Source organism: Leopardus geoffroyi, chromosome A1, assembly GCF_018350155.1.
Source record: "Leopardus geoffroyi isolate Oge1 chromosome A1, O.geoffroyi_Oge1_pat1.0, whole genome shotgun sequence".
Classification (NCBI taxonomy): Eukaryota; Metazoa; Chordata; class Mammalia; order Carnivora; family Felidae; genus Leopardus; species Leopardus geoffroyi.
Window position 1 is genome coordinate 144,248,595 of NC_059326.1, and position 243,793 is coordinate 144,492,387.

Below are 243,793 nucleotides of genomic sequence, written 5' to 3' on the forward strand. Positions count from 1 at the left end.
CTTTGATATGCTGGAAAGATGGTAAGTGAGGTTTAACATCTCCATTTAAGAGTCCATGCTTAAAATCTGTCAGCCTTAGACTTGGATGTGCCCAGTCTCCCAAAACTCTTAGCTGTTCACAGAGGTCCCATGCATCAGGCCTTCCTAATAGGAGGAAAGTTGCCGTTAAAGAATCGCTTCATAATGGCCTTTAAAAGTTACCAATAAAGGGGTGCCTGGGTGGCTCAGTCGGTTAAGCGTCCGACTTCAGCTCAGGTCACGATCTCGCGGTCCGTGAGTTTGAGCCCCGCATCAGGCTCTGGGCTGATGGCTCAGAGCCTGGAGCCTGCTTCCGATTCTGTGTCTCCCTCTCTCTCTGCCCCTCCCCCATTCATGCTCTGTCTCTCTCTGTCTCAAAAATAAATAAACATTAAAAAAAAATTTTTAAGTTACCAATAAAATAATTAGCAATAAAATCTGTTTTATGTTCAACCCTTGGTCCTTAGGCTACAATCCTTAGGTCAGGCCATCTTTTCCCTTGGGGGTAGGAGGTAGGCCTCTGTATCTGCTCTATATCCTAGCAGATGAATATTTAAGTGGTTCTCTTGGATTGGAGAGTGAACCCTTCAGAGTTGAAAGGCCCAATTTTTTGGTCCCTCTGCACACTGACTTCTGTGATATTACAAAAAGGCTGGTATTTTCTAAAATTTAGGAGATGCCTAGGATTCTTTTCTTGGACTTTGTAAATGGCTTAACAAATACAACAGCAGGGGCAGCAGTGATACTGGGTTATCCAGTTTTAGGACCGCTTCCTCAGAACCTAAGTGGGTAGATCCAAATCCTTTTGTGGAATTCAAAATTTCAAGACCATGAGGAACTGCTGTGTATTATAAGAAAGATGGACTTTGTTGAGGGTAGAGTTGGCATGGGGGCCTGAACATGGAGAAAATAAGTACTGCACTCTGAGAAGACACAGAACAGGCCTAATGGAGAGGCCAGTTGGGGTACCCTGACTTATAGACTTTGGGGCAGTCAGGACCAGGATCTAGATTTAAGTATCAGTGAAGATGGGTTGGGCCCAGTTCAAATGTTTTTACTAAATGGGTCTCTCTCTGTAAATGTATGTGTACATATATACATGCATACACACACAAACACACATGTACACACACACACACACACATGTAGTATCTCGCTCTTTCTCCCCCTCTCTCTCTATTCACATAACAAAGAAATCTGTGTTCACCTCATGGTCACAAAAGGGCTGCTTAACTTCCAGGCATCATGTCCACATTCCAAAGCTGAAGAAGGGTAAGGGTTAAAGGGCAAAAGATGTACACTATCTGTATCTCTCTTGTTTTTTGTTTTTTGTTCTTTTTTTTTTTTGTTCTTTTTTTTTTTTTTTTTTTCAGTAAAACAATAGTTTTCCTTGGTACCTGACTCAATGATTTCCCCTTAAATTCACTGACCTGAACTGGGTCATATGGCTACCTCTGCTTGCCAGGGAAGCATGATTTTTTAGTGAATTCATTGAAATTACAATAAAATCAAGGTTATGTTGGTAAAAAAAAGACAGACTAACATAAGTTTTCTCCCTGTGACCCTGGACAATTACTTAACCTCTTGGTTTCCAGGTTTCCTCCTCTGGAAACTGGAAAACTGGTCCATAACTGTGCCTATCTCAGAGGATTATTATGAAGATTAAATGAGTTAATTTTTATAAATCACACAAAATATAACACTATAAAAGTGTCTGTTAAATGCATTGATAAAGGGAAGAGTGTTCACTGGATGGGGATGAGTAGGGCCTCCCATTAAGCATGGCTTTTCTGCATAGTAATTCTCTTCTGCAGTAACAGTCTCTTGAATGTTACAAGCTAAAGGTAGCTCTACTTCAGGGATTATGGGGAGGGCTGCTGCCCTCACTTGGCGCAGGCAGTTGGCAGCAGCCTGGAAAAGCATTGCAAGGTGATCTGTTGAGAGTGGGCCGGGGGCTAAACTCCTTAACGTCACAAGGCACAAGAGTAGTAGCACAGCTGGAGCGGGGATACCGCTACCTTCCCCAGCATCCCTTACAGCTACTGTGACCATGTGACTCGGCTTTTGCCAATAGAGTGAGTGGAAGTGAAATGTGTGGAAAGGAAAACCCCTGGCCTTTGCCTTCTGCTCCTCTCCCATCCAATGACAGTGATGGCCATGCTGGAGCTCCTCTGTGAAGCTGCCAGGAAGCCTGTATCCCCGAATGACTGAGTGATACAGGCCCACCGGTTGACCCAGAACACCTACACTGAACTATTATATGAGAAAGAAAGAAATTTCTATTTTTGTTTGAGCCACTGCATTTGGGACTTATTCATTCCCGCCTTTTACCTCAACTAATATATTACTATCATAATTTAAACTATTTAGGAAGTAACAAAGACTACCTATGCAGAGGGGAATTGAGAGGTTGGGGTATAGTGGTGGGAGGGAGTTTCGTTTTATTTTTACTCCATCTCTACAGTTGCTGAAATTTGAACCATATAAATGTAATACTCAAAATCTTAAAAAATTTCGGGGGTGCCTGGGTGGCTCAGCAGGTTAAGCATCTGACTTCGGCTGGGGTCACGATCTTGTGTGTTCATGGGTTTGGGCCGGGTGTGGACTCTGTGCTGACAGCTCAGAGCCTGGAGCCTGCTTTGGATTCTGTGTCTCCCTCTCTCTCTGCCCCTCCCCTGCTCACACTGTGTCTCTCACTCTCAAAAATCAATAAACATTAAAAAAAACTATTTAATAAAAAAGTAAAAAATTTCAACCCAACTTCAATTGAAACAGCTTAAAAAAATATTTAGTTAACTAGAGATGTCGATCCTTCACCACAGTGGTTTGTCGTTGATTGGCACTCAACCAGCACTTGATTCCCCTATCCATGAATCCTATGAGCAGGGAGAGGAGAAAGGTGGGGGGGTAAAGCTGGCAGAAAGGAGCAGCCAGGTGAATTCGTGAGTGGGAGGCAGACTTGCCTGTCTCCACCCAAGACCTCTCAGCTGGGTGCCGACGATTGGACTCCTCATCCCCCAATTGGACTGGGCATCAGCATGAAGGAGGTGATCCCTGCACGCAGATTAATGCCACTTCCATTTCCTGAGCATCCTATGTGCCAAGATGGTATCTTTTAATAGGAGGCACTCTGAGAGGCTTGTCCTGAATTTTTGCTTGGATGAGCAAGGTGACATTTTGTACCATTTGAAGGAGCATTCAGTTTTCATCTCTGTGACCTGAGTTGACTTTTCCTGCCTCCTATGTTTTATGTTGGCCTGAAAGAATGGCTTATTATTTTTCCAATTGATGATTTTCAACAAAACTCCCATTTAAGAGACAAAAGGAAAGGGGCAGTATAATATTGAGTGACTTTCTCCTTTGGGACAAAACAGAAGTTTCTTATTTAATGTGGAGCCAGGGAGGGCATTGTGTGATTGATAGTTCAGAATTTTCTCAAAATCTAATGAATATTTGAAATGATCATTTTATTCTTGCTTTTTGTTTTCTTTTACCATACAATGGCTCCTTTTATAAGCACTGCCCCTGGGAAAACACTGATGGCATTTTCCCCTCCTAGGTGCCCTTGAACTCAGTGTATTTTTCCCAGGAGAGTTTCTCAGTTGAAATATTTGGTAAATTAGTAACAGAAAAAGGAATCAAATACTTTCAGAAATCACTTTTTAATAGTTTGAAAGTTAAAACATTAAAAAACTAATATACTGTTGGTACCAATTTAATGATCTCAGTTTAATCCTCCCCTTTGGTTCTCAGTTGCCCACCAGACTAAGCTTCATGCTGGTCCCTGAGGGTCCCTCATACATCGGCCACAGGCCTTCCTAGCCTTACTACCCGGGATTCCCTGTGGGATTCATCCAGAGCCACAGCCAGACTGGGTGCTGCTGGTTCCTGGGTGCACGTGGCCCACGACTCTCCCCTCAGATGCCATCTTGTCATGAAGTAACTTTCCCCTTCAACCAGAGGCTGCAACCACACTTTGTGGATTTGGGTCCATGTCGCATGGAGTTAGTGGCACAGGGCTGATCTTAACCATCTTTGCAGTTCTGCAGCCTCTGACCTGGCCCTGGCACATAGTAGATGCTTATGAGTGTGAACTTCACTGAGGGGCTAAAGAAACAAACCAAGGCCAGACACATCTCTGTCAAAAAATGTGCGCTCTGACAGGGCTGACAAACCACAACCCATGGGCCAAGTCTAGCTGCTGCTTTTTTTTTTTTTTTTTTTACAAGGCTCATGAAATAAGAATGCTTTCATATTTTTACATGGTTGAAAACAATCAAAAGAAGTAGGATATTTCATGACATTTGAGAATGACACAAAATTGAAATTTTAGTACTCATAAATCAAGTTTTATTGGAACCCAGCCACACCATTAGTTTACATCTTGGTTGTTTCTGTCTTTCCACTTTCACAGCAGAGTTGAGCCGTTGCAACAGTGATCATATGGCCAACAAAACTTGAAATATTCACTGTCACTTTACAGAAAGTTTGCCAGCCCCTGCTTTATAGGCAGAGGTCTTTGAAATGGAAATGTTTGTTTTTGGTCTCTTCCAAATCTATGGTTGTGCTAGAAGCATAAATGGCTATTATTTCTCTGTTTTTAAAATACTATTTACCATTTCAAAATTTTCTGAGTAACTGCCCTGTGTATAATAAACCAGAAGTGTTCATTTCCTGTCACCCTCAAGAACATTCAATAGAGGTACATTCAGTACAGGTGGGAGGTGGCTCTCTGGAGATATGGTGACAAGCAAGATAAACAGATTCTCTCCCCTTGTGCTGTTGACTCTAATGTGTGGAAAATTCAACAATCCATAATATAAAGTATGATCATTGTTTTGATAGAGAAGTTAGAAGGCACTCAGAAAACAGAAGGCAAGAATACCTTAGCTTGTTTAGGTAGCATCAGGGGAGACTTCTCAGAGGAGGTGACATTTTCAGTGAGACCCGAAGGATAAGTAGGTATCATATCAGTGAAGAGTCTTTTACACGGAGGGAGACAAGCTTCAATCTTATTTAAGCTACTGTTATTTGAGGGTCTCTGTTATATGCATGCAAACCTGTATCATAGTGAATACATCTTTTTTTAAAAAGATTTTATTTTTAGGTAATCTCTACACCCAATGTGGGGCTCGAGCTCACCCCAAGAATGAGAGTTGCATGCTCTACTGACAGAGCCGGGCAGGCGCCCCCATTCTTCATACAAGAACAGACACTTCCTTCAGCAGTTGGCAGGACCTGCTTCTCCTGTGGGAAAGGGAGTCAGAGCCCCTGGGTCGCCCAGTGCAGGGAGGAACTTTGAGTTCCAGGATATGGGACTCTGGGATGCTGGCTGCTTATTTCTTTTTAGGTAGGTTTTCTTTATTTGGCCTCTGAATATCTTAAAAACGTAACGAAAGCAGAAGGCCTCTTATGTGCTGATACCACTGCATTTTGTCAGACAAGTTTCTCTCTGAGTTCACTGTTCATTCTGGAAGACTGTCTCAATCCTTGAGCTCCTTGGCAAAACTGTCTTCCCATCTCTTTTCTACACCGCCCTTCCACATTGGCCGTGGAAGGGGTCCCACCTAATGGCAGAAATCTCGTGGAAGCCTGCTTGCCACTTTGTTTTCAGGGTGGAAGAATTGTTTCTGAGGCTTAATGGATTTACTTTGGAAGGAGGCTGAGAGGACTTAGCTCTAGTGTCTCTGCTGACATTTGTCACCGAAATTTCAGGTCACTCAGCCATCCCAGCTGATCTATAAAGGCAGGACAATGCAACATCTTAGGGAAATTAACACCATCTCTGTGAAGAACTTTAGACCAGGACTAAATGCCAGATATTATTTTTTACTTTAAAAATCAATGACAGTGTGTGCTCAGAATGAAGATGTGCTTGCTTTTTCCTTCCAGTGATTCATTGTTCATTCCAAGTACTCACTTTGTCATCCAGAGGAGCCATGTAAATAGGAAAAGGCAGCTCAATAAATTAGTCAGTATCCTGATGAATATGGTTTCATTAACTGGACCAATCACTGATTCACATAAATCAATGAAGTGATCAAATAATGATGGAATAATCTATCAGCTGTAAACCTCTCCAGAACATAATCAACCTCTTACAAATGCCTCCAAGATGTGTTAAATTTATAATCACAAGTGAGAAAAGTGTGTAGTTAACATTTGTCATTTTGGTTGTCCAGCATCCCAAAACTCCTCCTATTTGGGTGAGTGCAAGATAAATGGAGCCCAGGATCAGGTGTACCACTCTGGAAGGTGAAGAGGAGCAGATAATCCTGCTTTCGACTCCTTGGACCTGTGTATAGACATTTGACCAAGGCTCAGCCAATCAGAGACTCTTCCCAAGACTTTGGCCCTTCAGGGAGTGATAACAAAGCCAGTGATAGTCAAAGATCATTCAGAGTGACTGGGTGGAATTAAGACTTCAGTGAATGGTGACACGTATCCAGGGCTGATGGTGCCAGTGCCAGCACCCTATACTGACTGAACGTCTGGTGGGGTATTGACTGAGCCACATCGCCCTGAATTCCTGTTTCCAAGATGAACTGTCCAATCTTCCAGTATCTTTCCAATAAATTTCTTTTTTGCATCAGTTAGCCAACATTGGTTTTGTTATTTGCAAAAACACTGGCTGTTTCATATGCTATGTGAGAATAATAAACATGCTATTATTCTGTACCTGGTCCAGTTCTAGACCAGGAAGAATTAATTTTAAAACAACAGTTACTTTAAGGGTCCAACTGACAGGAAAGCATGTATTTTACAAAGAATGTTGAGTTGTAACATGTTTGTTCAGTGCACTTAATTGCTGCTCACTCTTTGAAAGGACAAAGGACCAATCAGAAACAGGCCACAGTCTCCAAGAGCCTGACAGAAAGGCAGTGGTATTTTAGAATTCAAAGGGACCTTTGAAACCATCTCAGCCAGACCCCTCATTTTACAAATAAGAAAATTGAGATTCAGGCTGGCCAAATGATTTACCCCAAATTGCATAGCCAATTATGGAAGAGCAGGGATTGTAATCAGTCACCCACTCCTGGAGAATTGTTTTATTTGGCAGGAAAGACAGGCAGGGTGAAGAAGGGAGTGGCAAAGAGAGGTATCTAGTTTGCAGAACTGGGATCACGAAGTGTGTTTGGTCGCAAGGCCAGGGCAGTCACAGGACCGGATCGTGAGGTCAGAGGGTTCCCACATAGAAAAGCTGGCTGCGTGTTGAGATGCTGCTGGAATGCAGGGTTGGCTAACAGCATAGTCTCAGAGCTAGAGCCAAACATGAATCTCTCCTCTCATCCCTGAAATGTGTAGACAAGGAATCTAAGTGTTTAAACACTTAAAAAAGAAAAGAAAAGAAAACCCTATTGGAACTTGTCACTTTTTCTGAAACTCTGATGAATATAGCTGTCACTCCTGAAACTTTGATTCCCTCTTTTTTTGGTCTTTATTCTGACATGCCTAGTAGAATCTCATTGCAGTTGGACCTATCACCAGTCAGTGACACTATCTAGTTCTTAGGTAGATTTATCACTTCAGTTTGAGGTGTTTGCTTTACTTGTTGTGGGGCAGATATTAGTTATATGGACACTCCCACTCCCCAAAAGAACTAATAAACCATTTGGGAGGACGGAATTTGACTCATTTAGGCTTGAAAATCAACATGTAAAATAAATGTGCTTTTTCAAGCATCACTGCATGATACAGCATGCTTTCATGTTACGTTATTGACAGATGGGATGTTGATAAAAAAGGTACATCAAAGCACTGATGTACCTCAGGATAACTCATCTCTTCTGTATGCTATAGCCATTTAGAATTGCTTTTTGTTTATCATTTGATATATGCCCAATATAGATCTTCTTACTCTGTTTTAAACTTACATTGCTGCATGAGCAAAGGATCTGCAATGAAAAACAAAAAAACTGTTTCCAAACCAAGCAGGCGATCCTGCAGGGAATGGGGGTGTTCCAGAACAGAGAAAACTAGAGAATGCATGCAAAACTGGGACAAGCCTTAGTGGGAAAAGTCCAGCCCATGTTATGCCAGGACCAAGGAGAGTTGAAACAAGAACCATTTCTGCAAGGCTGAGGTTGTAGCTCCTAGTTAACAAATATGAAAGGAAGAAAGAAAACTAAGAAGTGATCACCTGGTTAATATATAATATTAAAAAAACTTTTTTTAAACTTTGAAAATATTTGGTGAGCATTTTTACAATGTAAAATAGTAGTGTGGTGAAAATAACTAATTGTTACATTCTGCATTAAAGTAATGTTTAGGTGATAATAACTAATCACGGCACAATAGGATTATTTGATGGTTTGTGGATTTAAGTTAAGGATGTTCTATTTCTTTTTGTTTTTAAATTAAATTTACATTGGGTTGAAGGTAGGAAATATGAGGCTCTTTTTTTAAAGTTTATTCATTTTGAGAAAGAGAGAGAGTGTGCATGAACATACGGCAGAGAGAGAGAGAGAGAGAGAGAGAGAGAGAGAGAGAATCCCAAGCAGGCTCCGTGCTATCAGTGCAGAGCCTGATGTGGGGCTCAATCTCACGAACCGTGAAATCATGACCCGAGCCAAAACCAAGAGTTGGAGGCTTAACTGACTGAGCTCAGTGCTCCAAGGATGTTCTATTTCTTAAAGAATGGGGAGATTAAGAACTAGAAAATTACTAAGAATTAATATCCCTTTCAGTTTTGCTTCCAACTCAAAGGAAATCATTTTAAGGCAGGAAATGTTAAAATGAACTATGAGGCATTCATACCAATGTCATAGAATCCATATCTTCAAATTCTGTGGAAAAATACCTGTGTGTCAAGGCTCCTTGAAAAAGAATACCTTGTTGTTGTTGTTGTTGTTGTTGTTGTTGTTGTTAGAACCCTTTCTAGTGGCTGAGTTTTAAGTGTTCCTTGACCCCAGTTAAGATTGATTATGTTTGTGACTAGGTAAGAGAGTTCACCCAGAATATTACCAAAGCCATACTTGGTGCAGTTTTCAAGATCTTATGCAAAGTAAGACAGGAATTGAATTCTAATTTGCAAAGAATAGGAAGATGTTTCCAAGATCCTAATAGATTCTGGTTTGCCATCTTGACTAGCATTCTGTAAGGAGTTCCTTAGTGTGGATGCAGTTGCCCCTGGGCAGGTCATTTCTTGGAAACGGACTGGACGCATTCCTTCTTCTAATCCCTTGCTTGCCTATTTTGTCCTTGCCTGCCCCCTCTTCTCCACTCCACATTTCTAAATCTTACAGCTCCTTGGAAACCCAGGGGACCTCCTCCACGGAACCTGTGCTGACCATCTTAACCACTATGGCATACTCCTTTTGTGAGCTCCTATAATATTTGTAAGTAGTAGTCATTTGATCCTTGGTTTGCATGTGGACTACTCTTTATGTGCCTTCTTAGTAAAATGCCAGGCTCTTTAATGTTCAGGGTCATATCTCTCACCTCTCAATTGCCAACAGTGCCACCTCAGTGTAGGCAATGAGCACTGGATGACTGATTGACAGCCCTACTCATCATGGTGGCTTATTTTAAATTCTGCAGAGAGAAAAAAAACCCAGCGTGCAGAGAAAGAGGGCTGCCTTCAGATTTCCAAATCCAAACTCAGCCTGAGGCTCATGTTGGGATTCCCTGTTAGCTTACGTTGACATGAGAAGGCATCTATTACTTGTCTTACAAAGACACGTGGACCTGACAGAACTACATAAGGTTCTGGAATGTGGTTGTAAAAGGCAATGTATAACTTCTCAGGTGATCACTGATTTGAACAGGAAGCCTTGGGAGCACTGCAATTGACTAAATGACTCAGAAAGCTTTTACTGAGAGTCTTAAATGTAGGGCAAGGTATGGGAATATAGCAGATGCTTTCAGTACTGATGTCACATCCCCTTAAGCCACCTCTAATTTCACTGAGGCCCCATAACCTAATAGTGACGTTGAGAATGTATCCTTTAAAGAATTTTCATCCTTTCCTGCTTTATTCTCTCATTTCTGCTTCTTAGGATCACATCCCAAATAAATTACTTGTTTCTAGACCTTGTTTAGGCTTTGTGTTAGGGGGAACTTGAGCTAAGAGAGAGAGATATATAGGATATGGTACTTGCCCTTAGGGATCTTATAAGTTTAGATGGAGTATTTGGACACATATTCTTGGATACAATAGCATGAAAATAAAAGGCAGATTTCAATTTAATGACACACAAGTAGCACAGAGTCTAGTCCATTATGACTTGATACAGATTTTATGAAATTTAGTAATAATTCTTCCAGCTCTGATAGTTCTAACTAGGAAGACTTGGTTCTTCCAGAATGATTATCTTTTGATATTTTATTAATCTCATATCTTACTAAAGCATTCTGTTCTTAGCTGAATATGAAGACGTGGGATTTGGTACATTTTGTACTATATCCTTGGTGATCTGTAATTATATCCTGTCATTCAAATGCTAGTCTATTCAACTTTACAGAGCTTAAACATCCCTTAACATTTTACTTCTCCTAATACTAAATGGAACACTTAGGTGTTCACAAAATTATCCTGGAACATGTCATGAGAATAAACAAAATGAATTGAAGTTATCATTTTGTACTTGGGGCCAATTATTTTAAAGGAAAAAGACAGGGAACTTAATTTTTTCACTGCAAGACTAATATAGCACTATTTTTGAAAATTGGAGGTGAATAAATACATCATTGATAGAAATATATATAGAATATATCAAAGCTTGTTATTGTAGTTTTGTAAATTTTTATGATTGACCATATTATAGATACATTTTTAACACAATTGTAGCACTCGTAAATTTTGTATTAAATTCTATATGGAGCCAATTTTGGAGCTTTAAGAAGTCATTTTGAGAAATTTTCTGGTCACATATACTACTCTGGGATTATAGGCTGTCACTATCTACCAGACAGAGTTCGGTCCCCTTTCTTGAGTCACCTATGTCTTCTAGCCTCTTTTAGATAAGGGAATCTTGGTTGCCATGTTTATACAGGAAGTCATAAAATTTCTTAAGATAATCAAGCTTTTAAAATATTGCAATGATTTTTTTAAAGCTTTGTTGAAGAGAAATATGTGTCCTGAAAGCAGGGCATTGCTTGGATTTGCATTTCAGAGTCCAGGCAAGACCTTTCTTTCCTGCTAGATTTTAATTTTTTTCCAAGCCTTATGATAATAAGAATTTGTCTTCAGAGATGATGGTAGGCCTTAGTTTTGGTCTTTTACATTTATTTTTCCTATGCTTTCAGTGAATTTTTACGATGAATACTCTTGTCCTTCAATTCTAGGGACTTTCACGATTTCTTTGATACTTTATTTGTTTCCATTTTCTCTATTCTACTTTTTGGATCTTGTATTTTTGGCATATTAATCCTCTTGGATTAATCATGTGTATAATTTCTCTCCTATTATGCAACTTTTTGTCTTTTCTGCTTTTGGCAGGATTTTCTCAGATTTATCTTTGAACTTTATAAGAGATTTCTTTCATTACTAACATTATATTTAAATTTTTTATTTATTAGTTAATTTTTAATAACTGAGACTTACTGAAAATATCAAAAGAAAGCACTTCATACACACAGTTGCCAACAGAAATAGGCAGCTCAGTAGAATAATAAAAAGTGGCTTATCAGTCTGTTTGTTGAATGGAGTATGCCACTAAGGACGCTTAAGCGTAGCCATGATACCTTTTTTGTCGTTGTTGAGAACTAACATCATATTTTTTAACTTCCGAGAACTCTTTTTTGGCATCTGAATATTCTTTTTCTATAGCATCACTCTTTTATTTCACAGATACGTTATCTAGTTTAACCTAAGGCTATTATTAATAAGATCATTTTGAAATTCTCTTCTTTTCATTTTCTCTGAGTTCATATTTTCCACCTCACACTCTCACAACTTTAAATCTAGTGGAAGAGAGTCTTCAAAAATATAAGCAAAATTCCCAGAGTTTGATTTTATGGCCTCTGATTGGCACAACTTGGGTTACTTGCTCATTATTGAACCAGTTATTGTGTAGGGCAATGCAGCTTTTTTTAAGTTTATTTATTTATTTTCAGAGAGAGAGAGAGAGAGAGAGAGCGGGCTCCCTGCTGCCAGCACTGAGCCCGATGCAGGGCTCAAACCCAGGAACTGTGAGATCATGACTTGAGCCGAAATCAGGAGTCAGTAGCTTAACAGACTGTGCCACTCAGGCAACATCTGGAGATGTCATTTTCATGGTTGGTTGGGAGCGGATCATTGTTCTTCCCCTAGAACTAGACAGAGATCAGCTGTGTTAGAACTGAAAGTGAGAGATGAGTAATTTTCAAAGAAAACGAGGAGGTTGTTTCTAGGAAGAGAGTCCATGGATATCAGGTGGCCGAAAAATAAGACACATTCAGTAAAGCTCCTGGCATAGGGGTTTCCTCACAACAACCTGGCCCAGAGCTCAAAAAGCCAGTGTCTGAATTCCTGCAGTGACCAGTTACTCACAATTTCAAGGAATCCCGTTAATATCCAGACGATACTACTTTTTAAGGAAGTCTTACCTTATGCCAAACCCTAGCTTCCTTCAGCTGTCATCTGTGATGGCTGCACCTTGGAGTTATGTGAAAGCAGCACTTATGTTCTCAGGTCTTTCTTTTCAGACTCAGCATCTCATGTTGCTATAGCTCTTCCTCACCTGACAGCATTTTGAATCCTTTTTCTATCTTAGATCTTCTCTTTTTTCCTCTAGTTTTGTGCATTTTGCTGTAGCATGAGCAGTCTAGAGTACAGAGTACCATCAGGCAGTACAATTGATTCAAATTGGTTTCTGAATGTAATCTAAGATCAAGTAAAGAATTTCATTTATTCACTTAATATGTATTGAGCTATCACTATAATGATTCTTAAACCTCTGATGCACACTAGAGCCACTAAAGAAACTTGAAAATCCTTGCAGTGGAGCTCACAGGTCGACACCCTGCCCTTGCTGCGGTCCCCATCCAGGGCCCTCACTGTCAGAGTAATTTATTGTGGCGCTTGAGGCTACAAGTGTAAGTATCTTAAGCTCAAGAAGAAGTTAGAAGATGATGTCCCCAAATGCCTGGACATCTGCGGCGAGGGGACTCCCCAGGCCACATGCTTCTTTGAAGTGATGGTACCAAGGAAGTTGGTTCACTCCAAGAAGACAGGTGATGGCTACATGGACAAGGAGAGCAAATTTCTGAAGCTGGTGGCCGCCATGAAAGCCAGCTTGGCTCAGGGCTGATGTGCCCTGAAGGCAGAGTCCAGTGCCCTTGGGCCAGCCCCTTGCGGTAGACGCTTCAAGATGGGAAGGACTGAAATGTCTTGTGGGTGCATGGTCTCTTTCCCTGATGTCCCTGTGGCTGCTGGGTGGGGGCAGAGGCAAACCCTGGTTTGTGTGTGTGTGTGTGTGTGTGTGTGTCCGTGTCCCTGAGAGTGTAGCTCTGCACCCTCCCTTCCTTGCTTCTTCCTCTCCCTGCTGTTCCCCCTTCTCCTGGCATCTCCCAGGCCCTGGCTACTCTCTGGCATTCGGGGTGGTCCTGCTTGGGGCTTCCGTCTCAGGGGGTGGCCAAGAGAGGGATCTGGATGAGTGACTTGCAGATTTCAGCAGTGTTGGCAACAGTTTACTATTCAATAAGCATTGGATGAGTTAAAAAAAGAAAAAAAAAAAAAAAAAAAGGAGGAGGAGGAGGGGGGGGAGGAGGAAGGGAAGAAGGAAGGAAGGGAGGAGCTTAAAATTCCTGATGCCCAGGCCACACACCAGACCAAAATTGGGCTCTCTGGGATGAGGGGATGAGAACTCAAGTATCACTACTTTTTTAAGCTCCCCAGGGGATTGTGATGTGCAGCTAGAGTGGAGAATCACTTCTCTACTATGTGGCAGACCTCCTTAAAAATATAATCTCCATTCTTACGGGTTCCTTTAATGTATGTTTTTCAGAAAATGAATTAAAACAATTTTTTTAATGTTTATTTTTGAGACAGAGAGACAGAGCTCGAGTGGGGGAGGGGCAGAGAGAGAGGGGGAGACACAGAATTCGAAACAGGCTCCAGGCTCTGAGTTGTCAGCAGAGAGCCCGATGTAATGCTGGAACCCCTCGAACCACGAGATCATGACCTGAGCCAAAGTCGCATGTTTAACTGACTGAGCCACCCAGGAGCCCCATTTCAGAAAATGAATTTGAGGCTTATTTGCATCATTTGCCTCTGACTAAGCTTATTCACTTTCTGCATAGGACTGTTCATCAAGTCACATCAGGGAAAGCAACCTGGGGCAAGATAAGCCATTCGGCCAATGTGTAATTATTGAGGTTTCTGAAAAAAGTGATTATGTTAATACTAGGTACAATCTTACTTTTACATAATTTTCTCAGTTTGGCTGATAATTCCTAGGGGATAGTGTCTGAGTTTATTTAATTGACCTCACACTGCATCAAGAGTAACGTTATGTTCTGGTGAAAACTTAAGAGCTTTTGGAATTATTTTCAACCAAAAAAAAAAAAATGTAGTGAATTAGAAACCATCTGTGAAGCTGCTGAATTTTATAGAAAAGGCTTCATTTAGACTGACATTTATCTTGTAATGTGGCAGTAGAAAAAAATTCTGAAACATTTGCAGAACAAAGGTTAAGGCCAAACTTACTCAGTGTGATGTTTATAAAGCATAAATCTGCACAGAAGAGGGTAGATGTATTATTTATGTTTAAGTACGTGTCTATTGTGTGTTTTAAAATCTCATATTAAATAAAGTAGATTCACTGAGGAAAAAGGGAAAGGAGGGAGGTTGAGAATAGGGAATGAAGCAGGTCTCCTTTCATTTCCTGACTTTAGTTTTATTTATTTATTTTAAAAGTTCATTTATTTATTATGAGAGAGAGAGACAGCATGAGCAGACAAGCAGCAGAGAGAGAGAATCTCAAGCAGACACTGCATGAAGCCCAATGGCAGGGCTTGAATTCATCATGAACTGTGAGATAACGACCTGATCTGAAATCAAGAGTCGGACACTTAACTGACTGAGCCACCCAGGTGCCCCACACATTTCCTGACTTTAGAACACTTCTGCCCATTTTTATTTTGAATATTTTCAAACATGTAGAAAAGCTGAAAAGAATATTGTAGTAACATCTGTGTATCCTTATGTATTCCAAAGGCTCGAGAACCAGGAGAGCTGATGGTGTAGCCCTTGTTCAAAGGCCAGCAGGCTTGAGATCCAGGAAGAACCAAAATTTTAGTTCAAGTTTGAAGGCAGGAAGTAAAGCTGATATCTTACTTCGAAGGCAGTCAGGCAGGAAGAATTTTCTGTTAATAATGTGTGGCAAGATCAAACTTTTGTTCTATCAGGCCTTCAACTGATTGGATGAGACGCAGTCATGTAAGGGAAGACAGACTGTCTACCTATTTAAATGTGAATCTCATCCAAAACACCCTCCCAGAAACTTTCAGAATAATGTTTAACCAAATACATCTGGACACTCTGTGGGCCAGTTAAGTCGACACATAAAATTATTAATTGTATTGGTTTTCTATTGGTGCAAACTTACATCACAAATTTAGCAGCATAAAACAACACCAATTTGTTATCTCACAGTTTCTGTGAGTCAGGATCCTGGGCATGGCTTAGTGGGGTCCTGTTCTTAGGGTCTCACAAGGCTGCACAAGGTGTTCCACAGGGCTGTGTTCTCATCTGAGACTTGACTGGGAAAGGATTTGCTTCTAAGTTCACCCAGGTTGTTGGCAGACTTCAGTTCTTTGAGGGCTCTGATATCTTGCTGGCTGTCAGCTGGGGGCCATCCTCAGCTCCCAGAGGCCACGACAGTTCCTTGCCATGTGGGATCCCCGACATGGCCAGTTACTTCCTCGAAGATAGCAAGCAAGGGAGAGGGGGACTCCACTCAGAAGCCACAGTCTTGCATAATTTAATTACATAATCATGTGGTTAAACATGTACATCCTGTCACCTTTGCCTTTTTTTTATTTTGTAGAAGCAAGTCACAGGTCCTGGTCACACTCAAGGATAAGAAGTCACATAAGAGGATGAACACCAGGAGGTGGGGATCGTGGGAGCCACTCTAACTTTGCGTACCCAAGTCTCTATTTAGATATAAGAATTGCTAACATTTTGGGGCTCCTGGGTGGCTCAGTTGGTTAAGCATCCAACTCTTGATTTCAGCTCAGGTCATAATCTTATGGTTCATGAGTTCAAGCCCCTTCTTGGGCTTTGCACTGACAGCCTGCTTGGGATTCTCTCTCTCCATCTCCCCCTCTGTCCCTTTTCCACTTGTGCTCCCTCTCTCTCAAAATAAATAAACTTAGAAAAAAAGAATTAACATTTTGCCACATCTGCCTTCTTTCTCTCTCTCTCCACACACACACAGACACACAGATACCACATATACACACACTCCCACATTTTTGTTGAACTACTTATAAGTGTCATGATTAACGTTACCCTCTAAATACTCATTCATCTCCTAAGGGTAGTGCATTTCTACATAACTATGATGGTGTTATCAAGCTATTTTCACCCTTTATTTATTTATTTATTTATTTATTTATTTATTTATTTTTGCCCTCTTTAGCCATTAAATCTCAGCTGAGGTGTCACTGCCTCTGAGAAGCCTTCTTTGACTTCCTCAGCCAAAGTGAAGTTTCCTTTCCCACATCTCCTACTTTACCTGCTATTTTGTGCTTTTGCACATCACTGTTTGCTTACATGTTTGTTTCTCAAATGAACCATGGGTTCCTTGAGATCAGAAACCATGTGTTATTGTCTTTGGATTCCATGTGCTGATGTGACTTACGTAGATGCTTAAGAATTTTTTGATGAAGGAAGGAATCTTAAAATTGAGTCTGCAGTGGGGCTGCAGGTGGGACAGTGGGGGCTGTGTTTTCACAGATAGGATCTTGTTTGATCCTAGACCATCAATTCCATGGGGGCAGATCTGCATCAGTTTTGTTCCCTCCTGTATCCCCATTGCTGAGCACGGTGCCTGGAAAGTGCGCAATAGAAGTGCTTTATATAAAAGCTCAATAAATGATTTTTAAAGTTTATTTATTTTGAGAGAGAGACAGGACGAGCAGGGGAGGGGAGAGAGAGGGAAAGAGAGAATCCCAAGAGGCTCCACACCTCTAGCATGGAGCCCAATGTGGGGCCCAAACCCACTAACCGAGAGATCATGACCTGAGCTGAAACCAAGAGTTGGAGGCTCAACCGCTTGAGCCACCCAGGTGCCCCTCAATAAATCATTTTTGTGTGCATGAGTGATAACTCTGTGGGCTGAGACAGGTGCTGCCATCATAATTTAGTGGAAGAACCAGCATCTTGGGGAGGTCAAATAACCTGCCCACGTGTTTTGGACAAGCCAAGCCTCAGCGTGCCTGGCCTGCCACACCCCTTTTAGAGAGGGAGGGAAGAAGGCTGCTCAACACACTTGGTTGACCAGGGAGGGAACTTTGTCCCACAAGCAGCCAGTCCTTATTGGGCTGACTTTAAAAGGTAAGTTCAGGTGTACCTGTGTAGCTCAGTCGGTTGAGTGTCCGACTTTGGCTTAGGTCATGATGTCACGGTTTGTGAGTTCGAGCCCCACATCAAGCTCTGTGCTGACAGCTCGGAGCCTGGGGCCTGCTTTGGATTCTGTGTCTCCTTCTCTCTCTGCCCCTCCCCAACTTGTCCTATGTCTCTCAAAAAATAAATAAGTGTAAAAAAAATTTTTTTAAAGGTAAGTTCAAACAATCATATTACTGCTTGAGAATCTGAATTAAGTAACAGAAGAGGGGTACCTGGCTGGCTCAGTCAGAGGAGCAGGTGACTCTTGATCTCAGAGTATTCAGTTCGAGCCCCACATTGGGTGCAGAGATACCTAAAAATAAAATATATTAAAAAAGGAAACAGAGAAGATGAGGACTCAGTAGTGGGAGGTGATAGGCTGGAGTTATGAGGGGCACACAATGCAAATCAGACACAGCAGGAAAGAGACCACACCTGGCAACCAGCAGAGCCACCCCCTCCCACCCCCTTTCCGAGTAGCCTTCACATTCCCATTTCAATGTGTGTATGTCTTTATAGTCAACACTCTGTCCCACCCAATCACCCAAGGTAATTCCAGGAGGGTTACTTATGCCTTGCAACTAAGGTTTTTAATAAATGTTCCTACATGGACCCAGAATTGAAACCCAGGCTTGAGTCCAGTGCTCTTTCTACTTTTCCAGGGCTTAGGGACATTATCTTTGTGCAAATTTTAGCAGAGGGCAATGCAAAAATGGTGTATATTAAATGTATTTTAATGACAATGAAAAAAACTATCTTCGTGACTATGAGTGGGAGGAAACAGCCATTGAGGCAAACCAAATCCCCTCTCAATTTAAGCTCGACCAGTTCGAGGGTCCCAAGAAACTGAAAACAGGCCTTTAACGGGGTACTTATTTGTTCAAGGCGTCTGCCTTCTCTGCTCTTTCAACACAGATCCCCAGGAGTTCTGGTCGACCCCTCCCACCACCTGCCACCAGGCTTGCTGGGCAGGTGGGGCCAAAAGAGGAAGACAGGTGGCCACTTGAGCACGTGGCTTCTGCCCTTCAAGTTTCAAGCCTGCCTGCAAAGAATGCCAAGATTTTGGTTTCTATCTATGTGTGGCTTTTGACACGCGAGCTAACGAATATATTCCAGGTGCAAATCGTTCTTTCCCACGAGCTGTTTCTGCGGGTCTCCAGTGAGACAATTACCCGGTTCTACTTAACAGAATGACTCAAGGACGGATCTAAGGACTGGCTCTTGACGAAGCCTGGATGTTTTCCTGCCCTCTTCTCTGGCTTTAGAAATTGCATTGAAAAGTTAACGTACACAATGTTGCAGCTCCCCTCGTTGTCCCCCACGCAGCTGCTTGTGAGGGCAGCCGGCTCTCCAGTGCTCCCGGCAGGCACTGCTTTTCAAGCGCTGAATGGGTAGGTTCACAACTCCCTGCAATGACAACGGTGGACCCAGAGGGGCTGGCTCACTCCCTCATTTCTCTGCAGAGATGCCTCTACTTAACGATTACCTACCTGGGCTTCACCTTTTGAAACTGACTGAAAAGAGCTTATCTTATAATCAACATTTCCCAGAAATCACTCGCAAGCCACAGGCTATGAAAATAAACAGATTTTGAGAAATTGCACTTAATGTACGTTGTCAAAAGTCTGCAGAGCTGAAGGCCAGCACTTTGAATATTTTCAGATTTGATTTTCCAAAGAAAGGCTGTTTGAAGCTGCAGATATCTGGAGGCGCTGATAAAAAACAAGAGGGAGATGTCCTATTGGAGCTGTATTTTCAGGAGCATGAGGAAGACCATTTTAAAGGTTAGACTTCACCCTTCAGTGGTTTTTTTTAATTATTATTAAAATTTATTGTCAAATTGGCTTACATACAACACCTAGTGCTCATCCCAACATTCACCTTTCAGTTTTAATCTAAGCTTGAAAAATCATTAACTATGGAGAAGGAGACAATTAGGATTCAATTATAAATAAAAAAAACTACCACTGGGGTTGACATTCGGCTTAGACTGAACTACAGATTCTTTAAAAAAAGCATCCTGATAGATCCCCAAATGTGACATTTAGTGCTTAAGAGACCGTTGCCTTTTTTCAAAAAACTTTCTGATGTGAAAAGGAAACAACTCCTAGGAGGCATATAGCACAATATCTTTTTCGGTCACTTTCATTACTGTGAGGGTTTGTTTTCTGTGTTAACTTGGCCAGGCTATAGTACATGGTGATTTAATCAAACACAGATCTAGGTGTTGCTGTGAAGGTATTTTATAGATATAGTCAACACCTACAATCAGTTGACCTTAAGTAAAGGTTATCACCCTTGACAACTGGCCTAATCTAATCAAAAGCAAGTCTTTTCCAGAAAAGAAATGGTCTCAAGATTTCAATATCAACTTCTGGCTGAATTTCCAGCCTGCTGGCCTGCCCTCACAACTGCATGAGTCAATTCTCTAAAATTAATCTCTTAGTATGTATTTCTTACTGTTTCTCTAGGGAAAATCTGGACCAATACTCAATGACATGTATGCACTTGATGTAATAGCTGAAGTTTTTAAGCTGGAAATTCAGTACCAATCAATATGGATGAGCCTGCTTTCTGCCCCCCTGAGTCTATACTAAGTGAATTGATAACATTCTTGATTTCAACCCAAATGTCACAAAGTGCTGTAGAGGTAGGAAGTGAGAAAGATGGGTGGTCAGGCTCCCTGGGGATGTACAGCAGCGAACTGTGGGTGGCATGAGGGCCAGCAAGAAGCAGTCACCAGCTGAAGGCCTGTGGGCATCAGACCCCCTTCCCACTCACAGTTAGGAACAAAGACCTTCCAGGAGTACATTTTGAGGAGAGAATGTAGACAAGTCTGTGCCACTTAGGGCCTATTGGGGAAGGACAGGCTTCCTATTCTAGATGGAAAAGCCAAATAAGAACATACCTCTTAACAGAAGAACACTTTTTACTAAATATAATGACATAGGCAATGAGAATATAGGTAATATAAAAACTAAAATCCAAGCCCAATGTGTAATGTTAAAAAAAGCCTGTAAATAATAAAATTATATACCTGTGCAAAGGGTGGTCTTATTTATTCCATTCTTTACAAAAGACATTTAGTCTCTGCCCATGAATGAGTCACTTTCCTAAAATAAGGAGTTCTTTTCTAAGACCTGAACCCTGCTTATATTTCTCACAACCATTAAAGAACAATTAGCCTTAACGCCTTTTAGTCTTCTGGGTTCAGACACTTCAGGGAGCCTCACTAGAAGCAAGATGCATTTCCAAACCATCCACCCAAATCTCTTAACCTCAGAACAAAGATTCAAAAAATAGAAAACTCAGAAAGATATATGTACCTCATGTGTATTACATTATTTATAATAGCCAAGATATGGAAGCAACCCAAGCGTCCAACTGTAGACGAATGGATAAAGAAGAGTGGTGCACGCGCGCGCGCACACACACACACACACACACACACACAGAGCAAGAGAGAGGGAGAGGGAGAGAGAGAGAGAGAGAGAGAGAGAAATATTACTCAGCCATAAAAAATGAGATCTTGTCATTTGAGACAACATGGATGGACCTAGAAGCTTTTATGCTAAGTGAAATAAGTCAAAAAAGACAAATACTATATGACGTCACTTATATATGGAATCTAAACAAAACAAAACAAATGAATAAATAACAAGCAAAAACAGACCTGTAAATACAGAAAACAAACTGATGGTTGCCAGAGGGGAAGGATGTAGGGGAATGGGCAAAATGGGTGAAGAAGACTGGGAGATCAGGCTTCCAGTTATGGAATGAGTAAGTCACAGGGATAAAAGGTGCAGCATGGGGAACATAGTCACCGGTATCGTAGTAGCGCTTTATAGTGACAGATGGTAACTACACTTGTGGTGAGCAAAGCATAATATATAAACTTGTGGAATCACTATGTGGTACACCTGGAACTAATGTAACATTGGATGTCAACTATACTTCAATTAAAAAAAAAGGAATTAACTAGATCCTTTACAAGGGAAAAAAGGAAAGAAACAGAAGAAATAGAAAAAAAGATCAGGAGAAGCAGCAGTCAAGTTGTGAGTCTGGTATCTGTCTCTTTCCCTTTACGGATGTGGCAGAGTCTGGTGCTAGGTTCACCGAACCTGTTTCCTCTTCCCTCTGGTCCACAGCTAGCCTACATTTTGCAGCCTCCTGGCATTAGTGTGTGATTATGTGACAAAGTTTTGGCCAGAGGACTGTGGGGGAAAGTGGTACGTGTCCCTTCAAAGCTTGCCCTGCCAGACCTCCCACATGTGATCTTCTGTGCTCTTTCCTTTTTAGCAACAACCTTGGAAATCCCTAGTTGAAGATAGAATCTCCAAGGTGGAGGGAGTCTGAATCCCTGAATCTCCACCTGGAGAGCTGCCTACTGGTCAGAAACACCTGTGTTGCACTTTATTTGAGCAAGAAATAAGCTTCCATGGTGTTAAGTCATTGAGATTTGGGGTTTATCTGCTAAGGTAGTAAATCCTTAACCAACACAGTAAGTGGCTAGCATTGCTTTTCACTTTTCATGTACTGTAGGGAAAGCTCACATCAAGTTTGTTTTTGTCTATTGACTGGGAATGTAATTTATAGCCATGTGGCTAATACAATGAAATGTCAAATCAGCCCCAAATGCAGATGCCACATAGAATTTATTATAATGAGATTGACTATATGATAGAAATTAAATGTGACATTTCAATTCCAGATTGCAAGATACTATCTATCAACATTTTGAAGATGCTAGACATCTTGAGGGGAGACAAAGGTGAGTAAGATAGTTTCTGCCTGGAAACAGCTGGCAGTCTGGCATAGCTGAATGAGCAAACACTGTTAATTGTATTCTCATATTCATCCTCCTTTCTTCCTTGCCAGGAGAACTTTGATTTTGTTGGGGTGGTGGGGAACAAAATGATAGGTGACAGGTCAAGATTCGTTTTAAGGCAGAGATCCTGAATTCTGATGTGCATTAGTAGAATTAGACTCAAGTGCTAGGAGGATTTGGGACAGGTTTTGCTTTCCTGATGAAAGGGAAATATGTGCCTGACATTTCTCACTTCCTCTCTTCCTCCTGCTGTGAACATGGCTTGATTTCTGAAGCAGTAGTAGTCATTTTGAAATCTTGAGGGAAAACCCCAGAGAATCACAGAGCCAGTAAATTCAAATTTGTTTACCCCACTGTTAACTGGACTTGCTGGTACTTGAAGCTGAAGACACTCCTAATTGATAAAAGAGAGATGAGAATAACAAACAGCTGTTAGGCAAGGTGCGGGTAAGTGCTTTAACAGAGATAGGTAGCACTGGGTGATTCAGAGGAGGGTGAGAAGGAAGGCTTCATGAAAGAGGGAGCCCTCTGAATTTGGACAGGACTCTGAGGAGCACATATGATTTACACTCGATGATACAGGGATGGAGCCATTATACGGAGAGAGAACTGCATAAGGAAGGGGATGTGTGTGGCAAAGCTTGGCTCTATGTGGGGACTTGTGAGGAGCTGTGGGTGGCTTGTGTGTGACATGGAGGGAGTAGAAATTTTAGACAGTAAGTCTGGGAAGATTGATCATTGCCATCTGGAGAAGACCAGAAAGGCCAAGGTGGAGTTTGGTCTTAGTTGGGTCAGCATGAAGGGGAGACGGTGGCATAATAAGAGGTGCAGTTCAGAGACTATTCGTTGGCCATGTTTATCATAGTTTATTTGGATTGAAAACCACCAATTTAGATTACCCCAACAGTCCAAGTGAGAGCAAATAAAGACCTGAACTAGATATGGTTATGAAAGAGAACAGATTGGCGAAGTGAGGTGAAGTAGGTGAAGTAGGTGCTTGCCGCTGGATGGACCTGGGGCCTGATGACACCTGCCCTTCCTTAGTAAGGCCTCGTGCTGGGTTTTGGAATCTGGAGATGAAGTTTCTTCATGGTTTTTCCTCTGCCGGGAGCATATATCTGCCTTCCTCCTGACCGTCAGTCACCATCTCTCTAGATCCTTCAATACCAAGCTCAAATCCCACTTCAGAAGAGTCCACATGTCTATCAATAGGAAAAAGGATAAACAAATGGTGGTGTGGCCATACAGTGGACACTACAAAGTTATAAAAAGGAACAAACCAGTGACACATGTAACAGCATGGGTGACTCTCACATAAATGATGCTGAGTGAAATAAGTCAGACATCCTGTACGATTCCATTCATACGAAGTTCAGAAACAGGCAAAAATAATCTAAAATGAGGGAAAAAAGCCCCAGAATAGCGCTTGCTATTGAAAGGGGTATGAAGGAGTTTTCCGGGGTGATGGACAGAGGTTTGGGTCATGAAGACACATGGATTTACTAAAACCTGTAAAATGCTACACTTAAGATCTGCATTTCTCCATGTAGATCTTACCCTTCCCCCCAAAAGTAAACAAATTTTGAACTGTAGTTAATGACATACAAGCTTAAGAATCTAAGGATGAAACATCCTGAGATCTAAACTTACTTGGAAATGTATCAAAATATAAGAATGACGGATGGATGGATGGCTAAATATGTGGTAAAGCAGAGATAGCAGTGTTAACAATGACAGAATCTAGGTGATGGATAAGAATGGGTGCTTAATGTATAATTCAGCTTCTCTGTGTGCTTGAAATAGTTCATAATAAAATACTACGGGAAAACCCTCGAGCTTAAGATTTGATAATTCACCTATCAAAGAGGACTGGCAATAAAAAAACCTGCGGGCAAACACTGGCCCTTTGCAGGTGCTATGACCAGGGGCTCTAAAAAAGGCGTCATTTAGGATGCCTTCCCAAATAATTTTGTCTAGTAGGTGCAGCAGAAATTCTCTTCTCTATTTTCTACACTTTTTCCTGAGCTCCGGCATCATTAAGTCTTACCCCCTTACAGACTAACCCTCTATTCCTTCAGGGTTTGTGTGTCCGATGGTCCTGGGGCAAAGAAGTACAGACCACCTAAAACATGTCCTCCAGTACTAAGTTTCACATCTAGTTTAATTACTGACTGCAAAGTTATTTGAAAATACCACACAACAGGGGTGCCTGGGTGGCTCAGGTGGTTGAGCATCGGCTCAGGTCATGATCTCAGGGCTCTTGAGATCAAGTCCCACGTCAAGGTTTGCGCTGTCAGCGTGGAGTCTACTTGGGATTCCCTCTCTCTCGAAATTATACAAACTTAAAACACACACACACACACACACACACACACACACACACACACACACACCAGTGTGGTTTGTTCCTTTGTTCCAAGAGTAAAGAGATTTAGAGAATAAAGAAATGTCAATATACAGACAGAAAAACTTCCCGGTCCCCTTGAGGTCTCCTGGGGAACAGAAAGGGCAGGACCAAATAATTAGAAATGGTCGGCAATGCAATTTCATTTTTGCCCCAGGAAAAGCCCAACTGCACATAGATTGTAGGGCTTCTTTCCTCTGTGTTTAGCCAGAAGCTCTATCCCTTTTATGACCAATACCTTTTCGTTAAGAGTCTCTAATTCTACTCCTGATACTCATTTAATGATGTATTTCTTTTTTGTCCTAACTGGAACATCCTTGTTCACAAGTTTCAATCTTTCAGAAATCACTATTTTTCGGAACACTTTCGGCAGCTGGCCAGCCGACTTTTCCCTCACAAAGTCATGTTGCCTATAGGTCATTTGCTGCACAGTTTTTAGTTTACCAAATATATATAAAGCATCTTGTTAAAGGGACATCTGTTCCTGTGTTTACTTACTATGTATCTCTTTGAGCTACTGGTATTACTTTCATATGTATTTTTATTACATATTTAATGAAAATCTAGTTCTTAATATAGATCAGCAACACATCGTTCTAACCTTTACAATTTTACTTTCTCCAATCTCATACATGTTGATTTACAATTTGCTCATTTTTCTATTTTGCTTTATTCAGATGTCCTAGAGATAGGAAATAAAGTTTCAGGGTTTTTTTTGTTTTGTTTTGTTTTGTTTTCCCCTTGGAGGGCCAGAAGCACTCTAACTCAGTGATTTACATCCTTGGATATGCTTTAGAATCATCTGGGGGTGTTGTTTACTCTGCAGATTCTGGGACCCATCCCTCATACAGGTGTACTAGGGAGGACATTTTGAGAAACATTTATTAGGATGTGGGTATGCTACATAATTTCAACCTTACAGAAACATAAAATGGGCTAACCTGAATATTTAGAACACATGTTCATGTTTTATTATTTACATTTTAGCCTCCAATTATCAACACTTGACAGTGCTGTTTTATAAATCAATGTGGAAAAAGGAAGACTTGCATTTGTCTTGAAAAAGAACCAACCAGGCACCACGAGAGAAAGCCTGATGGTTTTCTAGCAATCGATCTTTGGAATTTTGTGTGACCCCTGGCTAATTATGTTTTCTTCTTTACATTTTTAAGCGGACTCTGGGGATAAATTGCCATTAAGAGTCTGAAATTTTATGTGAGGTGTTCAAGGAGTATCAGGAGGTCAGCACTTACAAACTAGCAACTTATTAAGGAAGAATTTTTACTAAATACATGAAAATGGTTAAATAAAATCAAGATCCCAAAAGTCTTGCAGTGAAAACAGTAGTCTCCTGCTCTCTCCCCCCAACCTCCAATGTCCTTTTCATTGGCAAGCATTTTCATCCTCTTAGCTTTTCCTTCTGGTAGTTATGTTCATGTTGGTTTCTTTCCTCCAGTTAACTATTTTGGTCATTTTTCAAATGAATGCATGTATTAATGTATATTATTTTTAGCCTCTTAAAGTTTATAAAAAACCTAAGCAGTCTCCTGCCCCACACCCTCCCAACTCTCCAGATTAATGGCTTTTAACAGTTTCTTCTGTTTTTTCTCAAATAATTGATCACATCTTGATTTGTTACTTTACATATTAGTGATTTCCTGATATGTCAATGAGGATTTAGCAGTCAGACAGCTATCCCCACTTTTCCTCTCATATTGTCCCCAAATAGTTACCAGACTTAAGTCCTTTAGTCCGTTTGGGCTGCTGCTACATTCTTTTGCAAATTTCTAGATAGCAACATGGAAGGATTTCTCTTGGTATTTATCCATGAGTACAACTGTTAGGTCGAAGGGTATGTGCTTCTTCATCCTGAATAAATATTGCCAACAAACATGGTAAGAGGCTGACAATGTCAAGTGTTGGTGAGAATGCCACATCTGAGTATGTGGGATGGTACCTTACTGCAGTTTTAATTTGCATTTCCTCAGTTACCAGTGGGAATATTTATCTTTGCATGTATTTATTGGCTATTTGGGTTTCCTCTTCTCTAGATGGCTTGCTTCTTTCTAAGTATCTGAGTCCTAAAAATTCTAGATACCTGTACTAATAGTTTGCTGATTATGTTCCTTGCAGAAAGCTCCACTGTTTTCTTAAGGATTGTAAGTCTCATGCAGTATTGATTCCTTTTCTTGTCTGTGATCTGTTTTTTTTTTTCCCCCCTCTTTGGAAGATTTTAGTAAATTCCTTTATACTCTTGATTTCTATATTCTAATTTTACTGCTGAACATAAGGGGCTCAATTATTATGTTAATTGTTCATGAAATCCACCACATAATACTTAAAAAAATCTAATTACAATAGGCATACCTAATTCATAAAATAACATGCTCAACTCTGATACTGTCGACAGTTTCAGCATACATTTTCCTACACATACTATATACCATCAGTAAATTTTTTAGGTATGATACACAATTCGCTTCTTTTATTTAACAGTCTTTGGCATTTTTCTGTCAGTACCTCATTCTTTTTAACTGTTACAGACAATATTAAATTCTACAGACATATTGGTTGGTTATTTCTTTATTGATTGTCATTTGGGCTGTTTCCAAGTTTTATTTTTTAAGTTTTTTTTTAAGTTTACTTATTTTGAGAGAGAGAGTGCACGTGTGTGAGTTGGCAAGGGGAGCAGTGCAGAGGAGAGAGAGAATCTTAAGCAGGCTCTGTGCTGTCGGTGCAGAATCCGATGTGGCTTGATCTCATGAACTGTGAGATCATGACGTGAGTTGAGATCAAGAGTATGACGCTTACCCGAATGAGCCACCCAGGTAGCCCTGTTTCCAAGTTGGAAAAAATTCTCAGTGCAACAAATTCTCTTGGGTCTATCTCTTTGTTGTTCAGGATTAATATTTAGAAGGAGAAACTCAGCTCTGGGTCCAAACCCAGAATATTTTTAATTTTAAGTGATATTGTTAACTTAAACTCTAAAAAAGTTGTATTAATTTACAAGGCAAAAAATGCCCTTTCTTTGGATACCTAACAAATCCAAATCTTTGCTAACATGGTAGGAAAACATGTTTTAATTTTCACTTTTTAATTCAGTGAAGTTTAATTTTGTTTCCAACTTCATAATTTTGGTTTCTTGCATTATCTAGTTTCATTTCACTACCTTTTTAATTTCTAATTTTAGCCATATGCTTGTTTTAAATCACTCTTTTTTGTAAAGAACAACTTTATTCTTCTATCATTGTAACATCCATGGAATCCCACAGAAGATCAGAGGCAGAGTTTTTAGAGGTCTCAGACCTTTTCTTTTAACCTTCAAAAAGACAGTGTCCTACCTGCCTCTTTACTATCCCAATGGAATATACCAGAGTTTCCTCAACTTACTGATTGCCTGAGTGAACAGAACCTTTTTTGAGAAAAGTGAATGAAATGCATAGAGAATTCAAAGTCTCTATTTTGATTTAATTTTCTTTTAATATCTGAGTTCTATCTCTTCTGTGTATAATCCATGTCTGACCTTTGGACAAATCTGTCTAGTTCTATCTCTATAGGTCCTGGTTTCAACTCATGCTCTCGGGGAATTTTTTCAACTTTGGTTTTTGAAAGATATGCTACCGTAGGCAGGTGCTGGTCCTTGATGGGCATCATACAGCTATAGCAAAAAAGGTTTCATAAATGGTTATCTGATATGGAATAGTTAAGACTAATCTTAACTATAGTCTACTTAAGATTAATTTATAAAATCTCATTGCTTACAAATAATTAGCCATTGACCTAAAGTCACAAAAGTCTCAGCATCCGACTTCAGCCAGGTCACGATCTCGCGGTCCGTGAGTTCGAGCCCCGCGTCGGGCTCTGGGCTGATGGCTCAGAGCCTGGAGGCTGTTTCTGATTCTGTGTCTCCCTCTCTCTCTGACCCTCCCCCGTTCATGTTCTGTCTCTCTCTGTCCCAAAAATAAATAAATGTTGAAAAAAAAAAAAATTAAAAAAAAAAAAAAATAAAGTCACAAAAGTCTTTTTTTCTAATATTAAAAAATATGTAATTGGAGGGGAGGGGGAACAACTAACTTGAAATAAACCAGAAAACACCTTCACATTAATTGTTCTTCTCATATACTTCAAATTTGTACTTAATGCTTTTCTCCTCCTGGATATCAGAAAGAACACCTGGGTATCTGTAAAAGAAAAATATGTGGAATAATTTGTCAATTAAAAAAAAAGATATATACTGTGTCAATTAAAGAGAGATAGCTCAGCCAAAAGGCATCAGTAAAGTAAATAAAAGTTTCGTCTTCATTTTTTTTTTTCACAATGGTAAGTCACGGTGAAACTGGGTATCATACAAATACACTATGGAACAGTGTAGGAAACAGAAAGAAAAACTTGCAAACTGTACAGAAAGTTAGGAAACAAAAAGTGCAATTTATCCTTTCCTTCTGACTCCTAATTCTTCTGTCTCAAACTAGCCACTGTCAGCAGTTTCTTTTACCTTTCCACTATCACCCAGCTAGTATAAAATGTAGTAACATTTTGTAAATCTTACACTTGATATCAAATTTCTTGCCTGAGCAAATGAAAAACAAGATACAACCTTTAGCTGCTTAGAGCAGAACTGAAGTTATGTGTCCTGTATGGTGAAAGATTCTGCTGTTTAATCAGTGGACACCACACTCCTCTAATTTCCCAGAGTGTTCCTCACGGCAGTTCTTTTATGGACATCACTGTTTATCTGAAATTTTCTCTCACTTAGATCTGTGTTCCCGCCACCTTCCAATTCAAAACCCAAGCCCTCCTTTGCATATGTACCAAGAAGCAGAGTTGCTAGATCATGTGGTAGTTCTATTTTTAATTTTTTTGAGGAGCCTCCATACTGTTTCCACAGTGGCTGCTACCAGTTTGCATTCCCACCAACAGTACACAAGAGTTCTCTACATCCTCACCAACGCCAACACTTGTTATCTCGTTTTTTGTTTTTGATAACAAATCAGGACCTCAAAGAAATATATATCCTCCCATGTTCACTGCAGCCTAGTTTACAGTAGCTAAGCAACCTAAATGCCCATCAACAGATGAATGATTAAACAAAAATGCTGTATTTACATACAATGGAATATTGTTCAACTTCAAAAAAGAAGGAAATCCTGCCATATGCAGCAACATGGATGAACCTGGAGGTCATTATGCTAAGTGAAATAAGCCAGTCACAGAAGGACAAATACTGCATTATCTAAAATGGTCAGACTCATAAGAACAGAGAGTAGAAGGGTGGTTGACAGGTGTTGGGGGAAAGGGGAAACAGTTGTTCAAAGGGAATAAAGTTTGTTGTGTAAGATGATTAAGTTCCAGAGATGTGCTGTGCAATGCTGTGCCTACAGTTAACAACACTGAATTGGAAAACTAAAATTTTGTTGAGAGGAGGTCTCATGTTGTATTCTTACCATAAAATTTTTTTCCCACTGAAAAACCCTCCACCAACAAAAAATCCCCTCAGGTCCTCCACTGAGGACTGTACTGACCACTCTCGTCTCCAACCCAAATCTTATACTTCCTCAGTATTGTGCGAGCTGCACCTCCATGTGCTCCAGGTGGGGATGAGGAACACCTGCTTTGATCAGACTTGTGTTTGACTCTGGTTCTGTTGTCTTCACCCTTATGAATAATCTGGCCCTGAGTTCATTACATTAAGTGCTCTATAAATGTTATTCTCTAGTATTATGAGTTTCTTTCACCCCGTATTTTCTAAACTCATTGTAGCAGGGATAAGATAGGGAAAGATTTAAATCTCTTATGATACCCAGTACAATGCTGAGTAATAACAGGTATTAACCTTTTGTTGACTAATCAGAGGTTATGTCATTTGATAAAAAACATAAACATATAAAGTAACAATAGTATAATAACATATAAAGAAAATAAAATCTATGTTTCTATTTACTAACCATTTCCTGAGCTGTTTCTGTTCAACTGTTTTAGTAGCAATATAGCATTTTTCTTTTTTTAAAGCAGTGATTTTTCGAGGCCAATTTTTAACCATAATTTTAGTTTCTTTGGAATGAGTCACCAAAAAGTAACATTTACATTTTTGTGTGTTTGTAAAATTCTCAAGAGTATCAAGATTCTCAGTTAAAAGATAAAAACAAAATATCAAAATTATTTCTAAAACCACAAATAACACTTAGAAATACTATGTTATTGGCTGGGTAGTCAGCAGCCACGGTATTAATGTTAATCTGCTCTGTGAAACTGAAATTCAACTCTGCTTCGGATTAATTTTACTTTTCACAATATTCATATATTCAGTCTATTATTCTTTCAAGAGAGAGAGCATGCCTACACACAGAGAGGGAGGGAGAGAATCCCAAGCAGACTCCACACCCAGTGCAGAGCCTGACACAGGGCTCAATCTCACCACTGTGAGATCCTGACCTGAGCCGAAATCAAGACTCAGACACTTAACTGATTAAGCGACCCAGGCGCCCCCATATTCAGTCTGTTTAATAATGACAAAACTACCCCAACCATCATAATTCCAAACTTTTCCGAAGAGCAAACTGCTTAGGAGCCACATATGAACTCTGAGTTTAAGCCTAACAGGATGTGGAAATGCCTCCTATTTGTTATGAACCACCCAGATAGAGATCCTCCTCTAGAACCTTCAGGCAGTAAGGAATCCAGTAGATATGAAGAAACATAAGATTCGAACTGACAAAGCATGAGAATACAGAGATGATGTAAAGTCTAAGAAAGAGGTAAATAGTTATCTATAAGAAACAACTCACAACTAAATTTAAATGAAGACTATAGCAAGCACAGGCTCAGGAGGAGACATACAAATAGTATGAATAAGGATCCTGTTGGCTAGTCAGGAACTAATGGGAACAGAAGAGGAACTGTTAGCCCATCAAAAACTTTCTTTTTTTTTTTTAATTTTTTTTTTCAACGTTTTTTTTATTTATTTTTGGGACAGAGAGAGACAGAGCATGAACAGGGGAGGGGCAGAGAGAGAGGGAGACACAGAATCGGAAACAGGCTCCAGGCTCTGAGCCATCAGCCCAGAGCCCGACGCGGGGCTCGAACTCACGGACCGCGAGATCGTGACCTGGCTGAAGTCGGACGCTTAACCGACTGCGCCACCCAGGCGCCCCTCAAAAACTTTCTTAAATCTGTCCATTGATAAGGGGCATCTGTCCCAGCTCTGGAGCCAACTACGGCCTCAAAGGCCTCTTCTGGCCTTTATCCTCTTTGCATAGTTACATGGAACGCTGTTAACTACAAGGAAAAACCTGTTTGGGGCTCATTAAACAGAAAACTGCTGGTATAAAACATTTAGGCCTGCTGGTTTGGCTGGAGCCTAGTGTGAAATAGTTTGAGATGGGAAAGATTTCTTACAGGTAAGATGAATGAGGGCACAGCCTTAGAGGACAGGCTGGAATAATGCTGTCAAAAAAAAAAAAAGAAGAAGAAGAAAAAAAAGAATTATGCAGACAATGACCCATGCGGGAAAAAGGCAGACGCAAAGTAAAACCTAACTTTGTTAAGATTTTTTTTCTGCTTTTAGGTTTCTACCACTTGTGGCTGCACCCACATTCTAATTTTATTCCCTTTACACTTCACAATAGTCCTCTCATCTTTATTTCATTTTACTAGTGCTTTTATTACCAGGAAGTATGGTGTTAATAAAAGATAACTGTTTGAACTGAAACTTATGTCACTACAAGAGGGCCACTAATAGGGAGAATGGGGGGGTGGTCTAAACTCTGTGTAGCTGTGGGAAAAGAAAAAGGGGAAGTAGAGAACAATCAGAGCTCATTTCTGGACAGTACGGAGCAATTCTAAGTTCCCCAGTGTACAGACATTTGGAGAGAATGCAGCTCAAGAACTGAGCAACATTACAGATTTTCTGGGACAAAGTATATTTTCTTTGTCTTTCCAGGTTTCTCTTTTTTCTACCTCAGGAAAGACTGACCTACTCCAGATCTCCCCTTAGGGGATTCCCTCCACTCTGCGTTCAGGAGGTTGTTACTATGTTGGTACAGGCTTCAAAGTAAGACAACCATCAAATGATGTAACAGGAAAAAAAAAAAAAAAAGACTCCATTTTCTTTCATAGCCTTGTCTAGAATGTCCATTTTTGAGTAATTTCCTTGGAATTTGGTTTTGGATAGAAATTTCCTATCTGAAGCTTCCCACTATTAAAATTTTCTAAGACATTTAAAGAACTGGGGAGCCTGGGTGGCTCAGTCACTTAAGTATCCGACTCTCAGTTTCAGCTCAGGTCATGATCTCACAGTTCATGGGTTTGAGCACTGCATCGGGCTCTGTGCTCTCAGTGAAGAGCCTGCTTGGGATTCTCTCTCAATCCCTTTTCTGTGCCCTTCCCTCATTCTCTCTCTCTCTTAAATAAATAAACTTAAAAAAATAAAAAAAAAATAAGTAAGAACTAATACCAATCCTTCACAAACTCTTCCAAAAAAATAGAAGAGGAAAGAGACCATTTCCTGACACATTCTGTGAGGCTGGTACTCTCCTGACACCGAAACAAGGTGAACACATTATTAAAAAATGAAACTACAGACCAATATCCATTATGAATATAAATGCAAAAATCCTCAACAAAATATAAGCAAATTAAATCCAGGAACATATAAAAAGGACTACACATTACTACCAAGTGGATTTATTCCAGAAATGCTAGAATAGTTTAACACGAAAATCATTGAATATAATACACCGTATTTATTAATATTTATTAATATTAGAAGGATGTGTTAAAACCTAGTCTGAAAGCATTGATACGATTAATCTTCTACTTTTACTCTTCATAGCCAATAGCTGAGAAGTACTTAAAAAAACTTTTTTTTAAAGTTGAAGTATGAAAAGTGCTTTTAAACTAAAATGCTGTGAGTTTTCAAAATCAGGCAGTTTCATGCTGAAATCTTAACTCCTTCTTTTCTTCCATCACCACCACTGCTATCCAAGTCCCTTGTTCTTTCACCTCAACTCCTGCAGCTAACTGGTCTCCCAGCTTCACTCTTGTCCCTTCTGTTCTCCACAAACAGCTGGAACAATGTCACCCTCTCTTCAAACCCTCTAAACTTGTGTCTGGTCTGACCCCTCTGGCCTCCCCCTTGCTTATAATGCTCAGAGTAGTCAGTCCCTGCTCAGGGTCAGGGAGCACAACCAAGCTCGTTCCTGCCCTCTGGTCTCTACACGAGCTATTTCTCTGGTTTCTGGAATGCTCTTCTCTTTGCATGGTTGGCTTCTTGACATTTAGATCTCAGCGTAGACACCACCTCTTCAGAGAGGACTTCTCAGACAATACGGTATTTACCACATCACAATATTTCAGTTCTCCATATAGCAACTCTCTTAATGTTTACCTTTCATTTACGACTCTCCTTTTCTACTACAAATACTCTAATCTTAGAGAGCAGTGACATCTTCTTGGTAAGCACTGCTTCCCCAGTGCCTAAGACAGTGTCTGATGCTAAGCAGAGACCTCATAGAATGAGCTAATGACTACTCTCTAGATTTCAAATTATTAAAACTTAAACATCCCAAGTTTGTTAAAGCAGATTTCCCAAAATTCCTAGTTTTTTTTTTTTTTTAATTTTTTAATGTTTATTTACTTTTGAGACAGAGAGAGACAGAGCATGAACGGGGGAGGGGCAGAGAGAGAAGGAGACACAGAATCGGAAGCAGGCTCCATCCAGGCTCTGAGCCATCAGCCCAGAGCCCAATGCGGGGCTCAAACTCACAGACCGCGAGATCGTGACCTGAGCTGAAGTCGGACGCTTAACTGACTGAGCCACCCAGGTGCCCCTCAAAATTCCTAGTTTTTGTCTGCAGAACACATTACTACTTCAAACTCAATATGAAGAGATAAACTGTTTCTCTGATTCTTAAGCAGGAAATCCAAAAGTACTTCAGACAAATTAATAACATTTTACTTACTCTGGGAGAAGTTTATATTTCTCCAAATCAATTTCTGGAAAAAATGTGTCACTTTCAAACTCCTTCATAATCCTTGTCACAAATAGTCTAACGTGGCCTGGCCTGTTCATGGCTTCCTTTGAAAAAACACAAGAGGCATCAATTTCTTTATTTATCTGTCAAAAGAAACAGAAACTCTTAAGATTTGTTTGTTTTAATTACATAGTCAAGTTTGTATCTGGTATTAAGAGACATGCTCCATAACTTGTCACCTCCAAAGCATGCTATTTAAATATCCTATTATTAAGTTTGGGGTCCTGCAAAGTATGTCTTAGTTATTTTGAAAATGGCACTAATAATTATCACTAATTATGAGAGTGAGTTTAAATATATTCTGGCCTCTAGTTTGCTTACATGAATTCTTTTTTCATTTAAGCATTCAGTATTATCTTCTTTCTTTGGTGGTTGTTTAAGAATTAAGAACCCTAAATTATCTAGTTGCTCTCCACAGAAAAATTTGCATATGTATATATATGGATAAGATAGTATATAATTTTATGAGATTTTGGTTACTAAAAATCCCAAGGGCATACTTAATTAGTACATTTACACAGAATTTAATAACACTTCCATTTCTTAGGAGATAGCTACAATGCTAGCAGGTAATTTACTTTCTTAGCCTCTGTTGCTAATGATTGTATTGGCCTTATATTGTTAATGACTTTTCTAACTATAGCCTATGCTACTGTTGATAGTTTCTATAGAAAAAACTGCACTGGAATGAATATCTTAAAACTCTAATAAAAAGTCACGAGTCCTAATTGCATCTCCAAGAAAGTAATAACCCTTGATTTTCAAATAACTTATGGAAGAAAAAAATATAAAATTTCAAGTGTGTGTTATCCTTCAAATTCCAAATAAGGGCATAGAACAAATGTTACTTTTTATTTTTGGCTTTTTACTACAGCAAATATAAAATCATTTATTCTCTTGCCCCAATCAAATAAATATCCTACCAATTCTTAATGTTCTCAAAAATTAGAAAAACTGAATAGGACGAACCACAGCAACATCTGAAAGTCTGTATCCAAGGAAATACTATATGGCACAACCTTTTCTGTAAAGGGTCATATGTAAATACTTTAGGCTTTGTGGACCATGTGGTTTCCTTCTTTCCTTTGTGGGCAACAGCAGCTGTAGACAATACTAAACCAATGGGCATGGCTGTGTTCCAATGAAACTGTGTTTACAAAAACAGGCTGGCCCCAGGGAAGATGAGCCTAAAAGTTCTACAAGTTATGGTGATGAGAGGCAGGTGCATAATACAAAATTACCAGTTGGAGATTCTACTTCCTTATAATTTATGTACATATAAATACATCAAATTATATATTTAAATATTTATAAAAAATAGGGGCGCCTGGGTGGCTCAGTCAGTTGAGCGTTCCGGCTTCAGCTCAGGTCATGATCTCGTGGTCTGTAAGTTCGGGCCCCGCGTCAGGCTCTGTGCTGACAGCTCAGGGCCTGGAGCCTGCTTTGGATTCTGTGTCTCCTTCTCTCTCTGCTCTTCCCCTGCTCACACTTTGTCTCAGTGTTTTTCAAAAATAAATAAATGGAAAAAAAAATTAAATATTTATAAAAAGTAGATTTTCAAGTGAATGTGGTACTAAATCATTCAAAATGCATTTTGAACAAAATAAAGAAATGACTTGTTTTCCTAAAAATTCATGCTTGGCTGAAAGATCAAAGGAAAATGTCCATTTCCTCCTAAAACAAATAAAGCAAACCAAAGGTTGTAGAAACAGGTCTGGGATCCTGGTATATCTTTTCTTTTAAAACCAATTCAGTGTATATATGTTATAACAAGACACCAAAGTGTAGGGGCTGGCTTTTTTCCTTCCCATAAACTTCAATTTTTTATTAGTGTTTTAAGAGTCCAAAAATTCTATTTATTATCCTCAAAAATTTTGAAAGCTGAAAGTCATTTGGTATTCAAAAGAAGAAATATTTTGGAGCACCTGGCTGTCTCAGTCTGTGGAATGTGACACTCCTGATGTGAGGGTTGTGGGTTTAAGCCCCATGTTGGGTATAGCGATTACTTAAAAAAATAAAATCTTATGCGGTGCCTGCGTGGCTCAGCCGGTTGAGCATCAGACTTCGGCTCAGGTCATGATCTTGCAATTTTTGAGTTTGAGCCCCGTGTCAGGCTCTGTGCTGACAGCTTGGAGCCTGGAGCCTGCTTCAGATTCTGTCTCTCTCTCTCTCTCTCTCTCTCTCAAAAGTAAATAAACATTAAAAAATAAAATAAAATAAAATAAAATAAAATAAATGAAGTTTTCAGCCGGAGCCTCCATCTTCCAGTAATTCACCAAGGGAAAGAGGAGAGGCACCTGCTGAATGTGCTCTAGGTGTTCTAGGAAACATGGAGTTGTTCCGTTGGCCACATACCTATGAATCTACAAGAAAGGTTTATTTTGGACATCAAGGGAATGGGCACTGTTCAACAAGAAATGTTTCACAAATGTTACCACTGCAAAACTGGAAGAGTCTACAATGTTACCCAGCATGCTACTTGCATTGCTGTAAACAAACAAGGGCAGATTTTTGCCAGGAGAGTTAATGTATGTATTGAGCAAATGCACTCAAAAGAGCCGAGATAGCTTCCTGAAATGTGTAAAAGAAAATGATCTGAAAAAGAAGGAAGCCAAAGAGAAAGGTACATGGGTTCAACTGAAAAGCCAGCCTGCTCCACCCAGAGAAGTACATTTTGGGAGAACCAATGGAGCCTGAACTGTTGGAACCCTTTCCCTATGAATTCCTGGCATAAGTGTAAAAAAAACAAAAACAGACCTCAAGGCTGGGGGAAAAAAAATAAGAACTCTTTTCCCTTTTACTCGTTTTTTTCTATTATTATGAAACATGTAATAGTTTTCCTATGCTTTCATATTATACAAAATTGTTAAGTTTTCTTTTAACAAATTCGTATACATTTAGTCAGTGTATAGTAACTGAGAGCCCCATCCCTTTCTCAGTAAGGACCTATATATTCTTGGAAAAAGGGGAGAATTCAGTATATCAGGGCACATCTAGGGAGTAGAAAACAGTGCAATGCGAGTACAATTCTAAGGGAAGGATTTAGAACGTTTTTTATCATTTTTTTTAGTGTTTATTTATTTTGAGAGAGGGAGAGACAGGGTGGGGAAGGGGCAAAGAGAGAGGGAGACACAGAATCTGAAGCAGGCTCCAGCTGTAGGCAGAGAGCCTGACACAGGGCTTGAACCCATGAACCGTGAGATCATGACCCAATCCGAAGTTGGTTGCTTAGCCAACTGAGCTACCCAGGAGCCCCTAGAATATTTTTAAATTAGAAACATCAACTATTTGGAATTGAAAATAAACTGGAACAGGCTTAAAAACTCGCTTTTGTATTTTTATTTACTTTTCATGATAGTATCTAAAATGAAAAAATCAAATTGACAATGTGTCTAGTTTACAGTAGGGATAATGTACTTCCTTTGCTCATGGCCTAATTTTTTAAAAGTTCAGATGGCAGGGAATCTGAAGGAAAGTGGGGTAGAACATTTCTTTAGGATTTTACTTACCTTATAAACAGAACTGCCTCCCACTACCCAAACCATGTCCACTTTATGTGCTAATTCTGGTTGCTCAGTTAGTTCTAAGGCATCATCCAGACTTTTGGCAAGAAAATGAGCTCCTTGTGGAGGTTCCCTGAATTAAAAAAAATTACAAATAATGTCTGTAAAACCCATTCATACCACTCAAGTAATCTGAATTGGAATAAGTAATTATAAAACCAAAATCACCATAAATATGAATTCTTTCAATAATAAACACTTAACATCAATATGGCCTATGACCAATAATTGAAACCATATTTGTGTATGTACGGTCCACAATGAATCAAAAAAGAGAAACACTTCTGGTATCTTGTGATATTTATGGTTGAAAAAAATCAGAAGAGTAGTGGTCTCTGGAGGGATGGGGTAAAGATTCACTGGGAAGAGGCATAAGGGAACTTAGGAGGGGTCATGGTAAAATTCTCCATCTTTGATATGGGGTCACATACGTGCATACATTTGTCAAAATTTAGCAAAAGTACATTTAAGACTTGTACATTTCATTGTATGTATTATTTATCTCAAAAGATGGGGCACCCGGGAGGCTCAGTTAGTTAAGCATCTGACTCTTGATTTCAGCTTATGTCATGATCTCAGGATTCCTGAAATGAAGCCCTGCATTGGGCTCTGCGCTGTCAGCTTGGGATTCTTGCTCTCACTCTCTCTGCCCCTCCCGAACTTGTGTGTGGGTGTGCTTGCGTGTTTGCTCTCTTTCAAAATAAATAAACTTAAAAAAAAAAAATTGTAAAGAAATATTGAACTCTAGTTAATGATATATATGCTGAAGTATTTAAGGGAAAACATACTGATGTTTCCATGTTACTCTGAAATGCTTAAAAAAAAAGACCAATGGATGCATGGATGGATGGTAAAACAAGCATAATAAATTGTTAATGGTGGAATCTATGTGTTAGGTATACAGGTGTTTAAGGTTCTTTATGTTTGAAAGATTCATAAAAAATGTTGGAGAGAGTAGTATGTTTGAATGACTGTAGTTTGGAATGATATTCAAACTGTTAATATGTGATGAATGGGGAGTAAAAGACTTTTCATGTTTGAAATATAGAAGTGGATGAAGTATTAATAAGCATGTATATTTTTTAAATTAAAATCCAAAGGAGAAAGAATTTCACTGTTACATCTTCAGTTTAATTTCTCCCTATCTCCACAACTGTTTATTTTTTCCTGGGAGGGGGAGGGGGCGGGTGGAGAGCGATAATTCCCTTTATAATTGAAGAAACACAGAATTTGACTTTCATTGTAATTAGAGAACAGAAATTATAATTCAAAGTCAAGTTCTTAGAGTGATGCTTTAAAAAATTATGTAACTGCCTTTGAACTAGTGCTTATAACAATGATTAATCAACAGCTAATGGAGATTACTAATTCTCTTCACTGCCTCCTCCCTCACCTCCTTCATAGATATTTTACTTATTTCACCCTTTGTCATCTCTAAAGGAGTAAGATAGCACAAAGAATGTATTTTGACTAAAAGCTGAAAAAAGACTCGCACACCAGGGTGAGGTTAAATGAGCCAAGGAAGTCTCTAAGGTGTCAGGGAGGCTGCAGCGAGTAGGCTGGACAAGGCTGTGTAGGGGGAGAACTGAGTCTAGATTTGAGCTTGGGGAGAAGGTAGTCTAGCTAAAGTCTAGAATGACAAACAGAGTCCAGCACTGAGGATGCTGAAGTCAGAAATGATGACAGGTGTCAGGGAAGAATGAAAAATGGTGGTTTAGGATCTGACATAGTGACTTAGGATCTGACATGAGAGGAGAATTTGAAGAGGTGTCCTAGAAATTGGTGGGTTGTAGCAAAATAATTTAGAAGGTGGTATAAATGTTTGGCGTGGATTCAAAGAAAGGGGGCAATCATTCTGTGTAGATTGTGGAACAATGGCTTGAAATGCTTCCAGGGCTTAAGGTGAAGACTACTTTTTTACCCTTTTGTAACGAGTCTGTTAAAGGAAAACAAAGACTAGATTAAGGATTTGTTTCAGATTTTAATTATCATAAAGACATGGAGGAAATGCTTCTGCAAAATGTTATTCCTTAGCAGTTTAGGAATGTTTGAAACACTTGACCCAAGATGGGTATAAAAATATAAGCAAAATTTGAGCTAATGTTTGAGCTAATTAGGCCACTGTGTTCACTGTGTAAAAGCACAAATCCTAGGAACACAGTGAATAGTATATAGCAAACACTCAATACTGTGACTTATTTCATTGCCCACTTTCCTTCCTCTATTTATCTCAGACTAAGAGAGATTGCATTCCCTGACAAGAGAGTTGGTATGTGGTTCCATATGTAGTCAAGCATGTGGACATCTTTGGTATCTTGTTTCAAACTTAGAATCTTAGCTCCTGAAGAGCGCTGGCATGAGGACTAAGAGATAATGCAAAACAGTAGGCACACCAGTGATACTTCCATCCTTCTCCCTTCTCCAGAGAGGCTGCTTTTTACCTGGATAGTTACATTAGAAAGAAAATATCTAACATTTGAGGACCCATTTGCTCTCCCAAGTAGTGGGAACAGGTAGTACTTTATATGCATCAGACTAGCAGTCCTATGTAAGTACTTTTATTCCTTTTTATAGATGATATTGAGGCTGAAGGATTCAGTGGCCAGTGGTTATAGATCTAGGAAATGGTGGGCCTGAGATTTGAACTCCAGCAGCCTGACATTGGGAGTCTGTGTGTTACAACTCCCTACATAGACAAGGGATTCAACTGGTGGCCATAGGCTACAAAGGTGTCAAATTCTCGTCCCCTCAGACCTCAGGATGGTGTGGCCTAGTTTAGCAGAGCCTTAAGATCAGTGTCCTCTGGCCTTGAGCAGCCTCATTTGATTACCTCAGGGTACCATATAAACATCATCCTTTCTCACTGTGCCTGATGTGAAAGATGATGTGGCAGATGGAATTCTGGCTCAATTTCCTAGACTGTTGGGAAAGCATTTAAAAAACAAAAAACCCTAGGCTAGAATCATATCTTAACCAGAATTCAAAAATATGTTCAATTTAAGACCTTTCAAACTCAGTCTCTGAAACAGAATTTCCAACTAAAATTAAAATTGGTTCAAGCATGCTCCATCCTCATAATCGAATACTATGTAGCCACTAAAAATATTCATGGAAATTAATCTTTCCATATATCAAATGGGGAAAAAAAGACAGGTTACAAAGTGATATTTTGTGGGATCATCCTATTTTTATAAATCACCTAAAGACCATCCATTCTGTAAAAATTTCTGAACCCCTGCTTTGCTAGGGGATCTACTAAGTGCTGGGATATACTAAGTGCCACCGTATCAGTGGCAGGCAGAGCTGTATCTCAGCAGTGGCCATAATATGAAAAGGATATGCGATGGGGATGTGTGGAGTATGCCAGGTAGGCAGAGGTGGTACATCATCTGGGTGGGGTGATGAAGGAGAATACTCCTTGGAGAATGATCCCTTAGCTGACAGTCTCAAAGGAGATAAAAACATGTGCAAGACACGGAAGTGATGGATGACCATAGAGGACACTGAGGTTTATACTGAAGTTACAGAAGTTATTTATTTAACACAAGAAAGCGCCAAGAAAGTTGAAGGTAGAAGTAGTATGTAGTGAGGTTTAAAACAGTAAAGGGTAGCACAACAGAGCAAGGTCTTGAGACCAGGAGAAAACAGGAGTCTAGGATAAAGTGGTGGGGGCAGACGGAGGATTCTGGTTGACAGGAGGGGATTTTTGACTCAAGACTGTGGGAAGGAAGAACAAAGTGATAGATTAGGGCAAAAAATGAGATCACAAACCTGCTCATTGTGCTCCCGTTAATATTTTCTATTAGAGACCAAAGGTAATTCTGCCAAAATAGAAAAGCTGGGACAGTAGGATCTGATGTTGATAGGGTACTTTCTGTGTGCCATAAATTTAACATAAAAAATTTCAATTAATCCTCAAAATCACCCTAAGAAGTTCTCATTATTAATCCCATTTAGTAGATAAGGAAACTGTCATTCAGCAAGACATCAAGTTAATAGGTACCAGACCAGGTATTAGAAGCCAGGTTGGTAACTCTTTGCTGTACCAAGTGTGTGAATAGTGAGGACAGAAGAGAGAAAGCTTTAATCACTGTGGAGAATATGACAGACCATAAAAAATTATTATACTATGAGATGTCAAATAGCTTTCATGAGTTGAAGACAATTTACAACATCTTACATCATGAAGGAAATTTTGGATTTACTAAAGATGCTGTCAAAGCTATAGCACTGTGGTAAAATTTATTTAATTTTTGGTTCCAAAGCCTTAAAAAATTACTTTATTGAGCTATAAGTTATATACCATTCAATTTATCCTTGAGGATTCAACTTCTTACATTGGAGGGTGGTGGTGAAAAACTGAGTATTTCTAAAAGCTTGCCTGAGCAATAGCGATTACATGGGTAAATCTCTCCCCTTTAATTCAGAATCTAGCACTGTATGGCATACAGCAGGTGCCCAGGTTATGTGTGTAACTGACCCCCAAGTAGGGAAGCAGAAGGAAGCACAAAAAATAAACTCTAAAATGTTTTCCTAACTGGTATGTTTATTTCCTCAGAATAACTGATAATAAAAACTCTGAAATTTTGTCTTAAAAAAACCAAGTGAAATATAGCAACAAATGTTATATAAGAAACAACCAAACCCAATTACATGCACAACAGTGGGGGGGGGGGTCATAAAGAAGAAATTAGACCCATCATTTGTGGAGATTTGCTGGCTCAATTGAACATCCCCCCCACTGAGATTTGTTTATATCTGTTGTAGCTCAAGCTAGCCATAAATAAACTTGAGTAGTATTCAAGAAGATGTTATTAAAGAGTCTCTGGGAATGGCTATACAGTCTGTGAATTTGGATTCTACCAAGTAAAAAAGATAATCAGAATATCCTAGCAACCAGAATAAAGAGAACAGTATAAAGACTGAGGCAGATGGCAAGATGCACATCAACTTATTCCTCATCATCCAAGGCGATCAATGCAAATATTCTGGTATACTTTCTTTCATGTTTTTACCTGTGCCATTCTAGAAGGGATTTGGGAAAAAATCTATATAAGCCTGAACCCCCTTGGCCTACAGTTGTATAATGTTTTTTTCCTGCTCATAGTGTGATGGTCTTTGATGTGTTCACTTGGCTGGGCTATAGTCCTTGGTTATTGAGACACTAATCTAAGTATTACCGTAAAGGTATTTTGTAGAAGTGATTAAAGTTGATAAATCGACTTCAGTCTGGGTAGGCAGGATTGAATCAGTTGAAAGGCCTTAAGAGCATCTCCTCCAGTTTCCCTGAAGAAAAAATTTCACCTGCAGATAGCAGTTTCAGACCCTGCTGAAGAGTTCCAGCATGCCCTTTCTGATGGTGTGCCCTACAGAGTTTTGGACTTGCCTAGCCAGCACCCACAAATGTTGGCCAATTCCTTGTAAATAAAGTCCCCAGGGCATTTCCAGGCATCAGGAACTATCTACTCCAATGTTAGATTGGAGGACAGGAAAATTCCTAGCAGAAGCCAACTGGAGACACTTCTCTTTCTTCAGGATCCCTAGGTCAATTCCAATACTTTCATTTTTTTCACCTGTAGACATTGCATAAAGAATACAAGTACAAAATATTATTTGGGTGTTGTGGTAAACTAGGAATAATCGGGCACAAGGTTATGACTGATTTTTAGCCCATCCTAAAATTTCTATCTTACTGTATCCAGGGCAGGGTATGGAGAGGGGATAAACCACTTAATCTTGGTAAACCCCAAAACATATGTGAAACTAGAAAAAAGTTATTAAACTGTATTGTATACATGATAATTGAGCCTATTGAGTAACAGTTCAAGGAAACTGGCAAAGCTGTTACCCCAGTGAGATTTAATGTAACTTTTCAGAGTGGTGAAATTAATCAGTTAAGTAGCAGAGTGAAATTATTGTCATGTGGCATAAATAACTGCTTATTCATTTTCTGTAATCACCTTTATGACATTAAGCAGCGTGATCAATAGTGCTATATTTATACAATTTTGTTTTGTCATACACAGACCTCTACCATAAGAAATGGGACATGATTTTTTTGTGGTGAATTTGTGATAATACTTACTTGAGGTCTCTACTGAGAACTATATTAATTCTGTCCTTTAAAGGTCGATTCTTCTCCGGAATAGAGAACCATGTCTTTCTACCCATAATCACCAAATTCTGTTTACCTAGAAAATCACATAAAAATAAGTGTATTCTGGGAGTATACATTTGTATTTTCATATATTCATTTATATGTGCAGAGATAGGACTGTCACAGTGACACCTAGTGGATCTGCTTTAAAAATTAAAACTTAAAACAGGCTTACAAAATTGACATTTATCACCCATTTCCTAAATATACTATTTTTCTCTTTGGTGTTATCTGATTTATATCCAATATTTAGTTTTTTTTATTTAAAAAAAAATTTTTTTTTTCAACGTTTATTTATTTTTGGGACAGAGAGAGACAGAGCATGAATGGGGGAGGGGCAGAGAGAGGGAGACACAGAATCGGAAACAGGCTCCAGGCTCTGAGCCATCAGCCCAGAGCCCGACGCGGGGCTCGAACTCACGGACCGCGAGATCGTGACCTGGCTGAAGTCGGACGCTTAACCGACTGCGCCACCCAGGCGCCCCAATCCAATATTTAGTTTTAATCAAGTGCAATTATGTATAATAGTGAAGAGCCAAGATTCTGGGGCAAAGTGCTGAAACTGAATGTATTCAGTCATCTACTAGGCAAGTCATGAATCTTCTGTGCCTTATGTTAATGGAGATAACAGTAGTTCCTAGTTCTAGGGTTATTGTGGGGATTGAGGATTTAGAACATCTAGTAAGTACTGTTTAACTGTTTGATGTAATAGTATTATTCATTTGTATACTTTGTATTTATATTAGTAGCCATACTTTTAAAGATAGCTGTTTAGTGTTCCACTCAATTAAAAAGCCAAAATGCTTTCAATTGTGCCTCTATTTTTTAAGTAAAATGCTTCTATAGAAACTTTATACACATAACTTCCATTTTTCATATAATTACGTGGAAGAAAAATCTTGGGAGTCAGATATCTGGATCAAAGGAATACACACATTTCTATAACTCTGGGTATGTTCTGGCAGGCTATCAAAAGAAATGCACGTGTCTGTTTTAAAGAATCATCATTAGTCTGAATTTCTTTAAACAAAAATACTAACATTTACAAAATACAAGTACACTATGCATTTTTCTGTATTTTACATCATTACTCATAACCAAATTATCACCTCCAAATGTGGAGACAAATTTTTTTCCTCTAAGAATTAAAACCCCAATAATTCATGGTGCCCCCTGTAGAATATGCACTGCATTTTCAAGGACAGAGCTTTAAGTGTTAGTAAGGAAATATCAGTGATCAAAAATAACAGAGCCAAAAGGTGAGGAATTCTGATGAGAAATGGTACAGACTTGGCCTAACAACAAAGGTGGAGATAATGAGTGAAGAGCATAGGAAGACATTGGAAAAAAGTTTTAAAAAAAAGAAAGAAAAAGAAAAAAGAACAAAAACCTAAGTCAACCTTGGTATCCTTTCATCCACTCATCAAAGAAACAATGTGTTTCCTGAAAGCAAGTGAATAGGCCAGGTGTTGGATGCTTTTCCTATTACTAGATTATACACTGGATTCTAGAGTGGTTCATGTCAATTCTTTAACTTAAGCTCCTGCTATCTTGTCTCTACCGGTGACCCAAGTGCAAGATCCAAGGACCTTGTACCTGTCCTGTTAAAGTTATGCTGCATCTGCTTTCTGATTGACTGTTTGTCTTTTACTCTATTTCTTCTCCTATGACCAAATACATATCTCTTAGGTTTTCAATGGGCATCTCACCACTATATTCTCTTCCATGGTTGTCCTCTCCAGTGGCTCAATTCACCCACTTTGCTGTACCTGAAATTATCCTGGAGATCCCACAAATTCCTCAAACCTCAAAATTATCATTACGCCTGCACACTCTTCTCCACTTCTTTATTCTCCATGTCACCCAGACTCTCAAACTGAAGATCTGAGAGTTCATCCTTGATTCTTTCCTGCATCACCTTCACCTTTCTGATCTCCACATTGAGTTCATGGAACTGTTTCTTTTTGTTGTTGTTTTTTAACTTTTATCTTCTTCGCTGCCTTCCAGCCCCTACCATCGCTTTTAGCACCTATGCCAAAGGCCTCCTCTGGTCTCCTTCCCTGCTCTTTCACTGAAGCCTGTACCTGGCTGCTAATTCTGCCCACTACCTCAATTTACGCGTGCCCACATAAAATTTCAAAGAACTTTTTTTTAAAAAACGTGACAAACCTTGGAACTGCGTATAAATCACTGGTAAGACAAAAGGTCCCAGATTAACATGGAAAACTTTTTATTTAAGTAAAATTTGCACTGATAAGCTTACTCAAGCAAGATGTTTCCCAAACCTCAATCACTTAAAAATCCCACATTACCTTCTACGGATGAGGTTGTGGTCATCCTTTGGAAATACTTGAATTCATTCCTATAAATTAGACAAACAGGGTTACTCAGAACATTATCTGGTAGGCTCAAGCCGTAACTCTCCCGACAGACGCTGCACTGGGGGTGGGGGGGTGGGGGGGGGTGGGGAAAAGTCCTCGCCGGGCAACAGGAGCAGGACGGAAATCGAGAACTTGGCCGGCCGGCTCCAGATGGCGGAAGGAAGCCCTGGCCCAGCTCTTGCCTGCTCAGGTGAAAAGTCCGATCCCATCCTCCCAACCGAGAGTGTCTGTTAGGCCCCGCCCTGGTGCCGCGATCAAAAGCAACCCGCGCCAGTTCTCCCCGTCCCCCAACACCCAATCCAGCTCCGGGCCCGTAGGTACCTGAGCGGCGGCCAGGGCAGGTCCCCGTTCTTGCCGATGCCCATGTTCTGGGACACAGCGACGATACAGTTTAGCGGACGAACCATGACAGCCGCTGTGAACACCACACCGCTTGCTCACGACCTTGGGAATCCCGGCCGAGTTTGGCGCGAAATTGCAGCCATCCCGCCCCCTCGGTCCTATTTGTGCAGCCGAGACCCCGCCCCCTGCCCCGGCGCACGGCAGGGTCGTGACGTGCTCGCGCACGCAAACTAGGGAAGCTGCGGTGGCGTGCTCGCGCTCCCGCCTGGGCCCTGCCCCACTGGCGTCAATCTGTGCTCTGCGATGTCGGGTCGGAAGCCTGCCTCTAGTCGAGCCGCTGCCGCCGGCCCAGCCCCTGCAAGGCAAGAGGTTTTGAGCAGATTCTTCCAGTCTACGGGAAACCTGAAATCCACTACGTCCCCCACGGGTGCAGTCCCGAAGGCCGGCCCTGACTCTGATTCCGCAGCGCCCCTAGCGTCCACTCTCCCGCCTCAGTTGCCGCCACACGTGGTGGGTTCGGTCCAGGACGGGGCGGGGCCAGCGGGGTAGATGGGGCGGGACTAGATGGGCGGGGACGGTGCTTGTGGGTGGAGCAGGAGGAGATGGGAGCAGTACGCGAGAATCAACGAGATGAGCCGGCCCGATGAGATAGGGGCGGGGCTCAAAAGGGAGAAGGCGGGAAAAGCCCGGCTGGTCTCCTTTAAAAATGTAGTTCAAAGATTGTACTTTCCACTTGGAGTAATAGACTCGAGGCCAAGATCACACAAGTTCTTAATGGCAGACCTGAGAGAGGAACAGAGGGCTCTTGACTTCCTTTCTGATGGGGGTAATGGCCTGTGGGCAAAGGATACATCTTTTAACCTCCATTCTGCCTCCTTTTTTAAAAAAAAAAATCTGGATTGAAAGTTGAAGAGGAGCTTTATTTACCTTATTTATATGTACTTGGTTAGGTGACTGGAAGAAAATTGCCACTGAATCGCTAGTTTTTAAGGGTGCAACAATGGTGCTAATATTCTCAAGCGACTAGGGTATAAAGTTCCTCGGTGACTATACTCCTTACAGCTAAGATTGTAAAGTCTGATAGACAGTTTGGGTTAAGTTCCTTAAGGTGGTGCAGATGTGAATGGAACCATGTGAATGGTTCCTTTCTGTTGCTTGCCACCTTTCAACTGAGTAAAGTAAGTTAAGTTTGTTTTGTTCTTACCAGGGACATTGCCACCAGGGAAAACCTCAGGGTGAGCCCCTCACTGGGTCTCCCTGGTACAGTATTTTTAAACTGAGAATATGGAAAGGGATTGCAGACTGGCTTTAAGCCACCTTCCAAGTTTGTTTTGTTTGGTTGTTTTATTTATTTTGAGAGAAAGAATGAAAGCAATTGGGAAAGGGGCAGAGACAGAGGGAGACAGAATCCTAAGTAGGCTCTGCACTGCCAGTGCTCGTCAAACTCAAACCCATGAGATCATAACCTGAGCCCCTCCAGTGCGCCTACTGAGCCACCCAGGTGCCCACACCCTCCGAGTTTTAATATGGATGGGGTGACAGCTACTTCAAAGTCTTCCTTTCATTTATATTTCTTCCAGAGAGTGATTGCTCCTCTCCTGTCTTTGATTTTTGATGATAGTCTACATTTTCATGAATACACCAAGATTTTATTTTATACCTAACATTTAGAGGTTATTTGGTGAAGATCTTAATTTTTGACAGGTTTCCTACCAGCACATAGGTCATAATCTTATGGTATTTTTGGTGGTGAACATAAGCCAACTTTGTATATGAAACAGTTACATTACAATTCACAATTCAAAAATGATAGTGTTCTTTTATTATTTACTTAATTTCACCTTTCCTAAATTGATACTTTTTTAAAAGGTATTTTATTTAACATAGGTAAGTAGGATGATTCAGGTTTTATAATCTGTGATAGGTGAAGGCTGACTGAGTACATAAAGCTATCAGTCTTAGTTCTAATTAATTGTAGCAGGGCTTGAGGTGCTGAGGTTCATGACCTGCCAGTCTTTACATTCTTTCATGATGGTAAAGACAGTTCACCCACAGTTCTTTCTAGAGCTGAAAGTATTTGATTCTGTGAAGAATGGACGACAAAGACCTTGTCATTCAGAAGTAAGGTTTAAATTATTTTGCATACATCAAGTTTTGAGATTAGACATAACACATCACTTTCCAATATAGGTTGTGGAAATTGGCAGAAGTAAAAAGAGACCAGTGGAGAATGATGGGCCTGTTCAAAAGAAAGCAAAGAAAGTCCAAGAAAAGGAAGGAAGGAGTGATTCAGTAATGTCTGGGAATGTTGGTGAGTCTTGGGGCGAGGAGTCTTCATTCTCAGGAGTCATGGCACTGACACTGTATTCTCCAAAGAGCAGAGGAGGTTATTGCAGAGTTGTGCCATTTTTTCCCTTTGTGGAAAAAAGATCTCCATTGCGCTTGAGTAGTGTGGCCCCTCCATATGTGGTGGTGTGAGTAGGAGGTTGGGGGAGTGGAGGTAGAGCTGGAATTCTGGAATTTGCTGTGGTTCTTCCCATTTTCTCTTTTATTTCTCCTACCTAATTTTTTGTCCTGATTTTTAAAAATGTTTATTTATTTTGAGAGAAAGAGAGAGAGTGAGCGAGAGAGAATCCCAAGCAGGCTCCATGCCCAGCGCAGAGCCTGATGTGGGACTTGATCCCACGACCATGAGATCATGACCTGAGCTGAAATCAAGAGTTGAATGCTTAATCGACTAAGCCACCCAGGCGCCTCTGTCCTGATTTTAAAAGTTTTATAAAAATTTCAAACATAGAAATGTACAAGGTAGACCATGAAAGGACACTATAGTCACTCCCTTTTAGTGAGGCCTTATGGTAACACATATTTTGTATGTTATGTATATTATATGCTGTATTTTTAGACCAAAGTAAGCCAGAGGAAACAAAATGTTATTAAGAAAATCATAGGAGAAAATGTATTTACAGTAGTGTACTGTTATTTATTGAAAAAAATCCCCAGTAAGTGGACCTGTGTAGTTCAAACCATGTTGTTTAAGGGTCACCTGTATTTTATAAATTGTATTATACTGTATGTACTAATTTACAGCTATCATTTTCCACTTAACAGAACACTTCAAACAGTTTTCAATGTCAAGGACATGTAAATATACCCTGTGCTTTTTTAGCATGGCAGTGTTCTTTCTGTATGCTAAAAGTCTTTGTATAAAACCACCATTCTTGAGCTCGTGTACTTCTGGGGGTGGTGTTGGATTTATAGATGGCTGAGCAATGTTTCTTTAGTTTTTGGCCTCAGAGAGCTTGTTATGAGATGACAGAAAATGCTTCTTTCTTTATTATCCCTCAAAATGAGGTAGAGAATGAGACAAAAGAAAAGCCGAAAAAATCTCATTTTAGTGGGTCAGCATTAAGGTATCTATCCTTCCTCAGAAGGTAAAATTTGGATTTGGGGTCAGCATGAAAGCCTTAGTATGAAATAACTATAGAGATGGCGAGGTATGCTTAAAGAGAAAGATAAATCTGATAATACCCTTTCTGTTGTCAGTAAGGCAGTCGACTTAGGATGTTTTGAAATAAGACCTTTGCTACTTGTTAAAAATGGCGCTTGGGAAAAAGGGAAAGGAACATCTACCAGTCAAGCTCTTCCATTTGGTTTCTAGTCTTATTAGACTTTTTGCTTCATTTTCGATCAGTTCTCCTGCTGTGTTTTCAAATTCAGTAATCTTCTGTGGTGTCTAATTTGCCATAAATCTCATTCAGTGAAATGTTCGTTTCAGATATTATACTTTTCACCCTTAGAATTTCTGCTTCTTTTAAAAAACACTCCTGTTTGTCTATGTGAATTATATCTCAGTAGAGCTGTTACCAAAAAGAAACCACAACAAAAACAAAAACAAAAAAACAAAAAAACCCACAAAACAAAAAACAAATTAAAAAAAACAAAACTTCCCTTTTGTTCTTTATTTTTTTTTTTTATTTATTTTGTTCTTGTTTTCTTTACCTTTTTGATTATATGGAATATATTTATAACATCATGTCTCCATATGGTAATTCTGTCATCTCTGTCATTTTGGGTCTGTAACCCTTGACTGTTATTTCCTTCTTTTTTCATGTCTAGAAATTGTTTGGATCACAGATACTTTGGACTCTCTGTTAATTACATGTTAGGTTTTGTGTTTCTTTAACGAACGTTGGATATTGTTCTTGCAAGCAGTTAAATTCTTCGTGGATTTGTTTGATTTTTTTAAGAATTGCTTTTAAATTTTGGAAGAGAAGATTTAGAGTAGTTCTTTTCTTAAGGTTTGATTTTCTAGAGTTAGAAAGGAGTGCTCGGTAGCAGTAGCACATTATTGTATAGTATTTCTACTACTGGGAGATGACAGACATTAATAACCTTTAGAACATAGGTAATAGTGAAGGATAGTAACAGTTTTAGAAGATGATGAGGTTTGAGTATTTATTATGTTTGTTTTTAGTATAATTTATTTAATTGTAAGTTTATATAATCTAATTTGTAATAATGGCTGTGTTTGACAACTGGTTCACAAAATTCTTAAAGATTTAATAGTTGCCTCTAGTAAGTAAGCCAATATCAACTGGCCACATCCAATACACCACTAGTATGTAAGCTAGTTTGAGTTTTCTCATAGCTTGAGTCTCCAAGGATGACCACCCGGAGAGTCAGACAGAAGCTGTATTGATTTTAAGATCTAGCTCCAGAATTTACATAGTGTTGCATCTGCCTTACTGTCTTGGTTGAGTTAGTTACAAAGATTTGTCTTCGTTCAATGGGAGAGAACATATAGATCCTGTCTCTCAGTACAGGAGCATCAGCATCACATTGTAGGAAGAGCAAATGGGATGGGATATATATGTTTGGCCATTTTTGGTAAAATCTCCTACATTGCTTAAAATTCAGACTTGACATTTTCTGTTATTACCACCACATCTTCGTTATCCATTCATCTATTGGTGGACATTTGGGCTCTTTCCATACTTCAATTATTGTCGATAGCACTGCTATAAACATTGGAGTGCATGTGCCCCTTTGAAACAACACACCTATATCCCTTGGATAAATACCTAGTAGTGCGACTGCTGGGTCCTGGGTAGTTGTATTTTTAGTTTTTTGAGGGACCTCCATACTGTTTTCCAGAGTGGCTGCACCATACTGCATTCTCACCAGCAGTGCAAAAGAGATCCTCTTTCTCTGTATCCTTGCCAACATATGTGGTTGCCTGAGTTGTTAATTTTAGCCATTCTGGGGCACCTGGGTGGCTCAGTCAGTTAAACGTCCGACTTCAGCTCAGGTCATGATCTCTCGGTTTGTGATTTCAAGCCCCTCGTCGGGCTCTGTGCTGACAGCTCAGAGCCTGGAGCCTGTTTTGGATTCTGTGTCTCCTCCCCTCTCTGCCCCTCCCCTGCTCATGCTCTGTCTCTCTCTGTCTCTTAATAATAAATAAATGTTTAAAAAAAATTTTAGCCATTCTGATGGGTGTGAGGTGGCATCTCATTGTGATTTTGATTTGTATTTCCCTGATGATGAGAGATGTGTCGGCCATCTGGAGTCTTCTTTTGGAGAAGTGTCTCTTCATGTCTTTTGCCCATTTCTTCACTGAATTATTATTTTTTGGGGGCATTGAGTTTGGTAAGTTCTTTATAGATTTTGGATGCTAACCCTTTATCTGATATGTCATTTGCAAATATCTTCTCCCATTCTGTTGGTTGCCTTTTAGTTTTGCTGATTGTTTCCTTTGCTGTGCAGCTTTTTATCTTGAAGAAGTCTCATTCATTCATTTTTGCTTTTGTTTCCCTTGACTCCAGAGACCTCTTGACTAAGAAGTTGCTATGGCCAAGGTTAAAGGGTTTTTTGCCTGCTTTCTCCTCTAGGATTTTGATGGCTTCTTGTCTTACATTTAGGTCTTTCATCCATTTTGAGTTTATTTTTGTGCATGGTGTAAGAAAGTGGTCCAGGTTCATTCTTCTGCATGTTGCTGTCCAGTTTTCCCAGCACCTCTTGCTGAAGAGACTGTCTTTATTCCGTTGGATATTCTTTCTTGCTTTGTCAAAGATTAGTTGGCCATACGTTTGTGGGTCCATTTCTGGGTTCTCTATACTGTTCCATTGATCTGAGTGTCTGTTTTTGTGCCAGTACGATACTGTCTTGATGATTCCAGCTTTGTAATACGGCTTGAAATCTGGGATTGTGATGCCTCCAGCCTTGGTTTTCTTTTTCAGGGTTGCTTTGGCTATTCGGGGTCTTGTCTGGTTCCATACAAGTTTTAGGATTGTTTGTTCTACCTCTGTGAAGAATGCTGGTGTTATTTTGATAGAAATTGCATTGAATATGTAGATTTCTTTGAGCTGTATCTACATTTTAACAATATTTTTTCTTCCAATCCAGGAACATAGAATATTTTTCCATTTTTTTTGCCTTCTTTAATTTCTTTCATAAGCTTTCTCTAGTTTTCAGTGTATAGATTTTTCACCTCTTTGGTTAGATTTATTTCTAGGTATTTTATGGGTTTTGGTACAGTTGTAAATGGGATCGATTTCTTGATTTCTCTTTCCATTGCTTCATTATTGGTGTGTAGGAATGCAACTGATTTCTGTGCATTGATTTTATATCCTGCGACTTTGCTGAATTCATGGATAAGTTCTAGAAGTTTTTTCGTGGAATCTTTTGGGTTTTCCATATAGAGTATCATGTCTGCGAAGAGTGACTTCCTCCTTGCTGACTTGGATGCCTTTATTCATTTGTGTTGTCTGATTGCTGAGGCTAGGACTTCCAATACTAGGTTGAATAACAGTGGTGAGAGTGGACATCCCTGTTGTGTTTCTGACCTTAGGGGGAAAGCTCTCAGTTTTTCCCCATTGAAGATGATATTAGCGATGGGTCTTTTCTATATGAGTTTTATGATCTTGAGGTATGATCCTTCTATTCCTGCTTTCTCGAGGCTTTTTATCAAGAAATGATATTGTATTTTGTCAAAAGCTGTCTCTACATCTATTGAGAGAGTCATGTGGTTCTTGTCCTTTCTTTTACTGATGTGATATCACATTGATTGTTTTATGGTTATTGAACCAGCCCTGCATCCCAGGTATAAATCCCATTTGGCCATGGTGAATAATTATTTTAATGTATTGTTGGATCCGGTTGGCTAGTTGTTGAGGATTTTTGCATCCATGTTCATCAGGGAAATTGGTCTGTAGTTCTCCTTTTTAGTGGGGTATTTGGTTTTGGAATCAAGGTAATGCTGGCTTCATAGAAAGATTTGAAAGTTTTCTTTCCATTTCTATTTTTTGGAATGGCTTCAAAAACTAGGTGTTAACTCTTCTTTAAACGTTTGGTAGAATTTCCTTGGAAAGGTTTCTGGTCCTGGACTTTTGATTTTTGGGGGATTTTTGATTACTGATTCGATATCTTCACTGATTATGGATCTGTTCAAATTTTCTATTCTTGTTTCAGTTTTGGTAGTTTAAATGTTTTTGGGAACTTGTCCATTTCTTCCAAATTGCCCAATTTATTGGCATATAATTGCTCATAATATTCTCTTATTTGTATTTCTGCAGTGTTGGATGTGATCTCTCCTCTTTCATTCTTGCTTCTGTTTATTTAGGTCCTTTTTTTTTTCTTTTTGATCAAACTGGCTAGGGGTTTATCAATTTTGTTAATTCTTTCAAAGAACCAGCTCCTGGCTTCATTGATCTGTTGTACTGTTTTTTTTGTTGTTGTTGTTTCAATAGCGTTGATTTCTGCTGTTCATTCTTTAATAGGATGTGCTTTTGTTTCCCAAGTATTGATTGTCTTTCCAAATTTTTTCTTGTGGGTGATTTTGAGTTTCATAGTGTTGTGGTCTGAAAATATGCACAGTATGATCTCAATCTTTTTATACTTGTTGAGGTCTGATTTGTGTCCCAGTATGTGATCTATTCTGGAGAGTGTTCCAGGTCCACTTGAGAAGAATGTGTATTCCGCTGCTTTAGGATGAAATGTTCTGAATATACCTATTAAGTCCATCTGGTCCAGTGTGTCATTCAAAGCCATTGTTTCCTTGTTGATTTTCTGTTTAGATGATCTGTCCATTGCTGTAAGTAAGGTGTTGATGTCCCCTACTATTATAGTATTAGTATCAGTGAGTTTCTTTATATTTGTGATCAATTGATTTATATATTTGGGTGCTTTCACATTTGGAGCATAAATGTTTACAATTGTTATATCTTGGTGGATAGACCCCATAATTATGATGTAATGCCCTTCTTCATCTCTTGTTACAGTCTTTATTTTAAAATCTAAATACATGGCTACTCCGGTTTTCTTTTGTCGACCATTAGCATGATAGATGGTTCTCCATCCCCTTACTTTCAATCTGAAGGTGTCTTTAGGTCTAAAATGGGTCTCTTGCAAACAGCTCATAGATGAATCTTATTTTATTATCCATTCTGTTACCCTCTATCTCTTGATTGGAGCATTTAGTCTATTGATGTTTAGAGTGAGTACTGAAAGTTATGAATTTATTGCCATTATGTTGCCTGTAGAGTTGGAGTTTCTGGTGGTGTTCTCTGGTCCTTTCTAGTCTTTGTTGCTTTTGGTCTTTCTTGTTTGTTTGTTTGTTTGTTTGTTTTTTCATATTTTCTGCTCTCAGAAAGTCTCTCCTAAAATTTCTCACAGGGCTGGTTTAATGGCCACAAACTCCTTTAATTTTTGTCTGGGAAACTTTTTCTGTCTCCTTCTGTTTTAAATGACAGCCTTGCTGGATAAAGAATTCTTGGCTGCATATTTTTCCAATTCAGCACATTGAATATATCCTGCCACTCCTTTCTGGCCTGCCAAGTTTCTTTGGATAGGTCTGCTGCAAACCTGATCTGTCTTTCCTTGTAGGTTAAGATCTGTTTTTCCCTTGCTGCTCTCATGATTCTTTCCTTGCCTGAGCATTTTGTGAATTTGACTATCATATGGCTTGTTGATGGTTGGTTTTTATTGAATCTAATGGGAGTTCTCCATGCTTCCTGGATTTTGAGGTCTGTGTCTTTGCCCAGGTTAGGAAAGTTTTCTGCTATGATTTGTTCACATAAACTTTCTACCCCTTTTTCTCTCTTTTCATCTTCTGGGACTCCTGTGATTCTGAAGTTATTCCTTTTTAATGAACCACTGATTTCTCCAATTCTTAAGTCATGCTCTTTTGCCTTAGTTTCCCTCTTTTTTCTGCTTCATTATTCTCCATAAGTTTGTCCTCTATATCAGTGATTCGCTGCTCTGCTTCATCAGTCCTTACCGCTGTGGCATCCATTTGAGATTGCATTTCAGTTATAGCATTTTTAATTTCGTCCTGACTAGATTTTACTTCTTTTGTCTCCACAGAAAGGGATTCTATGCTTTTTTCAACCCCAGCTAGTATTCTTATTATCATGATTCTAAATTCTTGTTTAGATTTCATGTCTGTCGTGTCTGTGTTAAGTCCCTGGCTGTCACTTCTTCCTGGTCCTTATTTTGGGGTCAGTTCCTTTGTTTCATTGTTTTGGAGGAGGAAAAAGAATAAAATAAAAAAAACATAAAAATTAAAAAATTAGAAACAACACAAAAGAATCAAATAAATGGTACTAGATCCTAGGTGTGTTTTTGTTCTGGTTGTGAAATAAGCTTGATGGAGTAGTGAAAAAAGGGAAAGAAAAGAAAAGGAAAAAAGGGGGGATAAGGGAAAACGTTTGACGATTTAAAAAAATGAATACAGTAAAATAGAATAAAATGAAAGTAAAATAGAATTTCAAAAACTTATAAGAGAGTAAAAAAAATAGTAAAAAAGAATTAAAAATATTTTTTATAATAACAGAAAATATAAATAAACTTTTTCTTTCTGTATTTAAGAACCAGAAAAGAAAAAGAAAAAAATTTGAGTAGATGGACTAGCAAACAGAATGAAATAAGATGGAAATTGCATCCAGTTTCCCCTAGAAGTCAAACTATGAAGCACTTTGTAGTCCATAAACTAAGCAGGCCTAGAGACTCGTGGTGTTCCTCTAGAGTGTGGTTGGCCCAGTTGGTGTAACAGCTCCATTCTCCACTAGGTGGTGCTTCTTAGTTTACTGGGGTGGATTGTTGTGGTGCTTATAGGCGTGTATACCCAGGAGCAGGAGGAGTGAAAATGGTGTCACCCAGCTAACCAGCCTCTACTATCAGAACTCTGTGCTCTCGCCCATTGGCAATCAAGCACCCCTCCTTTGTCTCCAGCTTCCATCCACTCCCCACTTCTACACTGTCGGTGACCAAGCCAGGTGACTTCCAGGCGGCACCTCCCTCCCAAGTTTTATCTCAGATGGGGCTGTATTTCCAAATCCCGCACTTCTGAGGGCCCCGCAGCTTTGACCTGCTCAGACCCTCTGGGGGAGGGTCTCGCAGAGCAATGGCCTATTGCCAACCTGCCCCCAGGAATGTTCCAGAGACCGCGCTGCTGCCGATGCCCAGAGACTGTGGTGGGGTGCCAGCCTGTCCCAGAAAAAGTTTGCACGATTGTGTAGCAGCAGCGTTTCAGGGATTATGGTAAATCACAACACACATCTGGCGCCAGGCTTTATCCTTAACTTCTTTGTTCCGACACCAGCAAACATGGCTGTTCTCTGGGGTCTGATGAGACCTTTGTGCGTGGGGAGGCCCCACAGCCTACCAAATGTCCTCCCAGCAGGGGAACTGCCTTTTGCCATGTGGCCCGAGGACCCCTTGGACCTCACTGCTCCTGGGGATTTTGCCCTTACCACCAGAGCTCTGCCAGGTATTGAGCTGCAGAGTTTTAGACTCTGTGCTCCCCTGTTTATAGAATCTTAATGGTATTTAAACCCTCTCCTTTCTCCTTTTCCCTTTCTTGTTCATTCCCTTGCAGCTGTTTCCCCTCTTCTACTTTCTCTCCAGCTGCTTTCAGGGAGGGGTGCTTTTCTTGTACTCTTCCTGTCTCCATCCTCTCTCTACAAGCAAAAACAGCTCCCTCCCTTCCATGGTTTCTCTCTCCCCCAGTTCACCTCTTCACTCTTAGTACCTGCTGAGTTCTCTAGCTCAAGTTGTGCAGATTGTTGTGTTAATCCTCACATCAGTTTTCTAGGTGTGCAAGATGGTTTGGTGTTGATCTAGCTGCATTTCAGGGATGAGAGACACAAAACAAACTTCCATATTACTCTGCCATCTTGGCTCCTGATTCATGTATACATTTTGAAAAGGGGAGAATAATTTGAAAGATTCAAGTGTACGTTATCCTAGTTACAAGATTAGCAGGAGACAAGGTAAAATATACATCTGAAGAGAGCTTTAAATATAAATATAAAATATATGTATATGTATAATTAAATATAAATATGAAAAGTTTTGAACTCTTAGGAATAGGCAAAACACGAGTTTGCCTTCAGAGTGTTTTTGCTTTAATAGGAAAGGTAAGAGATGATATGCAATCCCTTTTTCATTATATTTAGTAGTAGGAAAAATAATGTATTCTGGCATATGGTAGATAGTAGACAGTAAATGATAGTTTTCCTTCTTTTTTATGGGTTGCTTGCCTATGAGTAACTGCCAGGTGGCAGATTGTGGTAAATGCTATGGCAAAATGTGATCTTCTTATAGGGACATGGACAAAAGATGATTTTAAGCTAGGGGAGTTACCAAAGAGTTTCATGGAAAAAGTAGTTTTGAGAGGGATCTTGAAGAATGAGTATGATTTTGACACATAGAAATTGGGGTCAGGGCATTCCAGGGAGAAAGAGTAGCATGAGCAAAGCTGTGCAGGTGGGATAGCAGGTGTGTTGGGAAAGGGTGGTGATCTGCCTTCCTTGGTGAACCCCCTGGTGTTGGTATCTCTAGGTCTTTCCCATTAAGATGATCAGTTCCGACAGACCAGTCTTCCCTGCTCTTGGCCTGGAGTGGGGAGCTCTGGCTGCCTATGTTATGAGAGCTGATGAAGAGGCTGGGGTCTTAGCTTACAGTAAACCCATCTTCCCATTATTCCTCTGGCTTGGACCCAGTACTCCATCTTTGCTGTGCCTGTTTTACCTTCTCCAGAGGAACTTTCGGTCTTCTGCCGAGGTGGAGGAAGCACAGCTGCCCTTGAGCTTGGAGTAGGGTAGGGGTTTAGGATCAACTTGCTTTGAGCCAGTCTTCTTTATTTTAGAACCTCCCTTTATTACATATTCTGCTGCCCCGATTCCTGAGCCTTTTAATTTTTTCGTGTTATAAATGGTATTGGTTCTTAGTTTTCTTCACTACTGGTTTTGGATTTAGCTTTCAGGTGTGCTAAATTGGTTATTGTTTATTCATTTTTCCTTCTAGCTTCAGATATTTTATTTGCACCTGTCACCTCTCCTTTTCTCTCTGTCCTTATCTGCTCATATGTTTAAAAAAAAAAAAAAAAAGGCAAAACCCTACTGTAGTTTGTAATGGAGTTTCATGGCCAAGGGAAATTATATGTATGTTTCAGCATGCTATCTTTACCCTGAATCTAAATGTTTCTTTATTTCCTTATCATGTTGTAGTTAGATTTATTGCTTTAATGAGAAGCTCCCTCAAAAATCTTACACTGGTTATGAATTGATATATGAGAACAAAATACTATTGTTATATTTTCTTCTAATTTGCTAACTAAGAGCCAAAGAAATGTCTGAGGATGAAGACTGTTTTAAAGTCTCTGGAAAAATTGAAAGAATTCTGCTGCGATTCTGCCCTTCCTCAAAATAGAGTCCAGACAGAGCCTCCTCAGGAGAGATACGCAGTTCTGCCAAAATGTACTGATTTTGACGATATCAGTCGTCTCCGTGCAAAGAATGCAGTTTCTTCTGAAGATTCCAAATCTCAAATTAGTCAAAAGGTATGTGTTATTTAGATGAATACCGATTACTCAGATCAATAGGTTCTTTTTTTTATTATTATTAATTTCTTTTCTTTTAAGTTTATATGTTTATCTTGAGCGAGAGATTCCCAAGCACTGTCATTGCAGAGGCTGATGCGGGGCTCCAACTCACAAGCCCTGAGATATGACCTGAGCCAAAACCAAGAGTCAGCTGCTTAAATGACTCAGCCACCCAGGTGCCCCAGTAGGTTCTGAGGTGCCATTAGGTTCTCTGAGTTCACACAAGGCAGTTGTTCCCAAACTTGGATAATCACCTGAATTAGCTGAGGCTGCTTTTGCATTTTAGTTTATTTTTTCAGTGTCTGGAGATTCTGATTTACTTTGTATTAATGAGGGATGAATTGGTTTGTATTAAAATGTAATAAAAGCCAGGTGATTCTGATGTACAGCCTGGATTATGAGCCCCTGACTTGGGGAGATTCTTGATAATAAATACTAGCACAGTGTTTTATAGTCCGTAGAGTTACCGTCATTAGCCTGGAAAATCACAGGCAACATATATTGTTTCTGTGGTTTTTAGTTGAAAGCTTGGTGATATAAATTCAGAGGCAAACTAAATATATATAGATCTTTACTTCCACTGTTGTATGATACATTAATGTTTTTTTCATCGTTGCCAAATTAGGAATTTAACTTTTGCTCCATCACTAATATCTCCAATTCAGAACAGTGCTTTTCAGCCCAGCTTTAAATTAGAATCACCTGGAGGACTTTAAAAACAGATAAAGACTTTTCTTCAGAATCATATTGGTCTTCACTAAGAACTGACTTTGCATGTTGTTTAAAGCTTTCATTTTATTTTATTTTATTTTATTTTTTTGAAAGTTTTTATTTTTATTTTTGAAGGAGAGAGAGACAGAGCATGAGTGGGGGAAGAGCAGAGAGAGGGAGACACAGAATCCAAAGCAGGCTCCAGGCTTTGAGCTGTCAGCACAGAGCCTGATGCAGGGCTCGAACTCATGAACTGTGAGATCATGACCTGAATTGAAGCTGGACACTTGACCAACTGAGTCACCCAGACGCCCCTAAAGCTTTCGTTTTAATGTGTAGCAATGGTTGAGAGCCAATGAATTAGAGAAATAGTTCCTTTTATTTTTTTGAGTCATTTAAATGAAAAACTATGGATTTTTGAAAAGTTATGGATTGAAAGCTATGGATTCTTTACTCAGAAAAATACTCACACCAACACAATTTTGTATATATTATTAAGAAGTTTACACTTCTTCCTACCAAGTCCAGATTTATGAGCTCCTCCTTCAACTAAGCTGAGATCCATTGACTTATCTTAGGTCATCAGGAAAAAAAAAAGGGTTTTTTGTTTTTGTGGGTTTGTTTGTTTAATTTACACTTTCTTTTAATACTTAGAAGCAGTTCACCTGAGTGTAGTGGTCATAAAGTATAGATATCAAAAAGTTTGTCTATTAAATCTCATTTTATTAATTGGAGAATTTATCCTAGGGCTTCATGAGAGCTTGTTAACTAATTATACATAAAACAACCAGCTTGTTGTTTCTGATTCACTGCACATTAGAAGTCACCAGTTAGAAGGGACACCTAGAGGTAGTACATGGATGTCATTACAGGAGATACCTGTTTGGTGTTATGGAAGGACACACATGAATGGTAAAAAGCTACCAATTGAAGTTAAATGCCCAGGGTCTACAACCATTAGTGTGGGGATCATCTGCCTCGTAAGTCTTGGTAGGTTTTAAAATTCCCATTTTATTGTGCTGATCCTCCTGTATTGTCAAGACAAAGTTAAATTGAGTTCAGAATGCTGTCCCTGAGAATATACAAAAGAGTATAGTGTATCATAAGTTTTTCCACCCAAATGATGAAAAACAACTTGCTTAATACTCAAGTATCCAGATAGACTTGTTGGTATACTATATGGATAAAAGTTTCTTTCTGCATGCCTACTCTTCATTCCATATATGAATAAAGTATAAAGAACTTTTTTTTTTCTGTAGGAGATATATTTTCTTAAAGTTTTAAGTTTTACAATATGTAGTATTCCTGGATTTTACATAAAAGATATGGAAATAGAAAATCCATCAAAATTAAAAGCAGATGACATTCTCTTATCTGATACATTGACCCACTTTTCTGTTGCCACAACTCCCCACACTTCACCATACCTCACCATCTCATTGCTGATCTTTGGAGATTTGCTTGGCTACACTACTCAGACAAATTACACCTCTACCTACTCTTGCAGCTAAGATGAATTTTTTAAATAGTTAGCAACTGTAGAGTACATGTTCCTGGACTTCCTCTTTGACCAGAGTCCCCTTGCTGGGCCATATAGGACATTTCTCTTTTTCTCTTCTCTTCCCCTGCTGATCACTCTGTTTTCAATACATACACACACACACACACACACACACACACACATATATATAAATATATATTTATTTATAGAGAATGCATGGGAGAGGCAGAGAGAGAATCCCAAACAGTCTCCTGCTAACAGTGCCGAGCCCCACAGGGGCTCAGACTCACAAACTGTGAGATCGTGACCTGAGCTGAAATCAAGAGTCAGATGCTTAACCGACTGAGCCACCCAGGTGCCCCTAGGCTATATTTTTAATTCCAAGTGTAGCTGATAAAATTTTCAGATGATAGCAGTGATACAGTGACAGTTAGTTAGAAGGCAGATTTATGCTACAAATTTGTGTCATTTTACCTTTTATATAAATAAATCCCATAAAAACGAATTTGCCTTAAGCTCTAAACTGGAATTATGGTTTTCACACATGAAGGTAAGGATAGCAGGAATACTAATGTTGAATTGTGACTTTGTGTTTTGTATTTTCCAAAAGCTCTGTGTCATATTTCTTTACCAAAAAAATCGTGCTTCTTTCTTGGAATCAAGATTAATGGAATATACTTTCAGACTGTGCTTGGAAATTTGAAGCATTAAGTACAGCTATAACAGATAGCAGATGCTTATTGAAAGTGGTTTTACTTACTGTTGAGAGACATATTCATGTCTGCTCACTTTTTGTGCCTTATGCATCTGGGAATAAATAAGGAAAAGAAGAATGTTAATTACAGTAGATTTAATGAAATAAAACTTAAAAAGGGGTATATAACTCTTTAAAATATGTAGGTTTTTAAAATTTCCTTAAATAGTTGTACAGAGTTTAGTTTGGCTCATTTTTTAAAAGTCTCTTACTCTGAAAAAATTTCAAACTTGCAAAAATGTTTATCTGAATATACTATGTGCCTCCTACAAACTTTCACTTAGATAAACTAATTATTAGGTTTGTGCTGAATTTTCATTCTCTCTCTTTCTGAAAACTATTACTATGGTTAATACTTTGTAAACTATAAAAATCTTTTTGGTTGCCAGGACAAGACACTTTTCGATCTCAGTCCTTCTGGATCTTCACAAAAGGGTAATGACAATTTACAGACAACTTCTGATCCTAAACCATCTAACAAACGGACCAAAAGCATCTACACACCTTTAGAATTACAGTACATTGAATTGAAGCAGCAGCAGAAAGATGCAATTTTGTGTGTGGAATGTGGATATAAATATAGATTCTTTGGGGAAGATGCAGAGGTAAGTTATTTTTGCAAATACTGTTCCATGTTTTCCTTATCCAGCCTTAAGTATTTTGCAATATTTTTGTTTCCATTTCTGACCTTATGAGAGAGCTAACGTAATCAGTTGCCCTTGAAAAATGCTGTCATTTAAAGTAAAAACTATAAATAAACACGGGCAAACTTGGTGGATGCTAGGCTTTTAGGGGAGGAAGTGAGGAACCCCTTTTGGAATGTCGTGTCTCTTCTTCATGGTGCTCACCCAGTACCTTTCATCCATTGCACGGTGATTGGATGAATCACTTAGTGAATGAACCATAATCATGTGAGTATTTACGTTTCCTGATGAAGACTCAAGCAGAAAAAATTTTGAGATGACCCATTTACTCTTAATTTATAAATTTTGATAGCCAGGAACATAGTTCCATGTCAGTGGAAGAGCACATTAACAGCCAGCCATCCACAGAAGGTGTTTGAAGTGTTACAATGTCTTTGTATGTCCATCATCTTGTTATGCTAGTCTGAGTTGATTTTGTATTTGATTTTGAGGTATTTGATATAGGCCGAAGTTAACATCAGAAGTGAATTTGAGTATTTAGTGGGCAGGCTTAGGGAAAGCATTGCTGGTGATGTCCTGTTGGAATCATATGTGATTGTGATCCTTCCACACTTTTAAGTCTCTCGCATCATGCATCATATGTCCTCAGAGAGTGATGAGGTGGCACATCTAACATCTGTCTTGTGCTATAGGAAGTACAGACTTGGCCAACTTTTTTATTCCAGCTTTTAAAATCCTATTGTGGCACAAAAGTGATGTTCTTTAGTTCAGGTGGCATCATGTGTTTGGTGTCATGAAGTAAAAGTTTGAAATAGCATGTTTTCTGGGGACACAAACAGATATGTAGTTGTCATTGTATAGGTAAAGGGTGAAAGAAAATGCTGTTTTCTCCCCTTCTCTCCAGGTTGAGTAGTAGATTTAGTCTTACCACCCAGTAAAGGCTGATGTTTTCTAGCCTTGCAATGAGGAACTACTGTTCAGAAATGGGTGGGGCAGGGAATGAGAATGTTGGGATGAGCATTCCATGGCTCCAGTGGGCAGTGTCTGAGCCGTGGTATTCTCCAGTAGAAAGCGGGGAGTTAGGTGGTGCTGCCTGATTCTGCACTCCTCTCATTTATGCATCTGATTAGCTAACCATACCAGGGGTTTCTCTTCTCACTTCCTCAAAGATGCCCACTGTCTGAGTAGCTTCAGAATTTATGTTTTATAGTATCTCCTAATTTTCAGTTAGTTGCATGTGCTATGTAGCAAATTCTTACTCTATTATAGTGTTTTGTTCTGCATTGAATATCATTGTGCAGCCTTTTAGGGGAGGCTCAGCACTTTAAGGTTTTGTTAGATCTAATCAGCATAGAAGACATGGCATATTTTTCCACGACATTGATATTACAGATGTTGGCTCTGAGGTTAGGTCATGGGAACTGCCAAAAAATAGATTTAACTATAGGCTTCTGTATGGGGACTGTCTTTAAAATTTTGTATTGATAGGCCATTCACGTAGAGAAGAAGTGCACAAATCCTAAGTGTATACCTTGATGGATTTTTAGCAAAGTGAGCGAACACCACGTGGGGATTCTTGAAATAGACATTTATTGATACTCTCTTTTTTAATTTTTTAGGTTGCAGCCCGGGAGCTCAATATTTATTGCCATTTAGATCACAACTTTATGACAGCAAGCATACCTACTCACAGACTGTTTGTTCATGTACGCCGCCTCGTGGCCAAGGGATATAAGGTCAGCCTTGGCTTTGACTTGAGGGAACAGGGTGATTGGATTCCCTTCCAGAGAATGAAAGCATGTTTCATAAGATGGTATTATAATGGGAATTTGGCATTTGGGAAACAAAAGTGTGTCACAATTATTAGCATTATATCTTTGTGAGTTTTTAGCTTATTAGATTTTTAAGGTAATTTTTTTTTAAGTTTACTCACTTATTTTGTGAGATAGAGAGAGAGCATGAGTAGGGAAAGAGCAGGGAGAGAGGGAGAGAGAGAATCCCAAGCAGGCTCTGTGTTGTTAGTGTGGAACTTGATGTGGGGCTCAGTCTCACGAATTGTGGGATCATGACCTGAGCTGAAATCAGTAATGGGCACTTAACCATTGAGCCACCCAGGGGCCTCTAAAATAAATTAAAAAAAAAATGTGTGTGTGTGTGTGTGTGTATATATATATATATATATATATATATATATATATATATATATATATATATATATCTGTGGTAGAGTGTTTTTTAGTGGTTCACTTGAAAGCTCCTTGTAGTGTTTACTTCTTAAGCCCGACATGTGGACATTGTGGACTATGGTGTTTATTTTTTTAAATGTTTCAGAATTAACCTTTTAAGTCTTGAAGTGTGTTTCTTTAAAAGAAATTTCCATGAGATTTGATATTCAGTATTTCTTATTTTTGTTGAAGGTGGGAGTCGTGAAGCAGACTGAAACTGCGGCATTAAAGGCCATTGGGGATAACAAAAGTTCACTTTTTTCCCGGAAATTGACTGCTCTTTATACAAAATCTACACTTATTGGAGAAGATATCCTTTTCAAATAGTAATTTTTCTCTTAAATATTACAAGGGCTTTGTTTAAATAACATTTTTACTTAACTGTTCTTTGAATGGGTACCTTTTTGGTGAGATAAGGTAATCTAGTTACTTTGACCTTTGATTAGTGCACTACTGAAGAGGGAGGGATTGGGAATGGCTGGAAACAAGCATTTTCAAATGCCATAGTAAAAGGGGAGTTTGTCATACTTTAAGAGCAAAAAAGAGAGCCTGATGAAAGATGATAGCAAGTTAGCAACTGATTTGAATTGCATCTTCCCTACACTGTATGGGTGGTAGTTAGGTGCTTAGGGCCTATAGGCCCCTCGAGATCCTCCCTAAGACAAGACCTAAAAAACAGCTTGTTAACTTCAGAATATGAAAAGAAAACTACGAAGTTAACACACAGTTAATTGCTTATGAAAGGTAATAGTAGGCCATCCTCATTAATTGTTAGCTTCATAAGAATTTTATTATTTTAAAAAATAGGTTGCGGGTGAACCTTTCTCACTTTGTGAGAACCCTCGGTGTGCACAGTGATTGCCCCCCAATTTTATAGTCATTCATTAATTTAGTGAATTACTTGAAGCAAAATGATTCTAATAGCACAATCATAAAATTCTATTTTTTAAAAACCCGGTAACTATATATGAAATGGGACAAAGATGCATTTTAAAATGTTTACTGTGGAAAAGAAAAACAAAAAAAAAATGTTTACTGTGGGATGGGGTCAGGTCTCAAAAAAAATGTAGAGATAAGGTCTTATAAGATACAGTGTGAAAACATTTCTTTTATGATTTAATACAAACCTACTTATTTAGAAACCTGCTTCTACCCAAATCAGCAAGACCATTTTGTTCCAATAAGATTACGAATAGGTACAACTCAGAATAGACCCAAAACCATGAACAATTCTGTACTGTTCTAAGCTGATCAGGCTGTAAGAACCTGGTAATTTTATTGTTTCTTTTACCTAAACTTGAGTCTCTTATTAAAGCCTGCTCCTAAAATGGTACACCTCCCTACTTCTCTTTTGATGTTGCTATAGCTCTTGCCTGCTGTTGCCTAAGTTGGGTTGTTTCCAGACTGACTTCATCCCAACTCAACACTTATCCCTGAGAATTTAATTAATGGACTCACTAAACACACACAGACACAAACATACACATGTACACATTCTATGTTTCTGTTTTCTTTTTTGGTTTTCTTTTTCATGTCTTTTAAAAATTCTCTTGCTATTTCTGAAAGCTTTAGGCACTTTAAAGGAGGAAAGTAATTTACATTATTTTAGTGTATTCATGCTTTGGAATTAAGCATCATGGGATTCAAGTCTCAACGTTATCCAAGTAAAGAAGAGGGTAATATTTGAGCTTCCCCAAGGGGTACTCTCCTAGACTCTTTGGGAAGTGAGAACATAATAGCTGTCTATCCTCATGAGTCGCATATCTCACGGGAATTAAGGCATGTAACTGTAATCAGAGTAAATCAGAACAATGAAGCCTGTGTGGAAGATTTAGCATAGAGCAAAAATGTCTGGGACAATGAACCATTGTTTTAAAGGAGAAAGCATTTAATGGGAATGTAGCATATAATTTTCTTTAATAATTATTACATGTGAATCCTTTAGTCAAGCTGGATGATGCTATAAATGTCGATGAGATAGTGACTGATAATTCTACCAACTTTCTTCTGTGTATCTGTGAAGATCAGGAAAATGTTAAGGACAAAAAAAAGGGGAACATTTTCATTGGAATGGTGGTAAGTACTTTGTAGGTGAAGAGTGAATGATAGATGTTCATGGTATCTCTGTGAGTAATCTTGTATTGTTTATAATGAGACTGATCAAGTGTGCCCTCAAGTAACTTACTAGAAAAATATTTTCCTCATAATTTGATATGTTAAATCACTAGTTACAAGTTTTCTCATATGGCTACTTGGCACTCTGTACTATGGAGACATCCAGGTAGTTTCTGTCCATGTGCTCTATGCATTTAGGGTTCAGGATGGACACAGTGACAGGTATGGATATAGATAAGAAGCAGAGCAGAATGAAACACTAAGCCAACACTCTGTATGGATAGCAAAGGGTTTTACAAATTTCCTCTAGGGATTTGAAATTAAACGCATCATTTTGTGATTGTTGTATATAGATTTGGAGTAAAGGGGATAGATAAGGGGAAATGATAGTTGGCCAATGCAAAACTCCATGTTTAATTAACGTTAGGAATACTTACAGTCAGTTTTCTAGAGAAATATAATTTGTGAATCATGGTTTTATTGATTTTACCCTCTGGCAGTTTGTGAGTAAATTTGCCCATTTACAGACCCACATGGACTTGGCTCAAAACCTTAGAATTTTTAGTGCCCTTCAGAACTATTAGATTTTCTTTTTCTCTTGTTGTTAAAGCAAAAGTAGGACTCCTTGCCTAAGTAATAACTAATTCTCTTTGTTTTTTTTTTTTTCTAATTTTTGCAATCAGCTGCAATATCAACACAGTTCTTTTTTTTTCCAGCAAAAATTCTTAACAACCCAAATGTCTCCAAAGAACCTTTTTAAAAAAATTAAAAAAAATTTTTTTTCAATGTTTATTTATTTTTGAGAGAGAGAGAGAGAGAGAGAGAGAGAGAGAGACATAGAACACGAGTGGGGAAGGGGCAGAGAGAGGAGACACAGAATCTGAAGCAGGCTCCGGGCTCTGAGCCATCAGCACAGAGCCCGATGTGGGGCTCGAACTCTCACAAACTGTGAGATCATGACCTGAGCTGAAGTCGGATGCTCGACCGACTGAGCCACCCAGACGCCCCTAAAAATTTTTTTTAATCAAGTGTTTATTTCTGAGAGAGATAGAAGGGGGTGGCAGAGTGAGAGGGGGTAGAGGATTTGAAGCAGTCTGTGTGCTGACAGCAGAGATCCCGATACAGGGCTAGAACCCATGAACCATGAGATTATGACCTGAGCTAAAGTCAGATGCTTAACTGCTGAGCCACTCAGGGGCCCCTCCAAAGTACCTTCTAATACCTTATTTTGGGGGGATAACTCTCTGCTAACTTGACCTTTGCTTAACCAATAAACTTTCAGAGAGTTTGCATTACTTTTGGGTGGCTCTGAATGATTTTTTTTTTCTAAATAATTTTTTTTTTTTATCTTTGAGAAGCACTTTTTATCTAGTCATAGGCAATTGGATTTATTTACAAATAGTAAGGTTATTTGCTTTTAAGCTCTAACATATGTAATGTGCTAATTTATATTTACCTGAAACTCAGCCTAAAGAATAGAGTTGAATGTATATGATTCCTCTTTAGTGCTGAGTGGTTGACGCCAGAATTAACCGTTGTGTATGAACTGTGATGTGAAAAAATGAGAAATGATAGTTTGCCTCTCAAGTGTTTTCTTGGGTCTTGTCCTTGTTCTCAATGACCACTTTTGGGCTGATGACATCCAAAGCTCTGGGTCCAGGCTGCACCTCTCTCCTGACCTCTAGCCTCTTATATCTATCTTTTTGTTGGGCACGGCACTCAGAATTTGTCCTGACTCCTCAAACTCAGTGTGGCTACAATAGATCTGTTCTTTTTTTACCCTCAGTACTATTCTTGTTGGATTTTGCCCTGTTGTGATGAGTGTCACTACCTAGGAGCTATCTTTTGGGTATTGGCAGTTAGTCTAAAATCAAAGTCTTTAGCATTGATAGTATCACTGCAGTTAGGCCCTCTGCCTTCATTCTGGGCAGTGCATGGTTTTATACAGACTAACTTTGTGTTTCTTAGTGTCACATAGTAATAGATGTTGCAGGCATTATAATATAGACCATTTCTCTAATTAAAAAAAAGCAGGGAGGTGGCGCCTGGGTGGTTCAGTCAGTTAAGTGTCTGACTTCAGCCCAGGTCATGATCTCATGGTGCCTGAGTTCAAGCCCCCACATCAGGCTCACTGCTATCAGTGCAGAGCCCACTTGGGATCCTCATTCTCCCTCTCTCTCTATCCCTCCCCTACTCATATTCTTTCAAAAATAAACATTAAAAAAATAATTAAAAAGGCAAAGGGGAATTTGATAAATTTGTTACTTGAACTTCTATAAATAGCTTTTGTAAATGCTAGATAGATTGGGAGATAAACTTATGTATACTAACGTACTTACGTTCCAGCTATCTGGGCACTAGAGAAGGCCTCTCGGCTATCATTAAGGAGGTACTTTGAGCCAAAAATGAGGGACTTCAAAAAATTATAAAATATTCAAAAGAAAAATTAATAAAACAGAGTGCTTAATTACGGTAATATGAGACAGCGCTCTAGGGGTTAGGAAATATTTCCTCTGGGAAATAGAACATTGCCTTGAGAAGGGCCCCCTTCCTTCAGCAGAGGTTAACTGTAATCCAGACTTGTATGATAATAATTTCCTTGCTTTTAGTTCTAGTTTTACCTCCTTAAACTATATACAAGTGTAAACATTGTGTCTTTTGGAGTCTTGCTTCCTTTGCTTGCAAACTACTCTCATATGGTATTTGTATATGAGATTTATTTGTGTTACTGTAGTAGTTCTTACATTGTCATTGTCATATTACATTTTATGATTTTCAGTTCATTCTTCTCTTGATGGACATGTGGGTTCTTTTCGGTTTTGGTTGTACAGAGAATGCTGTTATAAACTTTTTTGTGCACGTTTTGTGGTATACCTATGGTATACCCTGAGTATATACCTAGGAAGGATTTGAGTTAGGAGTATGGAGTTTACAACTTTGCCAGGAAATATAACGCTGTTTTCCAAAGAAGCCATGCCAGTTGACCTTCTGTCAGCCATGTTTGAGTATGGGGGGTGAGTATAGCTTGTACCATCTGTCACTAGTGCCATGCATTTCTTCTTTTTTTTTTTTAATTTTTTAAAAATGTTTATTTTGACAGAGAGAGACAGATCATGAGCAGGGGAGGGCAGAGAGAGAGGGAGACACAAAATCCCGAGCAGGTTACAGGCTCTGAGCTGTCAGCACAGAGCCCAATGCGGGGCTTGAACCCACAAACTGTGGGATCATGACCTGAGCCGAAGTCAGATGCTTAACTGATTGAGCCACCCAGGTGCCCCACTTTTTTTTTATGTTTATTTATTTATTTATTTAGAGAGAGTGCAAATGGGGAAGAGGCAGAGAGAGAGAGGGAGACACAGAGTTCAAAGCAGGCTCCAGGCTCTGAGCTGTCAGCACAGAGCCTGACGCGGGGCGAGAACTCATGAACTGGGAGATCGTGACCTGAGCCAAAGTTGGCCACTTAACCGACTGAGTCACCCAAGTGCCCCAGTGCCATGCATTTCTTTTCTTTTCTCTTTTCTTTCTTCTTAATTTTTATTTATTTCTGAGAGACAGAGGGTGAGCAGGGCAGGGGCAGAGAGAGAGGGAGACACAGAATCCGGAGCAGGCTCCAGTCTCTGAGCTGTCAGGACAGAGCCTGATGTGGGGCTCAAACTCACAAACCATGAGATCATGACCTGAGCTGAAATCAGATGCTTAACTGACTGGGCCATCCAGGCGCCCCCATGCATTTATTTACCATCAGCAGAGGACGTGAGAGTGGCCTGTGGAGTGAGATCACCTGGATCTTGTTTCCACCACTTTATCACTCTGCAGCCTTGGCTAGGTTTCTTACCTTTTTTCTCCTTTCTCAAACCATGAGTTTTTCCAGTTTATCTTTGCTATATTGGCTTGGGATGCTAGGGGGTAGCTTTTAGTTTTTATGGTTATTTCCCTAGATAAACTCTCTACTTGGGCTTCATTCAGAGTTTGCTATATTTGTGTTAGTTTTTGGAAAAATTATACTTTTATTGATTAATTTTATAAAATGAAATAGAAATTTACTACTGCTCTGGTGGCCATGTTACTAGGAACTTATTACTGTTTAGTGATGACAACTGTTATTTGTACAGTACTATATAGTTTATAAAGCATTCGTGTTTGTTTTATGATCTGACCATTGCAGTGAGCTGAAGATGAAAGTAGGCTGGTTTATTCCTACTTAGAGGAGGAAACTGAGGGTTTGGTGACTTGTCAGAGTCATTCTGTCGGGTTTGTTGGATCCAAAACTTGGCTCAGGCTGTTTCTTGCATAGTGTAGATATTGGTGAATCTGACTTCTTACATAAGAATCTTGGAAAGTACACAGGTTTTCAAACACTTTAGAACTGGACTACACACTAGAGAGTGTATCCTCTTTACTGTTTCCATGTGTGTTTATAATGTGTCAAGGTTATAATTGGGAAAAATATGTTTTATGTGATGTTGCATTTTTGTTTTCAGGGAGTGCAGCCTGCCACAGGTGAAGTCGTGTTTGATAGTTTCCAGGACTCTGCTTCCCGTTTGGAGCTCGAAACTCGGATATTGTGCCTGCAGCCCGTGGAGCTACTGCTCCCCTCACACTTGTCAGAGCAAACAGAGATGCTTATCCACAGAGCCACAGCTGCTCGGTGAGTTGGCACATCATTGGAAAATACTACTGATTTTGAAACTCAGATTTAATTCCCAGACTGGGAATTAAACTCATTAAATTTAAACTCATTGAAGTTGTTAACAAGTTTTTACTTACAGAAGTATTTTAACAGTAGTGGTGGAAATTAAAAAAAAAAGAAAGAAAAAGGAAATTACTCATAATATCACCTTAATGTAGGACTGTTAGAGCGGTTTAATGATACTATTTAGTAATTTATCTTCAGTTTTTAGAGGTAATTTAGAGTTCATTTCTTAGAAAGGTTATTTAATTTTGAAAATGCTGCAAGTTTTAATTTGTGGCTGTGTCCAGGAGTTTTATTGATTAGATCTAATGTCATACGTCTTACTTATGCAGCAGTGTACTAGGCACTGTGGCATCCAGAGGAAGAGGATGTTTGTCGTCCATGTTTGGCAGAGTTTATAATCCATCAGGAGAGGCAGATGTGTACAAATCTAACAAGATTCACAAAGCATGATGTTAAGTGACAACACGAAGGTACCTTGTTGGGACCATTCCATACTGCCACCTGGAGGAGTATATGGGGAGAAAAGACACTGGAAAGATGGGCAATGGCTCCAGGGGACAGGACTATGTACTGAGGAATTTGGACTTTAGACTAAGCAGGAAAGCCCATAAAGATTTTTATTTAGTAGATTGACAAATCAGGAAGTCAAACTGATGGGTAAGTGAAGTTCCAACTATTTTTTTGTTCTCAGAGTTAAGAGTGTCACACTTTCATTTAAATTGAACTTCTAAGTAGTTTTCATAATAAATATTTTTTATTATAACACTAATCCGTGACCATTTAGGAAAAATTGGGAGTTACCAAAAAAATGAAGAGCTAAAAATAAGTCAAATCCTATAACCCAGAGATAGTTATTCTTAAATGTTTTGGTGTGTTAATTCTATGCATATGTATCACATTTTTTGATTTATGAAGTTGGATTCATGTTGCAAAATCAGTTTTGTGTCCTGTATTTTTACTTAAAATTCCCATAGTTAAAAAAAAATTTTTTTAATCTTTATTTATTTTTGAGAGAGAGAGAGAGTGCGAGCTGGGGGGGAACAGAGAGAGAGGGAGACACAGAATCCGAAGCAGGCTCCAGGCTCTAAGCTGTCAGCACAGAGCCTGACGTGGGGCTGGAACCCACGAACCTTGAGATCATGACCTGAGCTCAAGTTGGATGCTTAATCGACTGAGCCACCCACAGGCACCCCCCATACTTTTTAAAGGGAAATTTATCTTATTTTATTATGGAAAACATATAAAATTATACCGAATAGTGTAGTGAACCACATGAATTCATCAACCAGCTTCAACATTGCTCAACTCAGACAATTTCATTTCATCTATATCCCTACTCCCTCTCTCCTTAGATTATTTACTTGAAGCATATTCTAGAGAACATCATTTCATCTGCTGATATTTCAGCAGGTACTCAGTGGAAACAAAATGACTGCATCTCATTGTCATGTAAATGGATAATTTATTCCCCTTTTGTTATGCTATGTTCATTTTTTTAACTTCCACAAATATTACTGTGATGAGTATCCATGCATAGAAATATTTGTGTGCATTTCTGATTATTTCCTTAAGCTAAATTCCTCCAAGTGGAATTACTGGGTCACAGGGTATAAACATTTATAAAGCTTTAGAATTGGTAATATCAATTTATACTTCTGTTGCTACAGTACAGGAGAGTTGCTTGAACCTTGCTTACAATGGATCATGTAAACAATCTCTGCCAACTGGATAGGTGAAAAATTCTCTATCAAGTCCCCTTATTTGGTTTATAATCCTTTTCTGACAGTGAGTTAAAACCTGAATAATTAAAACTGACACAGTAGACTGATTAATTAAAAAAATTAGTAAAATTTCTAAAAATTTTTAAAAGTCTTCTAAAACCTTATTTCCAATATTTTGTGGTTTTGGTTTTCATTTTTCTTTATAACTGTGTGTATATTCGGTTGACTTAGATATAACAGAGACTAAAGGTGATCAATTGAATGAACACTTCCATTTTTCTGATTTCTACTTTTTAAAAACAAAATAATAAAGGCAAAAATTCAATAAAAGGTGAAAATACTCCACAAAAACATTGCCAAAAATGAGTTTTTTTGGCTGGCGGGCAGCATTGCCTATGATATTGCTAAATGTTTATTCATCAAATGAAATTCAGAAGGCATTTGGCATACTAAAAGATAGTTCTGGTGTCATATGTGGGCTTTCCCAAATTTGATGCTGCCTTTGTTTTGTTTTTATTTATATTTCTTTAGTTAGCATTGAGAGTGTATAACTTTGCTATTTTCCCGTGCTCATGTAATTTTTGTTTTATTCGCATTTTAGACTAAGCAAAGTCAAAAGTTAATCCCCGTTTCTGTGAGTGTCTAAAGCTGACCTACATCCATGGACACATGGAGTGCTAGAGATTCACAAGTTGAGCAAATATTGTGGCTCTTGTGATGTAGGGTTTGGGTTGGAAAATTGGCTTTTCACCTTCCCGACTTTCAGTACTCACTCAACTGTGTTGTGTTGTCCTTCAGTTTCCTTTCCTTTCCTTTCCTTTTTTTTTTCCTCCTTTTCTTTAATATAGGGATAATAAGAGTGCTTACCTCATAGGATTATTCTGAGTGTTAAATAAGTTAATACAAGTAAAATGTTTGCAATAGTGGCTGGCATAGAAAGCCTTCTATAGATAGCAAGCTGTCTGTTAACTGTATGATTATTATTTATTACTATTTGCCATTGTCTTTTTAAATATTGCCTCTTCCCTGTTCTCTTCTGGAATGCCTTATTCTGCTCTCTACACATGGCCCTTTATGGTGTTATCTCCCACCTCCAGCCTTCTTTTAAATTTTTTTAAAAATGTTTTTATTTCTTTTTGAAGGAGAGAGAGAGACAGAGCATGAGCAGGGGAAGGGCAGAGAGAGAGGGAGACACAGAATCCGAAGGAGGCTTCAGGCTCTGAGCTGTCAGCACAGAGCCCGACGTGGGGCTCGAACTCACGAACACTGAGATCATGACCTGAGCCGAAGTCAGATGTTTAATCTACTGAGCCCCCCAGGTGCCCCTCCCACCTCCAGCCTTCTGAAACAAATGTCTCTCCTGTTATTTTTGGCTTTGGGGATTTCCTCTTTTTTGTTGTTGGTTTTTGACTCTGTTTAAGAAACATTTTTGATTATATTTTAATTCACTGTTTCTATGGGTTTAAAAAAAATTTTTTTTTTTTTAAGTTTATTTATTTTTGAGACAGAGAGAGACAGAGCATGAATGGGGGAGGGTCAGAGAGAGGGAAACACAGAATCTGACACAGGCTCCAGGCTCTGAGCTGTCAGCACAGAGCCCGATGCGGGGCTCGGACTCACGGACCGCAAAATCATGACCTGAGCCGAAGTCGGTCGCTTAACCGACTGAGCCACCCAGGCGCCCCTCTATGGGTTTTTTAGTATACTGTCTGGACCAAGTAAGTTTTTCATGCTTATAGTAGCGTTCTCTTATTTTTGTACTTGGATCTCTCCCCATTTTGAAACTACTTCAGTAATCATCTGTATTTTAGTCCATTTTGATTTTCTTTAAAATTTAATCTAATTTTTAGCATTTAACACTTAATTCACTTTTTTTTAATTTTATTTTTACTGTGTCAGGTGTGGTCCTGCCTTAATTTCCCCGTGAGTGCTCGTGAGTCCATTTTACATTCATAACTTAGCTTTTATCAATCTGAGATAAAATTCCATCCATATTTTTTTTAAGAAAGAACAAAAATCAGCAACAAGGATAGGGAATAGTTTTAATGTATGAACAACATAGCCTGTCAAAATTCCATTCCATATTTACTACCACTAAACCATATAGCCTTGAATTTTCAAGAAGAATTTTTTTTTTTAATGTGTATATATTTTTTAGAGAGAGATCATGAGCAGGGGAGGGGAAAAGAGAGAGGGGGCAGAGGATCCAAAGTGGGCTCTGCACTGATAGCACAGACCCTGATGCTGGGCTCCGACTCAAGAACTGTGAGATCATGACCTGAGCTGACCTTGGATGCTTAACCGATTTTGTTTTTGTTGGACTTTTGCCTGTTTAAACAGTGATAGGTAGATTCTGGTGTCTCAGACTTAGAATCCACTCTTTTTCTTCTGTAAATCTGAAGGTAAAAATAGCAGTTTTTGTCAGTTACCGGTTAATATATATTGATATTGAAGAAAAAATAAAGCTGTGTGAGAAAAGGAAGAATGGCTTGGAATTAATGGAATATGCATTTTAAAGTATTAGCGTTTTTTTTATAATCTTTGGCCACAAGGGGTCTCCAAAGGATTTTCTATTCTGTGAATTATCATTTAAAGAGTACCAGAATCTTCACATTTATTTTTATATCTCCAGGTAGACTTAGTTACTTTGTATCACATGGTAATTAAGAATAACTACATATTAGTGAAAGGTGACGCTAAGATAAAATTGTTTCTAAGTAATGATAAATAGATTTTCTTAGTTATTTTTATTTATGTAAAATATGTTCATAAAGTTTCGGTTTGGATCTTAGGAAATCATTTTTACTATTTTTTGTTACCTTTCCCATTTGTTGTAAGAATATATAGAGAGAAACAAAGGGAGAAGGATGATTTTCAACCCTATATTAGTTGCATTTAAGGTCGCTTTAGCTTAGATATATGTCTATAAAACTGGTTGAGAGGAAAACTATCGAAAACAGTAGACAAATATTAGGCTGTGTTTAATAGTTCTCAAAGAAAGTGATATTTGAAGCAAATCAGAAGAACAGAGCAGATGGTGCCCAATTTTGTGTTCAGAGAGGTGAGGGCTTCCTGGGCCCTGGCACAGCCAAAGAAGGCTTTATGTAGGAGGTGGGCTGGGCTGGCAACATTTGCGGGACGGGAGGCTTTGAATTGGTAGTGGGGAGGAGGGAAGAGTGTGCTGTGTGTGTGCACACGTGTACGTGTTCGTGAACAGTATGAGCTCTGAGGCACACAGGCTGGAAATACTAGAGGAGGTGTGAGGATGGAGGTGACACTTTTTCTAATTGGAGGTGAACTTTCATGTTGAGTAATGGGGAAGAAAGCATTGAGGACCATAAAATCCAGCCACGGCGACTGGAATCTGATGGAAGTCAGTAAGGCTTCTGAGCAAAAGAATGGCATGACAAAAGAGAAGAGGCAAGTCTACTACCTAAATGGGAGAATTGAACTTAAAACAAAACAAAACAAAACAAAACAAAACAAAACAAAACAAAACAAAACAAAACCTGTTTCCCTGAGGGGCAATAAGAATAAGTACAGGGAGTCTGGAGAATGTCATAGCTGGGAGTAGGAGGAAGAAAAATAGAAAGAAATGGAAAGGAAGGGGATAAAAGACCTGGGTATAGAGCCAGGGCAAAGCAGGGATATGTGGTCATCATTTATGTGTTGCAAATGATATGGCCAATGGTATGTGTTAATTTTTTACAGTATTGACTGTTAAAATTTTCTGAAGCTGCATGATATTGACAAAGATAGTTGGTTATAAATTAACCCTAACCAGTTCAGATCACTTATGAAGTATCTATAGAAGAATGACCTTCACTACTACAGTGATCTAAGCAATTTGGCTTAGGAAATCCATGCTTGAACACATCAGGATTTACTCAAAGGTAGATGTGTATGCTGCCGATTTGAAGAAAACATTCAAATCTTGATGTTGGGGAATAAGAATAACTCCTACTGTGGATACTTCCAGTGTTAGAAAGAGAAATACATTATTATGTTTTTGTGTCCACAGACAGCCTTACGTCTTTAAAGGTTTAGTCAAAACCATTATCTGACGTGATTGTTTATAATGGAGATTTGTACCATCTGAGTGTCTTTTATAGATATTTGAAATTACCATTGCTGTGTTTTAATTTTGTGTTTCTCTTTTATTAAATTGTATTAGAGATTAAGTACTACTTTGTCATACTTTGATTTTCAAATTTTTAATGGAAAATGTTTTGAAGTTTCAGTATTAAAATGAGATTATTACTTTGAGACTATGTGCATAAATTATCAGAGCAATTGTTATGTAAATTAGGTATCTGTGTTATGGCTGAAGTCCAACTTCTTGCTAATGTCATTAGTTGAATTTAGCATTAGTTAAAAAGTATCAAATATTTTTGAAGGATGAGAGGAAAAAAATAGACAGATATTACTGATTAACTTGGTTGAGAGGAAGTGCTCCACACATATGAAATGTTAAGTGGCTAGTACTTGATGGTCTGAATTTAGTGATTGCACTCTTCTAATATGTTTTGTCAAAGCTTGGTAAGTTTAGTGCCTTGGGCTTATATGAAGTCATTTCAGTATGATTCTTACTAGGAGTTGTTGGGAACCAAGTCAATGTGGCATGTATCAAACACTGGGTGGCAGGCAGATACGAGCCAAAAAGTCCCTAAATTTGGTGGGAAGATGAATCTGGGTAAGGTGAGGGCATTCAAGGGAGTGTGAACACAGGATGGGGTAAGGGAATTGTGAACAGTGAGTTGAATGGAGTGTTAGGTGTGTATGGGCAAAGAGTGGCCTGGGACAGAATCTAGCACTTAACTGCTTAGTGAACATTTGCTACATGCCAGTGTGTTTATGGACAGAGGGGAGGACTGTACCTGTTTCATGGAGGATGCTGGGCACTAGCAGGAAGAATTTGTGCTTTATTTTGATGTTTTATCCACTTTGGCTTACTGACTCCTTTTATTTAGTATTTTGTGTTAGAATTTTCTTCTTGTAAATTTGTTAAATTACTGGGGTAGTACATGTCTTTTGTAAAAGTAAAAATAATCTATTTTTTTAAAGTTTATTTTTTTTAGTAATCTCTATACCCAACATTTGGGGCTCAAACTCATGACCCCAAGATCAAGAGTTGGATACTCTACAAACCGAATCAGCCAGGTGCCCCCAAAATACCTGTTGTAAAGAAAACAATTCTTGCTAACCTTCCCACCCAATTTGATTTAAAGTATTTGTGTTAGAATGTGACTTTAATATTTATAAAACTTAGAATTTAGTGCTTTAGCTTTATATCTTTTTTTTTGTAGCAGTAGTCAAAATAAAAGTTGAAATTAAAATCAGGCAAATGTATAAAACTAGTAAACTGAAGTGAACAGTATTTTGGTACAAAGGATGATGTTCTTGTCTGAAAATAAATTGTTCCTCCTAATTTGAGTGGGATGTGTCCCCCATTAAGGACCAGGTTCTTTGCAGTAATTCATTTTTTCTATACTGTGATGTGCTTTGTAGACTCAGCTTTTTACCACAGTTTTTCTTTTTGAACCACAGTGTAACTTAAGTGATTTGCCCTTTACTTTCATTTGAAGACTGCCTCTTTTTTTTTCTGATTACACCTCAACAATGCAAGTGCTCTTTATTGCTAATGTGATGTTAAGCATAAACAGAAATGCAGGAACTGAAGCATGTGGCAAAATTCATTAAAAAAATTTTTTTTTAATGTTTATATTTGAGAGAGAGAGAGAGACAGACAGACAGAGTGTGAGGGGAGAGAGGGGCAGAGAAAGAGGGAGACACAGAATCTGAAGCAGACTCCAGGCTCTAAGCTGTCAGCACAGAGGCAGGCGCAGGGCAGGGCTTGAGCTCACAAACCGTGAGATGATGGCCTGAGCTGAAGTCAGATGCCTAATTGACTGATCTACCCAGGCACCCCTTAAAAGGTGGTAATCTAGTTGATTTAGGACAGGTTTTTTTCAAGCCAAAGTTCATAAAGTCAGTGTGGTAGGTTGCACCTAACAGTGAAAAAAATAATAAAATAGAATTTATCAGAGTGCTTCACATGTAGTAAAGGTTAAGTGTTTCATAAAAGGCTTTTTTTCCAGTTTTATTTGTCTATGCATTATTTCTGTCTATAGGTATGCCTTCTGATCCTCTTTGCAATTCCTATCATGTTTGTAATTCTCCAAGAAGGGAATTAAACTCCTCATATAATATATTAATTAAATGTTATCTTTTTTTTTTTTTTCAACGTTTATTTATTTTTGGGACAGAGAGAGACAGAGCATGAACGGGGGAGGGGCAGAGAGAGAGGGAGACACAGAATCGGAAACAGGCTCCAGGCTCTGAGCCATCAGCCCAGAGCCCGACGCGGGGCTCGAACTCACGGACCGCGAGATCGTGACCTGGCTGAAGTCGGACGCTTAACCGACTGCACCACCCAGGCGCCCCAATTAAATGTTATCTTAAATGATCTCATATATACATTCTTATTACCTAAAGCTGATCAGATACTACCGAGAAGTATATTTTTAAATAATACAAATGAGAGGCAGTTAACATTTAAGGACTGTATACTGAAAACTCTAAAGTTGATTTGCATACCATATATTGCCTACATAGAAAATGCGGAAGTGACAGATTATTAGAAGTAATAAGGGTTCATCAAGATTGTTAAGTGAAATCAGTAAATGAAAACGAATAGTGTCTTAATACAGCAGCAACAAATAGTAAAATTCTTAAAAGAAGGTACTACTTGGAATAGCAACAAAAGCAGTATTATTTAGGACTGTATTCACCAAAAGAAAAACAAGACCTTAAAGAAAATTTCAAAACTTTATTGAACAAAGAAGAACTAAATAATGGAAGGAGGTGTATTAAAAATGTGTAATTAGTAAAGTCAACCTGTGATTTTACAAATATTTATGGTGTAGAATACAGATTCTTAAGTTGGTATTTGAGTTTAAAAAAATGTGGATTGATTTAACAGAAGCTTGGATTGTAGGGGTGATATGCTCAGATGTGGTAACATCTTAAAAAAACTTTGTTTTAATGCTTTTATTTTTATTTTTGAGAGAGAGAGAGAGAGAGAGACAGAGCTTGAGCGGGGAAGGGGCAGAGAGTGAGGGAGACACAGTCTCAGCTGAGCTGTCTCCCTGGTGGTCTAGTGGTTAGGATTTGGTGCTCTCAGCTGAGCTGTCAGCACAGAGCCTGACGCGGGGCTCGAACTCAAGAACTGCGAGATCATGACCTGAGCTGAAGTCGGATGCTTTAACCCACTGAGCTACCCAGATGCCCCTAGATGTGGTAACATTTTTGAAGGTGCAGGGGATAACTTAAGTTAGGGAATTGTGCTGGAGTACATAGTAAGGGCAGTGTATGTCACGTTTTTCTGTTTCTTGTCATTTAGATTTTGTATGTGTGTTTGAGCTAAATCTAATATAAATGGGAACATTGCTTGCATGGGAAAAAATTTCAGACCAGAGGTTTAGGGTAGTACAGATGATGATGAATTTGAAGCTTAGGTCACTTAAACTCCATGACGATGGGTTACTCTCCATTTTTCAAAATAGTTTGCCTTTCTAAGTAAGATACTTTATTCTGCCTTCAAGTTCATGTTATTAATTTAGATGGCAGTAAATTCTAATTGATTATTTTGTTTTAAGTTTATTTTTGAGAGCGAGAGAAAGTACAAATTGGGGAGGAGCAGAGAGAGAGGGAGAGAGAGAATCCCAAGGAGAGGCTTGGGAATCCCCCATCAAGGGGCTTTAACTCAAGAACCATGAGATCATGACCTGAGCCAAAATCAAGAGCCAAATGCTTAACTGACTGAGCCACCCAGGCACCCTGATTATTTTTTTCTTATCACTAAAACTAGCCATAATGATAGATATTTCTAGGATATTCTCAATTTATTGATACATCTTCTGAGGTATGCATTATAATACATTCATTTATTCTTAAAAACGTTTATTGGGTGCTTACTGGGTACCAAGTTCATTATTAGATAGTGAAGATGCAAAAATGAATAGGATCCCTATTCTCCCAATTCTTATGGTCTAGAGGATTGGTATTCATGGAAGTAAATAAACAATGATAACGAAAGCGCTGATTGTTAAGGTTCCAGAAAGTGACTGGTAGCATGAGGACATCAAGCTTTGCTAGAAGGAGTTAGGAGAGGCTTCCCAGAAGAATAGTCCAGCACTGAGACTAGAAAAATGATAGCCAGGCAGATGGAGGTGTAGGAGAGCATGGTTTTCTTAGGGAACAGAAGCTAGTTTGGTCTGCCAGGGCAGGCATGGCAGCATGAGACAGGACAGATGTGGGGTTTGGAGAGAAAGGTTGTGTAAAGTGAAAGTGAAAAAGAACCAAGAGAGAAAGCAATGTAATGGAGGGGTTGGACAAAAAGTTTCCTGTGAAAAAGATGTAGAAGGAATGACTGGTGGCAAAAACTATATCATAATGATCCTTTGTGTCCCCAGTACCTATTTTATATATGGCTTGCATATACTAGGTCCTTAATAAATGATCAATGAATGATTAAACAAGTGACTTTTGGAATAGGGAAGAAATGGTTATTTCCTATTTGTTTTTCTTAAGAAAATTGATTTAGGTTTTATAAAATGGAGGGATTGTTGTAGTAGTTGGATATTCATACATGCAATATATATGATGATAAAGGTATATTTAAATGGTATAGATGTGGCCAACTCATTTACTTCTTTTGGGAAGACCATATTAATTCCTTATCATTTGGAAATTAAATAAAAACTTAAAAAAAAATTCCATATCATTTTTGCCTATGGTTTCTAGTCTTTAAAAAAAATAGTGTTACTTTAAATTAATTTATTTAAGCTTCTTGACATTTCCATGGATATTCCCTTACAGTGAATACTAATGGAATCTACATGGCTAAGTTTTCCTGTACAGGGAATTATATAATTATTTTAAAGATTGATATTGATGGGGAAAACAAGGTCCCAACCTCATTTCTGGTACTTGAAACCTTTCCTGTGTGGTACTCATAGGAAATCTTCCCCCCCCCGCCCCGTGGTTTTTTTTTTTTGTTTTTTTTTTTTTAATCTTCCTCATTTCCTTCATTCTAAAGTAAGAGATAAATATAAAGTTGACTCCTTTGTTACTGCATTTCATTGTTTATTTTATGGTAATTTCACTTTACTATTTAGAAAATTCAGAATAAAAAAAGTTGCTCATGATAGTGGATTAAATAGCAGAAAAAATCTCATACACAGGAAGGAAATATCTTTAAGAAAACATTTAAAGAAAAAGTCTTCTTAATAATAAAAATCTGTTTTATATTGTTTTTTTGAAAAAATATTAATTCCTTTCCTGCTGGAAATGCCATTGTATTTTCAGTAGTTCTTTTTTTTTTCTTTTTAATAACCAAATACAGAAGAAACATTCATAAGATTTTTTCCTTGTGGTCTCAACAAGAAAACAATTGTTTTTGTATTTAAGATTTATATTGTGTTATTTTTATTGAGGTATAATTGACATAAAACATTAGATTCAGATGTACAACGTAATGGTTTGATATTTATATTGTGAAATGATCAAAATAAGTTAACATCTAGTTAACATCCATCACCATGCACAGTTACAAATTTTTTTCTTATGATGAAGACTTTTAAGATCTACTCTCTTGGGGGGCGCCTGGGTGGCTTGGTCGGTTAAGCGTCCGACTTCGGCTCAGGTCATGATCTCATGGTCCGTGAGTTCGAGCCCCGCGTCGGGCTCTGTGCTGACAGCTCAGAGCCTGGAGCCTGTTTCAGATTCTGTGTCTCCCTCTCTCTCTGCTCTTCCCCTGTTCATGCTCTGTCTCTCTCTGTCTCAAAAATAAATAAACGTTAAAAAAAAAAGATCTACTCTCTTGGAAACTTTCAATATACGAGACAGTATTATTAACTGTAGTCACCATGCTGTACATTACATCCCCAACTAATAGTTTTTAATATATGTAGTCAGCACTTTTAATGGGTATGCTTAATATATATCAAACGGGCGTGTTCTTATATATGAAAATGCAGATTTTAATGTTCATTTATTTTTGCGAGGGAGGGAGGGAGGAAGAGAGAGAGAGAGAGAGAGAGAGAGAGAGAGAGAGAGAGAGAATGAGAATATGAGTGGGGGAGGGGCAGAGAGAGAGGGAGACAAAGAACCTGAAGCAGGTTCCGGGCTCTGAGCTGTCAGCACAGAGGCCAATGCAAGGCTCAAACTCATGAACTGCAAGATCATGACCTGAGAGCCAAAGTCGGATGCTTAACTGACTTGAGCCACCTGGGCGCCCCAAAATCCAGATTTTAAAACATGGTAAATAAATACATGATAGTTACTGTACAACAGTGTTTGCTATAGGGTTTATCTAAATTCTGAGCCCTTGTGCATTTTCATTGAGTATAACTCCTCAGGGGTGTCTTTACTTGGAAAGTATAAATGGAGTGTACGTGTAATAGGTTTACTGAGAGCAGCTGAATAGGAAGAAACAGTATTTGAAGAGTCTGGAGGAATGACTTAACTGATTAATACAGAGAACCTCCAAGATGGGGCAAGACTGCTTAAACAGAAGGTTCGAAAAGCATTGCATGAGGTATACACAATTGTTTTACTACTTCTGCTTGATTTTTGTAAATACACCTATTCATTTGGGGTTGAAGATTTAATTGCATAAAGTCCCCCAATTAAAGCATTTTATTCTGAAGTTACAAGGTCACTGAGGTAGTAAGTGGCAAAGTCCACTAGGACTAGATCCCCAGTCCTAATTGATGCTTGTAAGTCCACTTTTTACTGTCATTAAAATATAACCTAGTGGCAGTCTAAAATACAAATATCTCCATAATTGAACTCTTAATATAGGTAGCCATCTGTCTATAAGATCTCTTCAGTTACTTTTTTCTTCCCTTTCCCTCTTCATAGTTCGGGAAGAGATTCCTTCTCCTTTCTTCCCTTGTAGCAAAACTTCCTTTCACTATCTATTTTAAATAAAAAACTTGAGGCTAGCTTGATTTGAGAGCTTCTCTGGGCTTGCTTATGGTCTAAGTCTTGTCTAAGCCTATGTCTAAGTGGACTTAGACTTTTCATTTAGTCTTTGCAATGACTCCTACCTGTCAAATCTTCCCACTGAAGAGAGATTTCTAATTTCCTTTATTTTTCTTGATTACTCTGAGATTATTCTCTTATCTCTTGTTTTCAGGCCAGAAATTTCTTCTCTCTCCCATCTTTTTTGGTGGGTTATTTTTAACTGCTAGCCTGAGTTTTGATTTCTAGAGCAATAAAAGTCTGTGAAGTCCTGCTGTGTTTTTTTCCCCTCTACCATTTTGCTTTCCACTCTGTTCCTTCCTTACTCTCTTATCCCTGTTTTTGTCTTCTGTTTGGTGTTTGATTTAATAAACAATTTGACTTAATATACATAATACTGAGGTTGATGATGTTTCTCCAGGTTTACTTGGGAGCTCCCGCACACCCCAACAATTTAGAAAACCCTGACAAGTTCTTGGGACTGTTTCCTTCAGTGTCATCTTGAACTCTTTCCTTTTGTACCTTCAGCTGTGACACACTCTTCTTGGCCAGGCTGAGCTGGGCTCTGCCTCTCCTAGGAGTGCTTGTGAATCCTAAACACACAATGTGGTTATACTAGGTTGTCCCCAACCCTAATAGGAAGGCTGGGAGAGAGGGGAATGCATGAGTGGATCTGCATTCCTTCCCTGATGGCCTTGTTGGATCATGACCATCCACAGGTTTAGTCCTTACCTGGTAGGACCATTGAGATCAGGGGAGTGTCTTTAGGGTGCTTTGTGTCTAGTCAGGAAGGCCTGCACCTGAGCCATCATGGCAGTGCTTTTTTAACTGTGGTCCCAAGTCATTAATGACTCATGAAAACAATTTTATGGATGGCAATTACCATTTTAAAAAATGCATTAGAATAGTATAGAGTTGAAGATAGATAAGTGCATTGTATGTAATAATCTAAGTATTGTTTAATGAAGCTTTTTCCATTTGCTATATATCCTAATCCTGTCTAACCCAAGAAAAAGTTGCTTCAAAGAACGACATATTGACTTCTGGTCATTCCTGTTAATGATGTATATACAATTAACACATTAACTGAATGTTTCCCTTTTCATTCAGCTTTGCAAACATTTATTATACAATTGTCATGAATCTCATTGAGATTAGATTACTACCTTTGGGGTGCCTGGGTGGCTCAGTCAGTTAAGTGTCTGACTCTTGGTTTTGGCTCAGGTCATGATCTCATGGTTTGTGAGTTCAGGCCCTTTCTCGGGCTCCGTGCTGACAGTGGAGAGCCTGCTTGGGATTCTCTCTTTGCCTCTCCCCTGCTTGGTCTTTCTGTCTCTCTCTCAAAAATAAATAAACCTAAAAAATTTTTTGAAAAAAAAAAAGGAAATTATTACTTTTTCCCAGTGAGGGCTACTAGTCTATTTGGAGAGCCAGCACATATACTCATTGCTCTGGGTACAAAGCAGATTAATACAGTGTGATAGGAAAGCAAACTGAATACTAAGAGTACACGAGAAGGAGAGAATGGAGCAGTATTCCTTAGTAGCAATATGATGTGATCCACAAATGCTAGTCACATGTTATTTTGTTTATTTTTAAATGTTTTATTTATTTTTCAGAGAGAGAGAGGCACACACAGTGCCACGGGCAGAGAGAGAGGGAGACACAGAATCCGAAGCAGGCTCTGACGTGGGGCTTGACCTCCCAAGCTGTGAGATCATGACCTGGGCCGAAGTCAGAGGCTTAACTGACTGAGCCACCCAGGCGCCCTCTTGTTTATTTTTTATTAAAGTATAGTTGACACACAATGTTACGTTAGTTTCAGGTGTACCACACAGTGAGTGATTCCCCAAGTCTGTACATTATGCCTATGCTCACCACAAGTGTAGTACCTACTATCTGTCACTGTGCAACACTGACTGTTCTTATGATACCTTTGAACACATAAGCAATTTTAAATTTTCTGGTAGCCAGGGGTGGTGCCTGAGTGGCTTAGTCGGGTAAGTGTCTGACTCTTTGGTTTTGACTCTGGTCATGATCTCACGGTTTGTGAGATGGAGCCCTGTGTTGGGCTCTGTGCTGACAGCCTGGAGCCTGTTTGGGATTCTGTCTCCCTCTCTCTTTGCCCCTCCCTTACTTGTGTTCTCTCTCTCTCTCTCTCTCTCAGTAAATAAACTAAATTTTCTGGTATCCACAATGAAAAATAAAAGGAAACAAGTGAATTTAATTTTGAGGGTACGTTTAATTTAACATATCCCAAACAATCATTTCAACATGTTCTTCTTTTGCATTCTTTTTTATACACTAATTCTTTACATTCCTTTTTACACACTCAGTTTTTAAAATCCAGTATGTGTTTTACACTTAAAGCACATCTCGGTTCTGACTAGCCACTAGCCACATTTCAAGGGCTCAGTAGCCAGCCACATGTGATGAGTAGCTACTAAGTCAGGCAATGCAGTTTTACAGAATGTAGGGAAACTTTATGTAAGAGAGGGCCTGGAATGATAGGTAGCACTTAACTAGACAGGTGCTGGGAAAAGCATTCCATGGTGAGAGAAAAGTTTAAACAGAGATGAAATAAGAATTTGTTAAAAAAAAAAAAAAAAAAGTTAATGAAGCTCTTAGTATATACCAGGCATATTCTTTTACTAACTCATATAAACAACAGTTCTTTGAAGTAGTAACTATGTAATTTATAAACTATACATTTTTATAAATGAGGAAACAGGCTTAAGTAGTCGAGTAGCTCTGCACACAGGTGTGCGTGTGTCTTTCTGTCTGTAGAAGGCAGAAGGATGGCCCTCCAGAGGTATTCACGTCCCAGTTCCTGGAACCTGTGAATATGTCAGATTACATGGTAAGGGGGAATTAAGGTTGCTGCTCAGATGACTTTAAGATGGGGAGATTGCCCTGAATTATCCAGATGGGCCCAGTTAATCACAGGAGTCCTTTAAATGTGGAAGAAGGAAGTAGAGGAGGTCAGAGTGATATAATGTACTTAATTTGACCCACAATGTGGGCTTTGAGGCAGAGAAGACAGCATGAACCAGAGAATGTAGCCTGCCTCTAGAAACTGGAATAAACAAGGTAGGAATCCTCCGGGCCTACACCAATGGGTTAACAAGGCATAAAGAAACACAAAGTCATAAAATGCTCACACCTGAGTTTGGGTAACCAGATTGGCACTCCAAGAATAGGGAGGCACAAAGGTGCCAAGAATAGGGGAGGTGCAAAGGCACCCCAAAATAGGGAGGGGGTGCTGAACCCCCCCAAATAGAGGCAAAGGCCTGAAATAGAATTGGCACAAAGGTGCCCAATATATAGGAATAACAAGACTAGATATTCAGGATGAAAGCACCCCAAGTTTATTTAGCACTATAGCAGAAAACTGCTTTCATAGGAGAATAGGGCCAGGTCAGGTAAATTGGTGAATTGGACTTTGGACTGCTGAGCTCTAGGCAAAGCAGCTAGGAGCAGAGATGGTTAACAAAAGAAAAGGTGTCTCGTTAGCCCTGAGGTTATTCCCCCTATCTGTCTCATCCCCCTAGGCTGGCAAAGATAAACAGGCACAGCACCTCCTGTCTGCTGTTAACAACCACGTACCCATCTGCCCACTGCCTGGATTTTGTTTTCTATTGACCCAAACCTCAAACACTGTGTATCTTCAAAATCCCCTTCCCCCCTCACATCCACAAGTTAATGTTCCTAGTTTCTTTGTCTCTTTGTACACGCGCATCACGTTTGCAAGCCTTCTGATGTGAATAAATACAGGGCAAGGACTCTTATGCGGGCTCTTCTTGTCCCCCCCCCCCCCCACATTAGCCATCTCTCGTTTTAATCCTGCATCCGCTCTTTTGCTAGACAAAAAGAGAACTTTAGACAGAGTCTATGACAACAAGGAACCCCATTCTCACCTGGAGCATCCAGAAAGGAACATAGCTCTGCCCAGTGAGACCAGTGTCAGACTTCTGACCTAAGTAACTATGATAATAAATGACTGTTGTTTTAAGTTTGTAGTAATTTGTTACAGTGGCAATAGAAGAGTAATACACTCAATATCTGTGGGTTCTGGCTAATGATGTAAAATGTTTTTCTTAACCTTTTGTTCATCAGTAGCTATTTACTGGAATTAAGTCAGACCACTGTCTCTCTTTCTTGGATGCTGAGTTTATTCTACCTCATTTTTCCCAGTAGCTGGAAAATGACAGGTGTTTAATACTGTTTAAGTAGACATCACTTTTCTTGCAAATAGGGATATAAATACTAGCTGTGGTTCTGACTGAAATATTGGGAGTTTGGAAGTACTTGATAAAGTGGTGACTGCCATTTTCAAGTCTGAACGGTTTCTAATTGCTAAGTCAGGGTATCATGTATGTATGAATTACCTTATAGGTAAGTATACTTTACAGTTTTTTATGTAACTCTTAACTATCAACCCCCAGATGTCACAAAGTTTATCTGTGGGTGATTAAATTGAGTAAGACAAGAGATTGCCCACCCATACATAATGAAATCCTCTTTCTTCTACCTTCCAGAGAACAGTGAGAACAGCTTGGCCTGTGGGTTGATTGTCATATTCTGCTTCCTTCCCACCTACTTTTTGCTACAGAGAGACAGAGCTTAGACTCTTCTCACATTCTGTGAAGAAAGGGCTTCCTTAGGTTAGTTCCATGGCCCTGTGTACATAGAAGGAGAGAAGCTTCTGTCTTGCTTCCTGCTTGCATATTTCCTTCCACTTTATCTTTCCTTCTATGCTAACAGTGCAAAAGATTTTACTTCAGAGATATATATTTTATCCACTCCTATCGTTATCCCATATGCTAAAATACTACCTTTGTCCAAGTGCTGATCTATGACAATGCTGTGCAAACACGTAAATATACAGTGATTTTTTTTTTTAAATTTTTTTTTTTTTCAATGTTTATTTATTTTTGGGACAGAGAGAGACAGAGCATGAACAGGGGAGGGTCAGAGAGAGAGGGAGACACAGAATCGGAAACAGGCTTCAGACTCTGAGCCATCAACCCAGAGCCTGACGCGGGGCTCGAACTCACGGACCGCGAGATCGTGACCTGGCTGAAGTCGGACGCTTAACCGACTGCGCCACCCAGGCGCCCCTACAGTGATTTTTTAAAAAGTACAATTCTAGAGTTAAATGCTGGCTAAATGTAGCAGACAACAGTGGAATTCCTTAGTCCCCTGGGGCTGTGGCGATGTGAAACGTTTGTGGGTGTCTCTATTCTAACTTCAGAAGTGGAAAATTTTCCTGCTTGCCTGTGCTCCGGGTGCTTATTGCGTGCAGCCTCATCTTCTGGAATTCTCTTTGTGGCTTGGAGAATCTGTATGCTTTTTCCTGCTTTTATTCTCAGAGGCTCTAAGCCATGCTGATTGCTCCTGAGGGACTACAGGTGCTTTTTTACCTTCTAAGCAATCCTTCCATGTAAAAACTGAGAATTAGACACGCAACAGATAAGGAGACGGTGATTTTGTTTTATGGAGAGATTTTCTCTTGCAGACTTTTAGGCATTTTCAGATTCTAATTTGATTTGGTGCATTTAAATAACAAGTCATGCAAGAAGGTTAAATTAATCCACTTTTGAAGAGTTTGATTTGCAAACCCATTACTTGTGTAAGGTAACCTATACCTGAGGCCAGAAGAATGGCACCCTTTCTCCCACCTCGTCTCTTATCCTTGTCCTTGGGCCCTAGCTGCACCAGACTATTGGCATGTTCAGAACATGTCATGTACAGTGAGAAATGGCAAAAACAGTGGTCTGAGTACAGCGTCTAGGGCCAGACACCCTGCGTTTGAATCCTAGCTTCCTCACTTTTTAGCTGTGGATCTTAACATTTTCTGTGGCTCTGTTTTCCTTACTCAAAAACAGGTATGTAATAATACAACAATAATACAATCTCATGAAATTGTAGTGAGGATTAAGTTAGTTAATACTCGTAAGGGCTTAAAACAGTGCCTAGAACATAGTGAGCACTGAGTAAATATTAGCTCTTATTTTTCTTTCATCATTTATTTTCTATCATTCTTAAGCTATTCTTAGGTTGCACATTGTGTTTTTCCCACATCTATCTTTTAAAATACTCTATACCCTAACAGTCTTATTGCTTTTATGAAGCTGTCCTACACTTTTTAGGTATGAGTCCAACCTTGGCTATAATTGGAATTGCATGTGGATATTAAATCCTGATGCCTGCATTTTTGGTCTGTGCCACAGCTGGCTTGTAGAAGCTTTGTGAATGGATTGTTACGTTTCCAGGAGTTTTCTGTCATGTTGTTAATGCAGGGGTAGCTTAAAGTCAGCCATAGAGGGTATGTTTACACACTTGGAATTGGCAGATACCACCATAGCATTCCTCTCAATCTGTTTGGTATTCTAGTGATTTGTTTATAAGCCTCTCTAAATACATGTTCAGCCTTTTGTAGAGTATATTAATTTGCTAGGGCTACTGTAACAAAGTATCACAGATTGGGTGGCTTAAAGACCAGAAATGTATCGTCTCCCAGTTCCGGAGGCCAGGAGTCCCAAGATCAAGGTATCAACAGGGTCGATTCCTTCTAAGGGCAGTGATGGAAGGATCTTCCAGGCTTCTTTCTGTGGCTCACAGAGAGTTATTTCCTTCCTCTGTTTCTTTATATTGTCTTCCCTTCTGTGTTGGTCTTTACGTGCATATTCCCCTTTGTCATAAGGGCGCCTGTCATACCGGCCTAGAGCCCACCCTAAGATCCTCACTTTAACTTGATTACCTTTGTAAGGACCCTGTCTCCAAATAAAGTCATATTCTGAGATACTGGGGGTTAGGACTTCCACATAATGGTTTTAGGGGGACACAGTTCAACCTATAACACAGGCAGGGACCTTCCTTTTTCTTTTTCTCTGTTTGTTCCTGTAGTATTTACACAGTGAAGATGTGTTGACTTGAATGAAAAAGGAAACACCAGTTAACTGGTGTGTTGTGTATAATTTTTTTAATTCATTGTACTATGAATTTCAGATAGTCAATTTGTTGAATTTTTTTGAAGCATGTCTTTCTGGGCATAATATAAGAGTCAGTATTTATAGAGAAAAGCATTAGTTTAGGAAGATTTGTTATTTTAGGTTGTCTGAGGCAGGTGTGAGCTTGTTAGTCAACTCAAAAGGCATATGATCGGAGTGAAATAGTCTTGATTTTGTGTCTTGCTGAGAAAATGCTTTTAATCATGCATGAAAAAAATGAGATGAATTTGCAGTGATCTGAGAATGTTTTAATGCTGATAGTCATCTTTAGGATTACATAAGATGATAGTTCTCAAAAAAGTAGGTTTTATTTTCTTCTTTTTCTCAAAGGCAAATATAATGTCACGTAACAATTTTGTGATACTTGTGATTGAAAAAATATCTTTGGAAGCACAGGAAGCATAAATTATTTTTTAAAAAATTTACCTTGTGTTGAATGATTATATGTATATAAAACAGTGGATAACTGGGGCGCCTGGGTGGCGCAGTCGGTTAGGCGTCCGACTTCAGCCAGGTTACGATCTCGCGGTCCGTGAGTTCGAGCCCCGCATCAGGCTCTGGGCTGATGGCTCAGAGCCTGGAGCCTGTTTCCGATTCTGTGTCTCCCTCTCTCTCTCTGCCCCTCCCCCGTTCATTCTCTGTCTCTCTCTGTCCCAAAAATGAATAGACGTTGAAAAAAAAAAATTTAAAACAGTGGATAACATTTAAACTGTGATCATCTCAAATTTGGAGCATACTTTTTGAAGTTAAATATTTTTCTTCAAAATCATACACTTCTCCACACCACTGCTTTTTGCTGAATACATATTGGAATTAGAACCTTATTCCAAAAATGTACTTGAAATACACATGTGCACAGGAATTTGTGTAATTGTTCAGTTTTTGTTTAATAGAAAAATTTCAGTTATAAATTATATCTCACAAATATCAAAGGCTTTATTTTTAATCGCTTTAATCAAGTATAATTTACATGCAATAAAATTTCCACATTTTAAATGTATGAATCAAATCAATCTTGACAAATGGGTACATCAGTATAAACAACCCCCCAATTAGGATGTAGAACATTTCCATCTTACCAGAAGGTTCCCTGTGCCTCTTTGCAGCCATTTTCTCCCTGCCTCTGCCTCCTACTCTAAGCAAATACTGGTCTTATTAGACTGTTTTAGAATTTCACGTCAATATAATCATATACTTTTATGTCCAGCTTCTTTTAGCATAATGCCTATGAAATTCACCCATGTTTCTGTGTATCCGTAAGTTTTTTTAAATTGTTCGGTAATACTGCATTGTAGGAATGTACCAAAATGTGTTCATCCATTCACTTGCTGAACATTTGGCTTTTGCCTTTTTTCAGTAAAGCTGCTAAGAACATTTGTATACTAGTTTCTTTTTTTAATGTTTATTTATTTTTGAGAGAGAGAGAGTGAGACAGAGTACAAGTTGGGGAGGGACAGAGAGAGAGGGAGACAAAGAATCTGAAGCAGGCTCCAGGCTCTGAGCTGTCAGCACAGAGCCTGATGTGTGGCCTGAACCCACAAACTGTGAGATCATGACCTGAGCCGAACTCGGACGCTTAACCAACTGAGCCACCCGGGCACCCCCATATACTAGTTTTTTTTAATGGACATATGTTTTTATTTGGGGTAAATACCTAGGGGTAGTGGAAGTGGAATTGCTGGGTTGGGTAAATATGTACTTAACTGTGTAAGAAACAACCAAACTATTTTTCAAAGTAGTTCCCCTGTTAAATACTCCCACCAGTAGGGTATGAGAGTCGTAGTTGCCCTACGTCTGCATTGCCAGCTCTTGGTATTGCTAGTCTTATAATTTTAGCCCTTATAGTGAGTGTGAAGTGGTGACTCATTTTGGTTTAACTTCCTTTTTGGGGGGTTGGCCAGTGATATTTTCATGTACTTACTGGCTATTTTGGGTTATATTGGGTTACTTGTCTGATTGAGCTGTAAGAATTAGAATTCTTTCTACCTTCTGAATAAAAATGCTTTGTGAGGTATATGTATTGTGACTATTTCCTCCCAGCCTCTGGCTTGCCTTTTAATTTTCTTGATGACCTTGCAATACCAGAAGGATTTTTTTATTTGTTTGTTTTGTTATTTTTTAGAGAGAGAGAGAGAGAAAGAGAGAGTGTGTGTGTGTGTGTAAATGCAAGCTGGGGAGAGGGAGAGGAAGAGAGAATCTTAAGCAGATTGCACACCCCTTGTGGAGCCAGGTACAGGACAGAAGGTTTTGTTTTTGATGGTTTTGTTGATTTTTTCTTTTATGGTTAGTGCTTTTTGTGACCCAAGAAATCTTTGCCTACTTGAAGGTCATGAAGATTTTTCTCTTATGTTTTCTTCTAGAAGTTTTATAGTTTTAACTTTTGGCTCTTTTACATATTTTGATTAAATTTGTTGGGCATAGTAGGAGTATAGGGATTGAAGTTCCTTTTTCTCCATGTAATTACTAGTTGTTTTCACTTTGGTAGTTGAAAAGACGCTTCTAGCCACATTGAATTATGGTTAGGCTTTACTTTGAGCTTAACTTTGAAAAGTAACCTGGATTTTTATGTTCTTCTAGTAGATATTTTAGACACTGAGTTTCTAGGATGTCATTTTAAAAAGTTTAGTCTCAAATGTTATTTATGTATTAGAAACATAGAGTGAATGGGACAGGAGCTCTAGACGCCCACGGTGCCGATTTGTCCCTACTAGACCCAATTAGAGATGAGTATAAAATCGATGACTGTGTGTGTGTGTGTGTGTGTGTGTGTGTGTGTGTGTGTGTGTGTGAAAAATTAAGCTAAAGCGTTGGTGGATCATCCAGGAAAACACAAAAATAAAGACTACACAATAAGTACAGTCTTAAGTAGTCAATTTTAGAGCTTAGCTGCTTTTGTTTTTAATTTTCCTTGTGTTTAACTTTAAAAAATGATGTTAGTATAGGTTAGCCTTTCTATATCTTTTTGTTCTCTCATGTTTTTTTTAAGACTGCTATTTAAGTGACTACTGAGTAACTTTTGTTTCTACTTGTGAAATGAAAATGCTTTGTGTCTGTTTAAGGAGCTTTCAAGTATCAGAAATAGGTGAGATGGTATGGAAGGGGTGCAGTGATTTCTGAAATCACCCATTAGCTTTTCCTCCCTTCACCCTTGTTCCGTTGGGGTGAAAAAGGTGCTATTGGAGACCTATTTGGTAGCTACTGGAAATATTCCTTATTGCTGACATGTCTTTTTCCTTTTCCTGTCTCCTCCAGTTAACACCTATTCTAAAGCTCTCTCTCTTTTTCCCCTTGTCTTTTGAGTATGTGACTACTTTCTTTTATTCTTAAGTAGTGGTAATAATAGTAATAATAATAGCAATAGCTAACAATATGTTTTAGACACTATTCTAAGTGCTTTCCATTTACTGACAGATTTAATCTTCACAAGTACCCTGTGAAAGAGCTACTGTTCTTTTAACACTGATTTTATAGATGAGGCAACTGAGCAGAGAGATGTTGAGTCTGGAGTTGTATAACTGGTAAATGGCAGAACTGGCATTTGGTCCAGACTTCCTGGCTCTGAAGCACATGCTTTCAACCACAATGTTACATGACCTTTCAGGAAAAACACACAAGGAAGTAACCATTCCCTTCCTTCACCTCTGTTTCTGGACTTAAAAAGGAGTAATGTTTTATAGCATAGTTGACCTATTATTTTGGTTAATATTTCATGAAATTTTCATTCCGTTATAATGCATATTACAGTTTGTATTTCTGTCTCTGGCAATAAAGTTTCTAACAAAAAGCATGTGTGCTTAAAACAAGGTAGCTTTATTTCTAAAGCTATTACTTTACAAACCACAGTCCCACGTGTCTAGTAGAAAGCACACGCCTTCCTAGCATGTGGTTCTTCTTCTGGGAAAGCGTCTTAGAGAAGGTGAGTCTTGGCCCAACTTTTAAATAAGAATGTGCACAGAGGTCTGGGGTATGGTCTGTGGAGATTGTTGGGCAGACAGTTAAGAAAGGATGGAGGTTTTAAAATGTTGTTGAAGAGAATTCATTGTAAGAGATTTCCAGGGTCAGGGAAGAAAAGCTGGAAGGTCATGACCCTGGGCAGAAATGACTGGCTTCTTGAGGCCCTTGGGCTTTTTCTGCCTCCATTTCCTCCCCTTCACGTTTTCCCTTTCCCTTCGGTTTCCCAAGTTCGAGTATTGTAATCCTCTTATTTTCCTCACTTCATTGCAGAGAAGTAGTTTCATGTCAGGTTTGCCAAGACAGATTGGAGATTTTTTTAATGTATGTATTTTTAAAATTCATTTTATTTTATTTATTTTTTTAAAGTTCATTTATTCATTTTGAGAGAGAGATCACACCCGAGTAGGGGAAGGGGAGCGAGAGAGAGAGAGAGAGAGAGAGAGAGAGAGAGAATCCTAAGCAGCTCAGTGCTGAGTGGCTTTCCATCTCATGACCATGAGATTGTGATCATGACCTGACCCGAAATCAAGAGTTGCATGCTCAACTGACTGAGCCACCCAGGCACCCCAGATTGGAGATTTTTGTGATGCATCTTTACCTTAACAACAACAACAAAATAAGTAGCAATCACTATAGAAGAAGAAAAAGTAAAACCAAAAGTTTAGAGAAAGCTAGAGAAAGTTTTAGAAAGACATGAATTTTCTTAGTACAGACTTCTTACATTAATGTAAAACTTACCTCTTCTTTCGAAGATCACAGCAGCCCTGCATGCTGGCCTTGAATAGTTCCTGGGGTTTGGCCCTCTGTCCTGAGGCCTCATGGAGCTTGCATAGTGAGTGAGGAACTTCTCAGTCCTCCCTTCTATTCCCCATCAGGCCTGTCCTTTGTGGGTGGGCCTGGTGTGTTTACTTCCACTCTCTAATCCAGCAGAGGATCTAAATCTGCTTTTAGTTTTTAGTCCCCAGTGGCACCTTGGCTAAGATTCTATCTCCTCCGCTTGGTGAGGAAGGCTGGAAGGAGGGTCCTTCTAGTCTCCAGAATCTCCAGGTACTCTGCCTGCCTGTTGGTTTGATCTAAAGCAGACTTAACCAGGTAAAATCAAACTTTAGGTCTTCCTTGCCTCAGTTCACTGTTGGCCATGTGGACTTGGGTAGAACTTGCCAACTTTCTTAGAAGCTGTGTTATAGTGTCTACTTCCTTCTCTGAGTAGCAAAAGATTCCGTTTCTCAGTTTGAAATCTCTTATTTTGTAGTGAGTTCTTACAAAAATTTTTAAAGTTGAATGTGAACATATCAGCACGTATAAGTGAAAAGCTTGAAAGTAGGCTAGAATCAGGCCTGGCTGCATTTAGGAGCTCTTCTCCTTTGTCTCACCTCCTTGTGTTCACCTTCCTCTCATGTTCCACAAGGTGGCAGGATGGCTCCAGCGACTCTGTCCCTGGATTCAGACTCCAGGGTTCAAGTCCAGGGAAGCGGATGAACATCTTCTGGGAGTTTCTGTATAAATTCTGTAATCCATTCTTTCCTTTTCTTTCGCTTTTCTAATCAACAGTTTTATTTTTTGAAGAGGTAGTATATTCTAGTGGCTCAAAAATCTAAAAGAATTTGAAAGATAATGGGGTGAAAAGTCTTTCTTTCATCTCCTTTTTGTCAGTATGGAGCACCTGTCTTTGTCTTATTTAGTGCTTTTTGTCCTGAATTCTGTCTTGCCTGATAATAAAGTCTTGTCCCATGTTTTCTTTTTAATTTGCATTTGACTAGTCTATTCATCTAGGCAAGTTTTTTCCGGTGATCCCTTTATTTTTAACCTTTCTGAATTACTTTCTTGTAAGTTTTACTCCTGAATTTTTTTTCCCCTTTGTAATCCAATCTGAGATCACTTCTATTTTAATAAGTGAGTTCATCCTATTTACATTTGTTGTTTTGGCAGATATATTTGATATTAGGTTTTTACTCTATTTTTGTATATTTTAAAGACTTCCACCATGTGGCCTATTGTCCTTGTTTTTGTGGGATGATTCTGATATTTGTTAGGGCTAGTGGTTGTCTTTATAATTTTAATTTCACATAATGTCCTTAGCCTTCCTATAGTTCCCTACTATAAATGGTGATAAGACTAATGAATTTCATACTAATTCTCATACAGAGACATCGTAACTCTGTTACATGGTCTGTTTTATTCATTCTGGATCTGTGTTACATGCTATCCTCAGAGGAGAGAATTAATCATTCAGCCAGGATGCTTGGAACTCCATCAGTATTTTTATTATCAGTAAGAATACTGTCAGTAGAGGCTTTGTGAGTTTTCCTATAGCAGATTGTCAGCCTTTAACAAGGCTCTTTTTGTCTATAAAAATTATAGTTTCTAAAGTTAGCATAGATCATAAAATTGGTAAGCTGACATTTGTTTGGTCACAGTTGAACATTAGATCAAGATCTTTGTAGGTGGTCTATTATTCAACACCAGAGAGTCATCAGTTTTATGTTCAAGTTGACATTAAAAGATATTATTGGGTCCGAAGTTACTTTTTTTTTTTTTAGTGTGGGTTCCACACTCATTGAGAGTTTTATCACCATTTAATTTTTCAAAAACAATACATTTGGCAACAGAGAGGCATGTTGCATATGAAAAGGATTTTTTTTTAATTAGAAATCTTAAAACAGTCCAGCTTGGCATACCCCATGTAATGACTGAGACTGCTATTTTGACCATAGTCCTCCGATCCAGCATAGAAGGGGAGTCACCACCCTGGGCCCAGGGAGGAGCACAGCCTCTATTTAGCTTCCTTTCCATTCAGGAGGCTTATGCCCTGCCACAAACAGCTTCTGTAAAGGATGGGAAAGAGAGAGTGTCTTTATAATTTTTTAGACTCAGGTCAGTTACATGACCATAGTTTATTTCTTTAAAATTTTTTTCGTGGAAAGATACTTACTACCCACCTGTAAAAGAGCAGCTGAAACCTAGACTGTTGTTGGAAAAGATTTACACTTCCTCTTTGTGTTCTCGTCTTGCAGTGACTGCCAGTGTGGCTCATGTAGATGACTGTTTCCAGTCTGCAGATTGCCTGTGAATCATCCTGAAAACTCTGTTGAAAATGAAAATACCCCTTCTCCCCTAACTTCCTGCTGAATTCAGATCCAATACGTTTGGAGTATGGGATCTGTGCCTTTAATGTGTGTTGCAGGTGATTTTCATGCAGGTATTCCACAGACTGTAGTTTGAGGACATCCAGATCAACAGTTCTGTGCTTAATGTAGAAGTTTTACTAAAATCTAGTTTGACAAAATTCTGGTTGGATATTACTCATTATGTATACAGTGTTTAAAGTAGACATTTGTTTCAAAGATAGTGATTTAAATTTACCATAACTTTCTTCAATTAAGAAATCTGACAAAACAGATTTTATAACTCCAACCAGTTTGTGGAAAAATGTTTGCATGAAGATGTTCAATATACAGATTGCAGAATGATGAATTTAACACTCTTGTAATGCTTCCATGAAAGCCTCAAGGATAACTAACAAGTCCATTTTTATCAAATTTAATGGGTTTCTAAATCCTTATCTGCTTATCAAACAAAACGTTAATTAGAACAGTAATTGAGTAACCAGCTGCCTCTTGCATTCATTCTAGGAATTTGTGCAAAATCACTGTGGAGCTCATGTAAGGTCATTCACTGTTTTTTGAGTTCCTAAATAATACCTTTACTACAGGCTTCTAAAAATCCAGGTATTAAGGGAGTCTACAGGAAGATAAAAATTGATAAGAGATTTGTTAAAGTTAGTCTGATACTCTCTATCCAGTGGATTAAGGTGAAAAAAATCCTTCTTCAGCACCACAGATGGGAGAAAATCCTCCCTCTTAGATTTCTTCCTGGATCAGCTTATGCTTGCCTAGTCTTGTAGTAGAACAGAAAAAGCTTTTGGAGCTAGGTATGCTGGCACAGATTTTCTGGGGGAAAAAAAACCCAGTAAGAAATCAGGTTTATAACTTTACTTAAGTAGCACAGAACATCATGACAAGGATTATTCAGCATTAGAAAATATGAATAATATATTAAGAAATTAAGTGAGATAAGCCATGTGATTATTTTAACACCTGTAGAAAGAGCATTAGGTTAAGACTCAATAATCCTTTATGATGAAACATTTTTTCCCAAAACTGGGAAACTTACCAAATCTTAAGCCAATAAGTCATTTATTCAAAAACTTGTAGCAAGTATTGTACTTAAGAGTGAAACGTTAGAAGGATTCCTATTATTGTCAGCAAGAAGACAAAGGATGCGTGTTAGCATTACCTTTGTTCAACACAGCCTGAAGGTCTTAGCCAGTAGTGTAATGCGATAGGAAAAAGAAAAGAAGATTAGAAATTATAAGGGAGAGACTAAAAAAAAAACATTTTTTTTCCAGGTGATATTGATGCATACATAGACAATACAAGAAAATAAATTGGAGTATTCAGTAGTTACTATGTACAAAAATTGATAGGTTTTGTATACCATCATAGCTCTCTAGTAAATATGTTTCCCTTCACAGTAGTATTAATCTGTAATATACCTAGGAGCACAACCAAAGAATATAAAACATGGAGAAAATTACATAACATTATTATGTATAAAAGAGATAGAGAAATTGTACTGTCTTTAACAGTGGGATATCTCGATTTGTTAAGATACTTCTAAATTAATTCATTGTGTATCCATTCAAAATCCTAATAAGGTTTTTGTGAAACTTGGCAAGATGAACCTGAAGTTTATAAAGAAAATCAGAGGCCTATGAGTAGTCAAGGCAATCTTGAAAAGCAAGGTCTAGGGGCCGTGCCACAGATACTGATACCACGCCATGGAAATAAATGTACTGTGGTCCTGATACAGAGATATATAAAAAGAATGGTGGAACAGGATAGAGAAGCCAGTAACAGGGTCACACGTATATAGAAATAGGATATATATTGGATGCAACATTATGAAGTAGTAGAAAAAGACAGAATGTTTTATAAACAGTGCTTTGAACATTAATGAACGATCATATGGAAAATCAAACTGTGTTTCTAACTTTATACCATCCCCCCAAATAAATTCAGGTGAACTTAATTTGAAAAGCAAACCTTAAAAATTCACTAGAAAATATAAGAAATAATGGAATACTTAGAAGTAGTTAAAAATTAAGAGAGATTTATCTGGCTTCATGTATAAATTTTATAATGCTGAATGTAAAAGCAATTTATAGAAGGATAGGTGAAATAAAGTACCACTTAAGTAAAATTTACCACATGAAATAAAACAACATATTGTATAAAGATGCTAAGGTATATTGCAAAGTCTAAAAACCTATGTGGTACTAATATACACCAAATTAAAGATAGTGTTTACTTTTTCAGATGGTAGTGAGATGAATGTGACTGAGGAGGAGTGTGTGCTGTTTGTTTGCTTATTTATTTAACGTAGTGTTTTCTTATTTTTTTTAAAGTCAAAATGGGTGTTTTATTTATTTATTTATTTATTTATTTATTTATTTATTTATTTATCTATTGGACTCATGGAATATTTATTTTATACTTTGGGCTAAAATCTTATAGTACATTATTTATTAAGCTGCTCAAATATTTCAGCTTTGGCCATTGGTAGTTCTTTCAATTGACTCCTGGTGCCCCTTTGACATACCCATCAATGTGAATTTACATTTTTTTATTACTTAAATTTTTATTTTTATTTTATTATTTTTATTATTTTTTATTTTTTGTTTTTTTTTCTGTTTTATTTTCTATTTTATTTTATGTATTTTTTAATATTTAATTTATTGTCAAATTGGTCTTCATACAACACCATCCCAACAGTGCCTTCCTCAATGCCTGTCACCCATTTCCCCTCTTCCCCACCCCCCATCAACCCTCAGTTCTCAGTATTTAAGAGTCTCCTATGGTTTGCCTCCTTCCCTCTCTGTAACTTTCTTTTTCCCCCTTCCCCTTCCTCCCTGGTCTTCTGTTGAGTTTTCCAGGATCCACATATGAGTGAAAACATAATGGTATCTGTCTCTCTCTGCCTGACTTATTTCACTTAGCATAACACTCTCCAGTTCCATCCACATTGCTGCAAAGGGCCATATTTCATTCTTTCTCATTGCCAAGTAGTATTCCATTGTATATATAAACCACATCTTCTTTATCCATTCATTAGTTGATGGACATTTAGGCTCTTTCCATCATTTGGCTATTGTTGAAAGTGCTGCTATAAACATTGGGGTACAAGTACCCCTATGCATTAGCACTCCTGTATCTCTTGGGTACGTTTTTAGCAGTGCTATTGCTGGGTCATAGGATAGATCTACTTTTAATTTTTTGAGGAACCTCCACACTGTTTTCCAGAGCGGCTGCACCATTTTAGATAAAATGTTCTAAAGCAACATGTGACAAATGTTAACATCAAGTGAATATCCAATAATAAAAGAAATCGGTGAATAAGTTATGACTTTTACATACTATGAAGTATTTTTCAGGCATTACAAACAATTAGCTGTTGCTAGGTCACTTTATGTGGAGAAATTTCCAAGATTTACTGCTTATGAAATAATACACAGAGCTAGTGTGAAGTCATCCCATTTTTATAAAACAAGGACACGTTTGAGTATGAATGTATATGATATATGCTTGTGTTTGAGTATATGAACATGAAATAAGATTAAGTTTCACTCTAGGCTGTTAACATTGGTTGGTAGTGAGGTGACAAGGGGAGGAGGGGGGGAATGGGGAGCTCTGTGCCACAGAAGATGAGAAAGAAAATGTACTAGTCAGCATGGATGATATGGTTTTATGTATTCACATAATCTTAGACACGCATGCGTGCACAGAATTTTACAGAGACCATAGAAGCACTTTAAATGAAGACATAGTTGACCTAGGGAGAATTTACTGTGTTTGAATGGTGAGTGTGGTAGAAACAGACTTAGCAAAAAGCCAACCAGACAAAGATGCCATTTCAGAGAAAGAATTACTTGATGATGTATTTAATTGGTAGAGTATTTAAACAAATGGTGCAATTAAATTAAAATGATGCTTTTCCATTTTTCTCCCTTTTGTATTTATTAAAGTAATTGACCTCAAATTCAATGGGTTCTTGATAATCCCAGTGTACTACTTGATATAAAATACCAGTGGTAAAAGTGGTAATTATATTTTATGAAATGAGACCTTTTAACAGGGAAATTTTAGATCTTTCTCTTTTTTTCAACTTAGGAAGGAATAAAGAATGAATTTCTTTTTTTGGTCAGGCCAAGGCCTAAATACAGATCGTTCCAATTACGAATAATTATCTTTGAAGTTTTCATTTTTTTCTTTCAGTGTGCGGGATGACAGAATTCGAGTAGAAAGGATGGATAACGTGTATTTTGAATACAGCCATGCTTTCCAGGCAGTTACAGAGTTTTATGCAAAAGATGTAGTTGACATCCAAGGTAAATATTGTATATGTGTTAGCCTTAATGTCCTCAAATACAACTGAGTTGAGATTTGGATAAAGGTGCGAGTTTGATTTTCAACTTAATGAAAACTAGGCAGTTACTGCGAAATAACTGGCAAGAGTAGAGGCAGGTGTTCACTGTTCTTGCACTCATCAAAACACCCCCTGCAGCTTCTTCCTTTGTAGTTATGACTGTTTAGTAACTTCACGTTTTTGACAGATTGATTGGAGTGTAAGGTATTACTGATCACCCTTCCTTTTTGCTTCTCTTAAAAATTAGCCCGTTATGTTCCTTGCAGTTTCGCAGAGTATTTGGTTAAATCTCCTGATAAAGGCTAGTGTTTTGTTAGATTGATTGCCAGAATTTAAATACCAGAACATTAATGACAGGGTCTTAATATGTTAAGTAACCATTATTTGTTTAATTCACCTGTCCTTGCCAGGTATCATTGCTTGATTTGGTCTGTACCTCTCCTTCCTGCTAGTCCAACTTCTGTTAAGGTTCATTTTTATATCCTATCACATGCTGTAGGACTGTTACCATTAGACCATAGATAGACCAGTCTCCCCTTGGCCCTCCTACAGGCACCAGTGTCTTGTTAGCATTTCTCTGCCCATCTCCTTTAATCTCTTGGTGCCAGATTGAATTGAGTGTCTGTGAGGGTAACCCACTTCTGACACAGTCTGTATTATCACAAGGGATTGTTGTCTTATGCTCAAGTAAAGACAGGACTAAGTCCCAGGCCTACCATAAGCCACTTTTGGCATCAGATTCACTTGGAAGGGTGGGGGAGAGGAAACCCAGCTTGCTAATGGGGCACTTGCTCCTCTTAGTGGGAATAGCCCCGTACAGGGTTTATAGCAGTGCATAGGATCACTGAAGGCTGAAGTCGTGCTACTTGTCCCATCTCTCCGAGTGACAGCTCAGCTGCAGAGTCAGGAGACACTCATCAGGATCTGCCCAGGTTTAGAAGCCTCATACAGTGCCAACTTCGGAGTCAGTATACTCAGAGAAGACCCAAATTGTAGAATCAGTAATTCTTCTTAGTCCAGGTGTCATTTACTGGTTTCAGGTCTTTCTTAACCACATGCAGTGTTACCTCAGAACACACTGGCACGTCATCTAATTTATCAGATATCCTGGGGACTAGAGATGGAAAGTTAAAAGATGAAATTCTCAGAAGGTGGAAGAGTTTCGTTAACTCTTTATTTATACCTTGGTTTTATAAAAAGCCACAATTGGAATGAATGTATTTGGTATTACTGATTTGTAGAGGATATTTTGTAATTTTTTTTATTTCTGAAAGTAGCAAATGGCTATTGGAAAAAAAGTCCAAACATAGTTGTGCATAAAGAAAAAAGTAAAAGTCCCTCCCCTCAAATCTTTAAGAATTTTTCTATGTACAAATCGACACATATAACTATATGTGCATAATTCTGTATATTTAATCTAACCTGGATTTATTCTTTTAACTAATTTTTATTGATGGCCTATTTTGTGAAGCATCACACATACAATAAGGAATAAAACAGACAAAAATTCCTGCCCTTCTGGAGTTCACATTCTAAGGGCGGATACGTACAATAAATTAAGTTAGTGTGTTTGAAGGTGATAAGTGTTAACAAAGAAAATAAGGCATGGAGGAGGGTGAACTTGAATAGGGTGATGAAGTAAGGCCTTACTGAGAAAATGGCACTTAAACAAAGATTTGAGCAAGGATTGAAGGAGTTTAGGGGTAAAGCCATATGGACATGTGAAGGAACAGTGTTTCAGGCAGGGACAACAGTAAGTACAGCATATCTCAGGTACCCGTTATGTTTAAGGAATAAGACGGAGCCTGGGTGCTAGAACAGAGTAATTAAGGAAGAGAATAAAGGAGGTGGAAGGCAAGTTGTGGGGCGTTATTCACCTCCAGACCTCTGTAAGGGGTTGAGCTGCTTCTCTCATGTTGGAGGATTTTTATAAGCAAAGGAGTCTAATGGTCTGCTGTACATTTTAAAAAGGATTCTTTTGGCTGCTCTGTTGAGAATAATACCCTGTAAGGCACAGGGATGAAGCTGGGAGACCAGATGGCAAGCAGTATTCCTGCTGAGAGATGAGAATAATTGTACAACTTTTCCCCCCTTCACTCAGCAATATATTATGGATAGTTTTCTGTGCCTTTATAGATAGTTGTAAGTCATTCTTATTGGTAGATGCATAATAATCTGGACTTATCAAAATTTATTTAACTATTACCTTATTGATGTTCAGTTAAGTTGTCTCTAGATTTCACTATTACAAAAGATTTTTCAGCTCACTTCCTTGTAAATACATCTCTGACATGCATTTTAGAGTATTTCTGGGTCAAAGGGGATGGGCATTTTAATATTTTGAAAAAGTTGCTCAATTGCTCAGTTGCTCTCCAGAAAAGGCTTATTTCACTATCCAAATGCCTGTTTTTCCATGACCTAGGTATTTGTAATCTTCTAACATTTTTCCAAAGGGCAGTTTTAGGAAGTATTGTCTAAATTATCATTTCAATAACCATAAGCTGAATTTCACTTAACTTAAAGTTTATTTCTAACAATGGTGAACAATAATTTTAATGAAAGTCTATATTCTGTTTTTTTTTTAGGTTCTCAAAGTTTTTCTGGAATCATTAACTTGGAGAAGACTGTGATTTGCTCTTTGGCTGCTATAATAAGATACCTCAAAGAATTTAACTTGGAAAAGGTGCTTTCCAAACCCAAGTAAGTAGTTTTTAAAACAGAACAAAACAAAACAAAAAAACAAAGGGGGTAGAGTTTTATTAAAAACATTTTCTTTAAGAAAAATTCCTTTTTAAAATTCTTTTGGCTTGAAGTTCATGTGGATTCATTTGGAAGTAAGAGCATCTGGGAAGTTTTACATTATTGACTTTTCTTTGATTATTGACTGACAAAAAGTCATCTTCTGTTTTCTACTGTATGTCGTCATTAAACCATAATACGTCCAGCTTTAGAGTGTGATTCAGTCTCTCCGTATTTCAGTGTATAAAAGTATTTCTTAAATTGAATTTGGTAAGTGTGGTACTCAGAGAAGTTCAGCTACTATTGATAGAATATTCTGTTTAGGGGCAAGGATGACCTATATGGGTACTATTGGTGAAACATATTAATTAATATAAAAATATCTATAAGAATTTTGTCAATTTGTATTCATGTAGCTTTTTAATATACTGAATTCTAAAGCACAGTTAATTGGTAAGTAGTATAAGTAGAATTAAGAAGTGGTATTAAAAAACATTCATAAAACTTCACTGCCTTTCTTATTCTTAGTTTCAGTTCTCCATAGATCATAAAGTTGGAGATAAAGAGGATAGATACTAACATAGCTTTTTAGAAGAGTGATTAACTTTGTAGAGTTCAGAGATTTAAAAACTGGCAGTTGACATGCTAGGAAGATAGTAGTCTAAAAACCAGTGGAATAAAAAAAGGTAGTGGGATCATTTTCTTGCCTTTCTGTATTTCACTTTCAGCAGCCCCTTGTTTTTGGCTTTGTGAATAATTACCCTTTATCATTTTTTTTTTTTTTCAACGTTTATTTATTTTTGGGACAGAGAGAGACAGAGCATGAACGGGGGAGGGGCAGAGAGAGAGGGAGACACAGAATCGGAAACAGGCTCCAGGTTCTGAGCCATCAGCCCAGAGCCCGACTCGGGGCTCGAACTCACGGACCGCGAGATCGTGACCTGGCTGAAGTCGGACGCTTAACTGACTGCGCCACCCAGGCGCCCCCCCTTTATCATTTTGATCCTTGATAAGTAAGCTTCTTCCTGTTCTGCAGAGGTGGGTGGGCAAATAGGAGCTACCTCAATAAAATGGCCGAGTATGAAGTCGGGTACAAAGAGGTCGTCCTGATTTGGTTGTTGGGGAGGATGGGAGAAAGGCATGTCCCTTGGGAATCTTTTTGTAATGTCTTTTTTTGGTGTGTGTTCTACGTAGTATTTAGGATAGAACAGAATATCATTTCTCTGAAAGCGTTTTGTCCTTTTTAAAATCAGTCTAAATGTCCATCAACAGGAGAGTGGATTTATTATGTTATATTCATGCAGTGTGGTGTTACACAGCAATGAAAATAAATGGACTGGAGTTACACATACCAGTTTTCAAAAAATTGTGTTACCATTATATTGAGCCAAAAATCAAATTGCTGAAGGACATATATTACATACTATTATATGAAGTTAGAAACATGTAAAAAAGTCACAACTGAAGTAGTGCTTAGGAATATTAGTTAAGAATACATGCATGTGTATGGGGTGCCTGCGTGGCTCAGTCGGTTAAGCATCTGACTTGATTTCGGCTCAGATCACGATCTCACCATTTGTGAGATCGAGCTGCACATCAGGCTTCCCGCTTGGGATTCTCTCTCTCCATGTCTCTCTGCTCCTCCTCTGCTTGTGCATGCACTCATTCTCTCTCTCAAAAAAAAAAAAAAAAAATTAAAAAGTATACACAGGTATATAGGGAAGGTACAAAGACATACATGGAAGTGATGAACAACAACTTCAGAAGAGTGATTTCTTCTTCTCTTGGGGAAGGAGGGGAAGCAATAAAGGTTGGTGGGGGAAATGGCACAGGGGAGTTCTAATTGGTGTTTTATTTTTTTTTTTTTATTTTTATTTTTTTAAAAATTTTTTTTTTTTTCAACGTTTATTTATTTTTGGGACAGAGAGAGACAGAGCATGAACGGGGGAGGGGCAGAGAGAGAGGGAGACACAGAATCGGAAACAGGCTCCAGGCTCTGAGCCATCAGCCCAGAGCCTGACGCGGGGCTCGAACTCACGGACCGCGAGATCGTGACCTGGCTGAAGTCGGACGCTTAACCGACTGCGCCACCCAGGCGCCCCGGTGTTTTATTTTTTAACCTGAGTACTGTATTATTAATCTGTATATCTTTTACTATGGCTGAACTGTTTTGTTAAAGAGTATGAGCCTGGTATTAACACCTCATTGGGTTCCACATTAAGCTCCAGTGATAGGAGACTTATGGCAGAGATTGATCCATACGGTTGACTGTGCTGGATCCCTGTAATGAAAGGATGGCAAACTACCTACCATTTGACTTCCTCAAGATAGAGAGCCCCTCTAAATGAGGTAGAATTAGTGACTGATAACTTGCCTATTAAGACTTGTTTCTATTCCTATATCACCAAGCAATGAAGTATTAATTTTGGAATAAAGAAACTGACTTTAAAAACAGTTTTTTTAATGTTTATTATTTATTTTTGAGAGAGAGAGAGAGACAGAGGATGAAAAAGGGAGGGGCAGAGAGAGAGGGAGACACAGAATCCGAAGCAGGCTCCAGGCTCTCGGCTGTCAGCACAGAGTCCAACTCAGGGCTCGAACTCAAGAACCGTGAGATCATGACCTGAGCCGAAGTGGGACGCTAAACTGACTGAGCCACCCAGCCACCACCTCCCTGCCTTTCTATTTATTTATTTATTAAAAATTTTTTTTTAATGTTTTCATTTATTTTTGAGACAGAGGGAGACAGAGCATGAGCAAGAGAAGGGCAAGAAACGGGGAGACACAGAATCTGAAGTGGGCTCCAGGCTCTGAGCTGTCAGCACAGAGCCCAACCCGGGGCTCAAACCCACGAACCATGGGATCATGACCTGAGCCGGAGTCAGACGCTTAACCAGCTGAGCCACCCGGGCACCCCTCTGTGCCTTTTTAAAATTAAATTAAATTTAAATTAAATTAAATTAAGTCAGGCTCTGATGTATTTAGAAGTAGATATATTTGGGTCTAAAACATTATCATGTCCTCTTTAGTTTTAAGTCAAAGTAAGAATAATACTAAATAGTAAAACATGTTTATTTATATTGAAGTTAAATTAGTTTATTTTTAAATCATCTAACTTGATAAATTACATGAAGCTGAACTCTTCTCATTTTGTATTTGGTGGTGGTGTTGGGCCTTGGTCAGGAAACTGAATCTGCTGATGACTTAGTATGTGTCTAATCTGGTAGTTGGGTGATCCCCTCCTCTCAATGCCATAGAGCCAAAAACAAGAAAAATGGAGATCCAGAATGTTAAGCCCTCATATGGTATAAATTTCTATCACTCAGAATATGTCCAGCACCAAGCAGGCAATCAGTAAATACAGGATTAATGGAAGAAAAAGAAAGAAGGAAGGAATTCATCCTGTGAGTGTGGTTTTGATTGGAAATTGCCAAAATGTCATTGGCAAACTGGTACTGTTGTTTTGCTTAAATGTGAAATATGAATGATGATGTTATATAGATGGCATGTGATTGAACTTTGAAGATAATTCCAGAAGAGTGATTCCACACTTACATTTTGGAAAAAGAATGTAACCTCTCAAGGTAATTACTTTGGAAAACATGAATGTTCTTGTGTATTGGGAATTCAGTTATATTACTTTATTTTATTTTTTATTATTTTTTTTTTTTAATTTTTTTTTCAACATTTATTTATTTTTGGGACAGAGAGAGACAGAGCATGAACGGGGGAGGGGCAGAGAGAGAGAGGGAGACACAGAATCGGAAACAGGCTCCAGGCTCTGAGCCATCAGCCCAGAGCCTGACGCGGGGCTCGAACTCACGGACTGCGAGATCGTGACCTGGCTGAAGTCGGATGCTTAACCGACTGCGCCACCCAGGCGCCCCCAGTTATATTACTTTAAAAGTTCAGCAGCATAATGGGGGACGCCTGGGTGGCGCAGTCAGTTAAGCGTCCGATCCCAGCTCAGGTCATGATCCCACAGTTCATGGGTTCGAGCCCTGGGTTGGGCTCTGTGCTGACAGCTCAGAACCTGGAGCCTGCTTTGGATTCTGTGTCTACCTCTTTCTGTCCCTCCCTCACTCACACTCTCATTCTCTTTCAAAATTAAATAAACATTTACAAAAAATTTAAAAAACAGTTCAGCAGCATAAGATACTATTATATTTACTTCAAGAGCTGTGTTAATGGGGAAGTTTTTATTTTCCTTGTATTGCAAAGGCTTTCATAAAAACTGGCATATTTCATAAAAATTTTGATATGCATTTATTTTGTGCCTTTACAATAGAAATTTAGGATATGAGAGAAAATATGTCATTTTAGGTATTCTTAAAATTGGATTAAGTGAGGTTTTATTAGATAGGTTAAATTTGGAGGTTCCCAGGGTGGCTGGATGGCTGAGTCGGTTGGGTGTCCGACTTCGGCTTAGGTCATGATGTTGCGGTTTGTGAGTTTGAGCCCACATTGGGCTCTGTGTTGACAGCTTTAAGCCTGGAGCCTGCTTCGGATTTTGTGTCTCCCTCTCTCTCCGCCCCTCCCCGACTCACACTGTGTCTCTCTCTCTCAAAAATAAAGAAACATTAAAAACATTAAAAAAATTTTTTTTTGAGGTTCCAGTTTGTTTTGAGAGTTTAAATAGCTTTGTCCAGAGCAAAATAGTATAATAGAATAAATAGAGTATGAGGGATATTAGTCATTATGACAGACTCCCAGGTTGGATTCCCAAATTGATGAAATTGTAAAGGAATTGGCATTTTTGTTAATGTTGGAAATGAGTGCTTTTGTCTTTTCAGATGACTTTTATTAAGATTGGTATAGTCAGAACTTCACATAGTTTTTGGAAATTTAGGAAAGAATGAGAAAATCCACCCCAGGTGAACTGTAACAGCTTTTTCTTAGAAAACTTCTTATAACAGAATTGTAGAGTGTTTACTTTTACTAGTGAAAATGAATTTTACAATTATTTTAATGACCTCTAATGGGTAGAGACCAGAGATGTGGCTGAATATCCTAAAATGGACAGGATATTCCTCTGTAGAAAATACTTATTTAGCCCTAAATTCAACAGTCCAAAAACCAGATAAAGATACCATAAAAGAAGAAACTATAGACCAACATGAATATGGACATGAAAATCTTCAAAAAAATACAAGCAAATGGAATCCAGCAAAATAAAGGATTATACATCATGACTATGGGATTTATTCTAGGACTATAGGTTTGGTCTAACAAATGGAAAATTAACGTTCTGTACCGTTTCAGTATAATAAGAGATAAAAACTACAGGATCATCTCAACAGACAATTAAAACTCCCCTTCATGAATAGAAACATCCAACAAAGTAGAAGTAGAAAGGAACTTCCTCAAGCTGAATGAAAAGCTCAGAACCTCATATCATACTTAATGGGAGAAAGAATGAATGCTAACCCCACCCCGCCCCAAGCACAGGAATAGGAAGAGGCAGTGTTTTCTCACTTTTATTGAGTATTGTCCTAGAAAGTGTAGCCATGGCAATTAGGCAAGAAAATGAAATAAAAGGCATCCAAATTGTACAGGAAGAAGTAAAACTGTCTGCTATTGCAGTTAACATGAAATTCTGTATAGAAATCCTAAAGAATCCACAAAAAATATTAAAGCGTATAAAATGAGTTCATGAGGTTGCAGGATATGAGATCAATATACCCAAATTAACTGTATACCTGTATAACTGTATATCTGTAACCTTGCATTGAAGAATCTAAAAATGAAATAATTTCATTTATAATAGCATAAAAAAAGAATAAAATACTTAATGCATTTAACAAATGCATTATGAAATTACATAATGATGATGGTTGCACAATCTAACTGTTAATATACTTAAAAACCATTGAATTGCATACTCCAAATAAATGGTGTGGTATGTGAATTATATCTCCGTGTAACACATATACACATATATATTTAAATGTTATTAGTACCAAAATTGGGAAATCCTTGTCTGCGTCTATTTTATTCCCACTCCTAAAGCAGTACTCTTCTGAGGTTTCCACCCAGTGCCCCAGGTATTTTGAGGTATTTCCACCCTACTTGGTCAGAGAGCAAACTATTGTAAGCCCTGTGTAAACCCTGGTCAATGTTTGACCTAGTGTTTTCTTGTGGTTCTTTCCTTGACCTCATGGAGGTCCCCCCACACATTTAAGGATGAGTACTTGGGCAGAGACCTGAGCGGACCCTTTTGCAGATCTTAGGAGCTCTTTCTGTGTGCATCTCTATCATCTCTGGCTTTCTGTCTTACAAATTCTAGTTCTCTTGTTCTCTGCAAAAAGTCACTCATAATGTTTACCTCATTTGTTTTTCTTGTCTCTGGGACCATGGTTCTGTGCTGTCTGATGTCTAATAGCTGAAAACAGTCTTTTAAAACTATAAAATTGTCCAGTTTTTTAATTGTTTAAGGTTAAAGGATAATTCTCACGCATTTAATCTTTTTGAATGAAAGCAAAAGTCAGGTGCCATTATTGAACATCACACATTAACGACAGAAGAGGGAGATGTGTGAAATTGCACAGCTATCCTAAACGATTCCTCTGTTCTAAAACTTCCAGAAAAATGATTTCACTTAAAAAATAAAAATAGTGGCATGCTGGGTGGCTCAATCAGTTAAGTGTCCGATTTCGGCTCAGGTCATGATCTCACGGTTCATGAGTTCGAACCCCTTGTTGGGCTCTGCACTGACAGCTGAGAGCCTGGAGCCTGCTTCAGATTCTGTGTCTCCCTCTCTCTCTGTCCCTCCCCTGCTCGTGCTCGGACTCTCTCAAAAATAAACAAACATTAAAAAGATAACCAACTTAAAAATTAAAAATAGAAAAAGAACCAAATTCAAATCTTAAAATGTTTGTAAGAAGAAACAGAATAAAGAGCCACATAGCATCCTTACAGAAAATGAATGTGTGCCAGAAAGATGCCCACAAATGAAATAAAAACTATAACTTGCTACTTCAAAATACAATGATACTAGATACTAGATAAGAAAATGATACTAGATGTGAAAGAACAAATGAGAAATAGGAAAGCTTTGAAATGAGATGATAGGATTTAAGAATGATCTGTGTATTAAAGAATAAGATCAATTTAGGAGTGAAGAGTAAACTAGAAGGAACACTAAAGTGAATAAACATAACACATATACTTGAAGAGAAATAGAACTTGAAAAGAGAGATGTGCACATAATGGTTAACACAGCAAACCTGATGAGACAACTTGGAAAGACCTACTTGCGAGCTTGACCCTTAACTGGCATCTGGGAAATTTTCCAGCGTTCTCTGATATGAATGGCTCACTCTCCCTAAACTGTGAAAAGAACTTGGTTTATGCTAACTACTTGCTTGTTTCTGGGAGCTGGAATTTTGGTACATGTAAGGGAAAAGATGCCTATGTGACCAGCTTCCAGTGTAAACCCCAGGTGCTGAGTCTCTAATGTGCTTCTCTGGTGGCCATTTCACACATATCATCATAACTCATTGCTGGGGAAATTAAACACATCCTGTGTGACTCCACCAGGAGAAGACTTTTGGAAGCTTGCCCTTAGTTTCCTCCAGACTTTGTCTTATGTGTCTTTAACTTTTTTTAATTTTGCTTTGTGTCCTTTCACTGTTATTATTAATAGCTGTGAATATGGCTATATTCAGTGTCCTGTGTGTTATCCTAAAGAATCACTTGGGGCCCTTTTATATACCTTTCTTATTATTTTCCTCTCTAATGTACTTGGCATATTTTAGGAATGTAAAGATATTCATTTTGTTAATTACAAATCAACTTGAAGTGATTCTACAATAAAACTGAAGTTTTATAATAAATAAGTTAATGAAAAGATTAGACACATGGTGAATGTATGAACTATGAAAACTATACATAGAGAACTATTTTCCACTATTCCACCATTTTATAGGTGGGGTTGGTTGTTTTTGTTTGTTTGTTTCAAGTTTCAAATTATATTTGAATAGGATCTTTGTAAGGGATTGGGCTTTGAGATAATATGTGTACCTTTAACTTCCTCTAAATCAGAAAGATTGGTTTTCATTTTTTAAAAAAACTGGGGTAGGGGTGACACAGAATCTTAAATTACTCTGGCAAATTTTCAGCAAGGACATTTTCCTCCCATTATAAAACTTCAGGGGGAAAGAAGCGTCCTTTGTTTTTTTTGTTGTCTGAAATATTAATGAAGTATTTTCCCATGTTACTTACCTGGATTTTTATCCAGGTTCACACAACATGAATTCTAGCCAGGCATTGTTGATGGGGTTCATTTCAAAGCACATAAAATTTGACTTTTTCCAAAAGGATAAGTAATTTAGAATTGCTTGATTATTTCATATCGAGGATCCTATCGATGATCGATGTTGAATTCCTAAGGATGCTGGCAGATAAAACCCTGAGTTCAAAAATATATATAATTCTAGTGGAAATAGGCACTGACAGGAGGAAATTTCTTTTGTATTTGGAAAGAAGAGCCCTACCTCCAAAATACATTATCAAACAAACATGGGAAACCCAAAAGCCTATTAGGTTTTTATGTTGCTTAATAATTACTGTTTCATAGGAATCATTCCAATTTAATATTGCCCAGTGGTTGATCTCTTTTATTAGAATAAATACAGACGTCAGTTTCAAATAAACTCCTTGCTTCTCACTGTGTCTACTTTGAAATTTAGGGGACTTGTTCAATAAGGGAAAAAAACTAAAGCAAAACAAAAAACTGTATGCACAACTCATTAATACTGCCAATTAATAAAAGAACATATACTGTTTCTCTAAAGGTCTGGTTTTGTGAGCTAAATTAAGTTGCTTTGGTTGTTCAGTTTATTGGGTTCATTTTGGTATTATGAGTATCCAGTAATTATATCCAGTAAAAATATAGGTGAGGACTCTCAGCCTCCTCCCCCCAGTGCTCTTTGTACTAGGCTGTGTGTTAGTCCAAACCCAATTCTCTCATGCATATAGATACTTTTTAGCAATAGGGCACAAAAGCAGTCCTGTAGGGGCACCTGGGTAGCTCAGTCAGTTAAGCGTCTGACTCTTGGTTTCACCTCAGGTCATGATCTCATGGTTCGGGAAGATTGGGCCCCACGTTAGGCTCCATGCTGAGATGGAGCCTGCTTGGGATTCTCTCTCTCCCACTCTCTCTGCCCCTCCCCTGCTTACTGTCTCTCTCCCTCAAAATAAATCAGTAAATATTAAAAAAAAATTTTTTTAAGCCCTGTAAACTCCTCTGTGAGCTCCATGAAATTCTTTTTTTTTTTTTTTTTTTTTTAAAGGTTCTGACGGTGCCTTGCTTCAGAGGTTCATTGGAGGCATAGTAGGAGTAGGATTTCACTTTTAGTTGGAGTTAGGTGACAAAACTCTCAACTAATTGGTGGAACAGGGATTCTTTCAGAATCCTAAACCTAAGACTTCATTCTTCAGGGTATGGACTGTTGAGTTTACTAGTTCTTGTTGAGGGTGAAGCTAGCTGAACAGTGTTTCTGGACAGTCCACAGATCTTAAATGTCACTTATTTATCTTACAGCTCTGGTGTTCATGGGTGATGAAGACAGCTAGCTGAGATGTTTTAGAAAAGGCTGTTGGATTATGGGTTCTTGATTAGTCTGTCTTTCAAGCCAGATGAGCATCTCTGTAGAGTCTGTATTTGATGGAGGTACTCAAGTGTTAATCACTTCTAGTTAATCAACTTGTCAGGAACAGGGGAAGGAAATGACTTCTGTGCAAACACATGGGAACTGGCTAGATATTAACTCAAGTTCAGGCTATCAACTCTTCCAACTTGGATCTTTGACCATGGAGGTGTGTGAACACCTGTCAGCTACCCAGTAAATCACTGCCTAATTGTTTGTTTCTGAAAATAATGTTTTACATTTTATTATTGTCTCTGGGTGTTTTATGGACCTTTGTGAGCTTTATTCAAAGGAAACCAACCAACCAAGCCAAACTGGTTTTCCCATAAGAAAATGGCAGACATTTGTTGAACATCTGTGTTCTGCTAGGCTCAGCAGGTGCTGCAAAATGTATGACATAAATAACTCTTGCCTTCAAGGAACTTAGATCTATTAATGAGGGTAGCAGAAGAACATGTAATTGCTGTAATACAAAGCAAATTAAGTTAAATGCTCTAAGAAGGAGTGAAAGAGCTACACACACTTGCTGTCAATCAGTGTTAGAGTTTCTTCCTTCTAAAAATCATTAACAGGTTTTCGCAGAAGGTATGTCAAACCTGTCAGAGAAATCATGCTGCTAAAGGACAGTTCTTACTAGGCAGTATTCCTAATAAGCAGTAAGGTATTTCTTTTTCTGGAGCTTTAGTTGGGAGAGTCATCTACAAGTGAAGGCATCTCTTTTTCTGGAGCTTTAGTTGGGAGAGTCATCTACAAGTGAAGGCATCTCTCTGAGCACAGGCTCTGATTTTAGGTTCTAGACTCCTGGATGGAACCTTCTTTCCATAACTGGCTTAGGAACCTGGGTTGTATTTAAATCTTATCACAGCCATGAGAGGTACAGTAGGTTTATAATACAAACAGTCATGCTTTTCCTCCACATAGTTCAGTGACTTGCCATTTTTTCTTGCCTTTAAGAATAAGCTGTAAAATCTGGAGTACTGATGCATAGGGGCACTTGTACCCCAATGTTTATAGCGGCACTCTCAACAATAGCCAAATTATGGAAAGAGCCTAAATGTCCATCAACTGATGAATGGATAAAGAAATTGTGGTTTATATACACGATGGAGTACTACGTGGCAATGAGAAAGAATGAAATGTGGCCCTTTGTAGCAACGTGGATGCAACTGGAGAGTGTTCTGCTAAGTGAAATAAGCCATACAGAGAAAGAAAGATACCATGTGTTTTCACTCTTATGTGGGTCCTGAGAAACTTAACAGAAACCCATGGGGGAGGGGAAGGAAAAAAAAAAAAAAGAGATCAGAGTGGGAGAGAGCCAAAGCATAAGAGACTCTTAAAAACTGAGAACAAACTGAGGGTTGATGGGGGGTGGGAGGGAGGGGAGGTTGGGTGATGGGTATTGAGGAGGGCACCTTTTGGGATGAGCACTGGGTGTTGTATGGAAACCAATTTGACAATAAATTTCATATATTGAAAAAAAAAAGAAGCTGTAAAATCTGTAAGTGCTGTTGATAGAAACATAAGGGAATTGAATTACTGTATTAGGAATGCATTGATTAATGTACTTTTTAACATGAAAGACTGCTAAGGACAAAATTGGAATTGTGCATACACTTGTTAATCATCACAGCTGAGGGCGCCTGGGTGGCTCAGTCGGTTAAGCATCCAGTTCTTTTTTTTTTTTTTTTTAATTTTTTTTTTTTCAACGTTTATTTATTTTTGGGACAGAGAGAAACAGAGCATGAACGGGGGAGGGGCAGAGAGAGAGGGAGACACAGAATCAGAAACAGGCTCCAGGCTCTGAGCCATCAGCCCAGAGCCCGACGCGGGGCTCGAACTCACGGACCGCGAGATCGTGACCTGGCTGAAGTCGGACGCTTAACCGACTGCACCACCCAGGCGCCCCAAGCATCCAGTTCTTGATTTTGTCTCAGGTCATGATCTCACAGTTCATGAGATTGAGCCACATGTTGGGCTCCATGTTGAGTGCGGAGCCTGCTTGGGATTATTTTCTCTTCCCCTTCTGCCCCTCCCCTGCTTGTGCACACTGTCTCAAAATTAATAAATAAACATTAAAAAAAATCATCACAACTCAATACTCAAGTCTATTTGGAAGTTAATTGAACTTTAAGCTCATTTGGGATAGTTGTATGGACATAAGGAAAATGTTAATTCTTTGAGCTTAAGGAAGTAATTTTTGCCACTTGGTTTTATACTCCACTAAATCATTAGTCCTATTAATTTGTGTTGTTAATTACAGAGTATATAACATTTGTTGCACCTATCAGAATGTTGATTAAAAGCTGTTAAAGGGTTTATCAAGATGACCTCATGCTAAAGAATAAGAGATGTTTTTAAATACTTTCACAAATTTTTCTAACTAATTTCATAGCTTTTCCTGAAGATACCACCACCTGCTCTGCTGATGATAAAAGACTGTGTTTGGTTTTATTCCTGGAAATGTAAGAGATGTTAGTACCATTTATTTCCCTGTGCTTGTTTATGGTGTGAGACAACTATCCTTTTGCATCAGTCTGTTTAATGGCACCAGCATCAATGAAAGACAATATCCCAAAGAATACTCGTTTGCTGCTTTTGATTTGATTTTCTGTCAAAGAGCTCATTTTTGTCATAATGGTATTGGAATTATCTTTAGTGCCTAAATTAGTTTTTCAGATTCCTTTATGCACTTATATCATGGCTCATGTTTCATTCTTTTACAGGAATTTTAAGCAGTTGTCTGGTGAAATGGAATTCATGACAATTAATGGAACAACATTAAGGAATCTTGAAATCCTACAGAATCAGGTCAGGTAAACATAAAGGGTAACTGATTCAAAATCCCCTTGAAAAAAAACTTGGAATAAAGTAGCAGTCTGTTCTTAAGAGTGCAGGTGAGAACAAGAATATTATGTTCAACTGATTACTCTGTACTCTTTAGTAGTTGATAACTGAAGCATCCATTTTTTTGAGAATCAGATATATGAACTATTCCCCTAGGGTTTACTTTGAGAGCTATAGAACTTCTTTTTTACTTATTGAAGTGACATGCCCATCCTGATAATTTGTGTATCATACATTTCTTTGGAAAGACATCATCTTTGGAAATTAATGTAAAGTGGATATTTTGTCTCCTTGATTATATCTTTTCTATATACCTTAATTTTTCATTGAAATGTTTTGTCTTATTCATTCAGCATTTGAAACAAGTTACTGTGATATTCACTTATATTGTAAGATGCATAAATTTCATTTCACAAGCTTCTGTCATCATTTATTTGCCCTTTATTGATGAATTATGAAGATAATGGAGACATTAAATTGATTATTTTAATTTATTGAATTACAACTTAGAAATAAGATATTATATAATGTTAACATAAAGTCACAGAAATAGAAAGCAATTCCAAATCATTTGATAAGTAGTTGCAAAGCTGAATCATCTGAGTTAAATGGTTTAAAGCTCTTCAGAAATATTTATTACTGGGGCACCTGGGTGGCTCTGTTGGTTGAGCACTCAACTCTTGATATCGGCTCAGGTTATGATCTCATGGTTCATTAGTTCAAGCCCCAAGTTGGGTTCTGAGCTGACAGCACAGAACCTGCTGGGGATTCTCTCTCTCCCTCTCCCTCTCTCTCCTGCCCCTCCTCTGCTGTCTCTCTCTCTCAAAATAAATGAATAAACATTAGAAATGTTTCTTACTATTGTGAATTAAAGTAAATGCTGAATTTATTCTCCTGACTCCTAGATTTATGTATTACTAACTAGTTTCTCTTGTTTAGTTTCTTCATCTTCTAAGGTATCCTTGTATACTTGTCAGTCTTACTTTCATACTGTAACATTTGTATCTTGTCATTACATTATCCAGAAATTGAGAATTATTCCTGCAAATTTTTTTCATCTACTCTGTATACATTCTCATGATAGCAAATGAGCAGAAGGAAGAAAAGGACATTTCTTGGATGAAGAAGAGCTCAGAGTCAGAGTATTCAGCTGAATACTTTGTTCCAGCCCTGGCATTCCAAACTTTCTTTATTCTGCCACATCCTTCCTATTCAAATTCTACTGCTGTGGAGTCAGTTCTGAAATTAAATTCCTAAGGGAAAAATCACTTACCATTAAGGTACCCTTATCAGGACTTGGGCCATTATGGAAACAGAGGCTAAGAATTCACATCTTCGGCTTGTCTTTGCACTTGACTTTGGCCTCCATTACCATGGAGGTAATGAAGCGGGTAATGAGGAGGGGGCTGGGTATCAGGGAGAGCAAACGAGTAATAGAACTGTTTCTCTCCCACTCCTCCCTCTCTTGTCTGAGAGAGTTCTTCAGTGATGCAATAAATACTTGGAAAGTTATTCTTGTCCGCTTTCCTCTTCCTGGGACCCTTTACTGTACTCAGGCCATTGGGGCTGTTGTTTCAGAAGGAATGGTGCTGTTGTTGATGTGGATTGCCCTGGTTAGTCAGCTCTGTCTGTCCAACTCATTCTCAGGCAGGCCTTCTGTGACCTATGGCTTTTGTGTGTGCTTTGTTTTAAACTCCTAAGGCCTGGCCGCTTTTGTCATCCCTTTCGTAGTTAATTTCTGCCAGGTGCCATCATGTGTTAATTATGAGTCATTTCTCCCATACTTGGAAAGAAGTACCCTAAGGGAGGGACTGTATCTTAATACACCTTTGCTGGCCATACAACTGAGTACATAAGAGGTATTCTGTAAGTACCTGCTTGATGATTTGAAGGAAAAGGAAAAAGTTACAAAAAACTTAGGTGAAAACTGCAATCTTACGTTCCAAATGAGTCTACTGTTAATAGACTTTTTGAAATACCATGTAACCTTCGTTAAAACTAACTATCATCTCTAGTTAATTGTAAATTGTTGTTTTAGTGGTTCAACTTTCAAGTAGGAAAGCATAGATAGATAATTTTTTACTAAGGATTTAATAGAGCAGACTAAAATAAAATCCTTCCAGGGCGAATTCCTAGAGTGCAGTGCATTTTCACTTCCATCTCCAGTACCTTCTGCTTGTTCGGTGTTTTCATGAGAGCGTCAGTCCTTAGAATGAGAACTCTGAGGTGGTGGAAGATACTGAATTGCTGAAGGAAATTAAATTATCTTCACTGTACTTGCCAAGGGAGAAAAGTATGTATTTTTAAGAAGCTTAGGACAAGCCTGTATTTTAAAAGATTTCTACATTAAAAAAGGGAGAAGGGTGGCGCCTGGGTGGCTCAGTCAACAGGTTAAGTGTCTAACTTTGGCTCAGGTCATGATCTCACGGTTTGTGAGTTTGTGCCCACTTTGGGCTCCCTGAGCCTGCCTCAGATCCTCTGTTCCCCTCTCTCTCTGCCCCTCCCCCACCTCTTTCTATCAAACATAATCATTAAAAAGAATATTTCTGAATATTTTTAGTTAACAAAACTACACAGACTGTCCCTTTTTTGTGAAGATATCAATACTTTATATAGTGCATGTGTGTTCATATGTACATGCATTCGTCAAACATTAAACACCTGTTATGAGCTGTACTTGATGATAGGCATTGTGTAACATTTAAATGTGTAACATTTAAAATTGAGGTATATGGAGGGGTGCCTGGGTGGCTCAGTTGGTTAAGCATCCGACTTGGGCTCAGTTCGTGATCTCATGGTTCGTGAGTTGAGCCTTGCGTTGGGCTCTGTGCTAGAAGCTCAGAGACTGGACCCTGCTTCGGACTCCGTGTCTCCCTCTCTCTGCGCCCCTCCCCCACTCATGCTTTGTCTATCCGAAATGAATAAATCTTAAAAAAAATTAAAATTGGGGTATATGAAATAATTAAGGCACATGAACAATTAGCAGTTTTGGTATAAATACAATGTCTAGTTAATAAAACTTTTCTTCTGGTCTTTCTTAGACTGACATGAAAACCAAAGGAAGTTTACTTTGGGTCTTAGACCATACTAAAACCTCTTTTGGGAAACGGAAGTTAAAGAAGTGGGTGACCCAGCCACTCCTTAAACTAAGGTAAAGGGAATTCTTTTTTGTGTGTTTAATCTGAAATTGTATAAAATTGTGAAATTAAGTGTGTATTAGCTTCCTTAAAACCAAAGTTACCATGGCTTAAAGAACAGAATTTTAGGGGTGCCTGGCTGTCTCAGTCAGAGGAGCATGCGATGCTTGATCTCAGAGTCATGAGTTCAAACACTATGTTGGATGTAGAGATTACTAAAAAAAATAAATAAACTTAAAAAAAAAAGAACAGGAGAACCTGGGTGGCTCAGTTGGTTAAGCGTCCGACTTGGGTTCAGGTCCTGACCTCACAGTTTGTGAGAATGAGTCCTGTGTCAGGCTCTACTTTGACAGCTCAGAGCCTGGAGCCTTCTTCAGATTCTGTGTCTCCCCCCTCTCTCTGCCCCTCCCCTGCTCATGCTCTGTCTCTCTCTGTCTCTCAATCATAAATGTTAAAAAAAAAAAAAGAACAGAATTTTAAATTGGGGAAGATTTTATTTTGTATCTGGCCATATGCTGTCTAATATTGTGAGGATCTGTTCCTTGTCCCAAGAATGAGTCTGCTTACAGGGCGAGTCAAAGGAAAGTGGGTTACCCAGTTAATATGGGTCATCAGTAGTATATAAGAGAGTTGGGAGGACGGGGCTGAAGAGATGGGACACTGCCTTTCATAGAAGGCTTTGAAGGCTAGATGTTGGTAGCCAGGGGAAGTTAATCCAGTGATTCTGAGCATGGGATGATAGGATCAGATCTGGGCTTGTTTTGTCCTTAGCAGTCTTTCATGTTAAAAAGTATATTAATCAATGCATTCCTAATACAGTAATTCAATTTCCCTTATGTTTCTATCAACAGCACTTACAGATTTTAAGTGGGGGAGGGAACAAACTTGTGGTGAGGTAAATTGGCAAGTTCACAGGAAGGTTCTGAGGGACCTCAGCTAACGCAGGAACAGTAGGGAATCTGAAAGAGGAGCCAGGTGTGACGTAATTGGGAAAGTAAATGAGTAAACTAGGAGCCCCTCCAAGGAAGGTCGCTGAATCTGATGCTTAAAACACAGCTGTTTCCAAGCTTGTCTGCACCTTGCGGTCACTTGGGAAGCTTCACAGATACTGATGTCTGTGTCCAGACCCCCACAAATTGTGATTTAATTGGTCTCCATTGTGGCCTGGGAGTTGGAGGGTTTGAAAGTTTCCCAGATGATTTCGATATGCAGATAAATTTGGGGACTCTGACCTAGAACAGTGTCTGTCACTTAGTAGGAGCTAAGTAGGAGCTTAGTAGGAACTAACATTCAGTAATGTTTATTGAATGAATGAAAGCTGTTATTTATTTCACTTTTACTATGTACCACTATTTAGTACTCAAAATCATCTTCTGAGGTAGGTCCTTGAGCTGAGTAAACAAATTCAGAGCTTCAGTAACTTGTTCAATGATTCATAGCTGGTAGGGCCCAGATTTTAAAAGAGCATTGACTCCAGAGCCGAGCAGGCTCTTAACCATTCTGAACAGCTTCCTGAATAAATAGACCAGAACGAGTGTGGTGAGGTGTTAGAACTGCTGTGTGTCAGCTCTGTCAACTGAGTGAGTCAGTCTAGGAAGTCCTTGGGTCCCACGTCATGTCCCAGGTGCCCACCTCCCCATGCCATATTCTCACCTTTGAAATGGTAAACTCCCTCCTCACAGGGTTGCAGTAAGGAATACCATGAGACAGTAACCCTAACTACCACATTTGAGCTCTTTATTACATGACAAGCGCTATGCTGGGGCCTTTATATACATGTGCTGCACAGCCGCCTCACTACTGGCTGCATTTTACGTTCAGCTTAGAAAGTAGTCTTCGGTAAAGATATCAGTGCTGGTGATAAGCTCTAGGACACTTACGTTGATAATGGTTACCAAATCATTTCACTTTAATTTTTCTTCTTGAGCATAAAGACCTGCAGATGAGGGAACTGGGTAAAGAAAACATGCTACGAATGGAAGTAAAGTTGATCCTTGAACAGCATGGCTTTGAACTGTGCAGGTCCACTTATATGTGGATTTTTTCTGATGCAGTACAGTGCTATCAGTGTGTTTTTCTTAACGATTTTCTTAGCATTTTCTTTCCTATAGCTTACTTTATTATGAGAATACAGAATGTGATACATATATAAAATATATGTTAATCAACTATGTTAATAAGGTTTCTGGTCAACAGTAGGCTATTAGTAGTTAAGTTTTTGGGGAGCCAAAAGCTGTACTAGGATTTTTGACTGTGGGAGGGTCATTGCCCCTAATCCCCACATTGTTCAAGGGTCAACTTATCTACTTTGGTTCAGTACTGAAATGAGGTAAGAGTACCTTGTGGAGCAAAAGCAGACCAGATGGCTTTCTGCAGAAAGTGTGGAAAGACATCTACCTGAGCATCCACAGCACTTCTTACATTCTTTTTTTTATTTTTTTTTATTTAAAAAAAAATTTTTTTTTTTTCAACGTTTATTTATTTTTGGGACAGAGAGAGACAGAGCATGAACGGGGGAGGGGCAGAGAGAGAGGGAGACACAGAATCCGAAACAGGCTCCAGGCTCCAAGCCATCAGCCCAGAGCCCGACGCGGGGCTCGAACTCACGAACCGCGAGATCGTGACCTGGCTGAAGTCGGACGCTTAACCGACTGCGCCACCCAGGCGCCCCAGCACTTCTTACATTCTTCTTCGCTTGGTTGAAATATTCAGCAGAAAGAGTCAGTAGCAGACTTTTTCATGTAAATTAAAACTTTTATTTCTGTTGTTAAATTTGTTTTCTGTAACCAGGATTAATTTGAGATAAATTCAGCAGACCATGTCGTATGCTCTCCAAGAGCTGAATTATGTATCTCTTGGGAGTCTACTTTCCCAGGAAGCATGAAAGAAAATATGCCATGTGTTGAACACTGATGCTTTCCAAGTATGAACTTCAGACCAGCCTAACACTTACATAGTTGATAACAAACACACAAAACTTTTTCCTTTTAATTTTAGATCACAATTTTAAAACTTTTATCTTTCTAATCTAAAAATAATTTCAAAAATAATTTGTTAAATCCTAGTTGCTCTTTCATCCTGTTCCCAGTACCTAGAGAAAATTGTCAGCTGATTAGTCAGTGGTTCAGCTGTGTATTTATTATTGTTTACACTGACTTAGGTGTCATGCAGATCACAGATCATATCAGTATGATTATCCAGGCTAATATTCTGACTCGGATGTTGGCAGCCTTTTAAAAGTTCATTCAGATCCTGATTTTCTTCTATAGCGAGATCATAGAACAAGAAATTGGTGACAAGCGTATTTAGCAAGATAAGGAAGGTCTTCCACACTTCTCCAGGAGCCCATTGTTTGTCAGTTATCTATGAATTCTCCCTCAAGAACTTCTTGTATTTTTAGCCCATTTTAGTTCTGGGGCAATCACACAGATCATAAATCCAGGACCAACTGTTTTTTAAGTTTTAGAGGATTTTCCACTCCCATCACCTTTTTTTTTTTTTTTTTTTTTTTTTTTTGTATGAAATGGCCTCTTCAGTGTAGAATTTTACTAGTGACTTTTAGAAAGTATACATGACTTTTATCCTATACTTATACTTACTGTTTCAAAGACTACTTAGATTATTGACACTGGATTATACTTTATTGAAACCAAATTAGCTTCCCCCCCCTTTTATTTATTTTTTTGAGAAGCTGAAAGCCATTTTATTTTTTTATAATTTTTTTATTCAGGTATAATTAACATGCAGTGTTATATTGATTTCAGGTGTACAATATACTGATTAAACAATTCTACACATTACTCAGTACTCATCATGATAAATCTGTTCTTAATTCCCTTCACCTCTTTCACCCATCCCCCCTCCCACCTCTCCTCTGGCAACCACCAATTTGTTCTCTGTATTTAAGAGTCTGTTTCTCATAAATAGGTTATGCTTTCTTATGTGTTGTGACCTATACTTTTTATTAGTTCTCAAAGTTTAGGCAAGAAGATGCTTCATTGTAGTTCTCTGGCTTCTTCTTCTTCTTCTTCTTCTTCTTTTTTTTGGGGGGGGGTCATTTATTTATTTATTTAATTTTTTAAATGTTTATTTATTATTGAGAGACAGAGCATGAGCATGGGAGGGGCAGAGAGAGGGGGAGACACAGAATCTGAAACAGGCTCCAGGCTCTAAGCTGTCAGCATAGAGCCCAACACAGGGCTCGAACTCGTAAACCGCAAGATCATGACCTGAGCCGAAGTCTGACGCTTAACAGACTGAGCCACCTGGGCTCCCCTTTTATGTTTATTTTTGAGAGAGAGAGAAAACACAAGCAGAAGATGGGCAGAGAGAGAGAGGGAGACACAGAATCCGAAGCAGGCTCCAGGCTCTGAGCTGTCAGCACAGAACCTGACGTGGGGCTTGAACCCACGAACTGTGAGATCAGGACTTGAGCCGAAGTTGGACACTTAACCGAGTGAGCCACCCAGGTGGCCCTCTGGCTTCTTCTTATAAATGAATGTCACATTGGCAAGTCATTAGTCCTAAAACCTTTTAATATTAAATTATGTTGAATTCATGTTTTGAGGTTCGATCTCTGAATTTCTTCTGCTTCTTTGAGTTGATACGATCTTGTCAATTTTTTATATATACACCATAGGCACTTGGTTGGTTTTGGAAAAAAACTTTGAAACATAAATTGTTTGTTAATATTGATAGAGAGGGGAAAAGAAAACTTTGGAAAGTATGGGATGAGTCTCTAAAATGTTGTTTTAGGCAAAATATTAATTTTGAAGGCAGATTTGTTCATCTTAAAAGAAGGATTGAAGATTTGGTAGCTTACTGTAAATTTGAATATATTAAACAAAAACAAGTTGTGGATTTCCTTTTTGGATACCTCTTCTGCCTGCACCTTAAATGTTGATGTCACCCAGGGCTCTCTCCTGAGATCTCTTCTTACTTTCAGCCCTGCTTGAGATCTTATCTGGGGTCATGGTTTCTGTAGCTCACATGCAGATGACTTTGTCACATTATTTCCAGCAGCTCCATATTCACACATCTAGGACATCTCTGCCTCAGAAAACATTCAGTTTGAATGCTGAATGAAACAGATTGGAAACAAAGCATTTCCTTCAATGAGACAGTGATTTCCATGAGGCAGAATCTGAGAAATCAGTTCCTTCCCTTCTAGTGGATGGATTATTTTGTTCAACAATGAAGATACTGGATTTCTGGCAAGTGGTAGTATTATATCATCTTGCCTTTTTGTAAAGTCACTTTTTATGAAAGGCAGTCAGATGAAAGGCTTTTTATGAAAGGCTTTTTGTTTATTGAGGAAACAGCATCTCCATGCCTCTGGCCTTGCCCTTCTCTGTTTCTGCTCTGCACTACCGATGGATTACTTTTAAAAGTGCGTATCTGATGATGCTGTTCCCTACTGTTTACAGTTCCTACAATACACTGAGGTGTCACTTCTGGACCTTTGTACAGTCTGTTTCCTTTTTCTAAAGTGGAAACTTGTACTCATCTTTGTTTCCCTTCTAGTTTGCTGCCTGCTTCTTCAAAGCATCCTTTGCTATTTTCTCATCTTCTAGGTATCATTTCAATGTTGGCGTTTCAGAGGCCTGACCCTTAGGAGCTGAGCTTTCTTCCTTCCCTAAACCTCCCCTCACAACCTCTTCTCACTATCTCCTACCCCTACCCCTATGAACATTTCTCTTCCCATGACTGTAAGTGTCAAAATGTCAGTGATTCCCAGATTTCTCTCTCTCCTATTCTCCAGGCTTATATATTCAGCTTAGATTCATAAACACGTCAGTGCATCACAGAAACTTAATGTATTCAACCCTGTTCCTCCTCCTGGTTTCTCCATTCCAGGAACCAGCACTTACACTGAATGAGTTACTTAGACCAAAAATGGAAGTTATCCTGGACATTTCTTTTTTGACAGCCATGTCCAATCTAATACTAAGCCCTGTTGCCTTTAGCTCTAAAATATGTCTAGAGTCTGTGTATGTCTTGCCATCTCCACTGCCATCAGCCTGGTCTAAAGTATACCAGTTCTCACTTGGACATCTGCAGTATCCTAACTGATCTCTTTTTCAATATAAAGACTGAATCATGCCACTCCCCTGTTTTAAACTCTTCATTGGCTTTCCACTTGCTTCAAATAAAATTAAAATTCTTTAGGGGCGCATGGGTGACTCGGTTACTTAGGCATCTGGCTCTTGGGTCCAGCTCTGCTCATCATCTATGGTTCGTGGGATCGAGCCCCACATTGGTCTCCATGCTGACAGCACAGAACCTGCTTGGGATTCTCTCACTTCTTCCCCTCTCTCTTTTCTCCTTCTCTCTCTCTCTCTTTCTCTCTCTGTCCGTGTTCTACTTGAACTCTCTCTCAGATAAATAAACTTAAAAAAAGTTAAAATTCTTGGGGCACGTGGGTGACTCAGTCGGTTAATGTCCGATGCTTGGTTTTGGCTCAGGTTGTGATCTCACAGTTTCTTGGGTTTGAGACCCCCATCAGGCTCTGTGCTGACAGCACGGGTCCTGCTTGGGATTCTCTTGCTCTTCCTGTCTCTCTGCCCCTTCTTCACTTGCGCTGTCTCTGTCTCTTTCAAAATGAATAAACTTAAAAAAAAAAAATTCTTTAGCATGGCTCTTCCCTGCATTCACACATTCATCATCTTCTGGTCACTCTGGCCTTTTGGTTTCTGAGCTTCTAAAAGTTTTTTCTCATTCTGTGGTCTTTGCATTTGCTGGGCTCTCTACATAGAGTGTTTTTCTTTTTCTCTTTAATCCTCAAATGACTGATTCCTTTTAAGCCTCACCTTTAAAGTGTCATTCTTCAGAGGTTTTCTCTGACCACCTAATCTAAATTGTGTTCCCTGTGTCATTCTTCGGTAGCATATAGGACTATGTATCATGGTTGATATTTGTTTTTTCTGTTTATTTAATATCTAGCTCTTACTAAATTGTGTGACAAACATTTGATAAATATTTATTAAGTGAATTATTAAAATAGTGAGTCATTCAGGACCAAACTCAGCTCCTTTGAAAAGTCCTCCTTTTCCTCCTTTCTTCCTCTGTAGAAAGTTAATTGGTCTCAATTTTGTCCAGCCCCTACCCCTTTATCACTAACCGATACAGAATGCATGGGGGGCTCATAGTGCTTTGAATTTATAGATGATCAAGAAATTATGAACAAATGAATCCATTTGAAAATGAATCCATTTGAAAATCATAGGGTGAAAATGTTGTGACATTTTGACAATGTCAAATTCATTTGAACAAATGAATCCATTTGAAAATCATAGGGTTCTCATTAGACTTTGCAAATAAAGGCACACCTATGTGAGAGAAGTTTCTTTTTCTAAGAAAAACAACTTGATTTTAAAAGAACCTTAGAAGCAGGTTTCCTTCATAGGATTCCCTGTTTTTGTGCAACAATCGCTTAATTAGGTCTGAAAACATTAACACTTAACAGTGGAAAATATGGTTTGCCCACATCTTGCATTCTTGTCAATTGTTAGTGGAATTAGAGTAAATAGAAGTTCCTTGGTGAAAGTCAAGTGACTCAGTAAGGAAGCCATGTTGGGTGATGGGAAGGGGCCATCTTCCCACCTTTGGCACAGCTGGTTTTAAGTATCGTGTAAAAGGTTTGACTCATAACTCTGACCACGTCTAAATAGGAATTTTTTTGTGTAGAGTTATTTGGGTGCACTCTAATTTTCCTTTGGTTCTTTAAGGCCATACCTGTGGAATTTGAATTCCATAATGGATGATTTAGATAGTCTATTAGTTTGCTAGGGGTAACAAAGTATCACAAAGTGGGTAGCATCAACAACACACATTTGTCTCACAGTTCTTTCTGAGGCCTCTGAGGGAGAAGCTGTTCCATACCTGTGTCCTGGCTTTTGGTGGTTTGCTGGCGATCTTTGGTGTCATTTGACTTGTAGATGCACCTCTTTTCTGTCTGCCTTCACATTCACAGGGTGTTCTTCCAGTGTGCTTATCTCTTCACATGACATTCTTTCAGTAAGGATGTAATCTTACTGGGTTAGGGGCCTACCATATTCCAGTATGACCTCATGTTAACTAATTACATCTACAGTTACCCTGTTTCTAACTAAGGTCACATTGCGAGGCACTGGTGATTAGGTCTTCAATGTGTATTTTTTTGTTGACACAATTTAGCCCATTACAGGTAGGCTCAGTAATTTCATATCTTTCCTCCTTTGGGCACAAGCAGATTGAATATATTCATCTCTTGAATGGAAACAAGTGTTTTGATTCTCATTTAAATATATTGCACATTGGGGCGCCTGGGTGGCGCAGTCGGTTAAGCGTCCGACTTCAGCCAGGTCACGATCTCGCGGTCTGTGAGTTCGAGCCCCGCGTCAGGCTCTGGGCTGATGGCTCAGAGCCTGGAGCCTGTTTCCGATTCTGTGTCTCCCTCTCTCTCTGCCCCTCCCCCGTTCATGCTCTGTCTCTCTCTGTCCCAAAAATAAATAAACGTTGAAAAAATAAATAAATAAATAAATATATTGCACATGTATTCAACATCTGAAGTGACGTTGTAAAGAACCATCGAATTTTGTAAGTTGCAAACATTGTGCACTTTTGTGCCTGCAGTACAGTACTCTGGAAAATCATTCATCTAGCTTATCTTTGAAAAACATTCTATTCTGCGTCTATCCAGGTGAAGGTATTTACACAAAATGTTAGATTGATTTAGGGATCAGAAAGAGACATTTATATGTGAAAAAAAAAAAATAAGGGAAATGTTTGGGTAGAAAGGAACAGAGGTCCAAATCTAGGGGTTGAGGAGAGAAGGGTAGCCAAGGTGGGAAGGGAGAGAGCTGAGGGCTAAGAGGTAAGATGTGTTACTCTGTCAGGGGGTCTTGTGTGGGAGTGGAAATAAGATGGCAGGGCAGGAAACTTAACGTCTGACTGTGTTGTGTTATTTTAGTCTGTGATATGTCTATTCTTTCAAACAGTTATTCCATCATTTTATAGAGGTATAAAACTGAGATTCAGGTTAATTATCCAAGATCATCCAGGTACCACATAGGGCTCATCTAGAATCATACTTCAGGAGTTATTGAGACTTTACCTTCAGTTCTGATGCCCTCACTCAGTTGTGTCACTTTGTACAAGTTATGAATTTTCATATACTTCTGTTTCTTCACCTGTAAAATGGGAATTATAATACCTTCCTCACTCACAATGTTGTTGTGAGGACCAAATGAGACAGTATATGTAAAGAATTCCTGTGGTTCTTAGCATCAGTTATGTGGTTAAGAAAATAGCTGTTGTCTTTAGAATTGGTTATAATTTATAACAAAAAAACTGGAGGCAACCTAGCTATTAGTAGGGGAATAGAAAAATAAATTGTAACCAGTCTTACATTAGAATAATGATGCAGCGGTTAAAATAAAGACAGTCTTATGATGACCCAGCTGGAGGCTTCCAGGGATGACAGGGCAGAGGCTGTGCGCTGTTGTCAGCTGTCTAGCATCTGTCTGGTTGGTTCTGTATCTGGTTCTTGCCTGTGTTTTATCTTTTGCTTGTAGCTACAGTCAGGATTGTGAGGAGAGTTTGCAAGGAGCACTGGTGAGTAAGTCGTGTCTTTATCAGTCCCCTCTCAGAATGGTGCCACCATTGGTAATTGAGCTCTTTCATTTTATGTGGCTGGGCTTGGATCACAGCCTTTCTCTTTTACTTAGTGCTCTGAACCTGAGTCCTGGGAACTTAGGAAGCTCAGTCTCATGTTCTGATTGAGTACACGTTAATGTGTTTGTTAACACTAAAGGTAGTACATTGCTGGAGAAACTAAGTGCTTAACAGCAGCAACAAAAAACACCACACGGTTTGATAGTTCTAACAGTGGAAATTTTTATTATTGTTTTTTTTAATGTTTATTTTTGGAGAGAGAGAGACAGAGTGTGAGTGGAGGAAGGGGCAGAGAGAGAGGGAGACGTGGAATCTGAAGCAGGATCCAGGTTCTGAGCTGTCAGCACAGAGCCCGACACAGGGCTTGAATCCATGAACCGCAAGATCATGACCTGAGCCGAAGTCGGACACTTAACCGACTGAGCCACCCAGGCACCCCTAACAGTGGAAACTGGTTTCTTCTTTATCTTTGCATAAACAAACCGTGGCCTTTCCCTGGGTGGGCTGGATTGAGGGTGGGCTGGAACTCTTTACATAGGCATTTAGGAACTCCACAGCCTATTCAGTCTTAAACGTGTGATTTCTGAGGTCAACCTGGGTATTGACATCCAGCCAGAGGAAGGGGACAGGGTATGGAGGACATATTTTTGGTTCACCAAGTCTCGCGGTGAGTGGTAAATTTCTGCTCACATGTCATTGGGTAGAACTCATTCTAATGGAATCAGAATGATACCCCTTAACTGCAAGGCAAGTTAACAGATGTTTGTCAAGGACAAAGAAGACATGTTTGATGACTGCCTAGCAGTCTATTGCCAGAGATGGGCTATCCTTTTTTTACCTGTGTATAGTTGTATTTCAACTGTGTAGTACTCTTTTTTAAAAACATTTTAATGATTAACTTATTTAAATTTCTAAATAGGCAATACCTTCACATAGTTGCAAAGTTTAAAAATGTAAAAAGATAATATAGTGAAGTATTTGTCTTTCATCTCTGCCCCACATCTGTCCAGTTCCTATTGGATAATCATGGTGGTTATTTTCTTGTCTATCTTTCCAGAGACTTTTTGTTTTAAAAGCAAATAAATAAATATGAATATGTATATTCCTGCCTCCCTTTTTCTACGTGGATGGGGGTGTAATATACACAGAACTCTTTGCTTCCTTCCCTTAGTGATATAAGATAGTTATTTTAAATTTTGTGTTAGTCTTTCTCCATTACAAGATGTTGTTCCTAATCTTAAGGAGTTTCTAATCTAATTTGGTCAAGGTCTAATCTAGTGAGGATATGCAGGTAGGGAAAGCTTTTGTACCTAAGATAAAATACTTATCTGGTACACACTGTACAGTTCAATGCTATAATTAGAGCAAATGAAGAATCCTTTTTTAATTCGTATTAGATTTTTAGAGAACTTCATAAGAGAATTAAGTGTGCTAAGTTTACTCTTGGCATTTAAATCACATAAACCATTGAAATTAGCAAAACTGAAAATTGTCGGTATTAGGAAATAGGTCTCTGACTATTGGCTACATTTTTGTGTAATTATCGAAAGCACTAAATACATTCTAGTGATAGTTAATTCTCTTGAATAATTAAATGACTTTTATTTTGGTAAACTCATATGTTTAGAGTATTAACGGTGTTTTTCTAATTCATGGCTGTGGCCTAAATGACAAAGTAATAAAATGTTATGTATTTCCTTCATTTACCATTTAATTTATATTAACAAAACTAAATGCCATTTTTTAAATGTTTATTCATTTTTATGAGTGATAGAGAGGGGGGGAAGTGGGAGAATGAGAGAGAGAGAGAGAGAGAGAGAGAGAGAGAGAGAGAAAGGACAGAGGATGTGAAGCAGGCTCTGCACTGACAGCAGAGAGCCTTATGCAGGACTTGAACCCATGAACTGTGAGATCGTGACCTGAGCCCAAGCCAGATGTTCAAGTGACTGAGGCACCCAGGTGCCCCAAATACCATTTTAAACTCTCTGGAACTTGTTGCACTGAACTGCATTATGAGGCCCAGTTTATTCTTTGTGATTTCCCATTTTCCATGACCTGCCAACACAGCATTCAGCTTTGGTGACTGTGAATTTCCTCAGCCCAGTGAGACACACAGTACTGCTCATAAATGGAAAGGAAGATTAGTAGGTGGTGCATAGCTGAGAGCTGAGATTGATTGGTGTTGACCCCTGCGTCTTTGCCTTTGCTCTGTGACTGTATGAGCAGAAAGTGCTGCTACCAAGAAAAAAGTGATCCCACATGCCTCTTATCTAAATGTCTGCCCTGACTTAGTGCATATAGAGGAACTAGTGTCTCTTGGGATGCTTATCTTGGGAGCCTGTAGCTGGTCTCTGCTTTGTTGTGTAGTAATAGGCCTCCATGGAAGTCTAAACTGGTTCATGTGACCAGCAGTAAATGGAAGCTTTCATTTGTGCTGAGGAAGAGACGTACAGGAGAGAAGGAGGAGGAAGAATTGGAGATCTTTTCCTTCTTGGCTCTTCCAGCTTTATTTTTCTCTCTTTGTGCCTTTACTAGGAGGGATTTTCAGAGTATATCCCCTCAAAATGTTGTGGGAGGACTTCATTTCCTGTGGCTGTAATGTCATAAACATTGCAGAGCTTTTTAAATAATAATAATAATAACAACAACAACAACAATAATAATAATGGGAAAACCTAAGGGAAGAGATTGAAGAAGGAGCTAGAAATGGAAGTGAGTTGACTTTGCTGATGCCATTGTCCCCTAGCCTCTGCAGGTGTTGGTAATCAAAAGGATTGGGTTTTTAAGAGCCTTGCGGGAAACTGCAGGGAAGGCCTTGTGTCAGTCTTAAGTTAGGGAGGCCAGAGTAATGTGAGACCCTCAAAGGATCATAATCTCACTGAAGAGAGGGGACAAAGAAATGTTTGTCTTGGCCTAGTCTTTACAAAGGGAAAATTTTCCAAGAATTCTTAACCCAGGTCCACTCTCACTCAGGTTTGCTATTCCAATTTGTACTATCTGTGTGGTCTGGCAATTCCCAACTTGTGAAAGTTGTTTTAAATGGTCCCATGCTGGGGCTCCTGAGTGGCTCAGTCTGTTGAGCATCCAACTCTTGATTTCAGCTCAGGTCATGATCCCAACATCATGGGATCAAGCCCCACATTGGTCTTCACATTGAGCATAGAGCCCACTTAAGATTCTCTCTCTCCCTCTCTCTGTCTCTCTCTCCCTCTGCCTCTCTTCCTGCTGTCTCTCTCTCTCTAAAGACAAAAGAAAAAAAAATGATCCCACACCTCAGGGTTCCTAGCAGAAGCAAATGCAAAGCTTCCCCGAAGGGATACACTCTCAGTCCTGGCTTCCTAGGAATCCCAAAAAGAAAGCTCTACGATAAGCTCAGAAGCCACAATTACAACAGTCACGGGGAAACAAGTAACCATGGCTGTGAGCAGAAATTATAAACAGCAGAACTAGAATCCAAGGTATTCAGATAATGAGATTATGAAAGATAAATATCAAACTACCAAGTTGAAAGAAATACAAAAGAAAATGAAAAATATGAGCACAGAACAAAAATGCCATCAAAGGAGAGTAGGTTGTTTTTTAAGAAGAACCACATACAACTTTTAGAAACAGCAGATGGGTTAAACAGGAATAGATGCATTTTAGTTAAAATGCAGGGTAGTATCTGAAAAACTTACCTGGCATGTAGCACAGAGAGACAGTATGATAAAATGTACAAGAGATTGAAAGAGAATTAGGTTGTCTAACATAATCCTCATTAGCTTTCCAGAGGAAAATTGGAATAGGGAGAGAGACATTATGCAAAGAGATTGTCCTTTGACAATTCTTTATTAGGATGAGAATTTCTTATATTTCATGCAAGATATAGATGCTTAGGTTTTGAAAGCACATGGACCCAAAGTGCATTTGAGAACACAAAAAACCCACATTTCAATAGGTCACACTGAAACTATGACACTGAAATCAAATGTGAAAATATTAGAGCAGAGAGCAAAGAAAGATCACTTGTAATGCCGTAAAAATTATATAACTGATTTGATTTCTAATTTCTGTGCTTCATTTGCTTTCTTTCAGTGATTTCTTTTGGATTTGTTGAGTTTTTTGTTTTTGTTTTTGTTTTTTTTTCATTTATTACCACCCATTCCCTGCCCAAAGCTCTGTGGTTTGTATTGCCTTTTCCTGTTGTCTCTTGTTTCTGTTGATTCTTACTCATCTAGTTGCTTTTTATACTTGATTATCTTTGTGCACTGGTTCTATTCTTTGAACATTTATTTTAAGAATAATGTGAAGGCTAGGATGAAGGTGGCTTTTCTTCTTGTTTGCTTCTGCCAGGTTCTTGGTGGCATGGCCAGTCTGGGACCATCTTAATTTGAGTTCAGTGTTTGATATGTTCTAGTCCATCCAAATGATGCTAACGGAGGCTGTGAGTTCATCTTTACTATGAGGCCAGTTCACTTTCTGGCAGAATCTTCTGGTATATCTCTTTAGTACAAAAGTGGCTTTGACTGCTGGATTACTTCTCTGGGTTCTTGTTTTTTTTTTAGATTTTGGTGTAGTTATTCCTTACCATTTTGTTAGTTCTTTGATACTTTTATGAACATGTTTTTTATGTTTCATGTGGCTTTTTAAATTGTCCTCATTAGAAGGATGGTCTGAAAGTACTGGTTCCCACCATTACCAAAAGCAAAAATCATACTATGCTCTTTTCAGAGACTCAAGTTTATGTCTTAAATTGGTAATGGAAGGTAGCTGTCAGAGAATTGTTCTGCTTAATATTCTGAAAAGAGTGAACTGTGGTCTGTTACTAAAATGATGCATCATTAGAACAGGAGTAATAGAAATCCTTAAAAGCTTGTTGGGTGATTTATAATTTGCAACAGGGTACATATTCACAATAGCACTTTAGAATGTAATTTCATAAGTAAAATAAAAACTTACTTTCGTGGTGTGTAAGGTTCTGAGCCTGATGTTTGTGGATGACTCATACTCCATCTCTTTACATGTTCCTTCTTCCCTCTCCTTCCCTGCCTTATCTATCACAGCTCCTGCTAGTTTGACCTCTTTAGTGTCTCTTAAAATATGTGCCTTTTCATCCCTCTATTCTCTACCCAAGTTCAGATCATCAAAATCACTCCCCTGGATTACTGAAACAGCCCTCCTGCCACCATCCTTATGTCCTTTCACACATTAACCGTTGGCTCTCATTGTTCTCAGGATAAAGTCAAAGCTCCTGTGTGGCCCGTGCCCCTCACATGACCATTCGCTACCTAGCTGCCTAGCTGCTGCTGTCACACTCTCACACTGTCACCCTCCATCTTCCTGTACATCTGCCTGTGCTCCTTCTACAATTGGCACTTTTGTAAGCACACAGTAATTGTTCATTAAGTGAAGGACTGAATGACGTGTGTGAAGCTAAGGAAATTCAAGTAATCATAAGCCCTCTTATGTTTCTGTTAGAAAGCTGTGTAGGTAGTTGGTTTAGCCATATTGCATGAGTACTATATTAATGTCTGAATTTACTTTATTAATTATATGTCATCTGTCTTTAGAGCAAACTTTTCAGTGAAAAGTCAAAGCAGAAACAAACAACAAAAAACTACCTCTCTTCAGTAGTCTGTATTTGAGCTTTCCGCCCCCATATAACCTTATGTTAGAATTATAGAGGCTTCTCCACAGATAGCAACCAGGAGGTAAAAACTTCATCACATGTCCTTACAGTGGCAACAGCTGTAGGTTACGTACTGTATTTCTGACTGATGACCACACACAACAGATAATAGCATCATTACCCAGTTCATCTTCAAATGTAAAGGACTCCAGTGACACTCACTTTTAGACCTTGGGTCTTTTGTGCTAAAGAAGAATCTTTGTCATCCCCAGGACCTCAAGTGTGTGGTTTTTTGTCACATGGAATGAAATGACTCAGGTGCCTTATTTTATTTTGTTTAGGATGTGTCATGCTGTGAGATCAACTGTAGACTACTATAGGGCATCTTGAAATAAGCATTTTTATCATCATAGTTGACAGTTACTACTTCCTGTTTTGTTGACTGTCACAATCACTGAATGTTTCTTGTTGATTGCACCAAAATAATTTTTCTCTCTTTTGGTGATCTCACATATCATTTTATTAGGGTTATGGAAAGTCTTGTTACTGCTCCTAATTAAAGAACAGTTCCAAGATATACAAACTCTTTAAAAAACTTGATTAGAAGTCAGTTTATTAATTTGCATTGTGATCTGCATATAGGAGCTAAAAGTAGCTCCCCCAGTGGTGAGAAATTTGTGGTAAACAGTGCCGCACACCCTGTCACCCTTTTCCTGCCTGTTCTAGACACCTGGAAATGTGTATGGCATTCTTTCTCAGTGTAGCCTAGTAACCAGTCTCAACACAGTAATTCAGGTCCCCACGACCAGTCAGATTTGGCCCTTGAGATCCCAGGGCTAGCTTTTCTTGTGTATTTCTTCCTTGTTCACTTTGCACAGAATATATATTTTTGCATGTTTGCGCCTTATGGCTCTACACACAGTTAATTTTCAAACTTACATTTTGGGTGCTGTTTCTTCCTCCTCCATTATGTTCTTTGTGGTACCTACCAAACAAATTGTCTAAGCAAATAAAGATCACTGTAATAACAGTGATGAGAACTAATGTGTATTGAGTGTTTACTATGTACCAGGCATTGTACTAAGTGCTTAACATGCATTATTTCATTGTAATCTTGTAAGAACTCTGAGTTAGAGACCACTATTCTTCCCATTTTAAAGATGGAGAAACTAGGGCAAGGCTAAATAACTGGTAAATGGCAGAGCCTCGATTTTCACCAAAGTCACCTGCCTTCTCAACCCCAGTTTTTAACCTCTGAGCTGTTACCTCCTTAACCAATGAAGGCTGGGTTAAAACCGGAATGATCATAGTAAATATGCTTTTGCCTGTGCTGTCATTGGGCTAAAATAAAAATCCAGTACCTTTGTATTTTTCCAGATTGCAAACCAACTTAGCACAACATTTTTTGTCTCTTTCTAAGAAATTTATAGTTTTATATCTATTTTTAAAAAAATCTTCTGGAAGATTTCATAAATATGACTTAGGTTTTTATTAACCTCTTTTGCTTTTATCTTTCCATATCTCCGACAACCTTTATAATTTTTGAGAGAGTAGCTATCTTTGTAGACTGTCTTATACGTTCACAGATGGTATTATTCTATCTGTCCTCATACCATCTGCAGCATCAACCTAGTCTATTCCAATTGGTGTTATCTTTCATTTATGCAGGAGTGAGTTATTAAAATAAAACTTTATATTTGTATAGCATTTTGGGTAAACGTTAGGGTAAAACATGGATTTATTTTATCACAACAATCTTATGCAAAGAAAATTTAATTTTTTATTTTTTTCACCTCTTCCTGAATTACTTTATATGTAGTCTTTGGAATTGAATTGACTTGAATTCAACAACTATTTATTGAACACATATTATGATCCCAGACCTGTGAGAATGAAGAAATGATCCCTGTTTTCACTGAGCTTACAGTCCAACAGAAAAGACAGAGAAGTAAATATAATTACATTTTCCACTATGGAAAGACTGTAGAGGGTCATGTGGAAAAGGATGGCAAAGGATTAAATTTGATCTAGTGAGCCCAGAAAGCCCTTTCAGAAGAAGGGTACGTAGGAGTTTGCCAAACCAAGTAGAGCTGGTAGGCAGTAGGGAAGAGGAAGAGAGTCTTCAAGGCAGAGTGAGCAGCAAATGAGGAGGCTCCGATGTCAGAGAACTTGGACGAAGATACTGGATCAAGTTCACTCTGACTGAGACTTACAGACAGAGGAGGAGTGGCAGTGGTCAAGGTGAGACTTGAGAGGTAAGGTAGGCAGGAGTACTGGTTACCACAAGGTAACCAGTTGTTTTGTGGGTCAGTGAAGGAATCTAGATTACTGGCAAGTCATTGATGAGCTGAAAGCAGAGGTTAAGACATGAACAGATTTGGGTTTTAGGAAGACTGCTCAGACTTCTCAGTATGGAGAATGGATTGGAAAAAGAGACAGAATTAGATAGATCTGGGGAGGAAAGTTAGGAGGCTCTTTTTGTAGTCTGTGTGAGACATGATTTTTACTTACACGAGGGTAATGGCAGTAGAGATGAAACAAATAGACTGATTTAAGGGACCACTCCACTGAGAATGGAGGAACCAGTCTATATGTTTACAAAGCTCTGGCGTGTTCTGTATCATGCTGGACCAAATGCCTGTTCTACATAGTAGAGCATGAGCCAGAGAAAAATGGAACAAAAATGAAACCAAGTTAGTATGCATTTTGTAAATAGGCATGACCTCACAGAGTAGTTTGAAGGGTAATAAAGAGAAAAGAAATTAATTAGCTGCCAAGTACCATACTCAATTTAACAGTCATCTGGGCAGGATCTGATGTAAGGCTTGCCCTTCACATCAGCATGTGTGATATCAACAGAATTTTGATAGACAAATACGTATTCAGTAGCTGATGTTTCCCTTTGCCCTTAAATGTCAGTTCCTTCTTTCATTTGCTTGCTTGCTCATTCTTTTATTCATTCAAAAAAACATTTACTGAGGGCCCACTGTCTATTAGATACGTTTTTTATCTCAGTCTTTAATACCACATTATGGCTATTGTAACTAGTATAGGCCTTTAGTGTTTATAGGTACTAGATGGGCCACATCTCATTTAGGACACAGTTAGTTAATCAGGTTTCCATTTTAAGTTGACAGTTATGCCATTTCCTCCCAAGCGGCCCACCTATCACTTAGGGTGCAGCCACTGGTGAAATCCTGCAACCCTGTCTGATATCATTTCTTCTGTATTTTCTGTTGCTGTTCTGAGTCTTTGCTCAGGTTCTGTATGCCTAATCCCATTTTGGTCAAACAGTCAATCATTTCAGCCACCACCACCAAGTCTTCTATCAAAGTAGTTGGCTGAGTGAGGGTTTTTTTTTGATGGAGGTGATCAGTCGTTACAGTCAGAATAAACTCACTTGCCCATTGTAGACTATTACATTAGTCAAGGGAAAACAAGCGGTTGTAAGAAATGAATCCTCAATCTCGGTGGTTTAAATACTATAAAAATTTATTTCTTGCTAATGTGAAGTCCAGCTGGTGGCAAATGTGGGAGCAATGGGTTTTCTGCTACAGTGAAGGGACCCAGGCTGAGAGAGTCTTCAGATGGCTCACAAGATTGTTCTGGTCCCAGCCTTCAGCTGGGAAAGAGCAAATGTGAAAGATCACACAGGAGGTTTTTATGAGCCAGAGCTAGCCTTGGCTTAATCCTTCCTGCTTGCAGTTTATTGTCTACAACTTGAGTACTTGGCCATACCTAATTGCAGAGGGAAACTGGGAAATGTCTGTGTGTTTGCCCCGGAGGAATGGAAAACCTAATGAGCCAGGTTCTGCTCCACAGAGCTAATGTCTTTCCTTTTGTGATACTTGCTCTTTTATTCAAATGAAAGGGGCAGAGAAGGGCCAGAGGTGTGGAGGAGGAGTCTCTTTTGTGTTTTCTAAGTAGCTGTTGTCTCAGTGCTTGGACATGAGAGTGGGAAATATATCTGTTCTGAATTCCTAATATAACTTATAATTGTTATTACTCTGTTCTCACAGGGAGATAAATGCTCGACTAGATGCTGTATCAGAAGTACTCCATTCAGAATCCAGTGTGTTTGGTCAGATAGAAAATCATCTACGTAAATTGCCTGATATAGAGAGAGGACTCTGTAGCATTTATCACAAAAAAGTAAGTGTGATAGAAAGCAGTTCTATTAAAACTGGCAGTGTTCTTCAGCATGAGGATCCCAGATATTAAAATATCTCAGAGTTTTATTTTTGTTATTATTTTGTGAAATCTTAGAGGTAATGACAGAATTCTTAAGAGAATTAAATTATACAAGTTGAAGGTATTCCAGTTTTTGCATTGTAGAAAATAAAGTTTGCCCATTTCTGTTAACTACAACAACAGACAGAAGCCTTTCTGGTATAATACAGGATGTTCTTATGTTGCATCCTAAAAATGTGGACCATCATCACAATAGGAAATGTCTTAGACTAGTCAGTTTTAAAAAGAGATGCCTTATTTCTTTTGACCCCAGAACAACTTCTTATTTAACTTTTCCGAAGGAAAGATCTGCTATTATGTTTGTGGTGGTATCGCTATACAAATAAGTTTGGGTATGGAAGGTAAGCAAAAAGCATTATTGTGACTTTCATCACTCAAGCTTTACAGTTTGTTATAACAATCAATAACAAAAGAGGTTTTCCCCATGAGGCTAGCAGGAGGTTTTTTAACAGAAACCTTGCAAGCCAGAAGGGAGTGGCACGATATATTAAAAGCGCTGAATGGGAAAAATCTGCAGCCAAGAATTTTCTATCCAGCATGGCTATCATTCAGAATACAAGAAGAGATAGAGTTTCCCCATCCAAACAAAAACTAAAGGAGTTCATGACCACTCAGCCAACTCTGTAGGAGATATTAAAGGGACTTTGAGTAGAAAGGAGAGACCAAAAGTGAAGTCTAAAGGTAGGAAACCCAAAAACAATAAAAATGAATATTTCAGTAAAAATCAGTCAGGGAACTCACCCACAAAAAGGATATAAAATATAATAACATATACCTAAAATGTGGGGAGGAGAGAAAAACAGTTTCAAACTTGAATGACTGTCAACTTAATATATACTGCTACATGCAGATTACAGAGTAATCATATATGAAAAACCACTAATAAACTTGTAAAGAATAAAGAAAAAAATCTAAATATATCACTGAAGAAAATCAGCAAAATGAAAGAGAAAGACAAGAAAGGATCAGAGAAAGTCTTCAGAAACTACCACAAAATAAGTAATAAAATGGCAATAAATACATATCTATCAATAGTTACTTTAAATGTAAATGGACTAAACGCTCTAATCAAAAGACATAGGGTGACAGAAAGAATAACAAAACAAAACCCATCTATATGCTGCCCACTAGAGACTCATTTTAAACCTAATGACACCTGCTGATTGAAAGTGAGGGGATGGAGAAACATCGACCATGCAAATGGATGTCAGAAGAAAGCCAGAGTAGCAATACTTACATCGGACAAACTAGACTTTTAGGCAAAGACTGTATAGCAAGAAGGGCACTATATAATAATAAGGGTGACAATCCAGCAAGATGAAAAAAACAATTGTAAATATTTATGTACTCAAATACATAAACAGTTAATAACAAACATAAAGGAACTAATCAATAATAATACACAGGACACCATCAAAACCCTAGAGGAGAAAGCAGGAAAAAACCTCTTTGACCTCAGCCACAGCAATTTCTTACTCGACACATCTCCAAAGGCAAGGGGATTAAAAAGCAAAAATTAACTAATGGGACCTCATCAAGATAAAAAGCTTCTGCACTGCCAAGGAAACAATCAACAAAACTAAAAGGCAATTGACGGAATGGGAAAGATATTTGCAAATGACGTAAAGGGTAAAGGGCTAGTATCTAAAATCTATAAAGAACTCACCTAACTCCACACCTGAAAAACAAATAATCCAGTGAAGAAATGGGCAGAAGACATGAATAGACACTTTTCCAAAGAAGACGTCCAGATGGCCAACAGACACATGAAAAGATGCTCAACGTCACTCCTCATCAGGGAAATACAAATCAAAACCACACTGAGATACCACCTCATGCCAGTCAGAGTGGCTAAAATGAACAAATCAGGAGACTATAGATGCTGGAGAGGATGTGGAGAGACGGGAACCCTCTTACACTGTTGGTGGGAATGCAAACTGGTGCAACCGCTCTGGAAAACAGCGTGGAGGTTCCTCAAAAAATTAAAAATAGACCTACCCTATGACCCAGCAGTAGCACTGCTAGGAATTTAGCCAAGGGATACAGGAGTGCTGATGCATAGGGGCACTTGTATCCTAATGTTTATAGCAGCACTTTCAACAATAGCCAAATGATGGAAAGAGCCTAAATGTCCATCTACTGACGAATGGATAAAGAAGATGTGGTTTATATATACAATGGAATACTACTTGGCAATGAGAAAGAATGAAATCTGGCCATTTGCACCAAGGTGGATGGAACTGGAGGGTATGCTAAGTGAAATAAGGCAGAGAAAGACAGATACCATATATTTTCACTCATATGTGGATCTTGAGAAACTTAGCAGAAGACCATGAGGGAGGGGAAGGGGGAAAAATTACAGAGAGGGAGGGAGGCAAACCATGAGAGACTCTTAAAGACTGAGAATAAACTGAGGGTTGATGGGGAGGTGGGGGAGAGGGGAAAGTGGGTGATGGGCATGGAGGAAGGCATTTGTTGGGATGAGCACTGTGTCTTGTATAATTTATTTGACAATAAATTATATTAAAAAATAAAATAAAATAAAATAATAGTACAATACCAGTAGGGGACTTTAACACCCCACTTACATCAATGGACAGATCATCTAAACAGAAACCCAGCAACGGCTTTGAATGTTACACTGGAACAGATGGAGTTAATAGCACACTACAGATTCTTTTCAAGTGTGTACAGAACATTCTCCAGAATAGATCACATACTAGCCCGTAAAACAAACCTCAACAGATTCTAGAAGATCCAAGCCCTCAGCAAAGTAGTATTAGAGGCCACATACCTCAACATAATAGAGGGCAGATATGAAAAACCTACAGCTAACATCATCCTTTTTTTTTTAATGTTTATTTATTTTGAGAGGAAGAGAGTGTGTGAGCAGGGGAGGGGCAGAGAGAGGGAGGGAGAAAATCCCAAGCAGGCTCTGCACTGACAGCATGGGGCCTGATGCAGGGCTTGATCTCACAAACTGTAAGATCATGACCTGAGCCAAAATCAGGAGTCAGATGCTTAAACCACTGAGCCATCCAGGCGCCATTAACATCATCCTAACTGGTGAAAAACTAACTTGTTTTGAGTAAGACAAGGATGTCCACTTTCATCGCTTTTTTTCTTTTTCTTTTTTTTTAAAGTTTTCATTTATCTTTGAGACAGAGACAGAGCATGAGCAGGGGAGGTGCAGAGAGAGGGGGAGACACAGAATCCAAAGCAGGCTCCAGGCTCTGAGCTGTCAGCACAGAGCCCGATGCGGGGCTCGAACTCACGGAGTGTGAGATTATGACCTGAGCTGAAGTCGGACGCTCAACCGACAGCCACCCAGGCGCCCCTCATCACTTTTTTTCAACATAGTTCTGGAAGTCCTAGACACAGCATTCAGACGACAAAAAGAAATGAAAGACATCCAAAGGGGTAAGGAAGAAGTGTAACTTTCACTATTTTCAGATGGCATGACACTCTGTGTAGAAAACCCTAAACTCAACCAAAAAACTGCTAGAACTGATAAATTCAGTAAAGTCTCAGGATACAAAATCAGAGTACAGAAATCTGTTGCATTTGTATACACCAATAATGAAGCAACAGAAAGAGAAATTAGGAAAACAGTCCCATTTACAGTAGCACCAAAAATAATAAGATACATAGTAATAAATGTAACCTGTACTCCGAAACTATAAAGCTCTGATGAAATGTCCATTGACCAATGAACGGATAAAGATATGGTGTGTATATATACATTTATATATACACATTTATATATACACACATATACACAATGGAATATTACTCAGCCATAAAAGGAATGTGAAATCCTGACATTTGCAATGACGTGGATGGAGGTAGAGAGTATTATGCTAAGTGAAATAAGTCAGAGAAAGACAAATACTTTGTGATTTCACTCATATGTGAAATTTAAGAAACAAATGAGCATAGGGATAAAAAGAGAGATACTCAGTAAACGAAGAAACAGACTCGTAAATATAGAGAACAAACTGATGGTCACCAGAGGGGAGGTGGGGGTTGGGTGGGTGGGTGAAACAGATGATGGAGATTAAGGAGTACACTTAATTGTATTGTGTGTCTAAGTGTTGAGTCACTGAATTGTGTACTTGAAGTACACTGGTAGTACACTGTATATTGACTAGCTGGAGTTTAAATAAAAACTTAAAAAAAAAAAAGATGAGCTATAGGAATATTACACAATGGAATATTACTCAGCCGTAAAAAAAGTATGAGATCTTGTCATTTGCAACAGCATCGGTGGACCTAGAGGATTTTATGCTATGTGAAATAAGTCAGACTGAGAAAAATAAAATGAATAAACAAAAAAGCATAATCAGACATGTAAATACAGAGAACAAACTGATGGTTGCCAGAAGGAAGGAGGTGGAGAGATGGGCAAAATGGATAAAGGGGAGTGGGAGGTACATGCTTTCTGTTACTGAATGAATAAATTATGAGAATAAAAGGCGCTGTACAGGGAATATAGTCAATGATATTGTAATGACATTGTAAGGTCACTTGTGGGAGCATACTTTTGTTGTGGGAGCAAAAAAAACACTGATGAAATTGAAGATGACACAAAAGAAATGGAAAGACATTCCGTGCTCCAATATTTGGAAGAACAAATATTACTGATACTGCCCAAAGCAATCTACTGCTTTAATGCAATCCCTATCAAAATACCAACAACTTTTTTCACAAAACTAGAACAAGTAATCCTAAAATTTGTATGGGATCTCAAAAGACACCAAATAGCTAAAGCAGCCTTGAAAAAGAAAAAGCTTGAGGCATCACATTTCCAGACTTCAAGTTATATTACAAAGGGGTAGTGATTAAAGCAGTGTGGTACTGGCACAAAAATAGACATGTAGATCAATAGAATAGAATAGAAAATCCAGAAGTAACCCATAATTTGGTCAATTAATGTTTGACACAACAGGAAAGAATATCCAATGGGAAAAAGACAATCTCTTCAACAAATGGTGTTGGTTAAACTGGACACTGATGTGCAAAAGAATGAATTTGTACCACTTTCTTACACCATACACGAAAATAAATTCAAAATTGATTAGAGACCTAAATGTGAGACCTGAAACCATAAAAATCCTAGCTACACAGGCAATAACTTCTCTGACATCGGCTGTAGCAGCTTCTTTCTAAATATGTCTCCTAAGGCCAGGGAGATCAAAGCAAAAATAAACAATTGGGACCATATCAAAATAAAAAGCTTCTGTACGGTGAAGGAAACAATCAACAAAAGTAAAAGGCAGCCAACAGAATGGGAGAAGATATTTGCAAATGACATACTGATAAAGGGTTAGTATCCAAAATATGTAAAGAACTTATACAGCTCAACACCCAAAAAACAAATAATCCAATTCAAAAATGGGCAAAAGACATGAACAGACATTTCTCCAAAGAAGACATCCAGATGGCCAACAGACAAATAGACAAGTGATGGTCATTATCACTTATCACAACTGAAAACTACAGTAAGATATCACCACACACCTGTCAGAATGGATAAAATCAACAACATAAGAAACAAAAGGTGTTGGTGAGGATGTGGAGAAAAAGAAACCCTCTTGCATTGTTGGTAGCAATGCAAACTACTATAGCTAGTGTGGGAAAACAGTATGGAGGTTCCTCAAAAAGTTAAAAATAGAATTACCTTATAATCCAGCAATCACACTACTGGGTATTTACCCAAAGAGTACAAGAACAGTAATTCAAAGGGATACATGCACCCTTACATTTATAGCAGCATTATTTATAATAGTCCAGATATGGAAGCAGCCCAACTGTCTGTCAATTGATGAATGGATAAAGAGACTGTGGTATAGAGGCTCCTAGGTGGCTCAGTCGGTTAAATGTCCTACTCTTGATTGCAGTTCAGGTCATGATCTTGAGGTTCAAGAGATAAGACCCACGTCAGGCTAGCCTGCTTGGAAGTCCATCTCTGCCCCTCCCCCCTCAAAATAAATAAACATTAAAAATAAAGATGTGAGATATATATATATATATATATATATATATATATATACACACACACATATACATATATATATACACATATACATATATATATACACATATACATATATATATGCACATATACATATATATGTACACATATACATATATAGTGGAATATTATTCAGTCGTAAAAAAGGAATGAAATCTTGCCATTTTGCAATGACATGGATAGAGGTAAAGATTATAATGTAAGTGAAATAAGTGAGAAAGACAAATACCATACGATTTCACTCATGTGAAATTTAAGAAACAAAACAAACAAGAAGAGGGAAAAAATAGTTGAGAGAGACAAATAAAGAAACAGACTCTTAACTATAGAGAACAAACTGATGGTTACCAGATGGAAGGTGGGTAGGGGGATGGGTTAAATAAGTGATGGGGTTTAAGGAGTGCACTTGTCATCATGAACACCATGTGATGTATTGTTGAATCATTATATTGTACACCTGAAACTAATAGTCTTTTAAATATACTGGCATTAGGGGCGCCTGGGTGGCGCAGTCGGTTAAGCGTCCGACTTCAACCAGGTCACGATCTCGCGGTCCGTGAGTTCGAGCCCCGCGTCAGGCTCTGGGCTGATGGCTCAGAGCCTGGAGCCTGTTTCCGATTCTGTGTCTCCCTCTCTCTCTGCCCCTCCCCCGTTCATGCTCTGTCTCTCTCTGTCCCAAAAATAAAAAATAAAAACGTTGAAAATTCTAAAATCTAAATATACTGGCATTAAAACAAAAAATTAATGATAAATAAATGAGAAATTTTCCACACTTAGGGAAATCATTTACCTTCAAAATATGTCTAAAAATAGTTATATTTATAATTGCTAATAAACTTTCTGTAGTGTTTTACCTTTTGTTAAATTCATTCACATACATTAGACCCTTTGTCCCTTGTAAAAACTTTATGAAATTGATGAGGGGATACTGTGTTTTTTACCTTCTTACTAATGGGAGGCTATATATACTGCTATCTTTACGTAATGCTACCACAGCTTGCATTACCTTGTATAAATGATGATTCTGAGAAGAGAGTTAGTAGCCTGTTAGTAAATGACAGCTAGTATTTAAACCAGGGTCCTTGACTGGGTTTTTAGTGGGTACACTTTCAGACATTACCATTTTTGATGTAGTAATTACTACCATTGCATTTTTTTTTTTGGTTATCCCTACATAAGCCATCTTTATTTTCCGCCCCGATGTAAATCCTTGCCAATGTAATAATTTTTGGTAGGATAATTTTTATGTGCCCACATTTTAGTTGTGACCAATTTTTCATTAGTCTTTACTTTTTTTAGTCCTTTCCCCCACAAAGTTTTACTGGAACGATAAGTGCCGCTTCTCAGAATACTTGCAGTGCCCAAGAGGACTTATGTAACTGTTCCATATGCTTCAGCTAAATTTGAAAACAAAGAACAAACCAGAATTGGGAAATACTAATCCCCAGGAAAAAATGCCCGAGTTGGTTATGGGGTCAGTAGAGTCTGTTGTACCATTACTTGGTACCCTTGTGTTGTGGTTTTGCTGGCAGTGGCAGAGGTTGTCCTGATACATTACTCCCCCGTTATCCGCCGTCAACAGCAGGCCAGAAGCAGATCATCCTTCTGACGTTTCGTCAGTTGTATAGCCTAGCACTATGTCACAGTGCTTCATTTTATCACGTGGGCATTATATCATCTCACACCATGACAAGAAAGGTGAGTGGAGTCCGATGTATTTTGACAGAGAGACCATATTCATATAACTTTTATTACAGTATATTAAAAATGTCTTATTTTATTATGCATCTCTTACTGTGCCTAATTTATCAATTAAACTTTATCATAGGTATGTACATAGGAAAGACAGTACATATGAGATTAGGTACTTACTATCTGTGATTTCAGATACCAGTGGGGATCTTGGAACATATCTCTTGTAGATAAGGGGGGAACTACTATAGTTGAAAATTTTATGGTTGACATTTTGAGGTTAGAGTGGATGTCAAACCATTTGTTATGTTGTATCATTGGTCCAGTGCCTGACAATCAGAGCATATTACTACCCTTCATCAAGCAACAGATCTCCAAGCACCTTGCCTTCACTGCTTGAAAGGATTCACTGACAGTTGTTAAAGATTTTTGTTTTTCTCGAGAAAAAATAGGAACAAAGCTGAGAAAATTGTTAATTGCTAATTAAAAGAGCTGAGTCAAGGGGCGCCTGGGTGTCTCCATCTATTGAGTGTCTGACTCTTGATTTTGGCTAAGCTCATGATCTCAAGTTTGAGTCCCACATGCAGCAGGCTCTGCACTGACAGTGGGGAGACTGCTTGGGGTTATACTGACCACTGCACTGCACTGCTCTGCACTGACAGTGGGGAGACTGCTTCCTCTCTTTAAACTTTGATGTTTGCATTTCATGAGGTTTGTGTATTTACAAAAGTTTAAAAAACTCTGATAAAAGTCAGAGTCTAATTCTGTTTTTAAATTGAGATATAATTAACATAGCATTGTATTACTTTCAGGTTTATCACATTATAAATGGCTTGATATGTGTATATATTGAGAAGTGATCACCACAATAATTCTAACTAACATCCATCACCACTTGTAGTTACAAAGTTGTCTTCTTCTTATGATAACTTTTAAGATCTACTCTCTTGGCCACTTTCAAACATACAATACAGTATTATTAACTATAGTTACCGTGTTATACATCTCCAGGACTTAATTTATTTTATAATTGGAAGTTTGTACCTTTTGATCATCTCCACTCATTTCATCCACCTGCCTTCCATGCCCCACCTCTGGCAACCACAGATCTATTTTTTGTATCTATGGATTTGCCTTTTTAAAAAATTTCACATAAAATTATATGGTATCGAATCAAATTCATTTTAAAAGTAACCAAGAATGACTTTTGTTTTAGAGTTTCAAACTAGACTTTAGTGAAGGAACTTATGACTCACTCAGAGGTTGTTCGTTGTTGCTGTTTTAATGTTTGCACAAGAGCGTGCCCAAAGATTGATTTGAAAAGTGAGAATTAGAAATGACTTGGTAACAGACCAACTTTAGTAAGCCTAAATGCTTCAAACCAATTTTTTATAGATTAGTTAGCTGGCTCTTGGAACACACCATCAAACACATGTCTGTTCTTTATCATTAGATTACTCTAAATAAACTTCTGCTGTATGCACCAAATGGTGAGTGATATCCTGGGTACAGACTGTGCCAATTATGTAAAATTCATAAAATGGTTAGGAACACTGTTTGGATGTTGTGGAAGTGGTGAGCCTAGGCCATATGGCTGTGTGGAAAGTGCCATGGAATAGTCACAAATAGGTATTTTCATATTGATATTAGGGGATATCAAGTGGGCCGGCCCTGAAACAAAATAAACATTTCTTTTGATAGTAAAATTTCAAATCCAAATCTTAGATAATGGTGCTAGTCTTAGAAACCCATATTAACTGTGCTTAAGACCTGTTTTGTAAGAAAATGATACATAACTGCTAAGGTTGGTGAATACATTTAAAGGATTATAGCACTTAGTAAATGTTAGAGGAGAGTGTTTCCAGAATTTTGTAGGCGAGAATGGTTTCTTGGCCAGACTGGTATAAGCCTACAGCCACCTTTCAGTATGGAACTTAGGCTGGAGTTCTTACAGTCTCATGATGACCTGTTTCCACACTTATGATGTGTTCTAAAGCTCTTCCACAGGGAAATTTGCTGCTGGAAATGGGATTGAACATGAGTGACTCCAGGAGCAACTACTTCACTCTTATCCTCAGCTTTCTGGCAGTTCTACTGAGGTGTTTTGTTTAAGAACCTGGAGAACTGGGGCACCTGGGTGGCTCAGTCAGTTAAGCATCGGACTTTGGCCCCAGGTCATGATCTTGTGGTTTGTGAGTTTGAGCCCTGGGTCTGGCCCTGTGCTAACAGCTCAGAGCCTGGAGCCTGCTTTGTATTCTATGTCTCCCTCTCTCTTTGCCCCTCCCCTGCTCGCATTCTGTCTGTATTTCTTTCTTAAAAATAAACATTAAAAAAAATAATAAAAAAGAAACTGGAGAACAACCAGCCTTGGGCACTTAAAACTTGATTGCCAAGTACTTTTGGTTGTCAATTTGCTTCTGTTGCCGATTTACACTTTATATCTAAGGGTGAAAAATCAATCCCTTCTAGTCTCTCAAATTACAAAAGTTACAAGAGATTATTATTCAAAAATTGTATTGAAAATGTTTACTTTTAGTTCTTCACTTTTGTTAGAATGTATCTATTTAATAATTAACTATAATAGTATTGGCCAGAATACGTCTAGGCTCCACATTACAAGAATCCAGCTTCCTATGTGTATCTTTCCCATCATACAGTGGCCTATCTGAGGAAGAGATGCTTTATGATACACTTTGGATTCAGTTGTTATTCACTTGGGCCTAACTTCTTATTTTTTTGCATAATTTGCCTCATTCCTTTTAGTTTAAAATTCTTTCCAAATATGTTGTGTGCATTAATTCATTTTATGCATATTACCTATTATGTATACTTATAATTAACCCTAAATCATCCTCTCATCTCAAGATACTTATTTCCATCACATATTTTATTTCATTTTCTTAAACTTTCTGACCTGATTCACCCTAGACTAGTTGCCCTGTATACTAGTTGTATAGCTATAGTTCATTACCCTTGAATTGAATCTTCTGTTCAGTCTTTCTGTATTCCATGTCTTCCTCTTGGTTTATTGCTTTCTTCTGATGGAGTACATTCTCTAGAAGCATCCTGGAGAAAAGGTATTGGAAATACAGTTGACCCCTGAACAATGAGGGAATTAAGAGCATCAATCCCTGTACAGTTGAAAATCCATGTGTAACTTTTGACCCCCCCCAGCACTTAACTACTAATAGCCTACTTTTGATCTGAAGCTTTAATGACATTTGATTAACACTATGTTTTGTATATGTACATTATATACTGTATTATTACATTGAGGTAAGCTAGAGATGTGAAGAAAATCATAATGTTAAGAAAATTTCTTTTAAGAGAGAAAACACATTTACAGTACTATAGTATTTATCCAAAAGAATTTGTGTAGAAGTAGACCTATACGTTTCCAACCTGTGTTGTTCGAGTTAATAGTAAACGTTTTGAGATATTGATGTCTGGAAATGTCCTTTTTTTCTACTCACATTTGATTGGTAGTTTTACTGGGTATAAAATTCTAGGCTGTATATTACTTGGTGTGATTTTTTTTCTCCCCTTCTAAAAATTTTCTTTTTTTCCCAAGTGTTATAAAATTTCATGTTGATTTTCCATGATTTAGTTCTATTTTCAACCATTGTATTGAGCCCTTCAATCTGGCAACCAAGTTCTGGGAAATTGTTCTGAATTATTTTTTGGTTCTTTCTTTTTTGCAACTATTTTATTTGAATTGATTGAATTCCATTCTTGGAATGTTCCTTTAAGAAAAAAAAATAGTATCCTGTTCTTGTTTCATGTTTGCATTATTCTCTGATTAACTGAGTGTATTGGTTGTTTTTTTTTTTTAAGACATTTTCTTCTATTTATTTATGCTGTGTATATCTATGTAAGTAGAAGAAAATGAATGTCTTAAAAAATTTATTTGTTGATTTATTGTTTGGTTTTTTTCATTTCACATTAGAATTTTTTATCTGATGTCTGATCATTTTTAAAGAGTGGAGGGCTAAAATGCTGATAGGAAGTGCTCTGTAGTTGAATATGGTTTGCAAAATATGAGGTGAACTGTACAATATACTAGCTGATCCATTTATGGGGAGAACTCCTGCTTTAGTATCTTCTGAGTTTTCATCTTGCGCTCATGAGATTCTCCAGGGTCTTTTCTAGCCTTCTAAATGGCTAACAGTGTTCTGGGAGCTAGATGGGGACAACTGGGAATCTCAGCATTCAGTTTGCAACTGTTTTCTTAATCCCTTGCTTTTGGTGGTACTGTCATCTTTCCCTGTGCTTGAAGATGGCTCAAATATCCTATGTTTTCCCTTCTCGAGAGGACAAAACTAGTCTTTTGTCGGGTAGGAGAATGGTCGTTGCTCAGTGGTGTGGAGACGAATAGAGTATTGAGGGATAATTGCTTCTTAATTCATTTTCAAACAGTCATTTTCAACCCACCCCCGGCTTCCTCTTCCAAAGATAATTTGTGCCACCAGTTCCTCAGAATTTTAGGATTGTTGGTGTAACTTAAGTTAGGTCCTAGCTTACCTCACATCTACCTTAAGATCTAGTATCATGAGTCTTCTAAATCAGTGACCACTTGTCCATTTACTTTATAGCTTCTAAGTTGTTGTTGCTGGTGTCTTTTCTTCTAGTTATTTTTGAGGTTTTATGTCTTTTTAAACAACCTTTGACTGTGGTTTCAAGATAGAGTGAAATGAGACACACATGTTCATCTTATTCTCTTTATCAGGAGCTCCAAAAGTAAAAATTATTCATGTTCATGTTAAAAAATTGTCAGTGTGTACAGGAGTATAAGATAAAGTGTAAAAACTTTTCCTCTACTTTCCCCTGCATACACACTACCCAGGGGTAACTAAAGTAAGTTAACAAGTGTACCCTCCAGAAATTTTTTTGTTTATATTTTTATTTATATAGAATAATGCATGTAGTATAATCAAAAGTGAAATTTTACTGTATAAATACATATGTGGTATATAGTATAAACATATACAATGTTTGTTTAATATGTTGAAATTAGGGAGTTCCATATTGATGTGTACATTAATATGTACAGATGTCTTCATTTTTTAACTGTTTAACAGTATTGTATGAGTTTTTCCTAATAAAATCTCAATTGTTAGATACTTGTTTCTTATTCATCTTTTTAATATTATTACCAACAGTGCTACTATAAATATTCAGAGCCACATATCTTTTTCACTTCTTGTTATAGTTTTAGTTTAATTGTTAAAAGTGGAATTTAGTCAATCAATCCTCCTCAAAGAAGATATGCCTCTGCTAATGGTATATCAAAGTGTCTTTCTTTATATCCTGTGTGACTCATCTCTTATCAGCCTTTTAAATCTTTGGCATTATGCTATCTTGTCATTTTAATTTGCTTGTTCTAATTATATGTGAGGTTAATCAAGTGCTTATTGGACATTCCTTTTTTATGAGCTGCATATTCAGTTCATTTAGCCATTATTCTTTGGATTATTCCTTTTCCAGGTCGATTTGTAAGAGCTTATTATTCTAGGGATAGTTTTGCCCTTTATCATATATCTTGCAGATATTTCCCCAGGATTGTCCTTTATATTTTTGACATTGTTTAATGTATTTTTGCTATATGGTCAATATATTTTAAAATGAGAAAATATTGAGCAAATATTGGCTTTACTATCCCTGACCCACATTGTTTCCTTGAGAGCTTTAAAATGTTATAAAGTATTTAAACTATTGATTTAACATTTGGAAGGTATCAGCAGTATTTTATTTCAATTAACTAGTTTATAGAGTAAATTAAAATTTTCTTATAGTCTAACTTTAAAAAGACTATTAATTAAAAGACCACTAATTAAACGTCATGTTCATATATCTTGTATTATTTAGCTAAAAAATATTTCTATTTTCAGTGTTCTACACAAGAGTTCTTCTTGATTGTCAAAACCCTGTATCACCTGAAGTCAGAATTTCAAGCATTAATACCTGCTGTTAATTCCCACGTTCGGTCAGACTTGCTCCAGACATTTATTTTAGAAATTCCTGAACTCCTCAGTCCAGTGGAGCGTTTCTTAAAGCTACTTAATGAACAAGCTGCCAAGTAAGTAGTAGATTCGTAGATTATTGTCACTGCTGAAAATAAAGAACTCATGTATTTGCCCTTTGGTGAATGGATTCCTAAGCTTCCCTACCAGTAATGGTAGGAATTGCCTGTGAAATTAGAAATGTGATTGGATGCTAAAGGCTGTCAATTACAGCTGGAAGTAACCCTCTGCCATCTAAAACTTAGTTCATTATTTAGGACAATACAGTACTTCTCTAGGTATTGGATGATGAAAAGATAAAGTCCAGGCAGAGCAACTGGTAGCATTTATTAATTTAAAATTGGGTGGCAGATGGCGTCTTACACTCATTTGCTAGATATCCAGTGGTCTGCCTTATATTTAGAAATTACAGAAGCAAAGTTATCCTTTAAGAGGTAGTCATTTCACAGTTCATCCCACAAAGAACTCTGTATAAAGGGGGGGAAAAGACAGTATTTTCATTTGTGCTTATTTTCTGAATAGGCAAACAACAAAAAATTTCATTTTATCTCTCACACCATGGAAATCATGAACTTGCAAAATGAAAATGTCTTTAGGATAATTTTGTCTGTCTTCAAAGAAATGAAGAAACCTACCTGTAAATACTTAGTGGCAGAACTGGGATTAGAGCCTCGTTTCCTGGCTCCCAACCCTTTGGTCTTTTATCATGCTGTGAAAAATAATTGATGATTGGTATAAGTAGTATGCTTCAATATATATATTTGCTTTTTTTTTTTTCCATTTTTTAGAAGTGGGGATAAAACAGAATTATTCAAAGATCTTTCTGACTTCCCTTTAATAAAAAAGAGGAAGGATGAAATTCAAGAAGTTACTCACAGGATCCAAATACATTTGCAAGATATACGAAAAATACTAAAAAATCCTTCTGCACAGTATGTGACAGTATCAGGACAGGAGGTAATGTCAGACATAATTTTATTTTGCATTAGTTTATCTCAAGTAGAAAAGCTACTTTAAAATGTGAACAAAAATCCGAGGACAGGATGAAAGTTTGTTTTGTTTAGTTTTCATATTTTTTCTTTTGTTCCTTGGAAATAAGATGTAATGCCTTGTTTTGATAAGAATGATTTTAGTAACAGTATTTTGTGTTTATTTACTTTAGTTCCCTGGTGAAATCATACAACGTAATGTTACATGTGTTTTAATATTATTTCTTGAAATGTATTATAGAAAACCATGATTATTGTAAATAGTAATTTAGAGGATTCATTTACCCTAAATCCAAGAGAGAGAAGTTAGTCTTTGATGTCTGGCCAGCAGATAATGAAATGATATGAAGAGAACCACCTGTGTTGATTGGATCATAGTGATTAAAAGGCAGGGTTTCCTTCTGATGTTAGTATAGCTGCTAAAAAACAAAAAGAAAAAAAAAAGACACAAAACTATAGTGAAAACCTACAGTTAGTGAGTCTTCCATAAGATTATGTAAGTGCCGTTTAGAATGTATTTTGGGTTTTTTTTTGGCATGTGTACCACTGTTTAAAGTTTGGTATTATAAATATCTGAGTGAGAACCAGGAAGAAGTATGCCTTTTAAATGTAGTTGTATCCTTCGGTCTTATTCTGAGTCTTAAGGCATGCTACTTCTATATCTTGTGTTTAATAGATACAAAGATTCTAACTGAGGGAATTTGAGAAATCCTACTTCGTTAAGATAGCAAATTAGGAAATGTGTGAATAATTTCCAGAGCATGAACATTTTATTCAGAATTTTTAAAAACAGGTATTTTTTTAGTAGGGAAGACCTTAATTTCAAATAAAATTTTAATTTTTTTTTTTTAACGTTTATTTATTTTTGGGACAGAGAGAGACAGAGCATGAATGGGGGAGGGGCAGAGAGAGGGGGAGACACAGAATCGGAAACAGGCTCCAGGCTCTGAGCCATCAGCCCAGAGCCTGACGCAGGGCTGGAACTCACAGACCGCGAGATCGTGACCTGAGTTGAAGTCCGACGCTTAACCGACTGCGCCACCCAGGCGCCCCTCAAATAAAATTTTTAAATATTTGCATTCCTTTACATATTTAGTGAGAAGATTGTTGATTTGTATGATCATTTGAAATAAGAAATCCTACAGTAAATTATAATCTTTACTGAAACATTTATTAATCTTGTGCCATTTAATAGACCATTGATTAAGTCAACCTGTCTTTTGGACTAAAATTAAATCTTTTGGACTCAGGCAGACATTTTGCAGTATATTCCACATAGAACTCCATATAACAGAAAAATAATTTGACAATCTTTATACTTGGTTGCCCTCCCATAACCAAATATTTAATTGCATCATTTGGTTTCACTATGCAATCAAGACCTTGCAAAGTAACATATGACCTTACCACCACTATTCTGAGCTATTGTTGAAAATGAGATGATCAAAACTGTTTAATAACATTAATAAAAGATAGGTAGTAGAAAACTGGTGACCTGGTGTTAAAGTGGGGAAAAGCTGTGTGTGTAAGTGCCCCTTCCCCCACTTACATGCTCTGTGACCACAGCAGAGTCACCTGTGTCATGAGACTACTTTAAAAACCAATTGAGTTAAAATACATGAAAAGTGCTTTTTAATCCTAAAGCACTATGTAAATGTTCTTCATATACTACTACTACTACTACTAATATAATTACCATTTATCAAGCACTTGTTCAGAATGGTGCTAAGTGCTGTACATGTATTATTTAACCCTTATAATAACACAAAAAGGGGCTATTGTCATTTTGCAGCAAAGAAAACTGAGGTTTGGAGTAGTTAGGTAAGTTACCCGAGTCAGAAGCCCAGTCCTGCCTGACTCCAGTCTTTCTACCATGTCCTTATTTCACTTTAATCACAAATATTAACATTTTATTTTATAAAACCCAGACATCTTAGAGCTCATAATACACAGACTAAAATAAAACTTGAGTCTTAGGAGGACAGTCCTGTATCCAGCTGGCAGTTTTACAGTGAAAATGGGGAAAACTGATCAGGAATTCATAAGCAATAGTAGACTAGTGTGTTTTGTTTTGTTTTATTGTTTTTTATATCAGTGTGGTAATGAAGTTTAAGAAGAAGCACAGTATGGAGTTGAAGGAATTGGATTACAAATAATTAGGGAGATACAAATTATCTTATTCTTTACTTAACCTTCAGGTTAAGGTGATGAGTTTGAGGCAAGAAATTTCTTAGTTATTAACTGTGGGATGGATTCTTAATGGTTTTTAAAAAAAACATACAGAATTTTAATAGTACATCAGTACAGAATCACTTTTATAACATTTTTTGAGAATTAGTGATTCTATTCAAACACCACATGAATTCTAGATTTTCAGCATTGTTATCAAATTCTGTTTTAAAAACCTACAAATTATTCAGAAATACTTAAAGTACAGAGAACCGACTCTGTCAAATATGATTACCTCTGAGAAATGAAAGAGGATAGCAGGAAAGTCCTTAATTTATATATGCTCTTCTTTTATACCCTTCTCTTCTAAAATTTTATTCTGTACATATAACGTGTAACAATTTTTAAAAAACCTGTTTTAGCAGCCCCATGTAGTACATGGATTTTGTCATTATTGGTAAAAATAAGTAGATTGTCAAGCCAGTATTAACTTTTGAGAACATTCATTTTTCACCTCTGTTTCCAGTTTTTATGTACTTATTAGAATACTATAAGCCTTACTGGCTATGCACATTATTATCTCTGACTCTGATAGTATTTGTAAGAAAATAATGAAAGCAGAAACTTAGTTCACTGCTTCTATGATAGTCTTTCCCATATTTTAGATATACAGAGAATCATCTTTTTTTTTTAATGTTTATTTATTTATTTGAAAGAGACAGAGAGACCAGAGACAGAGACAGAGAGTGTACGCATGTGCGAGTGGGCGAGGGGCAGAGAGAGAGGGAGAGAGAATCCCAAGCAGGCAGGGCTTGATCCCACAACCATGAGATCATGACCTGAACCAAAATCAAGAGTCAGATAACTGACTGAGCCACCCAGGTGCCCCTAGAGAATTATCTTTTAATCTTGAATCAAATATGGAATGGATATGGGGTGATATTTAGATTTGGAGTAGTACTGGTAAGTATTATTCCTAGGAGAAAGGGAAGAAATATTAGGCAGAAATCTTTAGGAAAAAACATTAGTTCACAACATGCAGCATATCCAGATTCTGCTTGGTATGTTTAAGATATGAAAAGCATTCTCCATTAAATCTTGCTTCTAAATTAAAAAAAATATTTGAAGACTCTTGAGGAGAAGAAAGAAAAGGGGGATAGTAGGAATGGGTTAAGTGTGGTATTGAAGAAAACAGAGAGCAGTTTCTGGAGTGAATTAAGCAAACTTAGCCATGATGCCAGCCCAGTGATATGACAGACTGTAGTTGAGTAATGGTATCTGACATTTAAGCAACAAAGAATTGGATCCTAGGAGTATGAGAGAAATTGCTAGAACAAATCATGGCACACTTTGCATCACCACCTAAGAAACAGGGACTGTAGAGCAGGGAAAGTGGCTGTGAGAATACTCTAAGCTTTCTGAAATATTTGTTAATTTCCAATTTTAGTTGGTTTCCATTTTTGTAGCAATAAAATTCTTAAAAGGCCTGTCTGCTCATTCTTAGAATATTTGTAGAAGGAAACAGAGAGAAACTTTCCTATTCCTTAGGTAGTATAGAAGAGAACAAAAACCTGCTAGTCTGTTTTTGGAGAAACCCCAGCTGAGAAGAAGAGGACATATAGGACCAGCACCAACTTCAGGAAGTAATCCCAGGGGTGTAACAAGCAGAAGGTCTATGTGGGCTTTTCCAACTCTCACCCTGTTTTCCATCCAGTATTGGCTCTGCATTTGGCTTCTTTGAGGATATGTAGTCCTTAGAGTAGACCCTTGATACTTACAGATTGAACCATATGGTGCACACTATTCCCAGCATGCTTCAAAGGGCCATGACTAGTAGCAAGGCACAGATATGAATCCAGTGCCCCATGTTGCCCTGTTATGGCAAATTACTTAAGTAAGCCAGCCTCCCTGGCTGCCCAGTGAGACAGTTTTAACTAATTTTCAAAATTTCCGCCTTCCTTTCCTTGATAACTCTGGTCGAGCTCTGTGTTAGTTATTACGGTTCTAGATGTATTCTTCCCAAGTATTAGTGAGCCACTGTGGTCCTGCATTTTGCAGTTTACTGCAGGCATAGCGCTTCCCAGAATTATTTTATAAAAGGATCAATATACCTTCTTGTTGGGCATTTAAAAATAATACTTAGGCAGTTTTTTTTAGCATAATCTTAAAGTGCTTTTATCTTTCTTGTCAATGATATTTATTTTGTGGGTTTTTTCCTCAGTTACTTTTTGTAGCCAAAGGCTAGTTTTTAGACTCTTCACTCTTAATTGTTTAACTGGGTGTAGCAGGTTTGAAATTGTATTGTCTCCATATAAGAAGACCTCATTAGTTGCGAAATTTTTTCTCAGAATGAAAATTCTTAAAATTAACCAATAATTTCTATATTATTTTTTTAAGCAGAATCTTTTTTTTTTAACGTTTATTTACTTATTTTGAGAGAGAGAGCGTGCACGAGCAAGGGAGAGAGAGAGAAAAGGAGAGAGAGAATCCCAAGCAGGCTGTACGCTGTCAGCACAGAGCTCAATGTGGGGCTTGAACTCATGAACCGTGAGAGCATGACCTGAGCTGAAACCAAGAGTCGGACACTAAACTGACTGAACCACCCAGGCACTCCAATAATTTCTATGTTGTTTCTATGAAATATAATTTCTGTGAAAAACTACACAGAAAAATAAACTCGAAAGATAGGCCAACACTACTAATAATATGCATATTGTGAATACCTAAAATGTTATAAAACTGGTATACGTAAAGAAGTTCCTGCCGCCATCTCAAAATTACTGGTAGCCACATAGCTTCTGGGTTCCCTCCTGTACAAAATAAATGTTTGTGTGTTTATTCACTTAAATAAAACATTGAATTTCATTGCAATAATACAGGAGAGTAAGCAGGAGGAAGAGATGACCTACAACTAATGCTAAAAATGAAAGGCATGATAGTAGAAGTTGATTTCACTTGCTTCCTGGCCGATTTCAGAAAAGCTTGCTTGCAGAACGCAGTTGGCTTAATAAAGATATAGTTCATATAAGTGAAAACTTAAAGAAAACACCCTTGGGATAAAATATCTTTTGATAGCTGAAGAAATCTGTGCTTTTTCATGAGGATACTTTTAGATATTGGGCTCTTTGTGTAACAGCCGTGACAATAAATCCTCTTCTGTTCAGAATAAGGGATGGACCATATCTCAAACTGGTATAGCACTTCATAATTGATATTTTAAAATTGTATGTACTTAGAAATTCAATCGTATTACTGAGTAATAGAATTCTTAAGTAAGTGGGTACTAATAAATGAAAGAGAACCGTTAAAGAAAAATCACCATTTGTAGTATGCACATGATAATGTTATAAACATTAAGTTGTGAAGTTATATGCTTATTACAAACTTTTGTTGAATACAAGTTGTACTTTATTGCAAGTATTACAACCCTAGTTATTAATATTTGGTTGTATACATGAACATATATTTGGACATACATGAACTTCCCTTTTAACAGTTTTGGATTTATTTTGAATGTTTAGAATAGTATTTACTAAACTGATAGAAGTTTTGAGGAAGCTTTAAAAATATAATGGTTAATCATTTAAATATGTAATTTTTATTTATATTTCTTTTAGTTTATGATTGAAATAAAGAATTCTGCTGTATCTTGTATACCAACTGATTGGGTTAAGGTTGGAAGGTAGGTTTAAAAATACATTTTTTTCTTAACGTGAATTATAATGACACATTATGAGCATGTACACCTGTATGTTTTTGGAATGATAATAACCATATTCATGACATTAAATGTGATTCTTCCCCTTTGGTTTTCTTATGGAACTTTTAACCAAAGAAATAATTATTTTAAACTCTTTTTATCATTGATTTTAAGATATTTTTTCCAAAGAGTATCTTATTTGTATATATTTGTTTTCTTGTTTTATTATTGTTTTATTCTTACACCTTGGAGTACACTTTAAACACATGAAAAAATGTTGGGGGATCTTCATTTATAAAATTAATTTGGTTGCTTGAATTTTCTGATGAATGCCATACCTGAAATTTCATTTTCTGCTTCCCTGAGCTCTCTCTGCATTTCTTTATTGTTGATGCTTTCCATGCCACATAATTATAATAGTTGTTTACATCTTCTTTTTTGTAAGTTGTATCATGAATTGATGAAAACAAATTTAATCAAAAACAAAATTAGAAAACCACATTGAGACTGCCTTTTCTCCTTGGTTAGGCATTAATTCCCAAGAGGGGACTCATTTAAAGAAGTGGTGTTAGAGAAGTATATACTCCTGTGAATCGTATTCTTTGTGAAATATTTATTACTACTGTTATTAATATGTTTGCATGAACTTTAGATGAAAATGTTAGATTTGCCTGAGTAAGCATAAGAGAGCCTAGTAGCTGGTGATTGTATGAAGGAACTATGTTAAGGATGGGAGAAAATTTTGACATGTATGAACGATTATTATAATTTTAACTTTAATTCAAAAAGAAAATGAGTATCTATTGCCACTATCAAAGAATCCTGAAGGTACAATCATGGGTTTCTTTAGCTTGTTTTTCTTACGTGTTACTAGAAGCCATAATTGAGATTTGAGTATTTTGTTTTCAGGGGATGTTTTCTCTCCTTGCAAGTATTCTTTCGTTTTCTGTCCTATACTATAGCTAATGAATCAAAATATGCTTTATGAAGAGAAGTTATTTAAAATTGTGCATCTAATTATCTAAGAAACTGAAATGTTTCACTGAATGAATTTTGTCGGAAGAGAAAGCTATGACAAATAGGTTTGCATAGAAGTCTAGCTGATAATTCAGAAGCAATAAGGAAGGCATAAATCATTGTCAGCATCTTGTGAACATTCAATGATGTAAATTGCAAGAATAAATAAGATCGTTTGGGGGAAGCTCATTGTAATATTTTATATGTTACTTGGCCATCAGAACCTTGACAGGGATAGGTTAGATTATCAGTCAGGTTTTGCATGTGAAAGTCCCACCCCTGTTCCAATAACTTGCCAAATTAAACATACTTGTAACAGGAGTGGGGAGCAAACAAAGAACAGAGGTGCAGTCTTTCATCACCTGCCTGTCACTTAACTCCAACCTTCTCTTCTCAAAGGTTCAAACATAATAATAACATCAACAGTGGTAATAATCACCACATCCACAAAACAATGCTTAACATTGGGTGCTAATGTCATGGGACATTGGCACCTTGCTAAGCACTATCTTATCCTGTTAACAGTACCTATGTCATAAATACTGTCATTATCCCCATTTTATAGATGAAGAAAGTGATGTTGAGAGAAGATCAGTTATATTTGCCCAAAGTCACACAGCAAGTAAGTGGCAGGCAGAGTTAGAGCCTTGGGCCAGACTTTTTGACTGGGGACCTGTGGCAGGCCCTCTTGTGTTCTGCAGTTTCTTGATGAAGAAGCAGAGATTATACACAAGCTCAGACGAGGAGCATGTGGTATTTCTTCCCTTCTGGAGCCGCTGTGAATCTACAGTTAGATAACGAAGCATTCTTCTTTGATTGCCTCCTGAATTAATGCATTGCTATTCTTTGTAATTCTTTATAGTTTTCTTTTTTTCACTAAAATACTGTAGTCATACAGAAAAGTATAAAACTTAAAGAATATTATGACCATCATCAGTGTATCCAGCTTTGTCAGGACTTATTTGCTTCTGATCTTTTTTTCAATAAGCAAGCATTTTCATTTAGTGTAACTTAAAGAAAAAAGCTTTCTGCTTATGAAACGGAAACTCTAAACTTTGAACTTGTCGTATGGGTATAATTTAAAATGCATTTTAGAGCTTCCTGAACAAAGTCCTATGAACTCCAAGTACTTTATTTACAACAGAGATCTTTGGAATCAATAGAATTCAGGACCATAATTAAAGAATGTTCTCTGTTTACAGCTATTTACTTTCAAGGTTCATCAGAGAATAATAAATAACTACTTTAATTTTCTGAAGTGAAGGTATTAGTGGTTTCTTAGTAACCTTGATTTCCTATTTATGTTTCTTCCCCTCTTCTAGCACAAAAGCTGTGAGCCGCTTTCACTCTCCTTTTATTGTAGAAAATTACAGACGTCTGAATCAGCTCCGGGAGCAGCTAGTCCTTGACTGCAGTGCTGAATGGCTTGATTTTCTAGAGTGAGTTTACAATGAAAAATATACTCTGACTTTTTGCTATGAGAAATAGACCGGAAAATCTTTCTATCAAAAAGAAAAGTAGAGATTACTGCTTGTGACCTGCCATAACATAGTTGAGTACATGTGTTCTCTCATTTTATTTTTAGTCCATTGAAATGTAAGCTCATCTTAGTCCGTAATGAGAGACCTAATATAGTTTATTGTTACTGTACCTACATTTAGTTGCTAAGGATGGTTGGTAGAGTCACGTTTTGAAATTCCACTTTGGATATCATTTACTTATAAAAAAGGCCTAATATTTTCAGAGGTGGACAAATATGGGTTAGTTGTTCTGTTTTTATTATCTCCATTTAATTTTTTTTCTTATTTTACATCCTATGTATTTCCTAACTTTTTATTTTAGAGAATTTTAAACATGGGAAAGTTGAAATGAACGCTGACACTCTCTTCACTTACATTTATCAAGTGTTAGCATTTTGCCACATTTTTTTTATATCTCTCATAGACTTTTTTTTCTGAACATTTGAAAGTACATTTTAGACACTATAACACTTCACCCCTCCCCCTAAATCTTAATTAAGCATACATCTAAAACTAAGGACTTTATACTATATAATCTTAACACCATTATCACATCTAAAAAATTGATATTAATTTAAGGAATATTGAGTTTCTTTAATTCTGCCCCCCTCCCTGATTTTTAAATGAAAGCTCAAATCAACTTTCACATGTTGCATTTTGTTACTATGTTTCTTTTCTAGTTGAATCTAGAATAATCTCCCACATTTTTTTGTTTTTTATGAGATTTTCTTTTGAAGAGCCCTTGCCATTGCCTCAAAGAATGTTTCATAGCTGGATTTATTCATAGCTGTGTGTTCATATGGACAGGGTTAAGTCTGGGGTGTGCTGGTAAATAAATGATAAACAGCCAGCTGTCTGGAAGAATAGTAGTGTTTGTGGTGCTTGTTGATTTCTGTAGTGTAAACACTCCTACCTGGGCTGATTTCAAGCTGCTGCTGGATTGGAGTTGGGAAAAGAGATGTACAATTGACCTTCATGAGTCCACAGCTATGAACCGCTCATCCAAGCACTTTATTATTCTTCAGATGATATCTTTGAGTGAGATATTATCACCCCCTATTTACAAATGAATTAATTGAGATACAGAAATAAGGAGTAAGTTATTCAACTCAGGGTATCTAGTGGTAGGTTGTGCCCTTTACCATCAGGTTGTAGAGGCTGCCTATGGTAAATACGTAGGCATCACTCTGAACAGAAATCTCTCTGGTAGTCTTTCTCTTTAAAACCTTAAACAGGGGGCGCCTGGGTGGCGCAGTCGGTTAAGCGTCCGACTTCAGCCAGGTCACGATCTCACGGTCCGGGAGTTTGAGCCCTGCGTCAGGCTCTAAGCTGATGGCTCAGAGCCTGGAGCCTGTTTCCGATTCTGTGTCTCCCTCTCTCTGCCCCCCCCCCCCCCCCCCCGTTCATGCTCTGTCTCTCTCTGTCCCAAAAATAAATAAACGTTGAAAAAAAAAAAAACAAAACCTTAAACAGTAAGTATTCAGCGAGGTTCTCCAGGAGCTAAGTAACCAGTCTGGCGAGTGAAAAAAAAAGATTCTTTGTGACAGTTTTTAAAAGGTAGCTGTTTGCCCAGAGGAGTCTTGGATTATAGCATCAGAAAGACATTCCACTTTATTTGTCCTGAATCTCCTGAGGTTATCTTGACTCCTAGTTGTGGACCCAGGGATAGAAACTTAGTGGTGTATTCGTTTCCTTTTCCACTTCGCTTTCAATTTTCTGTTTTAAGGGTTTTCAGGGACTTTGAGTCTCTAGTTCTCCTGTTTTGCACTTAGAAGTATCACTGAGAGGGGCGCCTGGGTGGCGCAGTCGGTTAAGCGTCCGACTTCAGCCAGGTCACGATCTCGCGGTCCGTGGGTTCGAGCCCCGCGTCGGGCTCTGGGCTGATGGCTCAGAGCCTGGAGCCTGTTTCCGATTCTGTGTCTCCCTCTCTCTCTGCCCCTCCCCCGTTCATGCTCTGTCTCTCTCTGTCCCAAAAATAAATAAACGTTGAAAAAAAAAAAATTAAAAAAAAAAGAAGTATCACTGAGACATGGAAATTAGATTCCTTTCAGGCTTCAGGGACCACATTCTAGGATCCTGCAATTTGGTGAGTTGATACATATTCACTCTATTCACAGTACACACAATTTTACACATCTGGTTTATGTTCTCATTGCTAATATTCTAGGCTAAAGGAAGTTCACATCTCCCAGTGCAAACACTTTGGCTTTATTCTTGATTCTGTCTTCCTTTTTGTCCCTTTATCTGTTATCCTGTTTGTCTTTTTTGCCTTTGAAATGTCTCTTTGATTTGTCCCTTCTGTTGTTCCCTTGTAGCACCCCACCATTTCTGCATACCATTCTTACTGCTTCAGCCCGCTGCCTGGGCCCTTCTACCAAATTAACCCAGGAGAATTTTACTTTCATCATACCACCACTTTGAGAGTTGCTATGAGTAAGCTGACATTAAATACAATATCACAAAGGATATGATATTCATGTTGCATTGCTAAGTGCAGGAAAGATGCAAAACAGTAATGTGTAAATTCATATACATACAGGGCATACAAACCTTTTATCTTATAAGATTAAATATATGTATGCCATTATTATATTATCAATATGCTTATTGGCCATTTATGTATCTTCTTTGAAGAAATGTATTTATATATATCCTCGAGTATTAACTGATTATTTCTGGATGGTGAGGTTACTGGAGATTTTAATTTACTTTGCAAAGACATGCTATCAAAAGTATCTTTAATGTACTTACATTACTTTCAAAATAAGAAAAATACATTATATTTTTATCAAAAAAAATATTGGCTCAATTTTAGCTACAGCTTTTGCAACTAGAGCCCCCACTTGAGAACAATATTGTTAAGCACAGTACTTATTAAGGTGCCAGATGGTGTGAATATGATGTCATTTTAAAAAAATGATTAACCTCAATGAACCTGATGTCAGGGGATTGAATACCAGCTATACACGTGTATGTCTCTTATTGAGATAATGTTATGCGTTAGTCATACTAGTTTGGATCAAAATATTGCAAGAAATCAAGGCTAAAAGAAAGTTCTTTCAAAAGTAAATGGAAACTTCTCTCAAAAAATGTGTCTCTTCTTCTGTATTCTAGAAGATGGGCTGTGGATGTTGAATAATCTTGATTACAGATTTTTAAAAAATTAAGTTATAATGCCTCCTGTACAGTAGTTAAATATTTTAGAAATAAATTTGTAAATAAAAAATAAGATAACTTTCTTTTTGTTAACTTCAGATGTCATTGGGCAACATCTGATGGTAAACTGTCATAACAGCTTTAGAACCCAAGTGTCTTAATCTTTTTCCTGTGGACCTAGCAATCTCTTTTGACCAGAGGTTAATGGCTTCATTCTTAAATTTGTTGGTGGCTTAGTGATAAAGTTTCATGTTATGTTGTAATCCCAGTCTATCAGATTGTTACTTGAGTTGCCCGTTTTTTAGCTTGTCATTTTTCTAGGTATGGGTAATCTCTTTGAAATTTGGGGAAGTGTAGCAAGTGGACAAAGATCAAGAAGTCAAACAAGACTTTGTAAGAGTTATAATGGTGATATTAAAGGTTTATGACAGTTTTTTATTTTATTCACATGTCTTATTTATGTAATTGACATGAGAAAGAACATAATAGGCTACATCAAAATAATCCCCTTATCTCTCTCTGCCTTTTCTTTTTTCTTTTTCTTTCTTTCTTTCTTTTTTTTTTTTAACTGAAATGGTACCCCCTGAGAGATGTGTCACTCATTTCAATTCCATATACTAGAATATCATCAAGGACAGTTACCCTCAACCGAAGTCTCCTAGATAAGTAGCAAATTAAATTAGGGTCTTGCTGGCCTGGACAAGACCTGAGAAGGAGGGAGTGAGAGTATGAAAAAAATGACTGATGTTTAAAGCTGAAGGTACTTTGATATTCACATCAAGGGAGATAAGAGCAGAAATATCAAATGTAGCTGCTCTCTGGCAAAACAGAGTGCCAGGATAGGAAGACCAAATGGGTCAGTGATGAGAACAGGGACAGAATAGGACACAACCCAAGAGGTAAACCAGTGGTTAGATCTAAATTGAAGTTACACCGGGAATAACAAGGCATGATCACTGAGCAGTCACTTAGGAATGTAAGGTCTGTGTACCATGTGACATCTTCAAAACTGAGTCATTTTGTTTGTTTATTTATTTATTTTGAGAAAGACATAGTGTGAGTGGGGGAGGGGCAGAGAGAGAAGGGGAGAGAATCCCAAGGAGGCTCTGCACTGCCAGCACAGAGCCTGATGTGGGGCGCAAACTCATGACCGTGAGATAATGACCTGACCTGAAACCAGAAGTCAGATGCTTAACCAACTGAGCCACCCAGGAGCCTCCAAACTGAGTCATTTTTAAGGTGACAACAGAACATTATCTATCTGATGCCAGGGTCCAATCTCCTTTTTGCTGTGGATTTCTTAACACTGTTAGTGGAATTCTTGCTTGTTTTAATGAACATTAATTCAGTGAGAAATAGGTAAATTATATTTGTTATACTATGTTCAGACAAAGAGGTATAAAATATACTGTAAATATACTTTTCAGTTCATAAAGTTAACACAAAAGCAAAACTGGATACTTAAAATGTTGCCTCTATTTGGAAAAGTCATGTATATACAATACCTTTATATAATATTACTGGAAAAATCATATTACAGATTCTAAAAACTCAATATAGTGATGATATAGGAATAACTGATTACATAGTAGCTTAATCGGGATATCCTTTTCAAGCTAGGAAGTACTCTAAAACTTTTGCATTTAAGAAGTAAACAGATTAAATCTCAAAGTTTCTGAAACACATTGTACAACAGAGAAATCTTTTTTAAGGGAAGCATTCAGCATAATACTCTCATTTTGGAGGGAATCTTCTTTGAAAGGTTGTAAAGTATACCTGTGATATGAGATAATGGAATAATTTAAGTAAAAAAAAAAAAGAAAGAAAACACTTGCATACATTCCTATATATTTTTAAATACATCTTTCAATAACAGTTTTCTAAGCTTTTAATCACCAGCTATTTAGTTAGCCAAAAATTTGAGACAATGATTGTTATCTTTTTAAAAATAAATCTAAAATTTAATTTATATATGCATTTTTAATAATATAACTGAAGATCACTGAAAAAAAGTACTTTTCTTGCTTGCCTTTAACAAAATTTATTATAATGGCTACTGTATACCAAAGTTATGGGCGGTATGTTAGGGCTTGATAATGATAAGCAAATCAGACTAACATGGACTCTACCATCAAGAAGCTTCCAATTCAGCGTGAGAAAAAGATATTGAAACTGTTAATCCTAGTTTGTATGATGCTATCAAGGAGAAGCACAAAGGGAGGCTGACCCATCTGGGTAGTTCATGTTATTTAAGTTGAATGAAAATGATCACATTTGTGTTAATTATATCTAAGTTGACTTGTCATGGTCAAATGAAATGTGTAATATGGTGTTAATAGTACACATCTTTTTATAGAAGTTATTTTAAATATATGTAGTTCTATCCAAATGAAACAAAAGAAGCCTCAGTAATCAAATTATTATATCAAACTGAAAAGTATTTCAGTGTAATTTCCATGTTTCTTAGGTATCCCTGGTTATTTTGTTTATGCTCATCTTAACTAATAAAGTGATTACTTATTGTACAGCTTTTATAGCTCTAAGAAATCAGTGTCCTCACCTTTTTGTTGTTGCTTCTGTAGGGATTTTAGTGAACATTATCACTCCTTGTGTAAAGCAGTACATCACCTAGCAACTGTTGACTGCATTTTCTCCCTGGCCAAGGTCGCTAAGCAAGGAAATTACTGCAGGTAATGTATTTTTTAACACTCCCCCCTCCCCTTTCAGTGCTTTAGATTAGATGGCATTATTCCACTAATTTTAGCATTTTTATTATAAAATATTAAAATTTGCAAATATTTTGCACCCTTTGTAAAGCTGAATGTCAACACATATAGCTTGATTTGAAATTAACACATTCCTTTCTTGCTTGCTCTGTCATTTAGTACGGTGAAAGCAGATGTGACTCCAGAAGTGACTGTTATATATTTCAGTTTTTAAGTTTATGTGGGTGACATTTAAAAAAAATTTTTTTTAATGTTTATTCATTTTTGAGAGACAGAGGCAGAGTGTGAGTCGGGGAGGGGCAGAGAGAGAGGGGGACACAGAATCCAAAGCAGGCTTCAGCCTCCAGGCTGTCTGCACAGAGCCCGACATGGGGCTCAAACCCACGAATCTGCGAGATTATGACCTGAGCCGAAGTCAGATGCTTAACCAACTGAGCCACCCAGGCGCTCTGGTGACATTTTTTAAAAAGCATAATCCTTTCATTTGTTAGCTTTGACTTAAACACTTTGTAATATGTTTCACTTCATGATTATAAATACCATCTAAATCAGATATGGCTGGGACTCATTGTATGATCCATTTTGAGGAAGTGTTCTCTATTGCTCTCAAATTTTTCTTCCTTAAATTTAAAACCTTAAGCTTGAGCCAAATCTTTGGCTCAGTGCTGTGCCCTCCAGGCCCACTGGGTGAGGATCCTACCTTCCAGACCCACTGGGGCAGCATTTCTGTTCCTGTAGTTTTGCTGGGCAAAGATTGGGCCCCCAGAGCTCCAGGTCATGTTGCCCCTTTGGTGGCCCTATGCCTGGGCCCCACCCCTGAAGTGTTTCTTTGTGATATTCCCATGTCTGCTGGTGCTCTGTGCCTGGCTCCCACCTGTGGCTCCCCCAGGCTAGAATTTTGTGCTGGTGGTTCTCTGGGTCTGGAGACATTGCCATATTGGGGGCTCTCTGGGCTACCTGTTTCATAAAAGCATAGCCGACTCATGAGGGCTCTTATGAACCAATCGCCTTCCAAAGGCCTCACCTCCTAATACCATCACATTAGGTTTCATATGAATTTTGGGGAGGACACAAACATTCAGTTTGTAGCACAAAGCCTATTTTTTCATATACTTAAGGAAATTTAAGGGAATATTTACCTCACTGGCTATGGTGAGGAATAAAAAGAAAACATAGATGTCTTACTGCCTGTCAGTGCTTGTGACATACAGAATTCATTGTGTTTGAGTAGATATGTTTTGCTGTTCATACGTCTTTCATATCTTGGTTGCTCTTTAGTTTGAGCCAAATAGCTTTTTTTTGAACATTTTTCAATGTTCTTTATACCTAGCATAATACCCATAGTGGATGTTAAAAACATTGGTTGTTGTAAAGTATTTATTTATTTATTTATTTATTTATTTATTTAGGGGAGGAGAATTGCAGGAATTGGCTATGCCAGTTTTAGATTAAAAACGTACTTTGCTATTTCATTTCATTTTGTTTTGCCATCTATTTATGTGTGGAGACCAACAGTGTTGGGCACAATAGTTTTGTTTAAAATAGGTTCTTTGCATTTTCACTATTGCCCAATTTCTTCTCACATCAGAGGGCTTCAAAAATTTTATCCCATTTATCATCCATAAAAATGAGATCTGTAAATTTACTGTAGTTGAATCTAGTTCTGGGAGAATAAGAATCTACTCTCCATTGACTTGATTTCTTCCTTATGTACTGTGATCTTAGTAGGACTTCTTTCTTGCTGTACAAGGTTTGTGAAGCTAACTTTTCCTAAAGGATTCTTTTGGTGAATTAAGTAGAGGATCGGCTACAACCTATGCCCTTACTGTGTCTTCCTGCAAAGCTCTTCCCACTGAAAAATACTTGTGCCTGGCTTACCTCTTCTTATACTTCTTCAAGTGGCCTTTTGCCATTTGTTACTGCTGATGCTGCAGCTAGTAAGACCAGAGGAACCATGTAAACTTAAACATATATATATTACACATCGTATATAAGTTTTTTTCTTTCATTTTTTTGTTATGTTCATTTATTTTGAGAGAGAGTGTGCATGCACATAGTGGGGAAGGGCTGAGAGAGTGGGGAAGAAAGAATCTCAAGCAGGCTCTGTACTGTCAGCACAGAGCCTGACGCGGGGCTCGACCGTACAAACTGTGAGATCGTGACCTGAGCTGAAACCAAGAGTCAGACGCTTAACTGACTGAGCTCCTCGGGCGCCCCAGGAATTCTTTATGGAGATGTAGGTTTGGCAAAATCTCTGAGGAGTGAAAATACATCCCTTATTACATCACTATAAAACTCTGATTAATTTGTAGACTCATCAGAGATTTAACAAACATTTTAAGTATATACACTAGACAGGTTTGGTCCTAGATTTTTCATTTAGGGACTTCTCCTTTTTTTGGCATCTTCTAGTCCATATATCAAGAGACTACTTGATTTGCATAAGTAAAATTTGAACTCTTTTAAAGCATATCTTTCATAGTGTAGACTTTGGATCAGACAGACATGGTTTTGAATACTTGCTTGGTTATTTAACAGCTGACCTTAAGCAAGTTACTTAACCTCTCTGATCCTCAGGTTCTGCATTGCCATAATACCTACCTCTCAAGAGATGTGCCGATTAACTGAGGTAAATCTATATTAACTTTTTAAGCAGGACCAGACAGATGATAAGTACTTAGTAAATAGCAGATAATATTTTTCAAAGATGCTTATTTTAAAAATCAGAAGGATTAAGTATTTTAAAAATTATTTGTCTTTAATAAAAATATGGGGTATGTTAGTATGTTTCATACCCATTCAGTTTATTTTTTAAAAATCATTTTTGGTTCTCTATCTTATCTGTCTCTTTGAACATGATAAGCATCGTTATCTTAAAGTCTGTGTCTGATAATTCAAATATTGGAGTCCTTATGGGTCCTTGTTGCCTTGTTTCTCTTGCCTTGTTTTTGTTCATTTTTGTTCTTATATCTTTTTGATGCCTGGTTGTTTTGATTATGTTATAGGCATTATATTTGTACAATCATTATAGAAATAACTTGATGTTATATTTCCTCTGAAGGAGTCACATTTGCTTCTACTAGACATCTTGAGACGCTGAAAATACTCTGGCATCACTTAATCTAAATAATCTGTCATCTTATCTGGGCTTGAGATGACTCAGAGGTTCAAAAGCTGCCATTATTGCTTCAAATGTATTTCTTATGCCTGGTGTGCAGCCTATTGGTGTCTCAGTCCAGAGCCAGGCTATCCCTTGTCTTTACCCTCAGCTATTTCCTCAGGAATCAACACACTCCCTGGGACTCTCTCCTGCCCCAGGTCTTGGCTTGATAATTCCTTGATGTCTTGTTAGTTATCAGGTACCATCAAGTAACTATTTTCTATACTTTATCTAATTTTTCTTTTTGTCCTCAGTAGGATTGTTCCAAACGACATATTCTGTCAGGAAAATGAGTTCAGGAAATATTTCATATGCTAAAATACTTTCCAAATTGGATACTATATATTTTGTATAAAGAAAAATTCACTGGGGTGCCTGGATGGCTCAATCGGTTAAGCATCTGACCTTGGTTCAGGTCATGATCTCACAGCTTGTGAGTTTGAGCCCCACCTCAGGCTCTGTGCTGACAGCATGGAGCCTGGAGCCTGCTTCAGATTCTGTGTCTGCCTCTCTCTCTGCCCCTCCCCACCGCTCGCTCACGCTCTTTCTCTCTCTCTCTCTCAAAAGTAAATAAACATGTAAAAAATTTTTTTTTTAATTTTTCTTAAAAGAAAAATCCACCTGAATATTTTTAAATGAAAAATCATACCATAAACTTTAGGAAATAAAATCAACTTCTCTTTTTTTAGCAGAAATAAAATTGAGTGTAAATAGCCACCAAATAGGAAACCTTCATCTAAAATGCATTTTAAGCTAGTATTTAAGTGTCTGAAGTTTATACTTTTTCCCCCTTAGATTTCCAGCTTGCTCAAAGATATTAGTGCCTTGAACTATTTTTTTTTTTTTTTTCCAACGTTTATTTATTTTTGGGACAGAGAGAGACAGAGCATGAACGAGGGAGGGGCAGAGAGAGAGGGAGACATAGAATCAGAAACAGGCTCCAGGCTCTGAGCCATCAGCCCAGAGCCTGACGCGGGGCTCGAACTCACGGACCGCGAGATCGTGACCTGGCTGAAGTCGGACGCTTAACCGACTGCGCCACCCAGGCGCCCCAGTGCCTTGAACTATTGATGTTAGTTCAGATTGATTATTGGCTTTATAATCACGATCTTTTTTTTTTTTTTTTTTTCTAAATACTCTTAGGACATTTTATTCACTATAGACTAACCTTCGGGCGAAAGTTCTTATTCTGTCTTTCTATCCAATTTGTATTTTGGATATTATATTGTTTTACTAATTGTATTGTTTCCCTGAGGCATTTAAAGGAGAAAGATGCTGTTTTAAAAATATAAAATAAATTTGTTCAAGTTCAGTGTTTCATTCTTTCCAGGCAGCATCCAGATTTCCTTAGTTCTTCTTAAATGCCATGTCATCAACATGTTTTTCATATCCTTCTTGCTCTATCTTAATGTAGTGTATCTTCTCATTTCTCCAAATTATCATTTGCTTCTCATTCTACCAGGAAGTGTTTTGTCTTTATATAATTTTGATAGTGACAGAGTAAGTCAGTCACTTATTTTCACAGATTTTTGAGCAGAACAAGTCATTCAAAATTTTATTCTAAAGTGAAGACCTTCCTCAGAAATCCTATCAGTGTCATGAATAATGATCTATTGATTTCACTTGGCAGAACACCTAGGATTTTATTTTAAAACTGATATTACTTACAGATGCTTTCATTTTTTTTAGTAGTAAATTTATAATGCACCTAGGTAAAAATCCTGTCTTTAGAATTGTACTTTGAAATCCAAAAAATGTCCTTTTCCTGTCATTTTAAATGTCTCTTTCCAAAGGATAATTTTAAATTTTTACTCAGAAGATACTGTAGTTACTTTCTTTGAGAAATGTGAGGGTATATACTTGGGGTTTTGTTAGCCAGATATATTTAAGGAAAAGGATTTAAGTATTTAGGAAAGTACTATTTCTTAGTATTATGAGTAAGTTCAGAAATGTGTTTTATGCTAAAGTTCTGAGTCACAGAACTTAATAATCAATGAGTATAAGTTAACACAATACGAGGACACTGTTCACCCAGCACATTGTCAGAAATTAGAAAATTTGGTAATACCTCCTTTAGGTGAAGTTGTGAAAAAACAAGTCAACTTTCATATCCTGCTGGTGGGAAGATAAACTGATAAAGATATTTCTTTTTTTTTTTTAAGTGTTTATTTATTTGAAAGAGAGTAAGTGCACACGTGTGTGTGAATAAGCAAGCGGGAGAACGGAAGAAAGAGAGGGAAAGAGAGAATCCCAAGCAGGCCCTGTGCTATCAGCATAGAGCCCGATGTGGGCCTCAATCTCATGAACTATGAGATCATGACCTGAGCTGAAATCAAGAGTTGGGCACTTAACTGAGCCACGCAGGCATCTGATATAGATGTTTCTGTATGTTAAAATAAAAAATAAGCAAACCCTATGACTTAGAAAACATACTTCAGGAATTTACTCTAGCTTAGACAAACACTTGTCTATATGTAATGGGTATGTGAGTGTGTGTGTGTGTGTGTGTATAGTGTGTATATATACATGGTTGTTCATTGCACTATTGTTTGAAAATCTAAACACAGTCTAAAATATTTAACAACAGAGAACAGCTAACTCATTTATGCAGCAGCTTCCAAAGAATGTTAAAGGTATGACAGGAAATTATCCTAAATCTTCAATATACCATACCATCAGTGTCCACTGGACCTAATTTCGGCTTTTGAGTTTCTTAAATGTCTTTCAAAGAACAAAGAGAAAATTCATGTTTTTTTAAAAAGAAGAATAAGGGGAGAGAGGGAAGATGGCAGCGTAGGAGGACGCTGGGCTCACCGCGCGTCCTACTGATCACTTAGATTCCACCTACACCTGCCTAAATAACCCAGAAAACCGCCAGAGGATTAGCAGAAAGGAGTCTCTGGAGCCAAGCGCAGAAGAGAGGCCCACGGAAGAGGGTAGGAAGGGCGGCGAGGCGGTGCGCGCTCCACGGACTGGTGGGAGGGAGCCGGGGCGGAGGGGCGGCTCGCCGGCCAAGCAGAGCCCCCGAGTCTGGCGGGCAAAAGCGGAGGGGCCTGACGGACTGTGTTCTGACAGCAAGCGCGACTTAGCGTCTGGGAGGTCATAAGTTAACAGCTCTGCTCAGAAAGCGGGAAGGCTGGAGGACAAAGGGAGGGAGAGCTGCTGAGCCCCCTGACGACAGAGCTCAGCTTGGCGGGGAACAAAGGCGCTCGCCAGCGCCATCTCCCCCGCCCATCCCCCAGCCAAAATCCCAAAGGGAACCAGTTCCTGCCAGGAAACTTGCTCGCTCTGCGCAAACACCCAACTCTGTGCTTCTGCGGAGCCAAACCTCTGGCAGCGGATCTGACTCCCTCCCGCTGCCACAGGGCCCCTCCTGAAGTGGATCACCTAAGGAGAAGCAAGCTAAGCCTGCCCCTCCTGCCCCCGTGCACCTTGCCTACCCACCCCAGCTAATATGCCAGATCCCCAGCATCACAAGCCTGGCAGTGTGCAAGTAGCCCAGATGGGCCACGCCACCCCACAGTGAATCCCGCCCCTAGGAGAGGGGAAGAGAAGGCACACACAGTCTGGCTGTGGCCCCAGGGGTGGGCTGGGGGCAGACATCAGGACTGACTGCGGCCCCGCCCACCAACTCCAGTTATACACCACAGCACAGGGGAAGTGCCCTGCAGGTCCTCACCACTCCAGGGACTATCCAAAATGACCAAACGGAAGAATTCCCCTCAGAAGAATCTCCAGGAAATAACAACAGCTAATGAACTGATCAAAAAGGATTTAAATAATATAACAGAAAGTGAATTTAGAATAATAGTCATAAAATTAATCGCTGGGCTTGAAAACAGTATAGAGGACAGCAGAGAATCTCTTGCTACAGAGATCAAGGGACTAAGGAACAGTCATGAGGAGCTGAAAAGCGCTTTAAACGAAATGCAAAGCAAAATGGAAACCACGGCTCGGATTGAAGAGGCAGAGTAGAGAATAGGTGAACTAGAAGATAAAGTTATGGAAAAAGAGGAAGCTGAGAAAAAGAGAGATAAAAAAATCCAGGAGTATGAGGGGAAAATTAGAGAACTAAGTGATACACTAAAAAGAAATAATATACACATAATTGGTATCCCAGAGGAGGAAGAGAGAGGGAAAGGTGCTGAAGGGGTACTTGAAGAAATAATAGCTGAGAACTTCCCTGAACTGGGGAAGGAAAAAGGCATTGAAATTCAAGAGGCACAGAGAACTCCCTTCAGACGTAACTTGAATCGATCCTCTGCACGACATATCATAGTGAAACTGGCAAAATACAAGGATAAAGAGAAAATTCTGAAAGCAGCAAGGGGTAAACGTGCCCTCACATATAAAGGGAGACCTATAAGACTCGTGACTGATCTCTCTTTTGAAACTTGGCAGGCCAGAAAGGATTGGCACGAGATTTTCAGTATGCTAAACAGGAAAAATATGCAGCCGAGAATCCTTTATCCAGCAAGTCTGTCATTTAGAATAGAAGGAGAGATAAAGGTCTTCCCAAACAAACAAAAACTGAAGGAATTTGTCACCACTAAACCAGCCCTACAAGAGATCCTAAGGGGGACCCTGTGAGACAAAGTACCAGAGACAACACTACAAGCATAAAACATACAGACATCACAATGACTCTAAACCCGTATCTTTCTATAATAACACTAAATGTAAATGGATTAAATGCACCAACCAAAAGACATAGGGTATCAGAATGGATAAAAAAACAAGACCCATCTATTTGCTGTCTACAAGAGACTCATTTTAGACCTGAGGACACCTTTAGATTGAGAGTGAGGGGATGGAGAACTATTTCTCATGCCACTGGAAGCCAAAAGAAAGCTGGAGTAGCCATACTTATATCAGAAACTAGACTTTAAATTAAAGGCTGTAACAAGAGATGAAGAAGGGCATTATATAATAATTACAGGGTCTATCCATCAGGAAGAGCTAACAATTATAAATGTCTATGCGCCGAATACCGGAGCCCCCAAATATATAAAACAATTACTCACAAACATAAGCAACCTTATTGATAAGAATGTGGTAATTGCAGGGGACTTTCACACCCCACTTACAGAAATGGATAGATCATCTAGACACACGGTCAATAAAGAAACAAGGGCCCTGAATGAGACATTGGATCAGATGGACTTGACAGATATATTTAGAACCCTGCATCCCAAAGCAACAGAATATACTTTCTTCTCGAGTGCACATGGAACATTCTCCAAGATAGATCATATACTGGGTCACAAAACAGCCCTTCATAAGTTTACAAGAATTGAAATTATACCATGCATACTTACAGACCACAATGCTATGAAGCTTGAAATCAACCACAGGAAAAAGTCTGGAAAACCTCCAAAACCATGGAGGTTAAAGAACACCCTACTAACGAATGAGTGTGTCAACCAGGCAATTAGAGAAGAAATTAAAAAATATATGGAAACAAACGAAAATGAAAATACAACAATCCAGGCGCTTTGGGATGCAGCGAAGGCAGTCCTGAGAGGAAAATACATTGCAATCCAGGCCTATCTCAAGAAACAAGAAAAATCCCAAATACAAAATCTAATAGCACACCTAAAGGAACTAGAAGCAGAACAGCAAAGGCAGCCTAAACCCAGCAGAAGAAGAGAAATAATAAAGATCAGAGCAGAAATAAACAATATAGAATCTAAAAAAACTGTAGAGCAGATCAACGAAACCAAGAGTTGGTTTTTTGAAAAAATAAACAAAATTGACAAACCTCTAGCCAGGCTTCTCAAAAAGAAAAGGGACATGACCCAAATAGATAAAATCATGAATGAAAATGGAATTATTACAACCAATCCCTCAGAGATACAAGCAATTATCAGGGAATACTATGAAAAATTATATGCCAACAAATTGGAAAACCTGGAAGAAATGGACAAATTCCTAAACACCCACACTCTTCCAAAACTCAATCAGGAGGAAATAGAAAGCTTGAACAGACCCATAACCAGCGAAGAAATTGAATCGGTTATCAAAAATCTCCCAACAAATAAGAGTCCAGGACCAGATGGCTTCCCAGGGGAGTTCTACCAGACGTTTAAAGCAGAGATAATACCTATCCTTCTCAAGCTATTCCAAGAAATAGAAAGGGAAGGAAAACTTCCAGACTCATTCTATGAAGCCAGTATTACTTTGATTCCTAAACCAGACAGAGACCCAGTAAAAAAAGAGAACTACAGGCCAATATCCCTGATGAATATGGATGCAAAAATTCTCAATAAGATACTAGCAAATCGAATTCAACGGCATATAAAAAGAATTATTCACCATGATCAAGTGGGATTCATCCCTGGGTTGCAGGGCTGGTTCAACATTCGCAAATCAATCAACGTGATACATCACATTAACAAAAAAAAAGAGAAGAACCATATGATCCTGTCAATCGATGCAGAAAAGGCCTTTGACAAAATCCAGCACCCTTTCTTAATAAAAACCCTTGAGAAAGTCGGGATAGAAGGAACATACTTAAAGATCATAAAAGCCATTTATGAAAAGCCCACAGCTAACATCATCCTCAACGGGGAAAAACTGAGAGCTTTTTCCCTGAGATCAGGAACACGACAGGGATGCCCACTCTCACCGCTGTTGTTTAACATAGTGCTGGAAGTTCTAGCATCAGCAATCAGACAACAAAAGGAAATCAAAGACATCCACATTGGCAAAGATGAAGTCAAGCTTTCGCTTTTTGCAGATGACATGATATTATACATGGAAAATCCGATAGACTCCACCAAAAGTCTGCTAGAACTGATACATGAATTCAGCAAAGTTGCAGGATACAAAATCAATGTACAGAAATCAGTTGCATTCTTATACACTAACAATGAAGCAACAGAAAGGCAAATAAAGCAACTGATCCTATTCACAATTGCACCAAGAAGCATAAAATACCTGGGAATAAATCTAACCAAAGATGTAAAAGATCTGTATGCTGAAAACTATAGAAAGCTTATGAAGGAAATTGAAGAAGATTTAAAGAAATGGAAAGACATTCCCTGCTCATGGATTGGAAGAATAAATATTGTCAAAATGTCAGTACTACCCAAAGCTATCTACACCTTCAATGCAATCCCAATCAAAATTGCACCAGCATTCTTCTCGAAACTAGAACAAGCCATCCTAAAATTCATATGGAACCACAAAAGGCCCCGAATATCCAAAGTAATTTTGAAGAAGAAGAAGACCAAAGCAGGAGGCATCACAATCCCAGACTTTAGCCTCTACTACAAAGCTGTCATCATCAAGACAGCATGGTATTGGCACAAAAACAGACACATAGACCAATGGAATAGAATAGAAACCCCAGAACTAGACCCACAAACGTATGGCCAACTCATCTTTGACAAAGCAGGAAAGAACATCCAATGGAAAAAAGACAGCCTCTTTAACAAATGGTGCTGGGAGAACTGGACAGCAACATGCAGAAGGTTGAAATTAGACCACTTTCTCACACCATTCACAAAAATAAACTCAAAATGGGTAAAGGACCTGAATGTGAGACAGGAAACCATCAAAACCTTAGAGGAGAAAGCAGGAAAAGACCTCTCTGACCTCAGCCGTAGCAATCTCTTACTCGACACATCCCCAAAGGCAAGGGAATTAAAAGCAAAAATGAATTACTGGGACCTTATGAAGATAAAAAGCTTCTGCACAGCAAAGGAAACAACCAACAAAACTAAAAGGCAACCAACGGAATGGGAAAAGATATTTGCGAATGACATATCGGACAAAGGGCTAGTATCAAGAATCTATAAAGAGCTCACCAAACTCCACACCCGAAAAACAAATAACCCAGTGAAGAAATGGGCAGAAAACATGAATAGACACTTCTCTAAAGAAGACATCCGGATGGCCAACAGGCACATGAAAAGATGCTCAACGTCGCTCCTTATCAGGGAAATACAAATCAAAACCACACTCAGATATCACCTCACGCCAGTCAGAGTGGCCAAAATGAACAAATCAGGAGACTCTAGATGCTGGAGAGGATGTGGAGAAACGGGAACCCTCTTGCACTGTTGGTGGGAATGCAAATTGGTGCAGCCGCTCTGGAAAGCAGTGTGGAGGTTCCTCAGAAAATTAAAAATAGACCTACCCTATGACCCAGCAATAGCACTGCTAGGAATTTATCCAAGGGATACAGGAGTACTGATGCATAGGGGCACTTGTACCCTAATGTTTTTAGCAGCACTCTCAACAATAGCCAAATTATGGAAAGAGCCTAAACGTCCATCAACTGATGAATGCATAAAGAAATTGTGGTTTATATACACGATGGAATACTACGTGGCAATGAGAAAAAATGAAATATGGCCTTTTGTAGCAACGTGGATGGAACTGGAGAGTGTGATGCTAAGTGAAATAAGCCATACAGAGAAAGACAGATACCATATGGTTTCACTCTTATGTGGATCCTGAGAAACTTAACAGAAACCCATGGGGGAGGGGAAGGAAAAAAAAAAAGAGGTTAGAGTGGGAGAGAGCCAAAGCATAAGAGACTGTTAAAAACTGAGAACAGGGGCGCCTGGGTGGCGCAGTCGGTTAAGTGTCCGACTTCAGCCAGGTCACGATCTCGCGGTCCGTGAGTTCGAGCCCCGCGTCAGGCTCTGGGCTGATGGCTCAGGGCCTGGAGCCTGTTTCCGATTCTGTGTCTCCCTCTCTCTCTGCCCCTCCCCCGTTCATGCTCTGTCTCTCTCTATCCCAAAAATAAATAAACGTTGAAAAAAAAAATTAAAAAAAAAACAAAACTGAGAACAAACAGAGGGTTGATGGGGGGTGGGAGGGAGGGGAGGGTGGGTGATGGGTATTGAGGAGGGCACCTTTTGGGATGAGCACTGGGTGTTGTATGGAAACCAATTTGACAATAAATTTCATATATTATAAAAAAAATAAATAAAAGTCCAATTAAGCTCAAAAAAAAATAAATAAAAAGAAGAATAAAACTCATTCTGTCTTGCATTTACACTGTGGGTCCATTGGAACCTTTTATAAATATGAGATGTATTTTGGGATTTTTAATGATTTTATTTTTTCTTTATCTGGAATATCTTGCTATTTCATCATCCCAGGAATTACTTAATTATTGTTTATTGATTATTTCTACTAAAAAGTCTAAGAAAACTAGAGAATGGTAATGCAAAGGTGAGATAGAACTCACTATCACACCATCCTTCAGGGTTCTAATTGTGTTGCCTGAAGTGCTGCATCATCCTTCAGGAAGTTACAAAAAGAATGGAGATAACACCATTATAGTTGGCTTCTAACTTTCTTTGAACATAGCTGAGAACTCGCAGTTTTTTATTTTTCACCCATAATAGCAAAAAAAGGTGACAGAAGACATTTCACAATTATTAATCAAAAGATGAATCTGAAGAGAAAGATAGTGTTCTAGATACTAATGATGATAATGAAATTTCTTGTATAAATCCAATCTCAGATTATGAGTGTTCAGATGACAGTATCCTGGATGAATTTTCCCAAACTCAAGAATCATTATGTGAATATATTTTTCTAAGGGCAAAGTGAAATGTGTTCTTTTCCAGTCAGTTATTCCATAGGCAGCACACATCATGCAATATTTGGTGACAAGAACCTGATCCATTCTGTTTTGCCAAAAGGACATGTAGTAGTTTCTTTTGTCTTTTATGAAAAATGTGCCCTGAAGTTTACTTGATACTGTTTGTAGGTGGACAGGTGCTTAAGGTAGAAGACTGAAAGAAAACAGACGATGTGAAATAAAAATATTGACTTGATTGACTATTCTGATTTGATATTTATAAATATAAAACTGAAAATTTGTTACAGTTGTGGAGCAAAGAAGATGCCTGGCCTCTCCTCAACAAAACTATAAGCTTTAAAAGATTTAAAAAAATTCAAGTATTACATTTTCGTCCATGCAAGTTGGAGAAGAACCAAAAATAATGATAAGCCAGAACATTTTAGAAACGTATTGAAATCAAAAATTAGTATTTATGAATGTCTCTTGTCCTAGGTACATGCATGATGGTTGGTGAGCAATTAATTACATTGAGAGTGTATTGCCCGTTCCAAGTATATATGCCTTTATGAGCAGGAAAATTTGGAATAAAAATATGAGATTTGCTCTAAGTTCTTACTAAAATTCCCCCTTCTGCAAATTATTTCTAAAATGACTGTATTTGTAATGACTGTACATTTTGAAATGTACTTTCATTTGTAAAATGAAAGTATTAAAAAAAAATAGAGTCCATTGGTAAATAGTGAAGCCAATGTTTTTAGTGTATATTGAGTGTTAAGGGGGGAAATGTAGTTGTAGAAATACATATTACAGTATGATCCTGAGTTGTTCTGCTTTTTTTTTTTTTTTAAAGAAATCGCAAACAAATGCAATGAGTGTATAAAAACCTAAATGCAGAGAAGAAAGTTGGGAAGGATAGATACCACACTGATCTCAGTGGTAATCTCTGGGAAGGAGAATGAGAGTAGGGCAGTGCTCATGGGGGATATGATAAATAGATAAAGCTATAGATAAAAACAAAGTCTAAAAGCTTAAAAAACAAGACCAGCAAGGCAAAAAATTAAGTTTTATAACAAAAAAAAGTGAAAGATACCAATGACCCTAGAAAGATGTTTCAGTTGAACAGAATATAAAAAGTTTAGGTCTCCCAAGTCCAGCGCATAGTGTAATTTCTATTAATGTAATAATTAAATCTGGACTAATTTTCAGGGATAGCCTTTATTATGCTTATTACTAAAAATGATTTAAATAACACTAATCTGAACTGTAACTTTTAGTAATGAAAATATTGGTTTTAGATAATATTAAGAAAATAAAAATTAAAAAAGATCTTGTAAAGTAGACTTCAGCATTAGAGCTACTGTAGGACTCTGCTGAAGTTTGTCCTTCAAACACTGTTACAATAATTGTCCTCCTAATTCTTATAGTTAAAATTTAACTTTAATACTCAAAGCCTTATTCTGGATGTGTCCTTAAAGTCTGTTTTGTAAACGAGAACTTAGAGATTTTTTTAAAAGGCAGTTTTCATGCCTAGTAAGTTGAAACATGCTTCTTTTTGCAGACCAACTCTACAAGAAGAAAGGAAGATCATGATTAAAAATGGCCGGCACCCTGTGATTGACGTGTTGCTGGGAGAACAGGATCAATATGTTCCCAACAGTACGAATTTATCAGTAAGTACCATGTGATGCCAAATGAGTAAAAGATGATAGCACGGATCCAAACTTTTAAATACAAAATAAGTATTTTTCTGATTTACACAGGTTTTAACTGGTTTTCAGCGTTAAGTGTGGTAATCTTGGGCTCTACTTTTATATTCATCACCACATATGGAATTGGTGACATTTTCAATGAAGGATTATCCTTAAGTGGAAAGATGTAGCAACTAAATGGTTAATCTTAAGTTGTTATCCTAGGTAACTCCTAAAAATATTTTTCATTTATGAATGCCTAAATATGCTAATAGAGTGGAATCATACCATGGTTTTGCAAATTCCTATTAGTGTTTATCATTGTATGCTTTGACCTATGTTTCACCATTTTAAAATGTTCTGTGAAAGAATTAGAGATGTTTCAGCTCATTTCGGTGATGAGAACTTTTGTCATATGGGCTAGAGTTCTCTCACAGAACATTAATGATCCTAAAGATTTCTTCATTTAATACATACTTACTGCATTCCTATTTAGCTTCAGTAGCAAAGCAAGTGTTAGGACAGAGAGTAGTAAGCCAGACAGAGATACACACTGCTCTAAGGGAGCTTGTGACCAAGCCAGAAGGTTGTCCTGCTGTTATAATAGATGATCTAGGAAACCAGGTGGTCCCAGGAGCATGTAGCAGGTCAACCTAACTTATTATAGCGGGAACACTGAGCAAGGTTTCCCGGGGATGAGATACTAACTGAAGAGGGAGTCAGCATAGGCCAGAGAAGTAGAGAGGAGTATACCAGGTCAAGGAACCAACATGGGAGAGGCCAAGAGTGAGGCAGAGCAGGGTGAATTCAGGGAAGTGAAAGATGTTGAGTAACCTGGAAAAGTGAGTATGAAGAAAGAAGGGTTCAGAAATAAGGAAGAGGCCAGTTTGCTTGCATGCCGTATTAAGGAATTTGAATTTTTTCCTAAAGGATTTAGAATACTAGCAAGAGAGTGATTAAAACTGGGGAAAAAAAGCAAACTTATGGGAGGGAGGGTGTGCATGTGTGCCTTGCCTTTGTGTGTGTGTGTGTGTGTGTGTGTGTGTGTGTGTGTGTGTTACATAGAGTACACTGTCAAAGATAAAGCCATACGCTAATTAAAGTGGTAAAGGTAGAATCACATTACTGTGATTGCAGTAGGGAAAAGAGGATAGTGTGGACTGAACTCAACTTCAGTTTGTACAGAGATGACTGCGTGTTTTAAAGGGAGAGTGAGGGACTAGGAAAGAGGAATGGGGTGGGTAGTGGAGGGGGTGTCCTGCAGATTAAAGGGAGTAGAAATTGGAACAAGCAGGGAAGGGGATTGGTTAATTGAAACCTATCTGGGTTTATTAACTGGCAGTTGGAGCTTCTACCCTCATACTGGGAGTGGAAAGAAAGGGAGAGTTGTCTTCTTGAATGTTTGCATTTCAAAGAGATGACTCACCTTGAGAAGACATTTCTAGGTGGTAGAAGATTTACATCTCAAAGGGGCAGAGAATGGATTTCTAACTAAGCTTTCGGAAGGAATTGCTCTCAGAGGAGGTACAGGGGCCTCTCTGCTGGTCATCACCTTTTGGCTGGAAGAAGCAGTAAATTCTCCTGGCAGTCTTGTACGTTTTCGGGTAGGAACTTTAAGAGGGTTGGGGTCATCCTACGAACATGGCCTTCAGCTGCAAGAAACTGTGCTAGTGTTTATTCTGGTGTCTTAGTGGGGTGAGTAAACAAAATCATTTGTGCTGAAAGTGTGCAATTTTTAGAGGCCATGGTTGAAGCCTAGTGGAGAAGAGGGCCCAGGAGGAGCCTGACTACAATTTGTTCAAAGTGAGAGTCTTGGTCAGCATAGAGTGAAATAATCTGGTGATGAGATCAGTGAATTACTGTAGGGAAGAGTTCAGTGCGAGAGGTTGTATCAAGGAATGAAATGCCTGACTTTAAGATTTCAGAGATAGTGCTCTTCTGGAAGATGGCAAGCCCTAGGTTTGGCCGTGGAAGGTGGGTAGCAGAAGTGGAGGTGTTTGGAGATGAGATCAAGGAACAGAGTTTGGGAAAAAGTCATCCACATGAATGTTGAAATCATCTAAGAGAACAGCAGCATTTGTAGGGAAAGCCAAAGGTGTTCCAGGTGCCAAAGATTCCAAGGGATGGAGACTGGTGACAGGGAAGTTTGTAGATGCCTGCAGTGAGGACAAGCAGAGGTGGTAAAGTTCTAAAGAAACACATAAGAACACATAAGGGAGAACCTCTGAACTCTGAGATGTGTGTGGCAGGATGTGGCCGAAAGCGCAGCCTCCAAACGAAGTGAACAACAGCCAGGTTTCAGTTTAAGCCTTTTTGAAGGAGGTATTAAACAAGAAGGTTAGAACCACAGAAGGGCTTGGGAATTTTTCAGAGTTCATTGGGAAAATTGGAATGTAGCAGAGCAGTTAGAAATTAGGTCAGAGAAAGGAAGTCCAGAACAGCAAGGGAGTTGGGAATATAACAGAGTATTCCCTCTTGGGCTGTGAGCAGGGGTGACAGAGATGTGCACATGGTGAATTTGGCTGGCCCCAAGTGTGGTAAGTGAAAGGAAATGCTTTGAATTACATTAAGTTTAAGATTACATTTTGATATAACACACAGACTTGTTGGTAGTGTATAATCTGGTCCGCAAAGTCTGTAAACTTGTTCATTCTCATTAGGGAATTTGTAAATTGCTTAATTTATCAAGCCAAGTTAATACGTACTGATGCTTTATTGACTTTGAAAAGAAGAATGAACGTAAGAATTTCTTTTTCAGTTCCCATAATACCAGTGGGGGTATAGCTTTTCTTGAGAAAGTAATATAGTTGTAACATTTAATACCTTGGTTTATATTTTACTTATAAATCACTTAAACATTACTTCCTGTTACTGTCCCCATCCCCCAGCACGCCAGCCAACTCCAACGCAATCCCAAGTATGTTATCTTCAACATTGATTTTTTTTTGTTTTTTTCCCTTTTTCATTCTTTTTTTTTTTCTCTTTCACATTATTTTAAAAGTATTATACTGGGGCACCTGGGTGGCTCAGTCAGTTAAGCGTCTGACTTCAGTTTAGGTCATGATCTCATGGTTTGTGAGTTCGAGCCCTGCATCGGGCTCTGTGCTGACAGCTCAGAGCCTGGAGCCTGCTTCAGATTCTGTGTCTCCCTCTCTCTCTGTCTGTATCCCGCTCATGCTCTGTCTCTCTCTCTCTCAAAAACTGAATAAACGGTAAAAAAAAATTTTTTAATGAATAAAAAATGTATTATACTGTTTAATAGAGCAAGATTTGAGAAACTAGCCTTTTACCTAATTACAAAAATATTTTAAGGAAACATTAAAATTTTATATTTAAATTTTTACAAAATAAATGGAGAGGTTTTTTTCCAGTAGGCACTTTAGAATATTCCAGAATATTCATTTCTTTTACATATGCTTTTTCTAACTTGAGTAGGAGTTGATATAGAACTGTTGCTATGGTGAAGTGCATTCTATTTTGCAGGGTATAAATTTATATATAGGGATAGTGTTGAAAAAGAACTTACTATGTAAAACTCAATTTAAAATAATTTATAGGTGTTAATTATAAAATATAGCCTGAAAATAATTTCCTGAAAGTCAAATGACATTGTTACTTTTGATAATCATGTAATTTTAAGAAATGGTCTTTTGTACATGTGATTATAATATACTTTTCTGGATTCTGTCTTACATGAACTTATTATAGTTCTTCTGAACAAGCCAACTTTCTGCCTACTTCTCCTCTGCCAGTTTGAAGAATACTCTTTTTTTCACATTTCACAATTTTGCATTTATTTATGAATTTTTATTAGCATTATTTTGTGAATATTTTGTTCTTAGCGATTTTGACGCACTTTGTGTCAGTATTGTGCATGATATCAGGCTTATAAAGAAGAAAGAGACAGACTACCTCCCTAATGTGGTGGGAGACGTACTCAATTACATTAACACTAATAGAATATTTAACACAAACCATGAGGGAACTAACAGACTACCTGGTAGGAACATTGGCCCCAAACTTGAACAGGCATTTCAAAGTAAACGATATCCCAGTGGTCATTCAACAGACTAACATTTATTTTCTTGACCTGCTGTATATTAGCTGTTATAGAATACAAAAATATAGCAAAGAATTAAATAGAGAGGAACTGTGACTCTGAGGTGTTTGGGTAACATTGGGTGAAGATCCTAATGTGAAGGTGAAATGAAGACCAGGAGAGAGGTCTGAGCTGGAGTTAGGGATTTTAGGATGATCATGATGTATGTACAGGAGTTTAGATTCTGGATCTCTCAGGGAAATTATGTAACAATGTAAAGAAGGCTGATGAAAAAAAAGCCCTCTCAGGCGCTAACACTGAAGGAGTAGTTTCACTAAAAGCAGGTTTAAGTGAGGACTTTCTAAGAATCTTTTAAACATATTTCCCCTACCTTACTTTCAGAATTCAGAGTTCTAGTTTAGTCACACTTGCCCCAGTGGTAACCAGATGCTACTGTGTATTTCTTCCTATCCTGTGACACCTAGCTCTGCCACATCTTCTAGGAAACCTTGGTTTGACTTCTCCAAGCAGGATTGAAAGGAATACTCTTTTAAATCCTCTTTTTGTTTCCCTTCCCGATTCACTGCATAATTTGAGTGTTTGTGGACTTAGCAGCGCTGGATTTCCCCATGTCCATCTTGCCCATCTCCAGTTCAGTTCTCCATTCTGCAGCTGCAGGGCTTTTCCTAACCTGTCCTGTCACTCTCGCACTTAAAATCATGCTTAAAATTCCAGCCATGTAGTTCCCAAGTTACCATGCCTCTGGGACTTGGCAGATGGCATTCCCTCTGCCTAGAATGTCATCTTTCCCCAACACCATCCACTCCTGCCTCACACACACCCACAACCCACCCCATCCCGCCCTCCAGCTCCTGCTGTTCTTGAAGTCTTGTCTTGGATGTCACTTTCTGCACTGAGCCTCTCCTAACCACTGCTGGGTTGGGTATCTCATCACTTACCCGTTACACTCTTATTTCTCCCCATTTTAGTACTTACCCAGTTAATTATAAGTGCTTTTGTATGTGGTTCCTAGTGTACTGTAAGCTTCATGAAAAGGGAATAGGCTTCTCTGGTTAGTTGTAATGCTGCTGTCAGTCACAGTTCTCTGGCATTTAGCGGGCATCTAATCATATTTGTTAAATAAACAAGGATTAGCTATAAGCCTTGAGCAGTCTCCAAATCTCACTCTAAATTTTTGCCCTTTTTTCCCACAAAATGTTATTTTTTAGGATGTTGTATGGGAATATCACAATTTCCTGAATAATTATACTGTAGAACTAGAAGAGATGTTAGGGATCATTTCGTGTAACCACCTCTTCTTACTTAGGAGGAAACCAAAGCCCAGAAAGGGGAAGTTGACTTGCCAGAGGTTACCCAAGTTGAGTAGTCTTGAACTATTTCCCAGAACACAAAGTATTGTCAGGCAAGCCAATGCTTTTTAATCTTCTTCACTTTTTCACTGTCTTGAAAATGATAAGGGTATGGTGATAAACTGGAATGAAAGGAAAAGGAAAATGTTGCTCAGAGCCAAAGGAGGTTGGCCCAAGGCTCTGGCAACCCCAGCCCCAACTGCCACCTTGAGGATTAGGAGGTCAGCTTCTTAGCATACCTGTGACCCATGAGGCAGACCAAGACATAATGTGCCAAGATAATTCTGCTTGGGAAATGCCACTGCAATCCCGTGCAGTCTCAGCACTGTTTATTTATTAAACCAAATGACTTTCTAATAGATGGATTTTTGACAGCAACTGAAGTTGGAGTTTTAGTTGGTTGTTGTTTTTTTTTGTTTGTTTTTAATGTAAGTAATATAGATTCCCCTTATTGGGAGAGGGAAAGGGAAAATTGTGGTTCAGTGTTTCTCAGTTTGTGGAAGGGAAGAAAATGAGTTGAATGTGCAAAGCAGGAAGGTTCCCAGGAAATACTTGAACCCTGTGGATCTCTGTAACCCCAAGGGAAGTCCACAGCCCAGCGGTGGTAGGTGGACACTGAATTCCCAGTGACAATCCCTTCTCCTGAAATCAAGAAGGGGCTTTAAGCACCTCAGCCCCTAGCACTGTGTGGCACATAGTAAGTGCTCACACATTTGTTACATGAATGATGCTTGAAAACAGTAAAGATGAGGGCGTACTGGAGGGGAACAAGATCACCAACTTCCCATTTCCTTCCTTCTCCCAAGATAAATACTTCTAGGTACCCTAGAAATACTTGCTTTGACTATATAAAAGACTGATTATACTAATTTCATAAGCTATTTATTGACTCTTTGTACCTAATTACCAAGCAGAGTGGCAGTAATACATACCATAAAAATATGTCTGAGCACTAAGCTTAATTTAATTCTGTGACTGAATTATTCTCATAGATTTTGCTATAAATGTGATTTTTGTATAGTATAATCATGGGATCATACTGTTAAAAAAAGAAAGTAGAGGAAACATTAATGGCACTTGAACATTTTTTTCTGTTACTTCTCATCCCTGGTACCCATTTCTTCCTGCTTCTGAACCACTGAGATAAAGAAGGATATTTTATATGATAACTGATGACTGTTTAATGGGTTCTGACCTGGGCTTCTCTCTTCCTATCCATAACCCATCTCCATTGATTGAATAAGTACTCATCCTTTATGACCCAAAAGATACTACTGCCTCCTCAGAGCTTTCATCATTACTCTGGTCAGAAATAATCTCTTTTAAAAAACTGAGAACAAACTGAGGGTTGATGGGGGGTGGGAGGGAGGGGAGGGTGGGTGATGGGTATTGAGGAGGGCACCTTTTGGGATGAGCACTGGGTGTTGTATGGAAACCAATTTGACAATAAACTTCATATATTGAAAAAAAAAAAAGAAATAATCTCTTTTATCCAGGCATTTTCTTTGTTTTGTTTTTAAAACTCTTACCACATGCCACTTGTTGGTACATAGAGGTAGTGGGAGAGTGCCTAACAGTGATTGGAGATGTAAATTCCAGTCCTGTTCTGTCGCTGTTTTGCTATCAGCTTGGATAGACCACTGTTCTCTTCATCTATGAAATGAGGGGATTAAGTTGAGTAACAACTAGCTTTTAGTGGAATATAAATTGGGCAGCATCCAGGCATCAGAAGGATTTGGACCCTTTCCTCAGCATCTCAGCTTGTAGTCTGTACTCCTCTCCAGGCTCATTATCCCCCTTTCTGTTTGTAGTTCACCTTGGGTTAAAAGTGCAAGGATTTGGCTAAGAGTTTGTCTGGAGGAGGCTTTCGCTAGGGAGTCTCTTACTGTAACCTGTTATTGATTGACATTTTCAAGGAATAAAACACTTTGAAACTGCCAAACTTTTTCAGCAGTTTGCAACTATTATAAAAATAGTTCTACCATGAGCCTTTCTTGAAGATAGATGTCGATATCGGTACCTGTCAAGGAAAGAAGGCTTTTTTGTAAAAAGCAGCTAATGCCCAAGTCTTGGAAATTAACATGTGACACTTTTGGTGTTTTATTTATTTAATTTTTTTTGCTATACATCCCCTGACTTTAGGACTGTTCTGACCATCATTTTAGTGTACCCAGTGATGGACCCACGGATGCTGGCCCTGCACCAGAGTAGCCCTTGTCCTGTTTAGCAGTGACTGTGACTCTCTGTCATTGAGCAGGGATCCCCTATGAGACATTTGTCCAGAGATGATCTTTACTTAACATCCCAGTTCTGCTACTTAGTAGCTGTGTGTTACTGGACCAAGGTACTTAGAGTCTCCTGGCCTGTGTTTCCTTGCTGTAACATGGAAATACAGTAGTACTATCATTACCCTGTGAGGCTGTTTGTTGTGAGAGCTAAATGAGATGGTGCACATCAGGTCATCAGCACAGTTATCTGTGGCACTTGTTAGCTGCAGTGTTCTTATGGTACCTTGAAACCTTTTATGTTTTCATCTCCGCTTTGCTTCTCTTTCCACAGAAGACAGAATTCAATGTGGAAGTTGACTAGTTATCTCAAATCTTACTGGTTTAGATTCACTGTTTGATTCTTGATATCCACTGCTAGGCTCTTACTGACTGATGCTATCCAGACAGACATCACCAGTACCAAGGTAAAAACTTGAGATATTGAACTTTAGTCTCCCCAAAGGTTCATTGAGGCGGTAGATGCCATCCAGAAACATAGTCCCCATGGTGGAGTACTTCCGTGTTTGTTTACTGTCATTTATTCATCCAGCCATCCATCTGTGATTTCCTGAGAGCTTGCTCTGTGTGCAGCATCACGCTCAGTACCTGGCATAGGTCTGGGCACCATCTAGGCTGTCCAGTTTGATGTGTTCTTGGTAACTTCAGTAGGTTCCAGAAAGGGTAAAGAGTTTTTGCCAATTTTCAGCTTCTAGCTATTCTCTTGCAATGTTTCCTCATCCTGACTGGTTTTCCAGATAGATTTAAGGTGTTTTTCATATCTAGGACCTTTTGATGTGTGGACATCAAAGGACATATGATCCTTGCTGAAAGGTAGATGCATAAAATACATGTGTGAGATTTCTTTTTTCTTTTTTTAATATTTATTCATTTTGGGGAGAAGGTGGGGGAAGGGCAAAAAGAGGGACAGAGGACCTAAAGTGGGTTCCCTACTGAGGCTGACAGCCGCGAGCCTGATGTGGGGCTCAGACTCACTAAGCACAAGATCATAACCTGAACCAAAGTCAGACACTCAACCAATTGAGCCACCCTGGTGCTCCAGGTGTGAGATTTCTTGATCATTTCCTCACTAACTAGGTTATATTGGGAACTGTAGAGGACAGGGAGTCACATATTCCTGACTAGTTTCCAGAAAGAATGCACATGATTTTTTGATATGTCAGGGTGGTGAATATCCTTGTTGCAGTGCCTTTCACACAATAAATTCATATATTTGACCAGTACTTATTAAGTGCCTTCTTTGTAGCAGGCCATGTTGTATTCATTGGGGATGAGCAAGATAACCTAGTTCCTCTCATGGGAACTAACTTTCTAGCAGTGACGCTGGTAATAAGTAAACAAGAAAATTAAGGAAATTTCAGAGAAGGGTAAAAGATATAAAGAAAATCAAATGGGTGTCATGATAGAGTGTGACAGGGCAGAGGGGCTTAAGTAGATTGAGTGGTCAGAAAAGGTCTCTCCTGGGAGTTGATGTTTGAGTTTGGACTTGAATGACAAAAAGGATCTAATCAGGGAAGAGCACCCCAGATGCAAGGAACTATGGAAAGGCCTGGACAGCTTGGCACCTTCCAGCAGGTGGAAGAAGAGCATAAACCCAACCTGGCTAGTAGTAAGTGAACGTGTGGAAGGTGGGAGGAGACTGGGCCAGAGAGGCAGGCATGGCCTTTTGGCAGTGGTGTGGAGTCCAGGCTTTATTATTAGAACACTGGGGAGCTGTGTGAGGGCTTTTTAGCAGGAGACCAATTCTGTTTTCATTTTTTAATTTTTTTATTCATTTTTGAGAGACAGAAAGACAGAATGTGAGCAGGGGAGGGGCAGAGAGAGAGGGAAACACAGATCCGAAGCAGGCTCCAGGCTCTGAGCTGTGAGATCAGGTGAGATCATGACCTGAGCCGAAGTCGGACACTTAGCTGACTGAGCCACACAGGTGCCCCTGTTTTCATTTTTAAGACCATCACTCTGACTGTTACGTGGAGAGTGGACTGTGGGCAGAGAAGCAAGAAGACAGTCAGGATCTACTGCACTTGTCCACCAGGATGGTGGCAGTAGAGAGGGGACAGGTAGTATTTATGCATCTCAAAGTCCCTCCTGATTCTCCACAGTGTCTTTTTTACATTAGTGTTTACTAGAGTATGCCCAGTGTATAATTTAGCTCCCATTGGAGGTATAAATATTAGTGCTTATTGGGAAGGCAGCCACTTTGTCACCTAAAAATAGTTAAGTGAGTTGAAAGCATTTCATTCCTTAAAGCCTCCAAGTTAGTTCTCACCTGAAATCTTCAAATCCTGGATAGGCCTGGAAAGTTCACTTCCACAGAAGTGACCGCAAGCCTGGGGCGCCTGGGTGGCTCAGTCAGTTAGTCGTCTGACTTCAGCTCAGGTCATGATCTCACGGTTTGTGAGTTTGAGCCCTGCATTGGGCTCTGTGCAGGCAGCTCAGAACCTGGAGCTTCTGATTTTCTGTCTCTCTCTCTGCCCCTCCCTCTACCCCTCCCCCACTCGCATTCTGCCTCTATCTCAAAAATAAATAAACACGAAAAAAAAAAAAAAGAAGTGACCGCAAGTCTGACTGCAGTCCCTGTGTACCATTTCCCCCAAGCACTTTGGACAAGTGAATTCCACAGTTTCCCCTCTTCAGTTGAACACAAAGCCACATCTCCAATGTCATACGCCTGAATTTGGACCTACTATTTTTCAGAGAATCATAGAACTTGAAAGTGAGACATCATTTAGTTCACCCTCATTTAAAAAAAAAAATTTTTTTTAATGTTTATTTATTTTTGAGACAGAGAGAGACAGAGCATGAACAGGGGAGGGGCAGAGAGAGAGGGAGACACAGAATCTGAAACAGGCTCCAGGCCCTGAGCTGTCAGCACAGAGCCCGACACGGGGCTCAAACCCACGGACCGTGAGATCATGACCTGAGCCGAAGTCGGACGCTTAACCGACCAAGCCACCCAGGCGCCCCAATTCACCCTCATTTTAGACACTAGGGAACTGAGAGCTACACAGTTGCACTGACATGTCACTACCCTGTCAAATTTTTTATTCTCATTGGATGAGAAAACTGAATCAAGCACTAAGTGTAAATGTTCTTTTCTTTCAAGGCTTTGGAAGGAGTATGGTGTCTACAAATAAAAGGTGTGTAGGACTACCTGGGTGGCTTAGTTGGTTAAGCGTCTGACTTTGGCTCTGGTCATGATGTCACGGGTTCGTGAGTTTGAGCCCTTCCTTGGTCTCTGAGCTGACAGTGTGGAGCCTGCTTGGGATTCTCTCTCTCCTTCTGCCCCTCCCACAGTAGTGCGCTCTCTCTTTCTCAAAATAAAGAAATAAAAACTTTAAAAAATTACCTTAAAAATTAGTCTTTAAAAAGATAAAAGGTATATATTTTTATTGTTCTTACAGCTTTCCTAAATTATTAAAAGAATTTTTTTTTTTTTTTTTTGCCTGTGCACGTCCATCAGCCCCCTTCATTGTTCGTTGAGTTTGGTAATTGCACTTCAGGCAGCTCCACCAACATGGTTCGGGACCTCATCATGGTGCATGTAACCCATCTGTGGGTCATTTCCCTTGTGTTACAGTCTTTTACTTTCTATTATATGTTTCTCTTCTGCTGTTCTATTTTTATGTAACTATGCTGGAGGTCCAAATAACAAAATGTCATTTGGAAGTTATATAAATTTTTCCTGAATCTATAAATCAGTTTATAAGAGCTATTTGATGGTTCATGATAATTATTCATGAAATGAATAATTAAATCTTAAGCTAATTCATTTAAATAATTTTTAGCTAATATTTCAAACAAATGAAAAAGTGTAGAAAACAGTATAATAGACACCTGTTTACCTTTCACTCAAATATCATAGAGAATGAACTTTCGTAATATGAACTTGAGATTTATTTAAAGTAAATAAAATGTTACAGATATAGCTAAGGCTACACATAATTACTATTTCTTTTTCTCCCCCTTCACCTCCTCTTATTGGTAACCATTATCCTGATGTTATTTATTATCCTTGTGCAAGGTTTGTATTTTGTATATATTTGTATTTTAACTGTATATAATTTTGTGTGTTTTTAAAATGTACATAAATATGGCACATTGCACCTATCCTATTGTATACTGTTTTGTAAATGATTGTTTTAATAATTGTATAGAATACATCTCATTTTCCTGATGACACATTCTTTCCATTTTTTGTCTATTATGAATATAAACAGTACTAGAGTGAACAGTCATAGAAATATCTTTCTGAGTACTTGTGTATCTTTCTAGGGTAGATTACTAAGAGAAGAATTGCTGGGTCATATAGACCAGTATACGCAATCTTTAAGCATTTCCAAATTGTTCTCCGTATCCTTGCCAACATTCTGCATAAATAGACTTTTAAGCCTTTTGATGATCTGATGAATGTGAAAGCTGTCTTGTAAAAAATATTCCTTCAAAAATTTTCACCGGTAGTATTTCTTTATTCCTTCATTTGAATGTTAGGAATAGCTTGTAGATCCCTTGAAAAATCCTGCTGATTTCATTTTCCTTTTCCTGATTAAGAAAAGTTTTCGGCTTTGAGTGTTTCTTTTTCTGTAAATATCCTGTTTGTGTCCTTTGCCCATTTTTTCATTGTTTTGGTGTTATTACTGTGTAGAAGTACTACTTCTTTATGCCTTTTTATTTTGTGTTTGGTGGCTTAATATAATTTTTTAAAAAATTAATCATAGTCTTTCCTTTTATGATTTATATTGTTGCTTTTCCTATTTCTTTCAGTAAATCATTCTCTATCTTGATGCTCTTAAGCTGTTTTTCTATGTTTTCATCTAAAAGTTTAAGGTTTACTTTTCACAATTAATTCCCTCATCCAGATTTGATTTGGGGCCACTGTGTGAGTTTCAGGCCTACCTCTATTTTTTTTCACATGGGTACCCAGTTGTCCCACCATTGTTTGTTGAACATAGCATACATTTTTTTTTGCTGATTTATAGTCCTATTTCTGACCTATACCAACTCATTTGTATTTTTTTTGTCATTTTCTTTTAAAGTTTTGTTGACAATTTTTCTTGGGGTTGTCTTTCTTTTGATTTGAAGTTTATTTTCTTTATTCTGAGAGAGAGAGAGAGAGAGAGAGAGAGAGCATGTGGCGGTGGGGGGCGGGTGGTGAGAGAGAGAGGGAGGGAGGGAGGGAATCTCAAGCAGGCTCTGCGATGTCTGCACAGAGCCTGAAGCAAGGCTCAATCTCATGAATCGTGAGATCATGAAAACCAAGAGTTGGACACTTAAACACCTGAGCTACCCAGGCACCCCTGATTTGTAGGAGTTCTTTATGTATACTGGATTTGAGTCTTTGGGCAATATATGATCTATACATGTAATCTATGTTATAGCTTTTCATTTCCTTAATGGCATCTTTTGGTTAATAGTATTTAGTTTTGTTTTTTTTTTAATTTTTTTTTTAACATTTATTTATTTTTGAGACACAGAGAGACAGAGCATGAATGGGGGAGGGGCAGAGAGAGAGGGAGACACAGAATCGGAAGCAGGCTCCAGGCTCTGAGCCATCAGCCCAGAGCCTGACGCGGGGCTCGAACTCACAGACTGCGAGATCGTGACCTGAGCTGAAGTCGGACGCTCAACCGACTGAGCCACCCAGGCGCCCCTAATAGTATTTAGTTTTAATGTACTCCAATTTTTAAATCTTTCTTTATAGTTAATTATGATTTATGCCTATTAAAGAAATCTTTCTCTACCCCAAGGTCGTATATTATTGTCCAGTTATTTTATTGTATTGTATTGTATTGTATTGTATTGTATTATATTGTATTTTAATTTTATTTTATTTTATTATTTTTTTGGCTGTCAAAGCTATAATCTACCTGACATTGATTTTTGTTTATGTATGATGGAAGTTAGGAATCAGGATTTCTTATTTTTCTATATGGACATCCTTTTGACCAAACCCCAGTTATTGAAAAGACCATCCTTTGTGTACTTTGCTACAATGTCACTTTTGTCACAAATCAAGTAACTGTGTACGCATCAATCTGTTTCTGGACTTTGATATATTCCACTGTATGTCTTTGTGCCAGAATCACACTAATTTATTTATTTATTGTAGCATTATAATATTGAGCCTTTCAGTCCATGAACATAGTATATTCTTTCATTTAATTAGGTCTTCCTAAATTTCTCTCAAAAATGATTTATAGTTTGCTGTGTAGAGGTCTTGGTCATTTTGTTAGATTTATTCCTAAGTATTTGATTTCTTTTGATATTGTGGTAAATTGTATCATTAAATTTCTTATTTTCGGGGTGCCTGGGTGGCTCAGTCGGTTAAGCGTCTGTCTTCGGCTCAGGTCATGATTTCACTGTTCGTGAGTTTGAGCCCCACGTCATGCTCTGTGCTGACAGCTCAGAGCCTGGAGCCTGCTTCAGATTCTGTGTCTCCCTCTCTCTGCCCCTCCCCCGCTCACACTATGTCTGTCTTTCTCTCTCACACAAGTAAATAAACTTTAAAAAAAATTTAAATTTCTTATTTTCAATTACTTACTGCTGAAATCTAGAGATAAGGTTTTATATTTATTTTATATCCAAAGATCTTGTTTAATTCATTTATTGACTATAATCATTTTTATAGATTTCTTTAACTTTTCTGGGAACATAATCATGACATATAGGAATAATGAGATTTATTATTTCCTTTCTAATAATTATACTTTTTATTTCCTTTTCCTGCACCTGCCCTTTTTTTAATGAGTAGATACTGAATTTTATTAAATGCTTTGGAGATCGTCATCTGATTTGTCTCCTCTGTTTTCTTAATGTGGTGAATTATATTGATTGGCCTTTGATTATTAAACCAACCTTATACTCCTTAAAAACTATAAATTGTTTATATAATATAGCTTTGGATAGGTTTAATGTATATTCATCCATATATACATAATAGATGAAATTGGTCTGTAATTTTTCTTTTTTATTATGTTCTTGACAGGTTTTTGGTATCAAGATTGTGTTGGGGGGTGCCTGTGTGGCTGACTCGGTTAAGCATTCGACTCTGATCTTGGCTTAGGTCATGTGAAGCCTGCTTGGGATTCTCTTTTTGTCTCTCTCTGCCCTTCCTTCTCTCTCTCCTTCAGAATAAGTAAATAAACTTAAAAAAAAAAAGATTCTGTTGAATTTTTGGAATGTTTTGGTAAGAGTTACTTTGGTTTTGTAGAAGAGTTTTTGTATCAGATTAGTGCTATTTCTTATATGTTTGCAAGAATTAGTGGGAAAATTATCTGGGTTTGGAGTTTTCTTATGGAAGGGCTTTTAATTACAGATGTAATTTCTTTAATTGATACAAGCTTATTCAGATTGTGTTTCTTGTGTCATTTTTGCCAATTTTAAAAAAGCAATCAGTTCATTTTATTTAAATTTTTTAAATATTTGGTTATGCCAGATGTTTGGTTATTTATAACAGGTTGATTATTTTTAAGGCTCTGTAAGAGAAATAATTTTATTTTAATCATTATTTTCATCATTCTACTCATACAAAGTTTCTTTTCTTGTTCTTACTGTGCTAGGCTCTTTCTGTTCCAAGAAACACAGATTCACTCAAGTTCCTTCAAATAATGGAGCTTTATGACACTCATTATAAAACCACATGTAACCATGAGAGAAAGGAATCACAGGAAGAACAAGATCTCTAGTACAGTTTGGCTTTAGCGAGACTGGAAATGTCTGGTTAATTAGGGTATAAGACAGCTTTAGACATGGAACAGATTTTCTTTTTATCCCCTGAATAGTAAGACTTTATAATATTTTACTTTGAGACTCTCATTATTTGCATGTGCATGAAGTTTCTCAACTCCTTTAGGCTCCTTTGCTTCTTCTTACCTTTTATTGCTAACTACCCTCTTTACCCCTTGTTCTGTATAATTTTTCTTCATACTTTGTTTCCTCATAAGTTAATACTTATGGTCCCCAGTGTTTTGTGGTCTTGTTCTGTGTTTCTTTTCAACCTCTACTCCATATACCAACTGATTGAATCTCTCCATGGTTCTCAGTTTAAACTCCCAAGAGATTATATGGTTAGTTTCAGAAGACCTTTTATGTGAGGCCATGTCTTGGGCTCTTGGTCAGATACAGAGTGGCCACTCTTGACCAGGCAGGTATTGCCCAGAGTGGTGGGTTCACATAGCACAGCACATGGATGTCTCGGGCTCACTCCTCTCTACAAAGGGCTACAGTTGGACAGTTTCCCTTAGGATGAGTCTATATATGGCAAGTACTGTAATTGGTTAATAGAGGCAAATTCTAGAAATTAAATTAGTGCCAGTGTTTGAGCTTTTCTGCCTCCTTTACATCCTCTGGTGAAATGCCAGTGAAAAATGCTGATAAAAATGATATCTAGAATTTGGTATTGTAAATCTCTTTAGTAGTCATCTGTCTATACCTGAAAAAATTCCTGTGCTACCAACCCAAATTAAGGCCTTGGGCAGTTAGCTGTATAATACCTGTAGGGTTTTTTTTTTCTTTTTTTTAATGTTTATTTATTTTTGAGAGACGCAGAGAGAGACAGAGCTTGAGCAGGGGAGGAGCAGAGAGAGAGAGAGGGAGACACAGGATCTAAAACAGGCTCCAGGCTTTAAGCTGTCAGCACAGAGCCCGACCTGGGACTTGAACCCAAGAACTGGGAAATCATGACCTGAGCTGAAGTTGGACGCTTAACCGACTGAGCCACCCAGGCGCCCTATAAATACCGGTAGTTTTAAGATAGACATATTGATTGGTTTTAAATGTAAGCGATATAAAAAACACACAAAGAGGCAGGTAAATGAATATTTAATGAGAAAGCCATAGTAGTTATCTCATTTAGGTTGCTTCTTGTTTTTTCCTTATTTATACACAGAAACAGTCATGTACATTGCTAAAAATTCACTGTTCTGCAATATCATGGTTCAGGTTTAAGACAAAAAGGCCCTCTTTCCATTTGTGATACTTAATTGGTAACATATTTAAATATCATAAAGCCATCTTTTACTTAAGGCATTCCCATTTATGGAATAAATTATAGCTGTTATGTAAAAGCCCTTTGGGTACAATAAGTGAAATTGCTTTTTAATTTTCTAGGGGGACTCAGAGAGAGTAATGATAATTACTGGACCAAATATGGGTGGAAAGAGCTCCTACATAAAACAAGTTGCATTGATTACTATCATGGCTCAGATTGGCTCCTATGTTCCTGCAGAGGAAGCAACAATTGGAATTGTGGATGGCATTTTCACGAGGTAAAAACATTAGTTCTATTTGAATGTATTTCTGAAAATAAGTCAGGCCCACGTTGTCACATGAATTTTCTGTGTACATATTTAGATGAATAGATTTGCTCTTAAAATATTTAGAGCTTAGGAGCTTAAAGAGAGCATTTCATCATGAATATTAATACCAGAGGAGACCAAGGAGAGCATTTTGTCCACTAGTTTTCAAGTTATTTTTGGTTACTAAGTTCTTACTTTAAAGAAAATCTTATATAAAAGATGAATATTTAAACAGATAAAAGCAGATCTGCTCTGCCTGAGTCAGAGTGGAAGGCTTACAGACTTGACTGGATGGGCTCTGCAGAGCACAGTCTGAAAACCAGCCCACCCTCCTCATTTTATAGGTGGGGAACTGACATGGAGAAGGGCACTGCCCAAGATTATGTATGTATGTATGTATGTATGTATGTATGTATGTATTTTTAATGCTAAGAACATTACCCGTAACTAAGTCTTACCCTTCATTTATAAACGTAAATTGCATGTCATATTAGGAATAGAAGTGAAATATCCTGGTCTCACTAATAGGAAAATCATAGTTCAATCTATTCATTCAGATTTATCAGTATAAGAAGTATCTTATACTTCTTAAGAGCATGAACATTTTTGGAAAAATTAAATGTAGTCCATATGTATGTAGTCAGATTATGTGTATAAGTGTCTGATTGGTTGTGCAGCTGCATATTTCTATAACACTTGACTTTGGAATCACATCAGAATATATCACATACTGAGGCGCCTGAGTAGCTCGGTCGGTTGAGCATCTGACTCTTGATTTTGGCTCAGGTCATGATCCCAGAGTTGTGAGATTGAGCCCCACGTCAGGTTCTGTGCTAAGTGTGGAGCCTGCTTGGGATTCTCTCTCTTTATCCCTCTGCCCCTACTCCACCTGTGCGTGTACTTTCTCTCTTGCTCTCTCTCTAAAATAAAATGAGAAAAAAAAAATACATGCTGATATTGATGCATTTGAGTAGACATTAAAATACTTTATCTTAGGGACGCCTGGGTGGCTCAGTCGGTTGAACATCTGACTTCGGCTCAGGTCATGATCTCACGGTCTGTGAGTTCAAGCCCCGCGTCGGGCTCTGTGCTGACAGCTCAGAGCCTGGAGCCTGTTTTGGATTCTGTGTCTCTCTCTCTCTCTCTGCCCCTCCCCTGCTCATGCTCCGTCTCTCTCTCAAAAATAAATAAACATTAAAAAAAACTTTAATAAAAAAAATACTTTATCTTAGAGCTTGGTTTTTAACCTGAGAGTGAGCAGAGACACCTAAATTCTGTTTGATACCATATCACCAAACAGATGTTATTTTGATCTTTATATATTTGTAGATAAATTCAGTATAAGAAATTTAAGGACTCTTTCTTTTTAAATTGTAATTAGTCTTCTATCTTGTAAAAATAAATATACTAGGTATTTTATTTTGGTTGCCTTAGTAGGGAGAGTGACAGAAATTTAACCAAGGGAAAAAAGATTAAAAGGAGAAGAGGGAAAGAGAGAAAGACTTCTTGGGCAAAGTAAGATGGTTTGACTGGAAGAGAATCTTATTAGTGAGCAGAATATCAGTTATGGATATTTTTAGATATATATGTATTTTAGATATAAGTAATAGAAAAAAAATAAGAGTTTACTTTTCTCATACAATAAGAATGCTTGAGGTGTGCTGTTGTTTCCGCTGTTGTGGTGGTTCTGCAATATTTTTGGCCTTTCCCTCATAGCTGCTAGATAGTTGCTGTGACTCCAGGCATCACATTCATGTTCGCATGTGGGAACAGGAAGAGAGAATGCCACAGGCTCCCCGGCCTCTCCACCCGCCCCCCCCCCCCGCCTTCTTTTTTCAGGAAATCAGTGCCTTTTCAGAAGCCTCCCAGAAGGCTATATATTTCACTATATTTCACTAACCAGAATTGTGTCTCATGGCCATAATTGCAAGGGAAACAGTAAGAATTTGGTTTTGTCCAGCTTTTCTCATGAAGTTAGGCACATATTTAGGAATGGATTCAGAGATAATCAGAAAATAGTTTTTGCCTATAAGAAATGAATTCAGTGATAATAATAAAAAGTTAATCTTTATAATAGTAACATATTTAAAATACCAGAAATAACATTCTTACCAATGTATAGTGACTGTTCTATGCCCCTTATATTAAATGCTTTATATAAAGTACATTCAGGGATAGCAAGTATAAGCCTTCTGAAAAAAGATAAACCACACTAATTTCAAGAAATTTAGGTATTTATTCATTTTAATTTATTCTTTTATCCAGCATATATTAGCATCTAATATATAACAAACAATGGGACTGCCAAACAACCATATTTTCTCTTCTAGTGAAACTTACCTGGTGGAGATGATCAATATTAACCAAAAAAATTACATAAAAAATGTGAAATTGCAGCAGTGACAAACATATAAAGGCTGTGTACAAGATGCTCTGACAGTCTGCGAGCAGAGTATGAGCTAGACAGGGAAGGCTTCCCTTAGCAAGGAACTCTTGAGGCCTATCTGAAGGGTGAGCTGACTAATCAAAGGAAGAAAGACAATTTCAGACAGGGGGTGTGTGTGCAGAATCTTTTAGCCTTAAAAAAAAATCATAGATAAGTGACTGAAGAGTGACTCTCTAGGGGAACATTATTCTAGATAAAGTTGAAGAATAGGTAAGGGCAAGTGACACAGAGTGTAGAGGGTTGGGACTTTTTCCTCAGCCATGAGAAACCATTGAAGAGTTCTAAGCAAGGCTTGGCATGATCACATCTACATTGGCTATAATGCAGGAAACGTTTGGAGAAAGGACACAGTAGTAACCTTATCAATAGACTCCTGCAGTGGTCTCGGTGAGAGGTATCAGTACTTTGGATGAGGTTTGTAATGTTAGTTGAGTGGAAAGGAGTCTCATTTGAAAGGTGTTTAGGAAATAAATCAACAGGGGTTGGTGATAGAAGGGATATGCAGCTGAGATGAATGGAGTGTCAGAGATGACAGTGGTTTATGCATCTTGTTTGGACAGTGCTGGCATTTACTGGAAGAGTGTGATTTTCTTTTTGCCATAGATCCTGACTTTTATTTTTATTCATAGTAAGGAGAAATACTCTGAGACATTCTAGGGGAGCTGTCATATAGGCAGTTGGATATAGAGTCCAGAGGAAAAGATGAAAAGTAATGATATAAATTGGCTGTGAGACATCTCTGTATAAGTGGTAAGTGAAGACCTGGGTGTGGCTGAGATCATGTTAGCAGAGAGTATAGTGGAGAAAATAAGGTCCTAAGACTGAGTCTTAGGACTACCAACATGTCATAGGTGAGTAACATGATAAGCTAGAGAAACCAACAAAGGACGAGTAGCCAGAAAGGGAGGACAAAACCAGGATGTTACAGTGTCAGGGAAAGACTCCTCCAAGGAGAAAGGCAGTGCCAACAGCACAGAGAGGTCAGGTAAAAGGAAGCCTGAAAAGTCAACTTCGATCTTAACAAGGTGGCTGTCACTATTGACCTTAGCAGGAGCTGTTTCGGTGGAATGGTGGGACCATACTCCGGTTAAAGAGGGTTAAAGAGTGAGTGAGAGGTCAAGAAATAGAGTGTTAGTACAGGTGTCACCAGGGCAGCTTGGCCAGGGGGAGACGGTGAGAGATCCAGTGAGGGACTTGTTTTGTTTTTGAATGGTAGACTTGAACATGTTCCAGAGGGATATGTTATATCCATAAATTTCTGATTTAAAAAATGCCTTGATTACCTTGGGAAATATTAGAACAAGTTAGTAATGATACTTCTAACAAAAAATCATTAGTCACTTTGTAGAATGAAAATTGAAAAATAAAGAGAGAATCAAGCAGCAAGTCTGTCTTTCCACCCAGGTGAGAGAAAGTTTCTCATGATGGAAGTGTTCCAGCTAATAAGCAAAGAAGGAACGACAGAATTAGTGTGTCACCCTTTTTTTGCAACCCCTCCAGGGTGGAGTTTTTCCAGAGAAGTGAATGGAAGGGCAGAGGGAGTTTAAGAGTTGGCCAGTGTATGTTGGGAATGGTGGACCATGGAACTTTAAGAAGAGGGCTGACAGCACCAGGGAAGGCACGTGGTAGGTGGGCTAGAGTCCTGAGAGGTTTCAACAACAGTCGTGGTGGAGGTGCTGTGTGAGCTGGAATGGGCAGCTTTTGAGATGAAACAGTTCATGTCTCTGATGAAGTCCAGGATGTGAGTCTGGTGATGGATGGCTGAGATAGAGTAGAGGAGGAGATGGGCAAAGAGGAGATCTAGGATTGAGCTGGATGGTGTTGGCTGGTTTAGCCATGTGGACCTGAAGGGCTACTGGAAGCAATGGTGGGGCTCTTGGTGGAGACAAGATACACGCCAAGTATTAGCAGCTTTGATGAATGAAAGGGAGTGATTTGAAACTGAATAGCTGCAGCATGGACAAAAGGAGGATGTTACAGTCTGGTGGTATAACCTTAAAGGAGCTGTTTTTATTACAAGAAGGTAGAGCCTGGAAGGAAGAGCGGTGAGCCTGAGAATCCTTGTGGTATCAGGTGAGGCAAGGAAGCGAATAGCCGGTTCTCCTGAGAGGGCTGCAGGGGAGGGACTGGAGAGGAAAAAGGATGGAGTGCTCTTGTGGAGAAGAGAGCGAGGACACAAGAGAGCTGGCTGGTTATTTGGCAGTTATTCCGAAGTACCTAGTGTTTAGGTTTAGGAGGTGAGTGAGGCAGAGAGTTGGATAAAACGTGAGAAGTGTAGAGCCATATGGACTTGATGTTGGTGCCAAAAACCGCGGAGGAGGACACACAGTGTACTGACTGATCAAAATAAGGAAAGTAGAAGAATGGGGTCTGGAGACTAGTCTGACCCAGCTTGGGCAGTGGTGGATCCACAAGCTGTAGGTGCTACACACTGCAGCCTAACTGGGTCAGCCCACTGTAGCCCTGAAACGAGACACACACTGTGCCCTCTGGACTCAGAAGCTCATCAATCAAACAGGAAAGAAATAGATAAAAACATGTGCGAGGGTCTGATTGCAGTGTCCCCGCCAGATATTACTGAGTGCCCTCTTAACCAGTCATGCATCTTTTAATGCTTTAGGCCTAATCTTGGCACCCATTGCTTACTACAAATTATTGGAGAAACTGGTTCCCTGCTCTCTGAGTCTTCCTTTTTTCCTTCTCCAGTCAGTTTTCAAGCCCCTGTGAGGTCCTTTCAGAACACAGCTATGATCAAGTCATTCTGGTGCTAAACTACAAGTCTCTGAACAAATCAGTCAAGAATGACCAGATGAACCCCAATCTTTTCAGTCTTGTTTTCTGTTTCTTTCCCTCACCTACCTATGTGTCAACCCAACTCTTCTTTCTGAATTCTAGGAAGCTATTATGTACTTTCCCATTTGTCTTTTTTCAGTTTATACTATATCCTGGACCAGATATACCTCTCTTGCTATTTTTCTTGTTAAGATTCCACCTCCTTCACGAAGTCTTCCTGGAGCCCCATAGCCACAGTTAATGTTTCTCATCTCTATACTGTGTGTTTTGCCTTTTTAAAAAAAATGTGTATTAGTGTGTGTGTGTGTGTGTGTGTGTGTGTGTGTGTGTGAGAGAGAGAGAGAGAGAGAGAGAGAGAGGGAGAGAGAGGGAGGGAGAGAGAGCGAGAGCACACAAGTGGGGGAGAAGCAGAGAGAGAAGGAGACACAGAATCTGAAGCAGGCTCTAAGCTCTGAGCTGTCAGCGCAGAGGCCGATGTGGGGCTCAAACTCACAAATGGTGAGATCATGACCTGAGCCAAAGTTGGACATTTAACTGACTGAGCCACCCAGGCGCCCCTGTTTTGCCTTTTTTAGCCAATAATAATATTCCCATTTATTTATTTATTAATCTACAAAAAGAATTGCTACACTGTATGGTAGTTCTTATTTTGATTTTTTTAAATATGAAATTTATTGTCAAATTGGTTTCCATACAACACCCAGTGCTCATCCCAAAAGGTGCCCTCCTCAATGCCCATCACCCACTTTCCCCTCCCTCCCACCCCCCATCAACCCTCAGTTTATTCTCAGTTTTTAAGAGTCTCTTATGGTTTGCCTCTCTCCCTCTCTTTTTTTTTTCCTTCTCCTCCCCCATGGTCTTCTGTTAAGTTTCTCAGGATCCACGTAAGAGTGAAAACATATGGTATTTGTCTTTTTCTGTATGACTTATTTCACTTAGCATAACACTCTCCAGTTCCATCCACGTTGCTACAAAAGGCCAGATTTCATTCTTTCGCATTGTCAAGTAGTATTCCATTGTGTATATAAACCACAATTTCTTTATCCTTTCATCATTTGGTGGACATTTAGGCTCTTTCCGTAATTTGGCTATTGTTGAAAGTGCTGCTATAAATATTGGGGTACAAGTGTTTTGCCTTTTTTAAAAAGTTCTTACCACTTTTTGTTTTATAGTTATTGGTGTAAACCTCTGCCTCTCCTGTTGCATAGTCCATTCCCAGAAGATGATTTTCATGTTTTGTACATTTCCCTTCCCCCTCCCCGAACCTGGAACTCTGCTTTGTACATGTATAACAGACACTCAACAACAGAGCTATTGAATGAACTGATCTTTAAGTCAAGATCAGGCCAATAGAAGCTAATCCCATGGGCTGTGGGGAGTTGTTGAAGACTTATGAGTAGGAAGATGATGTGATCAGAGTTACTTACAGTTGAGGTTTCAGGAAGATTAATTTGGCCACACTGTGAAAGATGGATTATACAAAGGGATAATGTAATGCAGTTATTCTTGGGGAGATCCTGAGCATCTTAATTAGACTGACAGAAATGGAAGTGGACAAGGGACAGAGGAGAGATGTTACAGGGTTAGAACTGACAGGCTTTGGTAACTACAGTGGATGAAGAGTGATAGATAAAGAACTAGAGACAAGGAGGCATCAAACCTCGGTGACCAAGAGAAGTGAATGGTGGTGTTTGTCAGTGACCCTAAGAAATTCAGGAAGGGGATCTGTTTTCAGAAGTGATCTTAACTTGTAACATGCTGCACAACTAGGAGGCTGCGTGATAAGATCGCCATTAAATTTCCGTGTCTTAAGCAGAAACTATAGACTGTTAGGAGACACTGGCTCAATAACAAGATCAAAACTCCTGTGTACTAAACACGCATTTTTCTTAAAACCTTACAGTGTACCTGAGTTTTATGCTAGGCCTTAGGGATACAAAGCCAAGTGAGACCACATTACCTGCCCTCAAGAAACTCAGGTGTGATAAGGACAATCCATGGAGGCACAAGGCATTCCATTGCTGTAAGATCATGCAGTGCTTGAGAGGTGTTTGTATATGTGTATTTATTTGCTTGCTCGTTCATTAATATTTATCCTGCCATCTTCCAGAAAGTAGTTAAGTCAGTTTACAGAAGATTCCAAATAGCGTGAGTAAAAATGAGGGTAAGGGCTTAAGATGGAGCCAGAAATGAAGCTTACAATATTTATCACATAATGACCAACACTGCTGTGGGGAAGCTATAGATTTGTCTCAAAGGTTTCCATGAAGGTAAACTTGTTCAGTTAAAATAGTTCATAGTACCTAGAAAAACAAATGAATTACTTAAGAAAACAGCTTTAAAAAACCTGTTTATTTTGTTAGACAACAATTTTTAGTGAAAAGACCAGCTAGTGGCTGACCTAGAAGGTACTCACATGGACCGTGAGCTTTTTCCTCCATGCTTCTGCCATGATAGCATGCCTTTATCTTGTGAGCCAGGAGCAGCCTTGAGGAGCTGGACTGGTTACTAGTCACTGCATAAGGGAGAAACTAAGGTGTAAACCTTGCGAACACAAAAGTCATTGTTTCAGTATAGTGGTTTTCATTCTGAATTAACTTCCTTAAACACACCCATTTTTTTCAGCTACTTGGGAATACATTTTACCATTACCTGGTACTGGTGGGCCCATCCAGAGGTAGTATTACATGAAAGAAAGAATATTCTTGTTACAATAACAAAAAAGAGCTGGTTACAAAACCTGGCATTCTGTTTGATTCCACTTTTGTAGGAGAAATTATATATGTAAATATATGCAGAGAAAATCATCTAAATAGAAGGCTATATTCCAAAATATCATGAGGGAGATGGGATTGTGGTGAATGTTCTTTTCTTCTGCTTATTAATATTTTTAAAATTCTAAAATAAACGTAAGAAAGATACAACCTCAGATTAAAGGCAGTATCAGTCAAAATATGATATTTTATAGGAGTCTTGTGAAATGCTTATATGGTCACTGTCTGAGAACACTTTTTTCCAGGGCAAATTTCTCTTCCCTACTCAGTAGCATGGCGTTTGGACTTCTAAGCCTGAACATTCCCAGGTACTTCAGCATATCAGAGCTTACTTTTCCTAAAAGTTTCTAACCCAGCCTGTATGTAACCTTATTTCTTCCTCCTTTAGTGATGGTTTTCTTGTCTGGATCAATATAGAAGATTGGTGTCTTTAATTTTCATAACACACATATTATCATTTGCACACGGAACATCTAGAAACAGTGAGTTTTAACCCTTAATGTACATTGGACTTTTTTTCAATGGAGCTTTAAAAAATACTGATACTTGGACCCTAAACTCAGTAGTTCTAAGTTGGACTGGGGTCTGGAAGTTGACACTTTTGTAAGTGTCCAGACAACTTTGGAGTGCAGCCGAGAAGCATTTCCACTGCCCTTGCTGGAGAGCTCAGTTGTTTAATTATAAAAATAATAGATCCTATTATGAAAACAATTGAACAGTATGATAGGGTATAAACTAACTTTTACCTTCTCCCCAGGTCAACAACTATTGATGATATACATAAATCTTCTCTTATATAAATGGTATTATATTAAACATTATGCTATGCAGCTTGCTTTAATTTCCTAATATGTGAGGGACATATTTCTCTATCACTTCATGCAGATTACTCTCACATGTTTTTTTTTAATGTTTTATTTATTTTTTGAGAGAGAGAGAGAAAGGGAGGGGAGGGGCAGAGAGGGAGACACAGAATCCGAAGCAGGCTCCAGGCTCTGAGCTGTCAGCACAGAGCCTGATGGTGGGCTTGAACCCATGAACTATGAGATCATGACCTGAGCTGAAGACAGACACTTAACCGACTGAGCCACTCAGGTACCCCTCGCATGTTTATTTTTTTTAATGTTTGTTTATTTATTTTAAGAGACAAAGAGCACACACAAATGGGAAAGGCAGAGAGAGAACAGGCTGCACGCTGTTAGCACAGAGCCCTATGTGGCACTCAAACTCACAAACTGTGAGATCATTACCTGAGCCAAAATTAGGAGTTGGACACTCAACCTACTGAGCCATCCAGGTGCCCCAGTCTCGCATGTTTTAATGGCTGCACTGGATCTGCTGTGCAGAGATTCCTTGTTTCTTTAACCTCAGAGACCTCCATCTGGGATGCACTGCTTTAGTGTAAGACCCTGTTCCCTGTCTTTTCTTCTGTTCTTATTCCCTTTCCTGTTATAATTGAAAGGAGTCTGCATGGACCACATTCATTTATATCCTAGATCCTTACTAGAATATGGTCTAATATTATGCTGTTACAGTTTTCATTCATTTATTGTGAAATAATTCAGACATAGGACAGTCCCATAGGTAAATACCACCCTAGTAAAGTAATGGAACATTTTGCCAATACTATTGAACCCGTAATCCTCCCTGATTCTTTTCCCCTCCACCCCATCTAGAGGAACTGCCCTTTTGTCTTTTTTTTAATGTTTATTTAATTTGAGAGAAAAAGAGAGCGGGGGAAGGGCAGAGAGGTTCAAACCTTGAACCTGAGCCAAAATCAAGAGTTGGGCCCTTAACCAACTGAGTCACCCACGTGCCCTGGAACTACCTTTCTTGACTAGTTTTCATCCCATGCATTTCTCTATATTTTTACTCCCTGGGTATGTTTTTTGAGGAACACTTTCTACGTATCACACCACACTGTGTATTCTTTTGCACTTGGCTTCCCCCTCCCATGTTATATTTATGAAATTCACCCATTTGGATATGTATAATTCTAGTTTACTCATTTTTCTATAATTATGGTATTCTATTGTATGCATCTACCACAGTTTATCCATTTTCCTTGATTGGTATTTAACATGATTCAAATTTGTTGCAAATGCAAACAATACTGATACTTGTCTTACATGTGTTTTCTGGTGCGTATGAACGAGTTTTCTGAATTGAGGCTATCATTTAGGAGTGGGACTGTGGAGTGTAAGGAATGTGCGTCTTTCTTGTTCTTCAAGGAGGCTGGAGCAGTTTAGAATCCTGCTGGCCGTGGGTAAAAGTTTGTACTCGTGCTTTAAAATTAAAGTAGACATACCCATTTGATGATGTTTCTATATAGTCTCCAGAATTGCTCATAAGGAAATTTTCATTTTTATTTACTGACCTTTACATGGAGTGCCATCTGATAAGTCATTTTTTGTTCATGCTAGGAAATTGTTTTCCCTCCATGTGCATGCTGTGCCTGTTTACAGAAAGACTTGAAGCGATTTATTGGCCTTCTCTGACAAACTGCCAGGCCTCCTGTCATCAGCCAATGGCTGCTTCCTCTTTAATTCCTTTTTGTCTTGCCTGCCAAGAAAGCAAGAGCTAAATTCAAGGCTCAGGTGCAGAAACAAATTTGGTTTAATTTTCCCCCTTCTCTTCTTGCATGGGAGTATTTCTCTAACATGGTTCTTATAACAGCTGCACGAGAACCATAGAGATGCTTGTTTATGATTAATGTTTAAAACTTTCTAAGCCCTGTATCAGAGACCTATTAAATTGGAATTGCAAGGATGAGACCGCAAAATTAGCATTTTCAAAGCTCATGCACAAATATGCTGTCTCAAATGTGAGGACCTACTGTATGGCTTAAAATCTTAGTTTCATATTCATTGTAATTCTTCCACCATAAATATGTTGTTATTGTAAATCATTTCAAATTTTTTTTGTGCTCAATGTAAGAAATATTGGAAGTCTAGCAGAGTGAGACATATGCATAAAATTTGTCTCCAAATTTTATCTTTAAATTGGTTATTTTCATATTAATGATTGAACATTTACAGCACTGGGTTTAAATTCATTAATTGCATAAATACTCATCGAGTGCCTACTATGTGCTGTGCACTGTGCCATGAGAAGAATAAATAAATTTTTGAAAAGCTGCAAACAGACAGGATGCTTTAGGAATATTTTTTCTGAATGTTGTAATCTTGTATAATCCTTTCCCTAAGAACATTACTTTTAAAAGTCAAATTTTGGGCTCTTTCCATAATTTGGCTATTGTTGAAAGTGCTGCTATAAACATTGGGGTACAAGTGCCCCTATGCATCAGCACTCCTGAATCCCTTGGGTAAATTCCTAGCAGTGCTGTTGCTGGGTCATAGGGTAGGTCTATTTTTAATTTTTTGAGGAACCTCTCCACACTGTTTTCCAGAACAGCTGCACCAGTTTGCATTCCCACCAACAGTGCAAGTGGGTTCCTGTTTCTCCACATCCTCTCCAGCATCTATAGTCTCCTGATTTGTTCATCAACTAATGAATGGATAAAGAAATTGTGGTTTATATACACAATGGAATACCACGTGGCAATGAGAAAGAATGAAATATAGCCTTTTGTAGCAATATGGATGGAACTTGAGGGTGTTATGCTAAGTGAAATAAGTCATACAGAGAAAGACAGATACTGTATGTTTTCACTCTTATTTGTATCCTGAGAAACTTAACAGAAGACCATGGGGGAGGGGAAGGAAAAAAAAGAGTTAGAGAGGGAGGGAGGCAAACCATAAGAGACTCTTAAAAACTGAGAATAAACTGAGGGTTGATGGGGAGTGGGAGGGAGGGGAGGGTGGGTGTTGGGCATTGAGGAGGGCACCTTTTGGGATGAGCACAGGGTTTTGTATGGAAACCAATTTGACAATAAATTTCATATTAAAAAAAAAGGTGGAATTTTGGCAAACATATACACTTGGCTCTAATTAGTATTTATGTATTAGTGTTTGTATATATATTTATCAGTGAAACATTTCTAGACACTTATTTCTAAGGATCATTAACATCTTTGAGTGCATCCCTGGAATAAGATCTCGTTTGTTATCCTGATAAATGTAGGCTTAAACCTTATTCACCTTTTTAGACTCAGTAATTAAGTTTTAGAAAAGCAATGAATTATTAAGTCTGGCTTAAAAAAAAAAAGCAAAACACTTGGCTTCTCTCAGCATAATTTATTGCCATTTATGTCACTTAAATTAAATGTTGGTAGAAAGGGATATTTACATTAAGTGGTCCTTGGTTAATAAGTTGCATGCCATGCTACCCATGTAAACCCTCTTACGGCCCCTCAGTTCAGGAATGCTGTGTACTCACCAGTGTGTTTATTTTGAGAGAGAATTAGAGTGTAATAGGTGTTTGAATGCTTAACTTATTTCAGGTATTTGCATTTGTGAGGATGATAACTGATTTGTTTGTCCAGTCGAGTTTAAGTCCACGAATATTGATTGAGCACCTACTGTGGAGTACTTGTACTCTATTAAATATGTATATAATGTATATTTATGTATATTTAATAGATATTTAACATGTATATATATCCTAATGTGTGTGTGTGTGTGTGTGTGTCTGTCTGTCTGTCTGTCTGTCCTCCTTAGAAGAAAGAAAACCCCTTGAATCAGTGCATGTCTTCTAGTTGGTAGTAAATACTAGCACTAAAAATCACACGATAAATGATATTTTACTAAATGAGTAGGCTGTTATGAATTCTATTGGCATCAAAAGTGTTGCCTGTGAGTATCTCTGTGGTTTATTTAGTTCCCGCAGCTGTGTTTGGCAAACAGGAGATGCCTCACTTCATCTTTTTGCTAGGAAGTGGTTGTATGAATTTAATACTTCAGAGTCACCTGACGATTTGGTTTGGTTTGAAATCCATATCCCAGGCAGTTCTCCTGAAGGCAGATCTCCTGGAGATAGTGCTGTAATTAATTGGTATGATGAGGGGGCTCTTAGAGTCTGTCCATACTTAAGAACCTCTGCAAGTGACTCTAAAACATATCCAGATTTAGGAGCCATTGTTCAGTTTACAGAAGGGACAGCAGAATCCGAGAGATGGTGATTTGCCAGAGTTCTTAATGTGTATTTAATTATAAGGGGGCATCCTTTGGTTGTGTCAGGTTCCCCTTTATTAATCTTATTAATTAATCTGATTAATCTTACCATGATGACTGATGAATCTTACCTTTCTTTTTATGGCCTTAATCATTTGTGGCTTTCACAGATATGGTTACAGTTGGGAAATAACATTTTCTCTGTTAATTATTTTCCTCTGAAATTCTTGGGACTTTCCCAAGGAGTGGACTTGAAGATGTGTTAGAGAGTAATTTGTCCAGTCAGCACTTCCTGGGGTCTCTTTGATAGGAAAATGCCTGTGCCCTTCCTAAGTGGCCTGCATGTGTTTGTAGATGTTTTCAGTGAACGTGGTTTCCTGAGAACCAACACAAGTTTGGCATTTTCCTGGATTGCCGTCTCGATTCTCAGCAATGTTTCCACTGAAATCGAAAGATTGCTGCAGTGTTCTTTGGCTATATTTGCAGTTCAGTGCTACAAGTTGTATAAATTAATTTTAAATACTATAATGTGAGCTGATTGCAACTGTTAGTAGAAACAATTATATTAAACTTTCTTCTTTTATAATAATTTCATTGTTGCTAATAAAGTGATTGCTAAAAGAAAGCTGGTTTTTTAACCTGGTAATTACCATCTTTTTGCCTTGTCTCAACATAATGATACAGTAAAGTATTTATCATTATCATTTGTGATTTTTAAAAATAAAATTTGTTTTCTAATTGCACTGTAAAGCTTGTTTGTTGTGCAAAATATAAATATAGAAAAGCTCAAAAAAGAAATTTAAATCACCTGTAATTCTACTGCATGGAAATCATTGTTGTTTAGGTATATGGCTTTCCAGACTCTTAAAATGAATCCATGTAGTGCTAAAGCATTTGTGATTTCATTCCATTTCTGGGTTAATGTTTATGTTTAATTAAATGTAACACAGATCTGCTACTTCATATTTTTATGACTTTTAAGAACTACGCAATATCTACACATCTTGTAATAATTGGTATCTTTTTGTAGCTTTTTCCTTGGACTGTATTTTTTTTATTTCTACTTCTTATACTGCCCTTCTCAAAAGTTAGAATACTTTGTTATTTAGATTATTTCCCTTTTATAAATTTGCAAAACATAGAAAAAATAAAAGCTTAGACATGTAGACAGTACAGAATTCTGTTAACTCTTTAGCAAAGTGAAGTAAAGAGGAACATCTTCAATTTCAAAAAGAAGGCAAAATAAGCTAACGCAAAAGTCCTCCTCTGTAGAGCACTTAGAAGACAAGTAAGGTATTCCCCTTACATGAGGAAGCTGGAATAGGCAAACTCAGAGGAACAAAAGGTAGAATAGAGATTACCACAGGCCTCATGGGAAGGAGAGCATAGGGAGTTCGTTTTTTAATGAGTATAGAATTTCTGTTTTGGGGTATTGAAAAGGATCTGGTAATGGATAGTGGTGATGGCTGCACAACATTCGAATGTGCTTAATGCCACTGACTTGTATACCTGAAAAATGTCAACTGGTTGTGTGTGTGTGTGTGTGTGCGTGCACGCACGCGCACGCGTGCATATAACCACAATCTTGAAAGCACTCAAATGTGTCAAAAAGTCCTAATGCAATATAGTAATTGTTGCCTCTATGTAATAATTTTGATATTTAAGCTCTAGTACTGATCATTCAATATGAAAAATTCTTTTTCTTTGTTTATTGCAGTACTTCTCCCTTTTGCTAGCATTTTCCTTGTGTAAGACCCAGAAATTGTGATTTGGGGGGACAGAGGTCCAGCCCATTAGCTACCATTGAAAAACATCTAGAATGTTATCTCAAAATATCAAGATCTCATAAAAACAAATTCTTGTTCAAATTTTCATGTAAGTGTTCTTTATTTTAGAAACGGATACAAAAAAGTATTAATTTCTTTTCTCCATTAATGCTTTATTAAGCTTTGTTGACCTATATAAGGGTAATAGGCGAGGAGGGAGTAGGGGATTAGAAAGATTAGTCAGCCGCCACTCCTAAAAATATCAGAGTGATTTTTTTTCTTAATCACATAACTGTAACCTGTGTACTTGGAGCAAAATAACTCTAAGATGAAATCTAAAGAATGTGTTTTCCATTTTTTACTACTTTGAATATATAGACAGAATTATACTAATTGCATGTTCTAGAATTCCTTAAATCTCTAACATATTTTAACATTTGGAGAATTTGACTCTTGGCTTGCTGATAGGAAATGCTTTGCTATCATACAGGCTCTTCCCTTCTGTCAAAGTGGAAGGGACCATTGGAGAAAGAAGTGGCCCAGTTCTCTGTAGGGAATGTGAACGTAAGAAAAAAACATTAGTGGAAGGGAGAGTAAGTCTGTCTGTACCAATATTTTGGTGTGTACATCCCTTCTAGTCAGACTGGTCCCATAGGACAAATTCAGTGAGAGCAAAGGCTTTGGATAAAAGGTGACTGAGAGGTTATCTGGGCCCTGATGCTAAGATCAATAGAGAACAATTTGTGGTCATCAGTGATAAAATCTAAGAGGGTCAGGATGGAGAATAGGTGATCTGTTAGTTTTGTCAGTTAGAAAGGCCCTGAAGACCTTAGCAAGGGTAAAGGGTAGTTTGGATAAGCACAAAGTAAATAGCATTTTAAAAAATTAATCTTCACCAGCATGGCTTGACTTTACCACTAAAAATTTAGCATAGCTTAAGCATTTGTACATCATATAGGTTATAATGAACAGTAAAATTTGGACTTACTCTTGTATTTATTAATTTTTAAATATTTTATTGGGGGGGGGGAGGGGCAGATAGAGAGTGGGACAGAGGATCCAAAGTGGGCTCTGTGCTGACAGCAATAAGCTCAACGTGGGGCTCAAACTCACGAATTTTGAGATCATGACATGAGCCGAAGTCAGATGCTCAGCTGACTGAGCCACCCAGGTGCCCCTGGAGTTACTGTTTTAAATGCAGTGTTTTAAAATTGAGTGGAAGATACAAGTGAATACTATCAAGATTGTGTGCTAATTTTTAATTACTGGGTACCATATAATTGTAATAAACATTCCATGAAAATATTAGAAGTTAATTTTTTATGTCCTTTAAACACTTATGCTCCTTAGAATGTGTACATTGTGATGTTAGAATAAACTCAGTGACAATGTGCAAAGATAACCCTGATTTATACCGAAGCACAAAGGAAAACAGATGTTTAAATCCTTTCACTCCTTGAGACTTCTCCCACAAATGGTTAGTCAGCACTTCTCTTTTTTAACTTGAAGTTTAGACATTCACATAATTTGTTTACTCTTGAGTCATTTTGGCTGGGTAAGTTGTGTTACAAGCCTCGGAAAAAATAATTTCAGCAGTTGAACATGACTGAGTCAGTTCATGTACAGGATGTATTGAAGATCCTGGTCCAAGACACTATGCTTCGCATTTGAGGGGAATGCAAAAGTAAGTGTAGCTTGTGGAAAACAAGGCCGTCAGTTTGTAGAAAAGAGAAGAGGGAAGATTATTCCAGGCTAAGGAAATAATGAGGGAAAACATTGAGGGATAAAGGTGTGTTGTATCAACTTTCTGAATATATACTAAGCACCACTGAATTATAAATACATTTTAAAGGGTGATTTTTGTGATGTGTGAATTAAATCTTGATAGAGTTGTTCTGCTTTAAAAGGTATGTGGCATATATCAGGGAGCAAGTATGAATTGAGGTGGCAACAACATGGGGTCTAGGGACAGAAGGAGATGAGATTAGAGAGAGGTGACAGGTTTGGGGCCAGAGTACTCAGAGGCCTTGGAAACCATGCTAGGAATTTAGGGTTTTATTTTCCAGATGTTAGGAAACCATTATAAGTTTGTTTTCTTTTTTTTTTTTTTTTTTCAAAAATTTTTTTTTCCCCAACGTTTATTTATTTTTGGGACAGAGAGAGACAGAGCATGAACGGGGGAGGGGCAGAGAGAGAGGGAGACACAGAATCGGAAACAGGCTCCAGGCTCTGAGCCATCAGCCCAGAGCCCGACGCGGGGCTCGAACTCACGGACCGCGAGATCGTGACCTGGCTGAAGTCGGACGCTTAACCGACTGCGCCACCCAGGCGCCCCAAGTTTGTTTTCTTAAAAATTTATAAATATTAACTTATTTATTTCTCCTAACCATCATAAGAAGTAGAAAAGCAGGCACTATTGTTGTTACTGTTTACAGATAGGGGAACCGAAGTGTCCTAGCTGGGATTTGTATACTTAGCTATTATTGTCCTGCCGCCTCTTGGATAGTACTGACTCAGTTGGTATGTACATGAAGCAGTTGTCAGTGATTTACTCAACAATTAGTAATAAGATTTTTTTAAAAAGTACATACGAGCTTTTACAGTCATTCATGTTAACATGAACTCTTAACTAGCATTGCATAAAAAGCTCTTGTCCAATTTGAGACACCTCGTTTTTCTTATACATTTCCAAAAATTCTTTTACTGTGGTAAGAACAGTTTGGGGCACCTGGGTGGCTCAGTCAGTTGGCCATATGGCTTCAGCTCAGGTCATGATCTTGCAGTCCAGTCCATGGGTTCAAGCCCCACGTCAGGCAGAGCCTGGAGCCTGCTTTTAGATTCTGTGTCTTCCTCTCTCTCTCTCTCTCTCTCTCTCTCTCTCTCTGCCCCTCCCCCACTTATGCTCTGTCCTCTCTCAAAAATAAATAAACGATAAAAAAATTTTAGGAAAAATAAAAGAAGAGGGTGGGCCCTTAGAGGTTTACTATTCCAACTTACACGTTTTATGGATGAGCAAGCTAGGACCACACAGAAAAGGTACCTAACTTGGCTAAGATGACACAGTACTTAATGACCAAGCCAGGACAAGAGTGCTGGTCTCTTCACTCAAGGTATCACTCTTCTACCATATTTAGCTACCTTACATAATTTATAAACTGCATGACTTTTTAAAAGTTTTCACTCCATCTTATAGACTAGAACTTCCTTTTTCAGTATGACAGTTAATTTTTTAATGCCAAAAAACAGATATATAGAAAGTTCAAGTTCAAGGCCTAAGGCCTAAAATAAGAATTCACACATCTCTAGTGAGTAAAAGTCAGCCTTTCAGAACATCTCTATTGTGTAAAATGTGATTTGCTTCTTTAAATGTAAATTTAAGTGACCTTATCTATATACATATATCTATATTTATTGACTCTGTATTTTATTTTGAACTGATTCCTAAAGGCACCTCAGTGATAGTAATGAAATGAACACTTACACAGCCATGTTAGGCCAATATTTCCTACATGTCTTAATCCACTGGAATTGGGAAAGAAGACTTTATTCAATAATCTTTTATTCTCTATTTTTGTATCAGATGTTTTGCTAGGTGCTTGGAAGAAGAGAAAGGGTCACTAACTGACCAGTAATCCCCCACCCTGAGACAATAACTCTAAACATGTAATAACTTTCTATATTTTATTCTGCACAGGCAGTTTTTAATAAAAATGACCTAATATAATATTATTTTTAAGTTTACTTACTTATTTTGAGAGAAAGAGAGAGAGTGAGCAAGCATGCATGTGTGCAAGCAGAGAGATAGAATCCCAAGCAGGCTCTGCACTGTCGGCATGGAGCCCAATGCAGGGTTCGATCCTACAACCCTGAGATCATGACCTGAGCTGAAATCAAGAGTTGAACGCTTACCCAACGGAGCCACCCAGGTGCCCCATAGTATAACATTTTTTAAAAAGTATAATTACGGGGGCACCTGGGTGGCTCAGTTGGTTGAGTGTCCAACTTCAGCTAAGGTTATGATCTCATTGTGAATTCGAGCCCGATATAGGGGCTTGCTGCTGTCAGCACTCATTCTGACCCTCCCCCACCCTCACTCTCTCTTTCTCTCTTTCTCTCTTTCTCAGAAATAAGTAAATACATGTGTGTGTGTGTGTGTGTGTGTGTGTAATTGTAGAAGCAACGCCTGTTATGGTAGAAAACAAACAGTACAGAGGGCAGACAATTGAAAACTAAAAGGCTCTCCCCCTACTCCCCATCATCTCTGGCACAGAACCCTAGCCCTGTGCAGTAGGCAGTCACTCTGAGGGTTCCTTATTTTGTTCTGCTGGTAGTTAACATTACAATGTCTATAAAATATTCTTCCCTCTAATTTTAGATTTATTTACTTTAGACAATATCTGTTGAACTTCTGGCAACAAATACAAAGAAATCATTTATCAATCCAAGACCCTTCCAGTTGTTAAAACTGTTCTTACTTTTACCTTTCCAAAAGGTCCCAACATCTGCCCTGCTGTAATTATCTTGTTCTCTTTCATAGGCTAGTTTACAAATAGAAGGACCCAATAATCAACATTTGTATTATTAGGATTCATGTATATGTTACATCCACATTCACTGGAGAGCTTAAGAAGTATGTAATCCTTAAGGCGTTAGACTATCATAGGGGCTCCTCTTAAGCATCCCTCCTTTAAAATTCTCATTTCTTCCCAGCTTTTTTCACTTCTGTTATTCCCTGTAGTTCATGTTTTTCTCTTGAATGCTATTTTCTCTTCTGTATCTCTCTTTGAGCAGTTTTTTCATGAGGACTCATGGTGGCTACTTTTCTGAGTTCTTCAGAGTCTAAAATAAGCTTTATTTTGTCTTCATATCTGTTTTGGAAGTTTAAATGAATATAAACTTTCAGATTTTAAATGTAAAGGAATTGTTCCCTTATCTTCTAGTTTGGCATTCATTGTAGGTAAGGAGTTTGATAGCATCTTATTTTCATCCCTTTGTTAGTAATGTTTTTCCTCTCTTCTCTCTCTCTCTCTCTCTCTCTCTCTCTCTCTCTCTCTCTCTTCCTCCCTCCCTCCCTCCCTCCCTCCTTCTCTCTCTGAAGTGTTCAGGATTTTTAATTTATTTTTATTGTTTTTTTTAAATGTTTACTTATTTATTTTTGAGAGAGAGCACAAGCAGGAGAGAGGCAGAAAGAGAGGAAGACACAGAATCTGAAGCAGGCTGCAGGCTCTCAGCTGTCAGTGCAGAGCCTGATGCAGGGCTTAAACCCACAAACTGTGAGATCATGACCTGAGCCAAAGTCCGATGCTTAACCGACTGAGCCACCCAGGTACCCCTGAAGTGTTTGGGATTTTTAAAAAATTCCTGTCGTTTCTTAAATTTTACCAGTGTGCTTCTAGGTGTAAGTCTTTTATTAATCTTATTCAGCATTTTGTGGAAACTTTCCACTTGAAGATGCATGCCTTATTTCAGTTTAGCAGTAATTTCTTCTATGATATTACTACTTTTGTTGTGTCTGCCTTCTGTACTTCCTGTTGGGTGGACTTTAAGCCCTGAGGAACTGGCCTCCATGTTAAAATTATTTGTGTGTATTTTTCATTCCTTGATCTATTCACTGTGCTGAGATATTTCTTTGAATTTATCTTTCAGATTAAAATCTTGGTCCTCCACAGTATCTAATTTTAATCCCGCCTATACAGTGAATTTTTTCAGTGATCATATTTTTAATTTACAAGATTTTTTTGTTCTCCAGCTGTTCCTTTTTTTGGTGGGCTGTTTTATTTTAAGGCTGCAGTTTCTTAATCTTTCTGAGGCTACCAAATAGAGGTTTTGTTTGTTTTAATTCTGTTCTTTGAGTTGTATTTTTATTCATCTCCTTTGTGGTAGTTGTTTTGTTGGTTGTTCTCAGTCCTCGTCTTTCCTACCATTCGTTTTCTTCAACTGTCCTCAAATTTTTCTTTAATTTTGGATGCTGTCCATCTGTCTGAATGGAACACTGCTTCAGGTGCTGTAAACACTGACGTGGCTCAGCAGTTGGGTAGGTCTCTTTGCCTAGCAGATCCCTCCACCAAATCTAAACACTTTCTGGTGACCTAGTGTTTTCACATATGTTGTGACCATTTTTCAGTGTCTAATTTCTAAGTGTACCAGTTCTACTGGTTGCATAGCTTTCCACCCAAGTATTATTGCTCTTTCTCTTTTCCTTAGGCATTTGCTTTTTCCAGTTTTTCACTAGATAACATTAAGAAACATATTTGTACACACATTTTTCATACCTCTGTGATAATTTCCACAGCATTAATTCCTAGAGTGAAATTTATGGGTCATGAAAACCTTCTGACAGACGTTGCTAAATTGTGTTTTGGGAGATTGTAACAACTATCAGTCTCACATAAGAATATCCTTTTCCCTACACTCTTGACAGTGGTAGATGTTATCATTCTTGTTACTCTCTTTGCTAATTGCATATGTAAGACAGCATTTTATTCCTGTTTGAATTTGTATAATATGTGAGTATTTTCATTAGTTTTTGTATGTGTGAATTGACTCTTATCCTTTGCCTATCTCTCTGTTGGAATGTTTACCATTTTGTTTAGCTTTATGAAAGTCCTTTTTTTAGGAATATTAACCCTTTATTATATGTGTTGCAAATATGTTTGTCAGTTTGTGGTTTTTGCTGTACACGTTTTGGTGCTAAGTTTATAACGCCACCTACCTACCTATCCAGAGATTAAATTTCACCTGTATCTGTTGGTATGGTTTCTTTTTTTTTTACATTAAACTTTTAAATTCATGTAAATTTATTTTGGAATATGGTTTGAGTAGTGGCACACCTGTTGTTGTTGTTTTTTTCCCTGAAACAACCAGTTAGCTAGCATGTTTTTTATTGACTGATCATTCATTCTTTCCTCCCTTCCTGATTTGAAATCTCTTCCTTATTATATACTAAATGTTTTATGTGTGTATGTGTGTATCTGCCTAAAAATGTCTTCCCAAGAGCACCCTACGGTTCATGAAATTTCTAACCAGACCACTCTGTTACCATACTGTTTCTAGAAAGCACTGAAGCGTAATACTTAAACTATTATATTACATTTTTTAATGTTTATTTATTGTTGAGGGAGAAAGGACAGAAGCAGGGGAGGGGCAGAGAGAGAGAGAAGGAGACACAGAATCTGAAGTGGGCTCCAGGCTCTGAGCTGTCAGCATAGAGCCTGCTGTGGGGCTTGAACTCACAAACCGTGAGATCATGAACGAACCTGAAATCAGACGATTAACTGATTCAGCCACCCAGGCACCTCATAAACTATTATATTAAAATCTTATTCAGTGTTTGCCTGTTATTCTAATTCTTGAGAACCGAAGACCTTCGCCCCAATATTTGCCTTATCAGAGCATTTTGTTATCAGTTAAAGATTTATTCTTTTTGTCAGCTTGCAACCTGTCAGGAATAAAAGCAACCATGTTAAATGAGGGTCAAACATGATTCTGAAGAATTCAGAGTGGTTTCAGAGATAGGAAACTTTAATCTTGCTTTTTGGTGGGGAGAAATACTAATAAACATTGACAATTGAGATAAGTAACAGTATTTGAACTTTGAGGAAATGGCCAAAATGTTCATAAGTTAGCAACATTTCAGAAATTATGTTTTATAGTTATTGATTTTAAAATGGATAAAATTAAAACACTTTCAGTAAAACTAAATGCCACTAATTTCTAAATTCCACTGATTCCTGGAACAGTTCTCCTAAGGTTCTACATATCTGGGGGGAAAACATTATACTTCATTCTCCCTGCCCAGAACAAGACTCAAGCCCAGAGATGGGTAAGGCTGGATTTCACCATGAATTTCCCCAGAAAGAAAAGGTACCATTATGCTGCTGTATGTAGGTGACATGTGAACTACTGTAGCAAAACTACATGGATGAAGGTATTTTGCTGAGAAAATAGTTACCAGAATTCACAAAGCTGGTTAGCGGGTCAAACACCTGAAATCTAGGTTTTTCTATTAACTGTATGACCTGGAGTGGCTATTGCTTAATGATTCTCCCCCCTCCCTCCACCTTATTTAAAGAATCCTTTTGGACTAAAGAGACATTTTCCCAAATGTGTTCTGTAGACCATTATTGCCACAGTTGCCTTGGGAGTGGTAGGTGTCCACAGTTAAGAGAGTTAGACAAATGCTAAATAGTAGATACTTTTCTAGAAACTGCACAATGTGTGGTAGAATATTAAAGGATCACAGAAGTCTTACAGGAAAGAAACTCTTACATCTTTTGCACCCATTTCATGACATCCCTAAGAACTATGTTCCATGAAGTCTACTTTAGGAACCTGTATTAGGTGTCAGAGATTACTAAACATTTGTAATTCTAATAAAAAGTTTTAGCTTATATAGATAAATTATTCCAACATGGTACTTCAATTTGTAGTACCAAATCTTCTTGAGATACTAGGAAAAAGTCTTTAATTCTAGTACTCATAGATATTTAAACACAGCAACACAGAGAAGCATTATTTTCCCTTGTGAGTACCAAAATTCTGGTTTGGAGTGACTGCTCAGAAGGTAGGGTCATAGGTTTCCCTATTTTGGGGGAGCTCTGTCCAGTACCTCAGACTCTATCCACAGTGCTTCGAAAAGGTGCAGTTTAATGTTAGGCACACAGTGTTTCTAGAAGGTACCATTTGATGTTAGGCACTCTTTTATATCCAACACGTGTTTTCTTTTGTTTAGTATGATTTCAGTTATTATTGGCTCAAAGTATATAGACCCTTAGAGATCATTTATGTTTATTGTTCACAAAGTAATACTTGGCTTCCTAAAAATGAAATTCAGAGGAAAAATCAAGGTGTTTTTATTTTATTTGTAGGATGGGTGCTGCAGATAATATATATAAAGGGCAGAGTACCTTTATGGAAGAACTGACTGACACAGCAGAAATAATAAGACAGGCCACATCCCAGTCCTTGGTTATCTTGGATGAATTGGGAAGAGGAACAAGCACCCATGATGGAATCGCCATCGCTTATGCTACACTGGAGCATTTTATTAAAGATGTGAGTATCTTGTACACCTTTTTGTATGTGAATGGTACATAGTATCCAAATTGTTTTTCTGACCTCAGCTTCTAAATATTCAAAGTTATCTTTAATTATTATAATTGACTCTATACCCATAATTCACCATTAAATCACTATACATTGAATTTAGATAGATTAGCACTGCATAATGTCTGTAATTCTTTGATGTGTCTTATTTTGCTGAAGCAAAATAAATCTGGTCAGTAGGATAATGGTCTCCTTGGCAATACTTCCACGCAGAACTGTTTCTTATTATCCTTGGCGAACTAAATCAAGAGCAGAGACCCTGCCTGTCCCCCATCCACCTGCAACCCAATCCTTGAAGAAGACAAAAAGGAGATAGAGACATTTTTACCTATGAAGTACATTTTTTCAGCAATATCCTACAGGATCTTGAGAGAAGGCCTTTGATCTCTTATCTTTGTATCTTTCTGCTTCACTCCTTCAGTCCATGTCTGTTTTTTCCATAGTGCAGTTCTGAGCATCTCAGTGTGAAATTTTGTTTGTGATGAATTCTCTATCCCTGTCATCTCCCTCAAACTCTCCCCCCATCCTTTTTAAGTTTATTTATTTATTTTGAGAGAGAGAGAGAGAGCAGGGGAGGAGGAGAGAAAGAGGGGAAGAGAGAACAAAGCAGGCTCTGAGCTGTGCAGAGCCCAAAACAGGACTCAAACTCATGAACCGTGAGATCATGCCCTGAGCCGAGATTCAGAGTTGGATGCTTAACCGACTGACCCACCCAGGCACCCCTTCCCTTTATCAATGCTCTCTCTTTCTCTCTCTGTTTGTTTCGGTCTCTCCCTATCTGTCTTCTTTTGACACCTGCCCTGTACTTAGTCTGTTCTAAGATTTTTCTATGTCTGTTTTGTTCTCCACTTTTTAAACACTTTTCTTTGTGTCTTTCCTCCATTTTCATCTTTTCCTCTCTTCCTTACATGACCAATACAAGCATATTTTTTATTCCTATTTCTTTGCAAAACATATAATACAAAAATAAACTCCCCTTTTCTTTAAACTTCTTTGGTCCTCAGTTTTTTGTTTGAACATTCAGTTGGATTACATAATTAATGATGGCATGTTTTCCACTTTAAAATAAGTACTTTTAACTTTTCTTTACAAAAATTCTTTATTTGCAAAAAGAGCTCAAGAACGTTTCTTTAATCATTTTAGAAACTGCATATCACACATTAGTAAAGTCCTATCATTGTCTCCAAAACACATTTTATTTATTTATTTCTGAAACATTAAAAGAAATTTTTTTTCTTAATGTTTATCTATTTATTTATTTTTGAGAGAGGGCATAAGCAGGGAAGAAGCAGAGAGAGGGAGGGAGACATGGAATCTGAAGCAGGCTACAGGCTCTGAGCTATCAGCACAGACCCCAATGCGGGGCTTGAACCCACAAAGTATGAGAGATCATGACCTGAGCTGAAGTCAGTCGCTCAACCGACTGAGCCACCCAGGCGCCCCTTATTTTGAAACATATTTTAAACCTTCATTTAAGAGCCTTTAAGAATGAATTATGACAGAGTGGATTTGCCACCTCTGAGTTTCATTGTTCCTGCTGTATGGCTGCATATCAGTTAGTATGACTATATAACAAATTACCCCAAGACTAAATGCCTGAAAACAATAATAATCATCTGTTATTTCTCATGATGTCTGGAAGTAAGGAATTTGAGAGTAGCTTTGCTGGGTGGTTATGGCCCAGGGTCTCTCCTGAGGTTGCAGTCAAGTTGTCAGGCAAGGCTGGCATCATCTGAAGGCCTGACTGATGATGGAGGACCTTCTTCCATTGTGGCTCACTCGTTGCTGCCAACTGGTGCTGGCGGTTCACAAGCGTGAACATTGGGAGGTGAAGAACTTGGTGGCTGTTTTGGAGGCTAGCTACCAAAAGCAGTTTGGCAATATCTTAAAGATCCATTTAAGAACCCTGGGGAACAAATTATGACAGAATTAAATTTGTCACGTCTCTTCTCATTGCTTTTATAGCAGTTTTTTGACATTTTAAATATTAATGAAGAAAGTGTTATTTTTAGATAAAATTTATGTTAGAGGTAAGTCATTGAAGAGGAATCTTCTGGAGCAAGAATCTCTATGCTTTTTATGGATGAAAATCCTTATTTTCATGGTATCTTTTGATTGCCGACACTGGGAACAGAGATCAGAGAGGAGGAATTAAGAAGCTGTGTGTTTCGGCTGCAAGCTGAAAATGGCCTTGAGGAGAGCTGTGTTGTGACCCAAACCCTTAGGTCTTCTGGTTAGAAATGCCTATCAGCTCAGGGAATGGACATCCTTGAGACAGCTGGTCTGAAGACCCTTCAGGGCAGATTTTAAGAGCAGCTCATCAAAGAAATCCTGCCTTAATAGGTTTTTTCGGGGGGGGGGGGGGTTGTTTTTTTTGTAATTGTTATAAGAGAGAAGGCACATGTTCTGACTTTTAATGAGGTGATTGGCAGATGAATCAGACCTGGAGTTCTTTGATTTAATTACCCTCTTCTGCTAATATTTAGACCAAGATTTGGTGTTAGCTTCTTTTAAGATTTAAGAACTTTGGGATTTCTAGAATACATAATATGTGTGCTTTAAAATAATGCTTATTAAAAATCCACAAATCCATATTAATACTAACAAAACAAAAGTAAACTTTAAAATGATGGGATTAGGGTGAGGAGAAAGAAAAGCTCCTCTTTTGGGGCGCCTGGGTGGCTTAGTCGGTTGAGCGTCCGACTTCGCTCGGGTCACGATCTCACGGTCCGTGAGTTCGAGCCCCGCATCAGGCTCTGTGCTGACAGCTCAGAGCCTGGAGCCTGCTTCGGATTCTGAGTCTCCCTCTCTCTCTGGCCCTCCCCCCGTTCATGCTCTGTCTCTCTCTGTCTCAAAAATAAATAAATGTTAGAAAAGCTCCTCTTTATAGAATACCAACTAATAAATACAGAGAGAATTTTTTAAAATCAGCATTTACGAGTCACTGCAATAATAACTCATTCAGGCAGTGATGAGCAATGGATGGTAAAACTTTTGAATGAAAGATTGTTGAGGAAAAGAATATTCACACAATCTCAAAGTACTACTCCACAAGTTATTTATTAATTACAAAGGAAAGAGGTGTTAGTATAGTGAAGAAATTTTCTGGGCACTTACTTAAACCAAATAAGCAAATTTATCATCCCCAATAATGGGTCCAATTGACATCATATGCCTCCTGATACGATGTACTGAAATGAGTACATCACCCACATAAATATGTGTAATATTTCTGGCAGTAAGGTTTAATCTTATTAGGAGGAAACAATCAGCCAAATCCAAATTGAGAGACATTATGCAAAACAACGCCTGGATATTTCAAAAACATTAATGTCATAAAGATGAAAAAGAAAGACTGGGAACTCTTCTAGATTGATGGAGACTATAGAGACATGACTAAGTGTATGGCATGATCCTTGATTTTTTTTTAATACAAATACATTTATAAAGAATATTACTGGGACAGTTAGGGAAATTTGTGGACTCATGTTAGACAATAACATGTGTTATTAAATTTCTGTGTTAAATTTCTTGATTGTAATAATTCTGATTAAATCAGTAGGAGAATGTTTTTGTTCTTAGAAGACAGAATTCTAAGTACAGTAAAACCTTGGTTTGCGAGCATAATTCATTCCAGAAACATGCTTGTAATCCAAAGCACTTGTATATCAAAGTGAATTTCCCATAAGAAATAATGGAAACTCAGATGATTCGTTTCACAACCCAAAAATATTCATATAAAAATGATTATAATACTGTAATATAATATAAAATAATAAAGAAAATATAAAATATAAAGAAAAATAAGCCAATTAACCTGCACTTATCTTTGAAAACAAGAGAGAGGAGGGTTATTGTGGAGGATGACTTTCACTATCACTAACGAATGTTGACTATGGTACAGTATTAATAAACTCTTATCATATACTATATTTAATGTAACTGGCAATAAGACAACAGAGGAGAGAGTCTATATCTGCAGACAACCTGACCTAGAATGAAGCAGAGCATTCCTAAGCTTACTCTTATATGGAAAAACAAGAGTGTCCATAGGTGCTTTGAAGTGACAAAAAATAAACTGGTTGTGGGCACTTTCCAGTGTTCTGAAAAATCACTGTGCCAAACACAGTGTCTTGAGACCAAGCATTTGAGCATGGGAGACGATCACCCACAATCATGTAGCAAGAGAGAGAGAGAGAAGATGCATTGGCTCCATGTGATCATGTAACATTGAGCGTCACGTACTACTCATATTGTAAAGCATGGCTCATTGATCAAGTCAGAATTTATTAGAAATGTTTGCTTGTCTTGCAGAACATGTTACTCGCAGTCCAAGGTTTTCCTGTATGTAGTAGGGATGAAGTATCATGTCTGCAGTTCTCACATGGTTCAGGAAAGAATGTGTGTGTGTGTGTGTGTGTGTGTGTGTGTGTGTGTGTGTGTTATGGCAAAATATTAACAGGTGGTTGTCTAGCTAAAGAAAAATGAACATTCATTGCAATGTTCATGAAGTTTTGAACTTTTTCAAAACTAAATTGAAGAAAAGTTTGAAATAAAATTTAAAAATAAAATAACATTTATTATGTCTTACTGCTTTAGGTGAAATCCTTAACCTTGTTTGTCACACATTATCCACCAGTTTGTGAATTAGAAAAAAGTTACTTACAACAGGTGGGAAATTATCACATGGGATTCTTGGTCAATGAGGATGAAAGCAAAGAGGATCCAGGTATGAAATAATGCTTGCAGTAAGTAAAACTGGAATGTTTTTGGTTTTCATATTTGATAACTCAAAAATCATACGTACATGAACTTCTTATTAAGTGAAAGCTGTGAATGTTGATTGTAAATGACATTTGTCCAGATTCATTTTCTCTAAGCTTCGGGTCAAGGAGAATGTACTTTTATCTTCACGACCTCTGAGTGCTTTTCTGGTCTTTCTTACCTCATTTTACTACAAGAAGAAGATGGGGTCAGGGGCAACTTGTAGGTTTTACTCTTAGATGTATCTCAGGAAAGATACCCTAACCGTCAAGGGTATTAGTCACCTTTAGAAATGTCCATTGTATTTCCCCAAATACCATCCCCAGTATTCTATACTGGACATATGTTTTATCTTAACTTGACAAGGAAACTGAATCTCAGGTAAAGTGGCCAGCCCCTGTGGGCCACTTGGGTGAACTGAGCCTAGAATCAAAAATCTGCTTGCAGGTTCTTTTCTACTCTGTGAAAATGGTATGTGGGGCCTACAGTATTTTACCTACCCTTTCCACTATGTACTAGTGTCACACGACTGAGACATTTCATGAAAAAGAACATCATTAGCCAATAGAAATAAATTCAAGTGCTGTTAAGTAATGTAGTCAATTTTAGTATAATTTTATTTTCCTGTTCAGTAGTGATTTTTTTAAGCTCCCAACTTTTGGGCCAGTGATGGTTTACACAGTTGCTGTGCTATAATGGAAAATTCATTATCCAAGACACTCCAGAGTCCAAATTTTATTTTGGAAAAGTAATAAAGATGGACCTGAAAAAGAAATCAGGCAGCTGGCCCAAATAAAACAAAGCCCTCGACCTGAGATAAATGTAATGTTAGGCAATCCTTGCCTTTCACCACTACACAGCCTTGAAAAACACATCATAAATTCTCTCATGGAAGCAGTTTCATGTCTATTAATCTGCATCCAAAATGACAGGAGGAGCTTATAAGCTAAAACCCAGTGGGATAAATAAGAGTTCACCATCAGGGAAGGGTCACTGATAAGCGTTTATGTGAACAGACTACTAAGCCATAAGTGTTTTGGCATTTTATCCTGTTGATTTAAATGTTTATTCATGAGCATAATTTTAAGCATTAAATAATGCTACAAGGCTCTGGCTAACAGGTGGTAGACCTCTGCTTCTGGCCTTCACCCATGCCCCCTCCCCATCCATTGCCAAGGCGGCTGCTTCCAACTCTTTCTTTCCTTTCTTCCATTCCTCTAAATAATAGGCTGATCTTCCTATCTCTGGGTTCATCACCTTGACACATTACTATTTGGCTTCTCATCGTGCTGGATGGGAGTCTGCAGCCTTCCCTGCTTTGACCTTCCACTGTACTCATTCCAGGTGCCTTTGGTCTCATTCCTCTTCATAGTTTTCACTGTTGTTGCCAGTAAGGATTGCTTACTCATGAGCCACGTATGAGGACAAGTGCATTCTCTTTGTCTTGCAGCTTTTTTGTTCTTTGTATTTTTGAAGGTAATAATTGCCTTGTTTTCAGTTCATTCTTCTATTTGAGTCTGTATCTGACTCTCCCTGAACCTTCCAATAGCTTTGTAAAATGCCTCTCTAGGCACTTTTCCAGATGACAGAACTATCGCTTCCACCATTCCTCCTGGAGCCCTTTGTCCTGCTCATCTGAACTGTTTGCTCCCTAGCCCTGCTGCACAGCTGTTGTCCTGAGACCTGCCTTTACCAGCATCCTAGGAATTCTCTTATCCCACCTTCTGTGCATTTGATTGCCAGTAAAAGAACACTTGGATTCACAAGGGCTCCACTCACAAGAATGTAAATAATCTCACATTACAGGAACCTCAGAGGAAGAGTGGGCTTCAGCTCCTCTTCTTTGCAATTCTCTAGGCTCTGTTTTCCTGCCTTGTTGGCTTTATCATCAGGCTAGTGACAGGGTGGCTGTGGTTCTTTCATGTATCAAACCCAGAATTGACACTGTCCAAAGGACAAAAAGGGACCAGCATTTCCTGTGACTCTTAGGAGCAAGAGAACTTTTCTCATATGCTCACTGGCTTCTCATCACTGTCCCATCTCCTTTTCAGAATTGAATCACATGCTCATTCTTAAACCAGTTCCTAGAAGTGAGAATGGCAAGGATGACTTTGATTAGCCTAGATTAACCAGGATCAATTTTTGGAGCTTGGTATGAGGACATTATCCCTTGAGTTAATTCCATATAAAATCAGGGTTTTCTTGGGGTTGGAAAAGATTTTGGATGCCCTACTAATAATACAACTTAAGTAGGTAAATGGAGATTTTGCAGGAATGAAAATGTCTTCAGTATCCCTTCATACTTCATTTATTATTTAGCTAGGAATTTGGGGTTGAAAGTAGCTTTCACTCATAATGTTGAAGCATTACTCCATTGTCTGATTACTTCCAGTGTTGTTCCTGCTACATTTGTGTTTCATCCATTACCTCTAACCTAACTCCTCTGCTGTCTAAATTAGAGGCCATTGCATAGGTCATCAGTCAAGTGCCCCAAAGGCCTTTTGGGTGGCTTCTAAGATACTGTGTTCTAATTTCCCATAGTGAGGTAGATGAAGCAATTAACTGGTAGTAAGAAACGTGTATTTTTATTCTAGTCTATAAATTCTTGGAAAAGTTACCTAACTTCATCCACCTCTAAATTTTATGAATCTATCCCAAAAGTGACTTCAGAAACTATTTGATCAGCACACATCTCTTTAATAACTGCCTAGAGAAATTTGGCTTTCAAACAAATTTTGTTAAGTTCCCTTGTAACAAGCAGGAACATGAATTATTACTTTCACTGACTCTAAGCAATGTCACATAAACTTCTCAGTAGTATCCTTTTAGGAAATGGTTATAGCTTATAAGTGAAGTCCCCACCAAGCAGTTTTATCTTTTTTTTTTAATTTTTTTAATATATGAGATTTATTGTCAAAATGGTTTCCACACAACACCCAGTGCTCATCCCAAAAGATGCCCTCTTCAATACCCATCACCCACCCCCCATCAAACTTCAGTTCTCAGTTTTTAAGAGTCTCTTATGCTTTGGCTCTCTCCCACTCTAACCTCTTTTTTTTTTTTCCCTTCCCCTCCCCCATGGGTTTCTGTTAAGTTTCTCAGGATCCACATAAGAGTGAAACCATATGGTATCTGTCTTTCTCTGTATGGCTTATTTCACTTAGCATCACACTCTCCAGTTCCATCCACGTTGCTACAAAGGGCCATATTTCATTCTTTCTCATTGCCACGTAGTACTCCATTGTGTATATAAACCACAATTTCTTTATCCATTCATCAGTTGATGGACATTTAGGCTCTTTCCATAGTTTGGCTAATGTTGAGAGTGCTGCTGTAAACATTGGGGTACAAGTGCCCCTATGCATCAGTACTCCTGTATCCCTTGGGTAAATTCCTAGCAGCCAAGCACTTTTATTTATTGTCTTCTCTCCCATCTAGCTCTCTTGCCTCCACATTGCCATCACACACACACACACACACACACACACACACACACACACACTCTTTCCCCTTCTCCTGTCTAAGAGGCGTGAAGGACAGTATTGATGTACAACATAACTATAAATACTCCCTAATGTGATTATGGAAGAGTGGTCACATTATTTACCTTGATGGTGTGAAAACTACCATAATGAGTACTACGGTAGAGACCAGTATCTAATGACAAATTCAGCACCTGTTTGTACTGAGATACGTTAACTTATTTAGAGCAATATAATATTTTACATAATATAGCTATAAAATATATTTTTATTTAAATGTGTTTATATATTATTTATAAATCTTTATCTTACTCTAATTTATATATAAACAATATATAATCAATTAATATATAATTAATAATTTATATATTTAATATATATTAATATATAATACAGCTATAAAATGTATAGCTATATTAGATATAAAAAGCATTGTATAGCCATATATATGAAGAAAAAAAGCCATCAGCAAAGCAAATTTTAACTATGGGGGTTTTGTGACATTTAGTAGGCTTTCAGGAAAGGATAGGATGGATGGATGGATGGATGGATGGGTGGATGGATAATGAATGGACAGACAGATGAATGACAAGGACTAGCATGGAGGCTAGGTTATGGAGTAGAGGCTGGAGGTAGGGACTTTAGTTAGCACTAAGCCAGTGGAAGTGATAAAGACTTTTTTGTCTTAAGGATGAGAAGAGTTTGCTTTTTTGAATGCCTGCTGCTGTTTACTTCACTTGTGGTCATGTGAGCAGCAAAGAGTAACAAAAAAGTACCCAGGTTAGCAGGCACTGGTTTCTTCATGCTTCTTTCCTAGTCTATTTCCACCCACCTCCTCACCTGCTCTTTGTGTTCCTTGAGTTTTATTTGGAGTCAAAAGGTATTCTTAGTGCTTTGTAATGAGAATTTTAGTCTGTATTCCTGAGAGTGCCAGCATTCTTTCCACCTCCCACTTTCAGCCTTAGAACAGTGTTATTTGTTGCTGAATTCTTCCAGGAGGTTAAAGAATATTCCATTATCCTTTTTCTTGGTTATGCTTTTTAGTTGTTAGCTGATAAAAGAATAAAGCATACACATTTCTCAAATGTCATAATGTATGAGAAAAAGCTCTTGATAAACTTACAATAAGTTTTAGTAAACATAGGGTCTCAGAAATCATTAAAAATCTGGTTCATTTTGGACATTTTGGCAACACAGTGCAAATTAGATTGTATTTCATAATAAAAGCTGCATAATCTTGAGGTGCTTTAGAGTTATCAAAGATTAAACTGTGCAGCTTTATCTTTATATTATTGTACTTTATTATATCCCAGTTCTTTAGAAGTTTTTAATTTATGTGCATGTATTTGTGTGGTAGACTGGGTTCCTCAGGGAGCAGATTCTGAGATTTCTGTGCCAGGTGTTGATTGGGAGTGCTCTCATGATCAACACCTGAGGGCTGGATTGGGTAGGACCGGGCTGGCTTCAGCCACCCTTATAGACAGCTGGGATTGGTCCATCAGAGTTACCTCAACCTGGGGAGAGGGAGTGTGACCTTTCTACTCCTTATTAGTTAGCTGTTGTCACATAACAAACATATTGTCATGGGTTACCCCACAGCATAGCTTAAAACAGTAAACATTTATCATCTGATCATTTCTCTGGGTCAGGAATCCAGGGACAGCTTAGATGGACACTTCAACCTCATGGTTTCTCACAAGACTATTATCAAGGTTGTCTAGGTCAGTCATCACTTCAAGGTTTGACTGGGGGAGTTTACTTCCCAGACCTCTTACATGACTGCTGACAAGCATAGAAAATCTACTTTCAAGTTTACTCATGTGGCTCTTGGTCAGAGACATCAGTTTCTTTCCACGTGGGCTTCTTCATAAGGCAGCCCACCATATGGCAATTGGCTTCTCTCAGAGCAAATAAGCAAGAAACTGAAAGTGCCCAGGACAGAGGTCACACGGTCTTTTGTAATCTAATCTTAGAAATGACAACGCATGGGGCGCTTGGGTGGCTCAGTCAGTTAAGCGTCCAACTTTGGCTCAGGTCATGATCTCACAGTTCATGGGTTCGAGCCCCACGTCGGGCTCTGTGCTGATAGCTCGGAGCCTGGAGCCTGCTTTGGATTCTGTGTCTCCCTGTCTGTGTGCCCCTCCCTTGCTCATGCTCTGTGTCTGTCTCTCAATAATAAATAAGAGTTAAAAAAAAAAAAAAAAAGAAATGACAACACATCATTTTTGCCATGTTTTGTTCATTAGAAGTAAGTCATTAGGTTCTGCCCACCCTCAAGGGCATAGAATGACACAAGGGCATGAGCACCAGGAAGCAGGGTTCTTTGGTGGACACCTTAGAAGCTGTCTGCCGATGACATGATATTATACATGGAAAATCCGATAGACTCCACCAAAAGTCTGCTAGAACTGATACATGAATTCAGCAAAGTTGCAGGATACAAAATCAATGTACAGAAATCAGTTGCATTCTTATACACTAACAATGAAGCAACAGAAAGACAAATAAAGAAACTGATCCCATTCACAATTGCACCAAGAAGCATAAAATACCTGGGAATAAATCTAACCAAAGATGTAAAAGATCTTATGCTGAAAACTATAGAAAGCTTATGAAGGTAGTTGAAGAAGATATAAAGAAATGGAAAGACATTCCCTGCTCATGGATTGGAAGAATAAATATTGTCAAAATGTCAATACTACCCAAAGCTATCAACACATTCAATGCAATCCCAATCAAAATTGCACCAGCATTGTTCTCGAAACTAGAACAAGCAATCCTAAAATTCATATGGAACCACAAAAGGCCCCGAATAGCCAAAGTAATTCTGAAGAAGAAGAAGACCAAAGCAGGAGGCATCACAATCCCAGACTTTAGCCTCTGCTACAAAGCTGTCATCATCAAGACAGCATGGTATTGGCACAAAAACAGACACATAGACCAATGGAATAGAATAGAAACCCCAGAACTAGACCCACAAACGGATGGCCAACTCATCTTTGACAAAGCAGGAAAGAACATCCAATGGAAAAAAGACAGTCTCTTTAACAAATGGTGCTGGGAGAACTGGACAGCAACATGCAGAAGGTTGAAACTAGACCACTTTCTCACACCATTCACAAAAATAAACTCAAAATGGGTAAAGGACCTAAATGTGAGACAGGAAACCATCAAAACCCTAGAAGAGAAAGCAGGAAAAGACCTCTCTGACCTCAGCCGTAGCAATCTCTTACTCGACACATCCCCAAAGGCAAGGGAATTAAAAGCAAAAATGAATTACTGGGACCTTATGAAGATAAAAAGCTTCTGCACAGCAAAGGAAACAACCAACAAAACTAAAAGGCAACCAACGGAATGGGAAAAGATATTTGCAAATGACATATCGGACAAAGGGCTAGTATCCAAAATCTATAAAGAGCTCACCAAACTCCACACCCGAAAAACAAATAACCCAGTGAAGAAATGGGCAGAAAACATGAATAGACACTTCTCTAAAGAAGACATCCGGGGGGCGCCTGGGTGGCGCAGTCGGTTAAGCATCTGACTTCAGCCAGGTCACGATCTCGCGGTCCATGAGTTCGAGCCCCGCGTCGGGCTCTGGGCTGATGGCTCAGAGCCTGGAGCCTGTTTCCGATTCTGTGTCTCCCTCTCTCTCTGCCCCTCCCCCGTTCATGCTCTCTCTCTGTCCCAAAAATAAATAAACGTTGAAAAAAAAAAAAAAAAAAGAAGACATCCGGATGGCCAACAGGCACATGAAAAGATGCTCAACGTCGCTCCTTATCAGGGAAGTACAAATCAAAACCACACTCAGATATCACCTCGCGCCAGTCAGAGTGAACAAATCAGGAGACTATAGATGCTGGAGAGGATGTGGAGAAACGGGAACCCTCTTGCACTGTTGGTGGGAATGCAAATTGGTGCAGCCGCTCTGGAAAGCAGTGTGGAGGTTCCTCAGAAAATTAAAAATAGACCTACCCTATGACCCAGCAATAGCACTGCTAGGAATTTACCCAAGGGATACAGGAGTACTGATGCATAGGGGCACTTGTACCCCAATGTTTATAGCAGCACTCTCAACAATAGCCAAATTATGGAAAGAGCCTAAATGTCCATCAACTGATGAATGGATAAAGAAATTGTGGTTTATATACACAATGGAATACTACGTGGCAATGAGAAAAAATGAAATACGGCCTTTTGTAGCAACGTGGATGGAACTGGAGAGTGTGATGCTAAGTGAAATAAGCCATACAGAGAAAGACAGATACCATATGGTTTCACTCTTATGTGGATCTTGAGATACTTAACAGAAACCCATGGGGGAGAGGAAGGAAAAAAAAAAAAAAAGAGGTTAGAGTGGGAGAGAGCCAAAGCATAAGAGACTGTTAAAAACTGAGAACAAACAGAGGGTTGATGGGGGGTGGGAGGGAGGGGAGGGTGGGTGATGGGTATTGAGGAGGGCACCTTTTGGGATGAGCACTGGGTGTTGTATGGAAACCAATTTGACAATAAATTTCATATATTGAAAAAAAAAAAAAAAAGAAGCTGTCTGCCAACCCCCATAACTACCTATTGAGGTGCAGGCTACCCTAGAAAGGACATGACTTCAGGTGAAGCAGGTCTGGGACTGAGCTGAGGTGACTCCCAAAAAGGGGATATAGCTGAAGATTGTGGGCTAACAACTTCCCTGACAGCTGGGGCATTAAACCCTTTAGTCCTAAGTGGGAGCTGAGTGGTACTGAATAATATTCACTTGAATATCGAACTCTTAGTTAACCCAGTATATTTAATAAACTGGAATTTCTCAGTCTTGTTATTAAACTGTGTATCATATTGTATTTCTTTATGTGTTTTTTCTGTTTTGTTTTTAGCATTCTTAGAAATATGTCTTATGTATTTTACTTTGCAGAGTGTATTACATACAAGACCATTTAGTGAGCACATTCTTTTACTGAAAAAACTTTTTTTCGTCTCTTTTAAAGGAGAAATTATATTGTACTATGTATCAGAATTATTCTCTTTCTGATAATAGCAGTAGAGTCCAAATTTTTTAGCCAGCAGCGTAAAATGAAATAAATCTTTACCTTACCCCAAAGCATTGTTAAAAACCCTTTTAGGTGGGGGCACGTGACTGGTTTAGTTGGTAGAGCATGTGATTCTTGACCTCGAGTTTGTAAACTCGAGACCCATGATGAGTGTAGAGATCACTTAAAAACAAAATCTTGAAAAAAAAAAAAACAAAAAACAAAAACGCTTTTAGGTGAGCTTTTGGGTGTTTCTTTTTCAGATTGCAAATTTTAATATGAAGTTGTAAGAACTTATAGGTCTTATTTAATCTTCTACTTTCAGCTTTCCGGCATGGTTTCCTTTATCTCCTTTTTTTTTTTTTTTTTTTTTTTTTTAATTTGTAGGTGAAGAACAAGTCCCTGATTTTGTCACATTTCTTTATCAAATAACCAGAGGAATTGCAGCAAGGAGTTATGGACTAAATGTGGCTAAACTAGCAGATGTTCCTGAAGAAATTTTAAAGAAAGCAGCTAGCAAGTCAAAAGAATTAGAAGGATTAGTAAATATGAAAAGGTCAGAATGATTGTGTTAACAGTTTTTGGTTCATAAACCTTCCACATTGTCCAGCAGGAAGAGGATTGTCCTGTAAATGAACATAAGGTTTACCTTTAAACATCTCTTCAAATATTCTGAAACATTTAATTACAATAAAATGAAAACAGATCTTTGAAAAGCTCATGTGAATTCAGTCCACCTTCTCTGCTCAGATCTTTATCTGTTGAGTTGCTAAATTGGTTTTTCAGTCATTTTTCTAAAGAACTAAGTTAACTCCTTACTGTGTGCCAACATGTTAGTTGCTTAAAACATTCAGTTATATAGCAAATTACTAAAAGAAACGACATTTAAAACCTTTAGAGTACTTCTTCTATTCTTATATTGCATTCAGAAATTAAGAATTCTGTCAGGACATGAATGAAAATAATAGTATCATAGAACTACGTAATTGTAGTCAGTATCCCCTTGTCACTTCTTTTGTGACAAGATTTTCATTCTAAACTGCCTTCTTTCTGTCACCTAGACTGTTTATGTGAATGTATTCTACTTTTTACCCTTGATATCCAGCCAGTATATAGTCAGTGTATTAACTAATCTTAATATAAATAAATATACTTTGGAAAGAAGATATTCCTAGGAAAATATCCTATTAAAAATAATAAATTGTACCTTTTTTCCCCCAAATACAAGATTTTGTTATAAAAGGACATAAGCTCTTTCTTCATCCATCTCCTTCCCCAGCCCTGTACTAGGTGGAGAGTCTGATCTGCCCGGGACATGACATTACTGCCCTGGCATGAGGGAATAGACTGCTGGTCAAATAGAAAATCTTGTCTGGTCACCATACTGTAAGAAACATTTTTAGTCCTGGAAATCATAACCAAATTTAAATACTGAAATAGTAGTACCTAATATTAGTTAAACAATTGCCAACTTGTGTACTACAATAGTAGTTGTGCAGCCAACTCCTCCGGGTCCTTTCTCCTGTGGTTCTGCCGTGGCACTCTACGCTTTGCAATGGTAAATGGTGGTTGACCAAGTCCCAAGTGCTGGAATAGTATAAATGACATGCAGCTTCTTCTGTTGACACTCTCTTTTGGATCATTTCCACAATGCCCAATTAGAACAGTAATTATTTATTATGAGAGTTTAAAGATAAGCCCTTAGTTCTCTGCAAAGTCCAAGAAAAATTATTTTACTATCTTTTATTATCTTTCTTTTTCCCTGCAGAAACTAGAATAAAACTTTACTACAAAGGGATATATATGCAAGGTGGCGATAAAATATGATAGTTTATACTTACTGCTACTATATATCCTATATAATAGGAAGAGCAATAAAATTCACAGACTATAATAGTTTAACTCTTCCAACTACTGTGTAATATTTTGAAATCTATAATCTGGACAAGATAGAGAATTGTCAGAAGAGGTTGCATTGGGGTGGAATCATTTATTAGGGTGCATTGGGGTGATCATTTATTAGGACACTATTTTCATTATTTTACCTTTTACTGAAAGTGTTTATCACATCACTTCCATTGGCAAGATCAAAGAAACCAAAGGGAATCTTGTGCATTTGTGTAGCTTTGTTAGAGTAGCTAATATTTATTGAATGCTTGCTGTGCACAGAAACAAGTCAAGCAGTCATTTGCAGCAGCCTAGACACAGTGCCAGTTACTATTCTTACTGCTTTACATACCTTAACTGAATCCTTACGACAGCCTTGTGAGATAGGTACTGTCATTATTCCCATACAGTAGTTTGGGAAAACGAGGCCAAGCAAGGGTAGGAAATCAACCAGGAAACCAGGGTCCCATAACTATTCAGTGGCGGAGCAGTGACTGGAACTCAGGTACTCTGGCTCCAGACCCTAAACACTTACCTGGCAGTTCTTCTACAGAAAAATTATGTCTGTGTTCTGTTGGCATTCTGCTCTTTCTTTCTTTTTTTTTAAAAAAAAAATTTTTTTTTTAACGTTTTATTTATTTTTGAGACAGAGACAGAGCATGAACGGGGGAGGGGCAGAGAGAGAGGGAGACACAGAATCGGAAGCAGGCTCCAGGCTCTGAGCCATCAGCCCAGAGCCCGACGCGGGTTTCGAACTCAAGGACCGCGAGGTCGTGACCTGAGCTGAAGTCGGACGCTTAACCGACTGAGCCACCCAGGCGCCCCGGAATTCTGCTCTTTCAATAGCTAGCTTTACATTATAAAATCGGTTTTACTTTTCATCCTGTGAGCATAGCCTGTGGCCTGAGTTAGAACAAGCTGGGCTCTCCCCTCCTTGGAGGCAGTAGTGGCAGTCAGCAGCCTGAGTCCTTGATTATAACAGCGTCACTAGAAGGCTGGCGCTGGCACAACTTCTAACCCCAGAGCCCTGCCTGGTATTCCAAAGTCATAGACCTTTTATAGCTTGCAGTGAGATGTATTGTCCCCCAACAAGTTCATTTATAAAATAAATCATGTTTTATTTTCTCTCCAGGAAAAGGCTAAAGTGTTTTGCAAAGTTATGGATGATAAATGATGCAAAAGGCCTGCAAAAGTGGAGAGACGAGTTTGACGTGGAAGAAATTTCAGGCTTCTCATCTTGATGAAAACGAAGACTACACTTGTGAACAAAACATGGAGAGTTAAAAATGCCATCTGTACAAAACAACTGTCCAGTAACAGCCTATCTTTGTGTGATGTGAGCATAAAATCAGAACTATGGTATATTCCCATTGGAAATAGGTCTTTTGTGTAGAAAGTCTGTGCCAGGTTCTTGTCATGCTGTCTTACCAAAGTATAAACAGTTTTGAATATTAAGACTTCTGTTCTATCATTAGAAAACTTCATGAACAGTAAGCTTCACATAAAATCACACCTCCTAAATGAAACCTAACATGGTAAAATATAGTTCACGAACTTTCAGAGAGTGACATAAAAATTTAATTCATATTTTTATTTGTTCCAGTTCAGATTAATTTGCAGCTGAGTGAGATGTCTAGCAGAAGTGTACCTTCCCATTTGAACTAAAATAATTTTATAATGCTACCAGTTTATTCACTATGAGCATAAGAATTTTTGATAAGAAATAGAAAAGATCATCAGGCTTTTAGAAAGTAGAGCACAGAAGGAATAAGATGATATGAAATTTGAAAAGTTAAGGACTGTCACAGTTTTAAGCAATTTAGAAATTGTTGGATGAAATTATTTGTCATGCATTCAGGTAATAAACATTTAATGAATACTTGCTATAAATTTTGATTTTTTTTTTGTTGAATTTTGGGGTTCTCCACTGTTTGGCAGTTGGTACTTTTTAGGTTTAGTTATGGAACCAAGGTTGCTTCTCCCACCATATACACAGAACTGAACTTAGTGATTTGGGATCTCTCTGTTAATCAGTATAGAAAGTGTATCATCTCCCCAGAATCAAAGTATTTAGCTTTGTTGATACTTGACAACACTGCCTCCTTGCACGTTTAGGGTGACATGTGTTCGACTGAGTCCCTGAGTTTTTCACAGCACTTACAACCTGGCTTCTCATATCCATGTGTTTTTTGTTTCTAAGTATATGATCTTGCACGAAGGCTCACCGTTCTGTTTCCCACCCATTTATTATTCCTGCTTGTTAAATGTCTTCCCCGCATTTGGTAGACATATTTCTAATTCCTTCTTTAGTTTATTTCTTACAGTGGCCCTCACAATGACCCCTGGACCCAGAAGTCATTATAGTCTCCCCAAGCTGAGGAGTGGTTGGTTGCTACACG

At 38.2% G+C, this 243,793-nt stretch overlaps 2 protein-coding genes and 1 pseudogene across 10 annotated transcripts; 2 read left to right on the plus strand and 1 right to left on the minus strand.

Annotated features, from left to right (window-relative positions):
• The first annotated feature begins 12,929 nt into the window (after nucleotides 1-12,929).
• LOC123580407 lies at nucleotides 12,930-13,352 on the plus strand (annotated as a pseudogene).
• Nucleotides 13,353-23,227: 9,875 nt separating this feature from the next.
• Nucleotides 23,228-47,350, minus strand: DHFR (dihydrofolate reductase). 5 transcript variants are annotated; one of them, XM_045497054.1, is made up of 6 exons: nucleotides 47,240-47,350; nucleotides 46,850-46,899; nucleotides 44,466-44,571; nucleotides 38,327-38,453; nucleotides 34,746-34,861; nucleotides 23,228-23,584 (listed from the first exon to the last, which is right to left on the minus strand). In XM_045497054.1, exons 1-6 carry the CDS (start codon nucleotides 47,323-47,325, stop codon nucleotides 23,470-23,472), a joined length of 600 nt encoding a protein of 199 aa, XP_045353010.1. In that variant the 5' UTR covers nucleotides 47,326-47,350; the 3' UTR covers nucleotides 23,228-23,469. The 5 variants fall into 5 exon arrangements, with proteins under 5 accessions (XP_045353010.1, XP_045352995.1, XP_045353015.1 ...); XM_045497039.1 differs by having other exon boundaries at nucleotides 34,746-34,900; XM_045497059.1 differs by lacking the exon at nucleotides 23,228-23,584 and adding an exon at nucleotides 28,792-28,967.
• A 213-nt stretch (nucleotides 47,351-47,563) lies between these two features.
• On the plus strand, nucleotides 47,564-243,284 carry MSH3 (mutS homolog 3). Of its 5 annotated transcripts, none has more exons than XM_045496991.1 (24): nucleotides 47,564-47,770; nucleotides 49,451-49,571; nucleotides 59,881-60,101; nucleotides 63,499-63,714; nucleotides 65,373-65,489; nucleotides 66,171-66,288; nucleotides 67,909-68,054; nucleotides 72,575-72,741; nucleotides 103,840-103,952; nucleotides 106,576-106,690; nucleotides 119,103-119,187; nucleotides 122,265-122,374; nucleotides 141,642-141,774; nucleotides 155,488-155,675; nucleotides 156,408-156,576; nucleotides 162,395-162,459; nucleotides 164,817-164,933; nucleotides 170,753-170,860; nucleotides 185,162-185,273; nucleotides 202,094-202,251; nucleotides 226,000-226,186; nucleotides 230,837-230,966; nucleotides 239,895-240,063; nucleotides 242,527-243,284. In XM_045496991.1, the coding sequence occupies exons 1-24, from the start codon at nucleotides 47,564-47,566 to the stop codon at nucleotides 242,633-242,635; spliced, it is 3,381 nt and encodes a 1,126-aa protein (XP_045352947.1). In that variant the 3' UTR covers nucleotides 242,636-243,284. The 5 variants fall into 5 exon arrangements, 3 of the variants coding, with proteins under 3 accessions (XP_045352947.1, XP_045352957.1, XP_045352965.1); XM_045497001.1 differs by having other exon boundaries at nucleotides 47,564-47,767; XR_006716774.1 differs by lacking the exon at nucleotides 239,895-240,063 and having other exon boundaries at nucleotides 230,877-230,966; nucleotides 242,527-242,718.
• The last annotated feature ends 509 nt before the right edge of the window (nucleotides 243,285-243,793 follow it).

Coding starts and splice junctions, on each gene's coding strand:
- MSH3 (XM_045496991.1), top strand. CDS start 47,564: ATGTCGGGTCGGAAGCCTGCCTCTAGTCGAGCCGCTGCCGCCGGCCCA. Junction 185,274..202,093: donor CCAACAGTACGAATTTATCA/GTAAGTACCATG, acceptor TTAATTTTCTAG/GGGGACTCAGAGAGAGTAAT. Junction 240,064..242,526: donor GGATTAGTAAATATGAAAAG/GTCAGAATGATT, acceptor TTTTCTCTCCAG/GAAAAGGCTAAAGTGTTTTG.
- DHFR (XM_045497039.1), bottom strand. CDS start 47,325: ATGGTTCGTCCGCTAAACTGTATCGTCGCTGTGTCCCAGAACATGGGC. Junction 38,454..44,465: donor GTTCTCAGTAGAGACCTCAA/GTAAGTATTATC, acceptor TTTTTAATTCAG/GGAACCTCCACAAGGAGCTC. Junction 23,585..34,745: donor AAATATAAACTTCTCCCAGA/GTAAGTAAAATG, acceptor TCCTATTGATAG/ACATGTGGACTCTTCTGAAG.